Source organism: Podarcis cretensis, assembly GCF_951804945.1.
Source record: "Podarcis cretensis genome assembly, chromosome: 12".
NCBI classification, from domain to species: Eukaryota; Metazoa; Chordata; class Lepidosauria; order Squamata; family Lacertidae; genus Podarcis; species Podarcis cretensis.
This window is the reverse complement of record NC_137181.1, coordinates 7,367,798-7,656,155: the sequence shown is the minus strand read 5'-3', so window position 1 is coordinate 7,656,155 and position 288,358 is coordinate 7,367,798. Positions and strand designations below refer to the sequence as shown.

At 46.1% G+C, this 288,358-nt stretch overlaps 1 protein-coding gene across 1 annotated transcript; it reads left to right on the top strand.

Annotated features, from left to right (window-relative positions):
* Nucleotides 1-129,321: 129,321 nt before the first annotated feature.
* On the top strand, nt 129,322-251,927 carry VIPR1 (vasoactive intestinal peptide receptor 1). The gene is made up of 13 exons (XM_079946954.1): nt 129,322-129,733; nt 168,547-168,643; nt 198,214-198,321; nt 212,268-212,371; nt 213,670-213,767; nt 214,420-214,552; nt 230,505-230,658; nt 231,152-231,212; nt 233,508-233,574; nt 234,491-234,582; nt 243,606-243,738; nt 245,016-245,057; nt 250,130-251,927. The coding sequence occupies exons 1-13, from the start codon at nt 129,668-129,670 to the stop codon at nt 250,319-250,321; spliced, it is 1,347 nt and encodes a 448-aa protein (XP_079803080.1). The 5' UTR covers nt 129,322-129,667; the 3' UTR covers nt 250,322-251,927.
* The last annotated feature ends 36,431 nt before the right edge of the window (nt 251,928-288,358 follow it).

Below are 288,358 nucleotides of genomic sequence, written 5' to 3'. Positions count from 1 at the left end.
GTGTGGATGGAATGGTTGTTAGATACGGATTCAGAGGGATTTGATTCATTACGCCTATAAAGGCAGACCTACCAAACTCGCTCATTCCAAAACTACAGGAACATTGAAGCACACCTGTCAGAGCTGCCTCTAGGTCCCAGCTCACAGAGGACCAACGCCAGGCTGTCGTTATGTACAAAAGTCTTTATTGAGGTTTAGTTTCCATTTCAAAGCCGCAGCGCGCAGCTCTACGTCTTAAAGCCTAGACCGGCGAAGTCCCGTCTGAGTCTCCTCCCCCTCCACACCAGTTTAAGACTCTCGCTTTGCTCCACCTCTTCCTAAGTTCCTTTCTCCTCTGGGCCCTCCTGCCCGCTAGGGTTTCATCCTTTCTGGACTCCTCTGACGCTGACCCCCCTGATTCTTCCCCCTCCTTCCGGCGGGCTTTAGGACCTGGTTCCCTATCCGGGCTACCTTCTGTGCCGCTCGCCTGTACATTTGAACTTGGCACGCACGCCCAGCCGGCAACTTTCCTCTTGACCGTTCCCTCGCTCTCCGATGGAGGCGTGGCCAACCCTGACTCATCTTCTCTCGCTGGTGGTGAATATGTGGGCTCTGATACCTGGGACTCCTCCCCCCCACTATGCTCTGGTGGGGAAGCTGGTCCTGATTTCCAACTGCTGCTCTGGGAGTCCCTGCTGGCCCCTTGCTTCTGGGGTGTCCCCCTTGGGTCCCCCCTTGCCCTGGCCATCGGCGCCCCCTTCTGTGAATCTTCCGATTCGCTGGAGAGGCTCATGGAATCTCTCGGGCTGCTGTCATCTTCTCCTACGCTGCCCTCGGATTGCTCCCCCTCGCTCTCCATCTCCTCCCCTCCCTGCGCTCCCACTGAGTCCCTGACAACACCCATCATTAGAAATTAACACATCTCAGAATTTGACACCTAAATGATTCAGATACAGTGGTAGCTTGGTTCTCAAACTTAATCCGTTCCGGAAGTCCATTCCAAAACCAAAGCGTTCTCAAACCAAGGTGCGCTTTCCCATAGAAAGTAATGCAAAATGGATTAATCTGTTCCAGGCTTTTAAAAACAAGCCCTAAAACAGCAATTTAACATGAATTTTGCTATCTAACAAGACCATTGGTCCATAAAATGAAATCAATCAACAATGTACTGCAGTCACACAATGAATCAGTAGCTGAACTGGGTTCCACACAGTCACAAAAAAGAGCCGCAAAGACAAAAACACAAAATAAATAGCAAAAACAGACAGACACTCAAAACAGAAACATAACGCTCGAAATGGAAGTGTGGCACTGAAATTGAAAGTGTAACACTCAAAAAGGGAGCATGTTCGGTTTCCGAAAAAAGTTCGTGAACTGGAACACTTACTTCCTGGTTTGCAGTGTTTGGGTTCCAAGTGGTTTGAGTACCAAGGTGTTTGAGAACCAAGGTACTAATATATACAAAAATCCCCACCAAATTGTGAAATTTGGCTTTCATGATGTGTTTTGCTGCTTCCGTTTTTCTTTTTCAATTATATTTTATTAATTTTCAACATTTTTAACATACACAATCAAAACATAATTTTGTCTTTTCTCTTATTTTTGTCGACTTCGCACCCTGTATTCCATGCAGTTGTTTTCCTCCCCTTCTGCTGAACCCTGTCCAATCATAACCACAACATTATGCGCTTATTACTTCTGTTGCTCATAGCTCGAAATCCTACTTGTGAGTTCTTTAAATAGTCTGAAAAAGACACCCATTCTTCCATAAAACACTCGTCATTAGATTCTCTCAATTTTGCTATTAATTTTGCTAGTTTTCGTAGTCCATTATCTTACTTATCCATTTTTCCTTGGTTGGAACTCCCTTCCATTTCTTCTTCTATTTCTCTGGATTAAAGGTAAAGGTAAAGGGACCCCTGACCACTAGGTCCAGTCGTGGCCGACTCTGGGGTTGCGGCATTCATCTTGCTTTATTGGCCAAGGGAGCCGGCGTACAGCTTCCGGGTCATGTGGCCAGCATGTCTAAGCCACTTCTGGCAAAGCAGAGCAGCGCATGGAAATGCCGTTTACCTTCCCGCTGGAGCGGTACCTATTTATCTACTTGCACTTTGACGTGCTTTCAAACTGCTAGGTTGGCAGGAGCAGGGACCGAGCAACGGGAGCTCACCCTGTAGCAGGGATTCGAACTAACAACCTTCTGATCGGCAAGCCCACAGCGCCACCTGCGTCACAATTTCTCTAGATTATCTGCTCCCAATTTATTAGGGAAATAGAACATCTGTTCTACTCCTATGATTTGTAACACTGACAATGTTTTTCCTTGTATTTTTAATAAATCTATATATATATTAAAATTCTAAAAACATGTGGAGGATAAGGCTATCACTGGCTACTAGTCAAGATGACTCTGTTCTACCTCCACTGTTGGAGGCAATATGCCTCTGAATGCCAGTAAGTGCAAATCACAAGTTGGGAGAGAACTCTTGTACTCAGGTTCCGCTCGTGGGATTCCCATAGGCATCTGGTCAACCACAGTGAGAACAGGATGCTAGACTAGATGGCCCTTTGGCCAGATCCAGCAGGGTTCTGTCGGTACGACCAAGCTGTAATGGCTCTCCTTTTCCGTCGTATCTTCAGAATCCATCGACCTCTGCTCCGATGGTGATTAACAACCTAAGCCTTTAATAAGGCTTCAGCCACGCTCCCTCATTACGCAGAGTATCCAAACAGCAGCAAAAGGAGCCAAAATATGTGCTACATCGCTACGTTTATGTCTAACTACTCAGGACAGAAAAGAATATGCATCTGCTCTCTGTGAGAGTCAGTGAACTACCAACTGGCACAAAGAAATAGGAAACCAGTAACATCAACATCCATCTCCTGTCTCCCATGAGACTTCCAGCAGTCTGGAATGTAAACAGAGTCTTGTGACTCCAAAAACTGCACAGTGGCACAATAGAAACCTAATAGGTTCGCCATATGTTCTTACCTGCCTCCTCAACACCAGCTTGCACCATGGTATCCCAGGAAATAAAATCACAGAACTGTAGAGTTATAGGGACCTCAAGGAGCATCTAGTCCAACCCTTTGCAATTCAGAAATCTCACCTAGAGCACCCATGACAGGTGGCCATCCAGTCTCTGCTTATAAACCTCCAAGGAAGGAGAGTCCACAACAGCCCTTCTCAACTGTGGGTCCCCAGATGTTGTTGAACTACAACTCCCATCACCCCTAGCTAGCTAGGGGAGCTCAGGGATGATGGGAGTTGTAGTCCAACAACATCTGGGGACCCACAGGTTGAGAACCACTGGTCCACAACCTCCCGAGGGAGACTGTTCCACTGTCAAACAGCTCTTGCCATCAGAACCTTCTTCCTGATGTTTAGTTGGAATCTCCATTTTTGTAACTTGAAACCACTGGTCCAAGTCCTAGCCTTCAGAGCAGGAGAAAATAACCTTGTTCCCTCTTCCATGTGATAGCCCTTGATATATTTGAAGATGGCTATCATATCTCCTCTCAGTATCCTCTTTTCCAGGCTAAACATACCCAGCTCCTTCAACTGTTCTTCATATGGCTTGGTTTCCAGACCCCGATCATCTTGGCTGCCCTCCTCTGCACACCTTCCAGCTTGTCGACATCCTTCTTAAACTGCGGTGCCCATAATTGGACACAGTATTCTAAGTGTGGTCTGACCAAGGCAGGATAGAGTGGTACTATGACTTCCCTTGTCTTGATATGTTTCCATTCCACCCATAGTTGCTGGCAGAGGATGTGGAAGTTAACAACAACCCAAATGGAGGTCAGGTGGTTCATAAGGAAGTCTATCTAGGTGGCCTGGGAGTTCATGGGCTTTTGAAATGGCAGAATTCGTAGGCACTTAGCAAGGGAAGAGGTAAAGGTAAAGGGACCCCTGGCCGTTAGGTCCAGTCGCAGATGACTCTGGGGTTGTGGTGCTCATCTCGTTTTATTGGCCGAGGGAGCCAGCGTACAGCTTCCGGGTCATGTGGCCAGCATGACTAAGCCACTTCTGGCAAACCAGAGCAACACACGGAAACATTGTTTACCTTCCCGCCGGAGCGGTACCTATTTATCTACTTGCACTTTGTTGTGTTTTCAAACTGCTAGGTTGGCAGGAGCTGGGACCAAGCAATGGGAGCTCATCCCGTCGCGGGGATTCAAACCACTGACCTTCCGATCGGCAAGCCCTAGGCTCAATGGTTTACACCACAGCACCACCCACGTCCCTCTAAGGAAAGAGGTGCTCTTGCTCAAATCATCCAAGGGATTTGTGAACTGCCTTTTCCAGAAAGCGGCATTTCCCAAGCAAGTTAGATCTACCACTCTCCATTAGTGGAAGTTGGATTTCTCTGTTTGGCACAGAATAAAACTGCCAAAGGAACACTCCACTTTCAGTACCTTCTCTGTATGCTGCCTATATATGGAATGCATAACCTGGAGGGAACATTGTAGGTAAAGTATTGTTTAAGCAGAAAGGAGACAAGTCCCAAGAAACCAAGAAAAGTGATTAAGTACCAATTGGGATCTCAACTAGCAAATAATGCAGACTAAATTAACACAGAGTTGGTATTACGAAGTATGCTGCGTAATTAATATAAGCAATCACCAAGAGGCAAAATAGAAAACCACCTGATTCAATAAAACAAAACAGGGTTGTTTTTTAAAGGTAGCAGGTAGGAGTTGATGGGAGAGAACGTCTCAGGATGAGACCCTTGGAAATTCCTGCCAGTTTGAGTGGAAAGTGCAGAGCGAGAGGGGCAAATAGACGAAATGGTTAAATCGGTTATGATAAAGTGGGCTCAGGATATTGGGTATAATATTATGTTTGAGGACTGGGAAAGGTTGTGGACCACTGGGCTGAACTTCACTGCATGTAATGCTTTGAAGGAAAATGTAATGAAAATGATATATAGATGGTACATGACCCCAGTTAAACTTGCCAAAATATACCATTTGTCTGATAATAAATGTTGGAAATGTAAAGAACATGAAGGAACATTCTTTCATCTCTGGTGGACCTGCCCTAAAGTGAAGGCCTTTTGGGAAATGATATATAATGAGTTGAAGAAGGTATTTAAGTATACCTTTACTAAGAAACCAGAGGCCTTCCTTCTGGGTATTGTCGGCCAGAAGGTGTTAAAGAAGGACCGAACATTTTTTATGTATGCAACAACGGCAGCAAGGATACTCATCGCTAAGAATTGGAAAACTCAAGATCTACCCACACTGGAAGAGTGGCAGATGCAGCTGATGGACTATATGCAACTGGCCAAGATGACTGGTAGAATCCGAGACCTGGGAGAAGAGAGGGTTGAGGAGGACTGGAGGAAATTTAAGATTTATTTACAAAAATATTGTAATTTGGTTGAATGCTAAGAAGGATGCTAGATCATAAATAACTGCCCACCACTGAATTAGATCTGATTTTGACAATAAGTGAGATTAAGGAAAATATAAATTTTTTTGGAGAATAGCTAGATTTTATTTAAATGAGCGGAGATAAGATTGTAAACAAGTGGGTAATTTGCTTGAAAAAAATTTTTTTTTGTAATGATGGAAGTGGGAGCGGGAGATGTGAGGGAGTCCAAAGAAGCGACGAAATTATGTTATGATATAAGTAATGTTGTTTAATATTTACGCATTTGTATTCAAAAAACCTTAATAAATATGCATTAAAAAAAAAAAGAGAGAGGGGCAAATAATTAGGCTGCCGTGTTACACCAGGTCAATCTGCCTAATTTTCATCAATACTGAGCTGAATTCTTGTCCATGAAAATTGTAAGGGTGAAAGGCTTTAGGATGGGTGTAACATTCCACAGCTCCTTTTGCCCATCATTTTACACCCTGTTCACCACCTGTTAATGGGAGCATCACTCTCTGTCATTTGTCCCTCCAAAGGGCTTCCTCCTGTAATGATCACAGCCAAGTTAGGGATGGCAAGCGATGAGATGGCACCATGCACCATTGGTTCAAAATTGGGAAAGGAGTACGACAAGGCTGTATATTGTCTCCCTGCTTCTTTAACTTATATGCAGAATTCATCATGCGAAAGGCTGGGCTGGATGAATCCCAAGCCGGAATTACGATTGCCGGAAGAAATATCAACAACCTCAGATATGCAGATGACACAACCTTGATGGCAGAAAGTGAGGAGGAATTAAAGAACCTCTTAATGAGGATGAAAGAGGAGAGCACAAAATATGGTCTGAAGCTCAACATAAAAAAAAACTAAGATCATGGCCACTGGGCCCACCACCTCCTGGCAAATAGAAGGGGAAGAAATGGTGACAGTGAGAGATTTTACTTTCTTGGGCTCCATGATCACTGCAGATGGTGACAGCAGTCACGAAATTAAAAGACGCCTGCTTCTTGGGAGAAAAGCAAAGACAAACCTAGACAGCATCTTAAAAAGTAGAGACACCACCTTGCCGACAAAGGTCCGTATAGTTAAAGCTATGGTTTTCCCAGTAGTGATGTATGGAAGTGAGAGCTGGACCATCAAGAAGGCTGATCGCCGAAGAATGGATGCTTTTGAATTATGGTGCTGGAGAAGACTCTTGAGAGTCCCATGGACTGCAAGAAGATCAAACCTCTCCATTCTGAAGGAAATCAGCCCTGAGTGCTCACTGGAAGGACAAATCCTGAAGCTGAGGCTCCAAGACTTTGGCCACCTCATGAGAAGAGAAGACTCCCTGGAAAAGACCCTGATGTTGGGAAAGATGGAGGGCACAAGGAGAAGTGGACAGCAGAGGACGAGATGGTTGGACAGTGTTCTCAAAGCTACCAGCATGAGTTTGACGAAACTGCGGGAGGCAGTGGAAGACAGGAGTGCCTGGCGTGCTCTGGTCCATGGGGCATGAAGAGTCGGACACGACTAAACAACAAAACAACAACAACACCATCATACAGACAATCAGGGTTGGGTGTGTGGTCTATGTTGTAAAGCCAAATAAGATTGAGGGCAGGTTCTCTTGCAATTGCTCTGAATTGGCTTCCTTCCAACGCTACATCTTCCACTGGTTTCCATGTTCAGATTATTATTATTATTATTATTATTATTATTATTATTATTATTATTATTCTTTGTTGTTGTTGTTGTTGTTGTTGTTGTTGTTGTTGTTGTTGTTACAATTTATTATTTGTACCACACCCATCTGGCTGGGTTTCTCCAGCCACTCTGGACAGCTTCCAACAAAGTTTAAAAATACATTAAAGTGTCACTCATTATAACCTCAGATGGCCTCTTTTGCACCCTTCTTTCCTGAGTACCCAGAGTGAGGGCAGGTTCTCTTGCAACTGTTCTGAATAGGCTTCTTTTCAATGCTACATCTTTCACCAGTTTCTATGTTCAGATTGTAACCTCAGATGGCCTCTTTTGCCTCCTTCTTTCCTCAGTACCCAGATATCAAAAATTGCCTGTGTCTCCAATAATTGAAAATAACAATGTATGGCTGTTTGCCTGATTCTAATAAGAAATCGGATGTTTTTGCATACTTTTTAAAAATGACCCTTGAATTCCAGAAATTAATTGGGTTCGTATTGCACTGCTGTGCCTAGTCCAGACTGAAAAGTACGGTACATTTTTGGTAATTGCTTGCCGGAGCAAGGATGTACTGTTTTTCAAGAGTCAGCTAAGAGGTACATTCAAATTTGGAACTGCAATTGTAACCTTGAGCTAAATGGGTTTGACGCAAGCAGAAGCAAATCACTGGGCCTTATAGCTAGATATGAACCTACTATGCAAGGTCAAAACTGGTTTTGTTAACAAGCTCAGCATTGATCTGGATTATTTCCATTTAAACCCTGGAGAGAAAGAGATTTTATTTATTTTTTCAGAGGCAACACATAGCATTTCAGCCTCATTTCTAGAGATGTTGGGGGGAAATAAATGAAAAATGTCCCCCATGCTTCGTTTCCCCCTCTGTGCTGGGACACTGGAAATTTTAACAAGCAAGCAAGACAACCCTTCAGATATTTAAAGATGGTTATCATACATCCTCTCATCCTCCTCTTTTCCAGGCTAAATATACCCAACTCCTTCAACCGTTCCTCATCAGGCTTGGTTTCCAGATCCTTGACCATTTTGGTTGCCCTCCTCTGCACATCTTCCAGTTTGTCAACATCCTTCTTAAATTTTGGTGCCTCTGGAAATTCTGCAAGTGGTACCTAGACACAACAGCAATCTCCCCTCCTGCTTTTTCCAGCAACTGGTATTCATTCAAATCTCTGGGTCCATCCGGCTCAGTATTTTTTGAGTTCTAATTATTTTGTTACATATCTCATCAGGAGGGGAGATGATTCACTTCATTTGCTTTGAACCTGGAAGGGGAAATACATAGGAAGCTGTTAGTTTCTGTTCTTATCACTGAGCAGCTGCGTGGAGTCACAGGACTCTGTTTACATTCCTGGGATTCTGTACTATTGGAGTCTCACGGGACAAGGAGACAGGATGTGACATTAGTGGTTTCCTGTTTCCTTTGTTCCTTTGTTCTCAGTTGCTCTCTGCTCTCACAGGGAGAGGATATATATTTCTTTGCTCTCTGTATAGCTAGAAAATAAAGCATAGCAATGTAGCTCGTACTATCTCATCCTTCCACATGCTGCTGGATGCTCTGCTGGGACGACGTGCCTGAGGCCTTATCAAAGGATCAAGTCGTCAATTAATCATTGGGAGGTGATTCCGAAGATGAGCCTTATCAGTTTGGTCAGTCCATCTAGCTAAGTGCTGTCTACACTGACTGGCAGCAGGTCTCTCCTTGCTTTCATTCATGACCTTACCTGGGACCCTACCTGGGACCTTTCCCACACAAAACCTGTCAGCCAACTCTTAACAGCACTGAAATGTCACAGATTATACAGGAATAAAGTGAGCTTGTTTATTAATATCCTTCCTAACTTGCGCTAGCAAGTTCCTTTACTTAGCAGAGTTGTGCAGCGGAAGCATGCTGGGCCCATAACCCTTTGTGGGAATGTTCAGGGTGGCAGGAGAGGATATATTGTTTATTAATATCCTTTCTAACTTGTGCTAGCAAGTTCATTTACTTAGCAGAGAGCATTCCCCTTTACGCAGCAGAAAACCTGTTGCAAACTCGTTTGAGTTTCTTAAGATAATACGCAATTCCATCTGGCTTGTCTGGATTGAAATGTGTTCTAATATTTTCCTGGTAAGACCCCTTGAATCCCTCCTAAAACAATAAAGACACCACAGTCTTATTCATAAGCAACAAAAAGAAAGTTTACTCATGATCAGGCAGAGCACAGTGTGATCCCTGAAGGCAGGCTTAAGGCTTAAAGCAGGAATGGCCAAACTTGGCCCTCCAGCTGTTTGGGGACTACAATTCCCATCATCCCTGACCACTGGTCCTGTTAGCTAGGGATGGTGGGAGTTGTAGTCCCAAAACTGCTGGAGGGCCAAGTTTGGCCATGGCTGGCTTAAAGTTACAAATATGCACCAACAGGTTTACCCCATAAGGGAGATGGCCTGGGGGGACTGCTTGGCTGGCAGCCAGGATTTCAGTCCAGGAAGTTCACAGGATGAAAAGAAGATGGAAAAGAGAGAGAGTGGCAGCATGCCTTGGCCTTTTAGCAGGTCTGGAAAGGTCACGCCCACCCACTAGTCACATGCAAGGAAGGATGATCCAGGCCACGAGGAAACAGGCTGGACCAAACATTCCCTTGCATGTCCACTCTAGGAAAACAAGGAATGTTGTATTTGACTGCTCCCAGTGGATTACATCCCACACTGTGTTTATAGTGTCATTGCACTGCTTTTTTTGCTTTTTATTACACCATTTCCCCACACACCAGATTTTCTCAGCAGTGGGGCATAAGGCAGTTGAAATTAGAAGGAGAGGCTGCCCCTTGACCCCTTTTTGCTGAGTCATGATTTATGGCCCTGCTGCTCACTCAGTGAGAGGGGAAATGAGATGGTGCCATGAGTCAGCTTTTGCAGAAGGAAGCCGGCAGAGGAATCACTGGAATTCGAGCCACAAGAGGCCTGGGAGGCATTCATGAAACTTTCAGCGTGACATTCCACTTGATTACCCTGAATGCATAAATAAGCCGGTGGTGCTTTAGAATGTGTAACGACACTGAATGACCTCATAGGCAGCAGGCAGGAATGTCATCAGGACAAGCAATTTGAGTTTTCTTCAAGACGGGATGCAAGAAATGTTGAACCCCGGCTTGCGGAAATGATTGCTGTAAAATGGAACAGCTGCTCGACAGTTTTGGAAATGTTAAAAAATGTTGTTTTCTAATGCTCTTGTCATTTTGCTCAGTGATTCCCTGGTTCTCTTTTAGCTTTATAAACACCCAAAACCTCTCATGCATGGTCTTTAATGAGGCTTCCAGCATCATAAAGGTAAAGAGACCCCTGACCATTAGGTCCAGTCGTGACCGACTCTGGGGTTGCGGCGCTCATCTCGCTTTATTGGCCGAGGGAGCCGGCGGTACAGCTTCTGGGTCATGTGGCCAGCATGACTAAGCCACTTCTGGCAAACCAGAGCAGCGCACGGAAACGCCGTTTACCTTCCTGCCAGAGCAGTACCTATTTATCTACTTGCACTTTGACATGCTTTCAAACTGCTAGGTTGGCAGGAGCAGGGACCGAGCAATGGGAGCTCACCCCGTCCCGGGGATTTGAACTGCCGACCTTCTAATCGGCAAATCCTAGGCTCTGTGGTTTAACCCACAGCGCCACCCGTGTCCCATTCCAGCATCATAGTGATATGAATATTCCGCAACATGGCTATAGGCCACTCATGTGAAAAGGCAAGAAGGAAAGCCAGCACAGTTTAGGACTGAAGAACTTAAAAGATCCAGCAAGCAGCTGTTTCCCTGCTTCACAAACTCTTCAGTACTCTACCATTAACAACCCCTTTGATTTGCTCCTTCCTCCAGGCAAGGCCCTGGAAATCAATGGTAATGTTTTCAAAATTGTACAACCAAGAATACTCACGTCTACCTCTTAATTTTTCTGATACAAAAAAGAGCAAGAGGCAAGCCCACACTCCTTTCTTTTGAAAATGTGAAACTAATATGGATTTTGGAGTTTTAGTTGACTCAGTGAAAGTCTTGCCCTGATATTCATTATGGAGGCAAGTGAATCCATTTTGTTGTTGTTGTTGTTTAGTCATTTAGTCGTGTCCGACTCTTCGTGACCCCATGGACCAGAGAACGCCAGGCACCTCTGTCCTCCACTGCCTCCCGCAGTTTGGTCAAACTCGTGCTGGTAACCTCAAAAACACTATCCAACCATCTCGTCCTCTGTCGCCCCCTTCTCCTTGTGCCCTCCATCTTTCCCAACATCAGTGTCTTCTCCAGGGAGTCTTCTCTTCTCATGAGGTGGCCAAAGTACTTCCCCGCAAAAAACCCCTGGACCTCTTTATCCATAATTTGGAATGCTTATTTTACTCCGCTCCTGGGCCTGCAAATTTCATGTGATCCCTGGACCTCTTTATCCATAATTTGGAATGCTTATTTTACTCCGCTCCTGGGCCTGCAAATTTCATGTGATCCTGCCAAAAGGGTTAGAAAGTTATAGGCATTTAAAAATTTCCCATCAAAGTGAATGAAGTACACAGAGCTTCATTTTTGAGTGAGTGAACTCAGATCACAAGATCAAAGAAGACAGAGCACACGGAGCAAATAAAAAACAGAAAAGATACAAGGTGAATACAATATACGAGGTGAACCTCTTTGTGTGTGTGTGTGTGTGTGTGTGCGCGTTACTTCCTGTATGAGACACAGTATGCCTCTGAATTTGAGATGCTGGGGATCATAAGTGGGAAGAGTACTGGGAGAATAAAATGTTGGACTAAATGGGCCTTTGGTCTGATCCAGCAAAGCTCGTCTTGTACTCTTATGCTCTAACCATGGCTACTTAGTGAGGTTCATTGCCAAGCAGAGGTTAAAACTCATTTGATTCAGAGTAACTTCCACAGAGAGTAACTAAGGTTAAAGCAAGCTCTTACAAATCACAACAAAAGGGAGGAATGAAGGCCATTGCTGAGGCTTACAGGAGGCAGCGCTCATTATATTTACATCATCATTGCCTTCATGTAGACTTGAATGCTGTTATTGTTTAATGCATCTTCACTTTAGATCTGCATGACATCAAGTGCATCTCACTGAGTCAGGATTCACTTAGCAGCATAATTCAATCCGGCTGCAGAAAAGACAGACCATTCATTCACATCGTGCTCTCGGGGCAGGGGGGCGGCAACGTTTTGACTTCACTGTAGTTTATTTGCTTTTGTAAACAAACACAATCCATCTTCTTAAGCAGCAGAAAGTCATTGGAAGTAATTGCAAAACTATCTCTATCAACCTCATAGGCAATACTAACTGGCTTTGGATAAACCATGCATTCTAGAGTTCTTTTCCCATGAATGGGATTGTAGGAGTTGTCACCATCCATTTGGTGTCAATGAGAAGAGCTGAATTTGAAACCATTTGCTAAGTCTGTCTTCCATCTTTACAACTTTCCAAAGCTCAATTCTCCCTCCTTGTATGTGTTTGGCTGCATTAACAGAAGCATGATTCGCAAGACATGGAAAGGAATTGTGTCATAGGTGAGGGTATGAACCCATGTTCTCTGGGGCTATCAGAACAGGTCTTTGGGGCAGAAATCTAGAGCCCCATCCAGCAGAATATGCAGAAGACACCCAATGATCTGGGAAAGACATATTAGAAACCAGGTGGATAGCTTAAGTGAAACATTGACCCAGTGTATGGCTGCTTTGAAAAACCCAGATTGCATGTTAAGAATCATTAGGAAAGGGACTGAAGATAAAAACTTACCAAACCTACTTGGAATACTGTTCATAGCAAAACCTCGTGTTAAATCTCTGGAATATTCAGGTAGGGAATGTCCTTTGCCCGAAACCCCAGAGAGCCTCCGTTGGTTAAGATAGACAATTAGATGGACCAATGGTCCAACCCAGTATAAGACTGTGTTTTCTGTGTTTCCTCAGTTTAACTAAGCTAAACTATGGAATTAAGGAACCCCGATGTTCATAGCTGTTATCCTATTGTGCTGGGTGCTTTTGAAAGAGGTTGGGGTGAGACTCTTGTGACTATTTCTGGGATGGTAGAATTTCCCAAGGTGAGTTACCACCATCAATGTCTTTTTGAGGGAGGTGGTCTTGTGAAAGAGTCTCTGGATGGACTAATCCCAGGTTGCTTTTTTAAAAAAATAATAATATTTTTTATTAGGTTTTTTACAGATATAAAGGTAAAGGTACCCCTGCCCGTACGGGCCAGTCTTGACAGACTCTGGGGTTGTGCGCCCATCTCACTTAAGAGGCCAGGGGCCAGCGCTGTCCGGAGACACTTCCGGGTCACGTGGCCAGCGTGACATCGCTGCTCTGGCCAGAGCCAGAGCCAGAGCCAGAGCCGCACACGGAAACGCCGTTTACCTTCCCGCTGGTAAGCGGTCCCTATTTATCTACTTGCACCCGGAGGTGCTTTCGAACTGCTAGGTTGGCAGGCGCTGGGACCGAGCAGCGGGAGCGCACCCCGCCGCAGGGATTCGAACCGCCGACCTTTCGATCGGCAAGCCCTAGGCGCTGAGGCTTTAACCCACAGCGCCACCTGCATCCCTTTTTACAGATATAGCACATACTAAAACAAAGAAAAAAGAAACAGAATCACAAATATAAGAAAAAATAAAAACATAACAACATAACAACAAACACATAACATAAACAACACAAATTAATTTGTTATTTAAACATCTAACCTTATAAACATATTTTGACTCCCTCTGGGCCCTCCCATCTGAATTTCCTTGTATTTGAATGTAGCAGTTTTCTAATAACATTATTAAAACACAGTATTCCAATTAAAATCCAATTTCTTAGCTTTACTTAAAATTCTAAATCTCATTTATTTAATTAACTCCTAATTTAATCCTAGGCCTATTTGGGACTTTCAAGCAATTTCTAATTTTTAATATTACAGTATTTATTCAAATAGCCTTTAAATTTCTTCCACTCTTCTTGGTATTCCTCTTCTTTCTGGTCGCGGATTCTTCTAAGGTCAGCCAACTCCATATAGTCCATCAATAATCCCAGGATGCTGCATCCTCTCCCCAAAGGATTTTCAGGGAGGCAGAAGAAGGAGCTCAAAGCTGCATCATGGGAAATAGAGCGTGGCGTCTAGCGTAGAATAGACAGCGCCTCATGTAAGAAAGCATTAAAGATGCAATCGCATTTTCATTGTTTATGCAATTCAGAACTGAGTTATGCGACAATTACGCTATCATCCCACTGCCTAATGGCAAAATGATGGCGATGTAAGCATTTGTATTAAGGTTGCAGTATTCTTCGGTAATGGAAGTCAGGTGCTTTGGAATAATGGAAGGATGATTTGACCAAGCTTCTCTTTTAAAATCATTATCGCTTAACAACAGTATAATGCATGGGACAAATACATGGCTGCATAGAAAAATCTATTGAAGCTCACCTCGGGGTTTTTTTCCTGACTGCATTAACATCTTTAGTGTACATTTATTGTATTTTTATCTCTCCTGCATCCCATCTCTTCTTGCCTTTGTCTCATTTCCTCTTGCTATTGACAGTTTCCTTCACGCTAGTTTAAAATCAGACTGGATAATTGTGTGTTTCCTGTAAGTTTAGTCTTGGAGTCTGTCATCAAAATTAGATAGATGCAGTTTACTATTGACTGCATTCAGTTCATCTCAGTGGTTTGATTTTGATGTCAAATTCTAATTCTGGAGTTTGGAAGTCAAATTCCAGGAGCAAAATTTTGAAACCGGCATCTGAACTGCACATTTCTAGAATTTCATTTCAGCTCTGCAGAGAATCCACAAAACACTCCTTACCTTTTGAACTCAGCAGGTAACATACTGAATGGAAACATCTTGCCAAGATGCTGAAATGTCCCAATGCTGAAATGTCATTAATTGATGTGAAGTGTCAAAAGACTTCTCTTAGGTGTTGTTCTTATTGAGTCTAAGTTTGCTTTTTGAGGGGGAAGTGGCTTTCAGTTCTACCTCTTTTGTTCTGTTTGCTTTCCACAAAAGCTCTCACTTTATCTTCTGCAAACTTTATATAGCAATTGATGTGCCAGATTAACAAACCACACAGCAAAATTAGAATGTTTACACGACTGTTTGATACTCGTTTTAGGCCATGTTCCAAGTCTTTAACTACATTCAGGACTCTTTCATCAAAAATGTAGATATGTGAGAGAAGCTTCTCCATCAATGGATTCCATATGGCTGTGGACCAAATATCTGGATGACGCCATCTCATGGCTCTGGTTGAGACTTTCCTATAGGATTAACCCCCAAGGCAGGGCCGGATTTAGGTTTGATGAGGCCCTAAGCTACTGGAGGTAATGGGGCCCTTAATATGTCTAGCTGTCCTTTATCAACAACAAGTTCTCGCTGTTTTTTGTGTTGAATATATGCTATATGTGGGGCCCATTACTTACATCATAGGAACCTGCACAACACAAAACACTGTTGCTGTATGTAGGTTTTATTTTATTTTATTTGTTGTTGTTTTTTATCTTATATTTTGGAAATGTACATCCAGGTTTTTTCTTTTAAATTTTTTGGGGGCCCCCAAAAGAGTGGGGCCCTAAGCTATAACTTGTTTAGCTTATATGTAAATCCAGCACTACAAAAAGGTTGCCAATACAGAATGCACACGAAGGGTCAAAATGGCCCTCACAGTTTCTCTTCATTTATGAGCTATGGAAGAGAAGGATTTGCATTAATTTGAGAGAGCACGTGTGAAGTCTGAATCATGCATGCAAACCTCCCTGGCTCTCCTCCCAACAAGCAGCCTCCATTTTAGTTTCTCCAGAGTGCCCTATAATAAGAATGGGGCTGGCCCTCCAAGCATTCCCAGACTAAACCACTGAGCCATCAGAAGGTCGGTGGTTCGAATCCCCACAACAGAAGGAGGAGGAGGAGGAGGAGGAGGAGGAGGAGGAGGAGGAGGAGTTTGGATTTGATATCCTGCTTTATCACTACCCTAAGGAGTCTCAAAGCGGCTAACATTCTCCTTTCCCTTCCTCCCCCGCAATAAACACTCTGTGAGGTGAGTGGGGCTGAGAGACCTCAGAGAAGTGTGACTAGCCCAAGGCCACCCAGCAGCTGGATGTGGAGGAGTGGGGCATCGAACCTGGTTCACCAGATTACGAGTCCACTGCTCTTAACCACTACACCACACTGGCTCCCAGGGTGAGCTCCCGTTGCTCCTACCAACCTAGCAGTTTGAAAGCACGCCAGTGCAAGTAGATAAATAGGTACCGCTGCAGCGGGAAGGTAAATGGCATTTCCATGTATTCTGGCTTCCGTCACTGTTCTGGCCATATGACCCAGAAAGTTGTCTGTGGTCAAACGCCAGCTCCCTTGGCCTGAAAGTGGAGATGAGCACCACAACTCCACAGTCACCTTTGACTGGACTTAACTGTACAGGGGTCCTTTACCTTTACCTTTTACCTCCCAGACTACAACTCCCATCACCCCTGGCCATGGCTCTGCAATGAAGCCTAGGTGGAAAAGAATTGCCAAGTTTTTCATGTAATGCAGATAAGAGGACAATCAATGGGTTTTCTAGGCACGTCCAGAGCACATGCCATTTCTTGAAGAATGGCCCCAGAGTGAGTCATTACAGCAAATTTCCGCTCTGAAACATCAGAGGGCAAAAAATGTATGTAGATCACAGGTAACATCCTGTCTTGCTTTTTAATAAAACAGAGCCATGTGTCTTGCAAACAGAGTTTAATTTACAGCAGTGGATGTGAGTGGAAAGATTCATTGCAACAATTTTTGGGTTGGTGTTTTTTGTTTTTCAAGAACAAGATGCAGACAGGCAGAAGAGGAAAGCACAAAATTGTTGTCCTGAAGAAAGAAGGAGAAGGAAGAAGAAGAAGAAGTTTGGATTTGATATCCCGCTTTATCACTACCCAAAGGCGTCTCAAAGCAGCTAACATTCTCCTTTCCCTTCCTCCCCCACAACAAACACTCTGTGAGGTGAATGAGGCTGAGATACTTCAGAGAAGTGTGACTAACCCAAGGTCACCCAGCAGCTGCATGTGGAGGAGCAGGGAAGCGAACCCTGTTCACCAGATTACGAGTCCACCGCTCTTAACCACTACACCATACTGGCTTGTTAGGAGACTAACAAAATGAATTTCAATAGGGACAAATGTAAGGTTCTTCACTTGGGCAGGAAGAAGCAGCTGCACAAATGGGGGACACCTGGCTTACTAGTGGTACACGTGAAAAGGATGTGGGGATCTTAGTAGACCACCAGCTTAACATGAGTCAACAGTGTGATGCAGCAGAAATAAAAATAAAAAAGAAAGCTAATATTCTTCTAGGCTGCATCAACAGGAGTATAGTGTCCAGGTCAAACGAAGTAATAGTAATACTCTATTCTGCCTTGGTAAGACCACACCTGGAATACTGTCTCCAGTTCTGGGCACCAAGAGTTAGGAAGGTGTTATGTACTGAGTTGAATAGGATTGTAACTGCAGCAGTCTGATTGGTCCTAGAACAATAGGATTCAGAATGCAGCAGTCTGACTAATCTGCAGAAGCCACCCAATCCAACTCCAGGTGGAAGTGAATCCGCAACCTGATTGGCCTACAGGGGAATCCCGGAACTGGACAATCACGTGAGGCCCATTGTGTAAATAATGTATATAAAGCAGACATTTCGGAGTAACTTCCATTCCTCACTACTATGAGCTGAATAAAGAGCATGGAATCCATACTCAACTCCAAGTATATTTCAGTAGGATATTGACAAACCAGAATGGGTGCAGAGGTTGGCTATGAAGATTATCATGGGTCTAGAAACCAAATCTTATGAGGAACACTTGAGGGAACTGGGTATATTTAGGAGAGACTGAGAGGAGATATGATAACCATCTTCAAACCCCAGAAAGTGCTGTCACGTGTAAGCTTGTTTTCGTCATGAAATTCTACTCAGTATTGATCCAGAGTAGATTCCAATGTATAGCTAGCAGAGTAAAAATGTAAACATGTTGCAGAATTCCCCCCAAAAAAGATCAGAGGCAATTGTATTTCATCCAGCAGAGCTTTACTGCTGCTAAAGGCAAATGAGCACAGTGGCCATGAATCCAATACATTCAGGGTTGGCACCATAGCTGTCAACTTTTCCCTTTTCTTGCGAGGAATCCTATTTGGAATAAGGGAATTTCCCTTTTTAAAAAGGGAAACATTGACAGCTATGGAAAGAAGGTAAGAGCTGTTTGACAGTGGAACGGTCTCCCTCGGGAGGTGGTGGACTCTCCTTCCTTGGTAGTTTTTAAGCAGAGGTTGGATGGTAATCTGTCATGGATGCTTTAGCTGAGATTACTGCATTGATGGGGTGGACTAGATGATCCTCAGGGTCCCTTCCAACTCTACAATTCTATGATTCTATGATTCTAAGGAGAAGTTGAAGAAAGCCTCACTGGACCAGATGCTTAGCTGTCTAGGAAATCAGGGCCTTCGAAGATCCTATTTATGTATGCGACGACAGCAGCAGGAATGTTGTATGCCCAGGGATGGAAGGAAGAAAGAACTCCATCAAAAGAAGAATGGATATTGAAACTGATGGACTATGCCGAAATGGCGAAATTGACCAGGACGGTTGGACACCAAGAGGACAATAAATTTAAAAAAGAATGGATTAACTTTGTAGAATACATGAAGGAGCATTGCAGACATCTAAAAACATTGGCAGGATTGGACTAGCACTTGCAATATAATCTGACAAAAGATATTGACAAGGAAATTCAATAGACTGGATTAAGGTACAGCGATACCTCAGGTTAAGTACTTAATTTGTTCCGGAGATCCGTTCTTAACCTGAAACTGTTCTTAACCTGAAGCACCACTTTAGCTAATGGGGCCTCCTGCTGCCGCCGAGCCGCCAGAGCCCAACTTCTGTTCTTATCCTGAAGCAAAGTTGTTAACCTGAACCACTATTTCTGGGTTAGCGGAGTCTTTAACCTGAAGTGTATGTAAGCTGAAGCGTATGTAACCTGAGGTATCACTGTATTCAGATGCAGAAAAAAGAAGAGATAATTATTGGAAACCGGGGAAAGGGGTGGAGGGAAGTCCAGGGGTTTGAAGAACCCCCATAAAGGTATTGAGATTGTTTGTGGAGTCATGAAAATAATAATGTACGTTAAAACTTTTAAAAATAAAATTTATTTATTTATTTATTTATTTATTTATTTATTTATTTATTTAAAAGGAAATCAGGGCCTTTACTGGCCTCTTTCTTTCATCATGGAGGATAAGAAAACTGGCCGCGGTGGCTGTATTCTACTTTCACTAGTGGAGGCAGTATGCCTTAGAATGCTAAATGCCATAATCCGCCTGATGCCTTTATAATGGTAGCTTAAATTTTATTAACAAGATATATGCCAGAGTTCATTGTGTTTCGTTTGGGGTTTAGTGCTTTTTTATTATTATTTTGTTTTTGTTTTTTTTGTTTTTTTGCTTGAATTTTCCATGCTATTAATTCATTTTCATGCCCAGCATGCAAAGCCAATTCCTTAAGACCGGTTCTGCATCTGCTGTAATTATCGCCTGGTTACTCATTATGCACCTCTACGCTGGCTCAGAAAATCATCATTTTCTTCCCTCTGAAATTTCAATGAAGTATCAGGACTTCAAAGTGACTCCAGCTGGGTATCTGCTCGCTTATAGCACCCCTTAATAATCGGTAGTTATGTCTGGTAATTAAATACTAATTAAATTGACTGAATAATGTGTTTACTTCTGGGCGTTCTCATGAATATTGATGCCTTTGGTGGAGAGAAATTAAAGTGCCCTAAGTAATTGAAAATGTTTTAGCAGCCATTTTATTGAAAACAATCTCTGAGACCAAGGGGGGAGGGGCCGTTTAAAACTAAAAAAAAACACACCTTGCACAGAGGAGCAAATATCTATTTTTTGACTTTGCTGAGATTTAGTATTTGCTGAGATGAAAAAGTGGCTACAGTGGTACCTCGCAAGACGAATGCCTCGTAAGACGAAAAACTCGCAAAACGAAAGAGTTTTTCGTTTTTTGAGTTGCTTTGCAAGACGGATTTCCCTATGGGCTTGCTTCGCAAGGCGAAAACGTCTTGCAAGTTTGTTTCCTTTGTCTTGCAAGTTTGTTTCCTTTTTCTTAAAACCGTGCATTCACTTTGAGGATCAACTCATAGCACGCGGTGTGGTAGCCTTTTTTGAGGTTTTTGAAGACTTTGGTGATTTTTGAAGCTTTTCCAAAGTCCGTGCTTCGCAAGACGAAAAAATCGCAAGACAAAAAAACTCGTGGAACGAATTAATTTCGTCTTGCGAGGCACCACTGTATTTATATACAATTTGCTTTTTGCTTCTTCTTTTTTACTTGCATCTACCCTCTGTGGTGCATATGCTTAAGACAGAGTTGTGTCTTGTTCTGGTGTCACAAAGGGGGCCATAGATTGAGGTGCATCCATTATTTCAGCACCACGGAGAGCTCCTAGTGAGCAACTTGCTCCCAAAAGGGTTGGAAGCTTCTACTTCCAGTCTACCACGCCTAGGAGCTGCCTTTTCTGGGGGAACGGCAGTCTCTTTAAGGGCCAGCCTTCTGACCTGAAAAAGGTCAGAAAAAGCAGTTCTCCTCTGCTTCATGGCCTCCTGACCAGAACATGTCATCTATCTTCAGACTACCAAGGAAGGCATGTGGTTCCTTGGGCACACAGAAAGGTGTCTGTGTGGGTCCTGGTGCTGGTGCCATGGGCTCTAGTGCCCTGGGACCTGTTTCAGGTGGCTCCCGGCCTTGACTTCAATGTTCTCCAGAACATCATTATCAGGGTCAGGGCCAGGAACCCGGTCTGGCTCCTCAGCTGGTGACACCATAGTCTCTGATACAGTGGTACCTCGGGTTAAGAACTTAATTTGTTCTGGAGGTCCGTTCTTAACCTGAAACTGTTCTTAACCTGAGGTACCACTTTAGCTAATGGGGCGTCCCACTGCTGCCATGCCACCACCGCACAATTTCTGTTCTCATCCTGAAGCAAAGTTCTTAACCCGGGGTACTATTTCTGGGTTAGTGGAGTCTGTAACCTGAAGCATCTGTAACCTGAGGTACCACTGTATAGTGTCCTGGTCACTGCTGAGAAACCTGTGGTCCCCGGATGATTTTGGTTTGCAGACCCCATTATTCCTGACCATTTGGCCGTGCTGGGTTGTGCTGATGGAAGTTAGAGTCCAACATCTGGAGAACTACAGCTTCTTCATTCCTGGCCTAAGAGAAAATGGATTTAGTGAGATGAAACCGAGGTTGCTTCATCTCGGTCCTACCCCAGCATGCCACATTTTTTTGCATATAAATCTCCCTTCTCTGTAATCACCTCTACAACACCATTTTAATATTTTACATAGAGCCATAGCCCCATTCAAGAGGTCATGGAGAGATGTAGCTTTCCCCTTTCTCCGTTAGGTTTTAATTGGCTCATATTAAGTCTCAGCTAGTCGGAGTAAGGGAAGAGCCATAGCTCAGTGGAAGAGCATCTGATTTGCAAGCCAAAGGTCCCAGGTTCAATCCCCAGCATCGCCAGGTAGGACTGGGAGAACCACTGCCAGTTAGTGTAGATGAACCAATGATCTGACTCAGTACAAGTAAACAGAGTAGAAGGAGTGTACACGAAGGGGGAGAGATGTCGTGCTTAGAATATATAGAGCCCTACGTGCATGTCATCTCTGTGAAGAAGGCTGGAACACATTGCATCCATACTGTAAAACATGGAGCTAAGAGAATGATAGATTTTTAAATGGCTATCTTATAAATTTTTAACTTCCTGTGAAATTTAAACTTGGTGCTTCCTAGCTCACATTTCACACTCTTAACATTTGGGGTGGGGGAAGATTTCAAATCAAGTCAGCATAGTTTTTTTTTACTCTCAAGCGAGCCTTGTGAATTCATCACATCATGATTAGAGGTGACGGGAAAATTTGTCAAGTTGATGGGAGATATCTGCAGGGTCTGAGCACCTGAGTCAAATTCCCTTGCCTTGTCGAATTCACATTAGGATGGGAAGCCAAGCTCGTTTCAAATCAGTGTCACTGCTGCGTTCCTCAAATGAATAAAGGGAAATTAAAATACTAGAAGGGCTTGTCCTTCACTTCCTAGCAATTTGGGAAGGAACAGAGATGTGCAAAGGCAAATCCCATCCTCACTCAACCCAGTTAACATCAATTAACATCAATTAACGGGACAGACAAACAATGCCCTCATTGTAAACATATCAGGAGCATTGGGTTGGCCAATGTTTGCAAAGGAAGAGTATGCTAGATCAGGACTAACTAACATATATTGTTGGACTATAATTCCCATAATCCCAGACTATTAATCATGTGAGTTGAAGTTTGTGGGAGATGGAGTTCATCCACGCACAAAGGGCATCCCATTGGCTAGCACCTCTGCACTAGGTGGACACTTATCCAATTCAACAGAGCTCTTCTCATGTTCCCCAGTTCCAAAGTGAGAGCAATCAATCAAGGGAGGAGCTCCCAGAGAGGAAGACTGCCCAGGAGAAGGGGCTAGAGGAAGAAGGGTCAGTGATAACATATAAAGGTTAAGTGAAAGAATGGGTCAGAGGTGGGGTTAGTGGGCAGGCATAGGCATTCAGAAGGGCAGCTGTGCTGGTGATGGTTGAAGGCAAGTTGGAGATAGATAGGAATATACCAGTCTTCCACTTTGGCCTAAAGGTAACCACACTAATTTGAAAATTATTAGATTTTGCCCAATCTTCAGGGGACATTTTCACTCACCCTTCTCAATAATGAAAACATTTGAGGTGGATGCTTTGGCTCAGCACTAATAAAATTTTGGAAACTTTCCCAAATGCTCCATTCTTTCCCTATAAAAGCTATAGCTTTTGATGTCCACTGAACCACAAAAAATGGGGGGGGGAGCATAAAAACAAAATGGATTGCATTTTTATCGACAGGATGATAGTGTTGGTGGTAACGTGGCTTGGCATATAGGATTCTCCATGGGGCTTTTATAAAGAATAATATAATCAGAAAAAGAGAGGTCTGTTGTATGAAAAACCATGAGTAACCTATTAAACAGACTCAATAAAACTGCAGCCCGACCATGCCATTACTAGACAACAAAACTTTCGTGATCTGTAAAATACCTGGGAGGAGAGAGGAGTTTTTACTGGGTGCCAAAAGTACATGAATGGTGGCACCTGGAGGATTTCAATGGGGAGAGCATTTCACAGATGAGGAGCCACAGCTGAAAAGGCCCTTTGCCTTGTCACCAGCCTCTGAACCACCTTCAGAGCAGACACCAGGAGGAGGCTCTCAAGTAAGAGCTGGCTAGTCCCAATCCTAGGAGAAGGAAGAAAACTAATAACAACAGCTTTAAGTTGAGGTATATAATTGGAATCTATGGGGTTATGTGATGCAATGCAGCGCTTTTGCAAAGAGCAGCTGGCAACTGGAGCCCAAGTCTGAGAAGGACAGGGAGCCAAAACGTAGGTAAAACATTAACTACGCCTTGCGTTATCTCTGCTATTCAAAGCAGAGCCAAGTTGACAGAGCCAATAAAGAGGACAATTAATAAACTCTCCAGGATGGAAAGATTTTCCAGGATTGAACCAGAAAATGTGTTGTTATCAAAGGGATTAGTTCCGATGTGTGGTTTCCAGTGAAGTAATTAGCCGGCCGTCTCATTGCTGTGCCGTGCTCATTTGTGCTCATTTGGATAATGTGAACCTTTGGCTTCTCCTACTGTTTCCCTTAATTTTCTCGCAGAAATACCTGGATTTCAAGGGAACCAAACAGGCTAATCCAAAACAGGGAGTGCTAGTACTTAGATCTCAGAAAAGAGTGTTGGTTAATCTCAATAGTTCACAGAACACATGCTCATTATATGACTTAGAACCCCAATAGCTTCTGAAATGCTTTCCCCAGTGTATGAACCTACCCAGGGCCTTAGACCTTCTTCTCAGGCCCTTCCCTGGGTCCCCCCTTTGAGGAAGCCTCAGAGAGAGATGACAAGAGAGAGGGGTCTTTTCACTTGTGGCTCCCTATCTGCAGAATGCTCTCACCTGTGAGGTCTGCCTGGCACCTTCTTTAGCTTCTTTTTTTTTTTAATAATAATTTTTATTAACTGGCCAATCACATCAAATTAAATCACATCATATAAATTCCGAATTACAAAGCCAAATTTTAAAATTTTGTTGGGGGAACCCATACTTCAAGATCCAAAGGGGAATTCAGATCATCTTCTTATTACTGCGTTAATGTCCAAATCAGTCCCAATCAGTCCAAACAAAGTTCATAATTCTATCCAGTCTTATCTTGGTGTTGCCACATCATATCTTGTTCGTATAATTTCTCTTTTTCCTTTACGATCTCTTCTGTTAGTCTCCTTAAGCCGATAGCAAGTGTAATAATCCTGTGTGGATTTCCCGTTCCTCCACTAAGTCCAGATGGTTTCCATATATCTCCTTCGTAGATAACATCACTTTATCCATCGTAAATTTTGGCATTTGTCGCTCTTAAGTCCCACCGAGGAGTTGATTCAGGATATGTAAACAACTCTATTTCTCTTTTTCTCCTCCCAGACCCAAGAGCTCCCACAATGCCTCACAAAATGGCGAACGGCATTTTTTCCTGACTGCGTCACTCCAAAACTCTTAGCTTTCCAGCTTCATCTTGAAACATTGCTTTGGATCGAAAGTTTATCTCCACACAGCCTTAAATCCACAGCTTAAGTCCTTAATTTCTGACTCATTAGGGGAGGGGGATTCTTGTTAAATCACATAAAAAGGTAGAGGCAGGTTTTTCCCCCCCTCCCCCCTCAGTCATTACCGTATCTTGACGTTCTTCTCGTATTTTATTGTTGTCTTGTTATCAGAGATCTCTTCTGTCAGCAGTATTTACTCCCCTTTTTCCTTGATGTATGTGCAATTAATCATGTCCAAATTATTTCTTTTAAAGATCATTGCAACCAGCGGCGCGAATCGGGGATGGCGTCGAGGAGTGCCGATAATCCCACAGGAGGGCTTTGTGCCTAGTGCCCCCACCCCCACAAATTCGGGGGTGGTATAGGGCACAGCAGGCAAGCCCCCCCCCCATAATCCTGGGGGGGTTAAGGAGGCTAATTACCCCCATCATAGCCTCCAAATTACCTCGTGTGGGTCGGAGAGATGTTATTGTCAGCCATCTTCCGATGCGCCACCTAGTGGCCCCCCCTTCTTTAGCTTCTTTTTGTGGCTAGATAACAACTTGCTCCTTCCACGTCTTTTTATGGAATACAACATTATTGACATTATTTTATTGCATTTATTTTCCACCTTTCCTCCAATGAACTCAGAGGGGCATACATCATTCTCCCCACCGCTGCCCCCCTTTATCCTTACAACAATGCTCTGAAGCAGGTTGTTCTGAGAGGCAGTGACTGGCGCCCAAGGTGACCCAAGGAGCTTTGTGGTCGAGTGGGGACTAGAACCCTGGTCTCCCAGGTGCTAGGATAACACTCTAACCACTATGCCACAATGGTGCATGATGATGTCTGTTCTTCAGGGTGCAACTGAAGCATTCAGCTGCTGTTATTGTGGGTTGTGTTGTGGATTTTTTATGAATTGCATGTGTTTCTCTGTAGATGTGTCTTCACTTATGTTTATGTTCTTAAATACATTGTGAGTTGGTTGGAGACCTTTCAGTGTAGCAAGTAACTAACTAACTAACTAACTAACAATAAGAATAATACAGTGATACCTCGGGTTACATACGCTTCAGGTTTCACACTCCGCTAACCCAGAAATAGTGCTTCAGGTTAAGAACTTTGCTTCAGGATAAGAACAGAAATTGTGCTCCGGCAGCACAGCAGCAGCAGGAGGCCCCATTAGCTAAAGTGGTGCTTCAGGTTAAGAACAGTTTCAGGTTAAGAACGGACCTCTGGAACAAATTAAGTACTTAACCTGAGGTACCACTGTAATAATAATTGGGGGTGGGTTGCACTGTGGTCTAAACCACTGAGTCTCTTGGGCTTGCTGATCGGAAGGTCAGCAGTTCGAATCTGTGGAACGGAGTGAGCTCCTGTTGCTCTGAACCAGCTTCTGCCAACCTAGCAATTCAAAAGCACACCAGTGCAAGTAGATAAATAGGTACCGCTGTGGTGGGCAGGTCGACGGCATTTCCGTGTGCTCTGGTTTCCGTCATGGTGTTCCATTGCACCAGAAGCGGTTTAGTCCTGCTGGCCACATGACCTGGAAATCTGTCTGTGGACAAATCTCCCTCGGCCTGAAGCGAGATGAATGCCACAACCCCATAGTTGCCTTTGACAACTATGACAACTAGACAACTATGACAACTATGACAACTAGAGAGCCAGTGTGGTGTAGTGGTTAAGAGCAGTAGTCTTGTAATCTGGGGAACCGGGTTCGCGTCTCCGCTCCTCCACATGCAGCTGCTGGGTGACCTTGGGCCAGTCACACTTCTCTGAAGTCTCTCAGCCCCACTCACCTCGCAGAGTGTTTGTTGCGGGGGAGGAAGGGAAAGGAGAATGTTAGCCGCTTTGAGACTCCTTAAAGGGAGTGAAAGGCGGGATATCAAATCCAAACTCTTCTCTTCTTCTTCTTCTTTGACTGGACTTAACCGTCCAGGGGTCCTTTACCTATAATAATAATAATAATAGCAGTTTAGGAGAGGCAGACTTTGGTCAGAGAAATGGCAAAACACCTAACTTTAGGCACACCAGATCTCCCCCTAGTCTTACAACTCTGTTCAGCCTGCTCTGAAAATAACTGCACTTGAATGAATCTCTCTGGCTTCCAACCCGAACTCCCCACCATGTTTGTCCAAATGGTAATAAAAAGCTATTTGTTTTTCTTCCCAGAGATTGTTCCAAACCTTGTCAATACTCGAGGTCTTATCTTCAATAGCCTGGCCTGCTTTTATTGGGCTGCCAGAGAATAAGTGCTGTCAATTGCCAAGTCATATAATTGATGTGTTGACTGCACACGAATGCAGGGCAACCAACAAGCTGAGTTCACTACTTGACTACATTTTACTGTCCAACATGATTATAGAGCACCATTGAGCCACTATATAGTCCCTGTCCCAGCTGGTAACAGTTTCAGGAAGAACAAGATGACACATTTAACCAATATGAATGACACTTCTGAGTGGGATGCTTAAATTAGCAATTTGCCTTTTAGAATTTTTAGACTTAGTGGCTGTGTTGCATTTTAGGTCTGTGGATTTGTTAAGGATTATCAACCCCCTGATAATACATATTATTTGAGTATTTCTTGACCTGTTGTGTTTTATTTTATTTTATTTTATTTGCTATTTCTGCTTTTGAAATTCTGCTGTTAAAAAACAAAAACAAATATTGCTTGGTTCAGATAAATGCATTAATTGTATTTTATATGTTTAATGAATTGTCTTATGTGATTTTCTGAGCGAATATTTTGATATTTGTGTTTTAACTACCGAAAAGAGTGTAGACGGATTATGAGTATTTTTTTCTTTTCTGTTGGAATATTTTTGTCAGTTTGATGTAAACCACTTTAGAAAGGTGGTGTATTTAAAAAACAAAAAACACCCCATCATTACTCATTATTTCTAGACGACATCAAACATGCAATGTCATTTGCAGCACAGGAAGCCCAGATTATTCCTGCATTGCACGGGGTTATAGATGACCCTTGGTGTCTCTTCCAACTCTACAATTCTATGGTTCTATGATGCCCTCCAGAAGTTAGAGATACCAAGAGATGTCTTGGACCACTGGCCTTGGTGGCTGGGACTATTTATTTATTTATTTATTTATTTATTTATTTATTTATTTTCCAACTTTGGGATTTTCCTGTGATGGCCTGGGACTCAGGCTCAGACTCGGAACTGTCTGCACCGGTCTCAGGCTCAGTCTGCACCGGCTCCTTTGCCTCAGGCATTATCTGAACCAAGCCTGGGGGCTGATTCTGAAGCACCCCAATCTGCACAGGTTCCCCTGCAACAAGCACCAGCTGGGCCGAGTCAGGGTCCTGAGCCTGCCCTGGCTCCAGATGCAGGGATGACCTCGTTGCCCTCAGCTGGGCAATCACTTACAGCTGCTCCACTACCGGTTGGGTCAGGAGAGGCTGAGGTGTCCCCTGTGTCTTGTAACCACCAACATCTCCCGAGCTGCAGAGACTGAGATCTGAGAGAAGGAGAAACCTGACAAAGATAAAAGGCTGTCAGACCCCGCCCTAGGTTGTGGGAGCAACTTTGCTGTTTGTTAGAACCTGCCTGAGACCCTGTGCCTGACCTAGCTTCGTTTCCTGCCTCGTGTCCTGCCTTGGCCCTGTCTGACTGACTCCTCGCGGAATCCTTGGATTCGGGACCAGACCTGGACCGCTCTGCTCGGGTTAACCCCTGGACTCAGCACATTTCCACCCGCTCCTTATATAAACCCCGTAACAACCGTGTGACTTAAGTTAGGCTGAGAAGCAGTGACTGGTCCAAGGTCACCCAGTGACCTTGGAAGTTTTAAAACAGAGGTTGGATGGCCATCTGCCTGGGATCATTAAGCTGTGGTTCCTGGATTGCGCAAAAGTTGGGCTAGATGACTCTTCCAGCTCTACAATTCTATGACATTGATTGGGCATTGGAACCCTGGTCTCCCAGGTTCTAGTCTGGCACTCTAACCCAGGGGTCAGCAAACTTTTTCAGCAGGCAGCTGGCCCACTGTCCCTCAGACCTTGTGAGGGGCTGGACTATATTTTGAATAAAATAATGAACAAATTCTTATGCCCCACAAATAACCCAGAGATGCATTTTAAATAAAAGGACACATTCTACTCATGTAAAAACATGCTGATTCCCGGACCATCCGTGGGCCGGATTTAGAAGGCGAGTGGGCCGGATCCAGCCTCCGGGCCTTAGTTTGCCTACCCATGCTCTAACCACTACACCACACTGGCTCCACCAAGCTCTGGAGGGCACCATTTTGCCCACTCCTGCTCTACAGTTTACCCTGCAGCCCAGGATTCTGGCTGCATAATTCAAATCAACACTTGAAATTCAACCCTCCACCTTCCCTCCCTTATTAACCGCTTCCCGTCTCACTTCTTGGTCTTCTCTGCTGCCTGCCTCAATTTTCTTCCCTTTAGCTTGTTTCATTCCCCATTTCTTCCCTTTAGCTTGTTTGCTTATTAATCATCATTCGTATGCATAGTACTATCTATGTATACAAAGCTCCTGACAGGTTTAATGTGCCCCTGCTTTGAGGAACCTGTGACCCCAAAGCAGAAACAAGGAAGGAGCCGAAGGGAAACAGAGGCTCCACTGGGGCTCTAGTGGTTCCCTAGGAAGGATGGAGCAGTCAGGCAGTTTCTGCCTAGAAGAGTTCATCAGCCACTTCAGCAGCCTGCCGCTCTCTTCTTCAAATTGTACACTCACCCTGCCGCTTTTCAGACTATCAGCAGAGCCCAGTATTCCCGAAAGCAAAGCGTCTATTTGTAGGCAATGAGGTAACTGCCTTAGGCAGTCGATGCTGTGAGTGGGGTTACAGTGACGGCAGTTCAACCCTTTTGCTGGAGAACAGATATTTGTCTGCTACACAACATGTCTCATAAGTAGCCTACTGTTGTCAAGTGTGACAGTGTCCATTTTGGGGGCCTAATCCTACGGGACTGCCTCTCCTGGTATGTCCCACGGAGGACCTTACGGTCTTCAAATAAAAATATCTTGGAGGTCCCGGGCCACAGAGAGGTTAGGCTGTCCTGACCAGAGCCAGGGCTTTTCCGGCTGTGGCCCCAATCTGGTGGAACGCTCTGCCACAAGAGACTAGGCCCCTGCGGGACTTGACATCTTTCCACAGGGCCTGCAAGACAGAGCTGTTCCACCAGGCCTTTGGCCAAGGCACAGTCTGACCCCCCCACTTCTGTAATCTTCATAGAACTCTAGCCCAATGGTTGCCATTAATTTGATTCTGAACTGATTTTAGAATGTATTTCAATTAACTGACTGTGATTTTGTGTAAATTGTGCTATTTTTACTGTTGTTAGCCACTCTGAGCCCGGCTATGGCTGGGGAGGGTTGGATATAAATAAATATTATTATTATTATTATTATTATTATTATTATTATTATTATTGTTATTATTATGTCCTGGGGTAAAATCCTCCAAAAGGCTCAACAACTTTGGTCAGCCCTCATGCATGTTCACTTCATCAAATTTGACTCTCTTTGAAAAAAGTTTGGGCACCCCTGCATTAAGGTGAAAGGGAAAGGACCCCTGGGCAGTTAAGTCCAGTCAAAGGCTTGCAGCACTCATCTCCCTTTCAGGCTGAGGGAGCCGGCGTTTGTCCACAGACAGCTTTCCAGGTCATGTGGCCAGCAGAACTAAACCGCTTCTGGCGCAACGGAACACCGTGATGGAAACCAGAGCGCATGGAAATGCCATTTTGCCTTCCTGCCACAGCGGTACCTATTTATCTACTTGCACTTTGACATGCTTTCGAACTGCTAGGTTGGCAGGAGCTGGGACTGAACAATGGGAGCTCACCCCGTCGCAGGGATTTGAACCGCCGACCTTCCAATCGGCAAGCCCAAGAGGCTCAGTGGTTTAGACCACAGCACCACCTGCATCCCTTGCTATTGCACTACTGGCACTGATATAAGAGTCCACTGCCTGTCCAGCTGGATCTGAACATGGCAGGAGTTCCCATCTGTCCTTTGCCTCAGGTAGTGAAATGTTTTGTGGCTGCCTTGTCTATGGCAGTGATTCCATACTGTGTGATCTGAAGGAACTTTTTAAGTGGGTGGGGGGAGCATTCGGACATAACGCAACACACTTGCAGCCTGAAATGGTACAATGCAGCCTGCCACCTCCAGACAGTAGAGCATGAGACTTTTAATCTCAAGGTCATGGGTTCGATCCCCCTGTTGGGCAAAGGATTCCTGCATTGCAAGGTGTGCACCACATTACCCTGGTGGTCTCTTCCAACTCTACAGTTCTATGATTCTACCAGCTTCAAAATTATTTGGAAAGTATGGCATGTGAGTCTGCATACTAAGGCATGCTCCAGTCATTGCACATGGAGTGTGCTCCCTGCTAAGTCATCCTGCCTGTTGGCTGGCTGCTGTCCAAGGTTCTGAAGTGGACAGCGGGGCTCTGCTTTGTTTATAACAGAAGCTTGATTAACAAGCTACACCGAATCGGTTGGTGGCCCTTTTGTCCTCAGCTTGCAGCGTGGATTCGGAGATGTCATTTGGAACGCTGGGTTAAGTGCAATTTCCTAATGGAAATGGTTAAAACAGCGGCTTAGAGTGTACCGAGTGCCAAGATTCAATTAGCAAGGCTCAAGTGGCAAAGCCTCTGACCTTTGTTTTTGAAGCAGATACGTGGGGGACCCGTGGTTTTCCCAACAAAATGATGGGATAAAATGTGGTGGCTGTCAAATGATTTGTCCAGATCAAGGGTTTAAAACGGGGGGGGGGGGGAGCCTCAAGCGTGGGGATGCCGAATTACTAACCTGGATAACTCAGTTGGTTAGAGCATGGTGCTGATGATGCCTAGGTTGCAGATTCAATTCCTGTATGGCCCTCCTGTTGGACATAGGTTTCTGTTCAGTTACCTATAGCAGGGACGTCCAACTCCCAACAGACTGCGATCTACCATATTTCTCGCTCTATAAGATGCACCTTTTCCCTCCTAAAAAGTAAGGGGAAATGTGTGTGCGCCTTATGGAGCAAATGCAGGCTGCACAGCTATCACTGAAGCTAAAACAGCAAGAGGGATTGCTGCTTTCACTGCGCAGCGATCCCTCTTGCTGTTCTAGCTTTTGGGATTCAGAATATTTTTTTCTTGTTTTCCTCCTCCACAAACTGGGTGTGTCTTATGGTCTGGTGTGTCTTATAGAGAGAAAATATGAGGTACTCACAGGGACACCCCACAATCTACCAGTAGGTCACGATCTACCTGTTGGACGTGCCTGTTGTATGGGATAGCTGCATATTCCTGAATCACAGGGGGTTGAGCTAGGTGACCCTCAGGGTCCTTTCCAATGTTACAATTCTGTGTTTCTATGGATTCACTAGCCCTGTTTGAACTCTCGTGGGGGGCTTTCCTGGCTGAAATGCATATTTGAACACTGATAATGTCTCTTCCTTAAAAAGCAGAGATGTCGCCTTGCCAACAAAGGTCCGTATAGTTAAACCTATGGTTTTCCCAGTGGTGATGTATGGAAGTGAGATCTGGACCATAAAGAAGGCTAATCACTGAAGAATTGATGCTTTTGAATTATGGTGCTGGAGGAGACTCTTGAGAGTCCCATGGACTGCAAGAAGATCAAACCTATCCATTCTGAAGGAAATCAGCCCTGAATGCTCACTGGAAGGACAGATCATGAAGGTGAGGCTCCAATACTTTGGCCACCTCATGAGAAGAGAAGACTCCCTGGAAAAGACCCTGATCCTGGGGAAGATGGAGGGCACAAGGAGAAGGGGACAACAGAGGACGAGGTGGTTGGACAGTCTTCTCGAAGCTACCAGCATGAGTTTGACCAAACTGTGGGAGGCAGTGGAAGACAGGAGTGCCTGGCGTGCTTTGGTCCATGGGGTCACGAAGAGTCGGACATGACTAAATGACTAAACAACAACAACAAATGGAATCACTAGCCCTGTTTGATTTGACCAAACTGCAGGAAGACAGGAGTGCCTGACGTGCTCTGGTCCATGGGGTCACGAAGAGTCGGACACGACTTAACGACTAGACAACAACAACAAGCCCTGTTTGAACTCTCATGGGGGGCTTTCCTGGCTGAAAGGCATATTTGAACACTGATAATGTCTCTCCCTTATCTGGATGGAGGATAGAGAGGCGTGTGTGTAGAAACTAGCCTGTGGTACAAAGATTAATATTTACATTCATTGCTTTGCCCACTTTTGCTTCTGGCCCCACCCATCACTGGGATGTGGCCCCCAGGAGCTTCTGCAGAAGGGAATTTGGCCCTTGGATTGAAAAATGATCCCCACCCCCTATTTCAAATAGAAAAGCATAGACCGCCACCGCTACAGGAATAAACCGGGAGGTTGGTTTTGCTACCTTCGTGCAAAGTATCTTTGCTTAGGAAAAAATAATGGCTTTGATGAAGAAAAGGATAATATACATGTAAGGTAAATACAAGAATGTGAGCATCTGTAACCATGGATATTCCCAGTCAGCTGCAAGCCGACTGTTTCTAAAAATAAGGAGAAAGATAAGGAGAAAAGAGAGATAAATAAGAGAGATAAAGTGAGAAAGATAAGGAGAAAAGAGAGATAAATAAGGAGAGCAAATGCTTCAAGATCAGCATCAGCCTTATAGAGCCCAGATGCCCCAGTACTCAAAAACAGGGCCTGTTTGCCACTGGCCCCGCCACCTGCCACTCTCCAAGTGAGGTCCTGGACTTTGTCCCTGAGTTTTTTCCTTCTCACATAATACTAGAACTTCTGAACATCCAGTGAAGCTGATGATTCAGGACAGACGAAGTAAAGCATTTCTTCACACAGTGCATAGATAAACTATGGGTGGTGATGGCTGCCAATTTGGACAGCTTTAAAAGAAGGTCAAGCAAATTCGTGGAGGGTAGAAAGCTTCCTTATACCAAGTTAGAACACTCAAGGCTCAGGGGGCCTCAGTGATGAGGAATACCTTCCATCAGCTTTGGCTAGTGTCCCAGCTGCAGTGCTATCTGGACAGGGATAGCCTAACTACTGTTGTGGTTCGAGGACCAGACCCCCGCAATGTGAAATGAATACACAAGGACACGTGTTATAAGGACACGACCGCCAGATTCCTTTAACGGAATACCCAAAAATTGAAGACATAGGCGATGGCCACACCTAGCACTTCGACACACCACAACACATTATTCCAATGCCTAACCTACCCACCAATACCACAAAAGTTGTGACGATTGCTACGAGGTAGGTGAAAAAAACAAAAAGCCTAATGCCAAATGGAAAAACTCCTACCAGGCTCCTGCTAGGGGCGGTGCTCGGGCTGCCGCCCACAACCACTCCCCTCTCTTCCAGGGAGGAGAGTCTTTGTCCATGCTCCGGTAACCTCTAGGTTGTTGTTGTTTAGTCGTTTAGTCGTGTCCAACTCTTCGTGACCCCATAGACCAGAGCACGCCAGGCACTCCTGTCTCCCACTGCCTCCCGTTCTTTGGTCAAACTCATGTTCGTAGCTTCTAGAACACTGTCCAACCATCTCATCCTCTGTCGTCCCCTTCTCCTTGTGCCCTCCATCTTTCCCAACATCAGGGTCTTTTCCAGGGAGTCTTCTCTTCTCATGAGGTGGCCAAAGTACTGGAGCCTCAGCTTCAAGATCTGTCCTTCCAGTGAGCACTCAGGGCTGATTTCCTTCAGAATGGATAGGTTTGATCTTCTTGCAGTCCATGGGACTCTCAAGAGTCTCCTCCAGCACCAGAATTCAAAAGCATCCATTCTTCGGCGATCAGACTTCTTTATGGTCCAGCTCTCACTTCCGTACATCACTACTAGGAAAACCAGAGCTTCAGCTGGCACAGAATTTGGTGGCCAGGTTGCTCACTGGGGCAAGATGTTTGAGTATAGTATACGAATCCTGGTCCAACTGCACAGACTGCCAATTACTGTATCTTTCTGTGTATAACACACCCCCTGTGTATAACATGACCCCTATTTTTGGGGGCTCCAAATAAAGGAAAACCCCATAAGCACTATCTGTGTATAAGATGACCCCCAATTTTAAATGTGAAAAAATAGGGGGGGATATAGTCTTATACACAGAAAAATATGGTAGTTTCTGGGCCCAATTCAAAGTGCTGGTTTTGACCTATAATGTGCTGCCCGATGCTCTTGGCGGCACTTCCAAGTGCTTCCTGCTGCATCTCACCAACAGCTCCCTATATACCCCTCACCAGGGGAAGGAATGATAATTAAAAATTAAATTTGTGGTGCAGATCTGCCGCCATGATGAGGCAAGAGCTCTTAGCTGATACATTGATAGCAAAATCCATACCCAGAAATGTAGATGTGATCATGCCAAGTAAAGATTGTTTTGTTCTCTGAGGCTTTTGGGACGCAGGTGGCGCTGTGGGTTAAAGCCTCAGCGCCTAGGGCTTGCCGATCGAAAGGTCGGCGGTTCGAATCCCTGCGGCGGGGTGCGCTCCCGCTGCTCGGTCCCAGCGCCTGCCAACCTAGCAGTTCGAAAGCACCTCCGGGTGCAAGTAGATAAATAGGGACCGCTTACCAGCGGGAAGGTAAACGGCGTTTCCGTGTGCGGCTCTGGCTCTGGCCAGAGCAGCGATGTCACGCTGGCCACGTGACCCGGAAGTGTCTCCTGACAGCGCTGGCCCCTGGCCTCTTAAGTGAGATGGGCGCACAACCCCAGAGTCTGTCAAGACTGGCCCGTACGGGCAGGGGTACCTTTACCTTTACCTTTACTGAGGCTTTTAGTGGTTGATTCGATTGCTGCGTCAGGCAGCTTCAACAAACTCTGATCTAGTTTTTAAGGTCTGGAGCTTCTTCAAAAAAAAAAAAAAATACTTCCGCTTTCACTGCTTATCTGTCTTTGCCATTTGTGGTCATTGTTCTTGACTTGTTATGAACCAAGCTAGAGAGCATCAAAATGTTGTAAGTGCGCAGTGTAGACTGGTGATCGCTGGGGTCAGTTGGATACAAAGCAGGGAGGCCAACAGTACGTTGAGCTATAATATAATGATAATAATAACAACAACAACAACAATAATAATAATAATAATAATAATAATAATAATATTTATTTATTTATTTATTATACCCTGAGGTTGATGGGGCAGTGCCCCATTAATGAACCAGGCACCATGCTAAGCCCATATGTAAGCAAGTTTCAATTTAGTGTGCAAAGCTGCTGGGTTAAAGCAGCAAATAGTTGAGGCCCAAGTAAATATCCAAGTAATAGGAATTGTGTAGGGTGTCTTAACTAACTGGATTTCCCTGTTTGCCTAAATTAAACATATTCTCTAGAGCATGACAAAGAAATGTTAATAACAAGCTTTATGAAATGCGTAGAACTTATTAGAAGGTTGTTTAATGGATTGCGCTAAGGTCCAAATCTGTCCCAAGGTGGTTTTAAAGATCAGTAAATTAGGCTCCTTCAGAACAAACTAATGAAAAATCAGATGACAGCTCTGGGGGGGGGGGGAGCTCTTAGAAATGGCCTTCCCACCGAATGTTTGTTAAGTTTGCCAGAAACTTGGTGTTCTTTAAATTTCACTAGGTGTCAAATGTGCTTTATGGTTATAGATACTTTATTAGGGTCAGGCTGACGTTCAGAAGTATGCTAATAAAGGCCTATGGTTGAAAACCTGCCTGGTTGCTCCTCAGAACACCAGCTCTCTGACCTTCAGTCCTCTTTTCAGGATTCTCTCCCAACTCTTCCCTATTCAACTGAATTTATTTTCAGCGTTCTTTGATTAACCTTTTCCTTACAGAAGCTGGAATGTTGGTGGATATTCCACGACTTAGCAGCAGTCAAGCAACACGGTACGATCTCTCCAGGGATAGGAAACCACTTTATTTAATCATAAGTGTGATTACATTCTGAATAGCCTTTCTGTGTGTGTACCGATTGCTCTGTGTACTGATCACATATCCCTATCTTGGCCTGGGAATTTAATCAGAAAACAGATAAGGTCTCTTGAAACTGGGGAAAGTGTGTTACAGTGCTAGCATTTCTGTAGGGGGTGCCATTTCCCGGACACATCCAGGATTCGTCTGTCAGAAATAGAGTCCAGGCGGAAAAATGTCCAGGGAAACCCGGGTGTATGGCAACCCAAGTGTTGCTGTTTTGGCAAATTTCCTTAAAAAATACCGTATTGGCCCAAATATAAGCCACACTTTTTTTCCAAATTCTGACTGTGAAAAATTAAAGTGTGGCTTATTTGCTGGTGCGTCTTATATTTGGGCCAATACGGTAGTTCAAAATCGTCAATTCTGGGGGGGAGATTTTGCAAAATAAAAAAGTCCAGATTGTCACTGTTTGAAATATGGCCACCCTAATTTCTGTGACCATGCAACAGTGCTTCTGTGAAGCCTAGAGGTGGGGTTATTAGTTTCTTGACACCACTGGAATAAAGAACCCCATGCAGGGAGGACACAACAGATACTATGCTGATTCCCCCATCCATTATGGTTTCCCAGTAGTGGTATATGGAAGTGAGAGCTGGACCATAAAGAAAGCTGATTGCCGAAGTATTGATGCTTTTGAATTATGGTGCTGGAGGAGACTCTTGAGAGTCCCATGGACTGCAAGAAGGTCAAACCTCTCCATTCTGAAGGAAATCAGCCCTGAGTGCTCACTGGAAGGACAGATCCTGAAGCTGAGGCTCCAATACTTTGGCCACCTCATGAGAAGAGAAGACTCCCTGGAAAAGACCCTGATGTTGGGAAAGATGGAGGGCACAAGGAGAAGGGGACGACAGAGGACAAGATGGTTGGACAGTGTTCTTGAAGCTATCAGCATGAGTTTGTCCAAACTACGGGAGGCAGTGGAAGACAGGAGTGCCTGGCATGCTCTGGTCCATGGGGTCACGAAGAGTTGGACACGACTAAACGACTAAACAACAACAACAAATGAGAACATAGCAAAAAAATCCAGTGGTGGATCCATCTGATCCATCATTCTGCTTTTTCCACAGTGACCATCTAGATGCCTCTGGGAAGCCCATAAGCGGAGATTCAAGGCAACAGCCCTTTCCTTTTGCTCCTTCCCAGTATGGTAAGGTAGATGCCTTTGACCACATAGCTACCCTGACTAACAGCCGCCTTCCACAAATTTCTTTAATCCCCTTCTAGAGCCAACTGGGCTATCAAGACGTAGCCATGAATGCTGCCAAACTTACACTGCACAGCTTATTGGCAGCTGAGCCAGCAGTCCTGGGAGAATAAATTGAAGGTAACCACAGGGAAGCTGCAATCAACCCCCTGTCGATCTCATCAGGCCCTGGCCATCATCTCAGCGGGGTATTTTCATTTTCATTAGTAGGCATTTGATTATTTAATGTGCATAGCTGAAAGTGACACCATAAGCATTATGCAAGATAGCCCTGCTTCCCACGGGCTTCAAAATACCACTCAAGATCCCAGGCTTAGAGAACGGTTGTATGCACCTCCATCGTGGTGAGATGGATGAGTTCCTGGTATGGGGCAAGTCATGCTTCCTGCTTAGGATTCAGTTTGACACTAGGGGTGTTTACACATTGCATTCAATATGACAGGAGTGAGGCCATATCAGAGGTCTACACTGGTTGCCAATTTGCTACCAGGCCAAGTTCAAGATGCTACTGTTGGTATACAAAGTCCTGAACAATTTGGAACCAGCTGATCTGAGAGATTGCCTTACCCCTTACTCTTGACCACATCAATATGAGGAACTGGCACTATTACAGATGCCACACAATTCCATTCTGTATCTGTAAGAAATTGAATTTTTAGCATGAAAGATCATGGAACTCCCTACCTATATTGACATCAGGCAGGTGCCTTCAATTTATTCTTTCGGCACCTGCTAAAATCACTTTTGTTTACCAGATGAAGAGAAGAAGATTTTGGATTTGATATCCCGCATTATCACTACCTGAAGGAGTCTCAAAATGACTAATGTTCTCCTTTCCCTTCCTCCCCCACAACAAACACTCTGTGAGATGAGTGAGGCTGAGAGACTTCAGAAAAGTGTGACTAGCCCAAGGTCACCCAGCAGCTGCATTTGGAGAAGCAGGGAAGCAAACCCGGTTCACCAGATTATGAATCCACCGCTCTTAACCACTACACCACGCTGGTTTAGACAAAACCTACCCAGTTACCTAGAATGCTGATGTGTTTCTAGTGTTTCTAGTTTCAGAATGTTTCAATTGCTTTTAAGAGAGAGAGAGCGATTTATTTTTATTGTAAACCACTGTAGTTCCAGAGCTTCCCTGGGCTCATCCATGATTATCTGGAGCTTTGATCATCTCCTTCGAGATGTGTGCAGCAGCTTCGTTGGAGCTATATGAGGGCTGCCCAGGGCCAAGGGCACAAAACAGACTTAGTAAACATAGCTATGAATGAAAGGAACACTCTACATATCTGCGTAATCTTACTGTGCATTCAGAGCTGCAGAACAATGTTCAAGGAAATTTGGTTTGGCTCGCGTAATCTGTGTGAGCATTGCAAAAGCGGCACATTCGTATTCTGAACCAGGTCACTGCAAAATTCAGTAACATCCTTGGTGCTCAATTCTTGGGATGCGACCTGAAGGACTGACAGGCCCAGATAGTGCCCTGAGACCTTCTGGGACACTTCCCAGAATCCTCTGCAACATGCACAGACAAGACTGGTGGGGAGGTAGGAAGTTTGGAAACCCACTTGCTTCAGTTATGGAAATATTGGACTAGATGAGACATTGCCTGATCCAGTAGGCTCTTCTTATATTCTATATGGCTGCCCCAAAGCCCCTCCGCTCTAAGACTATTAAGTCCACAGTCTAAAATCATCTGACTATTCCACTGCCTTAAATCAAAGCTACTTGCTTTAACTGCCTGGTTAATGCACTGAAACTGCAGAGTGGTGTATAATTGGCAGTGGGAAGCCATCCGAGAGGTGGAATCATGAGACAGAGGCTTTTGAATATTCATGACCTCCCCTGATTAGCATGCCAAAGTGGTACTGCTCTGGTTCAAATCCAGATAGGGACAGGTTGTCGCTGCTGCTGTTTTTAAGATGCAGCCATGTATATCCTGGCATCTTAAAATTACCTGTGTTCCATTATGCATCGTTTCTGCCTCCCCTGCAACAAATGAATTTCTTATAAAATGTTGTTTGGCCCTAAATTCTCCATTAAAAAGCATGGGGGGGGGGAATGGGAGAATACTGAATTTGGCTAAGAAAAAGAACAGCGATTATTAGCGTGCCAGGCAGATAGGTTCTGGTGTCTTCATCTTCTTGACATGCTGACTTTCTGGGTGCAAGGATTTTGGAGGGAAGAGATGGAATCGTTTTCACTTAAAAAAAAAACAAAAAAAAAAACTATACCACTTACCATTCAGATACCATGCAGCAGTTTGCAGCATTAAATATAGATTCTGTTATATGACCTGCCAGTTGCAGCCGGAGTTTTCATTCATTCTTAAACAAATGTGATGAGCCGTAAAAGAGTATGAATGGGTGTCATTTTCATCATCTCATTTAGCACTCCTTCAGGTGAGGTGGGGATGTTACTTTTCCTAGCAGTGGTTGCAGCAGAGCTAAATCCCAGCATCTGCTTCTATCGGCTACTATTCTGCTTTCCCAGAATGCCTTTTTTAGACTACAACACCCATCATCTCCAAACGGCATGGGCGTGGGGTGATGTCAGTTGTAGTCAAAAAGATCTAGAAAGCATTCAGGGCATTCAAAGCAGCTGCCAGCGGCAACTGCCATCCCACCCACCCCAGAAACATCCTAGAACAGGGGTCAGCAAACTTACTGTGCCTCGGGTCAGTGTCTGCAGTGCCGATCGCGCGGTGGGCCAGAGGGCGGGGGAGCGCATGCCCATACGCATGCACACACACAATTTCTGGCACACTTCTGGGTCAAAGGAGCACCGGAAAAAGCTTGTGCGCATGTGCACGGGCCTCCTCCGACCCGGATGGGCACCGGAAATAATGCTTGCGCATGCGCAAATAACACTTGCACATGCGCACAAGCTATTTCCGGTGCTCCTCCAACCTGGAAGTGGGAAGCCGCGCAGCACAGTGAGCGCTGGTATGAGTGAGCGGTGGCAGCAGGCAGTGGGGGTCGCCGTGGGCCGGATAAATGAGTCCCTCGGGCCTTATCCGGCCTGCAGACCTTAGTTTGGGGACCCCTGCCCTGGAATCATGCCGCAGCATTCTGAGAAAACATCATGACAGCCACAGAAATCAGCTCTGCTGTTGCTACAGTCATGGGCAGTAGTGGTGAACAGCGAGGAAAATGGGAAAGGAAATTAAAATGAGTACCCAACTGAATGGCATTTAAGCTGAAAGCCTGACAAAACAAGTGTGATTTTTGTAAACGAACAACAAGGAAATGTAAGCCTTTAATAATGAAAATGAGTGGCATGCTAAAACGAGAGAGGGGGGCGAATCTCGCTTGCTTCTGTTGTGAAGGGAATATCAGCATTCAAACAAATCTCCTCTTTGTGAAAGTGATTCTTGAACTGCAGCACTGTACTTGCTTAAGCAGGGAGCATCCTTTGTAACACAGCAGACCGACACACACACACAAAACATTCCCTATTGGTGGGAAGATTTAGGCCAAGACTGGCCAATTAAGGGGGGGGGAACCAACTTTTTGCACCCATCCTGGATAGTCTCATGGGAATGTGCATCAAAACCATACCTTCTCTGAACCTCTGGTTGATCTGGCTGAGTTCATTGAGTGCCTTTGCAGCCATATTGGATTCTTCTTTGGAAGCACAGAATACATATGGTTCCATTTTGCCTAAGTGGTAGTATTTCTGGGTACAATCATCCCTTTGTCATAGACCCAGTAGTGTGTCCTGAGCCATCTGCTGAAGACCAATGCTCTAAGGAACACGTGTTGGTTGTGTTTATTCAAGGAAAAATAGGCATAATTATTAGAATTTCTGAATGCCAAGATCCAAGCTTGAGACAAATTGGTGAGGGAACTCCGGCAGAGATTTAAAACCACAAAATATGCAGCAAAGTAAAGCATAGAAATATAGGCTTTTAAATCTTTAAAATATGTCCTTGTGAGTTTCAGGACAGTCCCCCCATTTGGTAAGTTAAAAATGGAAGTGAGGGGCAGGTAGCGCTTGTCTACCAGAAAAGCCGGCCCCTATAGGAGGACAACTCTGATTCTAAACCTTCTCTGCCTTGAAGCTATATTCATTCATGAGAAAAGCTTTGGGAGTAAACCCCATGTAAAAATCCATACCTTCTGCCTTGAGGGACGTTTCCGAGCACAATTCAAAGTATTGGTGCTGACCTTTAAAGTCCTAAATGGCCTCGGTCCTGTATACCTGAAGGAGCGTCTCCACCCGCATCGTTCAGCCCGGACACTGAGGTCCAGCTCTGAGGGCCTTCTGGCGGTTCCCTCATTGCGAGAAGTGAGGTTACAGGGAACCAGACAGAGGGCCTTCTTGGTAGTGGCGCCCACCCTGTGGAACACCCTCCCTTCAGATGTGAAGGAAATAAGCAGCTATCCTATCTGAAGGCAGCCCTGTTTAGGGAAGTTTTTAATATTTAATGCTGTACTGTTTTTAACATTTGATTGGGAGCCACCCAGAGTGGCTGAGGAAACTCAGCCAGATGGGTGGGGTATAAATAATATATTATTATTATTATTATTATTATTATTATTATTATTATTATTATCTTCATGAAAAGAAAGTGCTAGGGAGTAAATCCTACACAAATCTGGAGTGGAGTCCCTAAGATGGCTGGATGGCAACTCCTGCAACCAAGTTGGTACAAAATGTGTTGCTCTGCTTTCCTTTGGACCACATCAGTGAGGCCAAGGGGGGGGGTGGTCTTGTCAACTGGACAGCCCAGGTCCTCCATACACACTGCCCAAGCCTGAGCTCCAGAGAGGTCATTTCGGCACTGCCAACACAGCAAAAATAACGTGGGAGACAGCAGTTACGAGTTACCTGTCTCTTCAGCCACAGCAGGCGCTGCGATTCTCCAGTTATTTGACTTCACACCTGGAGGTGCACTCACTGTCTTTCGAGACAGGCGGATGCCAGCAAATTTCTCTGCCCGCAGACACAACGGCTTATCTTTTTATTTCGTTTTTATTTTGTACAAATAGTCCTTTAGTGACAGAGCAACCCTCAACGAAGGCTGGGATCTCACTATTTCTGTCACACCCTTTAAAATTATGACAGCTCAACATCTCCAGAAGGGACTTTTAAAAATCGAAAGCAAAATGCCAACCACCTTGTGAAAACCCCAGAGATTACCTCTGGCTACAGCCCATACTGCCATTGCAGTGAGCTATATATTATCTCCGCTTGTTTTGTGATAGGATGGTTATAAAGAGGTGTTTGCTTTACCGGGGAGACGGCACATACATAGACTGTCTACTAAAAGACACACAGCACTGCAAGAAAGCAAACTTTCCACCATTCCCAGAAGCACTGGTCTCTGGACCATTTGTCATCTTCAGTGGACATGCCACTTCCACTGTTGGGAGTTTGGTGTGTATATATTGCACCAGGTACTGCAATAAATAATCTTGTAAGACAGCCGTTTGAAAGAACAGAGAAACTTAACGTTTATTACTCCTGGCAAACAAAGCTGTTTTGGGTACACTCTTACATGTGGCCAGGTTGTGTGGGTTTGAGGGACGCATTTTGCCCTCGAGCTTGCAGAACTCATGTCTACAGTGACTGGTAGTAGATCTCCAGGGTTTCCCAAACTTTGTCTGGAGATATTGGGGACCTATGGCAGAGCATTCACCTCAAGAGCAAGTGTTCAGCGTGCTCTAGGGTGGGGCATGCCATGGGGGCAAGGCGTGCCACTGGAGCAACCCTCGCCCATGTGACCAACGCCGCCCTGTTTTGAGGGGTGCACTCACAGTGCCCTGGGAGCCCAGCACTGCTTTGCGTGGTGAGTTCCCGCCTCCCCCTGGTGGAAATAAAGACACATGACACAAATATTTAGTTTAATGGGCAAAATATGGCCACAACTTTATTGGTTACAGGAATGAGTAGTATTGGCTTAGGCACTGGTCCTAACCAACTATCCGGCTTCAGCCCAATTGCTTGAAGACCGGGAAGGGTTAACCACCAGTAGGGGGAGTCCTGCTGATGCATGTCAACTAGGAACTCCCCTGGGGTCACCACTCGGGGGCGTGCCTTAGGCCATCACCTCCATAGGCTTCAGACAGGGCCACACCCCCCAGGAATCCTTTATCACACTACCTTTCAATATTCAGGGGAGGTGATGACACTTCCTCCCCCCCCCCTTCAACTACATGACAATACCCCTACCAATGCCTAACCGCCACTCGAGCAAAAGCTCGCCGCCAATGCCCTCAGACCTGCAACCAATCCCTAATCCCAGCAGATATGTCGGCCAACCAAAACCCAATGAGCTGAGGCGGCAAAAGAGGGAGATCCCCGGCCGCACCAGTGTGATATCTGTCGGAAATCAAGCTTTATCAGGAGAAACTGGCAACTCTCCCAGGCACCCGGCATGATTCCCTGTTGACCTCCCTGGCTGCATTCCCCAGCAAAATCCAGGCTAGGTCGCAATAGGCGATCCTTCTCAGCGTTAGAAGAACACACCCCTCTTTCCTGCCCCCCCCCCGGGAAGGGGAAAGAGATAGACAGAAACGTATTTACATGCCTTTATTTCTGTCTCTGCAGCATTACAAATACGTGACTGCTCTCTTCAAACTCCAGCAGTCTAGTGACAAACACTTCCTGGATAGGAATAAACGGAAGAGCTCATATTACACTCTGAGCTAATTCCGGTGATTTACACTGTGAATAGACTGTCCCTCTGATTCCCACGGGCAGTCCCAACATTCCCATCATGTTTACATTTCAAGCTAGCACTTTGCAGCTGCATTGCATCCATATCGTAACAATATCATGCAAGCCACGCCCCCCCCCCAGGCCAGCCGATTGGCTGGCCAGGGGATGACGCAGCCAGGGATCCCCTCAATCGCGCGGAGGCTGAGAGCCAGCCCCCGCGCACATGGAGAGGGCGTGAAGCCCACAACTCCACCTTCCCTCGAGTTCGGAAGTGGTTTAGCGAGACTTGCAAAATCAGTGCAGGGCTCCCTGGGCACTGCGAGCTGTTGTGTCCTTCTCAAGGCAGCTGCCAGTTGGAGGGCAGGTGAGAAGGGCACAACAGGGCAGGGGGCAAAGTAATGCTAGGCTTGCAGGGTGCCATGAGCTGTTGCGTCTTTCTCACTGGCCATCCAGCCAGAGGGCGCCTTGAGAAGGACACAACAGCCAGCAGAGCCCTACGAGCCCCACACTGATTTTGTGCTTGGCTTGCAGAGCACCGTGAGCTATGGCGTCCTTCTCAAGGTGCTCTCCAGCTGTAGGGTGGTGTGAGAAGGAATGTGCTCCCCCCCAAAAAAAACCTGTGCCCTGGGCAACACACACAGTCCCCCACCCTCTGCTGAGCACTGTACCTGGGACATTCTGCAAGGAAAGCAGAGCTATGCCTGTTTAATGTGGGGATGTGGGGGTCAGCCAAAGGAAAGAAGGTCTCTGAGATGTAGGTGTTTGAAAGGTTAGCAACCAGCTCCTTGAATTCTGGAGGCTGTTCACATTTGAAGCTTCGCCTGGAAGAATGCAAGCCTAAGGGATTCTCTGGTATTCTAATTATGCTCGAAAACAATGCTATACCTGCATCGACTCAGCCTCTACCAGGGACTAATGATGAGAAGGCCTTGCCGCCAGCAAGGAAATCTCTATCAATTTGAAGGCATTTGGAGCTGGCAGCTCTAGCACATATAAATAATGCATTGTCCAAGGATGAGTGTCTCATTAATCTTCGTTACGCCCTTAGGGCCTTGCAATTGCAAAATTGCATATTGAACATCCAGTCCCCCAAACTTGTAGAATTGCATGATTTACATGTACCAGGTGTCCCTGATAACACCCTGTTCAAAAGCTCTCCGCCATTTTTCTCTGGTGGTACCTAGAAGCCATAATCAAGTAGCTCTGTGTGCATGCAAACTTGCAAAATAAACAGAACTTGTAAGTGGGCAAAACTGAAGGCGACTTCTCAGTTGAAGGTGATGGCGTAGATGAGGAGGAAGGTGAATGGGAAGAACTGCCAAGATGCTTCAGAACCTTTTGACTCTTCGGCAAATTTCCCAGAAAAACCATAAGCGCTGCCTCCTGTAGGCAGGTTGCAAACAAAGTTCCGGAATTACAAAAACATTTCCAGGAAGATGATAGCAATCCACTGTACCTAAAAGGTGGAACAATGGATGCATTGCTGTATCGAACCACCATGATCCTTTCTGTTTTTGGAACAGACTATCGCCCTTATAGTGGTGTTGTGGTCTAAACCACAGAGCCTAGGGCTTGCCAATAGGAAGGTCAGCGGTTCGAATCCCCATGACGGAGTGAGCTCCCGTTGCTCGGTCCCTGCTCCTGCCAACCTAGCATAGAATCATAGAATCATAGAATCGAATCATAGAATCATAGAGTTGGAAGAGACCACCAGGGCCATCGAGTCCAACCCCCTGCCAAGCAGGAAACACCATCAGAGCACTCCTGACATATGGTTGTCAAGCCTCTGCTTAAAGACCTTCAAAGAAGGAGACTCCACCACACTCCTTGGCAGCAAATTCCACTGTCGAACAGCTCTTACTGTCAGGAAGTTCTTCCTAATGTTTAGGTGGAATCTTCTTTCTTGTAGTTTGGAACCATTGCTCCGTGTCCGCTTCTCTGGAGCAGCAGAATACAACCTTTCTCCCTCCTCTATGTGACATCCTTTTATATATTTGAACATGGCTATCATATCACCCCTTAACCTCCTCTTCTCCAGGCTAAACATGCCCAGCTCCCTTAGCCGTTCCTCATAAGGCATCGTTTCCAGGCCTTTGACCATTTTGGTTGCCCTCCTCTGGACACCTTCCAGTTTGTCAGTGTCCTTCTTGAACTGTGGTGCCCAGAAGTGGACACAGTACTCCAGGTGAGGTCTGACCAGAGCAGAATACAGTGGCACTATTACTTCCCTTGATCTAGATGCTATACTCCTATTGATGCAGCCCAGAACTGCACTGGCTTTTTTAGCTGCCGCATCACACTGTTGGCTCATGTCAAGTTTGTGGTCAACCAAGACTCCTAGATCCTTTTCACATGTACTGCTCTCAAGCCAGTTCGAAAGCACGTCAAAGTGCAAGTAGATAAATAGGTACCACTCTGGCAGGAAGGTAAACGGCGTTTCCGTGTGCTGCTCTGGTTTGCCAGAAGCGGCTTAGTCATGCTGGCTGTACACCGGCTACTCGGTCAAGAAAGTGAGATGAGTGCCGCAGAGTCATCCACAACTGGATCTAATGGTCAGGGGTCCCTTTACCTTTGCCTTTATGTGCTCTTCAATGCACAATGCCCAAGAAAAACAATTGACCCCAGTTTACAGGAAGCATCTTGGAGTAACACCGCTCCAAAACACTCTCCAGGGACCTACAATGTTATTTTCATAAATGATGTCTGTGTTGGGGATCAATGTTTATTGAGTTGAAACGTTCTATGCTGTAACCAATAAAGTAGTTTTACATTACGGGGGTACACACTATGTGGTGCCTTTACCTACAGCCGATAACAAGGCAGCTAGTTCTACTAGTTCTAGGCAGATCTCCTGACCTAAACTTTCCTACGCCTGTGCAGATATTGCTCATAGAAGTGGATCTGTGAGCCAAAACCCTTCTTGACTCCAAAGGAATACAACTGAAGCATCAAAATGTAGAACATAGGATGATGTTAAAGCTAAGGTTTTCCCAGTAGTGATGTATGGAAGTGAGAGCTGGACCATAAAGAAGGCTGATCGCCGAAGAATGGATGCTTTTGAATTATGGTGCTGGAGGAGACTCTTGAGAGTCCCATGGACTGCAAGAAGATCAAACCTCTCCATTCTGAAGGAAATCAGCCCTGAGTGCTCACTGGAAGGACAGATCCTGAAGCTGAGGCTCCAATACTTTGGCCACCTCATGAGAAGAGAAGACTCCCTGGAAAAGACCCTGATGTTGGGAAAGATGGAGGGCACAAGGAGAAGGGGACGACAGAGGATGAGATGGTTGGACAGTCTTCTCGAAGCTACCAGCATGAGTTTGACCAAACTGCGGGAGGCAGTGGAAGACAGGAGTGCCTGGTGTGTTCTGGTCCATGGGGTCACGAAGAGTCGGACACGACTAAACGACTAAACAACAACAACAAGGATGATGTTGTGGATTGGGAGACTCAACTGGGATGGTGCCTTGAGTCCCTTCCAGTTCTTAGAGTCCTGTGTCCAGCAAGGTTTAGAATCTAGCAGAGGATTATGTTTCTGAACTAGTCAGACAAATTTCTTTATAAGGCAATGACCTTAGCTTGCTGCTTAAGTGTCCTCATCAGCATCTCAAAACAATGAGCTCATTTGCAGGAGCTACAACCAAGGGATGATGCTCTCCAAGATAATGGGTGGGCCTCCCGACACTTCCTTACCCAGCTGCTATGCAGAAGAACAATAAACTTAGTGGTGTGTCAGAGCAGAGCTGGAACCAGGCTGGAAGCTGGAGACAAAGAGATATGCTTTCTCTGTGCTGGAGCCAAAGCTGTGTCTAATGGAGAAGAAGGATCTGTTGGGGTGTTGGTGCTGTGAGCTCCTCCATCCTCCACACAGGTTTTATATGTGTGTAAATAAAAGCATATATACTACAGAGACCATATTCTCCCCTGACCTTCATTCCAAGGAAATTGAACCCTGGGTAAGTGCCTGGAACCCTGGGATCTCTCATTCACTCAGCTGTTGGGGTGGAACATAACAGCACCTTCATGAAAAGAAGGTAGATAATTGCAATGTGTTAGGCACTGGATACCATTTTGTACAGTACAATCGTACATTGGTTTTTGAACAGCTTAGTTCTCAAACGTTTTGGCTCCCGGACGCTACAAACCTCGAAGTGACTGTTCTGGTTTGCGAACTATTTTTGGAAGCCAAACGTCTGACGGAGCTTCCTTGGCTTCCGATTGGCTGCGGTAGCTTCCTGTAGCCAATCAGAAGCTGTGCTTTGGTTTCCGAACATTTTGAAAGTTGAACGGACTTCCGGAATGGATTCCAAGGTACGACTGTAGTGGGATTCTGGATTACACCCAGTCTTGAATGCAGTGGATTATGACATTGGCCAGTCTTTAAAATCTGAAGGAAATTTTGTGCAAGTAATTCTCTCTCTCTCTCTCTCTCTCTCTCTCTCTCTCTCTCTCTCTGCCTTCCAGAGTGTGCTCAAACTGAACTGTCTGAGAGAAAGGTAGTATAAATCTCTCTAATAATCAGACAGCTCATAAGCTCCCAGTCGGCATTGAAGATACTCCCTTCATTTCCTTCCATGCCAGAGATGCTGAATCTATCTGATGAGTCTATAACTCACCTGCTGCCATTTCCAATCGAACAACATCATCTCACTGCAAAGAGAAGCCTCATTTCAATTCAGGTGGGGAGGAGATGGGGGGCAGATTTGGTCTAAGCCCACATCCCACTCACCTTCCAATTAGCCTAATTTATTCAACCAGGCAGCAAGACTTTGCACTCAGGAGCAAGTTGCAACCGGCTCCCAGGGGTTGTTTGCGAATGCTGACCATCTGCCTGTTCGGCCTTACATTCTAATTGCCTATTAATCCTCTACTAGATATATGATAAAAGCTGAAGAGTTGGCGTGGGAGAGAGAGCGCTTTAGACTGGATGCTCAGTTGAGCAAAGGGCTTTCTAAAGCTGCTCTGGCAAGATTAAATGAACTATAAAGCAGGTGTCGCTAACAAGGAACTGTAGCACAATCTGGACTTGGAACCCAAGCCAGAAGTAATCCTGAGCAATGGAAGGTTAATGTGCATTGTGTATCCATATGAACAGTGATTCATGTGGAGGCTGGTACAGGCGGCTGGAGGATAGATGGCGGCTAACAGATTGAGGTTGAATCATGACAACACATAAGTACTGTTTGGAGGGAACAGCAACGGGCCAGTGTGGTGTGGTGGTTAAGAGCGGTGGACTCGTAATCTGGTGAACCGGGTTTCGCTTCCCCGCTCCTCCACATGCAGCTGCTGGGTGACCTTGGGCCAGTCACACTTCTCTGAAGTCTCTCGGCCCCACTCACCTCACAGAGTGTTTGTTGTGGGGGAGGAAGGGAAAGGAGAATGTTAGCTGCTTTGAGACTCCTTCGGGTGGTGAAAAAGCGGGATATCAAATCCAAACTCTTCTTCTTCTTCTTCTTCACCTCATCACGGGGATTCAAACCACTGACCTTCTGATCGGCAAGCCCTAGGCTCAGTGGTTTAGACCACAGCACCCATGTCCCACCTGGTTCTCATGGAGAAGCCATTTTCAACAGAGTCCAGCGATAGAAGTAAGCAGCTGTTTGAGGCAGCACTGGGTGTTGAAATTCTGTGCCCCCTAAAATTTTTGCACCCAGGGCAACTGCCCCTGTGCCCCTTCCTACACTATACTCCAGTCCACTTCTCAGGGCAAGTCCATATTTTTTTACACTGGAAGGGCTTTTGGGAGCCCCCTGTTAAAATGTGGAGAATATTGCTTTGCTCGGGTCATTCATAGAGGCATCCAGCTCCATTTGATGGCTCCCTGGACTAGGGGTGGGAAACACGAGACTCTGGATGTTCTCCTGGACCCTGATGAGCAACTGGGGCTTCCAGTTCAGAGATCTCTGCTGCTGGATCTAGGCTCGCAGTTTCGAAAGTTGTGGAAGGAATGGCTGCTAGGCCAGAGGAAAGCTACTCAAATGGTTCTCGTATCTCTGTCCTGGGGGGGGGGGGAGGCACACCACCCATCGCTAGTGAAGAAACGACTGGCATTCTCCAATTCATTCGTGAGAACAAGAGAAACCCTGCGGCTCCGTTTATGCTAATGAAGTCCAGTGAAAGGAGCCACTAATTAAGCACCTGTTATTGTAAGGATGCTTTGCCTAATGAAGACTGTCTTATCTTTATGCTGCCGTGTGCGGCATTGTTTCTGTTCCACCATTCTCAGCCAGATAAGCAACCAGAACCCATAATAAGCAGGTTAACTATTTCCTGTGAGATGCCGTTGCTACAGCCTGAACATCTGAAGACATTTGAAGGCATCCCTATTTAGGGAAGCTTTTAATGTTTGACAATCTATTTTAATATTTTGTTGGAAGCCACCCAAAATGGCTGGGGAAACTCAGCCAGATGGGCGGGGTATAAATAAATAAATTATTATTATTATTATTATTATTATTATTATTATTATTATTATTAACCACAACATTGACTTCACACTTCAGTGCAGCTCCAAACATCAGTTGCATGCCTAGGTACTGTCTCCCAGGGCATTTTTGGCCCCCAAATATATTTTTGAGGGGACCAAGGCCCTCAAAACCAGTGGCAGTCCAGTTGTGTAGAATAATACTATTGTTGTTGTTGTTTAGTCGTTTAGTCGTGTCTGACTCTTCGTGACCTCCTGGACCAGAGCACGCCAGGCACTTCTGTCTTCCACTGCCTCCCGCAGTTTCGTCAAACTCATGCTGATAGTTTCAAGAACACTGTCCAACCATCTCATCCTCTGTCGTCCCCTTCTCCTTGTGCCCTCCATCTTTCCCAACATCTGGGTCTTTTCCAGGAGGTCTTCTCTTCTCATGAGGTGGCCAAAGTAGTGGAGCCTCAACTTCAGGATCTCTCCTTCCAGTGAGCACTCAGGGCTGATTTCCTTCAGAATGGAGAGGTTTGATCTTCTTGGAGTCCATGGGACTCTCAAGAGTCTCCTCCAGCACCATAATTCAAAAGCATCAATTCTTCGGTGATCAGCCTTCTTGATGGTCCAGTTCTCACTTCCATACATCACTACTGGGAAAACCATAGCTTTAACTATACGGACCTAATAATACTCTAGATCCCCAAATCTTGGAAATGCGGCTCTGATAGAAAACATGAAACTTTACTCTTGGCTGCTTTTAGGATCGAGCTACAAGCCACACTAGACTCATTCAAGAAGCAGGAAATGAGAATGTGGGGAGGGTGGTCTCTCCAATCTAAAGCAAATCACAGGAAACAACAGAACAACTTAATGTTCCTAACAGCTCTTATTCACTGTATCCCTGGTAGAAACAGAAGCTTACACAAACATTGCTTTCTATCCCCCATCAGTATCGACGTTTCAATCCGTCATTGCCCTGGAAGGCCAGCTATTAACTCCCAATGTTTACAGTGAGAAACCCATTTGGCCTGTTTTAATGGTGCCTCTTTTATTTTGCAAGGTGGAGCAGCACAAGGCTGGCTGGAAGGTTAAAGAAATAACGCCAAGCTTCACCTTGTTGTTGTTGTTTAGTCGTTTAGTCGTGTCCGACTCTTCGTGACCCCATGGACCAGGGCACGCCAGGCACTCCTGTCCTCCACTGCCCCCCGCAGCTTGGTCAGACTCATGCTGCTAACCTCGAAAACACTATCCAACCATCTCGTCCTCTGTCGCCCCCTTCTCCTTGTGCCCTCCATCTTTCCCAACATCAGGGTCTTCTCCAGGGAGTCTTCTCTTCTCATGAGGTGGCCAAAGTACTGGAACCTCAGCTTCACAATCTGTCCTTCCAGTGAGCACTCAGGGCTGATTTCCTTCAGAATGGAGAGGTTTGATCTTCTTGCAGTCCATGGGACTCTCAAGAGTCTCCTCCAGCACCATAATTCAAAAGCATCAATTCTTCAGCGTTCAGCCTTCTTTATGGTCCAGCTCTCACTTCCATACATCACTACTGGGAAAACCATAGCTTTTACTATACGGACCTTTGTTGGCAAGGTGATGTTGGCAAGCTTCACCTACGTGTGGGTAAAGTGTGGATCCAATAGGAGCCAGGATAGAAGATCCTACTCGGACGTGGGTGTAGCTAAGTGGTAGAGCATCTGTTTTCATAGAATCATAGAACTTTAGAGCTGGAAGGGACCCACAAGGGTCATCTAGTCCAAACCCTGCAATACAGGAATCTCAAACAAAGTATCCATGACAGATGGCCATCCGACCTCTGCCTAAAAAATTTCTTCCTAATGTTTAATTAGAATCTCCTTTCATGTAACTTGAAGTGATTGGTTTGAGTCCTACCCTCCAGAGCAGGAGAAAACAGGCTTGCTCCACCTTCAGTGTAACAGCCCTTTAGATATTTGGTTATGGCTATCATATCATATCATGGGACGCGGGTGGCACTGTGGGTTAAACTACAGAGCCTAGGACTTGCTGATCAGAAGGTCAGCGGTTCGAATCCCCGCGACGGGGTGAGCTCCCATTGCTCGGTCCCTGCTCCTGCCAACCTAGCAGTTCGAAAGCACGTCAAAGTGCAAGTAGATAAATAGGTACCGCTCTGGCGGGAAGGTAAACGGTGTTTCCGTGCTCTGCTCTGGTTTGCCAGAAGCGGCTTAGTCATGCTGGCCACATGACCCGGAAGCTGTACGACCATACACACACCAAGGAATAAGATACGTGTGAACTCAATGAGTTTCCTTCTGAGAAAGCATGTATAGAATTGCACTGTAAGTGGCAATCCTAAACCCACATATCTGGGAGTAAACGCCGTTGAGTTCAATAGGAATTCTCAGTGGCGTAGCGTGGGGGTGCAGGGGGGGCCGGCCGCACCAGGCACAACATCTGGGGGTTAGGGTTAGGGGGCGCAAATCCATGGGTTAGGGGGCGCAAATTACTTGCCTTGCCCCGGGTGCTGACAACCCACGCTACGCCACTGGGAATTCTAAGTAGGCGCTGTGGGGATGCGGGTGGCGCTGTGGGTAAAAGCCTCAGCGCCTAGGGCTTGCCGATCGGAAGGTCGGCGGTTCGAATCCCCGCGGCGGGGTGCGCTCCCGCTGCTCGGTCCCAGCGCCTGCCAACCTAGCAGTTCGAAAGCACCTCCGGGTGCAAGTAGATAAATAGGGACCACTTACTGGCGGGAAGGTAAACGGTGTTTCCGTGTGCGGCTCTGGCTCGCCAGATGCAGCTTTGTCACGCTGGCCACGTGACCCGGAAGTGTCTCCGGACAGCGCTGGCCCCCGGCCTCTTGAGTGAGATGGGCGCACCAACCCCAGAGTCTGTCAAGACTGGCCCGTACGGGCAGGGGTACCTTTACCTTTACCTTTATGGTCTTCTCATTTCCGCATAACCAAATTTCTTGCCTCCCGTTATTTGTTCCCAAACATATTCATGGTGTTCTGATCCTATTGTCTCATCTCAGTTTCCAAGCAACCCTAGGATGTCATTATTTGGCAAAGGAGAATGGCCCAGAGATCCTGCAAAATTAGTATTTCTATTAAGACTTTCCCAATGGGGTGTTATTTTAGGGCAGGCATAGGCAAACTCCAGCCCTCCAGATGTTTGGGACCCCACAGACCATATTTTACAGTCTTATTGGGCTATTGTTGCAAGATGCATCCTAAAACCTTGAATATCACTGAAACGGCACAGCAAGTGAAAAGGCTTGTTCAGTGTGTTGGGGTGTGGGGGTGCGTGTTTGTGGGTGCTGAACAATGACAATGCAAAGCAAATACACAAATACATATATGTATATAATACAGTTTTAAAAAACGTTCCTTCCTTTTATTGAACTTCATAAACATCATGTTCAACCTTGACAGTAATAGATACAGATTGCTCATTGTGACATGTGTATTATTGGGTATCTATGTTATCCTGGTCATCTACAACTTTGACATTAACAACGTCGATCCAAGAATATCAAACCCTTCCCTGCACTAAGGTTGAAACATGATTTGTTGATCCCATCTTCTTTTTCAGCTTAGGGATTCTGTTTGATGAAAGATGTTCCGGGTCTGATTTTATTGCTGTGGGATGCTTAAAAAGGCCTCTGCTTTATTACATTCATTTGATTGTTTAATGAGGCACAAGCAGCCTTGATTAATATGCCGGGCAGTTCAGCAAACACATCACGTTCTACTGAGTCATCAGATTTTGCATTTTGCAACAATAGCCCAATAAGATGGTAAAATATGGTCTGTGGGGTCTTGTCATGGGCTCACTCTTCAAACTTTGAAGCTCCGCTGATTCCAGTGGGGAATTAAAACACTGGCTTAAATATTTTCCAGGGAAGATAAAGGAGCTGAAGACTACTTCGCTGTCTAGATTATGCCCCATATAGAGAATTTATTTCAGTGTCTAGCTCACAGTGCACAGAGGGCATAAGATGAGTATCAGGAAAGGAGTTTGCATGTTTATAAAACTCGGAAGAGATTCTACGATGTAGTTCTTCAGGCATTCCACACAATGAAGCAGAAAAATATTTTCTTTGCACTGTACCACTGCAGGTGGGTGTGTACATTTTATTTTATTTATTTCTTCCATAACAATTTTATACTGCTTGATTTAAAAAAAAACCACCCTGAAGCCATTTCTAAAAGGAATAAAGCAATAAAATTGGCAGTTAAATTAAAACTTTTTTTTTAAGAAAAACAATTAAAATCAACAACAAGCTAAAAGCATATCAACATTTTACAGATCTGGGTTTGTGCCATGCAAGTTTTCAAGGCTGAAATTACCCATTTCAAAATGCATATGTTCTGAATGTGAAATCTGGCCTCCAAATTCAGCACTTGGGTTCTCTGAGCAGCCTCTCCAGATTAATCTTTTTTTTATTGATGTGTCAGATCTCCTCCGTCAGAAGACAATGCTGTCAAAACTCCTATAGCAATTGTCAAATACGATTGTACCAAATGTCAGTTTTACTTGAGAAGTAGAGCTGTGTCAACCACCGGAGCCTCTTTGGAATAAAAGGTTTCCATGGATTGTGTTAGAGGAATGCTTGTAGCCCCTGCAAGCTCTCCTGGACCCTATGAAGTTTAGTTCTGCCCAAAACATTGGAAGAGCCCAGAGAGATTATGCTTAGGGGAAGCCAATGCAGTAACTTCCGTTAAGTTGCTGGACTGCAACTCACATTATCCCTGACCACTGGCCATGTTGGCTAGCGCTAGTGGAAGTTGTACTCTAATTACATCTGCAGGGCATTCTGTTGGCTACTCCTGGATTAGGCTAAAGTTAGCAAATCTGATGTGATAGGTAGACTACAATATTTATCACTCCTGTTATACAAAAATCTCCAAATGGGTCCAAACTTCAATGTCTAAAACTACTGGTAGAGGACTAGGATCTAGAGATCACTCTAAAGGTGGCCAAATTCTGTGCGACTGCCATAAAACTTAGGGAACAAGCTGTACTACCAAAATGATTAAGGTTTAAAATGACAATTTTAGGTTATATTTTAAGATTTAATATATATCAAGATTTAAGATATCAAGATTTATTATATATTTTTAACTGCTGCTATATCTGAATTGTCTATGTTATACCCAATTGCAATTCAATGTACCGGTATTCCTGTTGTGTTTTATGATTTTCCTGATACTGTAAGTGAGCCGGAACTGGTCTGTGACCTTAATAATAAAATTCAATATCCATCAGCCCCAGCAAGGATACCCAATGGTCAGAGATGATGGGAGAGCTAGTCCGCAGCATCTGTGCAGCATCACATTGCCTACTCCTGCGTTAAAGGACCAACCCACCCAATATCCTGTTGCCAAGAGACAGATGCTTCCAGGAAGACCACAAGCAGAACATTGGCCCTATAATGTGCCCTCTCCCATTCAGCCAGCAGTTAGAATTCAAAGGGTTTTGGTTTTGTGGTTCACAGGGCCAGATTTAGGTTTGATGAGGCTCTAAGCTACTGAAGGCAATGGGGCCCTTTGTATGTCCAGCTGTCCTTTGTCAACAACAAATTGTTGCTGTTTTTTGTGTGGAATATATGAAGACGAAGAAGAAGAAGAGTTTGGATTTGATATCCCGCCCTTCACTCCCTTTAAGGAGTCTCAAAGCGGCTAACGTTCTCCTTTCCCTTCCTCCCCCACAACAAACACTCTGTGAGGTGAGTGGGGCTGAGAGACTTCAGAGAAGCGTGACTGGCCCAAGGTCACCCAGCAGCTGCAGGTGGAGGAGCGGAGACGCGAACCCGGTTCCCCAGATTGCAAGACTACCGCTCTTAACCACTACACCACACTGGCTCTCATATGCTATATGGTAATTTATTTATTTTATAGTACAGTACATTGATTATTGCTTTCATTTTATGGACTGATGGTCTCGTCAGATAGTAAAATCCATGTTAAATTGCTGTTCCAGGGGTTGTTTTTAAAAGTCTGGAACAGATTAATCCATTTTGCATTACTTTCTATGGGAAAGCGCTCCTTGGTTTTGGAACAGACTTCCAGACTGGATTAAGCTTGAGAACCAAGGTATCACTGTATATGGAAATGAGCAAACCAGTGATATTTCAGGGAGCCGGCTAGCAGGCGGGACCCATTACTTACATCATAGGAGCCTACACAACACAAAACTGTTGCTGTATGTAGGTTTAATTTATTTGTTTTTTATCTCATATTTTGGAAATGTACAGCCAGAGTTTTTTTTTTCTTTAAAGTTTTGGGGGGGGGCCCATGAGAGTGGCGCCTTAAGCTATAGCTTGTTTAGCTTATACGTAAATCCAGCACTGGTGGTTCACCACTATGGATTGACCTATCTTCTTTTTATCTGTTTAATAATAATAATAACAATTTTATTATTTATACCCCGCTAATCTGGCTGGCTTTCCCCAGCCACTCTGGGCAGCTCCCAACAGAGTATTGAAAAAGCAATAAAACATCAAACATTTAAAAATTCCCTAAACAGGGCTGCCTTCAGATGTCTTCTAAAACTCAGACAGTTGTTTATTTCCTTGACATCTGAAGGGAGGCCACTACCAAGAAGGCCCTCTGCCTGGTTCCTTGTAACTTCACTTCTTGCAGTGAGGGAACCACCAGAAGACCCTCGGAGCTGGACCTCAATGTCTGGGCTGAACGATAGGGGTGGAGACACTCCTTCAGGTATACTGGGCCAAGGCCATTTAGGACTTTAAAGGTCAGCACCAACACTAATCTTCCTTGATTCGGTGGAAGTCAGCATCATGTCTCCAGGGGGTCATAATATTTAGTGACGATATTGGATGTGATATGGCTGCACCCTGCAGTTTCTAGGCCCTGTGCTGTTTCACGAGCTGATTGAAGGAGTGGTGGAGCTTGCAATGAAACAACATCACATTCAGCCTCTCGCCTTGCTAACTGTGATGAGAGAGGGGGTGAAGAGAAAGGGAGGTTGATGCTTTCAATGGAGGTCCCTCATCAGTTTGAATATGCAATCCAGCAGGAATAGGAAAATCTTTCCATTTCAGTTTATCTCATTCTCTCATTTATCCTATCTTCAGTTCATTGCATTTCCATACCCATTTTTAAAAAAGAAATCATCATGAAAATTCACCAGCTTTTAGTGCAAATTTATCCAAATATACCAACCTTTGTATGCATTTCTCTTAATATAGTTAAAGGTAAATGGACCCCTGCCCATTAGGTCCAGTCGTGGCCAACTCTGGGGTTGTGGCGCTCATCTCGCTTTACTGGCTGAGGGAGCCGGCGTACAGCTTCCGGGTCATGTGGCCAGCATGACTAAGCCGCTTCTGGCGAACCAGAGCATCGCACGGAAACGCCGTTTACCTTCCTGCCAGAGCGGTACCTATTCATCTACTTGAACTTTGACGTGCTTTCGAACTGCTAGGTTGGCAGGAGCAGGGACCGAACAACTGGAGCTCACTCCGTTGCAGGGATTCGAACCGCCGACCTTCTGATTGGCAAGTCCTACGCTCTGTGGTTTAACCCACAGTGCCACCCATGTCCCAAATCACTGATTCAAATATAATGTATTTTGTACGTTATTTTCACTAATAAATGCATTCCTTTGTACCCTTTCCTTTTTACCCTTTCCCCCACACATCGCTGGATCGAGAACTGCACTGCAAAATTTGGAGGTGTGAATTTCAAAGGATGTCTCTGTTTGGATTCATGTTACAAAGTATGAATTAGGCAGGTCCACTTCTAAATGCAAACCAGATCTAATCTCCTCCCATGCCTGCAATCCAGGTCCATGATTCTCAAGGTGTGGAATTTTGGGCCAGATGTGGAACCCATACAGCCCAAACTCTCATTAATATAAAAAAATGGAATCTCTGGTGCTTTCTCACTTCCTTCTTCTGTATAGCCTTGCTAGTTCTTGTGAGTGCGACAAGGCACACACTTGCAAGAGAAATGCTCTGATTTCCTTATATCATCTATCTTGCTTTGTTTTGTCCCTTGCCAGCAATAGACTCTGCATAATTGCTTTAATACAGTAGCAACAGTCGTAGTTCAAAGCCATTCAAACCCGACATCACTTGCAATCTAAATATAGATGTTCCGAGCAGAACATTGTTGCTGAGTGACTATGTTTTACTCACTCTCTCACTCACTTTCTCTCTGTGGAGCAATTAGTGAATTAATGTATTCTTCAGCAATAAGAATGGGCTAGATTAATATGTTTTATAAGGATCCGACAGGCAGGCAGGCAGGCGGAGCTGAGGGTCAAGTCACACAATTGCTTCTCTTCCTTTAGGATTTGAGGTTGTCCAATGGCAACAGTTTAAACAGCAAGGATGGGAAACCTGTGACCCTCCAGTTGCTGGACTCCTAACTCCCAACATCCCTGACCACTGGCCATACCTACTGATGCTGGTGGGATTTGGAGCCCAATGGCATCTTGAGAGCCAAAGGTTCCCTATCCCTGAAAAACAGGTTGCTGTGCTCTGTCATAACTCTAGGTAAAGGTAAAGGGACCTCTGACCATTAGGTCCAGTCACGGACGACTCTGGAGTTGCGGCGCTCATCTCGCTTTATTGGCCGAGGGAGCCAGCGTACAGCTTCTGGGTCATGTGGCCAGCATGACTGAGCTGCTTCTAGCGAACCAGAGCAGTGCACGGAAACATTGTTTACCTTCCCACCAGAGTCGTACCTATTTATCCAATTGCACTTTGCTTTCAAACTGCTAGGTTGGCAGGAGCAGGGACCAAGCAATGGAAGCTGACCCAGGAGCTGACCCATGGACTGCAAGAAGATCAAAGCTACCCATTCTGAAGGAAATCAGCCCTGAGTGCTCACTGGAAGGACAGATCCTGAAGTTGAGGCTCTCTTTGGCCACCTCCTGAGAAGAGAAGACTCCCTGGCAAAGACCCTGATGTTGGGAAAGATGGAGGGCACGAGATGGTGGGACAATGTTCTCGAAGCTACTAAAATGAGTTTGTCCCAACTGCGGAAGGCAGTGGAAGACAGGAGTGCCTGGCATGCTCTGGTTCATGGAGTCACGAAGAGTCGGACACAACTAAATGACTAAACAGCAACACCGCAGAGAGATGACCCAGAGTCACCCATGGAACCGAGTTTGGGGATTTTCTTAACAAACTAGTTTGGGTCGGGGGATGGTCTGTGCCTACAGATCTGTACACAGAACCTGGCGACCATCCGGGCCAGTCAGTGTTTCTCAAGCTAACCTACCTCACAGGGCTGTTTTGTGAGAATAAAATGACGAGGGAGGGGGACCCTGCATGCCACTTTAAGCTCTTTGGGGGGGGGCGGGGAAGGTGGGATATAAACATAATAATGATGCTGGCGCCATTGCCTAAAGTAAGACCTTCAACAATTGTAGGGCAACCCTGGCTATTAAAAGCAGCATCTCAGAGGAGTATGAATACCATTTATTCCACTGACAATTAGCCTCGCTCTCCTGGCTGCAGTTGTGTAACACAATGGCTCCCATTCTAATTTGCGGAGATAACGTGGGTGGGAGGGGAAGGGGGGGCTGCATGCAGAGGCCATTATGCCTGGATACACTCATCCCCACAATGATAAGGCATGTTCCCTGTCGTTGCTCTTCCATTTCGCTGGCTTGATTGATACGCTTTTCAGCATAATTGAATAATTTCTCTCTCCAACCTGCTGCATCCAATTTAATACTCACCCCAAGAAAAATGCTGTTTTCTGCTGCTTTGCCAGAACTTTTTGTGACTCTCCTCGGACACCCTTTACTGTGATTTATAACAATTGAGCCAAATGACAGTATCCCTGGATAGGTAGATAAATAGAGATAGATAGATAGATAGATAGATAGATAGATAGATAGATAGATAGATGATAGATAGATAGATAGATAGATAGATAGATGATAGATAGATGATAGATATAGATAGATAGATGATGATAGATGATAGATATAGATAGATAGATAGATAGATAGATAGATAGATAGATGATAGATAGATGATAGATAGATAGATGATAGATAGATAGATAGATAGATAGATGATAGATAGATAGATAGATAGATAGATAGATAGATAGATAGATGATAGATGGTAGATAGATGATAGATGATTAGATAGATAGATATAGATAGATAGATAGATAGATAGATAGATAGATAGATAGATAGATGATAGATAGATAGGTAGATAGATGATAGATGATAGATAGATAGATAGATGATAGATAGATAGATAGATAGATGATAGATAGATAGATGATAGATAGATATAGATAGATAGATAGATAGATAGATAGATAGATAGATGATAGAGATAGATAGATGATAGATAGATAGATAGATAGATAGATAGATAGATAGATAGATAGATAGATATAGATAGATAGATAGATAGATAGATAGATAGATAGATAGATAGATGATAGATAGATCATAGATAGACAGACAGATATTTAAATTTCACAGTTGTTGTTCTTACTGTGCACCCTTCATAAAACTATTGAGGCCGAACTACAAGTTACACAGGATTCTGTGTAACTTACCCCTGAAGAGCAGCCATTGGGGCTCTGCAGTCATGTAAAAGGTAAAGATAAAGGACAGTTAAGTCCAGTCAAAGGTGACTATGGGGTTGCGGCGCTCATCTCGCTTGCAGGCCGAGGGAGCCGGTGTTCATCCACAGACAGCTTTCCCGGTCATGTGGCCAGCATGACTAAACTGCTTCTAGCACAATGGAAACCAGAGCACACAGAAACACCATTTTCCTTCCCGCCACAATGGTACTTATTTATCTACTTGCACTGACATGCTTTCAAACTTCTAGGCTGGCAGGAGCTGGGGCAGAGCAACAGGAGCTCACTCCGTTGCAGGGATTCGAACTGCCTTCTGATCAGCAAGTCCAAGAGGCTCAGTGGTTTAGACCACAGCGCCACCCACGTCCCTGCAGTCATGTATGGCAGGTAGTGGTTAACTGCTTCCTTGCTGGCCATTCTATTCCTTTCAAAACCACCTCACTCAAGCTGCTTTTTTCTTCCTGAGGGAGACAAGAGGCCGGCCAGAGAACATGGAACATTCTGACTCATTCCAGTTAATTTCAGAAGTTGCAGCTAAATATCAGCCTAAAGTTGCATTGCAACATATGGATCATGATCAGGTGTTGGAACTGAAAATCTAAGGCATAAATGCATCCAGCGTGTGCTCATCAAAAGAAGTGCAGATCCCCGTAAGGTTGGCACAATGCTTCTGCTGCCCCGTTTCTCAGGAAGTTTTGCTATCAACATGTTAGAGCAAGCACTTTGCTCGCAGTCACACTGCATCATAGGCATTGTAGTCAATGTTCCATGGTGACTGTATACTGCAAGCCTCATGGTGTCTGTGAGTGAAACAGAAGGTATCTCTTGTTTCAAATTCATAAAACTGTGTTCCCTCATACAAACCTACCGGGGTTTGGGGATCTTCTCTTGGTCCAGCCACCCTCACAAGGAGGCTTGGTGAGGATGTGGAAGAGGGCCTTCTCAGTGGTGGCTACCAGACTTTGGAATTCCCTCCCTCGGGAAGCTAGACTTGATCCCTCCTTGTTGTGCTTCTGCCAACAGGTGAATACTTTATTTGTTCCAACAGGCTTTTGGAAACCGACTGCTTTTAATGAAAGGGTTGGTGCTTAATAGATTTTATATCTGTGGATAGTTTTACTTCTATCTCTTGTTTCATTTAAAAATAACAATAATTGTTTCCACCCCCCACCCCCCCATGTTTTTAGTGGTTCTTATTTTTATCTGTAAGCTGCCTGGAGCCCCATCAGGGGAAAAGACAGGTTATCAAACATAGAATCAAAGAATTGTAGAGTTCGAAGAGTCTATGGATTCTGGTAAGACATTGCCCAGATTCTGCCCTGAATCCTGCCTTGCCCAAATGCCCCCAATTCTGTGTTCATCAGAACCTTGCAGCAACCTTTAGATCAATGCTCAAAAGCTCTCTCCTTCTGACCATAGAAGAGGAAAAGAACAGGAACAGCCTTCTCACTTCACCGCCACACTCTTCAAGCTGGAAGACTTCGAAACACTGAAAATTACTTTCCCCTCTTTTCTTGATCTCTGATTTACAGCCTTAGTGCCTCTTAATCCCGTTCCTAAATTCCTGATGCTTTTATGCCTGGCATCTGAAGTGCTTCAGCACTTATTAAATAGTTTCAAAGTTTGGAGTGCTTTTTCTTTCCTCTCTTTTTGTGTGTGCTATATACTTCGTCTCCAGGGTGCCAATATTCGTTGTTGCAACCTGTTGACAGAGCAGAATGCTTGACGGCGTGGTGTTTGGAGTTAAGGCTGAGGCTCAGATGGATCCCCTTTCAAATTGCAACACTGGAAATGAAAGCTGAGCTGGCAGGCATGGATTGCCCCACTGCAGTCGACATGGGGAAAAGTCAAAGCTCAGTGACGGAGCATCTGAGCCACTTGCAGAGTGTCCCAGGACAAATTCTCAGCAGTTCCAGGTACAGCCGGGAGAGACCCCTGCTCAAAATTATGGAGAGCAACTGCCAGTCAGTATAAGCACTATAGAGCTGGATGTCTTCTAAAAATCTGGTAGTTGTTTTTCTCTTTGACATCTGTTGGGAGGGCATTCCACAGGGCGGGTGCCAACACCGAGAAGGCCCTCTGCCTGGTTCCCTGTAACTTGGCTTCTCGTAGTGAGGGAACCGCCAGAAGCCCCTCGGCGCTGGAACTCAGTGTCCGGGCTGAATGATGGGGGTGGAGACGCTCCTTCAGGTATACTGGACCGAGGCATTTAGGACTTTAAAGGTCAGCACCAACACTTGGAATTGTGCTTGGAAACCTGCTGAAAAGTTTTGCTGACCCCTGCCTGAGATCATAAGTGATCCCAGAAGTGGGGCAGGTATGGATGTGGCTATGAAGAGAGATGTTAGCTCCCGAATTCTCCTTTGCAACAAGGGATCCCTGCCAACTCCAAATCAGTTAATTGGCACTAATTGGGAGACCCATAGGGAGAGGCTGCCCTAGAGAGTTCCCCACTGGGAACTCCCTACTGCCACCAAGGGGGCTCTGTTTTGAAGCAGCTTGCTTTGAAACCCGAAGCAGGTTTTTTCCTCCATTTTAGCAAGCCGTTTTGGTGTAAACCACTGTGTGCTACTGGAGAAAGACTCTTGGAAGGGGGACTCTCTGCATCAGTCAGCTGATTGGCACTAGGAACATACTTCCAAAGGAGGTCACTGTAACCTCCCATCAGATGATGGGCTACTATAGCTACCCCCTTTGAATTATGGCGCATGCCAATCACCTGCCATAATTATGACACCGGGTTATTGACTGGTGAGTGGTCCCGCCCTCCTGTCAAAGTTGACAGGCAGGCGAGTCGAGGGATCTGGCCCACCGGCAAGATTCAATTCCTCAACCCTGTGTTAAAGTAACCTTGTAAAACAGTGCTTCTGAGGTTGCACAAAGTGCTTTCCCCCCATGACTAACAGCAGCCAGTTCCCACACACCAACACCTCCTAAATTAATACACACTTGGCTTCTCTTTATATGTTCTAAATTTTTGGATGATTTATATGTCAGTGTTTGAAAAAGAAAAGGTTCTGACCTCCTTTGACTCCTAGCTTGGTCTTTGGACCCTAGTTGGTGCAAAAGAGTCCTTGAGAAAGAGTCTTTGCAGAGTATTGCTGCTTTTATTCTTAAAAGTCTTCTTATCCCACCACGACCAACAGCTTTATACATATTAACGCAACCAGCTTTCAACCATCCGACCAACCCAAACAAAGATCCACAAACAGATCATTATATATATATATATATATATATATATATATATATATATACACACACACACACACAAGCATATTTGGGTGAAAGGTTTCATGAGTCATGCTGACTCAGTCTCTTTTTAAAATATATACAAAAATATTAAAAAATTGTCCAGTAGCACCTTGGAGACCAACTCAGTTTGTTCGTGGTATAAGCTTTCGTATGCATGTGTATCTGAAAAAGTGTGCATGCGCACGAAAGTTTATACCAAGAACAAACTGAGCTGGTCTTTAAGGAGATACTGGATATATATATATATAATCGACTGCATCAGACCAACATGGCTACCTACCTGAATCAGTCTTTTTGTTCTTAAAGAAACATTGACCAATTTTTAGCCGTGACACCCCTTCTGTTTCTTAAATGCAAAAAACCCCAACTTGTATTAAAGCAAAATTCAATGCAATATTCTCTGTTGCAGCAGGATTGTAGTGGCAGAATCCTCAACCCTTCTGTTTTCACCATGGTGAAATAATAATCCTAGCCAATGCCAGAGAACTCTTGCCCAGAAGTGTATTTAAGACTGCAAAACATTCCTTGCACTAACAGTAATGGCATGTTAATACACCAGTGTGCTGTATTAACCAGACGAACGTTATCTCCTTCTATAAACAGGGCATCTATTATGCTGAATGCCTTGCAGACCACCTTATCAATGCAACAGCCCTTTACATCCTTATCAATAACAAGCCCAGCTCTCGTTTGCAAATCCAATAGAGCAGCTTGATGCCTGTAGTTCTTTTCAGACTGGGAGATTAGGTTGCTCCTGAAGGACACGGCGCTTTGTAATTGTATTCATAGATCTGATTTCCCCATTATTTCCTTGCATCCCAACTTAATCCACGCAGACCCTAGATTCACACAGGCGCAAGGGCACACTAGATCTCATCTAGTCCAAACTCCTACAATGCAGGAATCTCAGTCCCAAAGCATGGGCTGAGTATTCTCCCCTCAGTCTAGTACCTGCACCAGAAGGTGATACTTCCAGGAGGCTGGAGAATATTCTGACCTAGAATCATAGAATCATAGAGTTGGAAGAGACCACAAGGGCCATCGAGTCCAACCCCCTGCCAAGCAGGAAACACCATCAGAGCACTCCTGACATATGGTTGTCAAGCCTCTGCTTAAAGACCTCCAAAGAAGGAGACTCCACCACACTCCTTGGCAGCAAATCCCACTGTCAAACAGCTCTTACTGTCAGGAAGTTCTTCCTAATGTTTAGGTGGAATCTTTTTTCTTGTAGTTTGGAACCATTGCTCTGTGTCCGCTTCTCTGGAGCAGCAGAAAACAACCTTTCTCCCTCCTCTATGTGACATCCTTTTATATATTTGAACATGGCTATCATATCACCCCTTAACCTCCTCTTCTCCAGGCTAAACATGCCCAACTCCCTTAGCCGTTCCTCATAAGGCATCATTTCCAGGCCTTTGACCATTTTGGTTGCCCTCCTCTGGACACGTTCCAGTTTGTCAGTGTCCTTCTTGAACTGTGGTGCCCAGATCTGGACACAGTACTCCAGGCGAGGTCTGACCAGAGCAGAATACAGTGGCACTATTACTTCCCTTGATCTAGATGCTATACTCCTATTGATGCAGCCCAGAACTGCATTGGCTTTTTTAGCTGCCGCGTCACACTGTTAGCTCATGTCAAGTTTGTGGTCAACCAAGACTCCTAGATCCTTTTCACATGTACTGCTCTCAAGCCAGGTGTCACCCATCTTGTATTTGTGCCTCTCATTTTTTTGGCCCAAGTGCAATACTTTACATTTCTCCCTATTAAAATTCATCTTGTTTGTTTTGGCCCAGTTCTCTAATCTGTCAAGGTCATTTTGAAGTGTGATCCTGTCCTCTGGGGTGTTAGCCACCCCTCCCAGTTTGGTGTCATTTGCAAATTTGATCAGGATGCCCTTGAGTCCATCATCCAAGTCGTTGATAAAGATGTTGAATAAGACCGGGCCCAAGACAGAACCCTGTGGCACCCCACTAGTAACTCTTCTCCAGGATGAAGAGGAACCATTGATGAGCACCCTTTGGGTTCGGTCAGTCAGCCAGTTACAAATCCACTGAGTGGTAGCATAGTCAAGACCGCATTTTACCAGCTTCTTTACAAGAATATCATGGGGCACCTTGTCAAATGCCTTGCTGAAATCAAGGTGGACTACATCCACTGCATTCCCTTCATCTACCAGGCTTGTAATTCTGTCAAAAAACAAGATCAGTTTAGTCTGACATGACTTATTTTTCAGAGATCAGGTTAGTCTGACATGACTTATTTTTCAGAAATCCATGCTGACTATTGGTGATCACAGCATTCCTTTCCTTTCCTGTCTTAAAGGCAGCCTGGCCTTCGGCTTGGACTCACTCTGACCCCTTATATGGGATTTGGTGTATAAATTTTCCCTTGGCTTTTTTGCTGGCCCAGGTAGGACCAGCATGGATAGCTGGCTCGGGTGAATATCTGATGTTTCCTCTCTTTATGGTCTTGATTTATGGGCTACTACTGTGATAGGAATCTTATGGTCTTAGATATATGGTACTGTTCATAAGTGTACCAACCAAGCACGTACATAGATTAGCATAGGAAGACCAACCTGGAACCATTTTTGATTCCTAAACTGAGCCAATGTTTTCTCTGCAAGGTCAAAGTGGGAAACCTCCCATTGTCTCTTTCCTCACAAATCCTGTCTTAAGGGTATGTCTGTGTTTGAATAGGGTGTGAGCCTGTGACATGGCCCAGGAACTATCGTCTTTTTCTCTCTATAACACTCACATTTTTTCTCCTAAAAAGTAAGGGGAAATGTCTGTGCGTGTTATTGAGCAAATGTGTGGTCCCTGGAGCCGACTGGCCCGAGTGCAGGGGCAAAAATCAGGCAAAAATCAGATCGCGTGTCACGGAGGAGAGGAGGCTGCTGCTTTCCTGCATTCTGCCTCAGGGTCTTACTGCCCACCCTCTTCTGTTTTCGGTTGCTGTGTTTGCTCAAACGCAACAAAGAGCAGGGAAATCCCCTGCCCTCCTGGCAAGCAGAGGGGAAAGGAAAGGATCCCGTCCTTCCTTCTAATTCCTTCCTAGTCAAACTATGCGCAGGCTCCAGCCCACCCGGCTCAGGTTCCGTCGGCTAGGAGCGCAGCTGACAGCCACTACCTCCTCCTCTCCGTGCTGCTGCTGCTGCGTCCAGCATTCTAGGGACTCGCAGGCAGCTGGAAAACATGCAGGTGGGAGAGAGAGAAAAAGAGAGGGGGGGCTGGCTTGGGTGGGTGGGGGGAAACTTTTGCCTTCCTTTCCTCCCTCCCGTTAAACCTCTCTCCTGCATTGTTAGCCAGCTGCACACCCCTCTCGTGCTCTTTGTCCCTTGAGTGTTTTTCCTTCCCTCCCCACTTAAAACTAGGTTACAAAGCACAGATCCACATGGATCCTCAGGATCTTTGCATTAAAGGTAAAGGTAAAGGTACCCCTGCCCGTACGGGCCAGTCTTGACAGACTCTGGGGTTGTGCGCCCATCTCACTTAAGAGGCCAGGGGCCAGCGCTGTCCGGAGACACTTCCGGGTCACGTGGCCAGCGTGACATCGCTGCTCTGGCGAGCCAGAGTCGCACACGGAAACGCCGTTTACCTTCCCGCTGGTAAGCGGTCCCTATTTATCTACTTGCACCCAGAGGTGCTTTCGAACTGCTAGGTTGGCAGGCGCTGGGACCGAGCAGCGGGAGCGCACCCCGCCGCAGGGATTCGAACCTGCCGACCTTTCAATCGGCAAGTCCTAGGCGCTGAGGCTTTAACCCACAGCGCCACCTGCGTCCCTATCTTTGCATTGGGTCACCCCAAATTCACCATCAGATCACATAGCATGTCCATGGCTATAGCCTGCACCAAAAAAATCACACACCCACTGTTGCCTGGGGCCACAATGGTGCAAAAACGTGGTTACAAAGCACAGATCCACATGGATTCTCAGGATTTTTGCATTGGGCTACCCCAAACTCACCGTCAAATCACATGTCTGTGGCCAAAGCATGAAGCACAAAAATGATACATCCACTGTTTCATTCAGATTTTTTTTTCTTGTTTTCCTCCTCTAAAAACTATGTGAGTGTTATGGTCAGGTGTGTGTTATAGAACGAAAAATACGGTAAGTATTTATCATTACAAAAGACTGGCCAGGCTCCCCAGGAAATCCAATCAAGTAACCTGCCAGACAAGAGATAAACAACGACAGGAGAAAAACAACATTAAAATTTCTGTTTTAGACCCCCTTTTTTGTGATGTATGTATGATGTTTCTGGGGGCGGTCTTGATCTACAGGGTGGCAATTTCAAAATGTCTATATAAGGCCTTGCCCGCCATTGTTCTGGGTTTCTCCTCTCTCCTGCGGGTGTGGGGAGCACCCTGTTGCAACAGATCAATAAAGATCAAGCTTACTAGCTGCTTTGCTTCTCAGTATTCTCTGGTTGGTCTCTGTTATTCTCTCCTACCAATAGAGAACCTATGTAAGGACTCTATATGGGCTCTTGGATACCCCATAAGGGAAAAGGGCAGTTTTTGTTTACAACACTACTAAAAGGGAGGAGTGGGCCTTAATTGGGAGCACTGCCATTTCTAGGGAGTCGTGTTATTTTGTCTCTCACTGTGCTTATTAAAGAATCTAACTGGTAAGCCATTCTTTTCATCTGATCTTCTTATTTACTGCCACGGTGGAGGACGCTGATTCCCCAAAGCCTGGCAGTGAGCTAGTTTCCACACACATCCACATGCCACGCTCTATCCTCCATCCAGAGAAGCAACGGACAAGGACATGTTTCAGCCAGGGGAAAACACCCGGGGAAGCGAAGCAGGCATGTGGCCTGGGGAGACATACAAGGGCCAGATAGAGAGAAGTGAAGACCTGTATCTCCAGAGGATGCACCGCCGGGCAGGGGCATCAAAGCCATGCTGCAGAGTGGAATGCAAGAGGCAGAGGGCACCGATTGTTAGTGAAAATTACTGAAATTTGAGCCCCTACTGCAAATGTGGCCCCTAGATCCTGAGGTTCATTGGTGGACATGCTCCAAAGTGAAAGCCTTCTGGGACACAGTATACAGTGGTGCCTCGCAAGACGAAATTATACCGTTCCGCGAGTCTCTTCGTCTAGCGGTTTTTTCGTCTTGCGAAGCAAGCCCATTGACAGCTTAGCGGATTAGTGCTATTAGCGGTTTAGCGGCTTTTAGCAGCTTAGCGGATAAGCGGATAAGCGGATAAGTGGCTTAGCGGCTTAGAAAAAGGGGGGGGGAGGGAAAAAACCCCGCAGGAACTCGCAAGACATTTTCGTCTTGCGAAGCAAGCCCATAGGAAATTCATTTTGCGAAGCACCTCCAAAACGGAAAACTCTTTCGTCTAGCGAGTTTTTAGTCTTGCAAGGCATTCGTCTTGCGGGGCACCACTGTATAATGAATAGAAAAAGGGTTTAAAATATAACTTTAATAAAAAACCAGAGGCTTTTTTATTAGGTTTAATCGGAGAAGAAATACATAAAAGAGATGTAAATATGTTTATGTATGCCACGACGGCTGCAAGGATACTCCTGGCTCAAAAATGGAAAGAGCAGGAACTCCCAAACACTGGAAGATTGGCAGGTCAAGATGGTGGAGCACGTAGAGATGGGCAAGTTGATGGGGCAGATCCGGAATCAGCATGACGAACTGTTTCAAAAGGACTGGAACACATTTATATTTTATATGAAGGAAAATTGTAAATGTCTGAAAACGTTTGTAGGTTTGAACTGAAATGTTTTGTAAGGTAAATATAAGGAACTGACTTACCTATAACAAGGTGAAATATTATAATAAGGTAAACATGTGATTATAGAAATGCGGAGAATATAGAAAGGGGTGTGGAAGCCAGAAAGAGGGAGGGAAGGAGGTTGGTGCTCTTATAGAGTAATATATTAAGTTATAAAATTATGTAACAAATTGTGATTATGGCAAAAGTGGAAAATTCAATAAAAAATCCTGAGGTTCGTGACCCCAAATGTAAAAGAAGACCACACACCCAGCTCAGAGGAAACAGATCTGAAGGGCACAGCTGTACCCATATATATATATATATATATATATATATATATATATATATATATTAAAAAGCAAAACCTTTCTTTTTTAAAAAGGAATTTTCTTGTCATCCAAGAAAGTGACCTTTTGTACCCCTGAAGACAGCAACAGAGTCCCGCACCAAGAGCTGACTTTTCAAGCTGGCAAGTGAATGATAAAGATTTCCCATAACATTCGGAGTAATTACCTTTTAATTTGCTGTGCAAGATTCCTTGGACCGGTTCCAATTTTGCCATTCGCAAAACTCCATTCTTTCGTAAGTGAGGGGATTAGCATTACTGCTTCTCATTGACTGCTCAACTTCTTTTGTCGAGAGAGAATAATTCAAATAAGAGCTATCAGGTTGGGTCTATCTAATTCCTACTCTGAGCAGACTGACTAAAATAAATGAACCTTAGTTATGTTTATTAACTTCAATGGGTTTACTCTGAGTAGAGCTAATATGAGATACAGCCCATAGACAGTGTCTGGGCTTTAGAGACATGCCCTTATTTTCCCCCACTCCACAACTAAGTCATACTCTGAATAATGGAGGAGCAAATCTTGCAATCTCATTTTCTCTCAGATCCGCACTCCTCCCCCAGGAATATGTTCAGTTCTCTACATTTCCACAGAAAATTGTGCATTTGTGTCTTCTTTTAACCCTCATGAAAATTCCTCAGCATCTTAGTATGAATTTCTACTCATATTTGAATTCAGTTTTGACTAATCTAAACATTTTTGCAAGTAGTTTCCCCCCAATGCAATGCATTCTTGGATGTTGTCGGAACTGTTATATGCATTTTTATGCACACTTTGCCCCAGTGCGTGCATTTTTATACTTATTGCTGGGTTTGAGAACGGCATTGAAGAATTCGGAGAGGTGTGAACGGATGGCTATGTTTTGGTTCGCGCATTGGACTGAGAAGTGCAGATCAGATAGTTTCTCATGAAAATGCAAGCCATTTTCAGTCAGAGGGCCACATTATTCCCCGGGAAAACCTCCAGGGGCCACACACCAGTGACATAGCTGTCAACCGTCCCTTATCCCAGCGCCGTGTCCCGCTGCTGTCCCTTAAATTTCCCGGGTTTCAAAGGAAACAGCTCCTCTCCCTCCCTCCCTGCCAGCCAGGGAGGAGGGAGGCTCCAACTGTGTTGCTTGGCTGTGTTGCTCACCCAATAAGGAGTCTAAGAACGACTGGGGGGTGGAGCTTGCATGCCTTGTGCAGATCAAATCGGCCACGTTGCCTGAGGACTCGCCTTTGCTCAGCGCTTCCCAGCGGAGAGGTCACAGTGGTTTTTTGTTTCTGCATCCCCTTTGCCGGGTTGCTGCACTGTGGGAACCACCGCTTGAGGCTTCGTTTGGCTGCTGGCTGGGCTTTCTGCCTTTGGCTCAGAGGGGCTCAGAAGTTGAACATACCTGTGCTCTGAAAATCCCTTATTTTGGCTGCTGGTCCCTTAGTTTCAAATCTGTAAGTTGACAGCTATGGCCAGTGAGCATGTAACAAAAGGCACAGGTAAAAGTGAGAGAAGCAAAGAAAGGAGAAAAAATGGGTGGGGAAACACATCTCAGAGATCTGGGGTCAACACCCCCCCCCCAAAAAAAAAATAATAATTCCAAAGGCTTTGAGCATTATTCAGACCAAAGTACGCAACTCTCGTCTTCAGTTCAGAGCTGAACAACTTAGTTCCCCTACCAGCTAAATATGCATCCCTTGAGACTTTAGAAACACACTGGGGGGGTGCTTGATGGCTGTTAAAATGTTTGTCTTCTGCCATCCAGCACAAGCCCCCCCCCCAATGAATCAGCGTGCATTTCTTCCCACCAGCTACGTCAATATGAAAAACCGAGGATGCCTTTGTAGCCTTGGGAACTAAGAAAGTATCTTTGGAGGAGAATTCAACACAATAAACCGACTCTGCCATGTAGATCTCTGCTAGCAAAAGTCCCATCAAATGATGTTCATATCTGTGCTCGCTGTTTCTCTTCTTAATACAGTGGTACCTCGGGTTACATATGCTTCAGGTTACAGATACTTCAGGTTACAGACGCTTCAGATCACAGACTCCGCTAACACAGAAATAGTACCTCGGGTTAAGAACTTTGCTTCAGGATGAGAACAGAAATCATGCTCCGGTGGCGCGGCGGCAGCAGGAGGCCCCATTAGCTAAAGTGGTGCTTCAGGTTATGAACAGTTTCAGGTTAAGAACAGACCTCCGGGATGAATTAAGTACTTAACCTGAGGTACCACTGTATGCCCGCATTGAAAGCCTTTCCTTCACAGAGCAATTTGGGCTCCTTTCAAAGATGTAAGGTATATAGGTTGCTAGATGCACAAATAGTTCTGATTTGAGGACGAGGAATGGTGTAGTGCAGAGGCAGGCAAACTAAGGTTGGATCCGGCCCAATCACCTTCTAAATCTGGCCCGCAGATGGTCCGGGAATCAGCCTGTTTTTACATGAGGAGAATGTGTCCTTTTATTTAAAATGCATCTCTGGGTTATTTGTGGGGCATAGGAATTTGTTGGTTTCCCCCCCAAAAAATATAGTCTGGCCCTCCACAAGGTCTGAGGAACAGTGGACCAGCCCCCTGCTGAAAACCTCTGCTGACCCCTGGTGTAGTGCATTACATCCAACCAAAGGTTTTCTTCACTAGGAATTTTAGATGCAGAGATACCAAGCGAGCAGAAAAGATCATTTATGTATGCGAAGACAGTAGTGTGGATTCCACTGGCCCAGAGATGGAAAGAAGATAAAGTCCCGACCAGAGACGAATGGTTGATGAAGATGATGGACTATGCCAAACTGGCGAAAATGACCAGGAAAATCAGAAACCAGGAAGATGGAAACTTTAATAAGGAATGGAATATATTTACAATTTACTTAAGAGAACATTGCAAACAAACTAAAAACTTCAGCAGGATTTTAGTAACGCTTGTAATGAATTAAAAACTAAGGTAAAAATGGATTGCTTTAAGAAAAATAGAGAACGTATATGATGCAGTAGGAAAAAATTGATAATGGAAAATATGGAGGGGTGGAGGAAAGTCTGAGGATACTGTTCATAAATATTCCAAATGGGGGGAAATGAGTAAAGCTATCCCAAAGAGCTGCTGTGTTTGTGTGTGTCAGTGAATTTGCTTTTCTGTATCCACCCTTATTTCCTTTTTTTTGCCTCCCAGGTCTCTTAGCCTGGTTATCGCCTACAAACAGGAGGTTGCCTTGTTCACTAATGAGAAGGGTATCCCTCCGAAAGAAATTGCCTACTAATCTCCTTCAATTTCCCCGTCTGTTCCCTTTCACTGAAGTTCAGTAAGTGAAACAAAGAGTGTAATTGGAAAAGCAACAAGCACACTCAAGTCTTCCCAAAGCTAGCAATTTCTGTGGATATTGGCGCCAGCCTGAGAGAACACAGAAAGGACTTCTGAACCTTAATGTGCAGCACAAGGGCCCAAACATTAGTGTAGAAATAATTCCCACCAAGCTCCACTTGGCTTACTCCCAAGTAAGTGTGGGTGGAATTGCAGGCCTGGCCTAAGTACCGTATTTTTCGCTCTATAAGACGCACTTTTCCCTAACCCTAACCCTCCAAAAATTAAGGGGAAATGTGTGTGCATCTTATGGAGCGAATGCAGGCTCCATGGCTTCAGCGAAAGCAACGCAAAGCCAGGAGAGCAAGAGGGATCAGTGCGCACCAATCCCTCTTGCTCTCCAGGCTTCGCTTCGCTGGAGAGGTGCTGCGCAGAGGGGGGGGGGGTTCTTGTTCTTCCCCTCTAAAACTAGGTGTGTCTTATGGTCCAGTGCGTCCTATACGGTATATAGCTGAATGTGCTATGATCCTGAGATGGGAGAGGTGACTGCACTGCTTCAGAATACACATGGGAGATACCATTTCAATATTACAAATATTATTGTTGTTGTTGTTTCCCTGCAGGCAGAAATGTAGCACAAGAGGATGACAGCTGTTGCTCAGACTGCTCTCTGCAATGTCCCTTTTCCTTTCCTTTCCTTTTTTGTTTTATTTACTCATAGGGAGAATCTTTTTCTTAAGTGCAACTGTCAATTCTTTGATGTTATTGTTTGTTTATGGGCCTTGCATCCCACCTTTCATGTGAATGGCCTTCAAAGCAGTTCATAGCAGACTGTAGTACAGCTAGACCGTAGCAGCTAGACTGATGATTGGGAGCAGCTGCCGAGACCACATAACACCCGTCTTGAAAGACCTACATTGCTTCCCAGTACGCTTCCGAGCACAATTCAAAGTGTTGGTGCTGACCTTCCAAGCCCCAAGTGGCCTCGGTCCAGTATATCTGAAGAAACATCTCCACCCCCATCGTTCAGCCCGGACACTGAGATCCAGCACCGAGGGCCTTCTGGTGGTTCCCTCCCTGCGAGAAGTGAGGTTACAGGGAACCAGGCAGAGGGCCTTCTCGGTGGTGGCGCCCGCCCTGTGGAACACCCTCCCACCAGATGTCAAAGAGAAGAACAACTACCAGACTTTTAGAAGACATCTGAGGGCAACCATCTTTAGGGAAGCTTTTAATGTTTGATGCATTACTATATTTTAATATTTTGTTGGAAGCTGCCCTGAGTGGCTGGGGAAGCCCAGCCAGATGGGCAGGATATAAATTATTATTATTATTATTATTATTATTATTATTATTATTCTAGGCAGATAACAATAGGCAGATTTCTAAGTGCCCCCAGGCCCAGGACGGTTGGAGGCTATTGGCCAAGGGGTTGAAACTCGGAGCATAAGCTGGTTAATTGAAAGGAATTGCTCTTATATCATTATGATTATAGTTATTATTTTTAAATCAGTGTGAAACAAAAATAGCGGACTCCCAGCAGGATCTTGACGTTCAGCAGAAGTCTGAACAGGCGGCCACCCAGATTCTGCTGATTGAGTTCCAAATGGTTTCGGTTTGATCAATTAAAAGTGCAGTACATGTCAGCCTTGACAGCACATTAGGGTTCTCAAACTGATGGGCCGGCAGTCAGCGGATCCATAGAGGAGCAGAAATTAACTTGCTGATCTGGTGCATTGCCACCGGGGCTTAGTAATCGCTGAATAATGCCTGGTCTCAGTGACCTCTGAGCTGAATGCTTTTGTAGAACACAGCAGGGGCTGGCTTTTGAGCTATGATGATTTGGTGACAGTGTGCTGGTGCAGTGGCGTAGCGTGGGGGGTGCAGGGGGGGCCGGCCGCATCGGGTGCAACATCTGGGGGTTAGGGTTAGGGGGTGCAAATTACTTGCCTTGCCCCGGGTGCTGACAACCCACGCTACGCCACTGTGCTGGTGTCAGGATTAGTGGCAAGGGAGGAATCCATTGGGTCTGCTTTTTCCCAGGGGGCCGATCCTCCCCAGTGTGGTAGATTGCAAGTCCAGTCTAGAAGCATAGAGAGCAGAACCGAGTGCAACTTTTTGGCAAAAGTGAGGGCTGAGAGCCATTGGGATGTGCAGTACGCTGTACTGCAGAAGAGTCTTAGAGCATTCTTCTGAGACTGCAAAACTTTGCAGAAGCATGATATATCACACAAATTTGCCCTCTGAGCCCACGCACAGAGAGATGCTCTTTTCCAACGAGATGCTACTGGAAGTAGACTTGATAAGTCGAAATGTGCCTGGCATATTTTCCAAAACACATTTGCGGCAAACAGTTCCCATCTCCAGGATATCAAGGTTTGGGGGCAAGTGTATCCTCAACTTGCCTTGCTGTTGTGCAGTCAGCGCAGCGAGACATTTAGAAAGAATACACTGAAACATGCTGTGCTATTTAACACGGTACCTGTTTCTCAGGGCTGGGGAGTCAGAAAAGATTATCAGTCAGCAAAGGCGACTCTACAAGCCTTAGACATATCCTTTGCAATCAACAAGGACAGCAATGCCTTTTGCGACATCTTATCCTGCTCCCACTTTTTGACCTATGATGAGTAAAAAGATAGAGGCAGCAGCAGCAGTGCTTGCAACCTTCTCCCCTGAACAACAATATTTTCCTCATATGTATTGAGTTTCCAAGGCAGGAAATGCAGGCTTACATATACAGTGGTACCTCGGGTTACATACGCTTCAGGTTACAGACTCCGCTAACGCAGAAATAGTGCTTCAGGTTAAGAACTTTGCTTCAGGATGAGAACAGAAATCGTCGCTCCGGCGGCGTGGCAGCAGCAGCAGGAGGCGCCATTAGCTAAAGTGGTGATTCAGGTTAAGAACAGTTTCAGGTTAAGTACGGACCTCCAGAATGAATTAAGTACTTAACCCGAGGTACCACTGCATATATTGTTGGTGCTGAGAGCTCCCCACCAACTCCCCCCCCCCCCACTTTTAATCTTGGCAAATTTGACAAAGGCCACAGAATGTGTCAAGAATGGTACACTCAGCAAGAGAGAGATGGATGAGGCACAACTCAGGCCATTGATATGAAATGGCATACCTGGCGGTTTAAGGCAGCAACTGATTCTTAACAATGGTACAAGAGGCAGCATTCTTCACGGCTTCCCGCTGTGAGATGTTTTCCATCCTGTTTTTGCTGTTTCAAGGCTCATCAACTGCTATATAATTTGACTGGGGGGTTGCAACGGGGGTGGGGGATAGTTTAAGTGTGACCCTTAAAGTTCCCGAGCTTTTGCTTTTTTTTTTTTTTTAGTTATCACTTCTGAGGTGAGGAAATGGGATAGTGAAACACAGACTTAGATCAGTTAGATCAGATGAGTTGCTAGCTCAAATCTCCGATGCACAGCAAACAGCTCAGACACAAATTCATGCAGATTCCAGCTAAATGTTTCTGCTCCTTACCTGAAATGTAGCAATACGTTAAACTGGGTTTTGACCACTGAGAATTCCAGAGGCTTTCCCAGTGACAGACAGAGAGAAAACTATCATCATCATCATCATCATCATCACCATCATCAAATTTTATTTATATCCCGCCCTCCCCAGCCAAAGCTGGGCTCAGAGCGGCTAACAACAGTAAAAATAACACAGTTTACATAAAATCACAATCAACTAATTGAAATACATTCCCAAATCAATTCATTCTAAAATCAGTTCAGAGTCAAATTAATGGCAACCACTGGGCTAGAGTTCTGTGAGGATTACAGAAGGAGAGAGGGGGTCGGACTGTGCCTTGGCCAAAGGCCTGGTGGAACAGCTCTGTCTTGCAGGCCCTGAGGAAAGATGTCAAGTACCGTAGGGCCCTAGTCTCTTGGGACAGAGAGTTCCACCAGATCGGGGCCACAGCCGAAAAAGCCCTGGCTCTGGTTGAGGCCAGCCTAACCTCCATGTGGCCCAGGATCTCCAAGATGTTTTTATTTGAAGACCGTAAGGTCCTCCGTGGGACATACCAGGAGAGGCGGTCCTGTAGATAATAATAATAATAATAATAATAATAATAATAATAATAATAATAATAAAAAAATTTATTTATATCCCACCCTCCCCAGCCGAAGCCGGCCTCAGGGCAGCTAACAACAATAAAACAATACAACAGTACAACACAACACAACACTCTAAAACCATTCATTATAAAATTAATTCAAATCAAACCAATGGCAACCATTGGGCCAGTGCTCCGCAAAGATTGCCAAAGGAGAGAGTCAGGCTGTGCCCTGGCCAAAGGCCTGGTGGAACAGCTCTGTCTTGCAGGCCCTGCAGAAAGATGTCAAGTCCCGCAGGGCCCTAGTCTCTTGTGACAGAGCGTTCCACCAGATCAGAGCCACAGCCGAAAAAGCCCTGGCTCTAGTTGAGGCCAGCCTAACCTCTCTGTGGCTGGGACCTTCAAGATGTTTTTATTTGAAGACAGTAAGTTTCTCTGTGGGACATACCAGGAGAGGCGGTCCCGTAGGTACGAGGGTCCTAGGCCGTATAGGGCTTTAAAGGTTAAAATCAGCACCTTAAATCTGATCCTGTACTCCACCGGGAGCCAGTGCAGCTGGTATAACATCGGGTGAATGTGATGTCGCAGAGAGGACCCCGTAAGGAGTCTCGCCGTGGCATTCTGCACCCGCTGGAGTTTCTGGGTCAGTCTCAAGGGCAGCCCCACGTAGAGCGAGTTACAATAATCCAGTCTGGAGGTGACCATTGCGTGGATCATAGTGGCTAGGTCAGGGTGAGAGAGGTAAGGAGCCAACTGCTTAGCTTGGCGGAGATGAAAAAATGCTGCCTTTGTTATAGCTGCAATCTGCACCTCCATGGAAAGGGAGGTGTCGAAGTTTACACCCAAACTCTTAACGGACGGTGCTGGCACTAATTGCGTCCCTGCAAGAGATGGGAGTTGCCCCCCCCCATCCCATATCATCCCGTCCTAGCCACAGGACCTCTGTCTTTGAAGGATTTAGCTTCAACCGGCTCCCACATAACCATCCAGCCACAGCTTCCAAACATCTGATCAGTGTGTCTGGGGCCGAGTCAGGATGGCCATCCATCAACAGATAGAGTTGGGTGTCATCAGCATACTGATGGCAACCCAGCCCAAAACTCCAGACAAGCTGGGCGGGGGGGCGCATAAAGATGTTGAAAAGCATCGGGGAGAGTATTGCATCCTGAGGCACTCCACACACCAAGGAGTGGCGCGATGACAATCCCCCCCCCAAGTGCCACCCTCTGTCCCCGACCAGAGAGAAACGAGCACAGCCATTGAAGGACTGTGCCCTGGATCCCCACGTCGGCAAGGCGGTGGTCCAGGAGTTCGTGATCAACCATGTCGAAGGCTGCTGACAGGTCTAAAAGAATCAGCAGCCCCGACCCACTTCGAACCAGCTGCCTGCGGAGATCATCTGTTAGGGCGACCAGAGCTGTCTCGGTCCCATGACCAGCATGGAAACCGGACTGGAATGGATCCAGAGCCGATACGAGGGTCCTAGGCCGTATAGGGCTTTAAAGGTTAAAACCAACATCTTAAACTTGATCCTGTACTCCACCAGGAGTCAGTGCAGCTGGTATAAAGTCATAGAACCATAGAGGTACTGGTTAACATTAGGGCTGAGGAACCTAAGAGCCACATTCCCTTCTAGACAATTTTCTGGTGCTGCTGTTTGAGCGCCTGCCGAACTTTCCTGCCCTGTGGCACAGTGAAACAAAGGCAACAATCAGGCTAAATGCCCAGTGAGATTCAGGCCACATACAGGGTCAAACCGCAGCAAGACAAGATAGAGAGGGTGTTATGTAGTGAAGTTTCACCCTGGGCCAGCAGGGGGATACAGTATATAGTTTTCACTCAGGTCTGTAGATAGTTTTCACTCAGGTCCACGTCAGTTATTTTAGGCAGGAAACTCTGGGTTGTTGTTGCTACAGTGTTGACAGTCGGCTGCCTATAAAAGCAGGCCGGCTGAGCTGTTTGCTGTTCAGTTCTGTCCAGCTTGCAAGTAAAGAGCTGCTCTAGAGAAATCGCCCACAACCTAACAGAGGGGTTCGTAACTCTAGAACTAGTGGAAACACAATGAAGCTGAATGATGGAAGACTCAGGACAGAGAAAAGGGAAGTCCTTCTCCATGCAGTGCACAGCTATGGAACAATATCACTGTCTTTCTGGGAAGGGAACTCACATTTTGCATTTAACAGGCTGCAGAAAGGAAGCTGAATCCATTTAGGATTCATCTGCTCCCCCTGAGAGGGCCTTTGCAAAGGAATCCTGGGCCCTGCAGAGATTGGCTGAAATTGGTTGTCACACATGAAAAACGAGCTCACTTCAAATATTTTCTGTTTGGGGAAGATAATGCTCGTCAAAGTTATCCTGGGGCTACATATATGAGTTGTGCTTTTCGGTTAAAGCATTTCATCCTCTGCAAGAGCCATGTGCGCGAAACAAGTCCATCTCGTCTTCGGAGCTCTCCACATTGACTGATGGCCTGGCTGGTCCCTTGCTGCAAAGTCACTCTCTCCTTCAATGGCAAGATTTATGGTGGTGTCTCACATTGAGTTTTCTTCAGGTTCTGTTCATTAAGGCACCTCCATGATCAATGGCTGGTGGCGTGGTTGCTTTTCTTGGTGTCATCGTTATCTCACAGAACGAGGGCTGTCATTGACGTCGAATGCTCTCCCACCCGCCAGCAGCATATATAAATTGACATTTCCACGGGTCGGCCAATTGGTGCAAAAGGAAGATAGAACTTTTTTTATGTACGCTACAGCAGCAGCAAGAATACTCATCGCAAAGTATTGGAAGACACAAGAGTTACCCACTCTGGAAGAATGGCAGATGAAAGTAATGGAATACATGGAACTGGCGGAAATGACTGGCAGAATCCGAGACCAGGGAGAAGAGCTGGTGGAAGAGGACTGGAAGAAATTTAAAGACTATTTACAGAAACAGTGTAAAATTTATGAATGCTAAAATGATGTTGGATTAAAAACAAGTGGTATTAGTGACAAAGTTAGAAAGAGTATGCAAAAATGAATTTATGGATGAAAATATTGGAGTTGTGATATGTTAAGGTACAAGTTAAAGATGATAAAAGGAAAGAGGGTAAGGATTTGCTGATTTGATTATGTAAATGGGAATACAAAAAGGGGAGGTGTGAGGAGGTCAAGAAAATAAGGATATGAGCTTCAAAGTTAGAAAAAGAATAATGGATTTTTTCTTTCTTTTTTATTGTTATCTATTTTTTGTGTTTTGTGTATTTTTCTGTTTTGTGTTTTTTTCTTTTTTGTTGTATTTTGTTAAAAACTTTAATAAATATTTATTAAAAAAAAAATTGACATTTCCACGAGTCCACGTCAATAGCTTGAAAAGCATTTAGAAGCTTTCTCAGTGATCAGGTGTCAGCGACTGGGCAGAGGAGGAATGGTGGAAACCGCCTCCCCAGCCTGACCCTTCCAGAGAAGAAGACAGTTCAGAATCACAACAGGGGTTTGAGGGAGAGCACAGCTCAGAAGCAGAAGAGGGGGAAAGCTGTGAAATAATGGGAGAGGAGGAGGAGGAGGAACCACCAGGAGGGCAACATTTGATGATCTCCTTCTACCAGTCAACAATAGAAAGTGTCCTTTCATACAGCATCACGGTCTGGTACGCTGGTTTGACATCATCTGATATGAAGTGCCTACAGAGGGTGGTGAATACAGCACAAGATATTATGGGCTGTCCCATGCATCCACTGGATGAAATAGTGGAAGAATGTTGCCCCAGGAGAGTGAGGAAAATTCTTAGGGGTGATTCACACCCTGGCCGGCACTTTCTTGATCTCCTGCCCTCGGACAGAAGATATAGAAGCAAGATTAGTCGCACCAACAGGGTAAAGAACAGCTTCTATCCGTGGGCTGGTAAGCTGCTGAATGAAAAGATAACAACAGGGCAACTGAGTTTCGGGTATGGTGGGTGTGCATCAGTAAACGAGGGGAATTAAGACAAAAAGAGCTGAGTGGGGGGTGCTCGTGTAATCTCACTGTATACAACTTGTACAAGTGACAATAAAGTATTTCAATTTCAATAATAGCTGATGGACACAGTGTCTTTAGAAACATTCCAGACCCCCCCTCCCAGAACCCAGTGGGCCTTGAAAGTAGGAGAGCAGAGAGCTCACAGATGGGTGGCACTTCTCAGCATCCGTAGTGATGACGCTTGTCTGAAGGAGCGTCTCTCTCCCCCTCCCCCCCATCGTTCTGCCTGGATACTGAGATCCAGCGCTGAGGGCCTTCTGGCGGTTCCCTCACTGCGAGAATGAAGGGAATGCAGTGGATGTAGCCTACCTTGATTTCAGCAAGGCATTTGACAAGGTGCTCCATTATATTCTTGTAAAGAAGCTGGTAAAATGCAGACTTGACTATGCTACCACTCAGTGGATTTGTAACTGGCTGACTGACCGAACCCAAAGGGTGCTCATCAATGGTTCCTCTTCATCCTGGAGAAGAGTGACTAGTGGGGTGCCACAGGGTTCTGTCTTGGGCCCGGTCTTATTCAACATCTTTATCAACGACTTGGATGATGGACTCAAGGGCATCCTGATCAAATTTGCAGATGACACCAAGCTGGGAGGGGTGGCTAACACCCCAGAGGACAGGATCACACTTCAAAACGACCTTGACAGATTAGAGAACTGGGCCAAAAGAAACAAGATGAATTTTAACAGGGAGAAATGTAAAGTATTGCACTTGGGCAAAAAAAATGAGAGGCACAAATACAAGATGGGTGAGACCTGGCTTGAGAGCAGTACATGTGAAAAGGATCTAGGAGTCTTGGTTGACCACAAACTTGACATGAGCCAACAGTGTGACGCGGCAGCTAAAAAAGCCAATGCAATTCTGGGCTGCATCAATAGGAGTATAGCATCTAGATCAAGGGAAGTAATAGTGCCACTGTATTCTGCTCTGGTCAGACATCACCTGGAGTACTGTGTCCAGTTCTGGGCACCACAGTTCAAGAAGGACACTGACAGAGGAGGGCAACCAAAATGGTCAAACGCCTGGAAATGATGCCTTATGAGGAATGGCTAAGGGAGCTGGGCATGTTTAGCCTGGAGAAGAGGAGGTTAAGGGGTGATATGATAGCCATGTTCAAATATATAAAAGGATGTCACATAGAGGAGGGAGAAAGGTTGTTTTCTGCTGCTCCAGAGAAGCGGACACGGAGCAATGGTTCCAAACTACAAGAAAGAAGATTCCACCTAAACATTAGGAAGAACTTCCTGACAGTAAGAGCTGTTCGACAGTGGAATTTGCTGCCAAGGAGTGTGGTGGAGTCTCCTTCTTTGGAGGTCTTTAAGCAGAGGCTTGACAACCATATGTCAGGAGTGCTCTGATGGTGTTTCCTGCTTGGCAGGGGGTTGGACTCGATGGCCCTTGTGGTCTCTTCCAACTCTATGATTCTAGGATTCTATGAGAAGCAAAGTTGCAGGGAACCAGACAGAGGGCCTTCTCGGTGGTGGCGCCTGCCCTGAGGAACACCCTTCCACCAGGTGTCAAAGGAAAAAACAACTACCAGACTATTAGGAGACACCTGAAGGCAGCCCCGTTTAGGTAAAGGTAAAGGGACCCTTACCATTAGGTCCAGTCACGTATGTAACCTGAAGCGTATGTAACCCGAGGTAACACTGTAATTACTAAATAAATCTAAGAGTCATTAACCTGCCAGATTGCCACGTCTTGTGTGGGAGAGACATCGTAAATCCTGACATAACACTGTCCAGGAGGGATCAATGTTCTGCCCGTCATTTCTCCCATTCAGGAGGTGTTGTGGGGTCTCCTTTTTGGTGAGAAAGCTCCTTCCTGGATCTTGTGGAGAAGGGCTGTCCCAACTGAGGTCAATGGGAGTTGTGGCCTAAAAGGTCTGGACAGCAACCGGTTCGGGGAGGCTGATTTCAGGTATGCTTCCCCCTGCAAGGAAAAAAGTAGCTTCTGGAGCTGTGGGGGCCAAATATTGGATGGAGAAATAAGACAAGGGGAAATATTTAATATCATCCAGGTTGACAAAGCACTTTGGACAAAAATGGGTCGCCTGCTCAGCTGCTAGACTTGACCCACCATGGATGGGGAAGATAATGATCTGGACTTCTGGTCAGATCCAGTTCCCCTGCCCAGATTCAAGGCACCCACCCATCCCATCATTCAATTGGTGTTTTCCATCTTTTAAATACCCACATTCTTGGGAGCCTGCCGCCTCATCCATGTCTCTATAAACAATGCACTCAAGATTTGAAAGCTTAATTAGTATCTGTGAAGAAATAATGAAGCAACTCTTTATTGCATTATATCAATATTGCTATTAGGGGAACACGGTGCCTTTCTTCCATAGCTCACTGTTATTGTTCCCAGGGAATGAAGAAATATCTTCCCTTTTTTATAGATATAAAAATAAACCTGACTCATCTCACATGAGACTTTTCAATGAATTGCTAAGCCCTGCATTGAATAGCTAACAGCAAACATGCACACATCGCTTGGCCTCGATTTTGCATCGCTCAGGACACCCAGACTCAGGCTGCAATCCAGTTACCCAGGAGTAAGCTCCATTGATCAGTCTACATCCCAATCCCAAAGAAGGGCAGTGCCAAAGAATGCTCCAACTATCGCACAATTGCACTAATTTCTCACGCTAGCAAGGTTATGCTTAAAATTCTACAAGGAAGGCTCAAGCAGTATGTGGACCGAGAACTCCCAGAAGTGCAAGCTGGATTTCGAAGGGGCAGAGGAAACAGAGACCAAATTGCAAACATGCGCTGGATTATGGAGAAAGCTAGAGAGTTCCAGAAAGACATTTACTTCTGCTTCATTGACTATGCAAAAGCCTTTGACTGTGTCGACCATGGCAAACTATGGCAAGTTCTTAAAGAAATGGGAGTGCCTGATCACCTCATCTGTCTCCTGAGAAATCTCTATGTGGGACAAGAAGCTACAGTTAGAACTGGATATGGAACAACTGACTGGTTCAAAATTGGGAAAGGAGTATGACAAGGCTGCATTTTGTCTCCCTGCTTATTTAACTTATATGCAGAATTCATCATGCGAAAGGCTGGGCTGGATGAATCCCTAGCCGGAATTAAGATTGCCGGAAGAAATATCAACAACCTCAGATATGCAGATGACACAACCTTGATGGCAGAAAGTGAGGAGGAATTAAAGAACCTTTTATTGAGGGTGAAAGAGGAGAGTGCAAAATATGGTCTGAAGCTCAACATCAAAAAAACGAAGATCATGGCTACTGGTCCCATCACCTCCTGGCAAATAGAAGGGGAAGAAATGGAGGCAGTGAGAGATTTTACTTTCTTGGGCTCCATGATCACTGCAGATGGTGACAGCAGCCACGAAATTAAAAGACGCCTGCTTCTTGGGAGAAGGGCAATGACAGGCCTAGACAGCATCTTGAGAAGTAGAGACATCACCTTGCCAACAAAGGTCCGTATAGTTAAAGCTATGGTTTTCCCAGTAGTGATGTATGGAAGTGAAAGCTGGACCATAAAGAAGGCTGATCGCCGAAGAATTGATGCTTTTGAATTATGGTGCTGGAGGAGACTCTTGAGAGTCCCATGGACTGCAAGAAGATCAAACCTCTCCATTCTGAAGGAAATCAGCCCTGAGTGCTCACTGGAAGGACAGATTGTGAAGCTGAGGCTCCAGTACTTTGGCCACCTCATGAGAAGAGAAGACTCCCTGGAGAAGACCCTGATGTTGGGAAAGATGGAGGGCACAAGGAGAAGGGGGCGACAGAGGACGAGATGGTTGGATAGTGTTTTCGAGGTTACCAGCATGAATCTGACCAAGCTGCGGGGGGCAGTGGAGGACAGGAGTGCCTGGCGTTCTCTGGTCCATGGGGTCACGAAGAGTCGGACACGACTAAACGACTAAACAACAAACAACAACAACAAGCTCCATTGAATTCAGTAGGATTTCTTGCTCAGTAGATGAGGTTAGGGTTGCACTGTGACTCTTGGGTGCAGTTGCAGGAGGAGAATTAAGACCCACAAACAAGAGATGGGTTGCTTTGTTCATGGGAATATGCACCCCTCAGATAACTGCTGGTGAAAACTCATTCCATCAGGACTGAAAATGAAGTACTTAGATTGCCCCAGTGAGCATGCAGATGGTGGCCAAATAGAACTACAGAGGCTCACATTTGTTTGGAAATATTTATTTGAATATGAGACCAGTGAACCATAGAATTTCAGAGCTGGAAGGGACCCCAACCCCCTGCAATGCAGAAATCTCAGCTAAAGCATCCATGACAGATGGCCATCTAACCTCTGCTTAAAAACCTACAGTGAAGAAGAGTCCACAACCTCCCAAGGGAGTCTGTTCCACTGTCAAACAGCTCTTACTGTCAGAAAGGTCTCCCTGATGTTCAGTTGGAATCTCATTTCTTGTAACTTGGATCCATCGGTTCAGATGTGACCTTCTAGAGCAGGAGAAAACAAGTTTGCTCCCTCTTCCATGTGACTGACAGCCCTTTAGATATTTGAAGATGGCTATCCTATCTCCTCACAGTCTCCTCTTCTCCCGGCTAAACATCCCCAACTCCCTCAACCATTCCTCATAAGAAGAAGAAGAAGAGTTTGGATGTCAGGTGTGCATGAAGGAGCCAGGCCCTGTGACCAGGATTGGGGCCTTCCTAAGTTTGTTCTGAAGAGGCAAGGCGAGGCCTCACAGGTGAGACTGATTGATAACTCACAGCACCTGATGGCAAAAGCTGGGAAGGGATATAAGGTCAGCATTTCGCTTCAGCTCTTTGCCTCAGCAACATGTTCCCTGCCTTGCTGTGTTTGATTCCTTGATCCTCAGACTCCTGCCTTCATGACTCCTTGCTTCCTGACACTCAGACCCTTGGCTTCTTGACTCCCAGCTCTCTGACCCTCGGACTCTTGGCTTCCTGACTCCTAGCTTCTGGACTCCTGTTCCTGCTCCCACCCTGCCATCTTGCCCCCTGTCCTGACGTCCCCAGCCAGGACTTCGTTCATCCATAAGCAGGACTGTAACTGTGACATTGGATTTGATATCGCGCTTTATCACTACCCGAAGGAGTCTCAAAGCGGCTGACAATCTCCTTTCCCTTCCTGCCCCACAACAAACACTCTGTGAGGTGAGTGGGGCTGAGAGACTTCAGAGAAGTGTGACTGGCCCAAGGTCACCCAGCAGCTGCATGTGGAGGAGTGGGGAAGCGAACCCGGTTTACCAGATTACGAGTCCACCGCTCTTAACCACTACACCACACTGGTTCATAAGGCTCGGTCCCTCTTCCAGTGAATGAATTTCAGTTTTTGAAAGAAATGAGCATGATAATATCAAACAGAAATCAACAGTAGATTATACATGAATGGCTCCTGGGGAAGGGAGAAATGAGGAACAATATACAGTGGTATCTCAGGTTAAGTACTTAATTCTTTCTGGAGGTCCATTCTTAACCTAAAACTGTTCTTAGCTAATGGGACCTCCCGGTGCTGCCGAGCCGCCGGAGCACGATTTCTGTTCTCATCCTGAAGCAAAGTTCTTAACCCGAGATAATATTTCTGGGTTAGTGGAGTCTGTAACCTGAAGCGTATGTAACCCGAGGTACCACTGTATACAAATAAGAATTATGAGGAAAGACCAATAAGATATAAATATGCAAACTAACTTAAGCATGTCACTCAGAATAGATACAAGATTAAAATTAAATGAATGGCAACCATTGCTGGATCCTATATTGGCCCACTTAAACCCCATCAGCCCCCTGCATTATTCTCCACTGTCTTTCGGTTTAAGAGAGGAATGTACCTAACAATTGTTGTTTAGTCATTTAGTCATGTCCGACTCTTCGTGACCCCATGGACCAGAGCACGCCAGGCACTTCTGTCTTCCACTGCCTCCCTCAGTTTGGTCAAACTCATGCTGGTAGCTTCGAGAACACTGTCCAACCATCTTGTCCTCTGTCGTCCCCTTCTCCTTGTGCCCTCCATCTTTCCCAACATCAGGGTCTTTTACAGGGAGTCTTCTCTTCTCATGAGGAGGCCAAAGTACTGGAGCCTCAGCTTCAGGATCTGTCCTTCCAGTGAGCACTCAGGGCTGATTTCCTTCAGAATGGAGAGGTTTGATCTTCTTGCAGTCCATGGGACTCTCAAGAGTCTCCTCCAGCCCCATAATTCAAAGCATCAATTCTTCGGCGATCAGCCTTCTTTATGGTCCAACTCTCACTTCCATACATCACTACTGGGAAAACCATAGCTTTTACTATACGGACCTTTGTTGGCAAGGTGATAGCTAACAAACCACAGCAATATTCCAGGAATCAGGTTCCTCTGCACTTTGATGCATGATACTAGAGATCAATCCAGGATATGGAATCTGGGAAAAGACAAGCAAAGAATTAGTCCAGGTAAAATGTAAAGAAAAATCAAATGGTGAAATCTGAACCTGAAGCAAGGATAAATCAATTAGAGCTGATTGTGGGAATGGGAATTAAAAGCAAAAGAAAAAAAAAAGCAAAAGAAAAGCATGCAAATAAACACTCTCAACTCATTGCAGCCCAATGTGCAATAACAATTTTATTGATTTTATTATTTATATGCCGCCCGGCTACTCTGTGTGGCTCCCAACAAAATATTAAAAATACAATTGGTCGCTGAAATAGATTCTGCAGGCCTCCAAGTAAACTAGGTTGCCTGAAGGCATTTTGCAGCGGACAGTTTGCAAGAGACGCCGCCGACTTCCTGGGTTCTCGGCAACTCTCAATTTTCTATGCACAATCGTTCCCTGAGTGGCTCTTGCAGCTCACTGTGGAACTAATGTCATACTTCGAAGGACTTTGGAGAGAGGCAAATTAGATTTGTTTGAGTTAGGGAATAAAATACATTGTCAGTTCTGAATATCTTAACTCCAATCATGAAGGGGAAATTGTCTTATTCTGAGAGTCAAAGATTCTTCATTAAAAAGCGCCCCCCCCCCTTTTAATAGAGGAAGGCTTCCCTATGGTGACTAATAGCACAATGGGGGGGGAACGTTCACAAGGAATGGGGAAGGGTTCCCATAAGTCAAATGAAAATGCCCCCCCCATAACTGCTATTAACTTTTTTAAAGCATAGATGTTGCTGATGACTATTCCTAGGTTGTGCTCAACTGGGATTAATTCAGTTTTAAACCTGAGAACAATTTAATGCAAGAGGGATGAGATGAAGGTTTCCATGGCTTTTTTTTCAGGGGAACTCACAGGAACTCAGTTCCGGCACCTCTCCATTCCCATTCTAAGAGAACAAGGAGATATTCATGGAGAGTTCTGGCACCTCTTTTTTCAGAAAAATAGCACTGAAGTATCCCCTTCTGTGGGACGCGGGTGGCACTGTGGGTTAAACCACAGAGCCTAGTACTTGCTGATCAGAAGGTCGGCGGTTTGAATCCCTGCAACTGGGTGAGCTCCCGTTGCTCGGTCCCTGCTCCTGCCAACCTAGCTGTTCAAAAGCACGTCAAAGTGCAAGTAGATAAAAAGGTACCCCTCTGGCAGGAAGGTAAATGGCATTTCTGTGCGCTGCTCTGGTTTCGCCAGAAGTGGCTTAGTCATGCTGGCCACATGACCCGGAAGCTGTTCGCTGGCTCCCTCGGCCAATAAAGCGAGATGAGCGCTGCAACCCCAGAGTCGGTCACCACTGGACCTAATGGTCAGGGGTCCCTTTACCTTTTACCTTATTCCCTTCTGTAATCCATTTCACTTTGGGGCACCACAGGTATTTTCTTCTCTCTTCCCTTAATCTCTCCCACTATAACTGTTATGTATTCAGTGGTCTGTGTTTGCCTGAGCTTGAATCTGGACTGGAGATTCTGAGCCCCTGTGTTCTGATTCAATCCATGATATCCAATCACAGAACATTTCAGAATTTGGGCCACTGCCATTGGCCCTTAAACTCTGTTATGATTCGCAGCTTGGGAATTTAGACAGCCAATCACGTTGAGAGTGGGAGTGGCCCAGGTCTTCAGAAATGTATATAAGCAGCTGCTTTGCCCCTGTTGTCCAGTTCTGCTAGTTCAATAAAATGTCTTGCTGCTATCACTGTGTCGTCCTTCGTGGGAACCTACTTAACACTTCAATAACCACAGCCACAAAACTATCTCAGAGTTGGCGCAGTTGCTCCCAATTAGCAAGAGTTGAGATGAAATTTCTCAGAAGGCATTTTTTTCTGAAAACATTTCTGATTATTTATTTTTTTTCACCACCACCCACTGGGGGAGGGAGGCATTTTGTGGTTCACCTCAGGAGCCAAAATGTCTCAGTTTGGCCCTTGCTGTGAAGTAGTTCAGGCTGTGATAGTGTGACTTCGCTAAAGCCACTCCAAGATCTCCATCGCTGAGCAGAGATTTGAACTCACACCTTACTGTTCCAAATAGAATCATAGAATTGTACGGTTCTAGTCCAACCCTCTGTGAGGCAAGTAAAACGCTACCTGCTTCCTACATGTACCGTATTTTTCGCTCTATAAGATGCACCAGACCACAAGACGCACCTAGTTTTTGGAGGAGGAAAACAAAAAAAAATTCTGAATCTCAGAAGCCAGAACAGCAAGAGGGATCGCTGCGCAGTGAAAGCAGCAATCCCTCTTGCTGTTCATGCTTCTGGGATAGCTGCGCAGCCTGCATTCGCTCCATAAGATGCACACACATTTCCCCTTACTTTTTAGGAGGGAAAAAAAATGAGTCTTATAGAACAAAAAATACAGTAAATAGCAATCATGTTGCCCTGTGCATTCATTTCATCAGCTTGGTTATGAAATAAAATGGGGCTTGCGTGTGTGTTTTGTGTTGTTTTTTTTTAAGAAAAGGACAATTTTTTGCTAGGATCAGGCTGCTATTTCCAAAGGAGAAGTCAGCCACATGTTGCAATAGCAAGAACCAGCTGTGCCCTTTCCTCTGAACTATAATTGCATCAAGGGGCAATAAACTGAATCAGAACTAAGCACTGTCCGCGGTCACCAGCATTAAGCAAAATAAAGCCATATTGGGCCTTTTGCGTTTCATCTGTGGGGGGGGGGGATAAACAGAGACATCAAACCTTCTTAGCGCCAGGCCAATTTTTATTCAAGCCATCACAGCAGCCTTAAAGAGACATTTCCCCGCTGACTTTCCCAACCTCCCATTTCTCACTCTTTGAATCTACTCTGCTGCGATGAATTGATCTCTCAAGGGGAACGAGGTATTCAACCATCATCCACTTAAGCCGCAGCTGGGATGCTGCCAGACTGAGCAATGGAAAAGGATTTTCTGAGGTCGATGGGCTTGGATGGATGCAAAAACCATGCAGTGGGTTCTTTGAGCTTTCTTACCTCTCTTCCCATCACATTGTGTCTTCCAAGCCTCTCTCAAAAAGCCGACCTTGTACTTGCAAATTGCAACCTGCAAATGGAAAGAAAGACATTTGTTTGCATGGGCAGTTTAGGAGAAAAAGATGGGAAGCTCAGGAGGAGAGAGGCCTCTTGTGCTTGAATCCTGCTTGAGGGTTTTTGCCATGGGTTGGCCATTGTGAGAACAGGATCCTGGACTAGTTGAGCCATTGGGCAGATTCAGCAGGCAAATCAGTCCCAGGTTCAAATCTCGCTTCTGCCATAAATTCACTGAGTAGCCTAAGGTGAACATCTCTCTTTCTCCCTCCCCCCCTTCCCCATCTGCAATATGGGGGAGAGGGGTAACAATAGTGAGGAGAGCTCAGTCAGTTAGAGCATGGTGCTGATAATGGCAAAGGTTCGATCCTGCATCTTGGGACAGGTGCAGATTCCTGCACTGTAGGGGGTTGGACTAGATGATCCTCAGGGACCCTTCTAACTCTACAGTTCTATTATTCTTTTTTGTGTGTGTGTGTGGGAATGTTCAGGGATGCAGGAGAGGATATATTGTTCGACTATATCCTTGCCAACTTGTGTTAACAAGTTCTACAATTTAGCAGAGTAACATTCCCCTTTTTAAACTTGCACAGTAGATGCGTTTGCTCAGGCTCACTGAAGCCTCTCTAAAATAAGCTTCCTTGGTAATTTCCCCTTTAGTCCCTCATAAAAAGATAGGCACGACACAGTCTTCTATAAAAGTATAAAAGTATTTTACTCACTCACATTCTGTTCACAGATGGATCCCAGAAGGCAGACTTAAGTTATAAAAGTAATATACACCTGGAAACTACAGTATCTGTGCTGATCCCAGGGGGAAGGTTACCGTTGGCGAAGTCAAAGTCTGGTCCTGGGTCACTAGCCTGGAATCAGTCCACAAGGAGCGGGGCGAGGTCCGAAGCAGGGAGCCGGGCGGGGACAGGATCACTGGAGAGTCAGGTCTGGGTCCGGGCAGGAACAGGTACTCAACAATGACGTTGCTCCCACAACCTGGGACCGGGCCGACTGGCCTTTATCTGTTCTGAGGCCAGGGGCGGTCCCTAGGAGACCCGCCTCTCTTGGCCTTAAGGCGAGCACTCCTCCTGGGAGAAACCAGTTCCCTTCGCCTCTCTGCCCTGAGCCTCTGCAGTTCAGGAGAGGCTGAAGGGTTACTGGGCCCAGGGGGAGACTCACCTGCAGGCACTGAGTCCTCAACCACCTCTGGACCCAGAGTGGAATCACCTGGTGCCTGCTCCTGAGGATCTGGCACAGGTGCAGGCGCTTCAGAATCAAGGCCCTGCCCCAGTTCAGCCGGCCCTGGAGGCGGGGACTCCTGTGCAGGCTGGGATTCCTCTGGTTCAGCCTCTGAATCAGAATCCCAGGCCATCACAGTATCCCATAAGGAGAATAGTCCCTTTGTCCTCTCTTGGCTGGAGGCCAAGAGAGCATCTTAGGCTAAGCAGATGTTGCTTCTTCGACGAATGTGGTCAGAGAGAGAGAGAGATGGCTGACCAGTCCTGCTCTTTCGTTACCTGGGCAGGTGAGGACACACCCACCTCTAGTCACATGCAGAGGAAGTCTGTCCCAGCCTAGGAGAAACAGGAAGTTCCAACTGGCTGGTCCAGACACCCCCTTTTATGTCCACTCTAGGGATGTTGTACTTGACTGCTCTTGTGTTTCACATCCCACATTTTTGATAATGATTTTTTGGTTTTCTAAAGATAACAAAAAGTAAAAAACAATAACAATACAAAAAGAAAAAGAAAACAAAAGAAAACAAATTGACTTCCCTCTAGTCCCTTCCTTGGTTCCATTACTTATCAATATACCACATGTCCATTGTTCAGTTTAAAACCTATTTAAATTACTTATTATCCATTCATAACAAAATTACAAGTAATCTTTAAAACCCTGCTAATGTATTAAGCTGTGTACAGTGCTTCTGTATGTGTGCATTAAATATCTTCTATTCTTCCTTAAATTCGTTGTCGTCTCTTCCTTTTAGTTTCATTGTCAGTTTTGCCATTTCAGAATATTCCATTAAGTTAACTTGCCAATCTTCTTCAGCTGAGACGCAGTTCTATCATTCTATGATCTTACGAGATGCTTGTAAGGCAGCGATGGAGAATCTGTATGACCCTACAGATGTCTCTTGCTTCCAGTGACAATCAATTTGAGGCAGCTTGGTTTGTGGTCAGGGATGGCGATTATGACCCATTTAAAGCTTTTTTACTCCTCTCTTCATCCCAAAAGGCACCCAGAGCAGCTTAAAGAGCATTTTAAAAAAACAAAACCAACAATCTTTACCATCAGTCTTACAATCTAAAGCTACAGACATTCTTATATTAACCAGATGAGTAAGGTTGTCAAGTGAGCAGGATAAAATAGACTCATTTGTGCATGTGCCTTTAACAGCACTTCGTGTGCAGAAATCAACTGATGAAGCTTTTTGGGGCATGAAATAAAGACACATACACACCCCTGTGACTATATCAAGAACAAGATGCTGCTAAAGGCGCAGGATCAGGTACCAGTAAGTTGGCAACCATTTCAGGAAGACATAGTATAAGGAAGGAAACAGAGGTAGTGATATGACTTCAGTTGAATGTGGTAAGAGTGTGTGGTGTACCCCCTATTCTGCATTTGTTTTTTCCCTTAAGGCTCATAGATCTATATGCAAACATGGTTTTCATATCAAGATGTGCAAATGCTGATTTGCCTTTGCTTTTTCTAGCTAGTATGAACCATAGATAGGAAAGCAAATACGCTTCATTTAGATTGGTGTCGCAACAGTTAATCAGCGTAACAATGGGAAGCAAGGTTCCTTTCTCTCGAAACCCCCCCCCCCTTTGCTTCTGTCACATTATTCACTCAGAAACGGAGAATGCTATTTTAGTAAATGAAAAATTATGTCAGGACAAGGAGAGTTCCAACAGCCTAACAAAGCAAAGTCATGGATTCGCATGCAGGAAAAATATATAAGTTGAGCGCAAAGACTTGAAAACTTGTAACTAGATTCTCTTGGTGGATGAGACTGCTGTCTGCCTGAGAAAGTGTCCCTGGAATGTTTCTAGCCACTACATGGTTTAGGTTGCATACAGATGATGATGATGATGATGATGATGATGATGATGATGATTATTATTATTGAATTTATTTACCTCCCTGTACCCGGAGGTCTCAGGGTAGTTCACAGAAGAAAATCAAGATATAAAACATAATAAATACATAATAAAAATAAAAACAGCAACCCAATAACCCCCCACAAAAAAACACATTTTAAAAGGGCATAGGATGTAAAGGTGTATAATGAAGGTGGCAGGCGAACTTTTCTGGGGAGAGCATTCCAGAGTCGGGGAGCCACTGCAGAGAAGGCCCTGTTCTTGTGTTGCGACCCTCTGGACCCCTCGAGGAGGAGGCACACAAAGAAGGGCCCCAGAAGATGATCTCAGGGTCCGTGTTGGTTCACATGGAAAATGGTGGTCCTTGAGGTATTGCAGTCCTGAGCCGTTTAAGGCTTTAGAGGTCAAACCAATGGGGGTGGAGACGCTCCTTCAGGTATACTGAGCAAAGGCCATTTAGGGCTTTAAAGGTCGGCACCAACCAGGCAGGACCCACAAATAACCCAGAGATGCATTTTAAATAAAAGGACACGTTCTACTCATGTAAAAACATGCTGATCATCCACGGGCTGGACTGGGAAGGCGATTGGGCCGCATCCGGCCCCCGGGCCTTAGTTTGCCTACCCATGGACTAGGCATTGCAAGCTGCCGGAAGATTTGTGCTGCTGTCCATGGTTCTGATTTTTCAGCAGGCTAACTGCTGAAGTCAACAGTCAGCAGCTTCTCTATATGCCACATTTGTTTGCAACCCACGTTGACCTGTTTTTGCAGATCTCAAGTCAACAGGTGTTATCCAGTGTGCAAGCGGAATTTGGGACCTAAAGTCAACTTGCCAAGACAAAAGCCTATATTCAAAGGATTTCTTCTTGATTAAAATGTCGTGCCCCTACTACTTTCGGGACTGATTGATCCCAGTGCTGGAGATTTAAGCATGTGTTTCACTTTCCCACTGAAAATAAGCTGCTTGGCTTCATTGTCCCCCAAATTTATCTAAAATGTGTGGGTTAATTCTCAAGTCTAACATCACACAACCCTACTCACATTTACTTAGAAGTAATTCCGATGGGATTCAATGGGGCTTACTCCCAGGTAAGTGGGGTTGGGATTGCAGTCTAATGTCTCCAGACTATTTAAAAATAGAAAGTCATTCTAAAGACATAAACACATTAATTGGAAGCACACAGAATAGTCAGTCATTGCTCCACAAAGCTTCTGGACTGTTAATTGGCTGGTGCTAATAACCTTGGCCCTAATTAACATTTCTTTTTGCATTGCATTAAATACCAGAAGGAGAAACCCTGGCAGAATAGAGGACTTTCAATGAAGGGCATGTGAAAAATCAATAAATAAAAATGTCACAATCTGGATTTTGGTGTGAGTTATTCAGATACACTGATTGCAAAGGTCAAAATTAGGCATTTCAAGGGGATGAAAAGCATTACAAAAATTATTCAAATGCTGTAATTGAAACCAGTTTGAGGAGTTCAGAATATATCCCAAATTTATTTTATTCTCATGTGTGAATCACTTCCCATACAAGAGGTTTCACAATGAGAATGTCAGCCATTAAAAACAACTCCATAACCTCATATGTAAAAATTGCAACAATTAAAAACACTGGCAGAGGTAAAAACAATTTTGACATGAAAAGTATGTGCTCTGCCACAGAGCATGTGGTCCCATCAAAGAATCTGTACCCCACAACTCTGAACTTGAGCTGCTCAGTTATTTTTCTTATAAAATGGCACAGATATGTAAATCAGAAAAGGAAAATAAAACTCTCTGGAAATTGCTGTTTTGAACAACCTGCATACGCTTCTTTAAGGGTGAGGCTGGCTGGCTATAACTCTAGAAGATTCCTTTTCCAAAGAAGAAATGCACTTTTAAATTATTATTTTATTACTATTGCTTATTAGTATTATTTCATTGCAGCTGAATTGTGCTTCAGAAATGTATCGTTAAGCACTGTTCAAAAGATTGTCATTTTAGTGTATAATTAACACACACACAACATTTCCAAACAGATATGCTTTTGCCCACATCATTAGACACTTCAGCATAAATGCTTCCATTAACTGGAGTAAATTGGGTGAAAATTAATACATGCTCATTAAAGAGGGGGGAAATCCATGCAAAGTGCCAAATTCGTTTCAGCCCTGAGGTCTTCCTCAGCAGCTGTTTAACGGATGGCAATTTATTCTGTGTGTAAGGGGAGGGGGCTGAATTTTAAAGAAAATGGCACATGTTTGTTTGAACACAATGTTTTTCAGGTTGAGTTTGAGAATCCTTTGCATGGAGGCAAACAAGCTTTCCCAAACCGTAAAAAAAAAGTTGGTTTTTGTAGAGATAATAACTGTTTGGTTGTTTTGCTGCCGTCTTGTTTTCACCTTCATTAATTAAATTTCCTGAACATGTAAATAAAGGGCAAAGGGAAGGATCCTGCATTCTGTGCATTCAGCAGAAGGTCTTCTATGGACATGTAGCTTTACACTCCTGCAGCACCTTTCACAAAATTTGCAAAAAAAAAAGAGGGGGTTAAAAGGATAATGCATAAATCTGCAGCTGTCCCATATGGGAATCAAACCAACGACCTTGCTGTTATCAGCACCACACTCTAACCCCATAACCTTGGCATTACCAGCACCACGCTCCAGGCAACTGAGCTGTTAGAATGAGCTTCGAGTCCTTTTGTTTCTTTACTCACCCACTCTTTCTGTCTGTGCAACAATCTTGTGAGGTAGGCTAACCTTCGAAACAAAACAAACCCAACCGCCCAATAATGAACCCAAAGTTATTCAGCGGGTTTTATGGTGTGCTGGGAGATGGCTCTACAAACACCTTTGTTGTTGTTGTTGTTTAGTCGTTTAGTCATGTCTGACTCTTCGTGACCCCCTGGATCAGAGCACGCCAGGCACTCCTGTCTTCCACTGCCTCCTGCAGTTTGGTCAAACTCATGCTGGTAGCTTCGAGAACACTGTCCAACCATCTCGTCCTCCGTCGTCCCCTTCTCCTTGTGCCCTCCATCTTGCCCAACATCAGGGTCTTTTCCAGGGAGTCTTCTCTTCTCATGAGGTGGCCAAAGTATTGGAGCCTCAGCTTCAGGATCTGTCCTTCCAGTGAGCACTCAGGGCACTCAGCTCTAACCATACAGAATAAAAAACACAGCTCTAAAAATACAGAATAAAACGATCCCATCAAAGCATGAACACTCAAACATACTTAATTGAAACGTGGACTGAGTCATATTAAAACAGCACAACAATTAAAGCAGGATATTCAGGGTCAAGTGATTGAGGTATGCCTTCAAAAGCCAGCAGAAACAGATAAAAGGTAGTTGCCCATACAGATGCAACCTCTGGTATTTCATCAAAGAATGCATTACATAAAACCTTGTGCAACTGATGGAAATGCCCTTTGAGCATGCTTCCAATACCCGGCTGTCCCCAAATTCCGACTAAAGATTGGAGAAGAGATTTTTCTTCCATCCACCCAGACACAGAAGACATATTTGCAGGTGGCTGAGAGATGCAAGCATTAGCTGTTTGGATTGCCATTTCATCCCATCACATCAGGCTATGGCAGCGTACTTGATGCGATGACATAAAGAGGTGGTTTCTTGAATCAAGGGTTCACAGACTAGCATTCTGATTCCAGCAGTGAACAGCCAGGTGTTGTAACTTGGTCAGCTGACGTGCTCATTCCCTATCTTTTTTCCACCCCCCTCCTGCTCAAACAACAACAAATGCCCTGCATGTTCAAAACTAGCACAACAGTAAACCTAGAACCTTTCTCCTTGAAATGCTAGATTTTTCCTTGCAGAGAGTTTTCTTTCTTTCCTTTTTTTTGGGGGGGGAGGGGGAGGGACTAGGGATTAATATGTAACTCTTAAACTAACTCTCTTTGCATCGGCACTGAAGAGAGATTAGGAGTATATTTACAACACAAAATTGCGGTTTGGTATTCCGGGGACTGCCTTATCTAACACAAGGCAGCCATTATTGCATGATTATGTTGTTTGCTTTTTTGTTTTACTCTGTAAACACTGCATGCCGTTTTTACACTGAATGTTCGTTTCCCTGCTTTACAGTGCTAATGATCACCAGCTAAACAGTTATAGTCCATTTTGCAACCTTCAGCACCCCTGCCACCTGATGCAGAGGCTAGAAAAATGATAGAAGTAGTACGACTCTTGCAACACATTGGAGACTAATATACAAACAATAATTACCAAAATAATTATACACCCTTTATCAATCTTCTGAGAAAAATGCAAAACCTTGTGTAAAGCCGCAGAGACTTATGAACTACCCAACTTAAGATGAACTTATAATGTCTGGTTACAATGGGTTTTTCAAATGCTTAACTCAGTCTTTTGTTTTCTTTATCTTTTTAGGTAAGTTCATGAAGATACCAACAAAGGGTAAGTTTGGTGTTGTTCGCAATACAGTGGTACCTCGGGTTACGAATGCTTCAACTTACTTTTTTTGGGTTACGAATGATTGTAACCCGGAAGTAAGTTGTCTGAGCTCTTGAAGGTCTCGCTGCTGCCAGGAGCCAAGCCCCGACGTCTGCGGGGCCTGCAGAGGGCTCTGCGACTGGGCTCCAGCTATGGGAGCTCTCTGAGGCCTCCGCGAATGCCAGGAGCCAAGCCGATTGTGATTGTGGAAGAGGACCCTGAGCCCCCATCCAAGCAATGAGTGCACATAAGAAAAGAAATAAATGGGTTGTTTTTTTCTATCTAAAATACTGTCTTATTTATTTTGTAGCACAGTACATTGATTATTGCCTTCATTTCATAGATCAATGGTCTCGTGAAACAGTAAAATTTGTGTTAAATTGCTGTATTAGGGGCTGTTTTTCATTGTCTGGAACGGATCAATCCACTTTCCATTACTTTCAATGGGGAAAGTCCGCTTCAGGTTAAGAACGCTTCAGGTTAAGAGCGGACTTCCGGAACCAATTAAGTACTTAACCTGAGGTACCACTGTACTGAGAGATGCTAGTGAAGTTGTAGAGACAGGGGTGCCGGCGTTTTGCACCTGTTTCGCCCTGGCAGTCCAAGTAAGGCCACTGTTCACCCCCAATGGGGCCCTTTTACTGGGGCTTGCAGATAGCCCACTCCCAAGGTAGTTTCCGGGCTTCTTCAGTGGTCTAATCTCAAAGCCTTGATACAAATATTGATGTTCAATTTTATAAAGAATACTATTTCTTGGCTTAAGTTTAAGAGACTGGTTTGCTTAGCAAGGTTACCTGATGCTGAGGAGCATAAAGGTAAAGGTAAAGGTACCCCTGACCATTAGGTCCAGTCCTGACCGACTCTGGGGTTGTGGTGCTCATCTCGCTTTATTGGCCAAGGGAGCCGGCATGCACCTTCTGGGTCATGTGGCCAGCATGCCTAAGCTGCTTCTGGCGAACCAGAGCAGTGCACGGAAACGCCGTTTGCCTTCCCGCCGGAGTGGTACCTATTTATCTACTTGTACTTTGACGTGCTTTCGAACTGCTAGGTCGGCAGGAGCAGGAACTGAGCAACGGGAGCTCACCCCGTCACGGGGATTTGAACTGCCAACCTTTGGATCGGCAAGTCCTAGGCTCTGTGGTTTAACCCACAGTGCCACCCAGAGCATAGGGTCCTATTTTAAATCAGGTCAACCTGGAAGACAAGGCTATCAGTGTTTACTAGCCGCAATGATTTTGGACCACTGCCAGTGTGGGAGGTAGTATTCTTCTGAATGCCAGCTGTAAGGAATCACAAGTAGTCAGAGCTCTGTTACATTTAGGTCCTGTTTGCAGGTTTCCCATACATCTGGTTGGCCACCGTGAGAACAGGATGCTGGGTGGTCCATTGGCTTCATCCAGCAGGGCTATTTTGATGCTCTCCTGAGAGTGCTGTTGCACACATGTTCTGTTTTGGGCTCCCTAGGCGTATCTGATGGGTCACTGTGAGAACAGGATGCTAGACTAGGTAAGAAGACTAGGGTTCTTCTTTTGCTCTTAAGAAGATGGATTAGATCATATAAAAATAATAATATAATAAAAAAATTATTATTTACATGCTGCCCATCTAACTGGATTGCCTCAGCCACTCTGGACGGCTGCCCAAAAAATATTAAAACATCAACCATTAAAAACTTCCCTAAACAGGGCTGCCTTCAGATGTCTTCTAAAAGTTGTGTAGTTGTTTATCTCCTTGACATCTTATGGGAGGGTGTTCCACAGGGCGGGCGCCAGCACCGAGAAGGCCCTCTGCCTGGTTCCCTGTATCTTCACTTCTCGCAGGGAGGGAACCGCCAGAAGGCCCTCGGCGCTGGACCTCAGTGTCTGGGCTGAACGATGCGGGTGGAGATACTCCTTCAGGTATACTGGGCCGAGGCCATTTAGGGCTTTCGAGGTCAGCACCAACACTTTGAATTGTGCTTGGAAACATACTGTGAGCCAGTGGCGATCCTTTAGGACCAGTGTTATATGGTCTCGTGGCCGCTCCCAGTCTGGCAGCTGCATTCTGGATTAGTTGTAGTTTCCAAGTCACCTTCAAAGATAGCCCCATGTAGAGCGCATTGCAGGAGTCAAAATGGGAGATATCTAGAGCATGCACCACTCTGGTGAGACAGCATGCAGGGCAGATAGGGTCTCAACCGACATACTGGATGGAGCTGGTAGACAGTCGGCCTGGTTACATAGGAAGCTTGCAAGCAAGATCATTCCACGGTAGCTGCACCAGCTCCTCTACCCATGGCCTCTACTACCATATGGTCTAAATTTTTAAACCACAAAGACTAGAACCTGCACCTCAAAGGTGTGGGAATGTTGTGGATAGTAGGAGAGGATATATTGATTAAATATTATCCTTCCTCACTCACGCTAGTGAGCTGGTAGCAGAGTACATTCCCCTGTATATTGTTGGAAGCTAGTTGGTAGATTCATTAGAATCTCTTGAGTTAAGCAATCCAGTCTGGCTTGCCAGATTAGATTTGTTCCTGGTAAATTCCCCTTTAAAGGTAAAGGTAAAGGGACCCCTGACAGTTAGGTCCAGTTGTGTCCAGTCCAGAAGGGTTGAACGCCATGAGAGAGGAAGGAACATCTCCTTTTTTTTAAATCTAAGGGCTTATCCACACTTAAATTTTGCCCTGTTCTTTCCAGGCTGTGCTTTAAATATCCACCTCTGAGTGTGTTCAAGGAGAGGTGTGGCTTTCCCTGCTAAAACCTGCTCTTTTAGGCCGGAAGGTTTGAGACCTAGTTCTCCAACTGTCACTCCTCATTGGAGTGACACTCCTCCAACTGTCACTTCCTTATTGAGAATGCCTGCCAGAAGGAGAAAACGAGGTGCAAAGAGCCAGAAGACCATTATTGAGACTCACAATTCCTCTAAAACAAAGAATCGGCAGAGAGCCAAACGCCATCTGCCCTGGCTCAGAAACAGAGCGGGTTGAGGAAACCGAGAAAACGGAGCAAATAGAACAAACAGTGAGTAACAACGTTGGGGGAACCTCACCCCCCCTTAAGGAGGATGTCAATGACCCGACCCCCCTCCTCCCAGAAAAAGCTAATCCGTCCAAGAGGGCAAGAGCAGGAGCAGGAGGGATTCCTCCCACTCCTAACGCTGACCCACCCATGCCTCTAGAACAAGATATTAGAGGAGCCTGCTTTCAACCAATTCGGGATACGCACCCCTACCAAGAGATTTGCACGTTGTCTGCAGAAACTATGGTTCTGGTTCTCCAAAGACTGGATGAAATCCTCACTAGAATAGTTAACACTGAGAAACAATTGGATACTAGCTCCTCCCCTTTAAATGCCCAAGGGCTTAAAAGGATGCTAAGAAATGATTCTGTTAACAACTCACCAACTCAAACTATGGATGAAGTGAGGTCCTGTCAAGTCTTGCAAACGAACCAGATAATGCTTGAGATTCACCGATACACTCATAGGTGGATGAACCGCAGACAAATTACTATGTCCTTGTCTCAGCTCCTGAATTACCATTACCGAAATGTAGATCTAGAAAATTTCCACTTCCTGCCTACCTTGAGAAACACCATGCGCCTATTTATGACCTTTAGGTCATCAACCCTCCCATCTCGACTCATGGAGATAAAGGATACCCTATGGTGGTTCCATTCTCTCCGCCCAGTGAGGGTATTTAAGGACGAAACTAGGAGGCAATTGGTCCCTTGCATAGAGTCAAAGCTAATGCGGATAAAGGAAACCAAGCTCAACACTAGAAATACTAATTGCCCAAAGGAAGAAAAGAACTCTGTAAGCCTAGAATTACAAGACCTGAAGAAGAGGCTAATGAGTATAAAGACTGAGATTTCTACCCAAAATATAAGGACAGTAGAGCCTAGAGCACAATATTTAAAGACGTCCAACAGCTCTTTATCCCATAGAAAGACATCAGTGCAACTCCCTGTTCCCTTTTCAAACGACACCAAATTAGATGAGGAATTTGGCGCCTCCGGCATTTCTATGGCAACAACACCTAAAGAACTCTGTGTTGCTGACAGTCTGGAGATATCCAGCACCAAATCTACATCTGGACCTTTGCCTAATGTTCCAAAAACTTATCAGAATGATCAGCCTTCTCTACTGTACTCCTGGCGAGACAGGATGGACAGATCTTCCGAATTCGAATCTGGCTCTTTGTTGGCCAGTGATCCACATTTTATTACACATACCTCATTAATACTTCCACAGCCACAGATAGAACCAACAATCCTCCAATTAACCCAGGAGGGAGAGGGGGATTGACAGTTAATGAAACACCATGGGACTGTCTCCCCTGCTTGGGGTGCGGTTGGTTGGGTTTTATCTTCTAGGGATACTTACCCTATCAGACCTCCACCTCTTTCCCATACCATTTTGACCCAGGAGTCCTGGCCCAAGGATGACTTGTTATTGAGGGGGTGTTACCCATCTATTGGGGAAGCTAGTATGGGATCTGGGATTTCCACAATTGAAGGGCTAGGGAGGAATGGCGGTGGGGCTAGATATCTCTATCAGTGAAGGGTTTCGAGATGCAGTGATCCTCGAACCCCTTCCAATCTACGCCCCATCCCAAGGGATGAGGGTAGGGAGAGCAAGGATTACATACCTCCATCATTGGTGCTGTGCAATGCCAGGTCCATAGGCAACAAAACCACCACCATGCGTGACTTTTTTTGTCTCGCAGGGGATTGACCTGGCTTGCGTGATGGAGACCTGGGTACGGGAAGGCGAAGTAGTCTCCCTACATGAGATAACACCCCCAGGTTTCTCTGTCCTCCATCCAGCCCACACGCTGGATCTGATCTTTGGGGCTGGCATAGATGTGATCATGCTCCCCGCTGTGGAAGTGCCATGGTCTGATTACTACACTCTGAAAGCCAAGATTGACTTCCCGCTCCTCCCCAGCTTGGGTGGCGAACCTATTTGGGCTCGTCCGCGAAAACTGATGGATCCTGATAGATTCCGACAAGCCTTGCGGAACCCTGCTCCTCCTGGCGACTCATTAGATGACCTTGTTTAGGACTGGAATAACCGGCTCTTGGCAGCCATTGATGAGATCACACCTAAGCGCCCTCTGCGACCCCGTTGAAACTGGGCCCCTTGGTTTACTGAGGAGCTCCGGAAAATGAAGCGGGATCTCAGACGGCTAGAGCGAGTATGGCGACGGACTCATGACGGAGCCTCAAGAACATCTTATAGGACGCTTATGAAAGCCTATGAGATGGCTATGAAAGCTGCTAAGAAATCTTACTTTGCAGCTTCCATTGCATCCGCTAGCTCTCGCCCGGCAGAACTTTTTAGAATAATTAGGTCAATAACGTCCTTAGGAGGACAACCAAATTTAAGCACAAATTCAACCCACAGCTGTGAGGCATTCGCGAGCTTTTTTTCGGAGAAAGTCCTGTTGCTCCGCCTTGACCTCCCTGCCAATTTAGATACAGTGACTGAACTGGAGGCCCCTCGACTGACTTCAGGTCCAGTGTTGGACCATTTCGATCGGATACTCCCTACTGATGTGGATAGATTCCTCCAAGTTGGTAGGCCCACCACCTGCCTCCTTGATCCGTGCCCGTCTTGGCTGATTAGGGAGTGTCCAGATGTTGCGCGGACCCCCCTGGTTGAAATTATCAATTTGTCCCTTGACACGGGGACATTCCCAGGGGAACTGAAGGAAGCAGTGGTGTGTCCACTCTTAAAGAAAACTTCATCAGATCCCTTAGACCTATCCAATTACCGCCCAGTTTCAAATCTTCCATGCCTGGGTAAGGTAATTGAGAGAGCGGTTGCTGAACAGCTTGGTAGGTTTCTGGAGGAAACATCAGCATTAGATCCATTTCAGTCCGGTTTCTGTCCTGGTTTTGGGACGGAGACGGCTCTGGTTGCCCTAACAGATTATCTCCATAGACAACTGGATCGAGGCGGGTCAGGACTGCTGATCCTTTTAGATTTGTCAGCAGCCTTTGACATGGTCGATCATGATCTTCTGGACCACCGCCTCGCAGACGTGGGGATACAGGGCATAGCCCGTAACTGGTTGTGCTCTTTTATCTCTGGTCGGGGACAGAGGGTGGCACTAGGGAGGGAAATGTCGTTGCGCCACTCCTTGGTGTGTGGAGTGCCGCAGGGCGCAATTCTCTCCCCGATGCTTTTTAACATCTTTATGTGCCCCCTTGCCCAGATTATCTGGAGCTTTGGGCTGTGCTGTCACCAATATGCTGATGACACTCAGCTCTATCTGCTGATGGATGGCCACATCGACTCGGCCCCGAACACACTGACCAGATGCTTGGAAGCTATAGCTGGATGGTTTCGTGGGAGCCGATTGAAACTAAATCCTTCAAAGACAGAGGTCCTATGGCTAGGTCAGGATGGCATGGGGATGAGGGACCAACTCCCTTCTCTTGCGGGGGCCCAATTAGTGCCATTGCCTTCCGTTAAGAGTTTGGGTGTAATCCTTGACGCCTCCCTTTCCACGGAGGCGCAAGTTACAGCAACAGCCAAGGCGACATTTTTCCACCTTTGCCGCATCAAGCAGTTGGTCCCTTACCTTTCCCACCCCGACCTGGCCACAGTGATCCATGCGACGGTCATCTCCAGGCTTGACTACTGTAATTCGCTCTACACGGGGCTGCCCTTGAAGCTGTCCCAGAAACTCCAGCAGGTACAGAATGCTGCAGCGAGGCTCCTCACGGGGTCTCTGCCATGGGAGCATATTCACCCAGTGCTTTTCAAGCTGCACTGGCTCCCAGTTGAGTACAGGGTCAGATTTAAGGTGCTGCTTTTGACCTTTAAAGCCCTTCACGGCCTAGGACCCTCGTACCTACAGGACCGCCTCTCCTGGTATGCCCCACGGAGAGCCTCAAGGTCCATAAATAACAACACCCTAGTGGTCCCAGGCCCTAAGGAATTTAGATTGGCTTCAACCAGAGCCAGGGCCTTTTCAACTCTGGCTCCGGCCTGGTGGAACGCTCTGCCTCATGAGACCAGGGCCCTACAGGATCTGATTTCTTTCCGCAGGGCCTGTAAGACAGAGTTGTTCCGCCTGGCCTTTGGCTTGGAGCCAATTTGATTCCCTCCCTCCCTCTCTTTCTTTTTTCTTTTCCTTCTCCTCCTGCGATGAGGCTACATTTTAATATTTTAATGTTCCATTATTTTAATGTTGTATTTTATTATTGTTTTTAAGTTGTAATCATTCATCTTGTTTTTATTATTGTTTGTAAGCCGCTCTGAGCCCGGCCTTGACTGGGGAGGGCGGGGTATAAATAAAATATTATTATTATTATTATTATTATTATTATTATTATTATTATTATTATACAGCTTCTGGGTCATGTGGCCAGCATGACTAAGCCACTTCTGGCGAACCAGAGCAGCGCACAGAAACGCCGTTCACCTTCCCGCCGGAGCGATACCTATTTATCTACTTGCACTTTGACGTGCTTTCGAACTGCTAGGTTGGCAGCAGCAGGGACCGAGCAATGGGAGCTCACCCTGTCGCGGGGACTCGAACCGCCGACCTTCTGATCGGCAAGTCCTAGGCTGTGTGGTTTAACCCACAGCACCACCCGCGTCCCCTCTTAAACAGAATAAAGACACAACAGTCTTCTCTTAAAGGTAATAAGAAGTTTACTTACATTCAGTTCACAGCATGACCCCTGAAGGCAGGCTTTAGCTTGTAGTTACAGAAGAGAGTTTGGGTTCATCCCATGTGGCGAATGAGCCCATGTGCTGCTGGCTGAGAGCCAGCAGACAGCCAAAGAACATCAAGAGAGCAGCATCAGGAGAAGGGAAGATGGTTGCATGACCAGCCCTTTTATGGGGTCTCCAAGGGTCATGCGCATCTTCCTGGTCACACGCAGAGGGAGGATGCTCCAGACCAGGTGTGACAGGAAGTCCTCCTGGCTGGAGTAGCATCTCCCTGTGTGTCCACTCTGGGCAAACAGGAAATGTTGTACTTGACTGCTACAGTGATATCACATCCCACAAAAGGAGCACCATCTATGTTGCCACTCCCAAAATTACCCTTCCTTGGTATCTTGCTATTTCTGTGCATTCCACACCTGCAAGAGTGACATTGCTAGACTTCATAGAATCAAGCCAGAGCCATCAACCCTCAGCTCCCTTCTGCTGACAAGGATGTTCCTCCAAATGGTGATTAAGCTGATTGCTTTCTTTGCCATCTGTTATGGCATAGTACGGCGTGTGACTTTGTCCTACAGAGAAGGCTGTGCTTCCCTTCGACGATGCCGCAATTAGATTTTGGACTCAAAGGCTGCTTCTCTCTCTCCCAAGAATACCTCTGCCCTCAATCAACTTTTTCCTCTTAAGGAACCATCAGCAGTGAAGGGAGCCAGCCTGCCAGAATTCCTAAATGAGTCCTTTGAAACAACCGCATGCTAATAAAGCCATAAAGCAGAAGGCAAGACAGGGAAGTGACCAGAAGCTGTTCACACTACTGCAGAGAGGCAAGTTGATCTGTATTCAAAGATTGTAAAATAAAAAATTAAATAAAAATGTGGACAGGCCTCTTAAATGACTTTCAGGCCATATTCAGAAATGGCTCAGGTGCTGTTCAGAATTCAGCTTGCATCATTAACACTAGTTCCCTCACTTCATCTATAGCGGGCATAGGCAAACTTGGCCTGCCAGATGTTTTGGGACTACAATTCCCAGCATCCCTGACCACTGGTCCTGTTAGCTAGGGATGATGGGAGTTGTAGTCCCAAATACATCTGGAGGGCTGAGTTTGTCGATGCCTGATCTATAGGTCCAGAATGTTTTCATGCCTGCATACTTAGCTCAAGTACTGTATGAGTACTGTATTTATCATGGGTACTGCATCATGGGTACTGTAGTCATATGTCTGCTTATTTTTATTTATTAAATTTATTGGATGCAACTCAAAGGGACTTAACAACCATAACAACTGGTCCCACAAATTTAGATTTCACTCAAAGTTGCAGCATAATATACACATCCCAGTCTTAAATTTGCATGATAATCTGTAGATTGGATATATCATTGCATCATCTGGGGGAAGTATTGTGGTAATCTTTCTCCTCCCAGTTTCAGATTTTCAGAGCTTCCAGTTTCATTCTGTTTTAGGTAGAATTTGGAGGCACAGTTCTGGACTTGATTAATCAGAATAGATTTTTATATTTATGCATTTCCCCTCTGCTATTGCCTTGAGCTGTTGGCTTTATTGGTTCTTGAAATGTTTGACATGCATATTGAAACAATATGCATGCTGGATTAGTTAGCAAAATGATGGGTTTCCTGTTATTGAAATGCTGTTCTTACAATTATTGATATCTTTTATTTTTCCAGTTTCCTCTGTTTTACAAATATACTTAAAACATAAAACCTTGTACATATCTCAGTCTTTCTTGAACAGACAACTAAATTTGCCCAAGATACTTAAACAGGGCAGGAGGAGGACTATGGTGTCTCATGCATTGCTATTAAAAAGCCAGAAAGGACCATATCATCAGTAAAGAAGATAAAAAAATTCCTTCCAGTATCACCTTAAAGACCAAATAAGTTAGTTCTTGGTATGAGCTTTCGTGTGCATGCACACTTCTTCAGATACCAAGTTGATCTGTATGTATCTGAAGAAGTGTGCATGCAGGTATCTGAAGAAGTGTGCATGCACACGAAAGCTCATACCAAGAACTAACTTAGTTGGTCTTTAAGGTACTACTGGAAGGAATTTTTTTATTTTGTTTTGACTATGGCAGACCAACACGGCTACCTATCTGTATCAGTTAGGAAGGTAAGTAGGAACCAAAGTCCAAATACAGTTTTAAGCATTGTCATAGTGTGACGGCCATCCAAGCTCATGATAAAATCATACCACGTCCTTGCAAAATTCTCCAATTATGTAAAGTTCACGTAGAAATCTGAGCTTGGAAGTCATTTGTTCTTGAGAGCACAATATCCTAGACTTTACTATAGCAACATGAAATGGTTGGCCCTGTGAGATCTTTCCAAAACTTGGCTACTGTAAATTGAGCTGCAGTCAAAAGGCGACTTACGAGCTCTTTGCTGTGCAATCTCTCATTTGCACCAACAAAAAGATCTAGTTACGCTGACTGAGGTACCTTGTCAACCTGGGTGATGAGCTTGAAATGGTCCGAGATGAGGATCCACAAAGCCACCAGATGTGGTAGAAGGTGCCCTTTGGTCTGGAACTTCTGAGTCAATTTGCTGAGATAGTTGGGGTGACATATGCAGCCATTTGGTGCTGGAGGAGACTCTTGAGAGTCCCATGGACTGCAAGAAGAACAAACCTATCCATTCTGAAGGAAATCAGCCCTGAGTGCTCACTGGAAGGACAGATCCTGAAGCTGAGGTTCCAATCCTTTGGCCACCTCATGAGAAGAGAAGACTCCTTGGAAAAGACCCTGATGTTGGGAAATATGGAGGGCATAAGGAGAAGGGGACGACAGAAGACGAGATGGTTGGATAGTGTCCTCGAAGCTACCAGCATGAGTTTGACCAAACTGTGGGTGGCAGTGGAAGACAGAAGTGCCTGGCGTGCTCTATTCCATGGGGTCACGAAGAGTTGGACACGACTAAACGACTAAACAACAACAACATGCAAACATTACTGGAACGGCATACCAGCTACAAATCACTTTTAACCTTAACTCTTTGATGTTAGCAGCAGTGCTTTTTTCTGGGGGGACACACACCCCTAAACATCTTGTGAATCTAATGGGAATTTTTTCATTTCTTCTCTAACACGGTGAATCATCAGTTCCGTTGCTGCCCCCGATGGCGGCCTCATTTCCTGTCTCAGCTGCTTCCTGAGTCTCAGACGGAAGTGAGCGTTTGATGTGTGAAGTAGGAGTTGGAATCTAGCACGGTGATTGGTCAGTTTCGTTGTTACCACCTCCAATGGCAACTTCATTTCTTTTCCAGGTGCTTCCTGAGTCTCAGATTGAAGCGAGCGTTTAATGTGTGAAGCAGTGTGGAATGTGGATGTGTACTGATGGAAGTCAGGAAGATGTTAGTGCACACAACTTCATGCCAATGTGCGGTGTAATATGAGGTAATGCATGTTCTTTGTACTTTTGTCCATTTACTGTATTTATTTTTCCTGATTTGAGCTATAAAACGGTGGTTTTCTTGAGTCAAAATGAGAGTACCCCTAAACATTTTTAGGGGGGAAAGTACTGGTTAGCAGAGATGGATTTCAGGGGTAGTTTAGTCCAGGGGTGGGGAACCTCAAGCCCCAGGGCTGGATGTGGCCCTCTAGTCCTCTCTATCTGGCCCTAAGAACTCCCCTCAAGCCATACCCTTTGGCCCTACTCCACACCCCACATAGCTTTGCCTGACTGAAGTGCATCCCTGAATCGTGGTCATGTCTCTTGCTTATTTATTAATTGCATTTATATTCCACCTTTTTTCTTCCAATGAGCTCAAGGTGATGTTCTCCTCCTCCATGTTTCATCCTCAAAACAACCACTGTGAAGTAGGCTAGGCTAAGAGATGGTGACAGGCCCAAGGTCATTCAGTGAGCTTCATGGCTGAGTGGGGATTCGAACCTTAGTCTCCCAGGCTGTAGTCCAACACTCTAACCGGTATGTCTTGTTGGCTTGTCTGGATGGAGGACCAGGAGGTGGGTGAAGAAACTAATCTATAATTAACATTTGTTGCTCCACCTTCTTTTGTCTCTGCCCTTCCCACTACTGGCATCTAGGAAGATGGTTCAAAAGAATATGGGGTCTTTGGAGTGAAGACCCCATATTCCATATACACACTCCAGGTAGAAAGAAAGAAAGAAAGAAAGGAAGGAAGGAAGGAAGGAAGGAAGGAAGGAAGGAAGGAAGGAAGGAAGAAGGCCCCACTTCTTTGAGTTCATGTCCATCCTTCATATCATTTTAAAGCTTTCAGTAGAGCTAATGTCTATTTCTGTTCATAACATGTAAATACTTGAAACCGATGTTTCTTCAGATTCTCGCGCTTGGAACATTAAGGACTCAAATGGGGTTAAAGGTCTTGCAGCTTGACTCTTTACAAAGCGAGTTGTCAGGGAGATGTTTTGAAACGCCGAGATGTTCTGCTATTCATTGTCATGGCTGATTTACTTTTTATGGGCTGCGAGATACTTAGAGTGTAATCCTTTGTGGAGAAGCACCGTTGGAGATCAGGTGATGATCGTATGAAATAAGTGCTTGTGTCAAGTGAGGTCTTGAGAGAGTCCTGAACTTCCCAGGAGGCAGATGTCGCTTGTGTAATTCAATTCCCTGCCCTGCCTGATGTTACAATATTTGGCAAAACAATTAGATATGTAGAAAGAAAGCCAACCGACAAACATTTGCAAACTGTGTTTGAGCTTCTTCCAAAAAACAACAACAACCCTCAAATGGTCAATTTGAATTAGTCTCTTTATTCTAACTTAATTTATCTTCAAAACAAAAAAATTCCTTCCAGTAGCACCTTAAAGACCAACTAAGTCAGTTCTTGGTATGAGCTTTCGTGTGCATGCACACTTCTTCAGATACACTGAAACAGAAGTTTCCAGACCCTTCTATATAGTGAGAAGGTGGGGAGGGGTATTACTCAGAAGGGTGGTGGGAATGGGTGATTGGCAGATAGCTGTGATGAGCCTGATGATATCTGCCAATCACCCATTCCCACCACCCTTCTGAGTAATACCCCTCCCCACCTTCTTACTATATAGAAGGGTCTGGAAACTTCTGTTTCAGTGTATCTGAAGAAGTGTGCATGCACACGAAAGCTCATACCAAGAACTGACTTAGTTGGTCTTTAAGGTGCTACTGGAAGGAATTTTTTTGTTTTGACTATGGCAGACCAACACGGCTACCTATCTGTAACTTAATTTATCTTGACCAAGAAAACCAATACTGTGCTTCCTGCATGAGGCTACGTGAGGATTTGCTGCTGTCCATTGTACATACTGAACTAGAATTAAATCCCTGAGCCAATGGCTATTTTTTCGTGCTCATTGAGGAAGCTGGGACAGAGCCCAGATTTACAGCCTAAACCACCAGTTACAAGAGGCAATCGCTGTGATCTCAGCACATCCGAAAGCTTCAGCCACCTTGGCAATTTTGAGACAGGGCTGCAAAAAAACTGCTTTTCTAGTCCCGTGTAGTTTAAGACTACAGTTTCTTGCACAGGCTCATGACAAAAAATTTGCACAGATTTGGAATCGTTGCATGAGGACAGGATAGAGGTATAATATTATTCACAGTTTGGAGAAAGTGGATAGGCGAAGTGGATATGTTGCTGGCCTTCAAATCCTATCAGTCCCAGCCAGCATGATCAATGGTCAGAGATGATGGGAGCTGTAGTCTATTCATAGCTGTCAACTTTTCCCTTTTCTTGCGAGGAATCCTATTCGAAATAAGGGAATTTCCCTTAAAAAAAGGGAAACATTGACAGCTATGTCTATTATCTATCTCTATCTATCTATCTATCTATCTATCTATCTATCTATCATCTATTTATTTATCTATCTATCATCTGTCTATCTAATCTATCTATCTGTCATCTATCTATCTATCTATCATCTATCATCATCATTTATCTATCTATCATCTATCTATCGCCCTATACCTGGAGTTCTCAGGGTGGTTCACAGAACAAAATCAAAATATAAATATAAAACCACAAAATATGTAATCAAAACAACAACCCAACACACACACACACCCCCCCCAAAAACACCACATTTTAAAAGGGCATAGGATGTCAATCAAATCAACCCAAGGCCTGATTACAAAGGAATGGTTTTGCCTGCCACCTAAAGGTGTATAATGAAGGCGCCAGGCAAACCTCCCTGGGGAGAGCATCCCACAAACTGGGGACCACTGCAGAAAAGGTCCCGTTCTCATGTTGCTACCCTCCAGACTTCTCGAGGAGGAGGCACGCAAAGAAGGGCCCCAGAATCTCAGGGTCCAGGTAGGTTAATATGGAAAGTGGTGGTCCTTGATGTATTGCAGTCCTGAGCTGCTTAAAGCTTTATAGGTCAAAACCAGCACTTTGAATTGTGCCTGGAAACTAATTGGTGGCCAGTGCAGTTGGACCAGGATTGGTGTAATATAGTCAAACCAGTGAGCAACCTGGCCGCTGAATTCTGCACCAGCTGAAGTTTCCGAACCATCTTCAGAAGCAGCCCTATGTATAACACATTGCAGTAATCTAGTCTAGCGAAATCTGGAGGGTCACAGTTTCCTTGTCTCTACCCTAAGAACTGGTGATACCAAAAGAGGGGAACATCCAAGCAGATGAAGCCACCACTGTATGACTGGATGATCTCGACATATTCCAAAGTCTCCAGAGTTTTGTCAATGAGATGTTTTCCCATTCCATCGTGGAATCCATCTGTTGGGTATTTATCCCATTTGCACCACCATCCAAACACTTGAAATCACTATCCTCCTTAATCCTAATATTATGGTGTTTGGAGAGAACTTGGCTCATATAATGAGGCAAACAGTAGAATGATTCACTGGTGAGTGAGTAGGCTGTTGCTCACTGATAGCAGAACACTGACATTATAGAGTTCGCTCCCACAAGAGGCGGTGATGGATTTGGATGGCTATAAAAGATTAGACAAATGCATGTAAGATAAGCCCATCGGTAGCTACTAGCCACAGTGCCTATGTACTCTCTCCATTGTCAGAGTCAGTAGGCCACCAAATACTAGTTGTGGAGAATTGCAGGTGAGGAGAGCACTGTTGTACGTTTCCGGGCACAATTCAAAGTGTTGGTGCTGACCTTGAAAGCCCTAAACGGCCTTGGCCCAGTATACCTGAAGGAGTGTCTCCACCCCCATCGTTCGACCCAGACACTGAGGTCCAGCTCCGAGGGCCTTCTGGCGGTTCCCTCCCTGCAAGAAGTGAAGTTACAGGGAACTTTTCTCCACAAACGATGACTCTGGGGGCATGTAAATCTTGAGTATGAACTCTGCCAAATGCATTTGAAGATCTTCCCATCCATGCCCACCTTGCACGATGGTCTCTGAATAAATCTGAGGTCTCTCCTGTCCCAACAGCTGATGAAAATAGCGTGCACAGCTCCTAACTTCCTGGTAATGGGCTTGGGGAAACCCTTCTTGGGTCCTCTGGCTTTCTCCCTCCAAGTATCAGATGGGGAAAAGGTGAAGTTACCACGATGACTTGGCAGAGCTGCACATGATTAATTGAGGAAAGTGTTTGCTCTGGCAGTTTCTACGACTTAAGACATCTAGCTCCCAAAAGCTCGTGACTATCTGAGCACAGCTTTAAGAGCAAAGTTGCAATATTTCACTTCCTTTGGAGAGGTGGGTGGACTGCTTGCTATTGGGGGATGAATCATCTCCAGCTTGGTTAAATGAAAAACCCTGCCTATTCTTCATTTATATGAGTACACCGAGCGTATTCATGATGGATCTCGTGCACAAGTCACCATCCTAATGCTCTAAGGAGCAATCAAATGGTAAGCTTGTCTGTACCTACGCATCCCTGAGGATTAAGATGCTTCTCAACGGCTAGTTGCATCAAATTGCTATGCCATTATGCACTTTATAACTTGGGTATCTGGGCAAATGAGGGAAGAGCAAGGCCAATGATCCTTTGTACCAAAACAAGAGATGGAACAACTGAAGCAAGGGATGCAGAAGACATAGTCAAGTTCTCCTATGCAAACCCTGCTGACTGGAGGATTCTCAATATTAGGAGAGTATCCCAGCAGACTGTGTCCATAGGCAACTTGAGGAGTAAAAGCCAGGAGTCATAGCCCAGGAGCCAGAAATCATGGAGCTGGGAGTCACAAACTGAGAAGCAGACACCGTGTCTACTGCTGTTGCTCAGAAAAAGCCCTAGACCACGGACGTCCAACTCCCAATAGACTGTGATCTACTCACAGTATAAAAAACTGACAGTGATCTACCCATTGTCGTTTGATGGATCAAAGTTGTTAAGGGTTGTTTTTTTTAGGAAGCGAATGAATGAATGGAACTGGATATATGAATGAAACTGAATCAGCATTGCGATATACACAGAACATAATAAAAAGTGGATTATATAAAACACACAGTTGAGGGTCCTGAATCTGCAGTCAAATAGTGAACCTTAATCTGATGGTCCATTTTTTTGCTAAGAAGCAGAAGTTGCTGAGATTTTTTTGGGAAAGGCAAAGTTGTTCAGCTTTTCTTAGGTTGAGCTTTTTTAATTCTTTTTTAATTTTTTTTATTTTTTTTGGGGGGGAAGGAGATCCCTGAGGGACCAGAGATCTACCAGGAACACCCTGTGATCTACCCATTGGACATGCCTGCCCTGGACCAACTCAGAAGCCTCTATTTCCCATTTCGATTGGAAGGGGCAACTGGGCAGCCTGCATGGATGGAGTCCCTTTGGACTGAGCAGGGATGTGGAATCTCAGGCCTGGAGCCAAATTTGCTACTCCAGCCCTCTCCATCTGGCCCTGGGGACTCTCCCCCATGTCCCAAACCCCTCCTCAGCCACACCCCTCTCTACAGACCACACCCCCCCACAGCCATATTTCATATCTTTGTAGAGTATTTTTGCCTGACTGGAATGCATCAACTTTTACCCTCAATGAAAAGGCCTGTTCTCTTGTCGCTGCCCCTGAAATTCTGTTGGAGGTGGCACACAGAGAAGAGTCTCAGGTGATTATTTTATTTTGTGAAACTTACACATCGCTTGACTATAAATACACACGCAAAACTCAAAGCGGTTTGCAAAAGATAAAAGAGTAAAATCTATTTTTAAAAATTGCAATCCTCATTTAAAACGTATGAAAGTTAAAATACTAAAACAGATTAAAATTAACTTGATTTTCTAAGCAAGGTCCAGAGAGAGAGAGAGAGAGAGAGAGAGAGAGAGAGAGAGAGAGAGAGAGATGGCCCAGAAGATAGCTATATAAGGTTTTATAAAGCAAAGGCAGCAGTTTAAACTGAGCTCAGAAATGAACTGAAATTGGTAACAGAATATATTGCTTGTCCGGCACTCATTTACAAGCAGACTCGCATATATACCACCCAGCCCTGGTCGAAGACATTTTGCTACCTGAGGCAAAGGGCAAGATAGTGTCCTCTCCCATTCTTGGGAGCTGGTGAGACCAGCCGCTGAATCTTACTTTAACCTTGGTGATGGGATGACAACGTCTTTCACTGCATGTGAGACCAGCAGGGTAGTACAAGGCAGATCAAGTTGCTTTACGCAGCTGTGCCCTCAAACATCTAGCTGCTACTGCCCACTCCACAGCATCTACCACCTGAGGCAGCTGCCTTACTTTGCCCAATGGCAGGGCTGGTTCTGATACCACCCGTTAGAGTGATGGGTATTTTACTATTAGACAGTATACATCCGAGTTGCATAGGTTCTCTGTTTCTCTCACACACAGAAAGAGAGCAGAAGGCCTAGTCAAACTTGTCCAAGCCCAAACCTCCATTCTGAGGAACCTGCTTTTGTCAGCGTGCCAACATCTCCTCTCTTTGCCCAACCATGAGTGGGTGGTATTTGCAAGTCAAACCTGCTATCCAGAAATTGCCCTACCCTCATTTGTTCAATTTTCCTCTTTTCCTTTCTTTTTAACTTCAGGCAACTCAGTGTGGAAGAAGAATCAACTGGCAGATTTCAAGATGGTCTAAGGTAGAGGCACAAGGATTTGCTGATGCCTGAATGGTTCCAAACTCACAAGGGTTTCTGACTCTCAATTATCAATATGGAGGGGGTCACTTCCCTGCCAACCCCTTTTCTGTGGCGGTTGCATTTTTAGATTAACGAACATCCAAATCTGACCACTTCTACAGAGCTGTAAGGCTCCGGATGACAATTCAGTCACTAATTTGAACTCTACAATGCTGGCTCCAGCAAGCTCATCTAAGAATTTTATTTATTTATAAACCACCATCTCAAGGTTCTCCCCCTCTTGATGTAATCTCCACAACAACCCTGTGAGGTAGATGAGGCTGAAAGAATACAGTGACTGGCCCAATGTCACCCAGTGAACTTCATGGCCCGGTGGGGATTCGAACCCTGGTCACCCATGTCCTAGTCCAACACTCTAACCGCTGTACCACACTGGTTCCCAATGCCCTCTGCATCCTCCCTTTAGTAGGCATTTTTGATCTCCACCAGCACCACCACCGCTGGGTGTTTTTATTTCATTCTGGCTTTTGCCCAGCTGGCAATCGAGTCGTAGCAGGAGCTACTCCTTCAACTCCCTGCCAGGGCCAATCTCTCGCCCATCCCCATGGGCACACCTGAAAACCTGAGCAAGTTTTACAGATGCCACCCCCTCTGGTCTCTTCTCTCTCCCTCCCTTAGGTCAAACCACCCCTCCCCACATCATGCAGAAACAGACAAAATGCTCTCTCACGAACTTTGATTATCCAAGGGTACTGGGCGAAAGAATGAATCTGAGCCTTGAAAGGCACATTGAGATGAAAGAGGAAGTGGGAAAGTGTCAGATTTCACACTTCTGCCTTCAGTTCTAGGTACATTTCACAGAAGGAAAGGTCATCACCCTCACCATCCCATGGCCAAGGAGGAAGAGAACAGGGACTTGGACGCCTCCTGGGCACCAGAGAAAGATCTCAAGGGTGCTGCATGGCGAGTTTCCGTCCCCACCCCCCCCCAGGTGGAAATAATGACACATGACACAATTATTAAGGTTAATGGGCTAAAAAAAGGCCACAACTTTATTGGTTACAGATGAAGAGCGGTATTGGCTTAGGCATTGGTCCTAACTGACTATATCCGACTCCAGCCCATCTGCATGAAGTCTGGGAAGGGTTAACCACCAGTAGGGGGAGTCCTGCTGATGCACATCAACTAGGAACTCCCCCGGGGTCACCGATAGGGGGCCTGCCTTGGGCCCTCACCTCCATAGGCTTCGGACAGGGCCACGCCCCCCGGAATCCTTTAATGGACTACCCTTCTATATGCGGGGCAGGTGATGGCGCTCCCTCCCCTCTTCCATCTACAGAACAATACCAATGCCTAACCCCAATACCCAGAAAGTTGTGACGATTTGCTACGAGGTAGGCGAGAACCAAGTGGCTGGTGTCAATTTGCCAAGTGGAAAAATTTCTACCAGGCCCCTCAACGGCGACCAACCAAAGTCCATAGCAAGGTCAAGGAGCGAAAACCTTATAGGGTGGGAGGGTGGGAAAAGCAGGAACAGCTGGCGGGTAGCAAAGAGGGAGATCCCAGGCGTGTCCTGCCTTAAATAGGGCAGGCCATGCCCCGCAAGCCAGCTGATTGGCCGGCCAGGGGATGACACAACTGGGAATCCCCTCAATTGCGCAGGGCTGGCCTCCACCCACCGCGCACATGGAGGGGCCATGCAGCCCACAACCCCACCTGCTTAGGCAGAAGTGGCTCTGTTGCCCTCACACCCACCCTGAAACTTCAGAGATTTAGCCATTTCTCGACTTCCATCTCTATAGGAGCAAAATGGTACACCTGCTGAACCCCAGTCCCTGTTCCAGCCATTTCTCAATGAATTGTGATGGTGCCAAGGGAGTTACTATGGGAGGGGGGATGGGGGGAAAAGGGAGCTAGGCTTGCATACTAAATCTTTTCTGCTGGCTGGGGAGCGAGCCAGCGAGGAACTATTTTTAAATCCCTAAGGAATGAAGCGGCGATGTGGTGCCAACACCAGAATCCTCAATGTGCAGTTATAACAAGAAGTTTTCCTTTCGCGGGGAGCTGGGGGAGAGGGTTGCCAGCAACTGGAGAAAAATCATCACGACCATCAGTGCAATTTATTAGGGCAACCTTGGTACTGCAAAGCTTTAATTAATTAAGGATGAAGTTTCTAGTTAAACGTGTGTGTGCTTTTTTTTTTAAAAAAAAAAAAAGGAGTGCCAAATTTTTGAATCCAGCTTCCTCCTGACTAATTTGCACAAAAGACTAGCACTAGTCAGTCACAACCCTCTCGCATGAATCAAGAGGACCACCTGGCTATCATATGTATATTTAAAGGTAAAGGTAAAGGGACCCCTGACCATTAGGTCCAGTCGTGGCCGACTCTGGGCTTGCGGCGCTCATCTCACTTTATTGGCCGAGGGAGCCAGCGTACAGCTTCCGGGTCATGTGGCCAGCAGGACTAAGCCGCTTCTGGTGAACCAGAGCAGTGCATGGAAATGCCGTTTACCTTCCCACCGGAGCGGTACCTATTTATCTACTTGCACTTTGACATGCTTTTGAACTGCTAGATTGGCGGATTCGAACTGCTGACCTACTGATTGGCAAGTCCTAGGCTCTGTGGTTTAACCTACAGCGCCACCCAGGTGTCTATGTATATTTGCATAGAATAATAATGTTGGAAGGGACCCTCTAGCCCAACCCCTGAAATGCAGGAACATGCAGCTGGATCAAACCTGCAACCTCGGCGTTACCACCACTGCGCTCTAACCAACTGAGCTTTCCAGCATTTGCAGTCATCCTTCCCTTTAAGAAAAAGCTAGAGAGAGCAAACATTCAGGTGGCATTGCCTTATGGCCCTAACCGGTGCAAGGAAGCATTTGACCATACATTCTGCAGCAGCTTTCTCCAAGCCGGGGCTGATTGCAGCTCTAGTCTGAACATTTGGAGGGCACCTGGTTGGCAAAAGTTGGTCTACAATCGTTTAGTAATAGACATGCAGTATGCTAATAAATGGGACACGGGTGGCGCTGTGGGTTAAAACACAAAGCCTAGGACTTGCCAATCAGAAGGTTGGCGGTTCGAATCCCCACAACGGGGTGAGCTCCCGTTGCTCGGTCCCTGCTCCTGCCAACCTAGCAGTACGAAAGCACGTCAAAGTGCAAGCAGATAAGTAGGTACCACTCCGGCGGGAAGGTAAACGGCATTTCCATGCGCTGCTCTGGTTCTCCAGAAGCAGCTTAGTCATGCTGGCCACATGCCCCGTAAGCTGAACGCCAGCTCCCTCGGCCAGTAAAGCAAGATGAGCGCCGCAACCCCAGAGTCGGCAACGACTGGACCTAACGGTCAGAGTTCCCTTTACCTTTACCTTTATGTCAATAAATAATAGAACCAAGGAAGGGATTAGAGGGAATTCAGATTGTTTTGTTTTTGTTATTGTTATTTTTGGACAATCTATAAAATGTTATTTTAAAAAAAGTTGGTCTACAGTCAACAATGTGGCCGTTGAAAGACTGATTTAGTTCCTGGGTTTTTCTTGCTCACTTTACAAATTTTTAAATTTCCTACTTTCCCCTGTATGTGCATATGTGATGGATGGAGATGTGTTTCCTTTTGTCTGTCCTGGATACTCTGAAATTTTAACAGCAAGCTGAGGAATTAGTGTTGTGCAGCATGTTTAGGAAGTGTGATGGCCTGGGATTCCGATTCAGAGGCTGAACCAGAGGAATCCCAGCCTGCACAGGAGTCCCCGCCTCCAGGGCCGGCTGAACTGGGGCAGGGCCTTGATTCTGAAGCGCCTGCACCTGTGCCGGATCCTCAGGAGCCGGCACCAGGTGATTCCACTCTGGTTCCAGAGGTGGTTGAGGACTCAGTGCCTGCAGGTGAGTCTCCCCCTGGGCCCAGTAACCCTTCAGCCTCTCCTGAACTGCAGAGGCTCAGGGCAGAGAGGCGGAGGGAACTGGTTTCTCCCAGGAGGAGTGCTCGCCTTAAGGCCAAGAGAGGCGCGTCTCCTAGGGGCCGAGGCCGCCCCTGGCCTCAGAACAGATAAAAGCCAGTCGGGCCAGTCCCAGGTTGTGGGAGCAACGTCGTTGTTGAGTACCTGTTCCTGCCCGGACCCAGACCTAACTCTCCAGTGCTCCTGTCCCCGCCCGGCTTCCTGCTTCGGACCTCGCCCCGCTCCTTGTGGACTGATTCCAGGCTAGTGACGCAGGACCGGACTTTGACTACGCCTACGGTAACCTTTCCACCGGGATCAGCACAGGAAGTCAAGAAGCATACGTACATTATTTTGCTGTACTCAAACTGTAGCCGCAAGCAATAGTCAAGAGAAGAGATGAAACTGCAAGATTCTGCACCCAGAGGTGCAAGGCATATTTTTAACACATGACAAATTGCGGTCGTCCCCCCACCCCCAGTGAAAATAGACCCCATCAACACTGTGGTTAAAGAACAAGCAACAGAAGCAATAGAAGTATCTTACCTGGGCTTAGAATTAGTATGAAAACCACAATGTCATCAAGCAGAAAAAGGAAATTTCTAGAGAAAAAGCTCCAAATTAATCATCCCTGATATGCTGTGCACATCACATCAACTTAGCTGTCTAAAAGAGGAAATATGGAATATATCCAATTAAGGACTGGTAGGAAAGAAAAGGGAAGTTTTTAATGAGAATTGGTTTTTGATGGCAACTGTTACTTTTCATTTAAAAGGGCTGCAACCGTTAAGTCAATTGCTTTGACCAGCTGATTAGAAGAGCCTTTTGATCAGCTCAAAAGGTGCCCCTGATTCATTGGGTAGTCATTTAAACTTAAATGATTTTTAATGCAAGCTCGTTCTAAAAACAGCAGACAGAAAGTGCCGGGAGGGAGGGAGGGAGGGAGGGAGGGGGACGAGGCACTGGAGGGGTTGACGCAGTGCACACGCATTGGCAGAGCCAATCCAGCAGTCCTGCTGGTACATTTGCACTGCACCAACTTCCATGCTGCCTTAACCCTCTATGCCTGTTAGTGATATAAGAATTAGAACCCCCGGGGGTGTGGGGGGGGTGAAATATATTTAACAATGTTTCAGTGTTTCACTTAAATTGCATTCAACCTTTTAGAATGTATTAGTCTTGATTATTGTGTGCGTTTTTTTTTTCTTTTTAATAATTTTCTTTTTAATTTTGACAAAGTAATAAGAATAAATAAATAAAAATACAAGTGCGCACCCCACCCCCGAGACCATTCCATTGTAACTATCCAACCTCCCAAAATTTCAACACCTCTTGCAATGGTTTGACCCCTTTCCGAGTCTCTGGTAGAGTAGTGTTCAAGCACTGCAGGAAACATGTTCCCTGGCCATCAATCTTGCTTCTACGACTATCAGCAAGATAGATTGCGGATTTTGAGGAGATAGGGAAGGCGGTTGTAGAATTTGTACTGTTAAAACGGAAAGGGGTTGTACTTGTATATATAGAGTGAGAAATGTTAGTTTGTTGTTGGGTTGGCTGGTTGGTTAGTGAAAGCTGGCAGTGTTGAGGTGTGTACAGTTGGTCAGTCGCTTTTGCAGAAAGACTTTTAAGAATAGAAGCAGAAAGTACTCTGCAAGGATACTCTTCTCGTGGACTCTTTTATGCCGACAACGGTCCGAGGACCAGGCTGAGGTGACAAAGGGAAATCTGAACCTTTTTTTTTTTTTTACAAACACTGACAATTTCTCCTGCACATTCCCCGTCTTAACTTAATAAGGTAAAGGTAAAGGGACCCCTGACCATTAGGTCCAGTCGTGACCAACTCTGGGGTTGCGGCGCTCATCTCGCTTTATTGGCCGAGGGAGCCGGCGTACAGCTTCCAGGTCATGTGGCCAGCATGACTAAGCCGCTTCTGGCGAACCAGAGCAGCGCACGGAAATGCCATTTACCTTCCCACCAGAGCGGTACCTACCAGTATTTATCTACTTACACTTTGACGTGCTTTCGAACTGCTAGGTTGACAGGAGCAGGGACCGAGCAACGGGAGCTCACCCCGTTGTGGGGATTCGAACCACCGACCTTTTGATCGGCAAGTCCTAGGCTCTGTGCTTTAACCCACAGCGCCACCCGCGTCCCTCTTACCTTAATAGCACATGTTAATTTATCATTAATAGCTATATCCGATTTTTGTGTGTTCTGCATTTGTGAATCTCCTCGCTCCTACGCTGCATTCCATGTCTCCTCATCTACCCCTGAAAGTGGTACAAATGGCAGGATGTTTTCCCACCAGAGGGTAAATCAGCTATCCTTGAAGCTCTCTGAGATGCAGAAAGAGGATTTTATGATGCTCTTCCCTCACTGAAGGCTAAGTTGCCAGGGTCACATCGGACATCCAAGAGCTAAAGTGGTCAAATGGCCTGGGCACATCGGGGCCACTCTGAGGTGATGTGGGGGTCAAGATGGAGCCATTCATGATTTACTTCTCTTTTTTAAAATAATAATAATATTTTTTATTAAATTTTCCATTTTAACAATCCAATCAGATCACATTAAGTATTCCAAATTATATAAATACATATCATATAGTCCAAATATTCTGCCAAATTATAATTTTTTGTTGGGGCTTCCCATGCTTCCAGTTCAGTGGGGCTCTAATCATCTTATGTTTCTGCTGCCTTGAGTTTCCAATAGTTCCTTCTTTAAATCTTTCTGTTGTTATCCTTCCTTCTTTCGTGGCCTCTGAGTTGTTTTCACAGGCGAGTTGAAGTAAACAATAATGTGCTTCTGTGTGAAATTTGTATGACTCTCCTTTTTTTGCAGCTAGTAAGTCTATTATTTGCAGAATATCCTCACACGCTGGTGTTTATGCCGAATCAATCCAAAAGCCCTTCTCTAGTGGCAGACGCCATCTTCTCTCAGTTCCGATGAAATAAAATCTAGGCGTTTGCTCATTAATTTTCTCAGGTTGCATCAAACATTAGTCTTTCCAGGGGAGATTTGCCAAATCAGACTTGAAATACAGATATTGTGGTTCGAGGACCCGACTTTCCAGGGGAGATTTGCCAAATCAGACTTGAAATACATATATAATAACAAATTAAGAGCTCACCTCCCCCATGACTATTTATCTCTGCAACACGGTCTTATCCCATAATGGCGGATCCCAATTAAAAAATGTGTCACATCACCCTTCTCAAAGTCCATCCAAAGTTTTTTGGTGTCTCTCCAGCGGCTAATGAAATCCTGCTTCTTTCTAATATCAATATTTGGAGAGTCTTTTATCTCCTTCCAAGTGTTTCAAAAAACAAAAGCTTTAGTTATATAGTATTGTTATTTCCACACAGTTTATATTTTCCCATCTCACTTGCTGTAAATAATGTAAACGGTTCTTCGGGGGGGGGGGGCTCGTTAAGTATTATAGTAGTAGAAAAAGAAAAGTTTTATCCCCCCCTCCTTCTCATGACCTGTCACCTTTCCTGACATCTGTGAAGATGTTTTATGGCTCTTTGTCTGCTGTGTTCGAACTACTATATAAGCTTTTCTTCTAAAGTGCCTTGGGGCAGGCCTTCTCAACTGGCACATTGAGTTGAGTGAGTTCTGCCCTATTGCAATAGCTATAATACCAAAGCTGGGTCCCTAAATCTTAGATGCTGAACTTGAAAATAGTTTCCTTGACATTGTAAACAGGTCAAAACATTAGCAGGATTAGTATTAACATTAGCAAGCAATAATCTAGAGAAGAGATGAAATTGCAAGATTCTGCACCCGGAGGTGCAAGTGGTTTTCTTTTAACACATGACAAATTGTGGTTTTCTTCTCCTTAGTGAAAACAGAACCATCAACACTGTGGTTAAAGAAGAATTAGTATGAAAACCACAATGTCATCATGCAGAAAAAGGAAATTTCTAGAGGGAAAGCTCTGAACTAATCATCCCTGGTATGCAGTGCACATCACATCAACTTAGCTGTCTAAAAGAGGAAATATGGAATATATCCAATTAAGGACTGGTGGGAAAGAAAAGGGAACATTCCTTGTTTTCCTAGAGTGGACATGCAAGGGAATGTTTCGCCCAGTCAGTCAAAATTTCCTGTTCCTCCTGGCCTGGAGTATCCTTCCTTGCATGTGACTAGTGGGTGGGCGTGACCTTTCCAGATCTGGTAAAAGGCCAAGACATGCTGTCACTCTCTCTGTTTTCCATCTTCCTTTCATCCTGTGAACTGCTGGACCACTAGACTGCACTAGGTAAATCTCCCTTATGGGGTCTGTTAGTATAAGTTTGTAACTTTAAGCCTTAAGCCTGCCTTCAGGGATCACACTGTGCTCTGCCTGATCGTGAGTAAACTTTCTTTTTGTGGCTTATGAATAAGACTGTTTAGGAGGGATTCAAGGGGTCTTACCAGGGAAATATTAGAAGACATTTCAATCCGGACAAGCCAGATGGAATTGCGTATTGTCTTAAGAAACTCACATGAGTTTGCAACTAGTTTTCTACTGTGTAAAGGAGAATGCTCTCTGCTAAGTGAGCTAGTGCAAGTTAGGAAGGATATTAATAAACAATATATCCTCTCCTGCCACCCTGAACATTCCCACAAAGGGTTATGGGCCCAGCATGCTTCTGCTGCACAACTCTGCTAAGTAAAGGAACTTGCTAGCGCAGGTTAGGAAGGATATTAATAAACAATATATCCTCTCCTGCCACTCGGAACATTCCCACACACAATGCATGTCAATGGTGTCTGCTGCTCCTGCAGCAATAGGTCCTAAATCTAATCAGCCAAGGGAGCCGTATTCTGTCATGCCTCAAAAGGAAGGATCATTCCCCTACTTTCTCGAGTCTATGGCAAAACAGTGGTGGGTGTCCCTACGGACTGTCAATTCTGTTGCGTCAGTGATGATTAAGGCTTCTACCGGCAATGAGCTGGGCTGTCTATACGGTGTTAAAGCGCTTGATCCTTTAGCTGGGATTCCTGCATTGTAGGGGGTTGGACTAGATGGCCTCTGGGGTTGCTTCTGACACTACAGTTCTACAATTCCATAAGCTCCAGTGGTGCAGCGCTGACTCAGGTTTGGCTTCCACTGAAAGCAGGTCGTTAGACGTTTGCTGGCATTTTGCGATACTGACATTTATTTCAAAATGTTCTATTGGAGACACGTAGCTTAAGCCTTCTGACAAATAGCCATAGTGTAGCGCTCTGCATTAAATCCAAGCAGACGGCAAGCTCTTAACAGGTCTATAGTGTTCAAACTCAGAACTCTGCATCTCTCTCTTTCTCCAAAACTCAAATTCCAATTGGTTTCCTTTTGTTTCATTGTGGTGCACAGATAGCCTAGCTCACACCACCCCCAACAGTTGAGGGTGAATCTAGCCATCGTGGCTAGTAGCCACGGAAAGCCTTCCCTTCCATTAATTTGTCAATCCTCTTTTTAGAGTCATCCGAGTCACTGGCCGTTGCTGCCTCCTGTGGCGGTGAGTTCCACAGACCAGCTGTATGCCGGCGAATCAATACGTTCTTACGTCTGTCCTGTGCGCATGAATTTGGCTTTGCAGTGCACTGTCTGTTGCTGCTTCAGCAGAAGATGCAAGCATTTCAGCCGCTTCTCTGCTTACCTCCTAAATCAGAAACTGCAATTACAGAGAAACATGTTTTTCTTCTTTCCTTCCCAAAGAAACTCTCCTTTTACACTGGTGCATGTGTGTTGTTCGTGACTTGCGCGTGCCTGTCTATTTGAGACTCCGTGTTTTTGCTCATCCTCTCCCTTGCACCATCAATCACCACTGCTGTAAACTTTTGAGACAGCTCCTGGGTCACTGTCAGAAATGTTCATATTGTTTAATAAATGAGCAAGAGGAGAAGCCTGAATACTTGAATTAACATATACACCAGCCATATTCTCTGGAATGTTCATCTCAAAGGAAAAGAGGGAGGGAGCTTCTGCCTTGCACACAGAAGTGTACAAAATACTGAGCCTGGTGGACCAGGGCTCCGATTCACTATAAGGCTGCTTCCTTCGTACCTATTCAAACAGTTCTTGCTTTAAAAACATGAGGACTAGGATCTTACATTATATTTAATGGAAGAGAGGTCAGTGCCGGAGCACCTGCTTCCCACGTAGAAGGTCCAGGTTCATTTCTTAGCATCTGCAGGTAGGGCTGGAAATTTTCTTCTGCCTGGAACCCTGGAGAGAGCTGCTGTTGGTCAGTGCAGGGAATACTGGGTTATGGCTTAAGGCAGCTTTAAGAAAGAAAGAAAGAAAGAAAGAAAAGAAGAGTGCTATTTTTCTAGAAAAAGAGGTGCCAGAACTCACCATGAATGCCTCCCTCATTCTCTAATAATAATAATAATAATAATGTACTGAAGTTCTCACCCTGGGCCAGCAGGGGGATACTGTAGATAGTTATGCAAATAAGGGATCGAAAGTGACATTCAGTGATTGGATAGTTTTAGAAAGTTACTACAGTTATGCTGTACTGGAGCTCTATATAAGCAGGCTGACTGAACCCTTCAGTTCAGTTCTGTCCTGGCCTGTGAATAAACAAGAGCTGTTTGAAGAATCACTGTGTCGTCTGATATGTTCACCCACAACTTAACAATAATAATAATATTTATTTATACCCCGCCCTCCCCAGCCAAGCCCGGGCTCAGGGCGGCTAACAACCAATAATAAAAACAAGTTGATTAAAATACAACTTAAAAAACAAGATTAAAATGCAACATTAAAACATTAAGATGCAGCCTCTTCACAGGAGGAGAAAGGAAAAAAGAAAGAGGGGGAGGGAATCAAACTGATTCTAAGCCAAAGGCCAGGTGGAACAACTCTGTCTTACAGGCCCTGCGGAAAGAAATCAGATCCCGCAGGGCCCTGGTCTCATGAGACAGAGCGTTCCACCAGGCAATGGCGCCCACAACTGAGTTCCAGTGAGTTCTGGCTGGGGGGGAAGCCCTGGAGAGAAGGAAAGAAAGAAGGAAAGAAGGAAGGAAGGAAAGAAGGAAAGAAGGAAAGAAGGAAAGAAGGAAAGAAGGAAAGAAGGAAAGAAGGAAAGACCAGGGATGTTTGTTTGGCTGTCTCCTAGGCTTTGATCAACAGCATCAAGATGACAATTCGGTGGTTATATATTGTTCCACGTTGTCACTACATTCTCTCAGTTTGTCATCACTGAGCTCTGCCTCTGTTTGGCTAAGAGCAGAATTTCCTTCTGTGCTTTGTGGTTAGAGGGGATCTGCCTTGTTAATGCACTTGTCATCTCAGGCTGCTGAAAGAGCTCTATTAATCCCTAGCCGCAGAGGATGCGAGGCGCATTTAACACTGTCAGCTTTTGACAGCGCTGGCTGCGGCAGATGGGAGTTGTGGTCTGAAACACTGGGAGGGCACCGGGTTGGGGAAGACTGCCCTCGACATGGGCATGCTGTCTTGCTTCTTGATAAAGGTAAAGGTAAAGGGACCCCTGACCATTAGGTCCAGTCGTGACCGACTCTGGGGTTGCACGCTCATCTCGCGCTATAGGCCGAGGAAGCCGGCGTTTGTCCGCAGACAGCTTCCGGGTCATGTGGCAAGCATGTCTAAGCCGCTTATGGCGAACCAGAGCAGCACACGGAAACGCCGTTTACCTTCCTGCCGGAGTGGTACCTATTTATCTACTTGCACTTTGACATGCTTCCGAACTGCTAGGTTGGCAGGAGCAGGGACCGAGCAACGGGAGCTCATCCCGTCACGGGGATTCATGACCAGAGCACGCCAGGCCCTCCTATCTTCCACTGCCTACCACAGTTTGCTCAAACTCATGCTGGTAGCTTCAAGAACACTGTCCAACCATCTCGTCCTCTGTCGTGCCCTTCTCCTTGCACTCAGAATGGAGAGCACCAGTGGCGTAGCGTGGGGGGTGCAGGGGGGCCCGGCTGCACTGGGCGCAACATCTGGGGGTTAGGGTTAGGGGGCGCAAATCCACGGGTTAGGGGGTGCAAATTACTTGCCTTGCCCCGGGTGCTGACAAACCACGCTACGCCACTGGAGAGCACTCAGAATGGAGAGGTTTGATCTTCTTGCAGTCCATGCGACTCTCAAGAGTCTCCTTCAGCACCATAATTCAAAAGCATCCATTCTTCAGCGATCAGCCTTCTTTATGGTCCAGCTCTCACTTCCATCCATCACTACTGGGAAAACCATAGCTTTAGCTATACACTTTGTTGGCAAGGTGATGTCTCTGCTTTTTAAGATTCTGTTGTAGGTTTGTCATTGCTTTTCTCCCAATGACAATCCTGAGAGTTCTAGTTCGTTAAAGGGTGCCAAGTGCTACAATTCCCAGAGCTCCTGGGGAAAGCGATCGACGGGAAACCACCCTGAGAACAGCAAGAGAAAACTCTTTCCCTCTTCTCTTTTTTTCTTTCCTTCCTTCCTTCCCTCCTTCTGCGTCCGTCTTTCGTTCCTTACCTTCCTCCTCCATCCCTCCTTCTCCTGCCTGCTAAGCTATCCAAACTCAGATCCCTACCTGGACCCAGCCAAGCCGAGCCTCTTCCCATTGGCTTTCCCCGCCAGCCCCGCCCCCTCCCTCCCTCAAGCCCCGCCCTCGGGGCGGAGCCAATGGAAGCCCTTCCACGCGGCGCCTCGGAGAGAGCCGCACATTGACTTGAGCTTTGTTGCTGGCTGGTGCGTCTCGCTCCGGGTCTGCGTCTCTTCTGCGAAAGGGAGCCTCGTCCCTGCCAGAGTCTGCAAAACGAAAACGAAAAAAAATCAAAGGAGGAGGCTGGTGGATTTTTATTTTTTAAAAACGACTTTTCTTATTTAAAATTCAACTTCTGCAGAATGCAGAGATCACTTTCTCTTGCATGAAGAGGAGTTTTTTAAAAGAAAAAAAATGAGCAAAGCAACGCACGGGGCAGAATAATGTAGTTGTTATTATTATTTTACTTGTCCAAGAGAAAATCCGGCAGAAAAGAAGCAATTTTGCATTGTTGGATCTTCCTTGCCCCGCACCGTCACGCTATGGAGTATAAAGCAAGACCGCGTCTGTGGTTTTGGGTGACCGTCCTCGGCTGCGTGATTTCCGAGGTGAGTGAGCAAAGGGTTGCAGTGCCCCTTTTTCTCTGCAAAGACGGTAAGGGGGAGGGCAAGATAGGAAATCCTTAAACAGGAGAAGGGAAAGTCTCTGATTTCTAACCACCTTCATACCTTAGGAAGATAGGGAGCTGCTTTCTACTGAGCCCAGACCATTGGTCCATTTCATAAAATCGAAGAACTGTAGAACTGGAAGGGTTCCCAAGGGTCATCTAGCCCAACCCCCTGCAATGGGGGAATCTCAGCTAAAGCATCCATGACAGCTGGCCACCCAGCCTCTACTTAGACACCTCCAAGGAAAGAAAGTCCATCACCTCTCCTGGGAGTCTGTTCCACCGTCGAACAGTTTCTACTGTCACAAAGTTCTTCCTGATGTTTAGTTGGAAACTCCTTTCTTGTAGTTTGAAACCATTGGTTTGAGTCCTACCCTCCAGAGCAGGAGAAAAACATCTGTGCTTGGTTTCCAGACCCTTGATCATCTTGGCCGCCCTCCTCTGCACACCTTTCTGCTTGTCAACCTCCTTCTTAAATTGTGGCGCCCAGAACTGGACACAGTATAAGGAAGGCAGAATAGAGTGGGACTATGACTTCCCTTGACTGTACTTCTGTTGATGCAGGGACGCAGGTGGCGCAGTGGGTTAAACCACAGAGCCTAGGACTTGCCAGTCAGAAGGTCGGCGGTTCGAATCCCCGCGACAGGGTGAGCTCCCATTGCTCAGACCCTGCTACTGCCAATCTAGCAGTTCGAAAGCACGTCAAAGTGCAAGTAGATAAATAGGTACCACTCCAGCGGGAAGGTAAACAGCGTTTCTGTGTGCTGCTCTGGTTCGCCAGAAGCGGTTTAGTCATGCTAGCCACATGACCCGGAAGCTGTCTGCCGGCTCCCTCGGCCAATAAAGCGAAATGAGCGCCACAACCCCAGAGTCGGCCACGACTGGACCTAATGGTCAGGGGTCCTTTTACCTTTACCTATGACTTCCCTTGATCAGAACACTGGACTTCTGTTGATGCAGCCTAAAAGAGCACTAGTGATTTAAATTCAGTATTCCCTACCCTGATTGGCAGCAGCTCTGTGGGTGGTTTCAGATGGGAAATGATCCTAGCCCTAGCTGGAGATGGAAGATGGGACTTTCTGCACACAAGACAGTTCCTCTGCTACTGAGCTACACCCCTTTTCCCTATTAGGGACATAGGAATTTGCCTTGCCTTGGGTCAGACATTTGGTCCATCTAAGCCTGTATCGTCCACACTGGCAGGCAGCAGCTCTCTAGAAGGTTTCAGACAGGGGACATTCCCATCCCACAGCAGGGAATGAATCAAAGCTACCAATGAGCTGCGTCTTCTCAGTCTTGCCCTAATTGGAGTAGCTTAGAGGGGAAACTGGGGTGTCAGGAGAAAAGCCCACGAGGATGGATGCTGTGTTGGGTCAAAACATTGTACAGCGCCTGGCACAAAGCACCTAGTCGCAGTAAACCTACTGGGACTTCTTCCAGGGGGTGACGTTTTGAATGGACTGTTTTCTAGGTCTGTCCAAAGGTCTGTCTGATGCTTTAAAAACTCCACTTTGTGTTTATACATGCATGCACAAAATATGCACACTCTCGCACATATATCAAACTTGATTTTTAAAAGCATCCAGCAGTGATCTGGACAAGTTTACTCTGAATGTTGGAAGGATGCTGCCAACCACTAAAACCATGTATTTATTACGGTGGCCACAGGTCTCTGTCTCTCATATATGCACAAATGCATGTCTGTGTGTATAGACAGATATCAAACGTGCTTGTGTTTTTATTTTGTACTATTTATGCTTTGGTTTTATTCTACACCCCTGAGAGGTATATATATATATATATATATATTAAGTAGCATAGAAACAGTCTGAAATTAATCAATAGCATTTGGCAGTATTTATCTTCCAACTTTATCAGTGCTTAATTTCTTCACAAACAGGCGAAGAGGCAGGTGCTTTCTGCAAATGCTCAGAGCATTTTCATTTGTTCCTGCATGATCTAGTTCTGGTATTGAGACCAGTGCATCAGCCTTAGTGAGCTTAAAGTTAGCTTATGTCAAGGGACTTAATTAATTCTTTTTATTTTATGGGGGGAAAATTTCAGGTGTTTTCTTCAGCACAGGGCAAAGCAAAGCTTTCCATTTCCCCTGTTTGTTGATTCATTTGGTGGGAGCAAAGTGCTTTAGCCGAGGATCAGACCCACACATGAAATCAGGAGATTTGTGATGGGACCTCTTGACAAAGAGGCTGATGGGAGGCTGTTTCTCAGTGGTCCTGAGGGGGGTATTCAAACTTCCACCTCCACACACACCACAATATTGATCTGAATCGCTGCCCTTTCATCCCCACAACAAGCCTTTGTTGTTGTTTAGTCGTTTAGTCGTGTCCAACTCTTCGTGACCCCATGGACCAGAGCACGCCAGGCACTCCTGTCTTCCACTGCCTCCCGCAGTTTGGTCAAACTCATGTTGGTAGCTTCAAGAACACTGTCCCACCATCTCGTCCTCTGCCGTCCCCTTCTCCTTGTGCCCTCCATCTTTCCCAACATCAGGGTCTTTTTCCAGGGAGTCTTCTCTTCTCAGGAGGTGGCCAAAGTACTGGAGTCTCAGCTTCAGGATCTGTCCTTCCAGGGAGCACTCAAGGCTGATTTCCTTAAGAATGGAGAGGTTTGATCTTCTTGCAGTCCAGTGATCCATGAAGGGGACAACAAGCCTTACAGTGGGTAAAAATCCAGCAATACATCTCACCCAGAGTTGAATCAATAGCCCCAATAGACGCCGCAGACCCTCCATAGCTAAGCACTTCTGAGCCTTGATGATTTCAGCAAGAAAGTTAAGCAAGTGTTTAATTTCTCTCTCTCTCTCTTTGGGAAGTCAATCGGAGGGCTAATGTTTGGCTGGGTTGTGATTGATTTTCAGAATGCTACACGGGTGGCACTGTGGGTTAAACTACAGAGCCTAGGACTCGCCGATCAGAAGGTCAGCAGTTCGAATCCCCACGACGGGGTGAACTCCTGTTGCTTAGTCCTTGCTCCTGCCAACCTAGCAGTTTGAAAGCACGTCAAAGTGCAAGTAGATAAATAGGTACCGCTCCGGCGGGAAGGTAAACGGTGTTTCTGTGCGCTGCTCTGGTTCGCCAGAAGTGGCTTAGTCATGCTGGCCACATGACCCGGAAGCTGTATGCCGGCTCCCTCGGCCAGTAAAGCGAGATGAGCGCCGCAACCCCAGAGTCAGTCATGACTGGACCTAATGGTCAGGGGTCCCTTTACCTTTACTTTACCTTGAACAAAAAGGATGGACTTCCATTCACGGAGTTTGTGCATCAGGACTTTGGTTTCTGCCTACAATCATTTGCTTGTCCCCCAAGTTCTGTTTCGTTTTCCCCCAGTTGTTGTTTTTTTAATCATAGATCATTGCTATATTATTCCAGGGTTCGTCTTAAAACAGACCCTGTTGGACTGTAATCACCTGGTTGTGCCACAAGTTGTACTGTATTTCCACACACCCCTCTTCACATTAATCATTTCCATTTCCCACAGTTAATGCCTTTTCACTCGCTCTGTTCAGCTGCAAAGTACATTTGCGCTGCAGAACGTACAGGCTGTCACAGATTGCCTGTTATTCTCATAATACTGTCACCCGTGTATAGGGAGCTCTGCAGAGAGTGGAAGGAGAGGGGCTTACAAGCTAAACTTCTATACTGCAGGTAATTGAGGGAGGAATAGACAATCGCTTCAGTTAACGCAGACATAGATTTAGTTCACGTAAGGGCAGGGGCAACCCAGGTGATGATCTCCAAGTCCACAATTAAGGACTGCAATGTCCATCCGAGAACGATGATGGGATTTGTAGTCCACAGCATCAGTCTATCCCTGAAGCGGGACATGAGAGCGGATAAAGTCATAGTGTGAAAACCGAGAATAATGGCACATCAGGATTAAGGAGACTGGGGATAGGGGACAAGCTGAATCTCTCCTGCCTTTTCCGTCTTGTAGGAAATTGCATTTCTTCTGTGGCCCACATGTCTTCTTTGCAATACTCCCTTCGAATGCCCGGCATACCTGGGAGATGGTGAATTTGAACCCCACCCCTGCGGGAGGGTAACCAATGCATCACTTAGCCTCAGTCCTCCCATCTGCGAAATGGATTCATGCAGAAGGCGAATGAAAAAGGGGGTTGATGTTGTCACACCTCCAGTCCCTTCCTACTCACCTTGGCCCTGAAGTTAAGCCCCACTTGAGTTCAGTAGGACTTGCCCCTTAATAGGCGTGTTTCTAATTGTCATTTGAGCTTTGCTGTCACCTTGGCTATAAAGAAAGACGGTCCTTTGATGGCTATTCTCAGGAGCCAAATACACATTTTGGCACCTTGCCTTCCTTAAAACTGAGAATTCTGCGAAATGAGAAAAAGCTCGAAGGAGCTTCTCTCTGCAAGTCATATTTCCTCAGGGTCATTTTCTGGGACTGTTCCCATGTGCACATCCCATCACCTAAAAACTGTAACTTGCCAGTATGAATGGGCCATAAACAGAGCCCTGACTGCTGGATCTGACCAAGAGACCATCTAGTTCAGTGTGCAGAGGCAAATCAGATTATTTCTGGATACTCACAGACAGCGCATGAAAGGGATGAGCCCTTCCTTGTGTTTTTTCCTGGACGTCTATTATGCAGTGGTATACTGCCCTTGAACATGGGGTTTCCATTAAACTCTTACAGCTGATAGGAACCGAGAAAATAATCCTTCCTGAAATTGAGGGATCTTTTTCTAAGCCCATTGGTCATCGAAAGATTCAGTCCTACCGATGTTTTAAAAAGCCATCTCCTGCTATGCCAAGCCTTCTCCATCCTGCTGATGCCCTCAGGATGGTTTTTATTTAAAATCAGTGCTTTTCATTGGAATCCAACTGCATTCATTTAGCACAGATTAACAGGCATACGGTGGTTGAGCCTTGAGATTTCAAATGATGTGTGAATTTAGCCTCACTCACCCGGCCATTCTTGAAACGCCAGCTTCCCAAGTCGGCTTCTAATTTCTTAGCTGGAAGCACTTGAGTAACCATTGATATATTCCCAATAATTCCCACATGCATCACATCCCTTCCCTTTGGTCGTCTGCGGGGGGGGGGGGGAGAGAGTTTGCTTCCTTTTGCTACTTCGTTACAATGTTGTGAAATTGGTTACAGTGCATTTGCAACATAGAACACAGATATCAACATAGCGTAAAACCCAAACCAGTTATATAAATTCAATTCTGGTAGGAAATACAAATAAAATACAAGTTCTCATAAGATCAGTGACATAAAAAAAAAAAAAAACAAGGGAGGAGGAGATTGACAGCCGGGTGTCTAAAATACAAAGAACAGTGCAAAAATGCAGAATCTTTTCTCTACCCAAAGGTGCCTTTTAAAAAGAAAACGACAGATCTCCCCAGCTCTGACTTTGCAGCTTTCCTTTCCTCTCCCATTCTCTCATCCTGGGAGATCTTTCTTGCCTCCCTTTCAAGGTCTTTCCATCATCTACCTGCCACTTTCATACTGCTGGTAGTTTGTGTGTGTTTTGTGTGTGTGTTTTGAAACAGCTTCTGGGCTCTGCCCCTTTGTCACACACTAATGGGACGCGGGTGGCGCTGTGGGTTAAACCACAGAGCCTAAGACTTGCCGATCAGAAGGTCAGCGGTTCGAATCCCCACGACGGGGTGAGCTCCCGTTGCTCGGTCCTTGCTCCTGCCAACCTAGCAGTTCGAAAGCACATCAAAGAGCAATTAGATAAATGGGTACCACTCTGGCGGGAAGGTAAACGCTGTTTCTGTACGCTGCTCTGGTTCTCCAGAAGCAGCTAAGTCATGCTGGTCACATGACCCAGAAGCTGGACGCCGGCTCCCTCGGCCAATAAAGCGAGATGAGCGCCGCAACCCCAGAGTCGGCCACGACTGGACCTAATGGTCAGGGGTCCCTTTACCTTTAATGTGACCAAGGAATCAGAACACAAGGCAGGGTTGTGCAAACTGAAAATGGCCCGGTTTTCTCGGCGGTTCCCATTCAGTTCCATGGGATGAGGAACACGGTGAGCAGGATTTAATCTGGAATTCGTGGAATGGAGCGGGCAGCCTGCCCCTTAGCCCGAGGGCCACTGGGGGGAAATGGGGTGCTTGATCCCCCAGTTCAATGAGCACATCTAGTTTCTCCCATATAAGTGAATGGAGGAAAAGAAAGTAACATACTAGGAGGTGTTGCTGGCTTGGGAAAAATCCTCGCCCCATTGCCTTTTAATTCTCCACAACAACCTTGTGAGGTAGGTTAGGCTGAGAGAGAGAGAGAGACTGACTGGCCCAAGGTCATCCCATGAGCTTTACGGCTGAGTAGGGACCTGGTTTCTGAGGTCTTAGTTTAACCCTGCAACCCCCACAATATGTCCTTGTTATTTACCTTAGATACTGAAAATAGGCTTCTAACTACTACACTACTAGCGGGTTGGTTACAGCTGACCCCTGGAAATGTTGGTCAGAGAGCCTGGAGGTGAGGTTCCTGCAGGGCGCAGCTCTTGGTGTGGCAACGGATGAAGTCACAGGCAATTGCCTTCAGCAAGAGATCTGAGAAACAGAAAGCTACTCAGGGCCGGGGCAGCAGGGAGAGGAGGGTGAAATATTTTTAGGGCCAGGAGAAGTGCCTGGCAGGGCACGAACTCACACTGAAGAAACAGTATCCCGAGAGAATGTGATGCTTCTCTGTAGGAATGTAAACCCAGGCAGGGTAAAATGCTAGGATACATAGCTTGGGGAGAACGCGCCTCGTGAATCACCAGGCATCCTCGCTTTGACATCTCTGCACACATTCTTCCATTGCTGGGAGGACCCAGCTAAATCGTTCCCCCTCTTTATGCAAGGAAGGCTCCACCAGCATCCAGAGAACCCAAGAATGAGTGGTTTCTTCCTTTATATATTGCATTTATAGTCCAGCTTTTTTCTCCATGGGGTTTAAGGTGGTTTAAATGGTTCTTCTCCTCCTCACCGAATCCCCACAGCAACGACCCTGGAGCTTCACAGATGAGTGAGGATTCGAACCCAGGTCCTAGCCTGACAACCACTAGAAAACACCGGCTTGGGGAAGGTTGATGCAGGCAATTAAAGGTAAAGGTAAAGGTAAAGGTACCCCTGCCCGTATGGGCCAGTCTTGACAGACTCTGGGGTTGTGCGCCCATCTCACTTAAGAGGCCAGGGGCCAGCGCTGTCCGGAGACACTTCCGGGTCACGTGGCCAGCGTGACATCGCTGCTCTGGCAAGCCAGAGCCGCACACGGAAACGCCGTTTACCTTCCCGCTGGTAAGCGGACCCTATTTATCTACTTGCACCCGGAGGTGCTTTCGAACTGCTAGGTTGGCAGGCGCTGGGACCGAGCAGCGGGAGCGCACCCCGCCGCAGGGATTCGAACCGCCGACCTTTCGATCGGCAAGCCCTAGGCGCTGAGGCTTTAACCCACAGCGCCACCTGCGGTGGTTTAAATGGTTCTTCTCCTCCTCACCGAATCCCCACAGCAACGACCCTGTGAGCTGAGAGCCCAAGGTTCCCCAGGGAGCTTCACAGATGAGTGAGGATTCGAACCCAGGTCCTAGCCTGACAACCACTAGAAAACACCGGCTTGGGGAAGGTTGATGCAGGCAATTAAAGGACCACAGTCCAATTTTCATAACATTTGTGTGTCAAGCGCTTCATAGCCTTGAACCCTACAAAGCCCCGCAGTCTTAGGGCCAAAGTAGCCATGACGGGTGTGTTGTAGTTGTTTTTTAAAAAAGAAAATCGGATTGAATGAAGACCTAATAATTTTGGGGATTGTGGCAGGTGGGGAGGAAGGTGGAGGTTTAACCCTTTCCATCTTTGGTGAGGATAAACCCATATGTTGAAATTGGGTGTGGGAGCAACTGTTCCTCTCAGTGATACTAGCTTCAAAGCAGGGGGTTAAATCTGGGGAGGAGTGGGTTAGATTCTCCCCTCATGCCTGCTCTGATCCTCTTATTTATCAGCCTTCTCAGCCCCCCCCCCCAAAAAAAACCTCCTATGGCTGACACATTTATAAGGTCACATCACGGTTTGAGGTTCTTTTTCATTTCCCCGGAGAAGAAGAAGAAGAAGAAGAAGAAGAAGAAGAAGAAGAGGAAGACGAAGAATTTATTTGTACCCTGCCCATCTGGCTGGGTCTTCCCAGCCACTCTGGGTGGCTCCCAACAAAGATTAAAAATACATTAAAATGTCACACATTAAAAACTTCCCTAAACAGGGCTGCCTTCAGATGTCTTCTAAATGCCAGGTAGTTGTTTATCTCTTTGACATCTGATGGGAGGGTGTTCCACAGGGTGGGCGCCACCACCGAGAAGGCCCTCTGCCTGGTTCCCTGTTACTTCGCTTCTCACAGGGAGGGAACCACCAGAAGGCCCTCGGCGCTGGACCTCAGTGTCCCGGTAGAACGATAGGGGTGGAGATGCTCCTTCAGGTATACTGGGCCGAGGCCGTTTAGGGCTTTCAAGGTCAGCACCAACACTTTGAATTGTGCTCGGAAACGTACTGGGAGCCAATGTAGGTCTTTCAAGACCGGTGTTATGTGGTCTCGGGGGCTGCCCCCAGTCACCAGACTAGGCAAGGCTGGGTTGTGGTCGTTCCTTAGGAAACAGAAACCGCTCTGTATATGCTTAGAGGGATGCTCATTGATGTTTTTATTCCTCATGTCATGGAGTGCTCTGAGTTGAGGCTGTTCTGTTCTTCCTCTCCGGAAAGCTGTGCCAAGCTAAATTATATAAGAAGGCGAGATGTTTATTAATTCCAGCGCATTGTATGTTTGTTTTCTTCTCTTGCAAACACTTGGAGAGTGGTGCTCTTTCCCTTCCCTTTGCGCCTGCTATTCACATTGTTTGCTGCAGAGTGTTGGTTAGCGGAGTGGGGCTTGGAATCGAATCCCGCCGCTCTCTAGAATCGGAAAGCCAGAAAGCATCCCTGAACTCTGATAATGCCCCTCGCTCGCCTGGACGGAGGGCAGAGAGGAGCTTGTCTGGAAACTGCTGTACAAAGGCCAAATTTGCATGGTATCATAGCCTCATAGAGTTGGAAGGGACCCAAGGGTCATCTAGTCTGACCCCCTGTGATGCAGCCCTGCCCACTTTGCCTCTTGCCCCGCCCACCGTTTGCATGCTGCCTTTGTGAGCATGAGCATTGCTTGCTACAAAAGTGAAATCATCTCTGCTGGGATAGACACCTACCCTTGGCTCAAAAACTCCCACAAGCAGAGGCGGTGATTTTTTTTTGTTTTGTTTTTTAAAAAGGAGAGCTCTCAAAATGATTCATGCCAGAAAACTAGGCTGCCTGCATACTGTTGGGGGAAAACGACTCCTCCAGATTTATCAGGCGTGGGTGAGTAGGAGAATTTGTTTCTTCAGACTCTCCCCTGGCGTTCTTTTCTCTACCACTTTTTTTCCCCACTGGGAGAGGTTCTGTGCTGGGAATAGCAGCGAAACAGGCTGGTGTTTAACAGGCGAAGCTTTACCCATATGAGCCCTGCAGTGAAGGGCGACGCTTCAGCTGTGGTTTATTTATTTATTACTGGGTTTATATCTTGACTTTTTCTGCAAGGAGCTCAAGGGAACGTAAATGGTTCTTCTCCTCTTCATTTAATCGCCACAACAATCCTGTGAGGTAGGTTAGGCTGAGAGTCAGTGATTGGGCCAAGGTCACCCAGTGGGTGTCATGGCCAAGTGGGGATTTGAACCCTGTTCTCCCAGGTCCTAGCCCAACGCTCTAACCATTACCCCGCACTGCCTCACAGCATAGGAGCTTAGGAAGCCGCCTTCTACAAAGTCAGGCCCATTGGTCCTGCTAACTCAGTATTGTCCCCACGGACCGGCAGCAGCCCACCAGGGTTTGAGGCATGGGACATTCCCAGCCCTACCTGTAGGTCCCATTGGGGACCTTCTGCATGCAAAGCTGGTGTTCTGCCAACGAGCTACACCGTTGAATTTCTGCCTGGTGGTGTGCCCACTGAAGGCAGAGAGCCACGAAATAAGCAAATGTCCCACGGGACATTCAGAATGGCAGAACATTGCCCTTTCCTTGTTCGGGTATCACTGTGATGAACGGATGACAAAGCTCTCACAGCTCGGTGCGAAATCTTGTGATATACCGTATTTTTTGCTATATAAGATTCACTTTTTCCCTCCTAAAAAGTAAGGGGAAATGTGTGTGCGTCTTATGGAGCGAATGCAGGCTGCGCAGCTATCCCAGAAGCCAGAACAGCAAGAGGGATTGCTGCTTTCACTGTGCAGCGATCCCTCTTGCTGTTCTGGCTTCTGAGATTCAGAATTTTTTTTTCTTGTTTTCCTCCTCCAAAAACTAGTTGCGTCTTGTGGTCTGGTGCATCTTATAGAGTGAAAAATACAGTATATATTTTTTCTGCCAGATTCATTTCAGCACAGCTTGACGCTTGGCTTTTGGGTCGCTGTGAGTTCTTTGTGTGGCAGGCAAAAGAGGACAGCCTTTCTCCTGCCCTCTAAAGCAGCTGTTTTGGTTGGAGACCTGGAGCTAAAATTCCAGGAGACATGGGATGAATATGTTTGGGGGCCAAAAGCCAAAAGCTTCTGAGCACCTGGTCTGAAAGACAAATGGGCCAATGAAAGAAGTTTTGACAGAAGGTCTGGGGTTTCTTAGAGCTGCCAGCCTTCGCCTTAGATTTATAAGGACAGCATCTGAAAAGTTATTGTAAAATAGTTTTTCTGGCTCAAGCAGCATTGAGCTGATGCCACAAACTGTTGTAAAAAAAGAAAATTCAGGTGTGCTGATGCTTCCTGTGAATTCTGGCTCTGATGCTTAGAGGTGGCAAAAGGGAATTCAGTTCAGGTTGAATTCAAAGGCAAACCTACCAAATTTGCAATCTGCAAACTGAACCAGAGCCGTCCTTTGAAATCCTTTGCCTTTTGCCAATTCAGTTCTCGAGCCCAGTAATGTGTGCAAAATTTGTTTGCTTATTTAATTAAGCTAGCTATGTGCTGCTTAACCACTTAAACGGTTTGTGAGGATACGATACAAAAAAAAAACCAACAGGAGTCAAAACTTTAAAATCAGGCTTTGATTAAAATGTTTGCTGGATTTTTATTTTGTATTTATTTTTTACGTATTCAGTTTGCATATGCCGTGTGCATTACATTAGTGAAAACAGCATACAAAAATGTGTTATGTTAGGTGGTATTGCTTTGCTAAAGCTGTGTATGCTGATGACAAAATTATGAACAAAAATCATTGCATGTTTGGAGATTCGCACTGAAATGCTGGTTAATTTTTCTGAGGACTTTGGGGGGAAAAATAACCACAGACTGATGTCGAAATGTGTAGAGCTGGATTTAAGATTGGAAAAATGAGAAACCCATTCACTCATTCCTATTGATATTTTAGGTTTCATAGAATCGTAGAATTGTAAGGGACCGCCAGGGGTCATCCAGGCCAACCCTCTGCAATCCCAGCTAAAGGAATCCCAGCTAAAGCTAACCGAAAGAGTCAGTGGAAATGCATCGCATGAACACCCCCCCCCCCAGGGACTAGTGAATTTATTTGTAAAGAAAAAAGGCAGCTGACAATGTAAACTGGGACTTAAGTACATAGCAAGAGCCCTGCTCCATCAGACCAAATTGTCCATCTTAGCACAGCATCCTGCTTCACGCAGTAGAGAAGCAGGTGGCTAGATACTTCTGGGAAACTCTCAAGCAGAGGCTGAAGGTGATAGACCTCCTTTGGTTTTCCTCCCAGCAGCTGGTGTTTGCAGGTAGACTGTCTCTGCACATGGAGGCTCCACGTTGCTGGGTGCCTCCTGGTTGGTGCTGACTCTCAACGGGGCCTTCTCGGTGGTGGCTCCCTGCTTGCGGAATGCCCTCCCTGTCAATGGCCAGGAGACTATTCCCAGGAGCCTTGAAATGATTAGCTCCGGGGACCCATGATTGCCTTAAAAGGTTTTCGGCTATCTTAATATTTTTTCAGATGCTTTTATCTTTAATTGTCTGGTTTTTGTTGCTTTATTTGTGGCCTCGAATTCGCTTGGGAGATAGAGCGGGCTAGATATAAATAATAGCACTAGTACCAACAGCTGAAGTTTGAAAGAGTAAAGTCCTAGGGAAGCTGTACCATATACAGTCGATAGATACATAAATAGATAAATGTGTAATTCATTTCACCATTGGAAGTGATGAGTGTGAAAAAGATAAACATGAGGGGGAGGTGGATAACTTATGCAGAATTGATAGTAAGAGAGGGGGGGAAATGGAAAATGAAGACTTATGAAGAGGTGAAAGAATTTGTTTATGATTGGTTGCACTACTACCAGATTAGTGAAATGTTTAAAAAATACTGTAAAATGTGTGGATATGAAGGAAAAGAATCAAAATTTCAAATAGAGGTATTGAATAATGAGTATAAAAATTTGTCTAAAATGTATAGAATGTTGTTGGAATGGCATACAAAAGATGAAGAGGTGAAATCAGTAATGATACATTGGGCTATTGACTTTGGTTATAATATACCATATGATGATTGGACGAAATTATGGAATGAAAGGTTAAAATTTACAGTGTGTACCGCGTTGAAGGAAAATGTAATGAAAATGGTATATAGATGGTACATAACGCCAGTTAAATTAGGTAAAATGTATAAAACATGTAACAAGTGTTGGAAATGTAAAGAAAAAGAAGGAACTTTCTATCATATGTGGTGGGAATGCAAAAAGGTGAAAGGCTTCTGGGAAACGATATATAAGGAATTGAAAAAGATGTTGAGATATACATTTGTTAGAAAACCAGAAGCCTTCTTACTAGGATTGGTAGGTAATGAAATTAATAGAAAAGATTGTAAACTTTTCCAATATGCTGTAACAGCTGCAAGAATACTTCTGGCGCAAAGATGGAAGCAGGAAGAAATTCCAACTTTGGAAGAATGGAGAATGAAACTGACTGAATATGCGGAATTGGATAAACTGACTGGGAAGATTCGATATCAGAAAGACCAAAAGTGTTGGGGGAAATTTACAGATTATCTGAAAAGCATATGTGATGCGCAGACAACGCTTGTTGGTTTTGAAGAGTCTCTGTGAAAAATTAAGAAATATTGTAAAAAAGAAAGTAGGAGAAAGGAAGAGGAATGGTTAAAGGCAATAATAAGTTCAGAAATGCGTTAACAATAGAAATTTTAACGAAAGATTGGCAGAGAAACTGAGGGAAGTCAAAAATTGATGAATGTGAGAGTTAATATGAGTTGATTGTATAAAAATGTTTGGAAAATGAATAAAAAATTATTATTAAAAAAAAGAAGATAAATGTGTAATTCAGTGCTCAGGGTGAAGAGTATGGGAATTAAAATGGGGAGAGGGAGTTTGATAAGCTGAAGTACCGGTAATTGTGTGAAAATGCACTTAGCCATGTTCATTTCGGTACGCGGGTGGTGCTGTGGGTTAAACCACAGAGCCTAGGACTTGCCGATCGAAAGGTTGGCGGTTCGAATCCCCGCGACGGGGTGAGCTCCGGTTGCTTGGTCCCTGCTCCTGCCCACCTAGCAGTTCAAAAGCACATCAAAGTTCAAGTAGATAAATAGCTACCACTCTGGTGGGAGGGTAAATGGCGTTTCCGTGTGCTGCTCTGGTTTGCCAGAAGCGGCTTAGTCATGCTGGCCACATGACCCGGAAGCTGTATGCCGGCTCCCTCGGCCAGTAAAGCGAGATGAGCGCTGCAACCCCAGAGTCGGCCACGACTGGATCTAATGGTCAGGGGTCCCTTTACCTTTACCTTTATGTTTATTTCACAGAGTAGCAACACCTCAGTGTGACTGAGATGGGTGCGCGAGTAGATAATGAAGGATGTGAGCTTCAGGGTTAAACAGAGCTCTTCTTCGTGTGTTGCTTTGCAAAGCCCCAATCCAGAATTGGCATCGCAGGACCGAGCCGAGTGTTGTTCCTTAACGCCATTAAAATTAGTACAGTAGTTTTTAACCAGGAATTGCGGTTCCTCTATCGGGAACCCTGATCCAAAAAAACATTCCTTTACCACCCCAAAAACCTTCGTAGAGTGAGAAAAATGTCCGTTGAGAGGTTTTTTTAAAAAGGGGGGGGTGAACTTGACTGAGTGCCACATTTCCATCGGGCCTCAGTTTGAGTGCATTGTCCTCTGTGAAAATATCGCTCTGCCTTTGCCAACGGAATTACAACCACGTAAATCCAGCCTGGATGGGAGCCAAATTGAACACATTGTCTTTTGCATAGCCAAAGTGTACAGTTGGCAGGCTCAGCTGTCTCGCTGGTACATGACAACTGCTCATGTTCTCTTGTTTCTCTCTTTCCCCCCTTTTGAGCTCTGCTTCCCAGCTTTCTGCATTCTGCCACCTGCCGTTACTTAGGGAAAGGTTTGTCTCAATGGGTAGAGCATTGGCGTTGCATGCAGAAGGATCCCCCGGCTCAATTCCTCCCCGGCGTCCCTACATAGGGCTGGGGAAAGTCTTCCATTAAAAAACCTGGAGAGTCAATGCCAGGCTGCATAAACCAGCCATGCCCAGCGTGGGCTCTCTCAAGTGATCTCTCTCTCTCTCCATGTTCAAATATATAAAAGGATGTCACACAGAGGAGGGAGAAAGGTTGTTTTCTGCTGCTCCAGAGAAGCGGACACGGAGCAATGGTTCCAAACTACAAGAAAGAAGATTCCACCTAAACATTAGGAAGAACTTCCTGACAGTAAGAGCCGTTCGACAGTGGAATTTGCTGCCAAGGAGTGTGGTGGAGTCTCCTTCTTTGGAGGTCTTTAAGCAGAGGCTTGACAACCATATGTCAGGAGTGCTCTGATGGCGTTTCCTGCTTGGCAGGGGGTGGGACTCGATGGCCCTGGTGGTCTCTTCCAACTCTATGATTCTATGATTCTAAGTGTTTGGAACCACAGTACCCCTTGTTCCTGCTGGGGCTGGTGGGAATTGTAGTCCAAATCACAACTAAGGGCCAGTGTGGTTAGTCAGCAGGGGGCTGGTCCACTATCCCTCAGAACTTGTGGGGGGCCAGACTATATTTTTTGGGGGGGGATGAATGAAATCCTACGCCCCACAAATAACCCAGAGATGCATTTTAAATAAAAGCACACATTCTACTCATGTAAAAACACCAGGCAGGCCCCACAAATAACCCAGAGATGCATTTTAAATAAAAGCACACATTCTACTCATGTAAAAACGCCAGGCAGGCCCCACAAATAACCCAGAGATGCATTTTAAAGAAAAGGACACATTCTACTCATGTAAAAACACGCTGATTCCTGGACCGTCCATGGGCCAGATTGAGAAGGCTATTGGGCCAAGGAGATATACAACTTTTAGAACAGGCATGGGCAAACTTGGCCCTCCAGATGTTTGGGGACTACAACTCCCATCATCCCTAGCTAACAGGACCAGTGGTCAGGGATGATGGGAATTGTAGTCCTAAACATCTGGATGGCTAAGTTTGCCTAGGCCTCGGTTAGTGTCAGACTAGGATCTAGGAGATCAGGGTTTGAATCCCCACTTGGCCATGAATCTCACTGGGTGACCTTGGACTAGTCACTGACTCTCAGCCTAAGCTGAGCCTAAGCTACCTCACCACGTTGTTGTGGGGATTAAATGAAGAGGAGCAGAACCTTGGGTTGTTGTGGGGAGTAAATGAGATTGGGGGTAACTATGTATGAGCCTTGAGTCCCTTGGACAAAAAAACCCGGAAAGATATAAATTCTATAAATGCAATGAATGAAAAAATTAAACAAATGAAAAATGTCTGGAGGGTCCCAGGTTGGGGCCAGTCGACACAGGGAATGCTGAACACCTCTGCTCTTCGACCAAGTGGAAAGTTTTGCAGGCATCAAGGACTTGCAAAAGCCATGCCTAATGTGGAAACTCACAGAAGAATTGAGGGTTTTCCCACAACTCTGCCTGCCTGCCGCTTGCCTCCTTAGTTAAAACCAGCCAGGGGGTGGCTCTGCCTGTCGTTAGCGCCACCTATTGTTGGTCTCCCATCTTTCCGCCCTACCAGCTGCAAAGGGCACCAGCCACCACTGTGGCAGAGGTTATCACCTATGAACAATCATAAGCTAAGTAAGGGCAGGGGGAATAGCAAGAAGGACCACACTGGACATAAGAAAATAAATGCTTCCTATCTATACATGTGAGAACCTTTTCAGTAAAGAACCTTTTCATTAAAGGTTCTTTTTCATTAAAGAACCTTTTAATGAAGGTGAAAGAGGAGAGCGCAAAATATGGTCTGAAGCTCAACATCAAAAAAACGAAGATCATGGCCACTGGGCCCATCACCTCCTGGCAAATAGAAGGGGAAGAAATGGAGGCAGTGAGAGATTTTACTTTCTTGGGTTCCATGATCACTGCAGATGGTGACAGCAGTCACGAAATTAAAAGCGCCTGCTTCTTGGGAGAAAAGCAATGACAAACCTAGACAGCATCTTAAAAAGCAGAGACATTGCCTTGCCAACAAAGGTCCGTATAGTTAAAGCTGTGGTTTTCCCAGTAGTGATGTATGGAAGTGAAAGCTGGACCATAAAGAAGGCTGATCGCCGAAGAATTGATGCTTTTGAATTATGGTGCTGGAGGAGACTCTTGAGAGTCCCATGGACTGCAAGAAGATCAAACCTCTCCATTCTGAAGGAAATCAGCCCTGAGTGCTCCCTGGAAGGACAGATCGTGAAGCTGAGGCTCCAAGACTTTGGCCACCTCATGAGAAGAGAAGACTCCCTGGAAAAGACCCTGATGTTGGGAAAGATGGAGGGCCCAAGGAGAAGGGGACAGCAGAGGATGAGATGGTTGGACAGTGTTCTCGAAGCTACCAGCATGAGTTTGACCAAACTGAGGGAGGCAGTGGAAGACAGGAGTGCCTGGCGTGCTCTGGTCCATGGGGTCATGAAGAGTCGGACACGACTAAACAACAACAAAATCTGTACGTGTTATGCTTTCATGTCCAAAGGACTTTGCCCACATTATCTAATTGCAATATTTACAACAACCCTGCAAGGCGAGCCAGAATTCATGTGCCCCATATTACAGATGTGGGGCAGGACAAGGGAGTTAAAGGCGAGAGAGTCGCTTGCCTAAGGTCTGCTGGTGAGTCTGTGGCAGTAGCCTGAATCAAAGGGGGAAGCTGAGAAGTGTAACGAAGAGAAGCCATGGGGAATGGATGGGTTGAGGGTAAAAACGAACTTGTAAAAATAATCAGCCTGGATAGCTCAGTTGGTTAGGGCATGGTGCTGATAACGCCAAGGTTGCAGGTTCAATCCCTGTCTGGGACAGCTGTGCAGGGGATGTGGACTAGATGATGTTGCACGTTTAATAAACCATAATACCTGTCTAAATATTCATGATAAATCAATCCTCCCACTACTTAGGGTAACGGTGCCGCGGTGAGAATCATTGCTGGCTGATCATCTCATTTTAAATTGCCTTTTAAAACTTCTGGCCTCAGAAATGGAATTGCAGGAGGAGGAAAAGGAAGGCTTCGTGCGAACTGTTGGCACTGATGGGGGAGCTAGGTGCATGCTTAAGGGCGAACATAAGAAGAGCTTGCCGGATCAGGCCAATGACCCATTTAGCTCAGCACCCTGTTCTCACAGCGGCCAACCAGGTGGGAAACAGGATCCGAGCACAAGAGCCCTCTCTCCTTGTGTGGTTTCCAGTGACTGGTGTTCAAGGCATTAATGCCTTTGACCAGAGAATAGTCATCATGGTTAGTAGCTACTGATAGCCTTCCCTTTGATACATTTGTCCAAGCCTCTTTTAAAGCGATCCAAGTTGGTGGTCATCCCTGCTTCCAGTGGGAAGGAGTTCCATAGTTTAACTATGCACTGCATCAAGGACTTAAAAAAAAAAATCTGCCCTGAGCCTTCCAAGCATTCAGCTTCATTGGAGTTCCATGGGTTCCAGTGTTATGAGAGAGAGAGAGAGAGAGAGAGAGAGAGAGAGAAGCGTTTCTCTATCTACTATCCATCCCCTCTTCCACCTGCAATCTGCTAGTGCTCCTGAAAGCGTTCTCAATCCATCCTGCTGGACAGACTGGGCTTTATGTGGCTTATGGAATGGGAAGAGACAAATTCACAGGGGACGATGGGCCTATTGCTTGAGGTTGTGGGGGGTGGGGGGTTCCAGCCAGCCAGCGGTCCAACCCCTGCCATGCAATACTCCTTTCCATTCTTCCTTCCTTGGATTTCAGCCCACCCCGACCCTCCACTCACTAATCAGTCAGTATTCCACGTCCACAGAGCATGCTCAGTTCTTATTCGCCTATTTGGGGGGCTCCTACCCACCTATAGGTAGGGACGCGGGTGGCGCTGTGGTCTAAACCACTGAGCCTCTTGGGCTTGCCTATCAGAAGGTTGGCGGTTTGAATCCCCGCGACGGGGTGAGCTCCCGTTGCTCGGTCCCTGCTCCTGCCAACCTAGCAGTTTGAAAGCACGTCAAAGTGCAAGTAGATAAATGGGTATTGCTCTGGCGGGAAGGTAAACAGCATTTCCGTGAGCTGCTCTGGTTTGCCAGAAGCGGCTTAGTCATGCTGGCCACATGACCCGGAAGTTGTATGCCAGCTCCCTTAGCCTATAGAGCGAGATGAGCACCAACTGCAAAGTTGTCCGCGACTGGACCTAATGTTCAGGGGTACCTTTACCTTTACCCACCTATAGGGATCGCTTTCCCTTAAAAAATGCTTGAACTTCTCCAGACCTTTGATTACATAATGATTGGCACTCACACCTGAACTTGGGAAATGGAGAAAACAATAGTGAAATAATAATAATAATAATAATAATAATAATAATAATAATAATAATAATAATTTTATTATTTATACCGCTCCCATCTGGCTGGGTTTCCCCTAGCCACTCTGGGCAGCTCCCAAGAGAACACTCAAAACAGAATAAAACTTCAAACATTTAAAAACTTTCCTAAATGAAGCCTCCAAGTTCCTAGGCAATATACCTCCAGGTGAAGGACTGCTTGTGCATTTCTCGGAATTTACCAAAGCGATTGGCTAGGGCTATCATATATCATATCAAACAGTGAAAAACCAGACTGAAAAGTTGTTGAGTGTTTTTTTTGGGGGGGGTCCAAAGTTGCTGTGCTTTTGCTTTTCTTTGCTTTTGGTTTTTGCTGAGCTTCATTTGCAAAATGGCAATATAAGCCATTTTGAGCTATTTTTACGGGAAATCGGCAAAAATGACACTGACAATATGGAGTGCCATACATCTGGACGTTTCCCCGATTTCTGCCCAGACGCTGCTGCCGACTGCAGTATTCCGGATATGTCCAGGAAATTCTGGGCGCATGGCAACCCTATGTTTGGCTAACCAGTGTGGGAAGCAGGATGTTGAAGGAGGTGGACTTTTTGCTCTCACACAGCAGGGCACTTTTTATGTTCTTGCATCTGGCTCCTGAGTCTTCATTCATGAAATTGTTGCAGGCTCTTCTTCCCAGGCCTAAAGAACCAGGATGCATCTATTTAGGAGACCAATGGGTCATGTTCAAAGGGAAAGGGCCATAGCTCAGGGGGAGACCATTTGCCTTGCAAGTTTAATCCTGGAAAAGACTCCCTGTCTAAAATCCCAGAGAGCATCTGCCAGTCAGTGTAGGCTATAATGAGCTGGATTGACTCGATATACGGCAGCTAGGAAAGCTCCTATGTTTTTATATATATATATATATATATATATATATATATATATATATATATATATAATTAGTTTTAAATATATCATTTTCAACAATTATTAAACATACTTTTATATCTTATACAATTTTTTTCTACTTCCATCAATCGCATCTGAAAATTTTCCAATCTTTTCACTTAATATACCTTTCTTATTTTCACTATTACATTTAAATCTCATAATTAATGTCTCCCTTCTTTCTCTTCTTTGCAATATTTCATATATTTCTCCTTACAAAACTTCTTGTAATCCTACTAGCGTAATTTGTAGGTTACAGTTGCTCTTCAAATAATTCGTATATTTCTTCCAATCTTCTGTAAATCTCTGGTCCTGCAGGTTTCGAATCCTTCCTGTCATTTTTTTCCAATTCTGCGTAGTCCATTAATTTTGTCTGCCATTCTTCTTTCGTTGGTATTTCTTCTTGCTTCCATTTCTGAGCCAACAATACCCTTGTTGCTTTTGTTGCATATAAGAACAATTTTGCATCCTCTCTATTGATATCCTCACCTATAATGCCAAGTAAAAATGCTTCTAGTGGAAAGCTCCTATGTTTTGAGCTTCAGGACACGGGATCTGTCTGGCTTAAAAGCCAGATACTTCCAGGGAAGATAGGTAGCCGTGTTGGTCTGATGCAGTCAAAATAAATTTTAAAAATTAAAAATTGTCCAGCAGCACCTTAGAGACCCACTAAGTTTGTTCTGGGTATAAGCTTTCATGTGCATGCACACTTCTTCAGGTACACTGAAACAGAAGTCACCAGACCCTTATATATAGTGGGAGGGTGGGCTGGGGTTTTTTTTAATCTACTACCATCCTGAGAAAAGCCCCTTCCCACCCTCCCACTATATATAAGGGTCTGGTGACTTCTGTTTCAGTGTATCTGAAGAAGTGTGCATGCACACAAAAGCTTATACCCAGAACAAACTTAGTGGGTCTCTAAGGTGCTGCTGAAGGGTGGCGCTATGAGTTAAACCACAGAGCCTAGGACTTGCAGATCAGAAGGTCAGCAGTTCGAATCCCTGCGACGGGGTGAGCTCCCGTTGCTCGGTCCCTGCTCCTGCCAACCTAGCAGTTCAAAAGCATGTCAAAGTGCAAGTAGATAAATAGGTATCTCTCCGGCGGGGAGGTAAACGGCGTTTCCGTGCGCTGCTCTGGTTCGCCAGAAGCGGCTTAGTCATGCTGGCCACATGACCCGGAAGCTGTCTGTGAACAAACGCCGGCTCCCTCGGCCAGTAAAGCGAGATGAGCGCCGCAACCCCAGAGTCGGCCACAACTGGACCTAATGGTCAGGGGTTCCTTTACCTTTACCTTTAAGGTGCTGCTGGACAATTTTTTTATTTATTTCGACTTCTAGGGCAGTGTTAGGAACTCAGATATATAAGCTAGGCACCAGATGGATCCTTAAACCAAGGAATGTCTAGTTGCCTTTTTGCAGCCAGGTGGCTAGAAGGTCATATTTCCCCCCCCTCTTTCAACAGTCAAACTAGACTGGATGGTAAACACAAATAACCAGTGTGGAAGGACCCAAGATACAATGGGATGCAGGGGATAGGTGGGTTAACTCATTCCCCCTACCATAAAGGCAATCTTTGCTATGGGAGGAAAAGCTTCCATTGGTGCCTGTGGGAGTTTACTTCCCTTTGCAAAATAGCAATGGGTGGGGGCTGCTTCCAACTGAGACTGCGGCAGAAGCAAAGGGTTAAACACACACACACACACACACACACACACACACACCATCACCTCTATTTGATAGGTCCCTCCACCCTGGCTATTTTGTTTGTTTTTTTAATCAGCCGTATGATGCCAAAGGCCAGATCCATCTCACCACCAAAGCCATACTGCGCTGTTTCATTTTTAAAAAATAAATAAAATAAATCAGCCCTGCGATGCCAAACTATATGACAAATGTCATGTGTAGTTTGGACCTCAGCTCAGGAAGTAGGAACTGAAAAGCAACAGTGTCATCTTGATTTAGCAAGTGGGAGATGCCAGTTCTTCTTAACTCTTGTTATGGAAACATCTCGTTTTTGATTAATTTTAATTTCATTCTGGGCTTTATACAATCCGTGACAGTCTATGCAGCACAAACTTCCTCATTTCCTCCGTGTTCCAATCCTCTGGCTGCAATAATATTTTCCATTTTTGCTCGAGCCAGTTAGGGGTGCTCATTTCTCTGGTGCAAAGGAATTCACCCGGGGGCAGGATTTGTGGCTGGGGACGCGGGTGGCGCTGTGCTCTAAACCACAGAGCCTCTTGGGCTTGCCGATCGGAAGGTTGGCAGTTCGAATCCCTGCAACAGGGTGAGCTCCTGTTGCTCGGTCCCTGCTCCTGCCAACCTAGCAGTTCGAAAGCATGTCAAAGTGCAAGTAGATAAATAGGTACCGCTCTGGCGGGAAGGTAAACGGCATTTTCGTGCGCTGCTTTGGTTTTGCCAGAAGCAGTCATGCTGGCCATGTATTTGATGATTTATGTGAACCACCCTGAGACCTTTGGGTATAGGGCGGTATAAAAATTAAATAAATAATAAAATAATAATAATGGGCTTCTGTACTAGCTGTACATGCATCTGTTGAGTGAGCCTGTGGCACCTGCTTGCAAGTAGATTTACTCACCTGTAGATGCTCTAGCTTGCCATTCCAAACGGCAAGCACAAATCTTGTTTTCTGCACCAAGGATGGTTATAGAAGTGATTACCGTATTTTTCGTCCCATAGGACGCACCGGCCCATAGGACGCACCTAGTTTTTTTTTTGGGGGGGGAATAAAGGAAAAATGTTTTTCCTTTATTTCCCCCCCCCAAAAAAAAAAAAAAACCAGGTCGGGGAATCCAAACCAGGTCGGGGAACAGCGGGATGGCGGCACTGCGCCTCCCCGCTGTCCCCCGAGCTTGTGGGGCTGCCGGATGTCTGCCCGAAGCGCGGGGCGCTCTGCTTCAGCGCTCCCCGCGCTCTGGGAAGCAGGATGCTATCTGCAGCCTAGGGAGCCCTACGGGAACTCCCGCGGGCTCCCCAGGCTTGCTGATAGCTTCCTGAAGCCTGGAGCTTTCCGAGCACGATTCAAAGTGTTGGTGCTGACCTTTAAAGCCCTAAACGGCCTCGGTCCTGTATACCTGAAGGAGCATCTCCACCCCCATCGTTCAGCCCGGACACTGAGATCCAGCGCCGAGGGCCTTCTGGCGGTTCCCTCATTGCGAGAAGTGAGGCTACAGGGAACCAGGCAGAGGGCCTTCTCGGTAGTGGCGCCCGACCTGTGGAACGCCCTCCCATCAGATGTCAAAGAGATAAAGAATTACCTGTCATTCAGAAGACATCTTAAGGCAGCCCTGTTCAGGGAAGTTTTTAATATGTAATGCTGTATTGTTTTTAACACTGATTGGGAGCCGCCCAGAGTGGCTGGGGAAACTCAGCCAGATGGGCGGGGTATAAATAATAAATTATTATTATTATTATTATTATGGAGAGCGAGAGGGGTCGGTGCGCACTAACCCCTCTCGCTCTCCAAGCTTCAGCGAAAGCCTGCATTCGCCCCATAGGACGCACACAGATTTCCCCTTCATTTTTGAAGGGGAAAAAGTGCGTCCTATAGGGCGAAAAATACGGTAATTTTTTTCCCTTGGCATGAAAAGGCAACAGTCCTCCAGAAGCCACTGTCCTTCCATTCTGTGGCAGGACAGAGAATTTAGCCCTTGATTTCAGCCATCTAAAAAAAAAATAATAATTCCTGGACAGCAAAATGCCTCCAACCATTTTATGCAGCCTCCCTTTGCTCCCGTGCAAAAACAAGAGACTATTGTTATGTAACTCTTCTCCTTCTCCTCCCCCCCCCCCCGCTGCATTGAGTAATTTGGGGGGGGCGGGGGGGGGTTGTTTTGTTTTTTCGCTGAGAATAAATGTTAGAATTCTCATGGACAACGTATGAACCTTGGCTCCTCTGCTGAGAAACTAGCCCTGGAGCGCATCTCTGCTTTTGGAGATTTCATAAAAGAGCTGGCTTTGCCTGAGAAGTCTCTAAATCTGTTTTGACATCCTGGTAGTGCTGAATAAGTGGCTGGCCACTTTATTAGTAGATGGAGATCTCTCCACCATGGCTCCCTTTTCAGAGGCAGTAGAGGCTGGATAATATTCTTGCATGCCACTCCAATCTCTGAGCGGTGCAAGATTCCCGGGGACCAAGGCGCTTAACCCAGTATCCGTGCTTCCTTTGGAAACGAGGCACAGAGGAGATAATAATAATAATAATAATAAATAATTTTATTTATATCCCGCCCTCCCCAGCCGAAGCCGGGCTCAGAGCGGCGAACAACAGTAAAAGTAATACAGCATTCTAAAATCAATTCAAAATCAAATTAATGGCAACCATTGCGCTAGAGTTCTATGAGGATTACCTCAGGCTGTGCCCTGGCCAAAGGCCTGGTGGAACAGCTCTGTCTTGCAGGCCCTGCGGAAAGATGTCAAGTCCCGCAGGGCCCTAGTCTCTTGGGACAGAGCATTCCACCAGATCGGGGCCACAGCCGAAAACGCCCTGGCTCTGGTTGAGGCCAGCCTAACCTCCCTGTGGCCTGGGACCTCCAATATGTTTTTGTTTGAAGACAGTAAGGTCCTCCATGGGACATGCCAGGAGAGGCGGTCCCATAGGTACGAGGGTCCTAGGCCGTATAGGGCTTTAAAGGTTAAAACCAGCACCTTAAACTTGATCCTGTACTCCACCGGGAGCCAGTGCAGCTGGTATAGCACTGGATGAATGTGATCCCACAGCAAGGACCCCGTAAGGAGTCTCGCTGTGGAATTCTGCACCCGCTGGAGTTTCTGGGTCAGTCTCAAGGGCAGCCCCACGTAGAGTGAGTTACAATAATCCAGTCCGGAGGTGACCGTTGCGTGGAGCACAGTGGCTAGGTCAGGGCGAGAGAGGTAAGGAGTCAACTGCTTAACACCCCAAAAGGGCCCTGCTTCCCCCATAGCTGCAGCCTTGGACTCAAACAGAAATCAAACATCGCCCGGTCTCTCTCAGTTCCCAGTTTTGCTGCTCTGCTTCCAGCTTGCATCACTCCAAACGCTCTGCTCTCAGCTCTGTCTTTGTCCATCTGCAGGTTTGCTGTCTCACACAGAGCCTTTTTCCTTTGTTCTCTTCATGGACCATCACCCAGGCGATCGGCTCAAGAGGAAGCTGGCCTGGCTTATATTTTAAGACTTGCTGGATCCAGAGGTTAAAAGGGTGTTCGGCATACAGCCTACTCGCCCCACCCCAAACTCAAAGCAATACAAAAGGGAGATCTTTTACTACTTCCATATTAGGGCTGCCATATGTCCTCTTTTTCCAGGACATGTCCTCTTTTTCACAGGTATGTATAATGGCAATGGTCATAGCGATCCATAGTTAAAAGCAGAAGTCAGCAAATGTGTCCTCTGTTTTGCTCTTCAAAATATGGCAAGAGTACAGGAGGGGCATTGCCAGATCAGATCAAAGGTCCATTTAGGCCAGCATCCAATTCCACATAGTGCCCAATCCTGCACCTCCAGGAAGTCCAAAGGTGGAACATGGATGCAATAGTTTTCTCCTGCTGTTTGATCTGAGCAGCTGCTATTCAGGGGCATGTGGTGTCAGGCTGTGGCAGTTCCTAATAGCATGGCTGACAACATGAGCTGTCAGCTGTGGAGACTCGAGTTCAAATCCTACCTTGACTGTGAACAGTGTAATAATAATAATAATAATTAATAATATTTATACCCCACCCATCTGGCTGGGTTTCCCCAGCCACTCTGGGCGGCTCCCAACCAAATATTAAAAACACAATACAGCATCAAACATTAAAAACTTCCCTAAACAGGGCTGCCTTCAGATGTCTTTTAAAAGTAAGATAGTAAGATAGTTGTTTATTTCCTTGACTTCTGACGGGAGGGCGTTCCACGGGGCAGGCGCCACTACCGAGAAGGCCCTCTGCCTGGTTCCCTGTAACCTCACTTCTCACAGCGAGGGAACCGCCAGAAGGCCCTCGGCGCTGGACCTCAGTGTCCGGGCTGAATGATGGGGGTGGAGATTCTCCTTCAGGTATACTGGGCTGAGGCCATTTAGGTTTTTAAAGGTCAGCACCAACACTTTGAATTGTGCTCGGAAAGGTACCGGGAACCAATGCAGATCTCTCAGGACCAGTATTATATGGTTTCTGTGGCCGCTCCCAGTCGCCAGTCTAGCTGCCGCAGTCTGGATTAATTGCAGTTTCTGAGTCACTTTCTAAGGTAGCCCCATGTAGAGCACAATGCAGTACAGTGGTACCTTGGGTTAAGTACTTAATTTGTTCCGCAGGTCCATTCTTAGCCTGAAACTGTTCTTACCCTGAAGCACCACTTTAGCTAATGGGGCCTTCCACCGCCGGAGCATGATTTCTGCTCTCATCCTGAAGCAAAGTTTTTAACCCGAGGTACTATTTCTGGGTTAGTGGAGTCTGTAACCTGAAGCGTCTGTAACCTGAAGTGTCTGTAACCTGAAGTGTCAGTAACCTGAGGTACCACTGTAGTCCAAGCGGGAGAAAAATCACTGCCCAATGTCCTTAATCGCAGAACCTGAAGTCTCTGGATAATGCATGCTTAACTGAGAGCAGTGGTTCCCAACTGGTGGTTCGCAGACCCCAGGGGGTCCGTGTAACCCACCCAGAGGTTCTGTGGCACCCTTCCCGTAAAGAAAACTACCATTTAGATATCAGGTTGTTGTTGCTGTTTTCCAAAAGTAGGGGGTCTGTGTCTGTGTGAGCTGCCAGTGGCTGAGATTGCTTTCTTCCTCCATTGACAGCCCACTGTGAGTAACTGAGAAGGGGGTGGTGAGAGAGAGGAAAAAGAGGGAGAAGAAGGGAGAGGGAGCAGGAAGAAGGAAGGAGGAGGGTGGAGAGAGATGGAAAGAGGGGAAGGAGAGGGAGAAGGGGAGAAGGGAGGAGATGTAAGTTTACGGTGCTTGCCAAAGCATAGAAGCACAAGCAATTTCAAACACAAAATATAAATCAAGTCATCTACTAATACAAACAGAACCATCAATTTCCAGCGAGACTATAGCTAGGGAGCCTCCACTTCTACACAAAGTGTCTTTCAGATTTAGACCTCCAAATTTTCCTTGCAGTTCACGGTCCAATTCCTTCTTCCTAATCCTCATTGCCAAATCTTGCGAATCACCAAGTGTTGGAGTCACTCAGGAAAAACGGGACCCTCTTCGGTGGATAACTACTTTCTTGAACAAACAAGATTTCTTGAAAGCGACCCCTTGGGTCAGTGTACAAGGGGCAATGTAACAAATAATGAATAATATTTTCTACCTGTGATTGCCCGCATATGCATAGTCTATCTGTGTATGAAATCTTGTCCAGCATTGCATGAAATCCCAACTCAACGAAGGCAGATCTTAATGGTACAGGCAGAAGTTTAGACAAGTAACTAGCTCTAAAATGCTCCGATTTCACTAGAGGGAAGCACGGGAAACATTAAGATGATTTAATCGCTTGTGGGTCCCTCCTGGATTCTGTCCAGTAGAGTCGATTCCTTAGTTAGCCCTTGTCCGTCTTCAGAACCTCATTCAGCTCCTGCAAACGATAATAATCAAGGCTACATTGAATGCTTAATTTCCCCCAGTGTGTGCTCCTCAGTTCCATATAGCAATTGGATGGAAAGCATCCATTGGGCAAGGATGTCTTTCATTTCAGGTAATTATCTCATGCACAGTTGACTCTCACCTTGACCGTTGTCCAACCAGCTTCTGTTCATCAAAGAGCCGCTGATGTCCCATTGGGTGAAGAGAACAATCTCCAAAAGAAATGGATTCTGAACCGTTTCTAACCCTTTGATAGCATTTGGGTCATCTCCCCAAATTTCAGCTCCATTTGGGGGATCTCTTCACTACCAAAAAAATTAAATATGGGATCAAACAACTGTTCCCCCTCCTTGGAATAAAACTTCATCAATGTCCCTGTCACCTTCTGCATCTTGGCCTGGGTGGTGAGGGAGAGAGGGGAGAGGACTATAATTGTGCAGGCCAAAATCCAACAGGTGCAAATGCAGCCAAGAGGAAAGATGCACCTGCAGAATTTCAGCCCGCTAATAATAATAATAATAAATTTTATTTATATCCCGCCCTCCCCAGCCGAAGCCGGGCTCAGGGCGGCTAACAACATTAAAACAGTATGACATTATAAAACATTATAAAAATGAATTAAAATCAAAATTGATGGCAACCATAAACTAAAGCTTTGTAAAGATTGCCAGAGGAGGGGGTCAGGCTGCGCCCTGACCAAACGCCAGGTGGAACAGCTCTGTCTTGCAGGCCCTGCGGAAAGATGTCAAGTCCTGTAGGGCCCTTGTCTCTTGTGACAGAGCGTTCCACCAGGTTGGAGCCGCAGCCGAAAAAGCCCTGGCTCTAGTTGAGCCAGGTGCATACGCTAGTGCATAAGACACAAGAATCAACTTTGGTGGCCTTGCATATGTGTGGTTCCTTAGCTCTTTAAATTGGGGACTTCTCTGCTCCACTTTTCTCACTGCTGTCATCTGATAATGACAAATCACTCTTTGTTTGACCATTGTCGATATTGCGGCTAGAGTAAATATTTTCTATGCGTTGCCTCTGACATCATTTCCTCAGGTTTATGAGATCTGGGTGTTGAATTGGCAGCAGTCTGGCTCAGGCTAAGGGGCCGAAAACGCCTGGAGCCATGCGATTGGCTGCTCTCTGTGGAAATCCGATCAGGCTCTTGAGGGGTTATGGACACATTTGTGTTTCCAAACATTTAGACTGGGATTATAGCAGCCGAAGGAACAATCATCAAGGGAAGGCAGAGGAGGATTTGTCAACCTTGTTAGACAGCTCTAAGCAAGAAAGCAAGCAAATAAGTGACGTGGGCTGGAGATAACTTGAGGTTGCCTTTGAGGCAGGCAAAGGGTGACTTCCCATGTTAGAGGCTCCAGGGCAAGCTGCAGCAACCTAAAAATCCAAGATGAAAATCAGTTGTAGCAATTTATGACTGTGCTCTATGGAACAGGGTGATAACCAACTCTGGAAAGTGAAACAGCATATATTTTAAACACCATTGAAGAAGCCTGCAAATGCCCCATTCCATGTCCCCCCCCCCTGCCCTGCCCCTTTGTGATGCTTTTGTGACATTTTTGAGTCACTTCCAGGTTTGGTGCACGTGCAGTCGCACAAATATCGGACGCACCTAAAACAGTGGCTGCCTGCCTCTTTTCCACCTGAGCTCTGCTTTGACCGTGATTAAGTGTCAACTAAGGGATGGGGTGGCGCTGTGGGACATGGGTGGCGTTGTGGTCTAAACCACTGAGCCTAGGACTTGCCAATCAGAAGGCCACAGTTCGAATCCATGCAACGGGGTGAGCTCCTGTTGTTTGGTCCCTGCTCCTGCCAACCTAGCAGTTTGAAAGCACGTCAAAGTGCAAGTAGATAAATAGGTACTGCTCCGGCAGGAAGGTAAATGGCGTTTTCGTGCACTGCTCTGGTTCGCCAGAAGCGGCTTAGTCATGCTGGACACATGACCCGGAAACTGTACGCCGGCTCCCTCGGCCAGTAAAGCAAGATGAGCGCCGCAACCCCAGAGTCGGCCACGACTGGACCTAATGGTCAGGGGTCCCTTTACCTTTACCTTTAAGGGATTGAAATCCAGAAGAACTAATAATAAACACCAGATCTCCACCTTGGTACCCTCTCTAGGGAACATAGCATTTTAGAGCTAGTTCTCTGACCAAACTCTCAACGGTTTCCCTAAGAAATGCCTTTACTGAGCTGTGTTTCCAAGAGATGCCCACTGCAGTCTTAGATGGCCGCTGCAACAAGGTCCCATAAGTGGACAGACTTTGCATTTGTGGTCAACCTCAGGTGGAAGACATCACTCGATATCTGTTACTCTGCTTCTTACATAGAGACCCAAGAGATCGCTTTCTGAAACCTTTGCTCACACCTGCAAGCAGGGCACACCCAGGCAGAAATGGTCCGGTTTCTTTTGAGTGACAATAACAGCTTCGTAACGCAGAGGAGGGCATTGCTGCGTTGTGTAATAAACAAAAATCTGCCTTTGTTCCCTTATGGGAAACACAAGAGCCCTTATAGAGTTCTTTGTAGGTTCTTCATCAGTCGGAGAAAATAACAGAGGCCAACCCAGAGAATATTGAAAAGCAAAGCAACTTGTAAGCTTGATCTTTATTGAACTGTTGCAACAGGGTGCTCCCCTCACATGCAGGAAAGGAGGAGGACCCCGAACAAAGGTGTGCCCACCCTTATATAGACATTTTTAAATTGGCCACCCTGGAACTCAAGACCACCCCCAGAAACATCATACATACATCACAGAAGGGGTGTAACTCAAGACCACCTCCCAGATACATTATACCTACATCACAGAAAGGGCGGTCTACAACAGAAATCCGAGTGCGTTATTTATCTCCTGTCTGGCAGGTTACCTGTTACTGGTGACTTGACTGGATTATCTGGGGAGCCTGGCCAGTCTTTCATAATGACTAATACTTAGTTCCTGAGCCACGTCACAGGCTCACCCTATTCATACACAGACATACCCTTAAGACAGGATTTGTGAATGAAAAGACAATGGGGAGGCTTTTCCATTTTCCTTCAACCTTGCAGAGAAATATTTGAGGTCAATTTGGGAGGGACAAAATGGTTTCAGGACTTTTTCTGTGGGGTTTCAGACATGTGGTTTATATATGCAGTTATGGACATTTATCATATATATATATGACCTTTATTTATCATTCATATATATATATATATATATATATATATATATATATATATATCATATATATATCATATATATATATGACAATGACAAACTTAGCATCTTAAAAAGTAAAGACATTACCTTGCCAACAAAGGTCCCTATAGTAAAAGCTATGGTTTTCCCAGTAGTGATGTATGGAAGTGAGAGCTGGACCATAAAGAAGGCTGATCGCCAAAGAATGGATGCTTTTGAATTCTGGTGCTGGAGGAGACTCTTGAGAGTCCCACAGACTGCAAGAAGAACAAACCTATCCATTCTGAAGGAAATCAGCCCTGAGTGCTCACTGGAAGGACAGGTCGTGAAGCTGAGGCTCCAATACTTTGGCCACCTCATGAGAAGAGAAGACTCCCTGGAAAAGACCCTGATGGAGGGCACAAGGAGAAGGGGACGACAGAGGACGAGATGGTTGGATAGTGTTATTGAAGCTACCAGCATGAGTTGGACCAAACTGCGGGAGGCAGTGGAAGACAGGAGTGCCTGGCGTGCTCTGGTCCAGGGGGTCACGAAGAGTCGGACACGACTAAACGACTAAACAACAACAACATATATGACCTTAAATTTTTTATTTCAGTTGGCTGGAAATGAAAAACAAAAACCAGGAACAGGGAGTTAGATAAAATCACTATAAATTGCTGGGGAGTGTCAGAGGTTTAATTTGAAATCAAGTTTGTTGGTGTCTATTCCAACCTCTCTCATATATCATGGATGTTGGCTCATATTATGGACGTACGATCTGCATTGCTTCTTTGGTACTGTTGCTGCAGGTTTGTCTCAGCCTTTGGCTAGAACAACAAACTTCTATGTATGTAGCTTTTGCCTGTTTGGCGCTTCTCTTTTCCAAGACTGCTTGCTGCCTGGAAAGAGAGGGGTGTGTTGATACTGCCCTAGTTAAGCGTCTGACCCACTTGTGGCAGTGCCTGTGGGGAGATAAGGATGCGAGAATGTCATCTGACAAAGCTGCCTGTTTTCGTCGCACTCATCCAGAGGAGTGTGCTTTTCTTAAGTGGATCAGAAAACAGAAGGAAAAGTAAATTGGGAGGGAGCAGCAGAGGTAGTTTCATCTGTTGGACTACAACTCCCATCATTCCTGACCGTTCGCCACAGTGACTGGGGCTGATGGGAGTTGGAGTCCACCAACATCTGGAAAGCCACAGGTTCCCCATCCCTGCCTAGAGGGGTAACAGCAGCTGTGACCCAGTACTATCTTCTGGAATCGATTTGGTAGGAGTGGAACAGTGTCCCCTAAATTCCAACTGTCTCAGGTGACCCAGAAGAATTTGATGAAAAATCACTGGAAAAGTCCAGGAGAATGATCACTCTACTTTAAAGATGTAGATTGCTGATAGCAGCCACTGATGTAGATCCAGTCCTTTTCATTTTACTCAGTCATAGAAAATCATCTAGCCCAGCCCTCTATTGTTCATTTTATTGATAAATTTCTATCCTACGTTTCCTCCCAAAAAAAGCCGAGAACCTTTGCCTTGAACCCAGATTGTTCAGAGTCTAGACCAGGCATCCCCAAACTCGGCCCTGACCAAGGAATGATGGGAACTGTAGTCCCCAAACAGCTGGAGGGCTGAGTTTGGGGATGCCTGGTCTAGATTAACTGTCTCATGCAATAAATCTGAGAGCTGACCCATTGCTCTTTTGCTCAGTTACCCCTCAATGAATAAAGCCCAGAGTTGAGCGACTGCAATTTTGCTCAATTACTTTCCTGTAAAAGGCAGTTTGGAAATGAACCTATTATTGAGATCTGCCTAGTCTAAAAGGAAGGAGTTTTGTTGGGCTTTCCCCCCAGAAGAGGTTGGATTCCAGCCTCCTTTTAACACTCGGGGAGGGGGAGCCCCCTTTTCTCTAGGCTATAACATTATTTACCAAGGTTCTTGTGAAGCTAGTCAACTATGTACTCTCTTTTTTATATATATAATTTTTTTTATTAAACTTTTCCATAAAATCTCCAATCATACAAAATTCCACATCACATATTTTAACTTATTGGACCTCCCTCAACTTCTCTGACAATCATTCGTAGTTAAATTTCTATCGTCACATTCCTTAATTTTGATATTGCCTTTAAGTACAATATTTCTGTCCTCATTTACATTCTTGCAATATTCCTTAATTTTTCACAAAGCTTCTTTAAAACACACTAGCGTTGTATGTTCCTCACATACAGTTTTCAAATATTCTCTAAATTTCCCCCAGTCAACTATGTACTCTCAGTAGATCATACTTGCCACGACGGCTACTAGCCATTTCTTAATGGTGACCTGCACTATTCATAACACAGGAGTATTCTTCACAACTGTGAGTGGGGCAGTAGGGGGTTGTAAGTGAAGACAAACAACAACAATTAACTATAAAGCTGTTCACTCCTCAGGCTGCACAGATAAAGCATTTTGGTAACCAGTGTGGTGTAGTGGTTCAGAGCTGTGGACTCGTAATCTGGTGAACTGGGTTCGCTTCCCCACTCCTCCACATGCAGCTGCTGGGTGACCTTGGGCTAATCACACTTCTCTGAAGTCTCTCAGCCCCACTCACCTCACAGAGTGTTTGTTGTGGGGGAGGAAGGGAAAGGAGAATGTTAGCCGCTTTGAGACTCCTTCAGGTAGTGATAAAGCAGGATATCAAATCCAAACTCCTCTTCTTCTTCCGATTGTGTAAAGTATAACTGATATGAATTCTACAGGATGTGGTAGTAGTGTGTGAAAACGGTCTAGATCCACGGATTCTCAGGCATGCACCTCCTGATGGTGGAGATGTCAGGTGTCATCCTGGCACCCAGATATCTTCACTGATGGCCAGGTGCAAAATGCACCTGGCAAATTCCAAACATTGCAGAGAGGGAGTCTCTCTCCCAACTTAATATGGTGGTGCCGGGGACTGATCCTGGCCCCTTCTGCATGCAAAGAAGATTCTCTACTGCCAATCCGCAGCCCGGCTCCTACAAGATTAATTGAGTTGTAAAGGCACAAATCTGGGAGAAACTGCAAGGCCTTTCAGAGGATAAAGTCCAAATTCCAAGCGACGGCGATAAACTAGACTCTGGTTACCCGAGAGACAGCAAAGTATGTGTGTGTTTTACAGTAGAGTTTATGGACAAACCCAGTGTAAGCGAGCTCTAACTTTATAGGCACTGTTACAAGCTGGTAAGCCCAGATTTGTTATGTTCCATTTCAGACATGATGGTCTCCCAATACTATACTTTCTTCAGCTTTCAGTTTATGCCAGCAGCATGAGCTTGCAAAGTTAATGTGCTCCTTGCCCCTGCAGGCTGATTTCTGTGCTAAGATGTGCACAAAACTCAGGATAGTAAGAGGGTGGCAGATTGGGTATCTGCGTGTTTGGCTTATCTGATGGATGGGGAGGAGTAGTGAGAAAGTGGCTGCAAGGAGGAAACCAGGGGTCAGCAAACTTTTTCAGCAGGGGGCTGGTCCACTGTCCCTCAAACCTTGTTGGGGGCCGGACTATATTTTGGGAAAAAATAATGAACGAATTTCTATGCCCCACAAATAACCCAGAAATGCATTTTAAATCTCGATTTCTTATTCTTCCGGTAAGTTTCGCCATTTCTGCATATTCCATAAGTTTTTGTATCCATTCTTCATTTGCTGGGACTTCTTCTTCTTTCCATTTTGGGGCAAGTAACATTATTGCCGCTGTAGTTGCATACATAAATAAATTTCTATACGATTTACATTGGTAGTTCTATCCTTTTTTTTTTTTTTAATAAATTTTTATTAAAGTTTCAACAAATTTTATAGTAACACAAAAAGCAAAACATCACAACAACAATACAAACAAACAATACAAAACAAAAATCAAACAAAATTAAAAGGTTCAATTCTTGGTTTCATGTAGCTTTCTTTCCGGACTTCCTCACATCTCCCTTTTCTGTTTTCAAATTTCCAATTTAGTTTCAGCAGATTTTTCCCCTATTTTAACCAGATTAATATGTCTTAATTTCTTTTAAAGTTAACCATTCCTGCTGCTAACCCATCTTTTTATCTTCCATCCTTAGGTTAACTAAACTGTGATTCTCTTATTTGTTACTAATGAAACATCTTTGCACATTCCTTCAGCTTTGTCACTAATGCCACATTGTCTCAATATCCTGCATCATATTAACATTCATACAGTTTACAATGTTTTTGCAGATAATCTTTGAATTTCTTCCATTCTTCTTCTATTTGTTCTTCTCCTGTATCTCGGATTCTGCCAGTCATTTCTGCTAGGTCCATACATTGGTAGTTCTATCCTTATAGCAACCTAAGGTGTATCGGTCTAATCCAGGCTTCCTCAAACTCGGCCCTCCAGATGTTTCGAGACTACAGTTCCCATCATCCCTAACCACTGGTCCTGCTAGCTAGGGATCATGGAAGTTGTAGGCCAAAAACACCTGGAGGGCCAAGGTTAAGGAAGCCTGGTCTAAATGGATAGTCTGGGAATCTGGAGGTTCCTCAATCTCACCTACTGTGCTGGTTCCGATGGTTAACCGTGAGACAAGGTCCAAAGTCGAGGGTGCGGTATGGAGGCAGTCTGTCAAAGCTGAAGCTGGGTCCAAGGCAGGGAGTCAGGTGAGGTCAGGAGCTCCGGCAGAAGAGCAGGACAGGATGCAGGCAGGAACAGGCTACCAACAATGTTGCTCCCGCAACTTGGGACTGGGGCTGGCTTTTATCTGCCCTGAGGCATAGGGCGGCCCCGATCCTCTAGTGACTCACCTCTCCTGGCCTGCAGGCAAGCACTCCTCCTGCAGGAACTTAGTTCCCTCCGCCTCTCTGCCCTGAGCCTCTGCAGCTCAGAAGAGGCTGGAGGGTTACCGGACCCAGAGGCAACCTCAGCTTCCTCTGACAGGGCTGGGAGAGGAGCACCTGCAGGCAATGGGTCCTCCATCAACTCAGGGGCCAGAGCAGACTCAGCTGGTGCCTGCTCCTGAGGATTCAGCACAGGTGAGGACCCTTCAGGCTCAAGCCGCAGCCCCGGCTCAGCTGGTTCTGGAGGCGGGGACTCCTGTGCAGGCTGGGATCCCTCAGGTTCAGCATCCGAGTCCGAATCCCAGGCCATCACACCTCCATGCTAGCCCCTCTTTTGCAAGCTGAGTTGCACCCAAGCCTCCAATAGATTAGTATTCTGGTTCTTCTGACTGCAGTGTTTTTCTTATTGTTCTACATGCATGTTCTACATGATTCAGAAGAAGTCCAAACAGCCACTGTGAGTGGTAGGCACACAGGCTTGTGATGACCTTCACAGCAGAAGGCCAGGGGGGACAGGGCAAACTCACCCTTTGTATGTGATAGTGTGTCTCCTTTATATTCCCCAATCCAGCTGTAGCCACATTTCCAAAAATATATATTTTTTTTTATTTTAAGTTGTGCCAGAATGCAGGTGGGAATGTGTGTTTCAATGTGCATCAGAATGTGCCCTGCATTGTTTTCAAAGGCATTCAGAATTAGGTGTGGTTTCCAAGGTGCATTGAGATGCAAAAACCAGTCTGTGTCTGGAATTCCTGATCTAGCCAGTGCTGACACGCACAAAAACCTTGCTGACCTTCATGCATCTCCTTATCTGGTTTGGAGCAACAGATCTCTTGTATCAGATCAAGAGTCTATTTTGCACGTTTTTCCTAGCACCAAGAGTATTGCTAGCAGTCTCCTCCTGGAAATATCACTTGAGCACAGGAATAACGCTTGGCGATGCTTGCTTCTCAATCTTTTCTGCAAATCCAGTCTGGTTTTTTTTCCATTCTGATTGAGCATTGCACAGGTATTTCATTTATGTAAATCATTCCAAAAGTAGGTAAAATGCTGGCATCGGCTTAAAAACCCTTCTTCCCTGAAGACATGATATAAAAAACACAGTACCAGTCTGTTAAAATCTTCAAGATTCTGTTTGACGTGGGTAGTCCTAACCTTCCCTTTCCGTCCGTATAAGGGAGCTTCTCAATCTTTCATTTATTCAAATGTATTTACTGCCTTTTGAGCTCTCAAGGCAGTTTGCAGTGTGGTGATGTACTTAAAATGCTTGAGATCAAAGCTGAAGGAAAGTGAAAAGAGGCCGGAAGATAATATCACCTGAAACAAGCCACAGCATCCGCGATGCACATAGTGTTTTGTAGAATAACATCAGTGCTTTTTTTCTGGGCATATTAAGCTAAGGTTACCAGATTTTTTTCAATGAATCCAGGGACACAATCAATCAATCAATCAATGCTACACTTGGGGAGCAGCCCCATCCCAACTCCTACTTGCGTGTAAGCAGGAGGGGGTGGGGATCCCTGAGCTGGGAAGGGAGGCTTCCCGTTGCCTGCCAGATCCCTGCCCTCTCCTGCTTGCACACAAGTAGGAGTTGGGAGGCTGCTCTGAGAGGCAGCATGAAGCCTCCCTTCACAGCTTACTTGCTGGGGTCAGGGAAGGTGGAGGCAGCCCAGAAGCTGCATCTTAGAGCCCCTGCAACACCATCATATGGGGACTTCCAAGCAGCTCCTGAAGCCAGCCAGAGCCAACCACTCCGGGCTGCTGAGACTGCCGCCGCTGCATTTCCCGGGGACATTAGATGAAATTCGGGGACATTCCAGGGATGGAATTTGTCTGGAGACTTATTTGCAAATCCGGGGACTGTCCCAGGGAAATGGGGATGTCTGGTAACCCTATATTAAGGGTACACAGCACTGGCACTTTTTCTTTAAGAAAAGCACTGGTTAAAAGTATGGCACTTACTGTAAGAACTGTATGTTGAGTACCAGCACCTATTTGTCTAGAACTTCCGGGTCATGTGGCCAGCAGGACTAAGCCGCTTCTGGTGAACCAGAGCAGCACACGGAAATGCCGTTTACCTTCCCACTGGAGTGGTACCTATTTATCTACTTCAACTGTGTGCTTTCGAACTGCTAGGCTGGCAGGAGCTGGGACCGAGCAACGGGAGCTCACCCGTTGCGGGGATTCAAACCGCCGACCTTCTGATCGGCAAGTCCTAGGCTTCTGTGGTTTAACCCACAGCACCACCCACGCAGCATTCTGAAAATCGATCACAACCCAGCCAAACATTAGCCCTCCTATTGACTTCCCAAAGAGAGAGAAAGCCCTAGGCTCTGTCAGTTATGCTGGCCACATGACTCGGAAGCTGTACGTCGGCTCCCTCGGCCAGTAAAGTGAGATGAGCGCCACAACCCCAGAGTCGTCTGCAACTGGACCTAACGGTCAAGGGTCCCTTTACTCTTTACCTAACAATTTTGCTCCTGGGCAACAACCCCGGTGCGCGCGCGCACACACACACACACACACACACAGCATGCTGTACCACTGCTCATGGGCCTTATCTACATTTAAGTTTCCTCTGATTTTTTTTTTTTTTTGGATAACATTTTATTAATTTTCCAAAAATAACAATACATTAAAAGAAAAGGAAGGAAAAAAACAAAACATCGTAAACAAATTTTAAAACCATAATTTTTTGCTTGACTTCCCGCCACTCCCCCTTTTGGCTGCATTGATTAGTACGTCCAGAAAATCTTATATTCTTAACTATCTAAGTTTAAACCTTCTTCATGTTATTACAAGTGACATTTAAAAGTTATACTAATGTAAAAATCTATACACAAAGCTTGAAGAGTATGCATTAAACATTTGCATATACACACACACGCACACACACACACACACACGAATTCCGCTTTCTTGGGTTTCAAGTTAACTACTTTGTCTTGCATAGTTAAATAAACACATTTAAATTTCCTCTGATCTTTCCGGAGACAGGATTCCTGCATTGTAGGGGGTTGGACTAAATGACCTTTGGGTTCCCTTCTAACTCTGTGATTCTAGGTCCATGCTTTTAGGCTCCATGTCCGAGCACCCTTTCTTTTTTTGCGCTTGAGCTTTCCTCGAGAAAACGTGCTCTTTAAAGCTCATTCGGAGCAAACGTCCGCTGAAAACCCAAATTCACATTTGCTCTGATCGAGTGCTTAAGAGGTGGGGGGTTGCGAGGAAAGCTGTGGGGTGGGGAGCTTCACTCAGAGTTTTTAAGTGCAGGCCTGTGCCTGGAAAGAGTGGAGCAAAAGTTAACTGAATGTGTGAATGTATGAACATAGCAGTTCCAAAGTCCTGGGTCAGTTAAGGCGTGTGTTTTTTTATATGATCCTGCTGTATTAACACAGGAGTTTTATTGTGAATGTTTTGTTCTTCTGACAGTAGCTGCCCTGAGAATTTTTTTAATTGAAGGACAGCTTGTTTTAAACAAACAGACTCAATCCGTGGATGAGGGTTAAAAAAAATAAATCTCTTTTTCTCTCTGGCCTCCCTGCAGGTGTCAAGCATGTCTCCCGAATGTTCCATCATGCTGATCATTGAATCCGAGCGCGACAAATGTTTTGAGCACTCAGACTTTGATAACCAAACTTTAGGTAAGAATTGGGGTTTTAGAATTTTAAACAACCCTTCTGCTTTCTCTGTATCCTCTCCGACTCAATCTGTTTTGTTTATTGATTGATTTAATCTGTTGCATTTTTATCCCAACTTTTTCTCCAAGAAGCTCGTAAGTGGTGTACTGTATTTTTCACTCTATAAGACGCACCAGACCACAAGACGCAACTAGTTTTTGGAGGAGGAAAACAAGGGGGGAGGGAATCTGAATCTCAGAAGCCAGAACAGCAAGAGGGATCGCTGCGCAGTGAAAGCAGCAATCCCTCTTGCTGTTCTGGCTTCTGGGATAGCTGCGCAGCCTGCATTCGCTCCATAAGACGCACACACATTTCCCCTTGCTTTTTAGGAGGGAAAAAGTGAGTCTTATAGAGCAAAAAATATGGTAAATCCTTTTGGAAGGAGGTCGCTGGAGGCTTAGTGTGGTGTTTTGCAACATTCGGGTTTATTTGCGAATACTGAGGCAGAAGCACAGCTTAAACAGACACCCAAAGCCCATGTCAGAGAGAAAGGTAGCACTCTGATAAACCGCTAATCAAAAACTCAGGTTTTCTGAGTCTTAAAAAGGTAAAGGTAAAGGTACCCCTGCCCGTACGAGCCAGTCTTGACAGACTCTGGGGTTGTGCGCCCATCTCACTTAAGAGGCCAGGGGCCAGCGCTGTCCGGAGACACTTCCGGGTCACGTGGCCAGCGTGACATCGCTGCTCTGGCGAGCCAGAGCCGCACACGGAAACGCCGTTTACCTTCCCGCTGGTAAGCGGTCCCTATTTATCTACTTGCACCCGGAGGTGCTTTCGAACTGCTAGGTTGGCAGGCGCTGGGACCGAGCAGCGGGAGCGCACCCCGCCGCAGGGATTCGAACCGCCGACCTTTCGATTGGCAAGTCCTAGGCACTGAGGCTTTAACCCACAGCGCCACCTGCGTCTGAGTCTTAGTCTCACTCAAACAGCAATCTGTTGTCGGCTTTCGCCCCATTCAGAAGACTTAAAGAGGAGGTCTAGCAGTTAGTTTCCATGGAAACTCCTCACCTATAGCTTCACTAACAAAAGGATGCATCTGACCAAAGGCTAGGCAGTAGTTTGACCAATTTTAAGCAATTCTTCTGGTCCTATTAACTCTCTCCTGCCCAAACCTGCAATCACATTTATTAGGCTAAAGAGCCAGACCAAGCACAGCAAAACTACAAAAACACCTAGTGGTCAGTTGATGAGGTGGTCAGTTGATGTCACACACGGATCCCCCACAATATAGAAAACAAGCATGTCAGAAAGAAATTACAGTGATACCTCAGGTTACAGACGCTTCAGGTTACAGACTCCGCTAACCCAGAAATAGTACCTTGGGTTAAGAACTTTGCTTCAGGGTAAGAACAAAAATCATGACGCAGCAGCAGGAGGCCCCATTAACTAAAGTGGTACCTCAGGTTAAGAACAGACCTCCAGAACAAATTAAGTTCTTAACCTGAGGTACCACTGTATTCTCTCTGCCAGGCTTGTCTTCTCTGCATAGAGGGAATATTTATTTTTATTTTTATGAAGGCATTTGGTCATGTGAGCCACCCACCACTACAGTCTGAAGCGGCACATCCCAGATATAGCTTTGCCACTTCACTGAGAACTAGCCCCTTGCGGGGCTGTTCCTCTGGCTAAAAATGGCTGCCGCAGCTCCGAAACCAGTGTCATGGGATTCAGTCGCGTTTGAAATCCAGGATGGAGGTTCAGGAGAGGGTGGGCCCCAGGTGTGAGCTCTGCAGACAGAGGGGACTTTTCAGGTCCAATTGTTGAGGCAGGTGTGTTTAACTTGCCTTCCCCATGTTCCACTTCAGAGTCACCGAACGAGTTCTTTCTGTTTAAAGGAGGCTTAAGGAACGGGGCAAGTTTGAATGCGGCATAAACAATCGGCTCTGTGAGTTGGCCTCAGCTAACAGGGAGCATTCACCCTTTCTTGTAGTGCAGAGATTCATTTCACTTGAGGGGGAAAGCAGATAACCTTTCTGAATTTAGCAGCCTGAAAGGCCAGCTTTAGGAATATATCTTTCCAGAACACTCTCCAGATCTGGTCTTCCTTTGTGTGGTGTCTGAAGAGAGTTGGGAAGGGGGAATTGGGACCAATTAGCAATTCTCCCTCCAACTAAAAATAAAAATGTTCCTACTCAGGAATCTCCTTGACTCTGAGGCTGGCAATTGGTCCACTTAGCCCAGTCTTCTACAACCTTGGGTTCTCAGTTGTTAGACTACATCACCCATCATCCACAGCCATCTTAGGCCAGTGGTCCAGGATAATGGGAGTTGTAGTCCAACACCTGGGGTTCAAATCTGTAGTCCAACGCTGTTGCAGTCCAGTGTTATCTCCTCTGACTTATAATGGTTCATCAAGATCTCATGCGAAGGGCTTCCTCAGATCCAAACGAGGTCATTCAGCATCCAAAGCAAATGCTCGACTTTGGGGTGGATGGACTAGTCCAGGGGTCAGCAAACCTTTTTAGCAGGGGGCCGGTCCACTGTCCCTCAGACCTTATGGGGGGGCTGGACTATATTTTTTTTTGGGGGGGGGGGGAGAACGAATTCCTATGTAGAGCCAGTGTGGTATAGTGGTTAAGAGCAGTGGACTCCTAATCTGGTGAACTGGGTTAGATTCCCCGCTCTCCCACATGCAGCTGCTGGGTGACCTTGGGCCAGTCACACTTCTCTGAAGTCTCTCAGCCTCATTCACCACACAGAGTGTTTGTTGTGGGGGAGGAGGGGAAAGGAGATTGTTGGCCACTTTGAGACTCCTTAGGGTAGTGATAAAGCGGGATATCAAATCCAAACTCTTCTTCTTCTATGCCCCACAAATAACCCAGAGATGCATTTTAAATAAAAGGACACATTCTACTCATGTAAAAGCATGCTGATTCCCGGACCGTCCACGGGCCAGATTTAGAAGGCGATCCGGCCCCCGGGCCTTCGTTTGCCTACCCATGGGTAGTCTGTTTCCATCCCATATCAGCTGCTGCGTCTTCTGCACGTTAAACACACACACACAAATACACAATTGCATTGTACACAGTTCCCCCAGAAAATGTGCATTTCTCTCTCTCTGTATATTTAACTGAAACTGCATTGCAAAAACTAGAGGTGTGCGTTCAATCTTTCTGCGTATATCAGTGAAGGAACCACAAATTGGGTCAGTTGTCTTTAAATAGTCGCTCTGTGTAGACGGTACTTACCTAGTAGAACAACGAATTGACTTCGTATAAGGAAGTTTCCTTTGTTCCTATTTAAAGCAGTCCCTTTGCTTGGAAGTCATGAGGGCTGGAATATTATGCTGTTTTTAGAAGAGCAGCTACAGGTCAGTGGGAAAGCATCAGAATAATTTATTTGTTTACGCTGTTTATAGGCCCCCGGACATCATGTGCCATGCACACAACCCCCCTGTACTTCCGCTGTCCCTTCACAGAATCATAGAAGTGTAGATTTCAGGAGTGCTCTGATGGTGTTTCCTGCTTGGCAGGGGGTTGGACTCGATGGCCCTTGTGGTCTCTTCCAACTCTATGATTCTATGATTCTATGATTTGGAAGGGACCCTGGGGGTCATCTAGTCCAACCCCCTGCTATGCTGGATTCTCAACTAAAGCAGCCATGACAGATGCCCAGCCAAACGTCTGAGGAAGGAGAGTCTACCCAGAGCCATCTTAAGCATATGCAGCGGCAAGGTGCAAAGATTCTCCCAGCTCCCCTAGGTTGCCCAAAGTTGTCAACCTTTTTTTAGGAAATACCATATTTTTCACTCTATAAGACCTATAAGACGCACCAGACCACAAGACTCACCTAGTTCGTGGAGGAGGAGGAAAACAAGAAAAAAAATATTCTGAATCTCAGAAGCCGGAACAGCAAGAGGGGTCTCTGCGCAGTGAAAGCAGCGATCCCTCTTGCTGTTCTGGCTTCTGGGATAGCTGCGCAGCCTGTATTCGCTCCATAAGACGCACACACATTTCCCCTTACTTTTTAGGAGGGAAAAAGTGAGTCTTATAGAGCAAAAAATACGGTAGATGTTTACCTTTAGAACGGTTGTGGGATGCAAGGACTCACAGCGCCAACCAACGGGGGTGCCAGCACTCCACGCACAGGTGTGTATGAAGGTGGAGGATAAGGATTCCATGCTGGGGGGGGGGGGCAAAATGTCGGGCAGCACAGTCAACGTGCTTTCCACCCACTGCCTCTCCCCCTGCACCGCTGCATGGTGGCAAACTGTTTCGGCTGTGCGCGCAGCGCCCAGAGCGCTGTGTAATGTTGTGGGCGCTGTGCAACACATCCTGTTGTCACACCGAGCCGCCCACAACAGAGCCCGCGGCACTCCAATGGGCTCTGCTCCACTCGGCTGTCAGCGCTTGCCCCAGCTGCATAGAGGCTAACTGTTTCGGTGCCATGCCTGGAGCACCGTGTAATGTTGTGGGCGCTGTGCAACACATCCTGTTGTGTCCGCCAAGCTGCCGGTTCCTTTATTGGCTTTTCCGCTGTCGGCGCATGCTCCCCGCACCACCCAACGTGGGGTGCCAGTGCAGAAAGATCTCCGGATGGGATCAGCACGCTCCTATTTGTCGGGTTTCGTTGTTGCTGTCGGTGCACGGCGGATCCCGTCCGGAGATCTGCTGCCACTTGCATTCCCCATCATTCTGCGCTGGCACCCCAAGTTGGGCGGCGCTGGGAGCATGCACCGATAGCGGAAAAGCCAGCAAAGGAACCCACAGCGTGGCGCACACAACAGGCTGCGTCGCGCAGTGCCCACAACATTACACGGTGCTCCAGGCATGGCACCGAAACAGTTAGCCTCTATGCAGCTGGGGCAAGCGCTGACAGCCGAGTGGAGCAGAGCCCATTGGAGTGCCGCGGGCTCTGTTGTGGGTGGCTCGGTGTGAGTTCGGGGGTGAGCGTTGGAATCCTGGGAAGAGCCGGCCACAGCAGAAGAGCCTGCAGCGCTCCAACGGGCTCTGCTTCACTCGGCTGTTGGCGGCTCTTCTCCAGACTCCAACACTCAGCCCCAGACTCTTAGCCTGGTGCCCCTGAGAGCCTGGTGCCCGGGTGCCATGCACCCCTAGCGCCAATGGTTAAGACGGCGCCACCACCACCCTAGGGAGTCCCGTCCACTGCCGAACAGCTCTGACTATCAGAAAGTTCTTCCCAATGTTGAGTCAGAATCTCTTTCCTTGTAACTTGAATCCATTGCTTTGAGGCCTGCTCTCCCTCAGCCTTCTGCAAAGCCCCATGTGGCCTGCCGTCCAGGCATCTTTGATCAGTTCCAACATGCCTGTCCTTTGCACATACAGTGCCCCTTGGCCATGGCAGCGAGCACGAAAATCCTTGCAGTCCCAAATCTAATAGAACAGCTTTGTAGGCAGATACGTGTATTAACTGCTGCAGCCGCTTGCATCCTGTGGCCAGGTGGGAATATCGGTCATTGTTTAAAAAGCAATTTGTTGCCTTTGGCTAATGAAATGAAGGGTGTCTTTTTTAAAAAAAAAGAAGGAAAGAGTCAGACATAATCAGTACAAACTGAAAAGAACATTGGATTTAGAAGCCCTTTTATCACTTGCATTGATTAAAGGTGATTAATCTGCTTGGACATGTTTGATTAGGCCGCTGACTAGTCATTACTCAAGACCAGCCCTCCGCAATGCCTCATCCATCATTCCTTTACCTCTGGACGCTAAATATACAAGCTGTTTCCTTCTATGAAGCAGGAAGAGCTGGCTGTGATGGGCGGCTTGCAGAAAGCAAACGGGGAAGTCATCGGTTTGGCTCAGTTTATTGCTAAGGGCGAAGACATACGAATTTTTTTAGGCGTGGTAGTTTGGTGGTGTTGTCACTGCCCTCCAAGAAAACCTGTTGCCTGTGCCTTGCAGTGAGTGTTAGCTGCAGGATTTGTGCTCCTTCAAATGTTCTCGGATTCCAACTCTCATTGACCCCAGTCAGCACAGCCAATAATCTAGAAATGTAGTTCATCAGGACGTGGAAAGCTGCAGAGTCCACTTCCCCATGCGGAAAAGGAAGCCAACTCCTGGGGTTTTCAGCTGCCATTTTAAAATGTGCTGTATTAGAGGAAACGGTTTGTTGAAAAAAGCATTTCTGAGAGAATATGGTGGTGCTGACAGGTGTGGGCACCCTCGGTCCAGTATACCTGAAGGAGCATCTCCACCGCCATCGTTCTGCCCGGACACTGAGGTCCAGCACCAAGGGCCTTCTGGCTGTTCCCTCGCTGCCAGAAGCCAAGTTACAGGGAACCAGGCAGAGGGCCTTCTTGGTAGTGGTGCCCGCCCTATGGAATGCCCTCCCACCAGATGTCAAAGAGAAGAACAGCTACCAAACTTTTAGAAGTCATCTAAAGGCAGCCCTGTTTAGGGAAGCTTTTAAGGTTTAATAGGTTATTGTATTTTAGTGTTTTGTTGGAAGCCGCCCAGAGTGGCTGGGGAAACCTAGCCAGATGGACGGGGTATAAATAATAAAATTATTATTATTATTTATTATTATTATTATTATTATTATTATTATTATTATTATTATTATCTGTCCTCACAAATACTGACTGCAGCGGAGATGGCCAACGTGGTGCTTTCAAAGCATTGTAAGAACTACAATTCCCATCAGCCCCATTTAGAAGGTCATGCATGTTGGAAGCTGTAGTCCAGTGGTAAATGGCGCAATGGTGTTGGACTGTGAACTGGGAGACCAGGGGCAGGATAAAACAAGCTTGCTCCATCTTCCATGTGACTGCCCTTCAGATATTTGAGGACAGCTACCCTATCTCCCTCTCAGTCTTCTCTTCTCCGGGTTAAGCATTCCCAACTCCCTCAACCGTTCCACATATGGCTTGGTTTTGAGACCTTGGATACCTTCCTCTGCACACGTTCCAGCTTGTCAGTATCCCTTCTTGAACTGTGGTGGCCATAAATGGACACAGTACTCCAAATACTGGCAGAAGAGAGCAGTATTATTACCGGTACTTCCCGCTATACTCCTGTTGATGCAGCCTAGAATAGCATTATTGAGGGGAGGGCATATCAAAGCCAGATAAACAATATGGCAGCTACTCATCCACATGGGTGTAATCTGATTATCTCATTTTAGCTAATCAATTTCCTTCCTAATCACTCATTCTGTTAATACACACACAAACCATAACAAGCTTTTTCAATCTGTTCTGGCTCATTTGCTGGGCTGCTGGCTGCTCAGGCAAAGTGTCCCCCGCTCTGCATGTTTCCACAAGCACAAAACCACCCAGCATGGCACTGAGAAGTAAAGTGGAGACAACGGATCAGAAAGCGACTGGGGTCTTGGGCAGCCTGGTCTGATTCTTTGAAAGCTCTGATTGCTTTAACAAATTGGATGAAGAAAAACCTCTAGGGGGTAAATATTAGAGCAATCAGGACGATCACTGCAGCTCAGGAGAAGCGAAAGGAATTGGGGGCGCGAGGTGGGGTGAGTCACAAATGAAGCAAAAGGGAGCACAGTTTCATTTCCCTAATGGGGTCCGCTGCCGTAGCTTCTCAGCATTGCTCCTACAGTAGTGAGGCGGTAGAAGCGCCTGGTTCTGAAGGCTTGGGATTTTCTCATTAAAACATTAAAGCAGGGGTCAGCAAACTTTTCCAGCAGGGGGCCGGTCCATGTCACTCAGACCTTGTGGGGGGCCGGACTATATTTTTTGGGCGGGGGAAACGAATTTCTATGCCCCACAAATAACCCAGAGATGCATTTTAGATAAAAGCACACATTCTACTCATGTAAAAGCATGCTGATTCCCAGACCGTCCGCGGTCCGGATTTAGAAGGCGATGGGCCCAATTCGGCCCCCAGGCCTTAGTTTGCCAACCCGTGCATTAAGAAGATGGAGGGCTGCCAAGGGTGTTTTATGACAGTATTGTGGAATAGAGTTGTCATGCAGAGACATTGCCAGTGTTCGAGGGCATGAGCCATCAGGCAAAATCCAGTGGATTCCCGCTCACCACTGAATCATAGAATCGTAGAACTGTAGAGCTGGAAAGCATCCCCAAGAGTTATCTAGTCCAACCCCCTACAATGCAGGAATCGTCTACCCAATGTGAACCAGTGTGGTGTAGTGGTTAAGAGCAGTAGACTCGTAATCTGGTGAACCAGGTTCGCGTCTCCGCTCCTCCACATGCAGCTGCTGGGTGACCTTGGGCCAGTCACACTTCTCTGAAGTCTCTCAGCCTCACTCACCTCACGGAGTGTTTGTTGTGGGGGAGGAAGGGAAAGGAGAATGTTAGCCGCTTTGAGACTCCTTTGGGTAGTGATAAAGTGGGATATCAAATCCAAACTCTTCTTCTCTTCTTGAACCCATGAGCCTGAGATTAAGAGTCTTGTGCTCTACCGACTGAGCCATCCTCATTCAAATCTCAATAAATGGTCATCGCGTTATTCCAAAATGTGTACTCGGTGGTTTTCTTCCTTGGTCTCCTTCCCTCATGTATTCGATAAACAGTATTATAAAAAGAGAAAGGATTAGATTTTCCTTGGGCTGCTCTGAGTTGACATGTTAGCTTTCCAACTAATGCCACCAGGGCCGTCTTAATCGTTGGTGCTAGGGGTGCACTGCACCCGGGCACCAGGCTCTCAGAGGTACCAGGCCAAGAATCTGGGGCCTAGCATTGGAGTCTGGGCAAGAGCTGCCGACAGCCGAGTGGAGCAGAGCCCGTTGGAACGCCGTGGGCTCTTCTGCTGTGGGCGACTCTTCCCTGGACTCCCAACGTTTGCCCCAAACTTGCAATGAGACACCCACAGCAGAAGAGCCCGCAGCGCTCCAGCGTTGGGTGGCGCTGGGAGCATGCGCCAACAGCGGAAAAGCCACCAAAGGAACCTGCAGCTTGCGCATGCAACAGGATGTGTCGCGCAGTGCCCACAATGTTATACACCGCTCCGAAACAGTTAGCCGCCATGCAGCTGGGGAGGAGGGAGTGGGCGGACGGCACGGTGACTGTGCCACCCGGCATTTCTCCCCAGCATGGAACCCACACCCACCTTCCTACACCCCGCAACCATTCTAAAGGTAAACAACTATAGTCATACCTCATGTTACGTCCGCTTCATGTTACATTCTTTTAGGTTATGTCCCGGGGCAACCCGGAAGTACCAGAAAGGGTTACTTCATGCGTATGCGCAGAAGCGGCAAATCTCAACCCGCGCAGACGCGCCGCTGTGGGTTGCGTTCCTTTCTTGTTGCGAATGGGCCTCTGGAATGGATCCCGTTTTCCTGTTTGCAACCAGAGGTACCACTTTATTTCCTTAAAAAAGGGTCAACAACTTTGGGGTCCCCCCCCAAAAAAAGGCTAACAACTCTGGGCAACCTAGGGGCACCGGGCAGATCTTTGCACCCTGGCGCTGCATATGCTTAAGACGGCCCTGAATGCTACTCTCCAGCCTTGAGCATGCCATGATTTGTTATTCAAACTTTCTGCTGACTTCTGGCATGTGGCTATCTCTAACAGTGCAAGAAAGCTAATCTTTATCAGTCATCTTTTGGTTAAGATAATCCCCCAAACCCCAATAATGCAAATGCAGGAAAAATGCTAGCCATCGCATTGTAGATTGAACCTATTTCAATGGAAACCTTCGACTTGTTGTTGTTGTTTAGTCGTTTAGTCATGTCCGACTCTTCGTGACCCCTGGACGAGAGCATGCCAGGCACTCTGTCTTCCACTGCCTCCCGCAGTTTGGTCAAACTCATGCTGGTAGCTTTGAGAACACTGTCCAGCCATCTTGTCCTCTGTCGTCCCCTTCTCCTTGTGCCCTCCACCTTTCCCAACACCAGGGTTTTTTCCAGGGAGTCTTCTCTTCTCATGAGGTGGCCAAAGTCTTGGAGCCTCAGCTTCAGGATCTGTCCTTCCAGTGAGTACTCAGGGCTGGTTTCCTTCAGAATGGATAGGTTTGATCTTCTTGCAGTCCATGGGACTCTCAAGAGTCTCCTCCACCTTCGACTAGAAAGACCAAATAAGATTATAGTTCCATTTTCAATCCCTCATCTAGTCATCTCTAACGTGGAATTTGCTTTTTTCACAGCTGTCGCACTCTGGCATGACATCTTCATCCAACTTTATTCACTGCAGCGCTTGAGAGAGCCTCTGTCTCCCCAAGCTGTAACACACAGCGAAGGTGTATAAATCCAAAACATTTGATCATTTCCTTCCGACAATGATTTGCAGAAATGTATTCTTGAAAGGGTCTTGTCTTGGAGATCCCAGCAAAGATTTCTTTGTTGTGATTTCCTTTCTGCCAGTCTTTGTCAAAAACGCACCACGTGGTGCCATTCAGGAGGGGAGATTTAGCAAAGCAAAGAAAAATATTAAAATAATAATAATAAAAGCTGTCAAGAAAGGTTAATGAGTTTTCAAATGTGGCATCTGCTCTATTCTTCAGCTTGTAGCGCGGCAAGATAAGAAATTAATTAATGCATCCTTTTGCTTCCTCTGAGAGGGTAAATTCTTGCCCTTTCAGTCTGGATGACGGCAAAACCGCCTGCTGGGGAACCGAAAAATTAATCTTTGAAACTTTTGTGGAAGTTGCATTTGAAGTTCAGAAATGCCATTTCCAGAACCTAGAACTTGATCAATTTGATTTTAATTAATTTTTATAATGAAATGTTTTTAGAATCGTTGGATTTATTTTGATTGTTGTTAGCCGCCCTGAGCCCAGCTTCGGCTGGGGAGGGCGGGATATAAATAAAATTTATTATTTATTATTAACTTTGGAAGGAAGGAAGGAAGGAAGGAAGGAAGGAAGGAAGGAAGGAAGGAAGGAAAGCTATTAAATAAAAGTTTCTATATTTGGAGTCAGATACAGAGCCTTCACTATGCAGGTAACTTGCATCTTATAGGAGGGTTTGGTTCCAGGGTCCACACATAAATGCAAAAATGCATAAAGGCAGGAAACAGCCCCCCAATACCTTCCCCCCCCCCCCCAAGGTGGAGGGCTGCTTGCCTGGTTTCGGGAAGACAGCACCCCAGAGCCCTCTTTCCACCTTCACAAAGTCCAGTAAAGGAGACACTAAACCAGGCACCCCCAAACTCAACCCTCCAGATGTTTTTGGGACTACAACTCCCATCATCCCTGGCAAACAGGTCAGGGATGGTGGGAATTGTAGTCCCCAAAACATCTGGAGGGTCAAGTTTGGGGGTCCCTGCACTAAGCCCTCACACAGCCTTCCCAGTGCCAGGTAAGCCTGTGATCACAGCCGTGTGCAGGGGAGAAGGGATAAAGAAATGGGGAGTGGTGAATGGTGGGTTTCCTCCACTCCACATTTATTTATTTATCCCCCCCCCCATCACATACACATACACGTGCAAAGCTACGATCACGTAAAAATAATAAGCGAAAGATGTGAATTACCTGTACAGTGGTACCTCTGGTTAAGAATTTAATTCATTCTGGAGGTCCGTTCTTAGCCTGAAACTGTTCTTAACCTGAGGTACCACTTTAGCTAATGGGGCCTCCTGCTGCCGCCGCACGATTTCTGTTCTTATCCTGAAGCGAAGTTCTTAACCTGAGGTACTATTTCTGGGTTAGCGGAGTCTGTAACCTGAAGCGTCTGTAACCTGAAGCGTCTGTAACCCGAGGTACCACTGTATTTACACCTGTTGGAAATTAACTGGGGGATACCAGTTAATCCTGAGTCCTGGAGTGGGGAAACTGCAAAAGAAAAGAAAAAAACGGCAGACTGCCTGAATTCAAAAAGTACATGGAGTTTTGGTCACTCCCTAGCCAAAAGAGCCTCCAACAGAGATTTATACAAAAGTAGGTGCAGTGTTTGCAAAGCACAGTAAAATACAAGTTGTCAGACCTTTGCATGTCCTAATACAGTGGCGCCTCAGCTTACATACGCTTCAGGTTACAGACTCTGCTAACCCAGAAATATTAACTCGGGTTAAGAACTTTGCTTCAGGATGAGAACAGAAATCGTGCTCCGGTGGTGCAGTGGCAGTGGGAGGCCCCATTAGCTAAAGTGGTACCTCAGGTTAAGAACAGTTTCAGGTTAAGAACTGAACTCCAGAACAAATTAAGTTCTTAACCTGAGGTACCATTGTATTAAGTGCTCGCAATTGTGCTTTCCCCCACCCCCCACCCCTCTCGGAGTAAATAGACCACAACCTTAAGTAAGTTTAAATGCTTTACTTACAGGAATCAGAGATCTCACTCATGTATCATTCAACACTGCTGCAGAAACAACACAGGCAAGGTATTATTGGTTATAAAATACGGACGTTAGTCTCAAACATACAGTCTGAGATGTCTGCTCAGTTACATAGTTCAAAGAGAAGATGGGAGGACAGGAAACAACCCTTATTTACTTCCTCTCCAAAGGTGAGGGGGGCATGACCTAACCAAGCCTTCTGTAACAAATCACAGCAATTTACAGCTGCCTGGTCCTTAACCCCATCATTTATTAACTAGCATAGGCGTGCATTGTTAGGTTTGAATGCAAAATCTCCCACAATACAGGCAGAGAGCATAATACTGTATATAGCAAAATGTCCGACACAATTTTAAGCGCTGATCTATACATGACAGGCCCCAAGTGAGATTTCGTTTGGCTGTTACCACTTCTCCCTGAGAGTAGACTTAGCAAAATATTTCTCACTTCCTTCCCCATTTTCCACCTAGTTGCATTGTTTAGCTTCGGGTTTGCAACCTCGTTCCAGAAACGCATGACATTTTGTTTGCTCAGTGGCTGCAGCGGGAACACTTTTTGTCTCTCTGCCGTGAAGGCAGAGGCATGCAAGCCAAAGAGTTTGTTTGACTTGTAGCTGGAGAGAAAAACAGCTGTCCTCTATCTTCTGGGATTAAGCAGCCTTTTAGCAGCAAATCACCTTGTGCTGTGAAGGAAGAGACATTTTAAATTTGGAACAGCTTCCTCTCCTCTCTCCCACCAGATCTTTAGAAAATAGTATGCAAATATGCTCAGGATTAGCTCTCCTAACAACTGTCGCAATAAACAGGAGGATGCAATTGTTGCTGTGATTAACAGCAATGAGTTGGAGTCATTCATTTGCTATCCCTGGGCCCCTTTTCGCACTCTTTGTCTTCTTTATTTTGTAGGGTGTTTACTCTGGCTCAGATAGGGGGAACATTCTTCAGACTGAGGTCCATATTTCCTCATGGGAAAAGGTTAGAGTTGTATAGACGCAAACACACACCTGTCTCCATCTTCCACCCAGGCAAGCAAGGACCTTGGAGCCAGTGATGGACATGGCTTAGAAATAGGGGATATTGCTCCGTGAAAGTCCTGAGGGCCAGATAGAAAGGCCTTGGGGGCCATATCTGGAGGTGCACACCTCATTTGTCACTTGCGGAAACCTGGTTGCTGTCTTCTTCTTTGGCGATCCCTCGTAGCTGAGTAAGATTGTCTTCCATAAACACGGTTTTAACAGTGAGTCCGTAAGTGACTGTGGAGGCCAGTTCTGGATCCACACATCCTTCCACAGTGGGGACATTGGTTTCTGGGCGGGAGATGATCACGGTGTGGATTTGCCAAGCGTGCCTCCCTCTTAGCACCTTTCTCCCTTGTGTCCTGAGTTTGAGTGTCCTCAAAGCCCATTACACCTTTGGTCAAGGTTGTGCTCCAACTGGAGCGCTCACAGACCAGTGTTTCCCAGTTGTCAGTGTGTATACTACATTTTTTAGATTTGCCTTGAGGCAGTCTTTAAACCTCTTTTGTTGACCACCAGCCTTACACTTTCCATTTTTAAGTTTGGAATAGAATAGTTGCTTTGGAAGACGATAATCAGGCATCCGCACAACATGACAAGTCCAACGAAGCTGATGTTGAAGAATCATTGCTTCAACACTGGTGATCTTTGCCTCTTCCAGTACACTGGTATTAGTTCGCCTGTCTTCCCAAGTGATGTGTAGGATGGATGGCATCTAACAAATTGAGGTTGAATCCTGACAAGACAGAAGTACTGTTTTGGGGGGTACAGGGGGCAGGCAGGGGCGGGGGACTCCCTGGTCCTGAATGGGGTAACTGTGCCCCTGAAGGACCAGGTGTGCAGCCTGGGAGTCATTTTGGACTTACAGCTGTCCATGGAGGCGCAGGTTAATTCTGTGTCCAGGGCGGCTGTCTACCAGCTCCACCTGGTACGCAGGATGAGACCCTACCTGCCTGCAGACTGTCTTGCCAGAGTGGTGCATGCTCTAGTTATCTCCTGCTTGGACTACTGCAATGCACTCTACGTGGGGCTACCAGGTGACCCGGAAACTGCAATTAATCCAGAATGCGGAAGCTAGACTGGTGACTGGGAGTGGCCGCTGGGACCACATAACACCGGTCCTGAGATATCTGCATTGGCTCCCAGTACATTTCCGAGCACAATTCAAAGTGTTGGTGCTGACCTTTAAAGCCCTAAACGGCCTCGGTCCTGTATACCTGAAGAAGCGTCTCCACCCCCATCATTCAGCCCGGACATTGAGATCCAGGGTCTTCTGGCGGTTCCCTAATTGCAAGAAGTGAGGTTACAGGGAACCAGGCAGAGGGCCTTCTCAGTGGTGGCGCCCGCCCTGTGGAACGCCCTCCCTTCAAATGTGAAGGAAATAAGCAGCTATCTTCTCTTTAAAAGACATCTGAAGGCAGCCCTGTTTAGGGAAGTTTTTAATATTTAATGCTGTATTGTTTTTAACACTCGATTGGAAGCCGCCCACAGTGGCTGGGGAAACTCAGCCAGATGAGCTATATAAATAATAATTATTATTATTATTATATTAATGAAGCAGCGAACTTATTGCAGGCTGGCTAGAGTGTTAGTAATAAATACTTGGGTTTGGCTACATGCGCAACAGCATATAGAGGCCCAGAGCTTGGTGGTATAATAATAATAATAATAATAATAATAATAATAATAATAATTTATTATTTATACCCTGCCCATCTGGCTGGGCCTCCCCAGCCACTCTGGGTGGCTTCCATAGAAACCAAAAATACAGTAAAATATCACACGTTAAAAACTTCCCTGAACAGGGCTGCCTTAAGATGTCTTCTGAATGTCAGGTAGTTGTTTATCGCTTTGACATCTGCTGGAAGGGCGTTTCCACAGGGCGGGCACCACTACCGAGAAGGCCCTCTGCCTGGTTCCCTGTAGCTTTGCTTCTCGCAATGAGGTAACCGCCAGAAGGCCCTCGGCGCTGGACCTCAGCGTCTGGGCAGATTGATGGGGGTGGAGACGCTCCTTCAGGTATACTGGACCGAGGCCATTTAGGGCTTTAAAGGTCAGCACCAACACTTTGAATTGTACTCAGAAACGTACTGGGAGCCAGTGTAGGTCTTTCAAGACCAGTGTTATATGGTCTCGGCGGCCGCCCCCAGTCACCAGTCTAGCTGCTGCATTCTGGATTAGTTGTAGTTTCCGAGTCACCTTCAAAGGTAGCCCCACGTAGAGTGCATTGCCTCGGTGGTAGAGTTTCTGCCCCGGATGCAGAAGGTCGCAGGTTCAATCCCTGGCGTCTCTCGGCAGGCCTGGCAGAGATGTCCTGTCTGCAACCCCAGAGATTTATTGCTTATTTGTAAAAATATTTGCGTACCATAAAATATATGTCATTTTAAAAAATCTACCATAGTGGTTTACAGCAATAAAAACATAAACCATACAGCAAAACTACAAAAAGGAATTTTAAAAGGCACCGGTGGTGTGGGGGCTGGCAACACGAGAACAGACCTTTTCTACAGTGGTTCCCCATTTGTGGAATGCTCTCCTGTAATGGTTCTAGGGGTTACTCGTGTGTAAGTCGTCGCCACACCTGGCTGAGTTACCTGGGTGAACCCGATTCTGTCCGGACAGCCACTCACCCATGGCTGTCTCAATCGCTGGCAGAATCCGTCAGTGGGCGTTTCTTGAACTTCTTCCAGCAAAGAAGCTCTTTGACGCCTAGTCTCCGCCTACTCTCCCTGCGCGGAAGCCTTCTGCACAAGGAGGGCATGGGCAGCGGAGGACCCGTGCTCTCCCCGCTGGTCTCCGGCGAGGAGTCATGGAGCCACCTCGCCGATTCCCCCATCTGCCCCCCTTCTCCACTGGTGCTACGCTGATTTCCCTCCCCAATAGCTGGGCTGCTTCTCTCCCTCCTGGGACACTCTCCGTAATCCCTCTGGAGCCCTCCCTCTCCCTCTGGCTCTGATGGCAGTTCCCTGACATCTCCCTACAAAGGTTTGGCTAGCGACTTTATTATAAACCTTTAGGCACCTGGCAAAAACGTTCCTCTTTACCCATTGACATCCAATGCCCTTTTAAAAGGTGTTGGGACAGGATTATTGAGTTTTCCTTCCTATTTTTATTATGTGTTTTTATACTGTGGTTTTATGTTGTAACCCTCTGAGACCTGCAGGTACAGTGGTGCCCCGCAAGACGAACGCCTCGCAAGACGGAAAACCCGCTAGACAAAAGGGTTTTCCGTTTTGGAGGCGCTTCGCAAAACGAATTTCCCTATGGGCTTGCTTTGCAAGACGAAAATGTCTTGCGAGTTCCTGCGGTTCCCCCCCCCTTTTTCCCCCTTTTCCTAAGCTGCTAAGCCGCTTATCAGCTGATCGCTAAAAGCCGCTAAACCGCTAATAGCGCTAATCCGCTAAGCTGTCAATGGGCTTGCTTCGCAAGACGAAAAAACTGTTATACAAAGAGCCTCACGGAACGGATTAATTTCGTCTTGCGAGGCACCACTGTATAGGGCAGTATACAAATTTAATTAATCATCATCATCATAGAATCTTATAGTTGGAAGGGACCCGAGGGTCATCTAGTCCAACCCCCTGTGATGCAGGAATCTCATAATAATAATAATAATAATAATCCTTCAACAACCTGGTGATGTTACTGGACTCCAACTCCCATCATCCTTGACCAATGCCTGGGCCACCAGGGGAAGTGCGGCACTCAATATTTGGAGGGCACCAGTTGGGGAATCCTGCTTCGTTTCGTATTTCATCATTTTGCATTTCCCTCTTGGATCCAACGTTGGGGGAGAAACCTGACACTTGTCTCTTCAGAAGGGGAAATCAGTTGTTGCAACAGCCACTTCATGGAAACATTCCTGTGTCGTTATGCAACCTGATGGATGTGCTGGTCCTCAGCCCGACGAAAATATTTGACTTTTGAGAAAGAAAAGCTTGCGATTTTGGCTGGGAGATGTTGCCTTGCACATACACACACCCTTTGCTTGAACAGCGGCAAGCAGTTGAGTTTCTGAGCATCATCTGGACCGCAGGATTGTTCCTGTTGTGCTTGCCAAAACTTCTCTGGCTATGAGCGGATCCAGCCGCCTCCTCCTTGATCTCGGAAGCAATTGATAGCCGGGTGAGCTGGTCCCAAACAAGAGAGCTATTTATTATGTATTACAAGGAACAAACCTGTATGTGTCGGGTTATTACTGGTGTCCTGTGGTGGATTACTGCATGCTCAAATATTGATTGGGTGAGGGTTTGCAAAACTGTTGCCTAGATATGTGCTATCCCAAAGCCTTCAGGTTGGTAGCAATGTTTTCCTGCCTTGTTGGTTCTGAATAGCCAAGTTAGTAATGGGAGGCAGCGGTGGTGTAGTGGTTAGAGCGTCAGAAAAGGACCTGGGAGACTTAAGGTTTGAATGCCCACTTGGCCATGAAACTCACTGGGTGACCTTCGGCCAGTCGCTGCCTCGCAGCCTGACCTACTTTGCAGGGTTGTTGTGGGGATTAAAATGAGGGAGGGGGGACTGTACAACCTTGAGCTCCTTAGCGGAAAAGGAACGATATAAATGTTGCCAGTCAGTCAATAAGAGAGACCGCTGTCACTTCGCATGCAGAAAATTACCAGAGGGGCAGATCAACTTACCTATGAGGAAAAGTTGGCAATGTTTGGGGTGTTGTGGTTTGGGCGAAAGGAAAGTGGGGTAAAGGAGGGCTCAGTAGACGTGTACAGTGGTACCTCGGGTTACAGACTCCGCTAACCCAGAAATAGTACCTCGGGTTAAGGACTTCGCTTCAGGATAAAAACAGAAATCGTGCGGCAGCAGCAGAAGGCCCCATTAGCTAAAGTGGTGCTTCAGGTTAAGAACAGTTTCAGGTTAAGAACAGACCTCCAGAATGAATTAAGTTCTTAACCCGAGGTACCACTGTATAAGCATATGGACAAAGAAAGTGGTTCAGGAGACTAGTGACGTCATCCAATGAAGCTTAACAGGCGAAACAATGGACTCCTCTACACAGCACTTCTTTAAACTACGGGACTCATTGCCACAAGATGTAGAGATGGCCACCAACTTGGGTGGCTTTAAAAGAGGATTGGATAAATTTATGGAGTGTGAGGCTATCAATGGCCACCAGTCAGTGCTTTTCGTTTGTGTTTTTGTAAAAGAGAATTAGGTGCTGGGACTTACATTTTGATTAAAAAAAAAAAATCCCAGTCATCAGTCTAGCTGCCGCATTCTCGATTAGTTGTAGTTTCCGAGTCACCTTCAAAGGTAGCCCCATGTAGAGCACATTGCAGTAGTCCAAGTGGGAGATAACCAGAGCATGCACTACTCTGGCGAGACAGTCCGCGGGCAGGTAGGGTCTTAGCCTGCATACCAGATGAAGCTCGGAGACAGCCGCCCTGGACACAGAATTGACCTGTGCCTCCATGGACAGCTGTGAGTCCAGAATGACTCCCAGGCTGCGCACCTGGTCCTTCAGGGGCACAGTTACCCCATCCAGGACCAGGGAGTCCTCCACACCCGCCTGCCCCCTGTCCCCCCAAAACAGTACTTCTGTCTTGCCAGGATTCAACCTCAGTCTGTTAGCCACCATCCATACTCCAACCGTTACAGCTACACATCACTTGGGAAGACAGGCAAACTAATATCAGTGTACTGGAAGAGGCAAAGATCACCAGTGTTGAAGGACCAGGGAGTCCCGCATACCTGCCCACCCTCTGTCCCCCAGAAACAATGCAGTGGACGCTCAGGTTGCGAACATGATCCGTGCGGGATGCACGTTCGCAACCCGCAGAGTTCGCAACCTGCGTCTGTGCACACACAGGTTGTGATTTGGTCTTCTGCGCATGCGCAAAGTGTGATTTAGTGCTTCTGCGCATGCTCGACCCCCGAAACCTGGAGGTAACCCGTTCCGGTACTTCCGGGTTTTGGCAGGTCCGTAACACCCCCCCCCCAAAACAAAAGGAACCTGAAGCGTCTGTAACCCAAGGTATGACTGTACAGTGGTACCTTGGGTTACACATGCTTCAGGTTACATAAGCTTCAGGTTACAGACTCCGCTAACCCAGAAATAGTACCTCGGGTTAAGAACTTTGCTTCAGGATGAGAACAGAAATCGTGCTCCGGCGGCACTACGGCAGCAGGAGGCCCCATTAGCTAAAGTGGTGCTTCAGGTTAAGAACAGTTTCAGGTTAAGAACAGACCTCCAGAACAAATTAAGTACTTAACCCAAGGTACCACTGTACTTGTCAGGATTGAATTTCAATCCATTATCTTCCATCCATCCTTAAAAGCATTAGAAGAGTCCTGCTGGATCAGGCCAGTGGTCCACCTTGCCCAGCATCCTATTCTCGCAGTGGCCAACCGGGAGAGATCAGTTGAGTTGGCAGGTGTGCATTGGCAGCCCCTCAAGCATGGGCTGTTCCCTTCTGCCAGCGCATATTATAAGAGAGGTTTATGGTAGCAAGTCCTCTGCCCAGAGACCATCAAGACCAGGCAAGCACAGATCAATTTGCTTTGGAGCACTCTGCCCAGCCTGTTGTTTGCACAGGAACTTGGGCGAGTGCGAAACAGGTTCGGCCACAGCAATGTGCACAAGCAGAGATATTCTAAGAATATAGTGCCAACCCCACTCCCACTAGCAAATAGGAACAAGTCAGGCATTTAAAAATAAGCATGACTGACAACACCGAAAGAAAAGGGTTTCAGAACCAAACAAGAGCTCTCGAGTTTGCATTTAAAGAAACGTCATTATAGGATGAATATGTGAGCAGGATTTGAACTATGAGCAAAAGAAGAACTTAAAGGTAGTGTTGCTAAGATATGAAGTAGAAGGCAGAGAGCTGCAGAGGGAGGGAAATCAAAACATCATGGAAAAGGGGATGGGAAGTTGCCAAAAATAACAAGAAAAAAAATGCTTCACTGTGTATTGAAGTGTATGTGTTAAATTTTTGGAAAGCTTAATAAAAATTTGAGTTAAAAAGGGCTCTCGAGCTTGCGCCTTATCTTGCATGCATCCAGGTGCACAATGCAATTCAATGTCAGATGGCAAACCACTGGATCTTGAGCAGGAAACAGAGAGTGAGAGAGAGTTTCCTGGCAAAGCTAGCTGGGAACCGAAGGAGCCTTGAATGGTGTGACTGGAAAACAGGGATATACCTAGGGGTAAGGAAAAAGGTAAAGGGACCCCTGACCATTAGTTCCAGTCGTGACTGACTCTGGGGTTGCAGCGCTCATCTCGCTTTACTGGCCGAGGGAGCCGGCGTACAGCTTCCGGGTCATGTGGCCAGCATGACTAAGCCGCTTCTGGCGAACCAGAGCAGAGCACAGAAACGCCGTTTCCCTTCCCGCCGGAGCGGTACCTATTTATCTACTTGCACTTTGACGTGCTTTTGAACTGCTAGGTTGGCAGGAGCAGGGACTGAGCAATGGGAGCTCACCCTGTCGCGGGGATTCAAACCACCGACCTTCCAATTGGCAAGCCCTAGGCTCTGTGGTTTAACCCACAGCGCCACCCACGTCCCTTTACCTAGGGGTATAACTACTCTATTCTGAACTTAAAAATAGAAAGTGTAATGCTGGTGGTCAACAAAAGATGCTTGAAGACTCTCTCAAGGCAAATTATATAAAAAAATGTAGTATAAACACCAATATCAGGGGACTGCCGTCGGAACAGGGGAGGGAGGCAGGGGGGCCGTTGGGATACAGAGAGCCTCCAAAACGCCTGAGGAGCAGCTCTTCTTCCAGCGGTGGGAAAAGCCACACCTCCAGTGGAGAAGAGAGGGAAGGGGCCAGCCAGGCGAGGAGAGGGCTCGAGGATGCTGCTTAAAGTCCCAGCGCCTCACCTAGCCAGGCTGGCCAGGAGGGACACAATCCACTTCTGTCGCCCACCTTGCGCAGAGGGGTGAGACGCAAGGAGGGGAGGCGGAGGCTTGGGGTGCCAAAGTTCTTATTTTGGGGGAGAAGCCGGAAGAGGCCACTCCCGGATTCTGCAAGTGACTGAAATGGACATGAGTTTTGTAGATCTGCACTGTAAATAGTTTGCACAATAAAACTTGTAAAAGTCAGTTCGGAGTCCTACCTGGTTACTCACGAGCAACCGCCAGCAGCATCTGACAACCAACAAGTGGGAAACACTGGCCTGCGAGTGCTCCATTTGGAGAACAGCCTTTACCAAAGCTGTCGTGGGCTTTGAAGACTCAGGCGCAAGGGAGAAATGTGCTAAGAGGAAGGCACGCTTGGCAAATCCACACCATTATGGAGCTGACTCCACCAGGAGGCAATGATGGTCATCCAATCATCTTTAGATTGGAGAAATCCAAAGAGGAGCAGACTATCAATGGCTACTAGCCAGGAGGAGCTACCTCCACAGTTGATCCTAAATACCAGCTGCTGTAAACCAACAGGAAGGAAGGCTGCATTTGTGCTCAGGTCCCGCTTGCAGATTTCCCCCAGGCATCCGATTGGCTGCTGTGAAAACAGAACATTGGTCTAGGTGGGCCATTGGCTTGGTCCAGCAAGCTCTTCCGATGTTCTCAATGTTCAGTCCCTGGTATCTCCAGGTTGGACTGGGAATGTTTCCTGCTTGAAATCCTGGAGGGGCACCATCGGTCAACCCTGAACAAGCTGCACCAATGGTTTAACCCTGTATAAAAGGTAAAGGTAAAGGGACCCCTGACCATTAGGTCCAGTCGTGACCGACTCTGGGGTTGCGGCGCTCATCTCGCTTTATTGGCCGAGGGAGCCGGCGTACAGCTTCCAGGTCATGTGGCCAGCATGACTAAGCCGCTTCTGGCGAACCAGAGCAGCGCACGGAAACGCCGTTTACCTTCCCTCTGGAGCTGTACCTATTTATCTACTTGCACTTTAACGTGCTTTCAAACTGCTAGGTTGGCAGGAGCAGGGACCGAGCAACGGGAGCTCACCCCGTCGTGGCAATTCAAACCGCTACCTTCTGATCGGCAAGTTCTAGGCTCTGTGGTCTAACCACAGCGCCACCCGCATCCCTTTAACCCTGTATAAGGCACTCCTAAGTGTCCCACAATGCAACACCTAAATGAGAGAGGATCGCTCTCTATCATCAAGGGGCACATTTCAAACATCACCTATTCTAAAAGAGGGCTGTTGTTGTTTAGTCGTTTAGTCGTGTCCGACTCTTCGTGACCCCATGGACCAGAGAACGCCAGGCACTCCTGTCCTCCACTGCCTCCCGCAGCTTGGTCAGACTCATGCTGGTAACCTCGAAAACACTATCCAACCATCTCGTCCTCTGTCGCCCCCTTCTCCTTGTGCCCTCCATCTTTCCCAACATCAGGGTCTTCTCCAGGGAGTCTTCTCTTCTCATGAGGTGGCCAAAGTATTGGAGCCTCAGCTTCACGATCTGTCCTTCCAGTGAGCACTCAGGGCTGATTTCCTTCAGAATGGAGAGGTTTGATCTTCTTGCAGTCCATGGGACTCTCAAGAGGGCTACTTCCATTAAAAGAGTTCTTCAGAACCCTTTCTTTTTGCACTCCATCCCTGTCGAGGGATTAAGATGCTGATAAAATCTAGACTAAAGGCTGAGCGTTCACAGCAAGAGCCTGGCTATATTGCATTCATGGGCAGTCTTTTCAGCAGAGTTTATAAAGGTAAAGGTACCCCTGCCCGTACGGGCCAGTCGTGACCGACTCTAGGGTTGCGCGCTCATCTCGCTCAAGAGGCCGGGAGCCGGCGCTGTCTGAAGACACTTCCGGGTCACGTGGCCAGCGTGACGAAGCTGCAACTGGCGAGCCAGCACCAGCACCGCACACGGAAACGCCGTTTACCTTCCTGCTATAAAGCGGTACCTATTTATCTACTTGCACTTAGAGGTGCTTTTGAACTGCTAGGTGGGCAGGAGCTGGGACCGAACAACGGGAGCTCACCCTGCCGTGGGGATTCGAACCGCTGACCTTATGATCAGCAAGTCCTAGGCCCTGAGGTTTTACCCACAGTGCCACCCGTGTCCCAGCAGAGTTTATACATCCAGCTATTATTCCATTAGGGACACGGATGGTGCTGTGGGTTAAACCACAGAGCCTAGGGCTTGCCGATCAGAAGGTCAGCGGTTCTAATCCCCGCAATGGGGTGCGGTCCCATTGCTCGGTCCCTGCTCCTGCCAACCTAGCAGTTCGAAAGCACAAAGTGCAAGTAGATAGGTACCGCTCCAGCGGGAAGGTAAACAGCGTTTCCATGCACTGCTCTGGTTCTCCAAAAGTGGCTTAGTCATGCTGGCTACATGACCTGGAAGCTGTACGCTGGCTCCCTCAGCCAATAAAACGAGAAGAGTGCCGCAACGCCAGAGTCATCCACGACTGGACCTAACGGTCAGGGGTCCCTTTACCTTTACCTGTTATTCCATTGCGGGGAGAAAAACCTTAAGTAGCTGAGAGAGTTTTGCTTAGTGGTTGCTACAGTGCCTTTACATGAGAGTTGGTGGAACTGAAAATAGGATCGTTTCCAGATTTCCTCTTGTACTAAATTAGAATTGCACTTCCAGGCATCAGTTTGGCTTTCGTTCCTGATGAGTGTCCATGAAGGGATACTTCCATGTATAGAAAATCATGTGAATGGGGAACCCTTGAAGATAGGGTGCTGGTTGTCCTCCATGTGTCCTGCAAAGGATTATGGCAGGGTCACCAACCATATTGATGGATGAGTGAGTGCTGTGGACACCCTTCTTTGACCTTTCTCTCCCAAAATTTCTCTTCATGGCCACTTTTGATCTTCAGGGGCTGTTCCAAGCCACTGGGTCCCCCCCCCCCTTCCATCTCCCTGAATGGTTCTGGATGGGGGAAGCTCTAACATGCGGAGACTCGCAGCTTTCCAGTTGCACTGTAAGCTCCTCATTTATTTTTTTCTGTTGGCAGATGAAACACAGGGAGAAATTAAGACGCCTCTGCACTTATCAGATGAACCAAGTTAATATACTCCCACAGTGGGGAAAGTGGGTCTCTTCCTCTCCCAGCCCCCATACTCCTTTGAAAATGACTCACATCATCAACTCCATGTTTACTTTTCTCGCCCGAGGAGCAAAGATAACCCTCAAGTATTCATGCTGCTTCAACTCTTGCATATGTATAAGTTGTGCTTGAGATCCAAGGACTCTGGAGTTCCTTAGTGCAATTGGGTGTGATTTTCATTCTGCAGTGCAGCTCTGTCAAAAGACAGAAAATGGAGTGTGGCCTTTCAGGTGTCGATACCTTTTGAGGAATTGCTGGGCCGCTTGCTCTTTGGTGCTTTGAACTGGCCATCTTGATGCCTGGTTGAAGAGGAATGCTTTAAAAATCCTCGGGCACTGGATGCCTCCTAGCTTTTATGGAGTGGCAGGGAAACTGCAACTCCCATCACCCCAAACTCCTGGCCACGCTAGGAGTTGCAGTTCAGCAATATATAATATATAATATAATTTTTTATTTATACCCCGCCCTCCCTGGCTCAGGGCGCCTAACACCAGTAAAATTACAATTAAAAAAACAAACAACAATTTAAAATACAGGTAAAAATATAATTTAAAATGCAGCCTCATTTTAATAGTAGCCCATAGATCAAAACCATAAGGGGAGGGAAACATAAGGGTCAGACTGAGTTCAAACTAAAGGCCAGGCAGAACAGCTCTGTCTTGCTGGCTCTGCGGAAAGATGTCAAGTCCCGCAGGGCCCTAGTCTCTTGTGACAGAGTGTTCCACCAAGTCGGGGTCAGTACTGAAAAGGCTCTGGCCTTAGTTGAGACCAATCTAACCACCTTGCAACTTGGGACCTCCAAGGTGTTGTCATTTGTGGACCTTAAGGTCCTCCGTGGGGCATACCAGGAGAGGCGGTCCCGTAGGTATGTGGGTCCTAGGCCGCAGCTGGACGGCTACAGATACCCTATGTTGGAAGGCGGACTTTAGAGGAGCAACACATTCCCCAAGCTCTTGTGGGGTAAAAAGGTAAAGGTAAAGGTACCCCTGCCCGTACGGGCCAGTCTTGCCAGACTCTGGGGTTGGTGCGCCCATCTCACTCAAGAGGCCGGGGGCCAGCGCTGTCCGGAGACACTTCCGGGTCACGTGGCCAGCGTGACATCGCTGCTCTGGCCAGAGCCAGAGCCAGAGCCAGAGCCGCACACGGAAACGCCGTTTACCTTCCCGCTAGTAAGCGGTCCCTATTTATCTACTTGCACCCAGGGGTGCTTTCGAACTGCTAGGTTGGCAGGCGCTGGGACCGAACGACAGGAGCGCACCCCGCCGCAGGGATTCGAACCGCCGACCTTTTGATCGGCAAGCCCTAGGCGCTGAGGCTTTTACCCACAGCGCCACCTGCGTCCCTCTCTTGTGGGGTATTTCATTCCAAACTCTCCAGAAGAGATCCAAAGTCACCAGGAGACTTTCTCTCCTATCATTGACTCTTATTGGCAAAACATCAACTGGTTACCCTGAGTTACTATTCAGCACTCAGCCTAACCAAGGAATAGACTGTCATCAGCTTAGCACCATGAAGGCAAACATACACAACACAGCTTGCCCATTCCATGCCCTCCCAGCTGGTCCCTCTAGTCTCTGTTGTCGCCAGCATGGTGCTTGAGGTCTTCTGGCACATGCAAAACCTCAGAGGCCCTCCACTTGTTACCCTCTTTGGTTGTGAGGTGGTACAGATGGGAGCATTTTTCCTCCCTTGAAAAGTTGTTGTTTAGTCGTTTAGTCATGTCCAACTCTTCGTGACCCCATGGACCAGAGCATGCCAGGCACTCCTGTCTTCCACTGCCTCCTGCAGTTTGGTCAAACTCATGCTGGTAGCTTCGAGAACACTGTCCAACCATCTCGTCCTCTGTCGTCCCCTTCTCCTTGTGCCCTCAATCTTTCCCAACATCAGGGTCTTTTCCAGGGAGTCTTCTCTTGTCATGAGGTGGCCAAAGTCTTGGAGCCTCAGCTTCAGGATCTGTCCTTCCAGTGAGCACTCTGATTTCCTTCAGAATGGAGAGGTTTGATCTTCTTGCAGTCCATGGGACTCTCAAGAGTCTCCTCCAGCACCATAATTCAAAAGCATCCATTCTTCGGCGATCAGCCTTCTTTATGGTCCAGCTCTCACTTCCATACATCACTACTGGGAAATCCATAGCTTTAACTATGCGAACCTTTGTTGGCAAGGTGATGTCCCTGATTTTTAAGATGCTGTCTAGGTTTGTCATTGCTTTTCTCCCAAGAAGCAGGCGTCTTTTAATTTCGTGACTGCTGTCACCATCTGCAGTGATCATGGAGCCCAAGAGTGGCCCTCTTTCCCACTTCCTCTTTCAGTTCTATGTAGTTTTCTAGGTTACAATCTAGTTCCATCTGGTACACAGGCTGAGACCCTACCTGCCTGTGGACTGTCTCACCAGAATGGTGCATGCTCTAGTTATCTCCTGCTTGGACTACTGCAATGCGCTCCACGTGGGCTACCTTTGAAGGTGACCCAGCAACTACAACTAATCCAGAATGTGACAGCTAGACAGGTGAGTGGGAGTGGCCACCGAGACCATATAACACCAGTCCTGAAAGACCTACATTGGCTCCCAGTACATTTCTGAGCACAATTCAAAGTATTGGTGCTGACCTTTAAAGCCTTAAATGGCCTCGGCCCAGTATACCTGAAGGAGCGTCTCCACATCCATCATTCTGCCTGAACACTGAGGTCCAGCGCTGAGGGCCTTCTGGTGGTTCCCTCTGTGAGAAGTGAGGTTACAGGAAACAGGCAGTGGGGCTTCTTGGTGGTGGCGCCCGCTCTGTGGATCACCCTCCCATAAGATGTCAAGGAAATAAACAACTATCTGACTTTCAGAAGACATATGAAGGCAGCCCTGTTTAGGGAAGTTTTTAATGTTTGATGTTCTATTGTGTTTTTTATATTCTGTTGGGTGCTGCCCAGAGTGGCTGGGGAAACCCAGCCAGATGGGTGGGGTATAAATAATAAATGATGATGATGGTGGTGATGATTTCTGCTGGTTCCATTGGAAAAGTGAAGTGTTTTGTCTTCCTTTCTGCTTCAGGGTGGGTAATGATGATCCAGGGAGGGGGATAAAAAGGGTGTGTGGAGCCAGTGTGTGAAGTCAGTGTGGTGTAGTGGTTAAGAGCAGTGGATTCGTAATCTGGGGAACCGGGTTCGCTTCCCCACTCCTCCACATGCAGCTGCTGGGTGACCTTGGGCTAGTCACACTTCTCTGAAGTCTCTCAGCCTCACTCACCTCACAGAGTGTTTGTTGTGTGGGAGGAAGGAAAAGGAGATTGTTAGCCACTTTGAGACTCCTTAGGGTAGGGATAAAGTGGGATATCAAATACAAACTACTCTTCTTCTTCTTCTTCTTCTTCTTCTTCTTCGACTTCTTCAACACTCACTCAAAAATCCAAATGTTCCCAAAGGCTTGCAGTTGCTGATTATGATCGTATCAGTTAAATTAGCAGAATCCCCTGCTGCACAAATGAAGTTTGAACTCTCAATCAGAATCAGTTTTGCTTTGCTCTGTCTTTTGCCTTTCGGTAACCTGACTCACTCCATCCCTTGGGGTTTTAACAAAAATGCCCAGCTGGACTTGTCCCTCCCTAAAGCAGCTTTCTAATACACTTTCTAATGTCACCTCTAGAGAGCAAAACAAGAGGAGATCAGCATTAAACAAATAACAAAGTCAAACAAAATTTATTTAGGGTGCATTGGATCCCTCTGGCAGAGGAGTGCCAAAATGCTGGTGCCACAGAGTAGCTCATGTTTCTTTAGCTCAGATGTTTTGTGGGATTGTTGTACAGTTAAAGCCTCAGCGCCTAGGGCTTGCCGATCGAAAGGTCGGCGGTTCGAATCCTGTGGCGGGGTGCGCTCCCGCTGCTCGGTCCCAGCGCCTGCCAACCTAGCAGTTCGAAAGCACCTCCGGGTGCAAGTAGATAAATAGGGACCGCTTACCAGCGGGAAGGTAAACGGCGTTTCCGTGTGCGGCTCTGGCTCTGGCTCTGGCTCTGGCTCTGGCCAGAGCAGCGATGTCACGCTGGCCACGTGACCCGGAAGTGTCTCCGGACAGCGCTGGCCCCTGGCCTCTTAAGTGAGATGGGCGCACAACCCCAGAGTCTGTCAAGACTGGCCCGTACGGGCAGGGGTACCTTTACCTTTACCTTTAATACCATTCCACCAAGGCATCAGGGTTTTTTTTCATAGAGCAGAGTGAAAATAGCTTCCTGGAATTGTCTATATTCATGGCTGGTGAAATGTTGAGGGCAAGGAACATTTGCATCGCTATCTCACCCTTTTCTCCAGTGGGCTCAAGGTGGTGGTATACAATACAGCCAGTGTGGTGTAGTGGTTAGAGTGTCGGACTAGGACCTGGGACACCAGGGTTCGAATCCCCACTCTGCCATGACGTTCTCCCGGTGACCTTGGACTGGTCACTCACTCTCTGCCTAATCTACCTCACAGGGTAGTTGTAAGGATAAAATGTGGAAGGTTGGAACTATTTACACCACCTTGAGCTCCCCGGAGGCAAGGTGGGATATAAATAAAAGAAATGAAATCATGAAATGAAATAGGTTCTTCACATTTAAACCCTGCAGCAACCTTGCGAGGCAGGATAGATTCTTATTGCTTGTAGGGAAGAGGAATTCCCCATCAGTTTGCAAACTCTACAATGCATTATTCTAGCCTCATGCATGCAGAGCAGAAAAACTTTTTGGGAAACAGGAGGGGAATAATTTTGACACCCATTGCTGCTTCCGTGTGCTGCTTCACCTGTGCAAATCACACCCCACTGTTTCACCCTGTGGAACAGGCAACTGAAGACTCTAGATCAGCAGTTCTCAACCTGTGGGTCCCCAGATGTTGTTGGACTACACCTCCCATCATCCCTGAGCTCTGGCCTTGCTAGCTAGGGGTGATGGGAGTTGTAGTTCAACAACATGTGGGGACCCACAGGTTGAGAAAGGCTGCTCTAGATCATGGGTAGGCAAACTAAGGCCTGGGGCCGGATCTGGCCCAATCGCCTTCTAAATCCGGCCCATTGACAGTCCGGGAATCAGCGTCTTTTTACATGAGTAGAATGTGTCTTTTTATTTAAAATGCATCTCTGGGTTATTTGAGGGGCCTGCCTGGTGTTTTTACATGAGTAGAATGTGTGCTTTTATTTAAAATGCATCTCTGGATTATTTGTGGGGCATAGAAATTCGTTCTTCTACTTCTTTTTCAAAATACAGTCTGGCCCCCGACAAGGTCTGAGGGACAGTGGACCAGCCCCCTGCTGAAAAAGTTTGCTGGCTCTAGATGTATGTGGCCCTCCATATAGTGCTGCCCCCCATGAAGCACGCAAAGCTTGTTTCGGTTTTGCTGTTTCCATTGAAGTTTCCATTTCTCTTTCTTCTTAGGCTGCGGGAGCATGTGGGATAACCTTACTTGCTGGCCTGCAGGAAGTCTGGGCGAAGTCAAAGTCCTTCCCTGCCCTGCCTATTTCACCTTCTTTTCAAGGACTGCAGGTAAGTGGTTTTCCCAATTCAGAGTGTACATGAAGATGGTTTTGTCTATGGGTTTATATCTGCGAGTCTTTCTGATCGAAGGTGAACAGCTTTGATAAACCACTTTATAAATGGGCGCCAAGTCTGATGGCAGATGACATCTTGTCATCCCGAGGTGCCCGCCTCTCATTATGGAGAAAGCGGGTAGAGAAAGGTTTTACTCCTTCTAACCTAGAGCCAGCGTGGTGTAGTGGTTAAGAGCAGTGGACTCGTAATCTGGTGAACCGAGTTCGCTTCCCCACTCCTCCATGTGCAGCTGCTGGGTGACCTTGGGCCAGTCACACTTCTCTGAAGTCTCTCAGCCCCACTCACCTCACAGAGTGTTTGTTGTGGGGGAGGAAGGGAAAGGAGAATGTTAGCTGCTTTGAGACTCCTCAGGGTAGTGATAAAGTGGGATATCAAATCCAAACCTAGCACCAAAACCCGTGTACATACAATAGAACAGAATGTTGGAAGATTCAGGACAGAGTGGCTGGGGAAACCCAGCCAGACGGGTGGGGTATAAATAATAAATTATTATTATAAACTATTATTATAAAAGGAAATGATTCTTCACATAGTGCATTCTTAAACTATGGAACTGCCTCCCACAAGACAGCCATCAGCACGGAGAGGTTGATGTTCCCAGCCTTCGTGTCGTGTTTGCAGACATTTTTGCAACACAGAGTTGGCCTGCCAATGGCCCTGGTGCCTGAAGCCAGCTCGCCATGGGGCACGTCCTTGGGGATTACACCTAAAGTCTTCAAAGGAGGGGGTGCAAGAGAGTCTGTCCTTGCCCCTCTCATAGCTTCAGCAAGGTTGATTCCAAAGCAGCAGTCAGTCAGGAGAGCCAGTGTGGTGTAGTGGTTAGGAGCAATGGACTCGTAATCTGGGGAACCGGGTTCGCGTCTCCGCTCCTCCGCATGCAGCTGCTGGGTGACCTTCGGCTAGTCACACTTCTCTGAAGTCTCTCAGCCCCACTCACCTCACAGAGTGTTTGTTGTGGGGGAGGAAGGGAAAGGAGAATGTCAGCCGCTTTGAGACTCCTTCGGGTAGTGATAAAGCGGGATATCAAATCCAAACTCTTCTTCTTCCTCTTCTTCCCAGTCTCTTGGTGCATCCTCCTCCAGCCAGCGCCAAGATAGTTCTTCCTACTTGTTCCCAGAACACCTTCAGATTTCAGAAAGGATACATTTTCCTGTGACATCACACACACCAGCACCACCTTGTCACCCTCCCAAATCTCCTGTCTCTGTCCTCTCCTCGAATAAGAGGGGAAGGATAACTTTTTGCATAGCCAGTGGCCCTCAATGACCCAGAACCTGGTTCCCCGTTGTTTCTTAATGGCTCTGCACTTAGCTAGCCCAGCCAGGCTGGTTTTCATAAACTAAACCAAGGAATTTCCTCTCTGGCCCAGTTCTGCAGCTTGTATTTTCCCTTCATATCCCAAACATTAGCTAAATACTGCCGTTTATTGCTTTCTACCACTCACGAACAGACTCTGCTACCTTAGATCTATGACAATAAGTTCAGTAAAAGTGGCGCACAGTGAATTTTTTTGTAGGGGAACAGTTAGGGCCAGAGCTGCCAGCTTGCGAGGTCAACTGCAGGGGGGTGGGGCTGATATTGCGCACATGACATTGCGACGTCCCAAAGTTGCACGCGTGAGTTGCAAGCTGGGCACAAGCTGTGTGCTGGAGCCCTGAGGCCTCCTGCCCAAAGCCGAACAAGCTTTGGGAAGGTGGCAGAAGGGCTCTTGGGCCCTTTAGGAGACTACCCTGGTCCCCCTAGTTTACGAACCACACACAACTGTTCAGCGAGTTCCATAGTTAACTAGGCACTGTGTGAAGAGTACCTAGTTAAACTATGCCCTTTGCCTTCCTCAATCTCCCAACACTCAAGTTTCATTGAGTGGCCCCAACCTCTAGCATTGTGTTTGAGTCTGCCATCTTAAATGCACCAAGTACAGTGGTACCTCGGTTCTCGAATGTAACCCGATCCGGAAGACTGTTTGAGTTCTGAAACGTTTGAAAACCGAGGTGCAAAGGGCTGTCTACAAATTAAATTGAGAAAATTGAAAAACAAGCAGCAGAAGCCGTTCAACTTCCAAGGCGCGTTCGAAAACAGAAGCATTGACTTCTGGGTTTTCGGCATTCGGGTTCCAAAACATTAGTGAACAGAGACGTTCGAGAACCGAGGTACCACTGTATTTAGTAGTTACTGATTGCAGTGGGACTTGCTTCTAAATAAAGGTAAAGGTAAAGGTACCCCTGCCCGTACGGGCCAGTCGTGTCCGACTCTAGGGTTGTGCGCTCATCTCGCTTAAGAGGCCGGGAGCCGGCGCTGTCCGAAGACACTTCCGGGTCACGTGGCCAGCGTGACGAAGCTGCAGCTGGCGAGCCTGCACCAGCGCAGCACACGGAAACGCCGTTTACCTTCCCACTATAAAGCGGTACCTATTTATCTACTTGCACTTAGGGGTGCTTTCGAACTGCTAGGTGGGCAGGAGCTGGGACCGAACGACGGGAGCTCACCCCGCCACGGGGATTCGAACTGCCGACCTTACAATCAGCAAGTCCTAGGCACTGAGGTTTTACCCACAGCGCCACCCGCATCCCTTGCTTCTAAGTAGATGCCCATTAATTGGCTCATGCTGCCCGGCCAGTCAAGATATTCCTCAGGAGAGCTTTGACATTGTCTTTTCCTTTTATTTTTATTTTCTTGACACCATGCCAAGAGTTATTTTGAGCACATCTCTCCCAGTTGTGCCTCCATCATGTCAGGAACCCTGTAAATGAAACGGTGATTTTTAAAAAAATTTATTTCTGTTCTGAGGTCCCCTGACTTAAGAGCTTTTTTGGCAAGCGCAGCTAATTTGATGGGCAGGATCGGATCTGTCAAAATGCCTTCACTGGAGATGGGCTGAGCTCCAGAAAGCTCATCCCCTGTTCCCCGTCGCCTCCACTCAAACTTTTGTCAGGGCTGGTTGTAAAGAGCCTGTCCATTTCTAAATCCCAGACTTCATGACAGCCCCTTGTTCTGTGGCAGAAATAGTTCTGTTGATTGCGAAACACTCGCCCTGAACAGCTGATTCACTAAACAGTTCAACTTTCCCCAAGAGTTTACTCACTGCAGTTATCACATCTGTCTTCTGCAGCCTTTTGAAATGTCATCATAAAACTGTGGGCATTTTTTAACTCTACCTCTGATGATATTTGGTAGGGTTGGTGGTGGTCAGATCATAGTATCATCATCATCATCATCATCATTTATTACTTATACCCCGCCCATCTGGCCAGGCCTCTCCAGCCACTCTGGGCGGCTTCCAACAGGATATTAAAAACACAATAAAGCAGGCTTCCTCAACCTCGGCCCTCCAGATGTTTTGGCCTACAACTCCCATGATCCCTAGCTAGCAGGACCAGTGGTCAGGGATGGTGGGAATTGTAGTCTCAAAACATCTGGAGGGCCGAGGTTGAGGAAGCCTGCAATAAAACATGAAACATTAAAAACTTCCCTAAACAGGGCTGCCTTCAGATGTCTTCTGAAAGTCAGATAGGACGGGTGCCACTTTCAGATGTCTTCTGAAAGTCAGATAGGACCACAGGACGGGTGCCACTACTGAGAAGGCCCTCTGCCTGGTTCCCTGTAACATCACTTCTCGCAGGGAGGGAACTGCCAGAAGGCCTTCGGAGCTGGACCTCAGTGTCGGGGCTGAACAATGGGGGTGGAGACACTCCTTCAGGTATACTCTAGAATTGTAGACTTGGAAGGGACCCCGATGATCATTGCAGGAATATGCATCTGTCCCAAAAGGGGGATCAAACCTGCAATCTTGGCGTTATCAGCTCTAACCCAGGCTTCCTCAACCTCAGCCCTCTAGATGTTTTGAGACTACAATTCCCAGCATCCCTGACCACTGGTCCTGCTAGCTAGGGATCATGGGAGTTGTAGGCCAAAAACATCTGGAGGGCCGAGGTTGAAGAAGCCTGCTCTGACCAACTGAGCTACCGCTGGCCCCTGCATTGCCAGTTGGTTGTTGCTGTCAGGGCAAGCCTTGGGGTGTGGGCAGCTATCTCCAAATCTAGGTGCTAAAAGGGTGTTTTTCAGGCCCAGGTCTCTGGCTCTGTACTGCTGGATCTGGAGTCACTGAAGTGCTACAGGAATGAGATGCTTCCTGATGCACCGCACAAGGGCAGCTCCTGGATAGCAGGCCTGGCCAATCCAGAGGCTTCAAACGTCCTGTCAATCGCACAGACAGACAATGCACAACCCTGTTCTGTTCTGTGCCCAAAGAGGGAACCGGTGCAAAGAGGTTTAGCTAGGATGCAAGCTTAACGTTTCAGGCCAAACTCTGTATGGCATTAAATGGTAACTCTCCCAAAGCCTTGCTTGAAGGAGTTTGGTGCCCTCTAACAGCCTGACTGGGACGCGGGTGGCGCTGTGGGTAAAACCACAGAGCCTAGGACTTGCCGATCAGAAGGTCAGCGGTTCGAATCCCCATGATGGGGTGAGTTCCCATTGCTCGGTTCCAGCTCCTGCCAACCTAGCAGTTCGAAAGCACGTCAAAGTGCAAGTAGATAAATAGGTAAGAAAGGTAGAAAGGTAAACGGTGTTTCCATGCGCTGCTCTGGTTCGTCAGAAGCAGCTTAGTCATGCTGGCCACATGACCTGGAAGCTGTACACCGGCTCCCTCGGCAAATAAAGCGAGATGAGCGCCACAACCCCAGAGTCGGCCACGACTGGACCTAATGGTCAGGGGTCCCTTTACCTTTAACAGCCTGACTGCAAGCATGTGATTCTCCTTAGCTAGCCAGGATAAATGCAGGGGCCAGGGCAGAATTGAGAAAGATCTAGCTGAATCATGTAACTGCTGAGCTGTTTGTCTTCCCCCTCACTGCAGGTGACATCTTGTCCACATCACCAGCTCAGTTTTCCAGGCTTTTTTCTTTCTTTCTGTTTTCCATTCTCCAAGGCACCAGGTTTCCTACCATCTTTCCCATGTCTGGCTGCCAAATCCAATTCCAGTAAATCGTTTTGCACTTGCTGTATGCTCTTTTTGCAGACAGGGAAGTCCACTGGCTTCAGATAGTTTCATTTCCCCCCACCCCACCCCCACCCCAAAAAAACCCCACGCATTGACTCCAGGCTATGTTTCTACACCTAGAAATTGAATGAGATGCCTTTTCACCCTGGAAGCCCTCTTTAAGTAGTGCTAACAGGAACCAGCAAGTTTACTCCCACAGCTTCCTCTGCAGATCAAGTTCTCCTATTTAGCTTCCTCTTATGGCATGGCTTTCCTCTTGTGGCAAGCTAGAGGCTTCTGGAATTATGCCTCAGTATATATGTGTGTGTGTATGTGAGGGTCTCACCCCATCACCATATACGGCGGTTCGAATCCCTGCGGCGGGGTGCGCTCCCGCTGCTCGGTACCAGCGCCTGCCAACCTAGCAGTTCAAAAGCACCTCCGGGTGCAAGTAGATAAATAGGGACCGCTTACCAGCGGGAAGGTAAACGGCGTTTCCGTGTGCGGCTCTGGCTCTGGCTCTGGCTCTGGCCAGAGCAGCGATGTCACGCTGGCCACGTGACCCGGAAGTGTCTCCGGACAGCGCTGGCCCCTGGCCTCTTAAGTGAGATGGGCGCACAACCCCAGAGTCTGTCAAGACTGGCCCGTACGGGCAGGGGTACCTTTACCTTTACCTTATATATGTGTGTGTGTGTATGTGAGGGTCTCACCCCATCACCATATACATTGGTACCTTGGGTTAAGAACTTAATTTGTTCTGGAGGTCTGTTCTCAACCTGAAACTGTTCTTAACCTGAGGTAGCACTTTAGCTAATGGGACCTCCTGCTGGAAAGGCAGTTCTTTAAGGTCCAAACAGTATTTGACTTTAAAGGTCAAAACCAGCATTTTGAATTGGGTCCAGAAACTACTTGGCGGGCAATGCATTCAGGTCAGTTTATATGATCCAGATGATCTGTTCATGCTTTCTTTTCATAGCCAACATGTTACACACCGGCTATAGTTTCCAACAGTCTTCAAAGGTAGCCCCACGTGCAATGCATTGCAGTAGTCTAACTTGGAGGGTCCCATCTCCCCTGATCATTGGCCATTCCAGCTGGGGATGATGGGAGTTGGGAGTCTGTCCAGAGGGCAGCGCAAAAACTACCCCTGAGCTTAGTGACAGAGAGGACTACTTGCAGAGGGTCCCTGATTCAGTCCCTGACATCTCCAGTTAAAATGGGATCAGATGGTGGAAAACATCTGATGAAGATCTGGAGAGCCAAACAGAGCAGATAAGTCTGATCTAGAGATCAGGGGTGCCCAAACTTTTTTCAAAGAGGGCCAGGTTTGATTAAGTGATTAAGGATTTTTAGGATTGAAGTTGTTGAGCTTTTTTAAGGATTTTACCCCAGGAGATAAACAGATTAGGCCCCCGAGACGGACTTTGGACATTCCTGATCTCGATGGACCAGTGATCTGACCATTTGGCTTAGTATAAGACAGATTCCTGTCTTCATATTACCAAAACACTCTCCAGCATTAATTCTTTTCCATGGAAAAAAATGTGACATGCCAAGCAGAGACTTTTTATTTTTATTTTTTCGACCAAATCAGGGTTTTGGTCTTGTTTCTTGGCCAGGAACATTTATTCTGAAATTGATTGCTGTCTCTTTAGCTCCATTTCTATGTTGGACCACATACAGGAGAGGGGTTTTTCCCCCCCTTCTCTCTCCCGGATCATTTTGTTCTCTTTTCTGCTTTTTGCCCCGGCAGAATCAATCACACCGCCTCCCAGAAACGAGGCAGCAAACATAAACAGTCCGTTACAATTTCGCCGCCGTCTCCTTCATCCGTCGAGCCGTTCCCGGGGAGAAAAACTGATGCATTTTGGACTCTTGCTTACATTTTTAAGGGGAATTCTGGGTAAACACGGAACTTGGAGTGTCACCAAGTGAAGCAAGCCAACAATTCCATGGAGAATAGAGCACTTGGAATATGAAAGTAATTTTCTTTTCTTTTTTTAATATATAATTTTTATTAATTTCAACATACCAATTGTTATACATTCCACAGGACTTCACATCTTATACAATCTTTTTGGACTTCCATCAGCACCTCTGATGATTTTTTTATCATTTATCATTTTACCATTTTTATCATTTCTTCTGCATTTCTTAAATTCCTATTGCCTTTAATTATCTTAACTCACAATCCACCTCTTTAACCATTTTTGCAATAATTCAAATAATTTACCTCACAAAACTTCTTGCAAACCTACAAATGTAATCTGGTCATCACAATTACTTTTCAAATATGAAAGTCATTTTCATCCCATTCAGCTGCGGTGTCAGGCAACATGAACTGTACTCAGTCATTCCTTCACAACAGGGTTAATGAAACTCAGTCTGGTGCTAAAATGTGGCCCTCCAGGCCACTTGTATTTGGCCCTTGAGAATTTCTCCAGGCCACATACCTTCCTGAGCCACACCCTTCTGCCCCCCCAGGCCACTCCCCTCACAAGTCCAACTTCATGGCTTCCTTGAGTGTTGGAATATTTCCTTGATGCTTCTTGAATTTCCAGGTGGAGGATATGTTGGAATGTTGGAAGATTCATGACCGATAAAAGAAAGCATGCTACGCATAGTCAGACTATGGAACTCTCTGCCACAAGAGGCAGTAATGGCCACCAACTTGGATGGCTTTGAAAGAGAATTGGACAAGTTCATGAAAGAGGCAACTATCTGTGGCTTCTAGTCATCAAATTTGCAGGTGACACCAAACTGGGAAGGGTAGCTAATGCTGCAGATGACAGAATCAGAATTCGAAATGACCTTAATGGATTGGAGAACTGGGCACAAGCTAACAAAATGAATTTCAATAGGGACAAATGTAAGGTTCTGCGCTTAGGCAGGAATAACCAGATGCACAGATATAGGATTGGGGGCACCTGGCTTGCTAGCAGTACATGTGAAAAAGATCTAGGGGTCTTGGTGGACGAAAAGCTTAACATGAGTCAACAGTGTGGTGCAGCAGCAAAAAAAGCTAACATTATTCTAGGCTGCATCAACAGAAGTCTAGTGTCCAGATCAAGGGAAGTTATTTGTTGTTGTTTAGTCGTATCCGACTCTTCGTGACCCCATGGACCAGAGCACACCAGGCACTCCTGTCTTCTACTGTCTCTCGCAGTTTGGTCAAACTCATGCTGGTAGCTTTGAGAACACTGTCCAACCATCTCGTCCTCCGTCGTCCCCTTCTCCTTGTGCCCTCCATCTTTCCCAGCATCAGGGACTTTTCCAGGGAGTCTTCTCTACTCATGAGGTGGCCAAGGTATTGGAGCCTCAGCTTCAGGATCTGTCCTTCCAGTGAGCACTCAGGGCTGATTTCCTTAAGAATGGATAGGTTTGATCTTCTTGCAGTCCATGGGACTCTCAAGAGTCTCCTCCAGCACCATAATTCAAAAGCATCAATTCTTCGGCGATCAGCCTTCTTTATGGTCCAGCTCTCACTTCCATACATCACTACTTGGAAAACCATTGCTTGAACTATACGGATCTTTTTCGGCAAGGTGATGTCTCTGCTTTTTAAGATGCTGTCTAAGTTTGTCAGGGAAGTTGTAGTCCCACTCTATTCTGCCTTAGTCAGACCACACTTGGAATACTGTGTCCAATTCTGGGCACCACAATTTAAGAAGGATGTTGACAAGCTGGAATGTGTGCAGAGGAAGGCAACTGAGATTATCAAGGGTCTGGAAACTAAGCCTTGAAGGAGCTGGGTATGTTTAGCCTGGAAAAGAGGAGACTGAGAGGAGATAGGATACCCATCTTCAGATATCTTAAGGGCTGTCACATGGAGCATGCTTGTTTTCTCCTGCTCTTGAGGGTAGGACTCAAGGCAATGGCTTCAAGTTACAAGAAAGGAGATGCTGACTTAACATTTAGAAAAACTTTCTGACACTCAGAGGTGTTCAGCAGTGGAACAGACTTCCATGAGAGGTGGTAGACTCGCCATTCTTGAAGGTTTTGAAGCAGAAGTTTGATGGCCAACTGTCATGGATGCTTTAGCTGAGATTCCTGCATTCCAGGGGGTTGGACTAGATGACTCGTGGGGTCCCTTCCAAATCTAAGATTCTATGATTTATAACCTGCCTTTTCCCCTGATGGGGCTCCAGGCAGCTTACAGGTAAAAATAAGAACCACTAAAAACATGGGGAGGGGGGGGGGAAAACCATTATTTTTTAAAAAAATAAAAATGAAACAAGTGATAGAAGTAAAACTATGGTTGTTGTTTAGCTGTTTAGTCGTGTCCGACAAGATGAATTTTAACAGGGAGAAATGTAAAGTATTGCACTTGGGCAAAAAAAAATGAGAGGCACAAATACAAGATGGGTGACACCTGGCTTGAGAGCAGTACATGTGAAAAGGATCTAGGAGTCTTGGTTGACCACAAACTTGACATGAGCCAACAGTGTGACGCGGCAGCTAAAAAAGCCAATGCAATTCTGGGCTGCATCAATAGGAATATAGCATCTAGATCAAGGGAAGTAATAGTGCCACTGTATTCTGCTCTGGTCAGACCTCACCTGGAGTACTGTGTCCAGTTCTGGGCACCACAGTTCAAGAAGGACACTGACAAACTGGAACGTGTCCAAAGGAGGGCAACCAAAATGGTCAAAGGCCTGGAAACGATGCCTTATGAGGAACGGCTAAGGGAGCTGGGCATGTTTAGCCTGGAGAAGAGGAGGTTAAGGGGTGATATGATAGCCATGTTCAAATATATAAAAGGATGTCACATAGAGGAGGAGGGAGAAAGGTTGTTTCCTGCTGCTCCAGAGAAGCGGACACGGAGCAATGGTTCCAAACTACAAGAAAAAAGATTCCACCTAAACATTAGGAAGAACTTCCTGACAGTAAGAGCTGTTCGACAGTGGAATTTGCTGCCAAGGAGTGTGGTGGAGTCTCCTTCTTTGGAGGTCTTTAAGCAGAGGCTTGACAACCATATGTCAGGAGTGCTCTGATGGTGTTTCCTGCTTGGCAGGGGGTTGGACTCAATGGCCCTTGTGGTCTCTTCCAACTCTATGATTCTATGATTCCTCTTAACCCCATGTAAAATCTATTAAGCACCAGCTTAATGTGAAGAAAGGAAAACTGATGTCAGTGTACTGGAGGAAGCAAAGATCACCAGTGCCAAAGCAATGATTCTTCAGCATCAACTTTGTTGGACTGGTCATGTTGTTTGAATGCCTGATTATCGTCTTTCCAAAGCAACTACAGTGGTACCTTGGGTTACATACGCTTCAGGTTACAGACTCCGCTAACCCAGAAATAGTACCTCGGGTTAAGAACTTTGCTTCAGGATGAGAACAGAAATCGTGCTCCGGCGGCGCGGCAGCAGTAGGAGGCCCCGTTAGCTAAAGTGGTGCTTCAGGTTAAGAACAGTTTCAGGTTAAGAACGGACCTCCAGAACGAATTAAGTACTTAACCCAAGGTACCACTGTACTCTATTCCCAACTTAAGAATGGAAAGCAAAATACCGGTTGTCAACAAAAGAGGCTTAAAGATGCTCTCAAGGCAAATCTTTAAAAATGCAGTATATGTGCTGATAATTAGGAAACACTGGCCTGCGAGTGCTTTAGTTGAAGAATAGCCTCTAGCAAAGGCGTTGTGGACTTTGAAGAAGCACTAACTCAGGACGAAAGGGAGACAGGAGCTAAGAGGAAGGCATGTTTGGCAAACCCTCACTGTGATCAGCTCCCACCCGGAAACCTATGTCCCCTCTGTGGAAGGATGTGTGGATCCAGAATTGGCCTCCACAGTCCCTTAAGGACTCACTGCTAAGACCATATTCATGGAAGATTATCTTACTTGGCTGCGAGTGACTGGCAGGGAGAGAAGAGAAGCTCTGCCTCCACAACTGGAGACAGTGATGCTAACCCTCTGACGCCTTTCCCCTCTTCCTCCCAATTAGCACCAGTGCCCCTGCTGGTGGGAAGCTAGTACTGCAGCTCTGCCCCACCAGTCGAACCACGTCTGCTCTGCGCACGTTCCAACCATTCCCATGGTTATTGCTTCATGGCATTCCAGAGTTTGGGGTACGGGAAGATTCTGGGGTTCCAACAAAGCCCTGGGTAAGAAAGGCAGACAAATCCCGAAAGGAAGCAGAATCTGTTTCAAATCTCTCATCAATGTGAGTGGAAGGGGCGCGAAACTTTTGTCAATGGGAGGGCACTTCAGTCAAGTGTAAGGAACAGGAGAACAAAAGCATCATGGAGAGGATGAGCTTTAAGAAGAGGCAGAAATTGCATTTAGGCGAGTTGCCTATTGATAGCCAAACCCACGCAGCAGAGCTAATGCGCCAAGCACTTAAAGAAACAAAGCACAGCACGGCTGAGTACTTGTTACAGTGCTGTCAAAATGTGGGCAGTTCGTATAACCCAGCAGGAGTTTCTGGGGATTCGACGTTATTAAGAATTAAGAAATACGCCTGAGCTGTGCAGAAAGTTTGGCCGCGTTTGCAAACTTTGGCATTTGGAAGCGTCTTTGGACAGAAAGGCGGGTTGCAAATTTAAGTCGTACAAGCGCAGATAAATAATACAAATGGCTTTGCAGATAATACAGGTATACAAATGACTACCACTGTGCATAAGGGATGCGGGTGGCGCTGTGGGTTAAACCACAGAGCCTAGGGCTTGCCGATCAGAAGGTCGGCGTTTCGAATCCCCGCAACAGTGTGAGATCCCGTTGCTCGGTCTGGTTTCTTAATAAATGTATTTTTCAACATTTTTTTTCAACTCATTATAAATCTTTTCCCAGAGGTCTTTCACCTTAGGACACGTCCACCACATGCTTTTTGAACTTTCAGTAAAGATGTCTGGGTTGGGGAAAAACATTCCCACATTTCACTGCATTGAACCCCTGCTCTTCCTTCAGTTATGATGAGAGGAGAGGGGCAAGAAGCTTCTCTCTTTGTGGTAAATATCACTCCCCCCCCCCCACACACACACATGATTGATGGAGGGTGGGGCAGGCCCGTGCCTCTTTGGGCCCTGTGTCTTTATTTGTTCCTTTGGATATAGCAGCCATTTTGTAACTGACACCCACAGACTTTTCTCCACATCCCAAAAGGGTCAACTGGCCCAGAGAGGTTGGTGGCCACTGCTGCATCCCATAATGAGTGAGATATAGAGCAATAAGGTTTGGCAAATTGCCCTTCTTGAAAAGGTATCTCATAAACTAGAGCTCGAATGGCCGTATAGACCAGGGTTTCCCAAAGTTGGCTCTCCAGTTGTTTTTGAACTACAATTCCCATCCTCCCTGACCACTGGTCCTGCTAGCTAGGGCTGATGGGAGTTGTAGTCCAAAAACAGCTGGAGATCCAAGTTTGGGAAACTCTGGCAGAGATAGAGAGATAGAAGGCATGATTTTATTTCTTATAAGAACACTGAGGTACATAGTCGCTCACTGCCACCAGTAAATGCAAATGCCTGGCAGGTTTAAGACTGTACAGAACCTTTATTCTCAGTAATGATGGGACTCACAAGTGGACAATGCTTTCATTTTTGTATATCTTTATTATTTGTAAAGGGATTTTTTGTACGAGTCAATACTTTATTTGGAGCTGTGTTGCATCTTTGTACTTTTGTCCTTCCAAGCTGTGATGCTTTGTGGTTTTAAGTTTTTTAGTCTTTCTTTTTGTTACATTTGCACTTTTTTATTTTTTTATTTTTTGGTTAACAAATCAATAAAATATCCTTTTAAAAGATGGAGAAATGCCTCTGAGAAGCTGGGAAGTGGTAACTTGTTGCTTTCCCCCATCCCTCACAAGACTCTGGCGCTGAATAAGCTCTCTCTCCTACTCTCCACCACCCCCAAGTTGCACACTCAGGCCATATTCACACCCTGCACTTAAAGCACTTTGATGCCACTTTAAACCGTCATGGCTTCCCCCAAAGGATTCTGGGAACTGTCGCTTCTTAATGGTGCTAAGAGTTGTTAGAAGCCCCCTGTTCCCCTCACAAGGCTACAGTTTGCAAAGAGGCTGAACAATCTTTTCTTCAGCACGGGGAACTCTGCTGAGGTAATTTCTAGCTCAGACACTCGTCTCGTAACTACTAGAAGCCATGCATTTGGTGTTACAGGTCCAATTTTTGGAACTCCCTCCTGAAGGAGGCACCCACTTTCTGAATTTGGGGCACATGGCAGAAACTGTCTCATTCCAGCACAGATGATAGATGATAGATAGATATATAGATAGATAGATGATAGATAGATAGATAGATAGATAGATAGATAGATAGATGATAGATAGATGATAGATAGATAGATAGATAGATAGATAGATAGATAGATAGATAGATAGATATAGATAGATGATAGATAGATAGATAGATAGATAGATAGATAGATAGATAGATAGATGATAGATAGATAGATAGATAGATGATAGATAGATAGATAGATAGATAGATGATAGATAGATAGATAGATAGATAGATAGATGATAGATAGATAGATAGATAGATAGATAGATAGATAGATATAGATGATAGATAGATAGATAGATAGATAGATAGATAGATAGATAGAGATAGATGATAGATAGATAGATGATAGATAGATAGATAGATAGATAGATAGATAGATGATAGATAGATATAGATAGATAGATAGATATAGATAATAGATAGATAGATGATAGATAGATAGATAGATAGGATAGATAGATGATATAGATAGATAGATACCTGTAGATAGATAGATACTTTTCTGTTTTTACGACTTTTTATTGTTTCAGACTCTGTGGGGTTTATTTTAGGTACACCCGTCAAAAAGGCAAGCGATCAAGTAGAATATGTAATCCCCAGAGATTCTTACCCAACTCTGTAGCCGTCAAGCCTTGCAACCCTCTTGCTTTCTTCCCCTCTAGGTAATGTGAGCAGGAACTGTACCAGCGAAGGCTGGTCTGAAATGTACCCTCCATACATCGCAGCGTGTGGGTATGATCCCAATGCCACTAACGTGGTGGAACAGGTCAGTAAACTCGAAGCAAGGTCGGGTTTGGTAGGGTTGCCGAGAGAAGCCGAATATTCGGTTTCCAGAAGCTTTTGGGACAACGCTGCATTTGATGCTATGAGAGCGACAAACCACTGGTGGCTTGGGCTGGGAAATGGCTTCAGTTCCACACCTCCTTCAGATGCATTTGCCTTGTTGGCATGTGTCCTAGAACTGTGACGAGGCTTCTTTCTTGCCTTGAAGGAGGACAGGAGAAAGGGGCGTGTTTGTCTAGAAACCACTGGCTTTTGTGCAGCTGGAACTCAACCCACTGTACAGTGGTACCTCTGGTTGCGAACAGGATCCGTTCCGGTGGCCCGTTTGCAACCTGAAAGGAACGCAACCCACATGTGCACATGCGTGGGTCACAATTCGCCGCTTCTGTGCATAATTTTGCACGTCTGCGCATGTGCGAGCAGCGAAACCTGGAAGTAACCCTTTCCGGTACTTCCAGGTCACACAACCTGAAAACGCTCAACCTGAAGCAAACGTAACATGAGGTATGACTGTACAAAGAAAACAGTCACATCCTTTGTTCTTCCCACAGATACCTCGGCCTTATCTGCTTTTGCACTTTCTACAAACAGGCTCCAGAACGTTCTCCATGAACAAATGTGGCCCTCAGGCTGCAATAGGTTATCCACCCCGACTTAGAGACCAGTAGCATGGAGTTTCTTTAACTGACTCACAAAATACTGAGGGTGATATAGGTTGTACGATCTGTCGAGCGATAGGTAATAGCAGCTGATGTCCTGAAGTGAAGGCTGAGGTACTGGGATTGGGAGAAGTTGAAGTAAGCTGGGAGATGAGGGAAGATGGAAGAAGAATTTGAATTTTAACTGAACATCAAAAACTGCCTCAGACCATTGGTCCATCTACCTCAGTGTACCATCAGTTCTCCTGGGTTTCCTACAGGGATGTTTCCAACCATACCTGGAAAGCATGGAGATTGTCAGGTAAAGTGACTGCCTCAGGTGGCAGGATCCACAGGAGACCAGATCCCAATGTTTATTCCTCCCTTGTTCCTAACGTAGCTCTTCACTCACCCCTTCTTCCCTGGTGGTTTGCCTCAGGCACCAAAATGTATTGGGCCGATCCTGGGGATCAGATCTGGAATGTTCTTCAAGAAAAGCAGATGTTCTGCCCCTGAGCCGCAGCCCTGCGATCGAAAACATTGTAAGCTTCTTTGAGGGCCTGTTGGCAGACAAGCGGGTTACAAACTGAACGAACGAATAGGTAAACATGCTGTTATTCGCTTTTCTTTTCTGTGTTGACAGAACACATTCTACGGCACTGTGAAGACTGGGTACACCATTGGGCACAGTTTGTCTCTCGTTGCTCTCACGGCGGCCATGGTGGTTCTGTGTCTCTTCAGGTAAGAGACTGTGGCGATCACACAGGGTCCCCAGATGTTTCACCGTCTATGGATCCCTGTGCCCCCACTTTATTTCTCACTGCCACCACCCAGGCCCTACCTGGTACAATACTGAGTCCAGTCAGGGTTAAATTGGAACATAAACTTCGGTTTATTTATTGCAGTTTAACAAGTGTGTGGTTTCATAAACGGTATCGGACAATTACAATCATGGGGTGCCTATCCAGACCTATAACTTCCGCTACCTGCTCTCACTCACTAAACCACCTCTCAGATATTTGCTTGTCTTCCTAGCTCCTAACTGTTCCTGACTCAGCTTATTTCGCTACACTAACACAACCTACCCACAGACTATCCCAATTCACTCCCACGCCAACCAACCACACAACTCCCAACAAACGTCTTCCCTTCGTCCCTCCCAGAGCTGGTTTTATAGTCCCTCTGACTCCACCCCCTGGGTTCTGATTGGGTAACCTGTTTAACTGTTTCACCTCCAGCACTCTCATATGTTAACGTCACAGAGACACACACGGGAAACTTGAGGGAGGGGAAGAGAGTTGGCTTGCCCCTTGGCTCTTAAACCAGTTTCAGTCGGGCTCTCTGTGTGGTGGGCCCCTTTTGAAAGACTCCTTTCTCTCTTTCTCTCATCCAGGAAACTCCACTGCACTCGGAATTACATTCACATGCATCTCTTCATGTCCTTCATCATGAGAGCCATTGCCGTCTTCATCAAGGACGTCATCCTCTTTGAGAGAGGGGAGTCCGACCACTGCTCCATTGGCTCGGTCAGTTGTGCCTTCTGCCGGGAGTGCTCAGGGATGGGTGAAGGGTCTCCTCTGTGCTAGTCTTGCATGCTCCATTTTGCCTCTCTCGTAACTTGACTGGGAATGGCCGCCGAGACCATATAACACCGGTCCTGAAAGACCTACATTGGCTCCCAGTACGTTTCTGAGAACAATTCAAAGTGTTGGCGCTGACCTTTAAAGCCCTAAACAGCCTCGGCCCAGTATATCTGAAGGAGAGTCTCCACCCCCATCGTTCAACCTGGACACTGAGGTCCAGCGCCGAGGGCCTTCTGGCGGTTCCCTCCCTGAGAGAAGCGAGGTTACAGGGAACCAGGCAGAGGGCCTTCTTGGTGGTGGCGCCCGCCCTGTGGAACGCCCTCAGATGTCAAGGAAATAAGCTTTTAGAAGACATCTGAAGGCAGCCCTGTTTAAGGACGTTTTTAATGTTTGATGTTTTATCATATTTTTAATATTCTGTTGGGAGCCACCCAGAGTGACTGGGGAAACCCAGCCAGATGGGCGGGGTATAAATAAATTATTAGTATTGGTATTATTAACTGTATGCTTGCCTGAAAAGGGCTGCAGAGGCAGATTTAAGGCAACATGACTGGTTCCCCCTCACAGGGGCCAATGGAAGGGTGTCTTTCCTCCTCCTTTCCAAAGCCTAGAAAGTGCTGGGCTTTGGGGAAGAAGGCATGAGGGCTCTTGCATGGTCCTAGAGTCCTCTTTCTTCCTTCCCAAAGCCTAGTTAACCCTTACCTAGCTTTGGGAAGGAGCTGGGAGGGCTCTAGGACCATGCCAGAGCCTCCTTCCCAAAGCCCAACAATTTGCTTACCCGCTTCTGGGAAGGTGGTAAAAGGGTCAGAGGAGTGTCAAATTTTGGCCTCACACAGGGCGTCGTATTACCAAGGGCTGCCGCTATGGGCTGCTGCTCCTGGAGTCTTCCTTCCCCTGCAGTTACTGGCTTTGGATAGCTCAACTGGTTAAAGCGTGGTGCCGATAATGCCAAGGTCGCAGGTTCGATCCCCGTATAGGACAGCTGCACATTCCTGCATTGCAGAGGGTTGGGCTAGATGATCTTCAGGGTCCCCTTTCAACTCTATGCTTCTATGATGCTTGGGTTTCCTGCTCCTGTTCAGCCGCTGCAATGCACAACTGGTGCAAGGATTCCTCTGGCTGGCTGACAATTTTAATTGGGGCCATATTTTGCAAAACCCACATGTCACTGAAAAGAACATACAAAATTTGTTATATTAGGGATGCTGTTTTGCAAAAAGGGGGAAAAATGTGCACAAGGCAAAATTGCATATGAGGAGAAATTCACATTGCAATCCATGGTTGGAAGGCTGGAACACTTCTGAACGGAAGCAGCTGGAAACTGCAGGGGGGGGGGAGCGCTCTTGTGATTGGATCCTGCTTGCAGGTTTCTGGTTAGGCAATGTGCGAACAGGATGCTGGCCTGATCATGAAGGCTATCTTTATGTTCTTAAAATGCTGGCGACTTTTTAAAAGCACAGGCTAATGTAGAGTTGTAGAGCATGGCAGCGAAGACTGGGCAAGCGATTGGGCACACTAAGCAACCTTTTCGCCCCAAGAAGTGTGCATAACATGTTTTGCTGCAGTGTCACGTAGCACTCCTAAGGGCTTTTTCCCCGCCTTGATGGTCTCCTAGGAGAATGCGGCTGTTTTGAAAGCGGTCTTGTAAAAGTCATCCGTATAAATGCTATAAAAAAGAACGATTATATTAATAAAGTCCGTGCTGATTCATATTTCGGGCTTCTCATCCTCCTCCTCCTCCTTCCCCCCTCTGCTTTCACAACGGCAGCGAGCTGGAAGAAATCATATACAAAAGATGGCAAGGAAGGAGGGGGTGTCTCCCCCCCACACACACACACACAGTTAGAAAAAGAAGCCCCCAAAATAAATCCCTGTATCTTCCTCACTACCTACACTGCCTCTAGACCATCATTTACTCTATTTAGTGCAGGCTTCCTCAACCTCTGGGCCGCTGGTGGTGCTGTGGTCTAAACCACAGAGCCTAGGACTTGCCGATCAAAAGGTCGGCGGTTCAAATCCCCACAACGGGGTGAGCTCCCGTTGCTCGGTCCCTGCTCCTGCCAACCTAGCAGTTCGAAAGCATGTCAAAGTGCAAGTAGATAAATAGGTACCACTCCAGCGGGAAGGTAAACGGCGTTTCTGTGCGCTGCTCTGGTTTGCCAGAAGTGCCTTAGTCATGCTGGCCACATGACCCGGAAGCTGTACGCCGGCTCCCTCTTTTTTTTTCTCTTTTTTTATTTTGTAGTGTCCTGTATTTTGAGTTTTTCTTTTTTCTTTTTTTTTAAATAATTTTTATTAATTTCCACAATAAAAATATATAACATATCACATTTTCAGCTTTAACAAATTTTCCAATTTTGGACTTCCCTCAGCCTCTCTGACAATCATCCGAATTTGATTTTTAGTTACACAGTTCTTAACTTCACTATTGCCTTTCAAATAACCTTTTAAAAACTGTTTTTCTTTTTTGCAATATCTCTTTGACTTTTACAGAGCTTCTTTAAATGCCACTAACGTTATTTCTCTATCACTTATGTCTTCCCAATAGTCCACCAACTTTCTCCAGTCCTCGATAAACTTTTGATCTCGTAGATATCTGATCTTCCCTGTCAATTTGTCCAGTTCTGCATAGTCCATCAACTTTGCTCTCCACTCCTCTATTGTTGGTACTTGTTCTTGTTTCCAGTTCTGGGCCAGTAATATTCTCGCCGCTGTTACTGCATATTGGAAAAGTTTACAATCCTTTCTATTTATTTCATTTCTTATAATTCCTAAAAGAAAAGCCTCTGGTTTCTTAACAAATGTATATTTCAACATTTTTTTCAGTTCATTATAAACCAACTCCCAGAAGCTCTTCACTTTTTTACATTCCCACCACATATGGTAAAAAGTGCCATCCTTTTCTTTACATTTCCAACATTTTTTACATGTTTTATACATTTTTGCAAGTTTCACCGGTGTAATGTACCATCTATACATCATTTTCATTATATTCTCTTTTAATGCTATACATGCAGTAAATTTCATATTTTCATTCCATAATTTAATCCAATCATCCATTTGTATATTATATCCAAAATCTTTGGCCCATTTTATCATAACCGATTTAATTTCCTCATCTTTTGTGTGCCATTCTAGCAGGATTTTGTACATTTTAGATAATATCTTAAATTCATTGTTTATTATCTCCATTTGAAATTTTGACTCTTTCTCCGCATATCCATATTCCTTAAAATCCTTCTTAAACATTTCATTTGTTTGTAAATAATGCAACCAGTCATATACATGCTCTTTTACCTCTTCATAAGGTTTCATTTTCCATCTCCCCCCTTCTTTAACGATTAACTCTCCATATGTAATCCAATTTTTCCTCATATTGATTTTTTTAACACTCATAACCTCTAGTGGGGACAACCAGTGAGGAGTTTTTGGCTCGAGTAGGTTTTTATACCTATCCCACACTTCTTTCAACGATCTTCGGAAAATGTGGTTCTCAAAGCCTATATGACCTTTCTTCTTTCCAGACCCAAATCTATTATCAAATCCTTCTAAGTCTAACAACTCTATATTGTCTAATTTTATCCATTCCTTCAACCAGCAGAGACATGCTGCTTCATAATATAATTTCAGATCTGGCAGGGCGAAGCCTCCTCTTTCTTTCGCGTCTGTTAGTAATTTAAATTGAATTCTTGGCTTCTTACCCTGCCAAATATACCTTGAAATTGATCTTTGCCATTCCTTAAAGTACGCCGGCTCCTTCAGCCAGTAAAGCGAGATGAGCCCCGCAACCCCAGAGTCGTCCGCGACTGGACCTAACGGTCAGGGGTCCCTTTACCTTTACCTCCTCAACCTCTGCCCTCCAGATGTTTTGAGACTGCAGTCATCCCTGACTACTGGTCCTGCTAGCTAGGGATCATGGAAGTTGTAGCCCAAAAACATCTGGAGGGCCGAGTTTGAGGAAGCCTGATTTAGTACATAGCTATACTACAAGATTTCATTCACAGGAAAACAGTTGTTGATCCCTCAGGCAATGGAAGGTAGAAGGCCCCACAAATCTCAGCCTGCCCTCAGCCAGCCCCCACCTGCCCACTTTCCTACTTGCAACCAGTCTAGGGTTTGGGTCAGCTTCCTTTTCCTTAGTACTAGTGTTGTCCTTGCAGAATCCAGCAGGGAAGAGGATGGAGACGAAAGTAGGAGGAGTTGGCTCTGCCTTGTCCTTGGCTCTAGCGCCACCTACTGTTGGCTCCTCCCAGCTTTCCAATCCACAATTCCCACTGGGCACCAGCCATCACTGCCCCCCCAAAAAAATAATTGGAAGTGTTATTTGTTGAGGGCCAAACCATCTGAGTATTGTTGTAGGATCTGAATACACTCTCACACCTGACTTTGGGAACAGTTCCAGGTGAAACAATCCATTTTCCATCGCCACACTTTTCCTGGCCCTGATTTTTATTTCCTAAAATTTAATCTTTTTTTAGAAAATGGTTTACAGAAAGGATAAGGCAATGAAGTTATCGGGGGGAACCGGTATACAACACAGCTATTTAAAACCTTCAAAAAAGGATGAAAATCAACAATAAGCTGGAAACATACATATCTGTCCCAGATAGATGTCTGGAAACAAAAAAAATGCATTTAGCAGGTGCCAGAAAGAGTACAGTGCAGGCATCTGCTTGATTTCAATGGGCAGGGAGTTCCAGAGTCCACACTAGAAGATAGATTTCTTACAAATGCGGAATGAGTGTCACGTGGAGCAATGCCAGTTCTGCAGATCAAAACAGCCAAGTGGACATTTATGGGATTGTGTGATTTTGCTGGTAGGCACATCTCTTTGTGAGTAAGACCCAATGAGAGCTCCAGTTTTGGATGCTCCTCCTCTGTGCAGCAGATGCAGAGAACTCTTGGCAGTGGGTGTGGATGTTTCACCCCTCCCATTGCAAGAATCTACTGACAATGTTTCCAGAAAGGAGGGGGGCAGAATCTGCTCATCGCTTCTTCCGCTCCAGCCTGACTCTGAGAGAGTCTGAGTGTTATCTGTGTAGAGATAAGATGACTGCTTGTTGTTGTTTAGTCGTTTAGTCGTGTCCGACTCTTCGTGACCCCATGGACCAGAGCACGCCAGGCACTCCTGTCTTCCACTGCCTCCTGCAGTTTGGTCAACTCATGCTGGTACCTTTGAGAACACTGTCCAACCATCTCGTCCTCTGTTGTCCCCTTCTCCTTGTGCCCTCCATCTTTCCCAACATCAGGGTCTTTTCCAGGGAGTCTTCTCTTCTCATGAGGTGGCCAAAGGATTGGAGCCTCAGGTTCAGGATCTGTCCTTCCAGTGAACACTCAGGGCTGATTTCCTTCAGAATGGATAGGTTTGATCTTCTTGCAGTCCATGGGACTCTCAAGAGTCTCTTCCAACACCATAATTTAAAAGCATCAATTCTTCAAGATGACTGCTTAAGCAACTGTAACACTCATGCAGTCCAGTAGTCTCCATTAGTCTTTAGTTTATTTTAGTTTGCAGTAGCTGTAAAAGAATAAAGAAGTTGTGCTTCAGACCCGTCGTTTGTGTAGTTCATACTCTGCTGTGCTCTGCTGACTTTGGCACTGAGTTTGGTGCTCACAGCTCTAAGTTGTGAGTCCATTGCACTTAGACCTGATTCCCTGCAGTGGAAGGTCTCTGGAAGTGCTTTCCCAGCCCTCCTGGCCCAGTCGGGGCTGAAGAGGTTGAGCCCAGTCATTGGCACCGCTCAAAGGCGAAGTTGACCGTGGGCCCCCTATTCAGGTGTGAGTCCCCCTGCACAAGTCCCTAAGCATGCCTAGCCATGACGCTGGTTCCTGGCGTGGCGATGCCCCCTCCAACTCAGAGGCCTTCTTCCGAGAAAATCTGCATCAGATCACGCCTGCTTCGCCACATTTGTTTTCTGATCTGCTTCTTCTTTTCCTCCTCTCTGGCTTGTCATCCCAAGCTACAACAGCTGCTGCCAGCATTGAATAAATGTGTGTTACTGAGTTGGGAAGCATAAGGTCGATTTATCACGTTTGCCCATTTTTATTTTGCAACCGTTGGTCTGAGCCATGACAGCCTGGGTGGCCCAGCCCTATTTTCTAAGAAACAAACAGAGAGGTGTAACAGGCTAAATTGAGTACGAACCACATTATCCATCTGGTCTGAGCCTCTCCCCTTGATTGCCTGCTTAGGCGTTCCAGAAGTGAAAGGTTTGCAATTCTTGGTCTCCTCTTCTTCCTCCCCTTTTTCACCAGCTGCCAAGGGTTATGAAGCATAGGAATTGGTGTGTATCCTTTAGCATGTTATTGTTAGCATCCGTCTGTCTCGAGAGACATTGGAGTACGCCTCTGGGGGTGAATTCAAACCTCTGCATTAACAGCACCAAAGTGGCCTTCCCGGGATGCAAGCCTGGGGCAGTGTGTATGGAGGGCCTGGACTGGCCAGGCAACAAGTCCCCCTTCTTTGCCTTGCTGATGCGATGCAAAAGAAAGTTGGGCACTCAACTCTCACCTGTGGCTCACCTGTCAGCATGCGACAGTAGCCACCTGGTCTCCCAGGTCTAAGTCCACTGGCTCTGTATTCCTATATTGTGTTCCTACGTTTATAAAAACATCATCATTATTATTATTATTATTATTATTATTATTATTATTATTACCCCGCCCACTCTGGGCAGCTTCCAACAAAATATTAAAATACAGTACAGTGGTACCTCGGGTTACAGACACTTCAGGTTACAGACTCCGCTAACCCAGAATTAGCACCTCGGGTTAAGAACTTTGCTTCAGGATAAGAACAGAAATCGCGGGGCAGTGACGCGGCAGCAGCGGGAGGCCGCATTGGCTAAAGTGGTACCTCAGGTTGAGAACAGTTTCAGGTTAAGAACGGACCTCCGGAACGAATTAAGTTCTTAACCCGAGGTACCACTGTAATGCATCAAACATTAAAAGCTTCCCTAAACAGGGCTGCCTTCAGATGCCTTCTAAAAGTCTGGTTGTTGTTATCTTTCACATCTGGTGGGAGAGTGTTCCACAGGGTGGGCACCACCACCGAGAAGGCCCTCTGCCTGGTTCCCTGTAACTTGGCTTTTTACCATGAGGGAACCACCAGAAGACCCTCGGTGCTGGACCTCAGTATCCGGGCAGAACGATGGGGGTGGAGACGCTCCTTCAGATATACTGGACCAAGGCCATATAGGTCTGTATAGGCCAAAACCGACTTCTCAGATGGAGGTTGTTGTTTTTCGTCCAGCTGGATCACTGAGTTTCATTGCCCGTGATGTTTGGGAAAGTGCCGGAGCTTATTTATTTTTAATCAGAGTTCATGATGGAACTAAATTTCTGGCACATAAACGCCTTCCCTCAAGGCCCTCGTTTGATTCCCTTAATTTGTTTCTTGCGTGACAAATGATCAGATACAATCACGCTATCATGAGTAAGGACCAATTTGCTCTTAATGCCTCGTGAATTTGGCAAGATATAAAACTGATTTACACGAAGCGTCAAAACTTGTTAGTATTCCGTACCAGTCCCAAAAGTCTTGTTTTTAAAAAAATAAAAAATAGTAAAGAACTTGGGAGGCTGGGAGTTGAATGGGGAGAAACCCTAACCCCATTTACTTGTGAGTAAGTCCCACCAAATTCAATAAGATTTCTTCTGGGTAAACACGGCAGATTAACATTGCTATTCTGAGGTAAGGTAAAGGTAAAGGGACCCCTGACTATTAGGTCCAGTAATGGCCAACTCTGGGGTTGCAGCGCTCATCTCGCTTTATTGGCCGAGGGAGGTGGCCAGCACGACTAAGCTGCTTCTGGCGAACCAGAACAGCACACGGAAATGCCGTTTACCTTCCCGCTGGAGTAGTACCTATTTATCTACTTGCGCTTTGACGTGCTTTCGAACTACTAGGTGGGCAGGAGCTGGGACTGAGCAACGGGAGCTCACCCCATCATGGGGATTCGAACCGCCAACCTTCTGATCGGCAAGCCCTAGGCTGTGTGGTTTAACCCACAGCACCACCCGTGGCATTCAATAGGATTTGCTTCTGAGTAAACACGGCAGATTAAGATTGCTATTCTGAAGTAGGGACCCCCATTTAAGAAAATGAATATTCACCTCCTGCTCAGCTATTGGCTTCACTTTCAAATAGCAGTTCAGTTGGCATTCAGGCCTTTGAACATAAGAACTTTTTTGTGTCTGTACAAAGGTCCATCTAGCCCAGGGGCCACTAGTATGTTGCCCATGGGTGCAACATTGCCCTTGAAGTCTTTCCTTGGTGCCCACAAAGCCTCTGAGTGCATGCACGTGTCCCCCTTGGTCACAAGGTGGTGAGCCAGCTTGCCTTTTTCTCCCTTGAAAAATACACAGAGCGGAAAGAGGAGATTTGGAAAATGGCCCTCTGCCCTCTTTCCCACTTCCTCTTTCAGCTCTATGTGCTCTTCAAGGCTCAAATTACTGGATCCAACTTTTGCCTAGATCCCTTGGAAAAGCAAAATAAAGACATATTATTCTCTCACTTTCCCATCCCGGGGAAGGGGGCACAAATCCACACTAGGGCATGGGAGAAGTGACCAGATGGGGTGGCACACTTGGTCAAAATTCCAAATCTGCCCATGGGCCTAAAAAGATTGGGGATCCCTGATCTACTGCAATGTCCTGTTTGCAAGACCTCTAGGGGTCTCTTTCAAAGCCATCTGAACCAGTGATCCTCCCCATTTGCTATGGGCAGCAAATTCCATAAGTGAATTAGATGCTTAAGAACAGACCGCAGAACTGAGCAAATGACAAACACCCCCTTAATCTTACATCTTCTGGTGGTCCTTTTAACAATTAATTTCACATATTACCCCACCCCTTCTAAGGAGCTTAGTGCAGTTGGCACACGTTCTTCCCCAGGAAGTCTTCAATCAAAGCTTCCTCCATGTTGTTCCTGCTCGTCTCCTGCCCAGGTACTTATAATTCTGCCTTTGTAGCTCAACGCACATTTTCTTAGACTGCAAAACAACACCGGCAGACACACAACTCCCCCTTTGATGTTGGTGACTTGGCCTAGTTCCACTAGGCAAACAGACAGCAGCATCAGAAAAGGGCTAAAAACAACTGTGAGTGATTTGCAGGAATAACACCATGAACAGGACAATAGCTTCCATTCAGGGCAGCTGATGGAAGGGGATTAATTCTATTTTTATCTGGTTTTCGAAACCTGATTTGACACGTGAGCCCAGCAGGTCAACTTTGGCTAACATCAACCAGCCAAGTTCACAGAGGGTAGAAAAAGCCTCGCCCAGCAGGTGTGATGAAGGGGGGGAAGGAGGGGTGGAATCGGGGCATAGGAGTGGGTCTTAAAATATTAACATTGTGGGATGTTAGGGGAGGGGTACTACATAATGCTCCTTCTGGGGTAGTTTGTCTACCTTTGAGCCCCACCTTGTACTCAGCTCTCACCTGTGACTTCTCGAAGCTGTCAGCATGCAGTAGCACCCGCACCCCCGAATGACTTCGACTGGCCGGCTAAACCAGGTGAGGGTAGCTGATGGGTCTCAAACCCTTGGTGGGTTACGGACCTTCCCCTGCATGTGAAGACAGACTGTCAGATTGAGCGGACGAGACTGATAGTAGGTCCAATGGTCAAGAAGGTGGTTTCTGCAGGTGTGTAGGTGTGGGCGCTGTGGTCTAAACCACTGAGCCTCTTGGGCTTGCTGATCAGAAGGTCAGCGGTTCGAATCCTCATGACGGAGTGAGTTCCCGGAGCTCCATCCCAGCTCCTGCCAACCTAGCAGTTCGAAAGCACACCAGTGCAAGTAGATAAATAGGTACCGCTGCGGTGGGAAGGTAAACGGTGTTTCCGTGCGCTCTGGCGTCCGTCACGGTGTTCTGTTGTGCCATAAGCAGCTTAGCCATGCTGGCCACATGACCCGGAAGCTGTATGCTGGCTCCCTCGACCAATAAAGCAAGACGAGTGCCACAACCCCATGACTGGACTTAACTGACAGGGGTCCTTTACCTTTTAAAAATCTCTTAGCACCCATAACAAACTACAGCTCCCAGAATCTTAACAACCTACAGTATTTCTTTTTGGGGGAAATCACATGCCTTAAATGTGCTTTGGATGTGCTTTAAACGTGCGGTGTGGATCTGCCTGAAATGTTTGCGTTGAAAACAAAATATTTAGAGAACAAATGGGGAGAGGAGGGAATAAATAACCCAAAAATAGATAAAACTCTTTGAAGAAAAATGAATATTTGGAGGAGATGGCTGTTTTTCGTGTGTGACATCCATTCAGCATCTTCCACAGATTTGGGGAGAAAGCTGTTGAAAGACTGACATATTAGGGGCAGGTACACGTCTGTGGTTCATGTAGCCTGCCTGTTCGGAGAGATGGATTTTTAAATGTCTTGACATTTCCTTACCGTCAGAAGAAATTATTGAGGTCAGATACAAGCGAATGGCTAAGAGTGGGTGAATAGTACTGGAAACCCTTTCGGGGCAGGCAGTGGAGGGGTGTGTGGAGAAACTGTTGCCCACATAAATCTTGCAATTTCACCCAAGATGAATCCCATAAACAAAAAGCTAACCTTCCAGTCACCTGAATAGGATTAGGAGTCTGCCATATAAACAAAACACACACACACACAGGCAACCCACCCACCCACCTAAATTTCATTCTGGGTCCTGTTTGGTTGGTCGCTGGTTATTTGTTCCTGGTTTTTTCTATATAAAATAAATAACCCTGCTCTCCTGTACAAACACATCCAATGCACAGTTTCATTTTGCTTCCTGGTAGCTGAGACTTTTCTGGCTTTTCTCTAGAGACACAAAAGTCAGCCATGTACCTGTATTTATTGATTGACTTAAGCTGCCACTGTGAATCTTGGGCAGCTGGAAGTGGCTTGAAGATGTCACAAATAAGGAACACTTTCCTGATGAAAAAGATGCCCTGAGTTCGAAAACATAGGATTCCAAATTTCACGGTGCCTGATTTCACTCCCAATATTGAAAGCTCAAATGGTTTTAACAGTGGAATAGACAAAGAAAGCAGAGACATCACCTTGCCAACAAAGGTCCGTATAGTTAAAGCTATGGTTTTCCCAGTAGTGATGTATGGAAGTGAGAGCTGGACCATAAAGAAGGCTGATTGCTGAAGAATGAATGCTTTTGAATTATGGTGCTGGAGGAGATTCTTGAGAGTCCCATGGACTGCAAGAAGATCAAACCTCTCCATTCTGAAGGAAATCAGCCCTGAGTGCTCACTGGAAGGACAGATCCTGAAGCTGAGGCTTTGGCCACCTCATGAGAAGAGAAGACTCCCTGGAAAAGACTGTGATGTTGGGAAAGATGGAGGGCACAAGGAGAAGGGGACGACAGAGGACGAGATGGTTGGACAGTGTTCTTGAAGCTACTAACCTGAGTTTGACGAAACTGCGGGAGGCAGTGGAAGACAGGAGTGCCTGGCATGCTCTGGTCCAGGGGGTCACGAAGAGTCGGACACGACTAAACGACTAAACAACAAAGAAAAAATGTTGTGCATGATACATACGTGAATAATTGTTAGTTTTTATTTATCTATTTGTAAAAATAATAATCTGTGTGCTGCTGTGTCATGAAGAATATATCGAAACAGTTCACAGCAATAAAAGCATTAAAACCAGACTATAAAAACCATAAACAATTAACCATTGCGGAATGATGTATTCTTAATTGCCTGCATAAGCTTGGCAGAATAGAAAAGCTGTCGGCAGGTGTTCAAAGGTTGGCACAGATGTGATACCTTAGTGGAACATCCATTTTCAGTGAATGTATACCTCTGGATGCAATTCTGCAGTTAAAACTTTGGCCGACTCTATAACCAATAATGCAAGATTGTGTGGCAACAGTGATGGCAGGAGGACTTGGGAAAGAAGAAGTTATGTTCTGCTCTGTTCTGATGAGATGCTAATGTCAGGAGCACCACCTTAGCAACTCAGAAGCCTTTGCCTCATGGCCAATGACTGTCCTCAAATGTCCTCACAAACTCTTGCCTTTGGTGCCATCTGAAAACCCGGCTGACTTGGCATATGAGAGCTTTGAGCCAAACACAGACTGAGAGCTTCTCGGTTTGATTTCAGGCGAACTCGGCCGTTTTGCAATATATCTCCTCCTTCTGTGCCCCGGACAGTGTTCTCTGAGTTTGCTATAATCTCCTGCAGGGGGTTAGAAACTGCAAAGGTTAAGAAATGGCCATTCTTGTCTGCAGGAGGAGATGTAACTAGACTTTTTTGGCCTTTTCGATTTCACTGGGCCACCCAAAAGGGGCTGCACTTTTATAACCTCCAAGTTATTTGTTGCTGATGCCGTCACTGAATACAGCACCGTCGATGAATCTTTAAAGAGCAAAGCAGGCAAGGAAAGAAAAAAGGAGCTCTCTGCTTTTAGAAGCTTGCAATCTAAATGTTAACAGCAGGGAAGAGAGACAGAAATGGGAGGAAAGGAAAGTCAAGAATAGCAGGTGGGGGTGAAGGGTCAAGCAAGGGAAAGGCATCCTTTGCTGGAAAGCATCAGCTCCCAGCGCCCATGAGCTCAGCAACATGCTCTTGACTTCCCTAGTGCTGGGCAGAAGATGGTATTGTCATGCCCGGTTCACATCAGCAAGTAGGAAAAAAAACAGAATGGAAGCAAGATTGTTTCCCACCCCCCTCGAGAAAAACTGCCCCCTGGTTTCCCCCAGGTAATTTGTGCAAAGGCGGTGGCTGTGTTGCCCTTTAGATCTGCTCTGCTTGTTCGGCACTGCAGCGGGGAAAATCCAATAGGCGAATCTACACCGGCCGCTTATAGAGTTAGAAATGCGTTATGGAAATGTCACACCAGAGGGCGCTGCAGAGCAGCGATCTGTCGACAATGGGAAATTCCATTGAGAGCTACATAACTTTTTTTTAGAGGCTTTTATAGCGTTTTTACAGGTCAGTGGAGATCAAGCTCTCTCCACAGCCTATTACATCCTTCCTTGGGGAAGGATCACAGCTCAGCAATAAGGAAATCCTCTGGTGTCTCCAGGTAGAGCAGGTGAAGGCTGCTTCCTAAAATCCTGCAGAGCTGCTGCCAGTCTGGGTAGACAATACTGAGGTAGATGGGCCAAGAGTCTGACTCTTTTACAAGAAAGGAGATTCCAACTAAACATCAGAAAGAACTTTGTGATGGTAAGAGCTGTTTGACAGTGGAACCGACTCCCTTCCTTGGAGGTTTTGAAGCAAAGGTTGGAAGGCCATCTGTCATGGATGCTATAGTTGAGAATCCTGCAACGCATACGTTTTTGAAAAAACCAGAGTCATTCCTGTTGGGAATGGTGGGAGAAGACATTGACAAGAATGACCAGAAACTGTTCTTATACACAACAACGGCGGCAAGGTATGGAAACAGCAAAAATTGCCTACAATAGAAGAGTGGCAGTACAAGGTTATGGGGTCCGCAGAAATAGCCAAATTAACAGCAAAAATTCGACATCAGGGGGATGATACATATCAAAAAGAATGGGGGAAATTTATGTTATATAGAGAGAAGATGATGTGAAATAGGGAAACCGGTAGAATTAAAATAATATCTCACAACAGGAAAATACAAGAAATTTACTGGATAATAATATCAAAATGAATTAAAAATGTATATTAGGACTACTATTGAACAATATTTGTAAATGAATATAGACAACAAGAATTTGTGTATATAGAAAGATTTCTTTGTTTACGGACATTTAATGGAAAAAATGAAGAAGAACAATCTTATTGAAAATGGACAAAGACAATGCAAAAAGTCAAAGAGGACACAAAAAAGCCAGAAGAAGGAAAGAGGGAAGTCAGCTCGGGAGAGCAAGAACAAATGTGAAATACAGTGGTGCCTCGCAAGACGAAAAGAATCCGTTCCGCGAGTCTCTTCGTCTTGCAGTTTTTTCGTCTTGCGAAGCAAGCCCATTAGCGGCTTAGCGGCTTAGCGCTATTAGCGGCTTAGTGGCTTAGTGGATCAGCTGATAAGCGGCTTAGTGGCTTAGAAAAAGGGGGGGGAAGGGAAAAAAAACCCACAGGAACTCGCAAGACATTTTCATCTTGCGAAACAAGCCCATAGGAAATTCGTTTTGCGAAGCACCTCCAAAACCGAAAACCCTTTCGTCTAGCGGGTTTTCCATCTTGCGAGGCATTCGTCTTGCGGAGCACCACTGTATAATGTATGTGTATGTACAGTATGTAACTAAAAATTCAATAAAGATCATCGGGGGGGGAGAGAGAATCCTGCATTGCAAGGGGTTGGACTAGATGACCCTTGGGGTCCCTTCCACCTCTACAATTCTTTGATTCTGTGAATCATAGAATCATAGAGTCATAGAGTTGGAAGAGACCACAAGGGCCATCGAGTCCAACCCCCTGCCAAGCAGGAAACACCATCAGAGCACTCCTGACATATGGTTGTCAAGCCTCTGCTTAAAGACCTCCAAAGAAGGAGACTCCACCACACTCCTTGGCAGCAAATCCCACTGTCGAACAGCTCTTACTGTCAGGAAGTTCTTCCTAATGTTTAGGTGGAATCTTCTTTCTTGTAGTTTGGAGCCATTGCTCCGTGTCCGCTTCTCTGGAGCAGCAGAAAACAACCTTTCTCCCTCCTCTATGTGACATCCTTTTATATATTTGAACATGGCTATCATATCACCCCTTAACCTCCTCTTCTCCAGGCTAAACATGCCCAGCTCCCTTAGCCGTTCCTCATAAGGCATCGTTTCCAGGCCTTTGACCATTTTGGTTGCCCTCCTCTGGACACGTTCCAGTTTGTCAGTGTCCTTCTTGAACTGTGGTGCCCAGAACTGGACACAGTACTCCAGGTGAGGTCTGACCAGAGCAGAATACAGTGGCACTATTACTTCCCTTGATCCTATTGATGCAGCCCAGAATTGCATTGGCTTTTTTAGCTGCCGCGTCACACTGTTGACTCATGTCAAGTTTGTGGTCAACCAAGACTCCTAGATCCTTTTCACATGTACTGCTCTCAAGCCAGGTCTCACCCATCTTGTATTTGTGCCTCTCATTTTTTTTGCCCAAGTGCAATACTTTACATTTCTCCCTGTTAAAATTCATCTTGTTTGTTTTGGCCCAGTTCTCTAATCTGTCAAGGTCGTTTTGAAGTGTGATCCTGTCCTCTGGGGTGTTAGCCACCCCTCCCAGTTTGGTGTCATCTGCAAATTTGATCAGGATGCCCTTGAGTCCATCATCCAAGTCGTTGATAAAGATGTTGAATAAGACCGGGCCCAAGACAGAACCCTGTGGCACCCCACTAGTCACTCTTCTCCAGGATGAAGAGGAACCATTGATGAGCACCCTTTGGGTTTGGTCAGTCAGCCAGTTACAAATCCACTGAGTGGTAGCATAGTCAAGACCACATTTTACCAGCTTCTTTACAAGAATATCATGGGGCACCTTGTCAAATGCCTTGCTGAAATCAAGGTAGGCTACATCCACTGCATTCCCTTCATCTACCAGGGTTGTAATTCTGTCAAAAAACGAGATCAGGTTAGTCTGACATGACTTATTTTTCAGAAATCCATGCTGACTATTGGTGATCACAGCATTCCTTTCTAGGTGCTCACAGACTGTTTGCTTAATGATCTGCTCCAGAATCTTCCCTGGTATTGATGTCAGACTGACTGGGCGGTAATTATTTGGGTCCTCTCTTTTCTCCTTTTTGAAGGGACAACAGAAGTACAAAGGGGTTTGAGGATGGTACATGATGTCAGGGGGCTACAAAAAAAAAAAAAAGCCCATGCTTGTCAGGCCATGTTGAAAGAGACTCATTATGTGCTTCAACATCCCTAACCTAGGTTTGCTTACAAAGCAGAAACGACCGAACCGTTAAATTTCTCGTTCTCATCTTTCCATTTCAGGTTGGCTGCAAGGCTGCGATGGTCTTCTTCCAGTACTGCATCATGGCCAACTTCTTCTGGCTCCTAGTTGAAGGCTTGTACCTCCACACGCTTCTGGTCATCTCCTTCTTCTCAGAGAAAAAATATTTCTGGTGGTACATCCTGATCGGCTGGGGTAGGCAACCTCTTTGGTCATCGTGCCTTTTTTCTGATATAGAAAAATGTTGCTGTGTTTTTGCAAGAACAGAAATAGTCCGTAACAGAGGGTGAGAAACCTGTGGTCCGTCCGTCCCGACCCCCCAATGTTGCCAGACTACAACTTCCATTATCCCTTTTTATTTTATTCCTTCTTTTTCTTGTATGTATGCAATACATCACCATTTAAGAACACACCAGAACAAAACAAAACAAAAGAATATCCAGGGCTGAAAACAAACAACAGTTTTTTTTAAAAAAAAATGAAACAAATTGAAATTGTAATATTCCAAGTGGTTTTAAATTGTTTTTAGTGTTGTTTTAAATGTTGTAAAGCACCCTGGGGCTTTAGGGTGAAGGGCGGGAGAGAGAGAGAGAGAGAGAGAGAGAGAGAGAGAGAGAGAGAGAGAGAGAACTTTCAGATTGAAAGCAGAACTTTGAAATCTAATCAAAATCTGATCCTCACTTGGCAGGTGCACCCAGCTTGTTTATCTCTGCCTGGACTATCACTCGGATCCACTTTGAGGATGTTGGGTAAGCAGGCAAAATTCATCCACAAGGCTTCCTGGTGTCAGGAGAAAATGTTGGCTTGATGAGGAGGGCTCTGTAGGTGGTAAAACTGGGCTTTAATGCCTAGGCAGGGGCTGCCGAAATACTGACTCTCTCCATTCATTTGCCAGCTTTTTGTTTGTGTTGAAGAGATGCTCAGTTCCTGTTTTCCAAGAAGAGCTGGCAACTTCAGTGTCTGTTGATTTCCGAGTCTCGCTCCTTCCTTGGACCCTCTCGGGCTCCGAACTGGCATTATGCAGAGTGAGGCAGCAACCTCAGGCAGTGGTATTTAGACAACAGCGCTGAGTATGTCACACAGGAAGATAGATACATCCAGTTCTGTTTGCATTTAAAGGGAAAACCTGCCTAATTTTCACTTTCTGAAACAAGACCCAAACTGAGGCATAGCCATCCTCCGAAATCCACACTCCTCCGAATTTTCAAATGATGTTCTCTAGCCAACTAATAAGTACAAAAATGCATATACTAGTGTTATTCCTGAAAATAACATATGAGAATGCATTGTATTTGGGAGAACTGCTTTGCAAAAAAGTGTGTGGCAGGAAATATTTGCACCGAAATACTGGGGGTGTTTCATGAGGATGAGTCTTCTGTTTGGGGTGTTTATCCAACACTACTCAGAAAGGGGCATGACTCAATGGTTGGACACCTGCCTTGCATGTAGAAGGCACCATGTTCAATCCCTAGCTAGAAAAGAACCAGGAGTGGGGAATCATTCTCAGACCATATTCCCTCACAGGGAGCATTGTGCTCTACGTGGGGCTACCTTTGAAGGTGACTCAGAAACTACAACTAATCCAGAATGTGACAGCTAGACTGGTGACTGGGAGCGGCCACAGAGACCACATAACACCAGTCCTGAAAGACCTACATTGGCTCCCAGTATGTTTCTGAGCACAATTCAAAGTGTTGGTGCTGACCTTTCAAGCCCTAAACGGCCTCGGTCCAGTATACCTGAAGGAGTATCTCCACCCCATCGTCCATCCTGAACGCTGAGGTCCAGCTCCGAGGGCCTTCTGGCGGTTCCCTCCCTGCGAGAAGTGAAGTTACAGGGAACCAGGCAGAGGGCCTTCTCGGTGGTGGCTCCTGCCCTGTGGAATGCCCTCCCATCAGATGTCAAACAGATAAACAACTATCTGATTTTTAGAAGACATCTGAAGGCAGCTGTGCATAGGGAAGTTTTTAATGTTTGTTGTTTTATTGTGCTTTTATATTTGCTGGAAGCTGCCCAGGGTGGCTGGGGCAACCTAGTCAGATGGGCAGGATACAAATATTAAAATTACTGTTACCATTATTATTGTGGGGGTCACTTGCCACTGGTGGACAGAGCCGGGGAGAAAACGGGTGAAGGAACAGATGCAACCTTTAGCATTGTACAGTACAGTCGTACCTTGGTTGCCAAATGCCTTGGAACTCGTATGTTTCAGCTCCCGAACAACAAAAAACCGGAAATTAGTGTTCCGGTTTCTGAACATTCTTCAGAAGCTGAACATCCGGCATGGCTTCTATGGCTTCTGATTGGCTGCAGGAGCTTACTGCAGCCAATCAGAAGCCATGCCTTGGTTTCTGGATGTTTTGGAAGTCGAATGGACTTCTGGAATGGATTCCATCTGACTTCCAAGGTACGACTGTAGCTAGATTCCAGCCCTGTGAAAGAGTGAGTTTACTGAGTATATACAACACAGCTCTACATCCAGGCAAACAAGAAGCATTGTCACATTCAAGCGAGAGAGCATGGCCTCAGGTATTGCCTAAGGATGAGATGTGGCCTAGAGAGGCCTGAGAGGCACTTGAAGAGACCCGGAGAGCCACATTTGGCTCCTGGGTCTGAGGTTCCCCCACCTTGGCCCCGATATAGACATTGCTGAGCAAGACGGGCCATGGCAGCTTCTGGTATTCCTCTCTTTCCCTGCATTGTGCAGCAATTGGGAAGAGTTAGGTGTGGTCTGGGGCCCCTTTTCAATTCCTGTGGGGCCCCACAGGCCTCGTCACTGCTGCACTGGGTCCATCTAACCCACGATAGTCCGTTCCAGTTGACAGCAGCTTCCTGTGGTCTCAGCTGAAGGCCTAAGATGCTTTTGCAGAGATACCAGCATGTGATTCCACCCCTGAGCTGTGGTCCCATGAACTGTGTGTGCCTCTTTAAGATACAGACATCCTCCTTCTACATTGTCTGGAACTGAAGGGTATCATTTACTTCCTCAACTGCTTCCTCCGTACCCAAGAAGAAGCTCTTGATCTATTCGTATTCCTTTACAGTTGTTGGGACTTAATCGAATCTCCCTTTTGGTGGATCATCAAGGCTCCCATTTTGGTTTCCATATTGGTAATGTATCCATGGATATATATATTTATATTTTTCCCCATCATTCCTTCGCTGGCCTTCTCATGCATCGCTGTTGCTTCTGGGGAGGCAGAAATCGCCTCCGGTGTTTTGTTACTAGATTCTAGAGTTTTGCTAAGAATATGCTTTGCTTAGCAGGAACAGAACCCAGATGTATCAGTGCTGATTCACATCCTTCACAAGTCCAGTTCATGCTGACGTTCTGCTCCAGGCTGTTGTCTCAGCCAGGGGAGGGTGGGGTTCTAGGCCACATAGATACATGATCTAGGCTCAGATTTTAAGACACGTTCTGCTAGACCCTGTTGAGGGTCCATTAAGCAACACATGGTCTAGCAGATTTCTGGGTCTGGGGCACTAACCTTAAGGTGTGCTGTGGTAAACGGTACCTCTCCGTCTCCTCCAACTTCCCGACTAACCGAAAAGGCTCTTGACCTGTCATGGCATCGACGTGTGCATAGCTGTGCTCTGTGGGCTTGACATCATCATACTTGGGATGTCATAACACAAAAGTCCCAAGCAGGCTGATGTCAGGCCCAAGATGGCTGCCGTCCTGTCTTGCCTTGTCTCTCTCTGAGCGGTGTCTGGTCTTTGTTGTCTCTCGATTATGCTGCGTACACCCCAAAAAAAATGAAGTTGTGGTGGGCAAAATAATCCTTCTGAAGCAGGGCCGTTCAACGAGCTCGTACACACGACTGTTTTACCACACATTACCTCACACACCTGCACCGAATGTGTGGCAAAATCTTAGCGCGCCAGATGGCAAGGTAACGAAGAGGACAAGAGCTAACCCCTTATCACCCCGTGGCGATTTAGTCATGTTTGTTGACTCCGTTTGACAGAAAGGGAACTTACCTGTCCCCTTTTTCTAATTTTGTTTCTCGATTTCTCTCCCCCATAGATAAATTTTGTCCTCTTTATTTGCATCATCCGGATCCTGGTTCAGAAACTTCACTCTCCAGATGTCGGACGAAATGATACAAGCCAGTATTCGTAAGTCTGAATTTACTTTGCAGCTCAAAAAATGATTTATTTATTTTTTGCGTTTCCTGAGGTTAGATAGATAGATTTGTTGTTGTTGTTGTTGTTTAGTCGTTTAGTCGTGTCCGACTCTTCGTGACCCCATGGACCAGAGAACGCCAGGCACTCCTGTCCTCCACTGCCCCCCGCAGCTTGGTCAGACTCATGCTGGTAACCTCGAAAACACTATCCAACCATCTCGTCCTCTGTCGCCCCCTTCTCCTTGTGCCCTCCATCTTTCCCAACATCAGGGTCTTCTCCAGGGAGTCTTCTCTTCTCATGAGGTGGCCAAAGTACTGGAGCCTCAGCTTCACAATCTGTCCTTCCAGTGAGCACTCAGGGCTGATTTCCTTCAGAATGGAGAGGTTTGATCTTCTTGCAGTCCATGGGACTCTCAAGAGTCTCCTCCAGCACCAGAATTCAAAAGCATCAATTCTTCGGCGATCAGCCTTCTTTATGTTCCAGCTCTCACTTCCATACATCACTACTGGGAAAACCATAGCTTTAACTATACGGACCTTTGTTGGCAAGGTGATGTCTCTACTTCTCAAGATGCTGTCTAGGCCTGTCATTGCCCTTCTCCCAAGAAGCAGGCGTCTTTTAATTTTGTGACTGCTGTCACCATCTGCAGTGATCATGGAGCCCAAGAAAGTAAAATCTCTCACTGCCTCCATTTCTTCCCCTTGGAACACTGCCTTGCCGTGGTGAAGGGGCTTGAAGAACTCAGAGAAGCTATGAACTATGCCGAGCAGGGCACCCAAGATAGATAGATAGATTGTTAATATTTATACCCTCCATCTCCTCCTAGGAGCCTCAATGTGGCATTCATGGTGCACCTCTCTCCCTGTTTTATCCTCACAACTGTAGGGACGTTTATAGATGCTAGGTAGAGGGTACATTTAGTAGATATTATCCTTCCTTCCTCACATTTGTGAGTTCAGCAGAGTGCACCCCTTTGCAGCTTAAAAAGGGAAGCTTTGGAAGGCTAGTTTTAGCCTTTCCATTTAAGTAATCCAGGTTGCTTTAAGGCTCACCAGATTCTCCCGATATTTCCCCCTTTCCCCCCCCCCCCGCTGAAAACAATAATCACACAGACAACCTTGCAAAAGGTAACAATAATTTTTATTCACTCAGAATACTCGTTGAAGAGTAACAGATGCAGCCACTTTGTTCAGGCAGGCTTAAAATGGCAATCCAGTTACAAAGGCATACTTTAGTCCAGTTTAAAATGGAGTCTGAGCTATGGAGCAATGGCGCTCAGAAATGCATTGTCCTATCAACTTAGATGGCTTCGAAAGAGAATGAGATCAATCCATGGAGGAGAGGGTTGCCATGTTGGAATATTCTAGAAGAAACTTGGAAACGGTCTTGAACAAGTTGCTAGGCGACGGAAAATTTCCCCAGCAACAGGTGTCCCTATTAGGGCATGTGGTCGACTAAGTCTGGGTCAGTGTAAATGAGCATGTGAATGAATCAGCATTAGGTCTTTCTGGCCTGGATGGCTAAAAGAGGAAAAAATTATGTTGTGTTATTTATTTATTTATTTACTTAGGGCCAGTGAAAAGTTTTGTAAACACCGTATTTTTCCATGTATAAGACTAGGGTATAAGACCCCCCCCCCTTAAAAAATAATGTCCAAATGTTGGGGACGTCTTATACACGGGGGCCATCTCCCCCCCCCCCATTTTCTTAAATCAGAGTCCCCCCCCAAAAAATTGTTGATGTTGTTTAGTCGTTTAGTCATGTCCGACTCTTCATGACCCCCTGGACCAGAGCACACCAGGCACTCCTGTCTTCCACTGCCTCTTGCAGTTTGGTCAAACTCATGCTGGTAGCTTCGAGAACACCGTCCAAGCATCTCATCCTCTGTCGTCCCCTTCTCCTTGTGCCCTCCATCTTTCCCAACATCAGGGTCTTTTCCAGGGAGTCTTCTCTTCTCCTGAGGTGGCCAAAGTATTGGAGCCTCGGCTTCAGGATCTGTCCTTCCAGTGAGCACTCAGGGCTGATTTCCTTCAGAATAGATCAGTTTGATCTTCTTGCAGTCCATGGGACTCTCAAGAGTCTCCTCCAGCACCTTAATTCAAAAGCATCAATTGTTCGGCGATCAGCCTTCTTTATGGTCCAGCTCTCACTTCCATACATCACTACTGGGAAAACCACAGCTTTAACTATACGGACCTTTGTTGGCAAAAAAATAAAAAGAATAGGGGGCATCTTATACATGAGGGCATCTTATAGATGGAAAAATACGGCAAAAAAGATTCTGAGAAACAGAACCAAATGGTGTGTATTCCTGTAGTGGTAATTTCACTAAGAGATACCCGGGAGGCTGCTGATGTTGTAAAGAAGTAAAAGATGCAGGAAAGCTTTTCTGTAAAAGGAATTCTGCTGCAGAATGAAATGGAAACCCAAGATTAGATGCTCACACACCAACATACCAGGGGCTACAGTGCCGGATTTACATATAAGCAAAACAAGCTATACCTTAGGGCCCCACTCTCTTGGGGGCCCAAAAAAAATTAAAGGAAAAACAACTGGATGTACATTTCCAAAATATAAGGTAAAAGACAAATAAAATAAAACCTGCATCCAGCAACAGTGTTTTGTGTTGTGTAGGCTTCTATGATGTAAGTCATGGGCCCTGCCTGCTAGCCTGCTCCCTAAAATATCACTGGTTTCCTCACCTATTTATAGGGTACCTACATTCTGCTATGTGCAAATGGCATTAGGTCCATAAATTACCATATAGCATATCTTAAAAAGCAGAGACATCACCTTGCCAACAAAGATCCGTATAGTAAAAGCTATGGTTTTCCCAGTAGTGATGTATGGAAGTGAGAGCTGGACCATAAAGAAGGCTGATCACCAAAGAATTGATGCTTTTGAATTATGGTGTTGGAGGAGACTCTTGAGAGTCCCATGGAGTGCAAGAAGATCAAACCTCTCCATTCTGAAGGAAATCAGCCCTGAGTGCTCACTGGAAGGACAGATCCTGAAGCTGAGGCTCCAATACTTAGGCCACATCATGAGAAGAGAAGACTCCTTGGAAAAGATCCTGATGTTGGGAAAGATGGAGGGCACAAGGAGAAGGGGATGACAGAGGACGAGATGGTGGGACAGTGTTCTCGAAGCTACCAGCATGAGTTTGGCCAAACTGCGGGAGGCAGTGGAAGACAGGAGTGCCTGGCGTGCTCTGGTCCATGGGGTCATGAAGAGTCAGACACCACTAAACGACTAAACAACAACAACATATATTCAAGACAATAAACAGCGACAATTTGTTGTTGACAAAGGACAGCTGGACATATAAAGGGCCCCATTAGGGCCTCATCAAATCTAAATATGGCCCTGAGTGGCTACTACTCATGACGGCTATGTTGGACACAGCAATGCTTCTGTATTCTAGTTGCTTGAAACCACAGGAAGGAAGAGTGTTGCCGTCCTGCTTGTGGGTTTCGCCCAGGCATTTGGTGGCCCCTGTGAGAACAGGGTGCTGGACCAGATGGGACCAAGGATCTTCTTACATTCACACCTTCACTTGATAACAAGTTTCCAGGAAGCAGAAGCCAAGACGTTTCTGTTCAGAAACTGAGTTCTGCCACTTTGCTGGAAGCGACAGGCTGATCTGAAGCCATGGCACCTGCAGAAATTAGAGTAAGCAGCTCCTGGAATCCATTGGCAGTTCCTGAAACGAGGACTTCGGGGAACTGCCGCGCTGAGTGTTTCCTTGCCAGGCTGCCGTTTGTGTTGTTCTGCTCCAGAGTCTTGGTATCAAGAATATTGGCAAGGAGGTGGGCTGTCTGAAGACAGCTCCTTTTGCAAAAAAAAGAGAGGCTTCATTTTGTCAGTTATCATAGAGACGAGTTGAGAGGCTCGCTACATTATTGCATCAGTAACAGTGTCCCCAATACAGTCATACCTCGTTCTGCATTCCGCTCTTGTTACAGGTGCAGGTCCAATGAGGGCTTAATAATAATATATATATTATAATAATTTGTTATTTATACCCCACCCATCTGGCTGGGTTTCCCCAGCCACTCTGGGCGGCATCCAACAAAACACTAAAATACAGTAACCTATTAAACATTAAAAGCTTCCCTAAACAGGGCTGCCTTCAGATGTCTTCTAAAAGTTTGGTAGTTATTTTTCTCTTTGACATCTGGTGGGAGGGCGTTCCACAGGGCGGGTGCCACTACCAAGAAGGCCCTCTGCCTGGTTCCCTGTAACTTGGCTTCTCGCAATGAGGGAACTGCCAGAAGGCCCTCTGCACTGGACCTCAGTATCCGGGCAGAACGATGGAGGTGGACACGCTCCTTCAGGTATACTGGACTGAGGCCGTTTAGGGCTTTAAAGGTCAGCACCAACACTTTGAATTGCAGACTCCCAGAAGCCACACAGGGTGGGGCTGTGGGTTAAACCACAGAGCCTAGGACTTGCCGATCAGAAGGTCAGCAGTTCGAATCCCCGCAATGGGGTGAGCTCCCGTTGCTCGGTCCAGCTCCTGCCAACCTAGCAGTTCGAAAGCACGTCAAAGTGCAAGTAGATAAATAGGTACCGCTCTGGCGGGAAGGTAAACGGCGTTTCCGTGTGCTGCTCTGGTTCGCCAGAAGTGGCTTAGTCATGCTGGCCACATGACCCGGAAGCTGTACGCCGGCTCCCTCGGCCAATAAAGCGAGATGAGTGTCGCAACCCCAGAGTCGGTCACAACTGGACCTAATGGTCAGGGGTCCCTTTACCTTAGGAGCCACACAGAAGGACCTAGAGGGCTGTATCCAGCCCTTTAGCCATGGTTTGAGCATCACAGTTGCATCTGTGCCCCAATCCCCGTGAACCTTTTCTGACAGCCTCAGTGCTACACTATTCTGGCCCCTCTGTCTTCTCTTACGCCCTGCTGAACATTTGCAGCTTCCTCTCATTTCCAATTCAAGATGTCCCTGCTCCAAGGAGCTTTGATTAAATCAGCATATGGAAAGATGTCCCCAATCAGGGCAGCGTCATAATGGATTCGAATGCCGCTCTCTTAGCAGAGCTCATCGGGAACTCTGCAAGTCTAACTAGACCAGCATTAGATATTCATCAGCCAAGCACCTTTACAAATTAAGTAGTGCTGGTGGAAGGAACTTGTCCTCAGTTAATCCTCAGAACTACAAATAATTCAGCCAGAGACAGAACAGAGGCGCATTCTCAGCCCCAGATCTGCCAGAATGACAAAAAAAGAGGTGTTTTGTGAAGGAGGGCTGGAGTCCGTTGACCGCAAGAGATGGCGGAAGAATAGAATCATAGAATTGTAGACCTGGAAGGGACCACAAAGGACATCTAGTCCAACCCCCTGCAATGGAGGTATCTTTTGCCCAGTGTGGTGCTCGAACCCATGACCCTGAGATTAAGGCATCCTAGGCCCTACCAACTGAGCTAAACGCAAAATATTGTGAAGTCACAACGCAAAGTACGTTCATGGATGAGGAGCTAAATATGTGGCTGCCATTTTTCCGACACCCATCCACATCCAGCATTAACTTGCAGTTAGTCTGTTGTTTTTATAGCTGTCTTGGATAAAATGTTGTACCTCTGGGTGTAATAAGAGCATGAAAACTATATATATACAGTGGTGCCCCACAAGACGAACGCCTCGCAAGACGGAAAACCCGCTAGACGAAAGGGTTTTCCGTTTTGGAGGCGCTTCGCAAAACGAATTTCCCTATGGGCTTGCTTCTCAAGACGAAAATGTCTTGCGAGTTCCTGCGGGTTTTTTCCCCTTCCCCCCCCCCTTTTCCTAAGCCGTTAAGCCGCTTATCAGCTGATCCGCTGATAAGCCGCTTAACAGCTGATCGCTAAAAGCCGCTAAACCGCTAATAGCGCTAATCCGCTAAGCTGTCAATGAGCTTGCTTCGCAAGACGAAAAAACCGCTAGACGAAGAGCCTCACGGAACGGATTAATTTCGTCTTGCGAGGCACCACTGTATATACATATATATATATATATATATATATATATATATATATATATATCAGCTCCCTGTCCCGAAGAGCTTACAGTCAGCACCACTCCCCATCAAATGTTTTCTGTCTGTCATGACCTCATGATCTAGCTCTCCATCTTTGGGGGACTGAGACCATGGACTGAGAGGAGTTATCACTTTTCAGAGCCAGCCCTGGATAATAATAATAATAATAATAATAATAATAATAATAATATTTATTTATACCCCGCCCTCCCCAGCCAAGGCCGGGCTCAGGGCAGCTAACAAGCAATAATAAAAACAAGTTGAATGAATACAACTTATAAACAAGATTAAAATACAACAATTAAAATATTAAAATGCAGCCTCATCACAGGAGGAGAAAGGAAAAAGGAAAAAGAAAGAGGGGGAGGGAATCAAATTGGCTCCAAGCCAAAGGTCAGGTGGAACAACTCTGTCTTACAGGCCTTGTGGAAAGAAATCAGATCCTGCAGGGCCCTGGTCTCATGAGGCAGAGCGTTCCACTAGGCAGAGCCTGTGTTGAAAAGTCCCTGGCTCTGGTTGAGGCTAATCTAACTTCCTTAGGGCCTGGGACCACTAGGGTGTTGCTATTTATGGACCTTGAGGCTCTCTGTGATGTCCCCACTGCTCAAGGTACCCCAGTGCAAAGTGGTGCACATTCTCCTAGATCTCTCCCTGCCTAAGGAGATCACATTGTCTTCCTCTGACTTAGAAGACTCCAGCCCAGAAGCTCCATCCAAGTCAGTGGCCGTTGAGGCAAGCTCTGTCCCTTAAGCTGACTAAACATTAGGAAGAACTTTCTGACAGTAAGTTCTGCTTGACAGTGGAACGAACTCCATCGGAAGGTGGTGGACTTTCCTTCCTTGGAGGTTTCTAAGCAGAGGTTGGATGGCCACCTGTCATGGATGCTTTAGCTGAGATTCCGGCATTGCAGGGGGTTGGACTAGATAACTCACTGGGTCCCTTCCATCTCTATGATTCTGGATGTGGCTTCTCACTGAGGATGGTGCCAACCCCCCTGGTGGAGTTGCAGTTCTTCTTAAGGCTCAGCCTGGGATTGCTTCTAGTTGGTGAGGTGTTCTGGGGCCCAACCGAAAGGCAGGTCTCTAGCCAGTGTGGTGTAGTGGTTAAGAGCAGCAGACTCGTAATCTGGTGAACCGGGTTCGCTTCCCCACTCCTCCACATGCAGCTGCAGGGTGACCCTGGGCTAGTCACACTTCTCTGAAGTCTCTCAGCCCCACTCACCTCACAGAGTGTTTGTTGTGGGGGAGGAAGGGAAAGGAGATTGTTAGCTGCTTTGAGACTCCTTTTGGTAGTGATAAAGCCGGATATCAAATCCAAAATCATCTTCTTCTTCTTCTTCCTGCACTCTGACTCTCTGGCCACATCCCTTGCAGAAGGGGAATCTTTGTGGGAATGTTGTGAATAGTAGGAGAGGATATATTGATTAAATATTATCCTTCCTCACTCACGCTAGTGAGCTAGTAGCAGAGCACATTCCCTGTACATTGCAGGAAGCTAGTTGGTAGATTCGTTAGAATCTCTTGAGTTCAGCAATCCAGTCTGGCTAGTCCAGATTGGATTTGTTCCTGGTTAATTCCCCTTTAATTCCCTCTTAAAAAGAACAAAAACACAACAGTCTTCTCTTAAAAGTAATAAGAAGTTGACTTACGTTCAGTTCACAGTATGATCCCCAAGGCAGGCTTTAACTTGTACAGTGGTACCTCTCAAGTCGAATGCCTCGTAAGACGAAAAGCTCACAAGACGAAAGAGTTTTTCATTTTTTGAGTGGCTTCGCAAGACGAATTTCCCTATGGGCTTGCTTCGCAAGACGAAAACGTCTTGCAAGTTTGTTTCCTTTGTCTTGCAAGTTTGTTTCCTTTTTCTTAAAACCGTGCATTCAGGGGGTGCAGTTGCGACTTGACTTCGAGGAGCAACTCATAGCCTTTTTTGAGGTTTTTGAAGACTTTGGTATTTTTGAAGCTTTTCCAAAATCCGTGCTTCGCAAGGCGAAAAAATCGCAAGACGAAAAAACTCGCAGAACGAATTAATTTCGTCTTGCGAGGTACCACTTTAGTTACAGGAGAGAGTGTGGGTTTATCCCGTACGGGGATTGAGCCTATGTGCTGCTGGCTGAGGACCAGCAGACAGCATAAGAGCATCAGGAAGAGTCAAAAGAGAGAAGGGAGAAGGGAAGATGGCTGTGTGACTGGCCCTTTTGTAGGGTCTGCCAGGGTCACGTCCATCTCCCTGGTCACATGCAGGGGCTGGATGCTCCAGGCCAGGTGTGACAGGAAGTCCTCCTGGCGGGAGTAACATGTCCCTGTGTGTCCACTCTGGGCAAACAGGAAATGTCATACTTGACGGCTACAGTGATGTCACATCCCACAATCTGATCCCAGGTTCATGTCAGCAGCAAGACTGAAGTCACCCTTGGCGTGCTCACTTGCTAGAACAATTTTTTGCATTCAGATATGCTGTCATCTTAGGGATGCAGGTGGCACTGTGGTGTAAACCACTGAGCCTCTTGGGCTTGCCAATCGGAAGATCGGTGGTTCGAATCCCCGCGACGGAGTGAGCTCCTGTTGTTCGGTCCCAGCTCCTGCCAACCTAGCAGTTCTAAAGCATGTCAAAGTGCAAGTAGATAAATAGGTACCACTCTGGCGGGAAGGTAAACAGCGTTTCCGTGCGCTGCTCTGGTTTCACCAGAAGCGGCTTAGTCATGCTGACCACAAGACCTGGAAAAACTATCTGTGGACAAACACCGGCTCCTTTGGCCAGTAAAGCAAGATGAGCGCCGCAACCCCAGAGTTGTTTGCGACTGCACTTAACTGTCAGGGGTCCTTTACCTTTACCTTTATGCTGTCATCTTACGTACAGTTTGATGTGCAGTCCACATGCTTGGACTGTGCATCATGATTTTTTTTATCGCTGGGCATGCAGATCAGCTCTAGATCTTCAGGTCTTCCTCCATCCTGTGCACCCATCCCTTTCTGTTCTTCTCCCTCCTGCCAGGAGACTTGCAAAATCCACCTTACTGCTGATCCCGCTCTTCGGTATCCACTACACCATCTTCGCCCTCTTCCCCGACAAATCAAAGCTGCTGGAGATGAAACTGGTCTTCGAACTTGTTCTGGGATCCTTTCAGGTAAGCCACTTCCCCCTGCTGCAAGGCTGCATCTCACAGGAAGGATCGCAATTTCATTCCTACTGTGCGTCTGTCCCTACCTGGACATTGGTGATCTCCAAGGGTGCCTTTGGCTGTTTCCTGAACCACCTCCTTCTGCTTAGTGTGGCCTCAGTGTGGGACAGTGGCTTTCCAATGTCCTTATCAGCTTACTGTCTGCCACAGAACCATGACGCATTGCAGGGGATTCTGGGGCACAGTCTTAAGAAAGGCCTGTCTGGTCTAGCGACTCACTTACCATAGTGATCAACCAAATGCCCATTTTGGGAAACCCGTAAGCGGGACATGTGGGAAACTGGCTTATTGTTACCCTATTTCCGGTGGTGTTCCCTAGACCAGTCTCTTGCAACTGTGCACTGGGGAAGAAGGTGGCTAGCAGGATTGGTGATATGCGGAGGTGGGAATTTTTTGCATTACAGTGGTGCCTCGCAAGACGAAATTAATTCGTTCCGCGAGTTTTTTCGCCTTGCGATTTTTTCGTCTTGCGAAGCACGGACTTTGGAAAAGCTTCAAAAATACCAAAGTCTTCAAAAACCTCAAAAAAGGCTACCACACCGCGTGCTATGAGTTGCTCCTCGGAGTGAATGCACGGTTTTAAGAAAAAGGAAACAAACTTGCAAGACAAAGGAAACAAACTTGCAAGACGTTTCCGTCTTGCGAAGCAAGCCCATAGGGAAATCCGTCTTGCGAAGCAACTCAAAAAACGAAAAACTCTTTCATTTTGCGAGTTTTTCGTCTTTCGAGGCATTCGTCTTGCGAGGTAGCACTGTATTTTCATGAAGGGGAATTTTTCACCATATCCCTTGTGGAAGAGATCTCACCTTTAGCAACAAAATAACTTCTTCTTTATTCTAAGATATTTTTTCTTAATGCATCTGCATCAGCAGTTGTCATCCTGGCCACCATTTTGTATCTCCCACAATGCCCAAGATTGGATGTCTTTGTGGGTAACGCTGGGGTGATCCAGTAGAGATCCACTTAGAAAACTCCTGTTGTGCTTGTATTAAGCAAGAGATCCTGCTCTTTTCTTGACATGAACATGTGACTTTTTTTTATCTTTCTCTCTTGTCTGGGAAGAGTTTGAACAGAATATTCCATTGGGGTTGATACAAACTCTTCCCTAGCCTTTGGGATGTGGGGGTGAGGGTACACATCTAAATATGTCCTTAAAACAAAGACAATGAAATAAAAAATCTATGTTGTCTCTTCTTTTCTATTCCCCCTCCCCCCTTTTCTAGGGCTTTGTGGTGGCTGTCTTGTACTGCTTCCTCAATGGAGAGGTAAGATCAGCCATGATATTTGCAAAGGGAACAAGCTTTACCAGGGCTGCCAAGCGATTAAATAACGTTTAGTTCATTAATGACCTGCCTTTTTGCTGCTCCGCCAACTAATTCATCGATCAAATTTAATTGAATTTGCTCCTTATTCTTGCACCGCAATGCATAATGCAGAGCTTAACAAATTATGACGCATCGTTTAACAAAGGAAAAATAAGTATTTCTCAGATGTTGGAACGAAATATACACGAGAGCCAAAGCCAAACTGAGGTCAGATATTCATCACTGCAAGGGAATCCCCACCCCCAAAGAGCCGCTGAGACAAGTTGTAATGGCTCTCCAAAACTCTGAGGACTTTTAATAATTACTGCTGTCTTTTGATATGTGGTTCGTTTAAGAAATTGTAGTTTCACAGAACAAGGAACGTAGACCGAATGAGAGCAACATTGCCATTGTTTCGTAAAAGCGCCTAGAATTTACTGGATGCTATACACAGATTTACGTGACCTGGAAGTGTCTTCGGATGGCGCTGGCTCCCGGCCTCTTGAGCGAGATGAGCGCGCAACCCTAGAGTCGGTCACGACTGGCCCTGATGGGCAGGGGTACCTTTACCTTTTATACACAGATTTAAAACAAAACAAGCCCATGCCTGTAGATTTATGATCTAAAAGGCACAGCACAGAAGGAAAAAGGGAGGAGGAGGGAAGAGGAAAATAAGCAAACCCAGGCAGCAGTTCTTAAAGTCACATGAGCCCTATTGGGTGTTTAAGAATTGCATGATGGAGGAGGAGCTGCACCTGCTGGCCTCCACCCTCCATACATTGGGGAGGCCTTCAATAGAGTGATATTTCTGCTAAATGCACACAGAGGCTCCCCATGTAAACTGGAACTCAGGGCAGCTGTTCATTCAGGGTTCTATACATTAGAGGAGACTTACCTGCATACAGCAGGTTCCCCTCTACTGGTGTTCCTCCTAATGCATGGATATGGGGCAGGGCTGTCAGATGCTGCCCCATCTTACCCGCTGTTCAATTATTATTAGTATTATTATTACTCTCAGCGTCTCCCAACAGAATATTAACATGATAAAACATCAAACATTAAAAACTTCCCTAAACAGGGCTGCCTCCAGATGTCTTCTAAAAGTCAGATACAGTGGTACCTTGGGTTACAGACGCTTCAGGTTACAGACTCCACTAACCCAGAAATAGTACCTTGGGTTAAGAACTTTGCTTCAGGGTGAGAACAGAAATCGCGTGGCAGCAGCAGGAGGCTCCATTAGCTAAAGTGGTGCTTCAGGTTAAGAACAGTTTCAGGTTAAGAACAGACCTCCAAAACGAATTAAGTTCTTAACCCGAGGTACCACTGTAGTTGTTTATTTCCTTGACATCTGATGGAAGGGCATTCCACAGGGCGGGTGCCACCACCGAGAAGGCCCTCTGCCTGGTTCCCTGTAACTTTGCTTCTCACACAGAGGGAACCCCCCAGAAGGCCCTCGGCTCTGGACCTCAGTGTCCGGGCTGAATGATGGGGTTGAGACACTCCTTCAGGTATACTGGGCCGAAGCCGTTTAGGGCTTTAAAGGTCAGCACCAACACTTTGAATTGTGCTCGGAAACGTACTGGGAGCCAATGTAGGTCTTTCAGGACTGGTGTTATGTGGTTTCTGCGGCCATCCCCAATCACCTATCTAGCTGCCGCATTCTAGATTAGTTGTAGTTTCTGAGTCACCTTCAAAGGTAGCCCCACGTAGAGCGCATTGCAGTAGTCCAAGCGGGAGATAACTAGAGCATGCACCACTCTGGCGAGACAGTCTGTGGGCAGGGAGGGTCTCAGCCTGCGTACAAGATGGAGCTGGTAGACAGCTGCCCTGCACACAGAATTGACCTGCCCCTCCATGGACAGCTGTGAGTCCAAAATGACTCCCAGGCTGCGCGCCTGGTCCTTCAGGGGCACAGTTACCCCATTCAGGACCAGGGAGTCCTCTGTTGGAATTCCTGCTCCGTGATTGCATTCATGGGATTTTTGTCTATCACATGACAGTGTATGTTTTGATTCCACAGAGTGGGAAGTGATGGAGACAGGATGTTTGTGTTACTGTGTTCCATGTTCCATGAAGTGAGACTATTGTCCTTTGTTCTTTTTCTCTTTGCTGTCTGATGCTAGAGAGAGAGGGAGTCATGTTGCAGTGCTCTGTGTGTGTAGATTAGCCAAAATGCTGAGTTGCTGAGTTCTGTTACACAAGCTACGAAGATCTCTAAGTGTGCTGATGTCTGTTGGCATCGGTCGCTGTGATGTTCAGGGAGAAGAAAGCTTTTGAAGCTCCCGAACGATCGACCAGGAGGGAGAGAACATGCCAGTCAGGCATGTGTCTCTGCCAGGGTCCTACTTGAGAGTAGGACGAGCTCCTGACATACTCCACACCTGCCTGTCCCCTGTCCCCCCAAAACTTCAATTCTTAACTGTTTGAGTGAATACCCCAATAGGGTTTATTGTGCTTAAAGTTAGCATCTTGAATGGAAACTGTTCAGAAGAGGGGATGAGCCACATGGCAGCTGCTCCCTCAACTGAACTGTTAGGTTGGGCACTGCTATGCCATTTCCCCTTCTGCTTCAAATAATCCTTTGGGTGTTTTAAACCCCCTCTCTTAATGAATACTCTCCATCATTGAGCAAGTTCCCCTGCCTTTACTCCATGGCTTAAGAGGCCTCTACTTCTATCCTGCCCTTTGTCTGAAGGCCCCAGGGCAAGTTACGGCAATAGGCAAATAAAAGAATCAATAATAAAAGAGAGATTTAGAACCAGCAAATAAAAGAGAGATTTAAAACCAGCAAAATAATAGATTTTTAAAAAAAAAGAAAAAAAAGAAATACCTGTCAGTTTTCTGCAGTCTACATTTGAAAGCCAGGCAGAAGTCTGCAGAAAACTAATAGGTATTCTTTAAAAAAAAAAAAAAACACCATTATTTTGCTGGTTTTAAATCTCTCTTTTATTATTGATGGTTTTATTTACCTATTGCTGTAACTTGCCCTGGGGCCTTCCGACGAAGGGCAGGATATATTTAGAAGGGAGAAAAGAAGGAAAGTAAGTAACGTAGAAAAAGAAAGAAGAGTGGGGGGGGGGAAGAAAAAGTAATAAAGGAAAAAGGAGGGAATGAGAGAGGGGGAGAGAGGAAGGAAGGAAGGAAGGAAGGAAGGAAGGAAGGAAGGAAGGAAGGAAGGAAGGAAGGAAGGGCTGGAGATTTAGAGAAAGACAGATATTTTGGGTGGTGAAATGCAATTTGTGGTAAGCAAGATTCACATGGCTGCAAAATGCAGCAAGGATTTCCATCATCCCCATGATGAATGCAATTGCAGTCATACCTTGGAAGTCGAACGGAATCTGTTCCAGAAGTCCATTCGACTTCCAAAACATTCGGAAACCAAGGGGAAGCTTCTGATTGTCTTCAGAAGCCCCATCGGACATTTGGCTTCCAAAAATAGTTCGCAAACCACATAAGTGGAAGGACTTGCAAGTACTAAATTGGTTTAGGATTTAAGTATGTTGCATTGTATAATACTATGGATTGAGATTATGATGTAAAGAAAGGAAGTTAGTAATTTGAACTAGTTAATTATATTAGAAAGTGAATATTGGAAAATTGCTAAAATGAGATTTAATGAAAATCAGTTAGGAAGGATACGAGGAAGTCATTTAATAATGGGAATTAATTTGGATTTTTGATTGGAAGAAATCTTATATGTTTGTTTGTTCTTTTTATATGTTTTGTTTTTTGTTTTGTGTTGTATTTGTTTTAAATTTGGAAAATTAATTAAAAAAAAATATGGGGGGGGAATAGTTCACAAACTGGAACAGTCACTTCCGGGTTTGTGGTTCAGGAGCCAGTGGCGTAGCGTGGGGGATACAGGGGGGGCCGCCCGCACCGGGCGCAACATCTGGGGGTTAGGGTTAGGGGTAGGGTTAGGGGGCGCAAATCCACGGGTTAGGGGGCGCAAATTACTTGCCTTGCCCCGGGTGCTGACAACCCACGCTACGCCACTGTCAGGAGCCAAAACATTCAAGAACTAAGCTGTTCAAAAACCAAGGTACAGCTGTATTTGTTTTATCAATTGCATTTATATCCCACCTTTTTCTCCAAAGAGTTCAAGGAGCAACAACCCTGTGAGGTAGGTTAAGCTGAGAGGCAGCAACTGGCCCCCAAGATCACCCAGTGACCTTCATGGGTGATTGGGGACTCGAACCCTGGTCTTCCAAGTCCTGGTCCAGCCCTTGACCCATCACACCACCCTGGCTCTCAGCCTAGAAGAGCTCCACTGTAGCCTCTCAGACCTTTCCCATTGGTTGGTTCTGCGTTGCTCCCAGAAGGGAGGAAGGAGTCAATCAGACACCGAGGTTGGGTCAGAGAAAGAGTTTATTATTTCTGCTTTCCAGAGCAGCAGAAAGGCACTGCATGATCAGTTCACAGCAAGCACCCTGAAAGAGAAGTTACATACAGTATATATCCCCTTTAGGCCCCCCCTTCCCCCCTCCCCAGGAATCCAGCCTCGTGAGTTTGTACAAGTAAGTTGACATCCTTAAGCATAAACAGATATTCCTGTTCCTGTGTGCTTACCATGGGGCAAGAAGGTCACCCAACTATAGGGGTACTCCTGGCGCTGTCTCCGGGAGCGGGGGCTGACAGCTTGTCTTGCAAGGTCTGTGCGTCAGAGTGGTCAGGATATTTACAACCTACAAGATAAGCCCCAGATCTGCCATCCCGTCTCCACTCGGAACTGACAAGGCCATCCATCATTAAGCCTTCATGGACTGATAAAGGAGACGGCTTTGTTTGCACAGCTGGGTCCTGTTTTATACAGCTCAAGTTAATGGATTTTAGCTAATGGATCCTTGAAGAAGGAATTTGGGAGTTATTGGGGCCTGGTTCGGGTAGCTGCACATTCAGGTTTGGGAGCTGCACATTCAGGTTTGGGTAACCTGTCCCTTCACCACAAAGCACATCCACAAATCCAGAAGACCTCCTTCTTTCTCCCTTCCCCAGTTCATCTGCCCTCTCCCTCTCCTTGCTCCCTTCTTTAGGTCCAAGCCGAGCTGAAGCGGAAGTGGCGAAGGTGGCACATGGAGAGGTTCCTGGGCTCCGACATGAAATACCACCACCCCTCCATGGGCAGCAATGGGACCAACTTCAGCACCCAAATCTCCATGCTGACCAAGTGCAGCCCCAAGAGCAGGCGCTGCTCCAGCTTCCAAGCCGACTTGTCTCTGGTTTGAGACCCAGACACGAATGACCAAGGGACCAAATGGGTGGGACACAAAGCAATGGGAGAGGAAAGATGATACCAGCCAGGACCTTGGATTAAGAGTGACAGGTGTGAAGTTGTGTGTGTGCATTCATTTTTTTTAAGACAGAACACTCTTCTGTCAACCAAAGCAGGACAAGACACTGGAATAGCGGAAGGATGAGAAGAAGCCTGGTTGGGTGGTGGAGTCTCCCTTTGGTTCTTCTCAAGTCTTTAAGTTCTGGGTGTTGTTGGAGCACTTGTGAATGCAGCAGGAATCTCAGTGCATGGTGGATAAGAGAGAGCCCGCCTTTGCAGCTCTCAACCAACAAATGCAGAATGAGCCAATGGGGGAAAGGAGCAGGTGTGGTGACCTCATCTGCCAAGATCTTTCATGGGAGATAAGGAATCATTTGATCAGAGAGATACTCCCTGGGCGTGACGCAGCCAACTAAGCCTCTGTCTCCGGATAAACTTCAGAAGCCAAAAGACCATCTCAACTCCAGAGACAGCATGGGGTCATCCTGAATGCTCTGTTGGTTATATATCGGAAGCTTTAACTGGGTCCCCAAAGGCACTCCTGGAAAAGGTTGTCTTCAATTCTGTTTGGGGGAGGAAACAATCAGTCCAGGAAGTGCAATAATTGACAACTCTGATGGGCAGAAACTCTTCAGGGTCTCAGCAAGAGGCTCTCTGGGCTGTACTGCCTAGGGGCACTTTCAACTGGAGATACCAGGGATTTTCTGCATGCAGAGCACAAGTGCTCCCAGTAAGCTGTGGCCCCTCCTGAAGTGACAAGCAGTGGTTTACACGCTGCTTTTGAATCAGCTACATCTCATGTGCTCTCTCCCCAACTTCAACCATCAAGCAATCCCTCCCATCAAAAAAAGAAAGGAGAGATGTTCCATTTCTTGGTGTTGGGAACATCTGCTGGTTGGAGAAAGCACGATTCACCAGGTTCCTTGACCTGCATGTGGGATGGGTGAATTATATGCCCTTCCTAACTAGGCTTGCCCTTTCCAGGCTGGGTGGTGACATCTGCATCTTCTGAGCAGCTTGGGCAGGGAGACTCCACTGCCAGGGTCTGTTGACGCATACCCAGATGCTACAAGCTGGTGGAAGGACCTCTGTTTTCATGTTACCTCCATTGCTGATATTGCAAACCCTGTGGATTCTGAAAAGGACAGAAAGTGTGCAAGGGGGAATGAGACTTGTGCACTCTTGATAACTCATGGACTCTCAGTTCGGGAGCCTGTTATGCGCATGGTTCAGATGGAAAGCAGGCAGAGGACCAACTTGTTCGCCGATCATCCTGCCCTTGGCTACTTCCGCCTTCAGGTGCCAGAGTTCTTAATTCCGCCCTCTTGTAAATATTCCGGAACTTTCTGGGCCTACTCTTCAGAGAGCAGCACAGACTGTGTGTGCACAGAAGCCCTCCCTCTTTCCACCAACGACCATTTCTCAGTGTGACGATCCTCACCATCTCCTCTTGGCCAGTGCAGACACAGAGCCTGCCTTGTTCCTTACGAACTTTGACCGCGTGTTATTTATTTCGCCAGACTTGGAACTGTAAATAGTTTGGATCCTTAGCCTTTCAAGGGTTCATCTTGAAGGTGTCTCTTTTTTTCCATTTCAAAATGGTGGGGGTGGGGGAGGGAGGAGGAATCTCTTCATTTGTGGCTGCCATTGCGTTGAGGAAATAATAAACCGGTAAGGGGGAAAAAGTGCTGTGCTTAAACTCTACTTATAGGAAAGTGGGAACCAGACTCTTCCCAGTACAGTGGTACCTTGGGTTACAAATGCTTCAGGTTACAGACGCTTCAGGTTACAGACTCCCCTAACCCAGAAATAGTACCTCAGGTTAAGAAGTTTGCTTCAGGATGAGAACAGAAATTGTGCTCCGGCAGCAGAAGGCCCCATTAGCTAAAGTGGTACCTCAGGTTAAGAACAGTTTCAGGTTAAGGATGGACCTCTGGAACGAATTAAGTTCTTAACCCGAGGTACCACTGTACGGCTACTGCAAAGCATTTATGTACTAGCAGCCTCATACCCAGCCTTGCTGAGGAATTCCAAGAAACTAAAAAATTGGTATGACTTTGAAAGGTTCGCTCCACCATCTTGATTCAAAATGGCGCCCAACTCACTTCCCCATCTATGGGAAATGAGAGGAGAGCCTTCTGTTGATAGACCAAGAGCAGGAATGGGGGTTTTTTTTCAGCCTGGGAGGCAATTTTCTTTCATGGGCAACCTTCCAGGGTGGGCAGGGCCCGAGACGGCAGTAGGTGGAACAACTGGCATGATTCCTAGTTTTGTACAGTAAAAGGCAGGAGCTTTGACATATACCTGGACCCATCACTCTGTCCTTTACCCCACCCAGGCAAGCAAGGTACCCTATCAGTGTCCAAGGACACATTCAGGCATGCCAAAAGCACAGGGAGAGGTGGAAGAACTGGACCAGTTTGAGGTGTGGACTGGGGATAGGGGATGCAGACTGGAAAGGGCCAGAGAAGGAGAACTGGAGGGCCACATTATGCTTCTCGCTCATCACTAGATGTTTGGGGGGGGGGAAATCCAGTGGCGTAGCGTGGGGGGTGCAGGGGGGGCCGGCCGCACCGGGCGCAACATCTGGGGGTTAGGGTTAGGGATAGGGTTAGGGGGCGCAAATCCATGGGTTAGGGGGCGCAAATTACTTGCCTTGCCCCGGGTGCTGACAACCCACGCTACGCCACTGGGGAAATCAACTCATCAATGAAGAAAAGAAAGAGAGCTTCCACGAGATGTTTATAGGGGACTCAGAAATAAATCCCATTTCAGTGGCACAGCCCCTAGAGAGGCTGCAGCTGGGCTGTGTTGTTTTCAAAAGAAAAATAATAATTATTTTATTTTATTTTTTAATAATTTTTTATTGGAAATTTTATTTACAACATAACATAAACCCCCCACCCTCTCAATACCGAAATCCACCCTCATTAAACGGGAACATAACATACAATAAGCATAACATGCAACAAGACAAACAACCAAATAAAAGACGGTAAAAGTTATAATTAGAAAAATCTTAATAATTATTCGTAAAGGAAACAGCTTAGAAGAAGTAAATAAGGAGGCCAGATACAGGATAAAGGAAGTCAAAAGAAAAATAATAATAACCCATCTCTAACCCTTTGCCTGATTAAGAATTTATACCAAGGGGCCCAGTTTCCAAGGCACTAAAGTCAATAAAATCCAAGAAAAGAAACATGGATCATCTTCTGCAGATGAACAGGTGGCAGCTGCCTTTGCTTGCTTTGGTTAATCTCCTTTTGCTACTAACCAATGGAGCTGAAAGTTCATCGCTGTAATGGTTGTAAGGGGTTACTTGTGCGTAAGTTGCCCTCTGTTTTGGTTAGATTGCCTGGCTAACCATGCTTTGGCTGACAGCTCACACTCCGTGGCCGGTCAGTCACTTGCAGAAGCCGTCAGTGGGCGTTTCTTGAACCTCTTCCAGCATAAGACACCAAGTCTCCTCCTACTCTCCCTGCATGGAACTCGTCTGCGCAAGTAAGGGGAAGGCAGAGGCGTGTCCGCGCTCTCCCCACTAGTCTCGGGTGAAGGGTCTTGGAGACCTCTCTCCGAATCCTCCATTTCCCTCCCTTCCCTACCGGTGTTACGCTGAATACCTTCCCCCCTGCTGGTCCCCTCTCCTGCATCGCTGTGGAGCCTTGCCTCCACCTCTCCTTCTGATGTCAGTTCCCTGACAATCGCTGGCAGTGAAAACAGCTGTGATGGCCTGAGAATCTGATTCAGAGGCTGAACCGGAGGAACCCCAGCCTGCACAGGAGTCCCCGCCTCCAGGGCTGGCTGAGCCGGGGCAGGGCCTTGAATCTGAAGGGCCCCTACCTGTGCCGGATCCTCAGGAGCAGACACCAGCTGAATCCACTCTGGCTCCAGAGGTGATCGAGGACCTATTGCCTGCAGGTGCTCCACTCTCAGCCCCATCAGAGGAAGCTGAGGTTGCCTCTGGGTCCAGTAACCCTCCAGCCTCCCCTGAGCTGCAGAGGCTCAGGGCAGAGAGGCGGAGGGAACTAAGTGCTCTCAGGAGGAGTGCTCGCCTCCAGGCCAGGAGAGGCGAGTCACCCGTGGACCGGGACTGCCCTAAGCCTCAGAGGAGATAAAGGCCAGTCAGCCCAGTCCCAGGTTGCGGGAGCAACATCGTTGGAAACCTGTTCCTGCCTGCACCCTGACCTGCTCTTCTGGAGTTCCTGGCCACGCCCGGCTCCTTGCCTTGGACCCCGCTTTGCCCCTGATGGTCAGCCTCCAGACCCTTGACCCAGGACCGGACTCAGACCATGCCGCACGGTAACCCCCCTGGGACCAGCACAACAGCCTACCTCAAGGCTGTGGCAAAACTCTCTTCTTTCGATCCCATCGGGCCTTGGCTAAATCACAACAGAGGGTGATGGACACAGCCTCTCCTACAGGACCCACACAAATAAGAAGGACCTGCTAAGTCAGATTAATGGCCTGTTCTCACAGGGGCCAACCAGATGCTTGTGGGGAGCAAGAGAGCAGGATTCGAACACAAGAGCAGCGTTCTCCCACCTGGTTTTCCGGCAGTTGGTACCCAGAGGCATTGCTGCCTCCGTCCATTCAGCAGTTAAAAACAGACGTTGTAAAATGAAACTGCATCTCCCTAATACATGTCAGCTTTACGTACCTGGGGGGGCAAACAAGCAAGCAGATTTAGCAGCTGCCAAAAACAGCTCAGTGAAGGCACCTGCCTAAAATCAATGGGCAGGAGTTCCAAAGACCAGTTACTATCGGTCCAACTTATTTTAGAATTCCCACATGGAAGTTTGCCTGAGTTTCCCTGCCCATTTTTCAGAATTCATTCATGTATGTTAGGTGGTGTTGTTTAGTTGTGTCCGACTCTTCATGACCCCATGGACCAGAGCAAGCCAGGCACTCCGGTCTTCCACTGCCTCCCGCAGTTTGATCAAACTCATGCTGGTAGCTTCAAGAACACTGTCCAACCATCTCATCCTCTGTTGTCCCCTTCTCCTTGTGCCCTCCATCTTTCCCAACATCAGGCTCTTTTCCAGGGAGTCTTCTCTTCTCATGAGGTGGCCAAAGTATTGGAGCCTCAGCTTCAGGATCTGTCCTTCCAGTGAGCACTCAGGGCTGATTTCCTTCAGAATGGAGAGGTTTGATCTTCTTGCAGTCCATGGGACTCTCAAGAATCTCCTCCAGCACCAGAATCCAAAAGCATCCATTCTTCGGCGATCAGCCTTCTTTATGGTCCAGCTCTCACTTCCATACATCACTACTGGGGAAACCATAGCTTTAACTATATGGACCTTGTTAGGTAGGTTCACCTTAAATGCAAAGTGAACTAATTCATCCCCATCCCTGCTGTATGGCTCATCTTGTTTTGCCACCTGAGGCAAGATGGAAATGTCTGTTTCCTCCCCTCCCAGCACCCCAACCCACTGACAACCACATCCACAGCTGGAACACCCCGTCTCTCGCTGAAATCAACAGGACCTGGGGCATTCTGCAAAGTGTTACTGCTTGGAAGCTGAGGGTCAAAGCCATGCCCCAGACCACCTTCCTTTCAGCAGCAAAAGGGGGTTCTGCTGGCAGTGGGGCTGATTCTGACAGGCAAACCTAGGGGGGTGCTCTCTAATGTCCTGCAAACAGCCTGTCTGATGCCTCCCGCTATAGCAGGCATGTCTAAAGTCCATTTTGGGGGCTGGTTTTGACCTTTAAAGTCCTTTGCGGCCCAGGACCCATGTACCTACAGGAATGCCTCTCCTGGTATGCCCCACGGAGGACCTTAAGGTCCACAAATGACAACATTTTGGAGGTCCCAGGTCGCAAGGTGGTTAGATTGGTCTCAACTAGGGCCAGGGCCTTTTCAGTACTGGCCCCAACTTGGTGGAACACTCTGGCACAAGAGACTAGGGCCCTGCGGGACTTGACATCTTTCCGCAGGGCCTGCAAGACAGAGCTGTTCTGCCTGGCCTTTGGTTTGGACTCAGTCTGACCCTTATGTTTCCCTCCCTTTATGGTTTTGATGAGGCTGCATTTTAAATTGCATTTTAACCTGTATCTTAAATTGGTGGTTCCCCCCCCCCATTATGTTTTTACTGTAATTTTACTGTTGTTAGCTGCCCTCAGCCCAGCTGTGGCCGAGGAGGGCGGGGTATAAATAAAAATTATTATTATTATTATTATTATTATTATTATTATTATTATTATTAATCTAGCCCAACGGTCGATTTAATCCAGCCCCTGTGGCAGTATATCCTGGGGTAAAATCCTAAATCAGTAACTTCAATCCTGAAAAAAGCTCAACAACTTTATTTGGCCCTCACGCATGTTCACTTCACCAAATCCGGCCCTCTTTGAAAAAAGTTTGGGCACCCCTGCGCTATAGCCATCCCAGAATTAAAGCAGCATGCATTCAAACAGCCAGATGAAAATTGACTTGCATTTGCTAAATTCCTCAAGGTTACTCATCTATAATGGGTTTGGAATGTGCCTTTCCATTTGCTTTCTGTTTTAAATTCCTCGAATCTGCAACATACAACACCAGCATCTCAATTGACTCCTGGTGATTTAGAAGGGTTTCTCGTTGCTTCCGACGCGCTACCCATCTCGCTGCATCGGCCGCGACCTATTTAGCATGAAACGAGGAGCTTCAAAGCAGATTGCTATCGGCAGTAGGAAATGTCACACGTCTCCAGCACGCTGCACTGGAAGGCAATTCGGACTTCCACTCTTCCACGTGAGCTAACGATAGAGGCAAAAATTGGAGCCGCTCCCTCGCTGCAACTTTTGAGGAGAGTTCAGGGTGGAGGGTCGTTTTTTCACAACAACCTTGCAACAAGGTGCTGGTTTGAGCCGTTGGTGGTCTAAATCAGGAGCAGCAGACCTCAAGCTCAGGCCATACCCATTGCTGACTCTTGCTTTGCACCCTGAGTGTTCCTGCCAGGCTGGGAATAGGTCCGCAAACTCTGATCCTGTGTCACGGAAATGACAGGCAGAGCAGGTCATTCACATGTGTCATAGAGAGAGAGAGAGAGAGGCAGAGCAGAGCCATTGTGGCTGGTAGAAGAAGAGTTTGGATTTGATATCCCGCTTTATCACTAACCTAAGGAGTCTCAAAGCGGCTAACCATCTCCTTTCCTTTCCTCCCCCACAACAAACACTCTGTGAGGTGAGTGAGGCTGAGAGACTTCAGAGAAGTGTGTCTAGCTGAAGGTGACCCAGCAGCTGCATGTGGAGGAGCGGGGAAGCGAACTCGGTTCACCAGATTACAAGTCCACCGCTCTTAACCACTACACCACACTGGCTCTCACTGGTAGCCATTGATTGCCTTGTCCATCAGGAAGCTAAATCCTCTTTTAAAGCCATTTAGGTTGTCTCCTGGGGGAGCAAGTTCCTGTCAGGAGTTCAGTCTACATTTGAGCAGGACCCTGATAGAGACACATGCCTGACTGGCATGTTCTCTCCCTCCTGGTCAATCGTTTGGGAGCTTCAAAAGCCTTCTTCAGCCCAAACATCACAGCGACCGATGCCAACCAACACCGGCACACTTAGGAATCCTCAGAGTTTGCGCAGCTTACGTAACAGACCTCAGCAACTCAGCATTTTGGCTAATCTACTTTATTTACATATAAACACACACGGAGCACTGCAACATGGCTCCCTCTCTCTCTAGCATCAGACAGCAAAGAGAAAAAGAACAAAGGGCAATAGTCCCACTTCACAGAACACAGTAACACAAACATCCTGTCTCTGTCACTTCCCACTCTGTAGAGTCAAAACATACACCGTCATGTGAAAGACAACAATCCCATGACTGCAATCATGGAGCAGGAATTCTAACAGTTTGACCATGGTGCTGTGTGAAGAAGCCCTTTATTTTCTCTGTTGTGACTCTTCCAATCTTCAGTTTCGTTGAATGCCCAATGTTAGGAGAGAGGGAGGAGCTTTTCTCTCTATTTGCTTCCTCTACATAATTGTATAAGCTTCTATCATGTCACCCTTTACTCGCCATCTCTCTAACTGACCACGCTGCCTCCAAAAGTGGCGATAAAACGCAGCCATTGTAGCAACTGGGAGACTAAAGAGGTAATGGTAAAGGGACCCCTGACAATTAAGTCCAGTCATACAAAGATTACCATAATAAAAGACAAAAGTGGAAAGGACCTAACAGAAGCAGAAGACATCAAGAAGAGGTGGCAAGAATACACAGAGGAATTATACCAGAAAGATATGGATGTCTCGTACACCCCAGGTAGTGTGGTTGCTGACCTTGAGCCAGACATCCTGGAGAGTGAAGTCAAATGGGCCTTAGAAAGCATTGCCAATAACAAGGCCAGTGGAAGTGATGGTATTCCAGCTGATGATATCCAGAGGTACCACTGTAGTCTACTCTTCTTTTTAAGCCATCCAGGTTGGTGGCACTCACTGCCTCGTGGAGTTCATAGTTTAACTTGGCACTGCATAGAAGGCAGCTTCTTAGACAGCAGCACAGAACGTTAAGGCAATTCCAGCTCCCTCTGCACTGGGTAACTCCATCAAACAAACAGTTCCCCGTGAGCAAATATGATTAAGGGAAAAATGCTTCTCACTAATGAGAAGCGCCATTACATTGGCTCCCAGCATCTGCATCCCAGATTCCCGCAGAGTGCCATTTCATTCCTGCTTCAAAGGGTGGCAATTAAGTGGTCTCCTGGGGTATTGAAGCTCTCAAAACACAAGCCCTGAGAACACCAGCTTAGCTGATGGGAACGTCTCTACCTGTTGGTCAGTAGCGAATGTGCGACCTTGAGTGCTGGCCTGCTGTGTCAATTTGTATTCCTCCAAGCCTCCGTCTCTGACCACTGAGTGACCCTCTAATAGAAGGAGATTGCCACAATCACTGGCTCCTAGGGGTCTCCTGCCCAGCTGTCCCGCTGCCCCTTGCCACTTTAAATCTGCGAAGTTGCTTTAGAGACAAGCTTAGAAGCCAGGTTCAAACACTGGGCACCTGCTGGGAGTTTTGCAAGTCTAGCTTCATGCAAAGGGCAGAACAACAGAAAGGGAATTTCTTCTGTAGTTTAAAGGCAAGAGGCAGTGAACCCTATTATTATTATTGCGACTATTATTATCACTTATGAATCACTTCCTGTGAGGCATTTTAAAGCAAATTACAACAGAATAACAGCCTATATAAAACAATCACATCTATAAAAACCGTTAAAATAATGGCATATATAAAAACAGTTTAAAAATAATAATGCAATAAATACAACAATTGCATATAGAAAATTAATTTCAAAAACAAGCAGAGGCCAAGTGTGGCAAGTTTCTCCAATTTGAAGGATAGTTGAAAGTTCACTGTGAAGATGGATTGTTTATTCACTCTGGGAACTGTAGGTCTGTGAGGGGAATAGTGGTCTAAAAACACTCACCAAACTTAACGAACTACAGATCCCAGAATCCTTTGGAGGAAGTTTAATGTGGTATCATAGTGCTTTAAATGTATACTGCGATCTCTGAATGTGGGGAGGGAAAGAGTTCTTCATTTGCACACTGCTCAACTAAATTCATTCTTCAGGCGTGTTTTTCTTGTTTTTAATAAAAGGGTAACTTCCCATGTGAACAAGGATGGGCCACCTGTAATCCTCAACTGAATTTCATTCAGCCTTCAGTCTAATGTTCATGTGGGGAAGAGAAGAAAAATTTGGACAGGGGCTGACAGAAGGAGAGAAAAGGGGTTGGCTCCATCCACCTTAGGCCCCAGTTCCACCCATGGCCAGTACATGGCCCCAGTGGCGTAGCATGGGGGGCGGGGGGCCGGCCGCACCGGGCGCAACATCTGGGGGTTAAGGTTAGGGGGCGCAAATCCACGGGTTAGGGGGCGTAAATCCACGGGTTAGGGGGTGCAAATTACTTGCCTTGCCCCGGGTGCTGACAACCCACGCTACGCCACTGCATGGCCCCCAAGAAAAATTCCCTGAACGAATGTGGCCCTCAGCAGTGGGGAGGCAGGGTTTTCCTTCCCCGTTGCAAAGATAACCCTAAGTAAAGGAACCTAAGTTTTGATCCATTTCTATCACAAGTTGTCCATGGAGTTTTCTTGGCAGGGATACTGGAGTGGCTTGCTGGTTCCTGCTCCAGGTGGATCACGTTTGGTCAAAACTCTCCACTGTGACCTGTCCATCTTGGGTGCCCTGCTCGGCATAGTTCATAGCTTCTCTGAGTTATTCAAGCCCCTTTGCCACAACAAGCCAGTGATCCATGAAGGGGACTGCAAGAAGATCAAACTTATCCATTCTGAAGGAAATCAGCCCTGAGTGCTCACTGGAAGGACAGATCCTGAAGCTGAGGCTCCAATCCTTTGGCCACCTCATGAGAAGAGTGCTCTGGTCCATGGGGTCATGAAGAGTCAGACACGTCTAAAGGACTAAACAACAACATCACAAGTTGATAAGATGATGTCTTTTGTTGCTATAACCCCCTCGCGATTTACAAGACAAATGGTCCTTGGACTTTCTGACACTCCTTTATTTATTTCTAATTTATTTTTGCTTTCCGCATCTTCCGGCTGAGTCACTCAAAGACGTTGCACAGATTGTGTGAAATCCTGACCCCAACCTTTCCTTGCCTAGCTGGTTTTCTTCACTCCTTCCTTCCCACCAAGAACTGAGGAGTCTCGAGGACATTGGCATGAAGATTCACCTTTCCCGGGTCATTTCTTGCTAACAGCAACATCTCTCAGCCATTTGGGACTTGGTTGCTGAGGAAAGTTGGCAAATGCTATGCTTTGCAGGGTCCAGATATGGCATTTTAGGGAGACCATTGACAGGCTTTGTGCTGTGAAAACCTTTAAAGAATGCTCACAACGGCTCATGAATCAGCCTGGGTGAGGTTTGGAACACTCTGCTGTTTCTAAAGCTGTCCAGTAACCTTTGAAAAATATACTAGAAAAAGACTGGATGTGGCCTCCTCCTATCGAGGCCAAAGAAATGAGAGCTTTGTTGATGTTTTCCAAACCTGAGAAGTTTTAGCTTTTAAAATGTCAGGCGGAAGACAGACTCAAACCGGAGGCCAGAAGGCAGGAATGTTGACCTTGTGTTGTTCATTCTGGATCTCTGAGAGCTGTGGGTTCTCACCACTGTAGAATCGCATCTCATCATCAGCTGCAGGAGTTGCAGAATAGGAACTTAGGAACTGACCCATCAGAGGACCTTTTTCATATGCCTCCTCCACGAGAGGTCCAGAGGGGGGCAACACAAGAACCGGCCTTTTCTGCATTGGCTTCCCATTGGTGGAATGCTCTCCCCAGGGAAGCCCGCCTGGTGCCTTCATTTTATAATTTTAGGTGCCATGTGAAAACTGTCAGGAGCTCAGCCTGCACTCGAGTAGGACCCTGGCAGAGACACCTGCCTGACTGGCATGTTCTCTCCCTCCTGGTTGATCATTCGGGAGCTTCATAAGCTTTCTCCAGCCCGAACATCACATTGACTGATGCCAACAGACATCTGCACACTTAGGGATCCACAGAGTTTGCGCAGCTTGTGTGACAGACCTCAGCAACTCAGCATTTTGGCTAATCTATGTTTATTTACATATAAACACACACGGAGCACTGCAACATGGCTCCCTCTCTCTCTAGCATCAGACAGCAAAGAGAGAAGAAACAAAGAACAATAATCCCACTTCAAGGAACACAGTAACGCAAACATCCTGTCTCCACTTCCCACTCTGTGGAGTCAAAACATACACCGTCATGTGAAAGATAACAATCCCATGACTGCAGTCATGATGCAGGAATTCTAACATTCCTCTTTAACCAGGCCTTTGGCCAAATGACATCCTATATCCTTTTTTAATGGGGGGGGGGGGGCGTTATTGGTTTGTTTTGTTCTTGTTTTTATTATACACTTTGTGGTTTTTATCTTTATGCTGTGAACTGCCCCAAGGTCTTCGGATGAAGGATGGCATGCAAATTTAAAATAAAATAAAATAAAATAAAATAAAATAAAATAAAATAAAATAAAATAAAATAAAATAAAATACACAGGAAGCTTTCTGCCAGGGAGTAGAGAGTCCTCCCCTCCCTTCGGTAACTTCACAGACAAGAATTAATGAGCGCTTTATATTTTATAGTCTTTTTTATTCAGTCATGTGGTTGCAAGCAAAAATCCTCATCTCTCCCACAAGGAGAGCAGTTGGCTACTCTAACTCCTCCTCCCCCTTCCGTCTCCTGCAAGATCCTGAACACCAACACCTTCTCCTCCTTTCTGCATTCTTTGTTCTCTAATATGGATGGACTTCCTACTTCTTGGGGAGGGAGGGTCCCCTAAACTCTCTAATGATGTCTCTGCTGGCTGTTCCCTCCCTCCTGTTTCTCTTTCCATTTTCCCGTAACCAAGCAGAGACATCACCTTGCCAACAAAGGTCCATATAGTTCAAGCTATGGTTTTCCCAGTAGTGATGTATGGAAGTGAGAGCTGGACCATAAAGAAGGCTGATCGCCGAAGAATGGATGCTTCTGAATTATGGTGCTGGAGAGTCCCATGGACTGCAAGAAGATCAAACCTCTCCATTCTGAAGGAAATCAGCCCTGAGTGCTCATTAGAAGGACAGATCCTGAAGCTGAGGCTCCAAGACTTTGGCCACCTCATGAGAAGAGAAGACTCCCTGGAAAAGACCCTGATGTTGGGAAAGAGGTGGAGGGCACAAGGAGAAGGGGACGACAGAGGACAAGATGGTACGACAGTGTTCTTGAAGCTACCAACATGAGTTTGGCCAAACTGTGGGAGGCAGTGGAAGACAGGAGTGCCTGGCGTGCTCTGGTCCATGGGGTCGCGAAGAGTCGGACACGACTAAACGACTAAACAACAACAGGTCACTCCTGCCTGAGCTGTTCAGTGTCTGGGTCTCTCTCTGCTCTTGAAATCACTGGATCTGGGGGGGGGGGGCACACAAATCTTCCCCCTCCTGCTCCTCTTCAGAGAGGAGCTGATCTTCCCACTCCTCTGATTCAGACCATTCCCTGGCACTTTCTTACACTGTTGGTCCACCTAGCTCAAAATTGTAAACACGGGCAGCAGTTCCTCCAATGTTTTTGACAGAGAACACACTCATTCCCACTGGAGGTGGAGGGACTGAACCTGAGACCTTTTACATGTGAAGCTGAAACACTGCAACTGAGCTGAAGTCCTTCCCCATACATACATACATACATACATACATAATTTTATTCGTAGGTTGCCTTTCCATAGCTCAAATCATGCTCAACGTGGCCTATAACCTGGAGGGGGGGGGGGGGGAGACATAACCACAACATAACAAAAGTAGTCACGACCAATAAAGAAAACATACTACACAGCCAAATTAAATAATTTCCATATAAACCATAAGATATAAAATAAAGATGCAAAAGATTAATATCCAAAAGAAGAAGAAAAAGAGTTTGGAGTTGATATCCCGCCTTTCACTCCCTTTAAGGAGTCTCAAAGCGGCTAACATTCTCCTTTCCCTTCCTCCCCCACAACAAACACTCTGTGAGGTGAGTGAGGCTGAGAGACTTCAGAGAAGTGTGACTAGCCCAAGGTCACCCAGCAGCTGCATGTGGAGGAGCGGAGACGCGAACCCGGTTCACCAGATTACGAGTCTATCACTCTTAACCACTACACCACACTGGCTCTCTGCAATGCAGGAATCTTTTGCCCAGCTTGGGGGCTCGAACCCACAGCCCTGAGAATTAGATTCTCGTGCCCTACCAACTGAGCCACTGTAGCTAAGTCGCAAAGCTGTAGCATCACTATCCAGACTTTTCTTTATCTTAATAGCATGGACAAATTCCAACTCTAATATCAGAAGTGCCCATGAATGCCAAGATTTGGATTTGCAAGGGTGGTAATAATAATAATAATAATAATAATAATAATAATAATAATTAATTAATTAATTAATTAATAAATACGGATTTTAAGAAAAGCAGATGACTTTGGAATAAAGCAATGCATGCCAACCATCCTGCAAGAAAACAGCTTTCAAGTTCAAACCGCTGCTTCTTTCGTGGGTCCCCTTTAAGTACAATTCTTCAGCGACTGATCCTTCCTGTGAGCGATTCTCTCTGAAGTCAGTAATAGCACCTGTCATCGTTTTACTCTCAAAGACTGCTTTGCAGCATTTATTTTTTATTCTTTCTTTAAAAAATAGTCTTTTACTTTGAAAAGACAAAAGCACTCGAGTTTGTCCAGAAGCCAATTTCTTTGATCCAAGAGCCAGCTGCCCTGATTGCTAATTGCTAGCGTAATGTCTGTTATTTTGACGGGCAGGAAGCGGGGGGTTGGCGGGGGGGGAAGGACAGATAGAGAGGCTCAAGCTGAGAGAAGGCATTGTCAATCAAAGTCAGAGAGCTGGAGGTGGGTGGGGTCTCCCTGGGGTGGCATATTGGGGTAAGAACCAAGTTTTTCCTTCCTTCCTTCCTTCCTTCCTTCCTTCCTTCCTTCCTTCCTTCCTTCCTTTAAAGGTGCTGACCTTTAAAGCCCTAAACGGCCTCGGTCCAGTATACCTGAAGGAGCGTCTCCACCCCCATCATTCTGCCCGGACGCTGAGGTCCAGCGCCGAGGGCCTTCTGGCGGTTCCCTCATTGCGAGAAGCAAAGCTACAGGGAACCAGGCAGAGGGCCTTCTCGGTAGTGGCGCCCACCCTGTGGAACGCCCTTCCATCAGATGTCAAAGAGAACAACAACTACCTGACATTCAGAAGACATCTTAAGGCAGCCCTGTTCAGGGAAGTTTTTAACATGTGATTTTACTGTATTTTTGGTTTTTATGGAAGCCGCCCAGAGTGGCTGGGAAGGCCCAGCCAGATGGGCGGGATATAAATAATAAATTATTATTATTATTATTATTATTATTATTATTATTATTATTCCTTCCTTCCTTCCTTCCTTCCTTCCTTCCTTCCTTCCTTCCTTCCTTTCTTTCTTTCTTTCTTTCTTTCTTTCTTTCTTTCTTTCTTTCTTTCTTTCTTTCTTTTATTGTATTCTTAAGGAAGAAGAAGAACTTAAGACCTGGATGTAGGATCCCATGGACTGGTAATGTAGCCTTATTGGAGTTCACCGATTGGGTCTGCGTTGCTCCGGGACAGGAGGAAGGAAGTCAAAATGACACCGAGGTTGCTTCAAAGAAAGAGTTTATTCTGCTCTCCAGATAGCAGAAGGAACCTGCGTGGTGAGTCCACAGCAAGTCCAAAGAAATGACAGGTTTCATGCAGTTTATATATCCTCCAGGCACCCTCTCACTCCTCCCCTAGGAGCCCAACCACATTGGCCTACGTACGCAGGTTGACATCACATATGTTCCTGCACTGGTACTCTCAACAATAAAAGGATCTTCCTTTCTGTACTTTTGACCATAAAAGGATCTTCCTCTTCCTACTCTTATCTGGGAAGACATCATAATCTCCGGGAACACGCTTTTGGCATTTTCCCCGGACATTGGTCTTGTACGTATTTTGTGGTCAGCACATAAGATAAGGCACACACGCATCATCCCTGCTGTACTGGAACTTGGCAAGGTAACTCATTGCCGCCACGGGCTGATAAGGGAGAGAGCTTTGTTCTTGTTATGGATTTACTCAACGGCTTGAGTTTATGCATTTTAGCTAAGGAAAAATAGGAATTTTGGTGCAGTTTAAAACTGCCCGCACAGTCAGTTTTTGGGTTTTGGAAACCCATTCCTTCAGTAACATGTTCCCATATCCTCTGTGACCAATTTTATGGAGGGCTGTTTATTTGCAATAGGAACATACTGTGGGGGGTGGGGGGAGTCAATCTGGACAATGCCATGAGTCGCTTCCAATTCCTGCTCCCAGTGAGGGCTGGAATCTAATGGAGGATGTTTCTGGACTGGTTATTGTGAGTCGAGGACCCACCACCTGCATTGGAGTATAAGAAGAAGAAGAAGAGTTTGGATTTGATATCCTGCTTTATCACTAGCCAAAGGAGTCTCAAAGCGGCTAACGATCTCCTTTCCCTTCCTCCCCCACAACACTCTGTGAGGTGAGTGAGGCTGAGAGACCTCAAAGAAGTGTGACTAGCCCAAGGTCACCCAGCAGCTGCATGTGGAGGAGCAGGGAAGCGAACCTGGTTCACCAGATTACAAGTCTACCACTCTTAACCACACCACCACACTGGTGTTATTTTAGGTTAATGGGCAAAATAAGGCCACAACTTTTATTGGTTACAGCATGTGAGTAGTATTGGCTTAAGCACTGGATGAAACAGCAATACCAGACTCCACCCCGCACAGCCGGGAATCATATCAGGGTTAACAACCAGTGGGAGGAGATTGTTGATGCAAATACAACTGGAAGCTTCCCCATGATGTCACCGGGGGTCGTGCCATGGCCTTAGCCACCAGCAGGGCATCGGACAGGATCTACGACCACCAGATTCCTTCAATAGAATACCCAAAGGAGGAGGGGTAGATGATGGCGCATACCCAATCCTCCAACACAACACATATATTCCAATAAACAGACTGGGAGCAGAGCACTGCGGCGGCTGTTTAAATGCGGCTAGCCCTGCCCACCAGTCAGCCCTATTGGTCGGTTGAAAGGCTTGGCCACAGCAGCAGAAGCTGCTCCTGCTCACAACCCCTCCCCTCTGGGAGGAGGAGAGGCCTTGTAAGATAATGACCTTAGCCAGCCACTTCAAGAGTTCCCATCAGCATATCATAAGAATGAGCCAAAGATAGAAGAATGGCAGATGAAGATGATGGATTTTTCGGAGCTAGCCAACCTAACCGGAAGAGTCCGCGACCAGAAGGAGGAGGAGTATCAGGAAGAGTGGATTAAATTTAATGATTATTTAGTTAAATGGGTTAAGTTAAATTAACTGAAAACAGCTTGCAGATACTTAATTGGCTTAGGATTTTATTTATGTTAAGTGATGAATTAATATGTTTAATTCCATAAGGGGAAGATTTAAGGATGTTAATGTTTAAGTTAAATTTCATAAGAATTGGGATTTGGAAAACCGTTAAAAGGGCATGCAATGAAATTCAACCAAGGGGAAGCGAGGGAGTCTCTTAACAAAGTTAATAAGTGTAGTTTTCAATAAGGCTATGATTTATGTTTGTTTGTCTTGTGTGTTTGTTTGTTTATAATATTATGAAAACCATTAAAAAAAAATTGGAGGGAAAAAAAAGAATGAGCCAAGCTACTGAGAGGTGATATGATAGCCAACTCCTCATATCTAAAAGGCTGTCGCAGGGAAGATGGAGCAAGCTTGTTTTCTGCTGCTGAAGAGGGAAGGACCCAAACCAATGGATTCAAATTACAAGAAAGGAAAGCCTAACTTAACATTAGGAAGAACTTTTTTGCAGGAAGAGCTGTTCAAGAGTGGGATGGACTATCTCAGAAGGTGGACCCTCCTTCACTGGAGGTTGATAAGCAGAGGTTGGGTGGGCATCTGTCAGGGTTTCTGTAGCTGTGATTCCTGCACTTCATGGGGTTGGACTAGATGACCCTCGGAAGTCCCCTCCAACTCTACAATTCCATGACACTGAATGCACGCCCTGCATCTGAGCCATAGGGGACCACTACCGCAAATTGGCCTGAAGACCTCCGCGATTGGCCAGGGACAATCCCACATTTATGGGGGCTATCTGCTCAAGGGTTGGGAATAAGGCACTCTGCAAATGCTTTGAGGAAGTCTTTTTATCATAATTTCCACTCTTCCATTTTCTTGAATTGAGGCTGAAGCCTGGATATGTTGTACTGGAGTCTTGTTTAGCAGCTGAAAAGTTGCGTTCAAGGCACAAGGCTGGTTAATATGTTGGCTGAGTTTCTCATCTCTGCTAAAATCCGTGGGCAAGGACTGCAGAATATAGGCCATTATTTATTAGGCATAATAACCATTCTTTGGCAGTTGCCTTTTCTCCCCTCGGGGCTCTTAAAGTCCTCCACGCGGAGGGGGAGAAAGTGGTCTTTCACACTGCAGAACTTGCCTTTGGTTTGGCATTTAGAGGCTTTGAACAATTCATTCCTTGCATCTTTTGAAAAGATAAAAGGGAAAGGGCTGGTGGGGGGTGGAGCCAGGAGGTTCTTGAGGAAAATAATCTAACAAGAGGAGAGTGCTTGGCAAAAGTGTTTGGGGAGGGGAAAATCTGAAAGAAAAATGAGGGCAGGGCGAAAGAAGAGCCTGTTCACCCGCAAAGCACTCAGAAATCTAGCCTGCCGTATCTACACCCTGTGCTTAAAGCACGGTTAAGTCATATTTAAAGCACATGACACACACCCCCCCAAGAATCATGGGAACTGTAGTTTGTTCAGGGTGCTAGGACCAGCAGCCCAGGGAGGGGTAAACCATGGTTTCCAGAATTTTGAGGAAAATAAGGTCACATCTGAAGGAAATCAGCCCTGAGTGCTCACTGGAATGACAGATCCTGAAGCTGAGGCTCCAATCCTTTGGCCACCTCATGAGAAGAGAAGACTCCCTGGAAAAGACCCTGATGTTGGGAAAGATGGAAGGCACAAGGAGAAGGGGACGACAGAGGACGAGATGGTTGGACAGTGTTCTCGAAGCTACCAGCATGAGTTTGACCAAACTGTGGGAGGCAGTGGAAGACAGGAGTGCCTGGCGTGCTCTGGTCCATGGGGTCACGAAGAGTCGGACACGACTAAATGACTAAACAAAAACAAGGTCACATCTACACTGTACATTGACAGTCCATGACTTCCCAACAGATGCACCCAACACTTACTCTTTTACTGGCTTGTTACAGCAGTCAGAAGGTGAGGCTTCAGCCTTGAGCCTCCAGGCTAGACTATAGGGCTCTGGGAACTGCAACAAACCAGTGCTGAAGCATCTTCTTCCACCTGCTCTCAGTTGCATGTTTGCTGACCATGGTCCTGAACATCCTATATGCCGACAGGGCACCACTGTCCCTGTCCAGGGTCCTGAACTCACCCCAGCATTTAACTAGTCCAGAAAGTCTTAGACCAGGGGTCAGCAAAGTTTTTCAGCAGGGGGGCATTCCATTGTCCCTCAGACCTTGTGGGGGACTGGACTATATTTTTTTTTTGGGGGGGGGGGAATGAACGGATTCCTATACCCCACAAATAACCCAGAGATGCATTTTAAATAAAAGCACACATCCTACTCATGTAAAAACACCAGGCAGGCCCCACAGATAACCCAGAGATGCATTTTAAATAAAAGGACACATTCTACTCATGTAAAAACACTCTGATTCCCAGACTGTCCGCGGACCGGATTTAGAAGGCAATTGGCTGGATCCGACCCCCGGGCCTTAGTTTGCCTACCCATGTCTTAGACCTCTCTCTCACCGAGCCATTGCTTGCTGGCAGAGATTTCTAATGGATCAGGACAGACATGCTCAAGATTAATTTTTTAAAACAGTGCACATTTGTTTCTTGTTTTGTACCTCAAGGCAACGCTGCATTAACTCACCCAGCATGACTCTGCCAGGTGCAGGTAATGCTGGGTTCAGGAGATTTCCAGCAGGGAAATGACAGGCAGGACGGACTGCTTCAGCTTATTGGAAGCAGCCAGGCTGCTAAAAGCAAAGAGCAAAACTGATAATCCTCTCTCAGCCCTTCCTAAGAGCCGTATCTGCAGCCCTGCTGTGCTACATTCTGTTTTCAGTCCAACCCAATGCAAACTCACAGTTCCTCTCTCTGAGCCAAAATCCGTAACAAAAACAACAAAACCCGCTTCGTTTCTGGCACGCAAACCAAGCTGGATGTTATATGGTAGATGTTTGCAATAGCCTCCCATTTTTTATTTTTATTTTAATGAAAAGCCCTTATGAGAAGCTGCCAGTTTCAATAGAATAGGATTGTCGGGACTGAATGGACACCTCCAATTCTTTCTGTGTCTCTCTCACTCTTGTCCTCTGGATTCTCCTCAAGACACACCCTTTCCCTGTGTCCCCCCCCCCATCCCCATCCCCCCCACCCTTGGGTGGTTGGAATGTATATTGAACTGCGATTATGTTCTTGGTTCCTTGGATGGAGGGATGGTGTGAGTATTTATAAACCTCTTTCTCTTGTGTGATTGAAATAGAGTAAACACAGTACAGTAAGCACACAACTTATGCAGAGGTTATTTTCCAGGCATCATTATTATTATAATTATTATAATTATTATTATTATTATTTGCATACTGCCCTATACCTGCAGGTCTCAGGGCAGCTCACAGCATAAAAGCACAATATAAAAGCACAAAATGCATAATGAAAATAAAAACAAGATCTGCCCCCTCCCCAACACATTTTGTAAGGGCATCGGATATCAATCTGCCAAAGGCCTGGTTAAAGGGGAACAATTTTGCCTGGTGCCGAAAGGTGTATAATGAAGGCATCAGGCAAAGAGCATTCCACAAATGAGGAGCCACCACAGAAAAGGCCCCGTTCTCGTGTTGCCACACCCCCCCCCCAGACCATTGATGCCTTTTTACATGCCTTTTTGTGGTTTTGCTGTACGGTTTCATGTTTTTATTGCTCTAAACCACTTCAGTAGATTTTTTAAAGGATATATATATTTTTATGGTATGCCACCCTCCGGATCTCTTGAGGAGGGGGCACACAAAGAAGGGCCTCAGAAGACGATCTCAGGGTCCAGGTAGGTTCATATGGGGACAGGCAGTCCAACATATCGAATTCAATTGCCAAAATCAGTTTTCCCGAAACCCTGCCTCCTTCCCACCTCCTTTTCAATGTTTTTTAAATTGTTTTACACATGCACAAAGCTGACTGCGCACAAGTTAAATGTGCATAAATTGCGGGCTTACTGGATAAAGCAGATATGAGGAATTTTCAGTCCTCTCCAACTTGCCATCAGACGTCTCTCTGTCCACACCCCTTCTTAGACCGCACCCTTCACACCCCTGTTTTGCAACATCCTTAAATCTTTTGGCTGGCAAAAATATGCCCTTGAACTCTGAAAACTCAGAATGATCCTCTCTTTCTTGGCTGGAGGGGCGTTCGGGCAAATTAATATCTCTCCATCCTCTTTCCCTGCACACCTTAAGAATTACTAAAAGCATTTCAAAATAGTTGCACATGCACATAGCCAGCTAATCATTTCAAGGCAGAACTTTATCTTTCAGGCATCAGAACCCTGGGTGAACAGGAAGGCTATATTTTATCCTTGCTTCTCTCCGTCGCGGTGCAGTGGTGTTGCATTCATCAGTCCACAACTGACAGGGGAGTTTAATTAGAAGACGCTGCTGTCATTTGCTATGACAAGCTTGCCAGGGTTTCTTCCTCAAATTAAAACAAGGGGCGGAAAGTCTGCATTTAATTGCAGGCCAAACTGATTTGGCGACAGCAAGGTGGGATAAACACGGGCGGCACGACAAGCTCCCTTCACCCGTAGAAACCTCTTCATCAGGAATCAGCTAATAGAGGGAAATGCAGTCAGCTCGCAGCTCTGGGCATCTCCAGCTCACAAGCGTAGAGAGAGGCTTTTGGAGTGTGTGCCATTAAGTGGGTCATAGGCCCAGAGAATCAGCAGCAGAAATGTAACCTGTGCGCTGCTGCCTGCAGCCTTGTCAATAGAAGAGCAAAAGGGTTGTATAACTGAAGGCGGGGGGGGCGTGGCTGGGGTGAGAATGTTTGAAAGTGAGAGGTAGGGCGGTGAAAAAGAGAGAATGAGAGAGGCTGGGAGGTAAGAGGGAGAGAATTTAGAACTAAGGATGAGAGTTGTAAATTGGGTAGAAGAGTTTGGATTGGATTTGATATCCCGCTTTATCACTACACAAAGGAGTCTCAAAGCAGCTAACATTCTCCTTTCCCTTCCTCTCCCACAACAAACACTCTGTGAGGTGAGTGGGGCTGAGAGACTTCAGAGAAGTCTGACTAGCCCAAGGTCACCCAGCAGCCGCATGTGGAGGAGCGGAGACGCGAACCCGGTTCACCAGATTACGAGTCTATCACTCTTAACCACTACACCACACTGGCTAAAGGTAAAGGGACCCCTGACCATTAGGTCCAGTCGTGGACGACTCTGGGGTTGCAGCGCTCATCTCACTTTACTGGCTGAGGGAGCCGACGTACAGCTTCCAGGTCATGTGGCCATCATGACTAAGCCGCTTCTGGCGAACCAGAGCAGCGCACGGAAATGCCGTTTACCTTCTCACCGGAGTGGTACCTATTTATCTGCTTGCACTGCATGCTTTCGAACTGCTAGGTTGGCAGGTGCTGGGAGTGAACAACGGGAGCTCACCCCATCGCGGAGATACGAACCACCGACCTTCTGATCGGCAAGCCCTAGGCTCTGTGGTTTAACCCACAGCGCCACCCGCATCCCATAAATTGGGTATAAAGGTGTTTTTGGAATGGCAGCTCTCTCTCTCTCTCTCTCTTTCTTTCTCTGCAGATTTAATCTGGGGGTAGGTCTCAGACCCACTGCTCCGGAGGACTGCCAGCTATTTGCCTCCATATTTAGAATCATAGAATTACAGAGCTGGAAGGAATCTAACTTTTCCCTGCACTGATAATGGGATAACGTTCTCCACTGTGCCTGAGGCAGTCATTGGGTTAGAGGTGGGTCAGCTCAGGCTTCCAACAGAGGGGAATGCAGGGGGGCCTATGGGGCAGCAGCCTTCAACTATGTTTCTTGCTCAGTTTGCCTAAGGGGGGTCGGCAGACCTGTTTATATGTGCCCATGCTGCTTTCTGTAGCAGCCGCACACCTCCCATAAAATCTTGTTCCATTCAAAGCAGTGCATTTTTATTTATTTATTTATTTTCTTTAAGGAAAGAAATATCCAGACAATAGCATCTTCCTTCCTGGCAGGTGGACCAATTTTCTTTCTTTTTCAGCAGGTTTATCTTAGCTAAAAACAAAGGAGAGGAAGAAGAAAGGAAAATATTATGTTGTCTCTCTGTGTGTGACAATATCCCTTGACATTAAACACCTTTCAAAGGTCCCCTGGAAAACTTACAGTGTCTTGTTGAGAAAGGCCTTTTTTTTAAAATAAACCAGCTAATCTTTGACAAAAGGTCTTTGGCATTCCAAATATTGTTATAAATCCCAAGGAACCAGGCAAATTAATCACAGCCTGAGTCTGCACAGGCAGTCTTTATAAATAAAGACTACAGCTCGACCTCCTACGAGACTGTACATCGTTGGTGTCAGAGTTGGCAATATTTCACTTTGTTATATTAGCATGAATATTCCGCTCACAATCAGCATTAAAAACCTCAATAAACTCCCCTCCGAGAATCTCATTTGCAAACACCATCCTCACACTTGGTATTCCGGTTCTGTTCCGTGACCTCCCTGAGGGAAATCTAGTGATATTAAATCAACAATAACCATTAAGAGTCAGGCATCACCTCAGAATGGATGATTTACTCAGAGGCAGCCCCAAGCTTGAGCCGCAGCCAGAACCTATTAAGGTAAGCAATCGCGGCCACCCTGGCGCTTTCGGCTGCTGTATTTATCGCCTTTTGATGCAGAAATGGTGTAGGGGGAGGGATGAAAATATGGTTTCTTCTTCTCCTGTTCCTTTCCTAGAGAAATGAGTGCAGTCACGAGCTGCCCACTGGGTTGACAAATGTAAAGATTTCTCTTTAGGGATGGCCACATCTGTCAATTTCAGTTTCTCCCTGTTTCTCATTTTTTTTTCAGTCTTAATATCAGGGGTGCGTGCAGGAGCCGGGCCCTGTGACCAACAGGACTTTGCAGGACTGGGGCCTTCCTAAGTTTGTTCTGGAGAGGCAAGGCGCTGCCACACAGGTGAGGCTGATTGGTAACTCACAGCACCTGGTGGCAAGAGCCAGGAAGGGATATAAGGTCAGCATTTTCCCTTCGGCTCTTTGCCACAGCAACACATTCCCTGCCTTGCTGCGTTTGGCTTCTTGCTTCCTGATCCTCGGACCTTGGCTTCTTGACTCCTTGCTTCTCAACCCTCAGACCCTTGACTTCATGACTCCTTGCTTCCTGACCCTCAGAGCCCTGACTTCTTGACTCCTTGCTTCTTGATCCTTGGACCCATGACTTCTTGACTCCTTGCTTCTTGATCCTTGGACCCATGACTTCTTGACTCCTTGCTTCTTGATCCTTGGACCCATGACTTCTTGACTCCTTGCTTCTTGATCCTTGGACCCCTGACTTCTTGACTCCTTGCTTCCTGACCCTCAGATCCTTGACTTCTTGACTCCTTGCTTCTCGATCCTCAGACCGCTGACTTTGTAACTCCTTGCTTCTTAATCCTTGGACCCCTGACTTTGTGACTCCTTGCTTCTTGATCCCCGGACCCTTGACTGTGACTCCTTGCTTCCTGACCCTCAGACCCTTGGCTTCTTGACTCCTGGCTGTCTGACCCTTGGACTCTTGGCTTCCTGACACCTGGCTTCTGGACCCCCGTTCCTGCTCCCACCCCACCATCTTGCCCCCGGTCCCGACATCCCCTGCCGGGACTTCAATCACCTGTGAACCGGACTGTGACACTTGAGTTCAATTCTCTACATTGGAAAAAAAAGTCCTCATGAAAATTCACCAGTGCATTTCTCCTAATATTCACACTTATTGGCACCCATCTGTCTTGAGTGGCTGTCCATGATTTCTAGTGTTATGTGAGTGGAAGAAAAGCTTTCCTCTGTCCAATTATTTTACATCCCATGCATAATTCTGTAAACGTCTATCATGTCACTTGCCTTCGCATTGCTGAGCAAAGTGGCTGTAAAACAGCAGCTTGATGTGTGCAAAATGGGCACCGCAACCCTTCCCAGCAGGTCGTAACAGAATCCCTGTGTGCAGCACAGCTAATGACTGTTAGTGAGACCCTGAGGTCCCCTGGTTCAAATCTCATTCCTAATCATCATCCACCTTTGCCAAAGCAGCAGCTAACAGGCTCAAGCCCTGAAACCCACAGAACAGGTAATAGTTGCTTTTGCCATCATCACCATGAGCTGCATGGTCAGGGAAAAAACAATGCTGTCCAGGGTTGTAAAGACTGCCGAGAGAATAACTGGGTGCACTCTTCCCACCTTGGATCAAATCTATGCTTCCAGGTGCCATAAGAAAGCTGCAGAGATAGCACAGGATAGTGCACATCCCTGAAATGATCTCTTTCAGCTTCTGCCTTCTGGAAGAAGGTAAAAAGGTAAAGGGACCCCTGACCATTAGGTCCAGTTGTGACTGACTCTGGGGTTGCGGTGCTCATCTCGCTTTATTGGCCGAGGGAGCCGGCGTACAGCTTCCGGGTCATGTGGCCAGCATGACTAAGCCACATCTGGCGAACCACAGGCTTATAAAGACTCGGACTAGCCGCCTGAGAAACAGTTTTGACCCTAATGTGATTTTGGTTTTAAACACAGTGTAAGGAGTCTCTATGGGAGTATACTGTATTTAAAAATGGGGTATCCGAGTTTTTAGGGGGCTAACCAGGCTGGGATAGCTGGAATGGCAGGCTTGTTGGGTTTTGAATGTTTTATGTAGATTTTTCAGTTTTGTTGTTCTTTATGGGTCAATGACAATAAAGATTATCGTATTGTATCGTTGGCATGCTGCGGTCAGGCTACAGTAGCTTCGGTGATGCTTTTGCAATTCTTAGAAGCAGGAAGCAGAAAGCTCACAACAAAAAGGAGCTCGCATTTCCGAGGCAGAATCTTGGGGCCTTAAATCCTTTTAGTTTTCGCTGTGTCAGAATAATTCATCATAAGCCATTCTGCACACGGCACCGCATGCTCACCTTGGGGATTCCAGGCATCACAGCCCAACACGATTCAAAGCGACAGGAAAGGAAGCTTTCCTTCCTTCTCTCCTGCTTTCCTTGTCTGATCATCCTCAGAACACAAACCCCTTCACTCATCTTCCTCTGAAGCTCCAGGAAGCAGCAAGAGTCATGTCAAACAGCCTGTGCCGCCCTGTGGGAAGGCAGTTAAGAATGTTGGGATATCAAGCCCTTTATCAGAGGAACTGGCAACAATCCTAGGCACCCAGCTTGATTCCCTGTTGACCTCCCTGGCTGCATTCCCCAGCAGGCGCAAGCAAGGTCTCGATCGGCGATTCTTCTCAAATGTGAGAAGAACACACCCCTCTTTCCTGCCCCCCCGGGCAGGGGAAAGAGATAGACAGAAATGTATTTACATGCCTTTATTTCTGTCTTTGCAGCATTACAAAAACATGACTGCTCTCTTCAAACTCCAGCAGTGAGGAGACAAAAAACACTTCCTCTACTTCCTGTACAGCTCATATTACACTCTGAGGTAATTCCGGTGCTTTGCACTGTGAAATGACTGCCCTCTGATTCCCACGGACAGTCCCAACATGTTTACTTTTCAAGCTAGCACTTTGCAGCTGCATTGCATCCATATCGTAACAAAGAAGAGCTATTTCAATGTAATAGACACTAGAAGACCAAGGCCCTGTGCTCCCTTACCTGGGAGCAAGTCTCACTGAACTCAATGGCCTCTGCTTAATTGTGTGGGCGATGTCTTCTCTTTTCACCGCTGTTTGCTGGCTTCCGTTGGTCTCTTCGCAGAAACAAGGATCTAGAAACGATGCTCTGTACATCATTTGCAGGCAAGGAGGAGGCGCCTGTCAAAGGTTTCAGACAGGTTTTCAGGGTGAGCGTCTTGGGCATGGGTAGGCAAACTAAGGCCCACGGGCAGGATCAGGCCCAATTGCCTTCTGGATCCAGCCCACAGACGGGTCCGGGAATCGCTGCGTGGATCGCCAGCACACATGCGTTCTTTCCCTCTCCCTCCCTCTCCCTCACACAATGGCAGTGCTGGTTGTGCCTCCTTCCTCCCCATAGCTGTCAACGTTTCCCTTTTTTAAAGGGAAATTCCCTTATTCCAAATAGGATTCCTCTCAAGAAAAGGGGAAAGTTGACAGCTATGCTCCCTCCTCCTGGCTTCTCCCCGCCCTGTCTAGAGGAGGAAGGGGGCTGGGCTTTGTTGCTTGAGTGGCCGCCATTTTAAGCAGCCCCTCTCTGGAGCCCTTTCATGTGCTGCACACCGTCCAGCCACTGCCGCCACTGCCAGCCCCTTGCCACTTGCAAGACGCAGGTAAGCAGCCACCGGGGCTCTTGCATCATTTTTATTTTTTTCCAAAATATAGTCCGGCCACTTTCAGCAGCCAGAAACACTGGAGAGACCTGTTAGGAGTAAGCATGGACCAATGGTACCAAATAGTATGGGAAACAGCCCTACTAGAAAAATTAACTAATATGCTGAAACTGACATGGGGACAAACAGAAGAAGACTCCTTCACCCAGGTATGGCTCCCCTTTATCACATACACAGCCCAACAAGACAATGACAATAATCCACCAACAGCATACAAATCAATATGGCTAACCTGATCCAAAACACCCACCCACCTCACTCACACACGAAAACAAAGATCACCACAGCCAATCACAAACAAACAACCACACCCTAGGCCAACCCCAACCTCTCTCACCACCAAAGGAACACAAGTGAACAGCACAAGCAACGCTGATACCAAACTCTACATACATTAAGCATAATAGAAACATCGCCACCTGGCCCCACCCCCATCCATCTTCCCTCCCTCCACCCCCCCCCCCCTTTCTTTTTTCTTTCTTTCTTTTTTCTTCTCCCCCTAATGCCTCAACAAATGAAACGGATTTGTAAAAATGTTACATGGGGAAAAAAAATACGAGGCATTACACTTACTTCTGTAAAACAAGAAAATCCTTAATAAAATATTTTTTAATAAAAATAGTCTGGCCCCCACAAGGTCTGAGGAACAGTGGACTGGCCCCCTGCTGAAAAAGTTTTACTGCCCTCCTGTAAACTCTCCATAACAACTACAGTGGTACCTCGGGTTAAGTACTTAATTCGTTCCGGAGGTCCGTTCTTAACCTAAAACTGTTCTTAACCTGAAGCACCACTTTAGCTAATGGGGCCTCCCGCTGCCGCCGGAGCACAATTTCTGTTCTCATCCTGAAGCAAAGTTCTTAACCTGAAGCACTATTTCTGGGTTAGCGGAGTCTGTAACCTGAAGCGTATGTAACCCCAGGTACCACTGTTCTGTATTGGCCCGAATATAAGCCGCACCTTTGAAATTTAGGGGGGGGGGGAGAGAGAATGCCTAAATATAAGCCACTCCCTTGAAATTTTGCAGACACTCACACCCGTTCCGTTTTACTGTATGTCTGTTTCAGCAGCGATATCGTAAAAGCCAATTTTTTTGTAAGCAGATTTAAGCCACACTTTAACTTTCCACGGTCAGAATTTGGGGGGGGGGGGGTTAGGCTTATATTCAGGCCAATATGGTATTACAAGGATATTCCAACGTCCAGGAATTCCCTTGCCAGTTGCAAGCACAACTCTCCAGAGTCGAAACTGAGCAGTGGCGTCCTTTCCGTGAGGAGACGGGCCCAGCTGCTCTGTTGGAGCTGGCAAGGAGACACGTTCTTCCTAACAGCACCCATTAATGCCTGCAAAATCGTGCGCTGCCAGAGTCATCAGGACATGCAATTGATGATGGCAAAAACTGCACTGCCTGGCCCCTAAAACTGTCACTCAGAGGTCTCGCAATTGCCAGCTGGTGGTAGCTCTCATAAACACAGCTCCTGTTTTGAGTAAATCAAGGCAGCAATAAACGTTGGTGATTACAGGCAATGGAGCTGGGATGCATTAATCCATGGCAAGCTGGGCCCAGAAAAGATGGAAAAGAGGCAAGCCTTATTTATTTTGCATTGTTTTCTGGCTCTTGCCTTCCGCTTTATATCGCAAACTCCCTGTGATCCTCAGATGAAAGGCAGTATAGAAATTTAATGGATAACAACAATAGGGCTGATTCTGCCTCTCTCTTTTTGCAATGTTTTAAGTTGAGAGGCTCTCCTACAATCTCTGGGTTCCGTAAAGGGGTTAGAATTTAGGCAAAACCCATAATTCCTGGCTCTAGCAAATGTTGCGTTTAATCAATGGCTACAGCAAAATAACAAACCTAGACAACATCTTAAAAAGCAGAGACATCACCTTGCTGACAAAGGTCCGTATAGTTCAAGCTATGGTTTTCCCAGTAGTGATGTATGGAAGTGAGAGCTGGACCATAAAGAAGGCTGATCGCCAAAGAATTGATGCTTTTGAATTATGGTGCTGGAGGAGACTCTTGAGAGTCCCATGGACTGCAAGAAGATCAAACCTCTCCATTCTTAAGGAAATCAGCCCTGAGTGCTCACTGGAAGGACAGAACCTGAAGCTGAGGCTTCAATACTTTGGCCACCTCATAAGAAGAGAAGACTCCCTGGAAAAGACCCTGATGTTGGGAAAGATAGAGGGCACAAGGAGAAGGGGACAACAGAGGACAAGATGGTTGGACAGTGTTCTTGAAGCTACCAGCATGAGTTTGACCAAACTGCGGGAGGCAGTGGAAGACAGGAGTGCCTGGCGTGCTCAGGTCCATGGGGTCACGAAAAGTTGGACATGACTGAACGACTAAACAACAACAACAATAGCAAAATATAGGCTGGACTTGTTCTCCTGACCAGGGAATCGCTGGGAGATGGACCATTATGAAACAAAGGCAAAGTCATTAACCCATCAAGAAAGCCATCAACAAGGCAGACTCTTGCAGAAATATATGGAGGGGCGAGACCCTGCCCTGAGCTCTGGGTAATTAGCAAAAGACAATCCCAGAGTTGAGAGTGGGAAGCTCATACGGGTTTGGGATCTCTTGGAATCGGAGGCTGCAGCAATGGGAGGAACAGGACCCTCTTGGGATGTGAACGCTTTGTGCTCTCTCCATCCAGATGCAGGTCTCATATATGTGTCAATAAGCCACATATCATTGTCCCAGAAAGGAACAGAGACTCCGGTAAGCATGTCAGCAACCCCTGGAATCAGTGGCGTAGCGTGGCGTAGCGTGGCGTAGCTAACCAAAGAAGTACAGACTAGCGAAAGTAGCCTTCTACTTTTTCCTGGACCTTTTAAATCATGGGTAGGCAAACTAAGGCCCGGGGGCCGGATCCGGCCCAGTCACCTTCTCAATCCAGCCCATGGACGGTCTGGGAATCAGTGTGTTTTTCCATGAGTAGAATGTGTCCTTTTATTTAAAATGCATCTCTGGGTGATTTGTGGGGCATAGGAATTCGTCGTCCCCCCCAAATATAGACTTTTAGAAGACATCTAAATCCAGACTTTTAGAAGACATCTGAAGGCAGCCCTGTTTAGGGAAGCTTTTAATGTTTAATAGAGTATTGTATGTTAATATTTTGTTGAAAGCCACACAGAGTGGCTGGGGAAACCCAGCCAGATGGGCGGGGTATAAATAAATTATTATTATTATTATTATTATTATTATTATTATTATTATTTATTACTGCTACTACTACTACATGAGTAGAATGTGTGCTTTTATTTAAAATGCATCTCTAGGTTATTTGTGGGGCATAGGAATTCATTCATTTCCCCCAAAAAAATATAGTCCGGCCCAACACAAGGTTTGAAGGACAGTGGACCGGCCCCCTGCTGAAAAAGTTTGCTGACCCCTGTTTTAAATAATATTAAATGGTAGGAATGTCCACTTGCAGGGAAGTTTAGGTCCAAAGTGTTTCTTGAAATTATTATCATCATTATTTATTGAATTTATATCCCACCTTTTCTTCCAAGGAGCTAAAGGCAGTATACAGGCTCTACCTCTCCCCATTTAATCCCCACAACAACTCTGTGAGGTAGGTCGGGCTGAGGGGTAGTGACTGGACCAAGCTCACCCAATGAGCTCCTTGGCCAAGATTCGAACCCTGGTCTCCCAGGTTCCTAGTCTGACACTGTAACCACTGCACCACACTGGCTCTCATATAGAGAACATGTTCAAGTTACACCTCAGTTGTTGCTATTGTCTTTATTCAAAGACATGCATGTGAATTTCAAGGAACTCTTTATTGCTTTCTTACTTGCCTCGAATGACTGTCCAATGTACGGAAATGGAAAACGTGAAAGGACTCAAATTTATCATTGTCGTGTAGGATATGGCTGTCTCTGAGAAAATGACACAGCGTTTAAGAGGCTTACAAGGAAATGAATTGTTACAGATCTTGCATACAGTTTGGTGGAACTTGATTACATATGTCAATAGCGATAATCTACAACATCAATTACATTCCATATCTCTAGAGGTCTAGAATGCTTAAATTACCCTCAACTTCTTGTGCTTTGATTTTTGTTCTGCACTGCTACTTTTGGAGTGTGTCCCTTGATTCTTCCTATTGTCCGCTGATATCTCGTGTTCCATTTTTGCATTCTTTCATTGAGTTGTTCATCTAAACCTTTTTAAAAAAAAAAAAAAAAAAAGCATGGCCGTCAATGCCCCTTCCCTCAAAAAACTCTACGATTCTATCATCTCCTACCTGGGCAGTACCCTAGAAAAACAAAACACAGTAAAAGAAAAAAGCAGAGCTTTCCACAGGCAAATCCTACAGCTGACATTGCCCCCGGTCTTAGCTGATGGCATGTTCCTATTACCTTCCCACTTTGCAGCTGTTTCATATCACGGCTTGCAAAACTCGAAAGGATGAGTGTTGCTCCATCAATGATACACATCGTGGTGAATTATTAAAGTGTACAGGAGGCGCTGAAACCTTCTTTTGAGATGTCAGCCTCATTAACTACCCTGCAGGACTTGGCGGCTTCATTCAGCACCGTAACATACACAGGAAGCCAATAGGATTCCACTTGCTGTATATCAGGCACGTCCAACAGGTAGATTGTGATCTACTGGTAGATCACCTGATGTCTGTGGTAAATCACTGATAGATCACTGGCTCCCCCCCCCCAAACAAGCTCAACAACTTTGGCTCCCCTAAAAAAAGGTCAACAGTGTTGGCCTGTACCCCCAAAAGAGGGGGTAGATCACTGCCAGTTTTTAACTCTATGAGGTAGATCACAGTCTCTTGGGAGTTGGCCACCCCTGCCATATATTAATATTATTTATTTATTTATTTATTTATTTATTTATTTATTTATTTATTCCCTGCCCTCCCCAGCCAGAGCCAGGCTCAGGGCAGCTAACACCAATAAAAATACAGTAAAACATAAGGGGGGGGACAAACAAACAAACAAGCAAAACAAAACAAAAAACAAAACAAAACCAGTTTATTAAAATACAGGTTAAAATACAATTTAAAATGCAGCCTCATTTTAATAGCAGCCGGCTGGTTTTCCTTGGTTAGCCCTGTGCGCCCCTTATGACAATTGATGGGATTTCAGGTGTCCTGGATCAGGACTGCAGCAGAATCATTGTGGGAATGTTGTGGATAGTAGGAGAGGCTATATTGATTAAATATTATCCTTCCTAACTCAAGCTAGTGAGTCATGCAGCAAAGTTCATTCCCTTCTGTATTGCAGAAAGCTAGTTGGCAGATTTGTTTGAATCTCTTTACTTAAGCAATCCAATCTGGCTTGCCCAGATTGGCTTGATCCTGGTAACTCCCCTTTTTATTCCCTCTTAAAAAGAAATAAAGGCACAACAGTCTTCTCTTAAAAGTAATAAGAAGTTTACTTATATTCAGTTCACAGTATGATCCTTGAAGGCAGGCTTTAAGCTTGTAGTTACAGAAAACGGGGATTCATCCCATATGGGGATTCATCCCATGTGCTTCTGGCAGAGAGCCAGCAGACAGCATCAGATGCATCAGGAGCAGTGGCCAAAATGGGAGAGAGAAAGATGGCTGCGTGACAGGCCCCTTTGTTGTTGTTGTCGTTTAGCCGTGTCCGACTCTTCGTGACCCCATGGACCAGAGCACGCCAGGCACTCCTGTCTTCCACTGCCTCCCGCAGCTTGGTCAAACTCATGCTGGTAGCTTCGAGAACACTGTCCAACCATCTCGTCCTCTGTCGTCCCCTTCTCCTTGTGCCCTCCATCTTTCCCAACATCAGGGTCTTTTCCAGGGAGTCTTCTCTTCTCATGAGGTGGCCAAAGGATTGGAGCCTCAGGTTCAGGATCTGTCCTTCCAGTGAACACTCAGGGCTGATTTCCTTAAGCATGGATAGGTTTGATCTTCTTGCAGTTCATGGGACTCTCAAGAGTCTCCTCCAGCACCATAATTCAAAAGCATCAATTCTTCGGCGATCAGCCTTCTTTATGGTCCAGCTCTCACTTCCATACATCACTACTGGGAAAACCATAGCTTGAACTGTACGGACCTTTGTTGGCAAGGTGATGTCTCTGCTTTTTAAGATGCTGTCTAAATTTGTCATTGCTTTTCCCCCAAGAAGCAGGCATCTTTTAATTTCGTACTGCTGTCACCATCTGCAGTGATCATGGAGTCCAAGAAAGTGAAATCTCTCACTGCCTCCATTTCTTCCCCTTCTATTTGCCAGGAGGTGATGGGACCAGTGGCCGTGATCTTCATTTTTTTGATGTTGAGCTTCAGACCATATTTTGCACTCTCCTCTTTCACCCTCATTAAAAGGTTCTTTAATTCCTCCTCACTTTCTGCCATTAAGGTTGTGTCATCTGCATATCTGAGGTTCTTGATATTTCTTCCGGCAATCCTTCATGGATCACTGCCTTGTCGTGGCAAAGGGGCTTGAATGACTCAGAGAAGCTATGAGCTATGCCGTGCAAGGCCACCCAAGATGGACAAGGTCATAGTGGAGAGTTTTGACTAAACATGATCCACCTGGAGCAGGAACTCCAGTATCCCTGCCAAGAAAACTCCATGGATAAAGACAACAGGCCCCTTTGTAGGGTCTACAAAAGTCACGCCCACCTACCTGGTCACATGCAGGGGGAGGATGCTCCAGACCAGGTGTAACAGGAAGTTCAACTGGCTGGATCAACATCCCCCTGTCTGTGTCTACTCTAGGCATTTTATGCATAGATTAAAGAATTCTGACAAATTACAAATTCCAACCAGGCTAAACAAAACACTTGCCTTATCCAGAAACAAATGGATAGCTCCTGTAAAATTTATATTCCCTTAAGCTGAGAAGATCCCTTTGCACTGTCTTTCTTCATTGCAAAGATCTACTTCCAACACAGCTCATTAAATAAGATAGTCTTGCTCCTGGCTTCTCTTGTTTACAATGGCTTTCCATGGTCGGACACGAGTTCGTTCATGGTTGTCTTTGGCTTCATTGAAATTGTTCCAGGGTTTCTCATGGTATAAATACAGATCGGAGCAGACAAAGTTCTGGTCAGCTCTTTAAAATGCTTGTTAAACTGTTTCGAGCTGGAGGCTACCAGCTTGGAGAAGACTGCTCCCAAAGGCATAACAGCTCTATGAATAGGTCTGGTCTCAGTGTAAGTACAAAGTGTGGCATGTTCCCCTGGAATTAAATACACCTTGAAACATCAGCAAAAGGAATAGGCACCCCCCCACACAAACCTCTTAGGTTAAAGAGCAAAAGAACTCTGAGGCAAGCAGTATGGTGGGGATAGAGATCTGACTGGGGTACTGAGTTAAAATCCTGCCAGACCCTAACCACCCTACTCCATTAGAGTTCCCTGTGGAGAGGGATTGATTGTTATGCCACACTGGGGATTGTAGCTCTGAGAAGGGAAAACGCAGGTGGCATTGTGGTCTAAACCACTGAGCCTAGGGCTTGCCGATCGGAAGGTCGGCGGTTCGAATCCCCGCGACGGGGTGAGCTTCCGTCGCTCGGTCCCAGCTCCTGCCAACCTAGCAGTTCGGAAGCACATCAAAGTGCAAGTAGATAAATAGGTACCGCTCTGGCGGGAAGGTAAACGGCGTTTCCGAGCGCTGCTCTGGTTTCGCCAGAAGCAGCTTAGTCATGCTGGAAACATGACCCAGAAAAACTGTCTGTGGACAAACATCAGCTCCCTCGGCCAGTAAAGCGAGATGAGCGCTGCAACCCCAGAGTCGTTCATGATGGACTTAACTGTCAGGGGTCCTTTACCTTTTTAAAAACTCTTAGCACCCATAACAAACTACAGCTCCCAAAATCCATTAGAGGAAGCTGTGACTGTTTAAAGTGGTATCGGAGTGCTTTAAACGTGCACTGCCAATGTAGCTCCAGTTCTGCTTTACAGTGGTACCTCGGGTTAAGAACTTAATTCATTCTGGAGGTCCGTTCTTAACCTGAAACTGTTCTTAACCTGAAGCACCACTTTAGCTAATGGGGTCTCCAGCTGCCGCCGCACCACCAGTGCACGATCTTTGTTTTCATCCTGAAGCAAAGTTCTTAACCCGAGGTACTATTTCTGGGTTAGCGGAGTCTGGAACCTGAAACGTCTGTAACCTGAAGCATCTGCAACCCAAGGTACCACTGTATTAGTCATTCCCCAGTGTTTCCCCGATGTGTGAGCAGTCCAGCACAGATTCACTGCTAACACACTATTATTGCGCCAATGACAGGTTGCAGAATTCTTCTACCCACACATACACAAAGCACCAGTCTGGAGGCGCCCTTGGTGTAGAATAAACCTTTGACGTGGGGATAAGTGCTTGCAGGATTGCAATGGGGATATGGGGATGGGTTAAGTGCTGCACAGGATCACAGCAACAGGCTAAGGAAGAGCTATCGCTCCACAGCAGTAAAGGACCCTCCCAGAGAAAGGAGAATAATTTCCATCTGTTTCTGTCTCTCCATCTGAACTGCTTTCTCTGTCTCTTCATCGCAGCACAATTGCCTGTGCTTTATCACAGAGGATTTCCCCAGAGTTCTTTTTTTAAAAAGACACAAAAGAGGAGCCCACTTCACAGGGGAAGCTCTTCCAAGTGGGCACTTATCAGCTTGGAGCAGTGAAACGCTGAGGACACTTCTCTCATTAGTCTGACAAAAGGCTCTCATTTCCTCCACCCTTTACTCTAGGTAACAATTTCCCATGGCCAATTTTGCAGGCGCAGCCATGAAGTTCAAACCACGGCATCAAAAGGCACAATTCAGGTCCTCTTGGTCCTCAAAGAGAGGCTTGGGAGACTCCTCAAGAGCCACTACAGAACAGGCATCAACAAGGGGCATTAGGGTCTTCTTCTTTGGTGATCCCTCATAGCCGAGTAAGATTGTCTTCCATAAACACGGTTTTAACAATGAGTCTGTAAGTGACTGTGGAGGCTAATTCTGGATCCACACGTCCTTCCACAGTGGGGACATTGGTTTCCGGGCAGACTGAATTGTATGTTCTTGGTAAATTCCCTTGAATCCCTCTTAAAAAGAATAAAGACGCCACAATCTTATTTAAAGTCAATACAGTGGTACCTCGGGTTACATACGCTTCAGGTTACATATGCTTCAGGTTACAGACTCTGCTAACGCAAAAATAGTGCTTCAGGTTAAGAACATTCCTTCAGGATGAGAACAGAAATCGTGCTCTGGCGGCACGGTGGCAGCAGGAGGCTCCATTAGCTAAAATGGTGCTTCAGGTTAAGAACAGTTTCAGGTTAAGTATGGACCTCCAGAATGAATTAAGTACTTAACCCGAGGTACCACTGTAAAAAGAAGTTTACTTACATCAGTCCACAGTTGGATCTCTGAAGGCAGACTTAGTTACAAATATGTACATGTGGATCTACCCCATATGGGGGGATAATCGCAGTGCTTCTGCTAGCTGAGAGCTAGCAGGGCAGTCCTAGCTAAAAGCTGGTCAAACGAAGAAGGAAGTAAAAAAGAGGGGGGGGTACTGCATGACTTGTCCTTTTGTTAGCTGGACAGGTGAGGTCATGCCTACCTCCTATCACATGCAAAACGAAGGATGCCCCAGCCAGGAGGAACAGGAACAGGAAGTTTCAACTGGCTGGACCAAACATTCCCTCACATGTCTTCTCTAGCAATGCAAGGAATGTTGTACTTGACTGCTCTCAGTGCGTTACATAGACAATAGTGAGCTAGATAGACCAACAATCTGGCTCAGTGAAAGGCAGCTTTCTGTGTTCCTATGAAGGCAAAGGCCTTAGCAAACTGGCAGAACATCTCTTTTCAACCCCAGACAGCTCCAGATACAGTTAGGAGAAACCTTGGTCCAAAATCCTGGAGAGCCACTGCCAGTCAGTGTAGACTTTAGTGAGCTGGATGCACCACTGGACTCAATATAAAGTGTTAGAATTCCTGCTCCATGATTGCAGTCATGGGATTGTTGTCTATCACATGGCGGTATATGTTTTGACTCCACAGAGTGGGAAGTGACGGAGACAGGATGTTTGTGTTACTGTGTTGCGTGAAGTGGGACTATTGTCCTTTGTTCTTTTCCTCTTTGCTGTCTGATGCTATAGAGAGAGGGAGCCATGTTGCAGTGCTCCGTGTGTGTTTATATGTAAATAAAGTAGATTAGCCAAAATGCTGAGTTGCTGAGGTCTGTCACGCGCATGATGCGCAAAGTCTGTGGATCCCTAAGTGTGCCGGTGTCTGTTGGCATCGGTCGTTGTGATGTTCGGGCAGAAGAAAGCTTTTGAAGCTCCCGAACAATTGACCAGGAGGGAGGGAACATGCCAGTTGGGCATGTGTCTCTGCCAGGGTGCTACTCAAGTGTAGGACGAGCTCCTGACATAAAGTGGCACATCTTATTTAAACTGTACTGTAAATATGAAAAGAGACAAAGTATTCTCTATTTTTTTCCCTTGGTTATATGTATTTTCTTTTTCTTTTGTATTTTCTTTTGTTGTAAATATGTATGTTTTCTAATTTGTACTTAATAAAAATTAAAAATAAAAAAAAACAAAAAAACTGTACTGGTACCATGAGCAGCAAGGGTTTCAAGCAAGTGAGGTCTCCTTCCCTGTATCTCTTTTGAACCCCTGCTATTTTCCAATATCCATAAGTGCTCTCACTCACTCTGCTTATCTCCTGCTCTTTCCATCTGCCTGATAATTAGGTCAGGAACTGACGAGTTTTGCTCATCTTTCATCTCAATTAGTTCCACTTAGCTGAATGCTATTAATCCTGGCTTTCTCTCCCTGGCCTCCCATTCCATTCCACCACCACCACCCCTAAGCAGTCCCTCAGATGTGCGGTCCCATTGGAAAATGTTTTTCCTTTTAAAAAATTGCCATACCTGGAGAAAAGGCATAAGAGGAGTCCTATCCGATTCTCAGGTCTCTGCAGAGGAAACTAAAAATGGT

Coding starts and splice junctions, on each gene's coding strand:
- VIPR1 (XM_079946954.1), top strand. CDS start 129,668: ATGGAGTATAAAGCAAGACCGCGTCTGTGGTTTTGGGTGACCGTCCTC. Junction 129,734..168,546: donor TCGGCTGCGTGATTTCCGAG/GTGAGTGAGCAA, acceptor GCCTCCCTGCAG/GTGTCAAGCATGTCTCCCGA. Junction 198,322..212,267: donor CTTCTTTTCAAGGACTGCAG/GTAAGTGGTTTT, acceptor CTTCCCCTCTAG/GTAATGTGAGCAGGAACTGT.